The sequence below is a fragment of the Ornithorhynchus anatinus genome, chromosome 3 (genome assembly GCF_004115215.2).
Source record: "Ornithorhynchus anatinus isolate Pmale09 chromosome 3, mOrnAna1.pri.v4, whole genome shotgun sequence".
Classification (NCBI taxonomy): domain Eukaryota; kingdom Metazoa; phylum Chordata; class Mammalia; order Monotremata; family Ornithorhynchidae; genus Ornithorhynchus; species Ornithorhynchus anatinus.
In genome coordinates, this window is record NC_041730.1 from 120568966 (window position 1) to 120795384 (window position 226419).

Here is a 226419-nt window from a genome sequence, read left to right on the forward strand (position 1 = left end):
CTTGGCACATAGTAAGATCTTAACAAATACCATCATTATTATTATTTGTTAAGTGCCAGGCAACTGTACTAGAGTGTATGAGAAGCAGCGTGGTTTAGTGGAAAGAGCCCAGGCTTGGGAGTCAGAGGATGTGGGTTCTAATCCCAGCTCCACCACATGCCTGCCATGTGACCTCAGGCCAGTCACTTCACTTCTCTGGGCCTCAGTTTCATCATCTGTAAAATGGGGAGAAAGACTGTGACCCCCCCCATTCATTCAATCGTTATTTATCGAGCACTTACTGTGTGCAGAGCACTGTACTAAGCGCTTGGAATGTACAATTCGGCGACAGAGACAATCCCTGTCCAACAACAGGCTCGTGTGGGACAACCTGATTACCTTCTTTATACTTCAGCTGTTAGAGCAGTGCTTGGCACATAGTAAGCACTTTACAAATCCCATAATTATTACTAAGTGCAGGGATGGATGCAGGGTTGGACCCAGTTCCTGTCCTGCATAGGACTCACAGTTTTCTTCCCCATTTTACAGATGAGGTAACTGAGGCACCGAGAAGTGGAGTGACTTGCCAAAGGTCACAGCAGATGAGTGACGGAGTCGGGATTAGAACCCAAGACCTTCTGACTCCCAGGCCTGGGGTTTATCCACTATTAAGCACAGTTTTGAGCGCTGCGTGCACAGTGGTGAGCGAAGCGCTTGGCAGAGTTGATATTCCCTGCCCACCATGAGTTTACAGTTTAGAGGGGGAGATGACATTCATATAATTATGGATATCTATATAAGTGCTGTGGGGCTGAGGGAGGGGTGAATAAAGGGAGCATGTCAGGGCGCTGACAGTGGAGATGTGCCTTCAGGAAGGCATTACAGGTGGGGAGAGTAACTGTTGGCTATCAGTCAGTCGTGTTTATTAATAACAATTATGATATTTGTTAAGCGCTCTGTGCAAAGCATTGGTGCTGGGATAGATACAATAATGATAATTATAGTATTTGTTAAGCGCTTAGTATGTGTCAAGCACTGTTCTAAGCGCTGGAGTAGTTACAAGGTAATCAGGTCATCCCATATCGGGCTCAGTCTTAATCCTCATTTTACAGATGAAATAACTGAGGCATAGAGAAAAGTAACTTGCCCGAGGTCCAAGTGGAAGAGCCGGGATTAGAACCCACATCCTCTGACTCCCAAGCCCACGCTCTTGCCATTAGGCTGTGCTGCTTCCCGAAAATTTATTGAGTGTTTACTGTGTGCAGAGCACTGTACTAAGCTCTTGGGAGGGTACAACAAATACAGTCCCTGCCTACAATGAGCTTAGAGTCTAGAGGGGGAAACAGAATTAATATAAAGACTGATACACAAGTGCTGAGGAAGGGGTGAATAAAAGGAGCGAATCAGGGTGATGCAGAAGGGAGTGGGAAAAGAGGAAATAAGGGCGTAGGGGAGGTTTTGAAGGTGGGGAGAGTGATGGCCTGTCAGATATAACAAGGGAGGGTGTTCCAGGCCAGAGGTAGGATGTGGGTCAGCCGCGAGAGAGATGAGATCGAGTTACCGTGAGGAGGTTGGCATTAGTAGTTTCAAGTGTGAAGGCTGGGTTGTAGTAAGAGAGAAGCAAGGTGAGAGAGGAGGGAGCAATGTGATGGAGTGATTTAAAGCCGTTGGGGAGGAGTTTGTTAGATGTGCAGGTGAATGTGCAACTGCTGGAGGTTCTTGAGGAGTAGGGAAACGTGGACTGAACTTTTCTATAGAAAAATGCCCCGGGCAGCAGGCTGAAAAATAGACTGGAGTGAGGAGGCTGGAGGTTGATAATCAAGGTGAGATAGGGTAAGTGCTTAGATAAATGTGGTAACAGTTGGAATGGAAAGGAAAGGGAGATTTTAGTTGTGCAGGTTGAACCTACGAGTTTTAGTGATAGGTTGAATATGTGGACTGAGTGAGAAAGACGTGTCATTGATAACCCCAAGGCTTGGGAAATGGGAAAGATGGTGGTGCTGTCCTTCAGGGACACGAAAAATCAGGACAGGGTTTGGGTGGGAAGATAAGGAGTTTTGGACAAGTTAAGTTGGAGGTGGTGGGACATCAAGTAGAGATATCTTGAAGGCAGGAGGAAATTCGAGACTGTAGAGAGGGAGAGAGATTAGGGTTGCAGATGAAGATTTGGGAATTATCCACATAGAGGTGGTAGTTGAAGCCATGGGAGCGAATGAGTTCTCCAAGGGAGTGGGGGTAGCTGGAGAATACAAAGGACCCAAAACTGAACCTTGAAGGACCCCCACAGTTGGGGGGTGGGAGGCAGAGGAATCCCGTGAAGGAGACTGAGAATGAACAGGCAGAGAGATAAGAGGAGATCCAGGAGAGGGCAGAGTCAGTGAAGCCAGGGTTGGATAATGTTTCCTGAAAGGGATGGTCGACGGTGTCCAAGGCCGGTGAGAGTTCAAGGAGAATTAGGATGGAACAGAGGCCTCTGGATTTGGCAAGATCAATTTGTGACCTTTGAGAGGGCTGTTTCTGTGGAGTGAAAGCCAGATTGGAGGGTGTCAAGGAGAGAATCGGAGAGGAACGTGAGACGGTGGATGTGAGACAACTCGCTGAAGGAATTCGGAGAGGACTAACAATGTTGGTATTTGTTAAGCGCTATGTGCAGAGCACTGTTCTAAGCGCTGGGGTAGATACAGGGTCATCAGGTTGTACCACGTGAGGCTCACAATCTAAATGCCCATTTTACAGATGAGGTAACTGAGGCACAGAGAAGTTAAGTGACTTGCCCACAGTCACACAGCTGACAAGTGGCAGAGGCAAGGCCGGGCTCTTTCCACTGAGCCACGCTGATTCTCTAATGGCCGGAATGGCAAGAGGGAGATGGGGCGATAACTGGAGGGAGCTTTGGGGTTAAGGGAGGGTTTTTTTTTTAGGGGAGACAGGGTCAGGTTTGAACGCAGTGGGTAAGAAGCCACTGCAGAGTGAACTGCTGAAGATGGCAGTCGAAAGGAAGAGGGGAGGGGGCGGGTGCTTTGATAAGGTGCGAAGGGAGGGGATGTGGAGGAGGTGGATTTTGAGAGATGACAGACCTCAAAATTTTGCCAGGCAGAGAAGGCGGAGTTAAAGCAAGCAAGGATAAACTTGAAGTGGATGGGGTCGGCCTGATATCTAGATTTCCACCAACAGCGTGCACGCTGCAGCTTGTGCAGAGGAAGAGGCTTCCTGCGGGCCCCGCCCCCAGAAGAAAGAGCGATAGGGAATTAAAAAGGCCATAAAATACTCTTAATTTATTCATTTTATTTCTTTCTTTACAAATTAAAAGATGCATTGAAAAAATAAACCAGTGAAGAGAAATGATAGGTCCACTCACTCTGGTCTTCCCACCCTGGCTGGCTCCAGGTTGGACAGTGGCACTCTGGGGGCCTGGGGGAGGGGCGGGGAGAAGGGGAACGAGGGGGTAGGAGGAGAGAGGGAGGCCGGGAGGGGCTGGGCCCCAGGCCAGCATACACTGCTCCCTTCCCCGCCACTGCTGCCCAAGGTGGGGATCTGGATCCCATAACCGGCCCCCCGCCCCGCCCCACCACCAGCCTAAGCCCCGGGCCCCCTCTTCCCCTCTCTCCCCCAGAGTGCGATTAAAAGGAAAACTGTTAACTGTCATAACGGTCAGTGCCGGGCCTCCAGCTAGCCCCTGGCCGGAGCCTTTAAAATGCTGGAATAGATTCCCTCCCCCAGCAAGAAAGGATATACTTTTTCCCCTGCCAGGTCCATTTTTTCTCTTGGGAGGGGTGGGGAGAAGAAGAGGGTAGAGGGAGGGTTGCGGGGCAGCTGTCTTGAGGTATTGCAAGTTGATGAGCAGACTCACTAAGAAAACTATCCAGTGCTAGGAACTTGCCGTCATGTCACCGGGGGCGGAGAGTTGAGGGGTGCCGCTCTAGGCTCCTCCCCTCCACGACGGACACATGCCCCCTTTAACTTTGTCTTCGATGTGGTCCTTCACCACTTCCCACCCCAAATGCCGACCTTTAATTTTAGTGTGCCCGCTGAGGCCCACGCTCACGGGGGGGGCGGGGGAGAGGTGCTATCCATCCTCCATGCAACCCGGGATACACTACGTTCCTGTGCTCACTGCATCCTTGTCCCTAATATAGGAAGAAATTTATCGATGATCTCGAGCCGATCCAGCTCCTGCCTGAGGGCGCTGCCTGCCCCTCCCCCCGCCATTCCCGGCCCCCCCCACTCCCACCATCACCACCACTCTCGTACTCTCACCTGAGTCCCTCTCGCCTGCGGGCCAGCCCTTGCAGACACACACAGCACTACCGGGCTCTGAGAGCTGCGGTGACCCCCACCACTGAGTCACACGGGGTCAGATGAGAGAAACTACATTCGTTAGGATGGGGTTAGTGAGCGGGTGAGGGGGGGGGGCCGGCTCCGGCCAGCAGCAGCAGAACCCTACGCAGACTGGTCAGACCTAGGCCCGGACAGAGGGCCACTTCCCCTTCACTCTGCCCAGTGGAGTCTGCTTAAGTGATGTGATACGAGTTAGGGAATTATCCAGGTTTCTCTGCTGTCTCGAGAGAGGGAGAGAGAGGGAGGGAGAGAGGGAAGAAAGGAGGGAAGAAAAGAGGATATGGGGAGGAAGCCATGGCCAGTGGTGCTGGGTAGTCTGCTTCGGAGTTCAGCACCAAGCAAACTCCTCTAGCTCAGCAGCTGCCGGATCTCCTTGTGCATGTGACAGAGAAAGTCCACGTACGAGGCGCCCCCGCTCAGGCTCTTGTCTTCCACCAGCAAGTGCTTGAACAGCATCTCCAGCTTGTCCTCCTGCTTAACCACGATGAGCTGAGGAGACAGCGGAGAAAGGGCTGGAACCACGAGGGAAGGACCAAACCCAGGGAGCCATTCAAACCCGCCGCCAATCCGCCGGGCCCCTCCTCTGCCCTCGCCGAGCCCTCGGGCAGGTGCCTCAGCGGGCTATGAGTTCCACGCTGAGTGTACGCCCCCCTGCCCCCGCCGCCCCCGCCTCTAGGAACTCCATACCTTCATGTGGCGGGACCTCTGGGCTCGGAAGCCGTCGACGAGGGCGCGCACCCTCTTGGAGAAGGGGTTCTCCAGGACTGGGAGCGAGCTCTGCGACAGAAGACCGGCCACGGGTTAATTCCCTTTTCTACCGTCCTGGATACACTCTACGGATACGCTACCGCAACGACTGCGGATGGAAGTGGGGCGTTCTGGGAGAGATGCGTCTGGGGCGTCGCCGTGGGTCGGACACGACTCCACAGCACGAGACGACGACGACGTTGTCCTGTGTCCTCCTTCCCGCCCCTCCCACCGGCCCTTCGAAAAAATGCAACATTAAGTCTCGGTCACCCAGAGGGTGAGGCGGTATACTGCAAGCGGTAGACTACGTGAAATGACGCCATCAGGCCGGAGGTCAAAAACAGCTTGGGCACTGGGCAGAGGAATGCAAGCTTCAACGGGGGACAGCCTCCACTCCCCAGAACACCAGTCACACTCAAATGGTGAAATGTGGAGGCCAGCTTTGGAGTCCCACAGGTCACTCCCTTCCCTTTTCTCTCCCTGCTCCCCTCATACACAGTGGGAGGCTCGATTGTGTGATTCATCGTCCTTCTCACTCTCATCCTCTCTCCCTCTCTCCCCCCTGCTCCTGGGCTGGGTAGATAAATGAGCCCTCAGATCTTCCATGCCTCATCTTGGGTTCCTCTAGCTCCAACCTCACCTCCGTGCCAGGGCCGGGGGCTTCCCCTTCCACTCCCCAACCCTAAATCCGCCCTCCTGGCCCTCCTCACCAGGCCGCTGCTGATCTGGCCAAAGGAGGGGACGCTGAAGAGGCTCTGGACCACATTCTGCTGCACGTTGGCCCCCACCCAGATGAAAAGGTTGAGCCCATTCTCCAGAAGATACACATCTCCCTTGCACAAACGTTCTTCGGATGCTCGGATGGCAGGGGGCTCGGCTTCGTTCTCCAAGGATATCTTCATCTGAGGGGAAGGAAGAGAGCTCAGGGGGGCAGTCGGGTTGCCGGGCCACCGAGTGACATGTCTTCCTTCCCCTCAGGCCAGTGAACCAAGAATGCCAAAACCTAGTCCCCGGCCAATCTCCTCCGGCCTGGACAGTGAATCCCCGCCCTCCGATCTGCTCCGCCCCAGGTCTGAGCCCGCCGCGGCTCCCCAGAGGAGCGACCTGACTTCTCTCTCGTCTCACCAGTGGTAGGAGCCGAGGGTAGAAGAAGACGTTGGTCTCGGCCACGTCCATCGAAGTGACCAGTTGCCGGACGTAGGCCCGGTCATCGGTGGTGAGCTCAGCCCCAGGCTGCAGGACGTCACTCTTCAGGACACAGTTCAGGTACACGGGGAGCAGTTTCATGCACTCGGGGAGGATGAGCTGAAGATAAACAGGGAGGAGAGAAAGGGGCAAGGACAGGGATCAGCTTCCGAGAGAGAATCTGGAGGGAGAAAGGTGTCTGGGGGTGGAGATTAAGTGGATGAGTCCCAGGAAAGGGAGAACTCTGTGGGAAGCTGAAGTAGGGCCAAGGCTGGGATATCTACCAGCGCTTAGAACGGTACTTGGCACAGAGTAAGCGCTTAACAAATACCATCATTATTATTACTATAACTCCCCTTACTCCATTCCATGCCCCCAGAGCCCACGAGATGGGAAACATCTTGCCGGGATAAGGGTGAAAGGAGAAGCTCCCTGGAGGGGTAGTCCTGAGCCCCTCTCTGGACTCTGACCACCCCCCCACCCGCCAACCCCATGCCTCTTACCTGTCCAGCAGAGGAAGGGCTGGCACAGTTTTTGCGATAGCAGGCCAAGATCTGGGCACACTGACTGATGAGGGAGTCCCGCACAGTTTTCACAGGGCTAGAAAGCACCCCCCGGTACGCTGGGGGGAAGACATTCATAGCACAGGTTCACTGCTTACACCGGATCTAAGGAGAAGGGGTGCTCTCCTCCCGAGGGAGGACTGGCCCCCAAACCCTATGGCTCGGGTTTTATTCACTCTGGTTCTATCGTTCTCATCCTCTTAACACTACTGTTTTACCAATTTATGTCCTCTTGCCTCCCCTACTTAGTCTATGAGTTCCACAAGGACACAGAATCTTGTCTCGCACTTCCATATGTGACTCAAGTGTCTAGCATAGTGCTCTGCCCACAGTAAGGCCTCAATATGGTTAGTCGTTATTATCGAATTTGTTAAGCGCTCAACAGGCATCATGCGCTATTCTACGCACCGGGGCAGATACTAGTTAATCATTTAGGTCGTAGTCCCTGTCCCACTGGGGCTCCTAAGTCTAATTAGAAGGGACAACAGGCACTGAATCCCCATATTACAGATGAGGAAACTGAGGCCCGGAGAAGTGAAGCGACTTGCCCAAGGTCACAGCAGGCCACCGGCAGAGTCAGGCTTAGAACCCAGGTCCCTCTGACTTCCAGACCTGTGCTCTTCCACTAAGCCACGCTGGTAGCTGACGGGGAGGCAAAAGCAACTGGGCTCAGCCCAGTCTCCCTGTGAGCATGTGGCTCCTGGATCTCCCAGCAGAGACCCGGGTCAGCCAGCCCCGCCCGGGGTTCCGCCAGCTTCCTCGTCCCCACTCACCGAGCTTGGCCAGATAATTGATGAGTGTGTCAGTCTCGCAGTTGCGATAGAGGTCAGCCAACTGGGTGCAACAGTTGAGAGACAGGTTGTGGATGCGAAGGCGTCGCTGGCCCCCACAACTGGTGTACAGAAGAGCACACTAGAGGGAGAGAGGGCCAGAACAACCATCATGGACGGGGGGCACTCCACCTGTCCCACATCACCGCTTCAGTCCCATCTTTTCTTTTTAACCCGGGGCTCCCAGGGTTCCACAGCCCTCGCATCCACCCGGATGGCCGGACGGCTCGGAGGAGAGGCCTCATCTTCCCACCTGGATGAGTGCCCCGCTGTCCTCGCTCAGCTTGTCGTCGTGCTTGAACTCCACAGTGATCGTCTTATCGCCATCCAGCCCGGCCAGCTCGACGTCCGTCGTGTTGCTCATGTAGAACGCCCCGAAGAAATCCGTCGCCCGGATCCCTGGGACCACAGACTCGCTGATAAGGTGGCAGCCAAGGGGGTGCCCTCCCCGTCCTTCCACTCCCCTTCCCCCGGAACCCTACTGACCAGTGCTAGTCCGGACCCTCATGACGGCATCAAAGCCAACGTCCTTCTGCACATCCCTACGAAGGTCACTCAGGAACCTCTCCTGGTCGTTCTCCACCTAAAGACCGAAGAGAGGGTCACGGCACCCCCATCCCCCACTTGGACGAAATGTCACCGGCCTCCCCCAGCGTCATACTCTCCCACCCTTCCCCAGGTAGCCCCGCCCTTCCTCTGGGCTGTGGGCGACTGCTTGGAACCACCCCTCACTCCCCTACCCAACACGTCTCTACTTTCTTCGCTCGGGCTCCTACTCGGCTACAACCCCTGCTCCCATCGACCCTTCTCCCTCTGGCCAACAGGCAGCACAGCCGAGCGGGCAAGCCCCCGTACCTGGAAGCAAGCGTATTTGTAGACGGAGCCACCAGTGTGGTAGGGGACAACGCCCAGAGTAGCCACATCCACATACTGGTTGGGAAAGAGGAAGAGATCCACACAGCATCCCTGGGCCACACACTCCTTGGCCAATCCCTGGTACATGTTGGTCTGAGGTTGAAAGAGAGTCTGGGAGCGGGGAAAGCGGAGGGGAATGGATAGCGGAGATTAGAGGTGGGAAGCTCACCGAGCGCCCCTTTTCCGACTCCATAAAAACCACATCAGGCCCTCGTGACTTCCCGCTCCCAGCCAGGTCCTCGGCCTCCAGCTGGCCCAACCCGCTCTGTTCCCCAGAGGGCACCTTTTCTTTGTCAGTGTTGATCAGTTTCCTGTCATCTCTGTTCTTGAGCTTCCCCGGGGCCTCGGCGATGGGCAGAGACGTGTGGAAAAGGAACAGCTTCCCGGCACACTCGGCAGCCTAAGGAAGCAAGGGGACAGCACACTCCAAGTCGGGGAATGAACTCCTCCAGCCCCTTCAGCTCCCCATGCTCTCTATCTCCCCGGTCGTAAGCTTGACGGCTCAGAAACCAGCACCAAGGCCCTTCGAGTTCTGTTACCCACTTTACTGTCGGGCTACCTAGGTGGAGGAAAGTTTCCAAGACGTTCAAATCCCCGAGGATCTGGCCCAAGGTACTCAGTCTCCTCTCAGATCTGGGCTCTCCCCTGAGCTCCCCCGGAGTTGGAACCCACCTTCAAGGCTTCCATTCCGGCCTGGATTACTGGGGCAAACACTGTCTCCGTTTCCCTTGTGTCCGCAAACATCTCTGGTATCTGGTCCAACAAACTGAAAATGCACGAGGAAAGGGATCACAGTCACATCCAACTGGTACCACCTGTTGCCAAGAATGACGGTCTGCATCCGTGCCAAGGTAGAATTCTTACAAGAGGCATCTCACTGGCCGCTGACTGACACCCCCCGGCCCAAGTCAATCCACCCTCAGGCTCCTCAGCCAGGCCCACAGGTTTAATCAGATACAGTTTAGCGCTCACTGTGACAATCCCATGCCCTCCCACTGCCTGCTCTCTCAGTTCCTTCACCGCCAAAGAGCTACTCCACTCACATGCCAGGCCTGGCCACTCGTTTCTCTCTGTCCAACATTCCCCCCGCCCCCCCAGCAATCATCCCGGCCTCCATTCAATCCGACACGGGGGCCAGCACAGGCCAATGCCCCAGCTACTATCCCTACCCGGTTCCAAAGCCCCATCCTTCTGGGTCCTGTCTTGGACCCGTTCCACAATCCCGTTCCGCGTTTGTTTACGCCAGAGCCACGTGGCTTTTGCCCCGGCACTTTACCCCTTAATCCAGTTTCAGATTCTCTGGGCAGCGGCTCCAGCCCCCCCATACCTGTTGATGACAGCCCTAGACTCGTTGATGTTGACGAGGAAGCCGTCCAGCAGCGGCACGAACATGTCGGCCACGTCGGACACCACCATCATCTGTGGCTGGGCCAACGAACTCTTCACATTGTAGAAGTGCAGGACCTTGTTGTAGGTGACAAACCCCACACGGACGGCCGACTCCTCCACCCCGCCTTCCCTGAAATACCCACCGACCCGTCACCCTTTGGGCGGAGACTCCGCACGCTCCCACCCCCTCCGATACCCTGTAATCTCTGCGCTCCCCATAGCGAAGGGTACGTCGAACTCTGCCACCCTAAAATCAGGAGCCCTGCACAACCCATTATTCCAAAGGAAGGAGCCCGGGGAAGAGAAGGATGAAGCTATGTGTGGGGCGGGGAGGGGCGGTGCAGGGGTGGGCTGCTAGGAGGAGGGTCTGGGAGCTGGCTTGCTGCTCACCTGGGTAAGAAATCAAGTAGCAGTTTGAGCTCTTCACAGATAAGCCTGACCAAGCCACTTTTGATGGCATTATAGGAGACATCGATCATAAAGATGAATGCAGGGGGACTGGGAAACTTGTTGTTCTGGAAAGAGAAAAGAGAAACGCAGGGAGACGAGAAGGGTTTTGATAGGTCTAGATTGAGAGCTCTTGAGCAGTTGGGTCTTTGTCTGTGTTAATTCACTCTGTGCAGTTTCCAAAGCAATGCCATGTTGAGGGCTTTTGGAAGAGAACGATTAAGGTGAATGACAGACAGGCAGACACATACCCTCCCCGCACTGCCCAAGCACAGTAAGAAAGAAAGAAACTGGATGGCGTAAAGGAAGGGGGTTGGGGGCTGGGCTCGCTGCAGTGTTCGCTCTCCCCCTCCCTCCGCTCCGACCCCTAAGTCGTGACCCATGACTTCACCTTGCAGTAATCGACTGTTGCCAGGAACTCATAGGAGCCCAGGGAGAGCTCGGGTCGGTCATAGTAGTCCACGCGCTTGCCGGTGTGATCCAGATGCTGAAAGTACTGGGGAGGCACTGGGATGGAGAGAGGGACCAGCAGGTCACTCGCTGGCCTTGCGAGACTGGTCAAGGAACAGCCTGTGACCTGTCACGTGCTGTTCTGTGTTCTTACGTCTCAGGAAGAAGCTTGGCCTAGTGAAAAGACCCTGGGCCTGGAAGTCAGAGGACCTGGGTCCTCACCCCGTCTCTGCCACTTACCTGCTGTGTGACCCTGGGCAAGCCGCTTAACGTCTCTGTGCCTCAGTTCCCTCATCTGCACAATGGGGATTTTATACCTGTTCTCCCTCCTACTCAGAATCTGAATCCCGAGCGGGATGTGATTATCTCGTACTACTTCGGGGCTTGGTACGGTGCTTGGCAGAGAGCAGGCGCTTACCAAATTCCACAAGTATTATTATTATTACCCTCACTCAAAAAAGACCTCCCGCTTACCTCTCTCCCACCGCTACGCCTCGCCGTCCCATCCCACCACACTGTGAGCCTCGCCGAGCCAACTGCAGCAATAGCTGTGGGAACGATGGAGGAGAACCCCTCCCCTCCTCCTCCCTTCCCACCGTCGCACTGACCCTCGCTGACGCAGCTGCAGAAGCAGCACTGGAAGCGGCGCCCTCCCTCGATGAACTGCATGAACGGGCACATGTAGGCCTTACAGCGATTACAGCGCACAGGACCCGACTCTCCATGGTCCACCAGATAAGGAGGAGCCTGGGGAGAGAAGACGGGCACCTCTGGCGAACAAGAACCCCTCCGGGACCCACGGCGAAAGCCGAACCCTGGGGATCGCCAGACGGAACCAGTTGGAGCCGCCTTGGGAGCAGGGCTGGGATTCACTGAATTCCAGGATAGGTTTCACCCCGTGACCCTCCGTCCCCGGCCACCCATCACTCCTGCGGCTGACGTGTGGGAACAGGTGAGGGGCCCAGCCTACAGCGCTGAAGCCGCTAGAGGCCTCCAGGCTGCTAATTTCCGTCTGTCTGACAAGCTTGCATTTTTAGTAAAGAGAACATAGAACCTAGATGCCGGCCCAAGAGTCAATCGACTATGTGAGACGGAGTGTGGAACGCCTTCCCAGAATTCACTTCCCAAGACGCCCCCAGGGGAAAGGTAAGGCAGAGAGAGAGAGGGCCTGGGACTTGACTTCCACCCTGTTTCTCATTCCCCGTGGCCACTTGAGGCAAGAGTCCTTCTATGATTTCAGTGCCCAGATGAAGCAGCACAGGAAGGAGAGAGTGGCTGTGAACGGCTGCGGGGGGGTTGAACAGGGAGTGGCCTGTGCAGAGACCCCAAAATGGAGCAAGACGAAGAGCTGCTTTCCTGCCTCTCAATCCAGCAAGTGGGTTCAGTTCCAGACGGCTGAGTCCTGCGATAAGACTGACCCTAAGACCGGGTCCAATATGGTCTTCCTGGGGCCATCCAGGCTTGGTACCTTCCAACTGACCTGGTCCCCTGGAGGGGCTACTATGGGACTGAGCAGGCCCTTCTGGGGCCCTGCGCCAGCTCCGAGGGAAAGTTGAGGGGACGGAATGAATGGTTAAGTGGACAGGTCACTTAACTTCTCCGTGCCTCGGTTCCCTCATCTGTAAAATGGGGATTACGACTGCGAGCCCCATGTGGGACAACCTGATTACCTTGGATCTACCCCAGTGCTTAGAACAGTGCTTGGCACATAGTAAGCATTTAACACATTATTATTAATATAATAATTATATTAATAATAAAGGCTGTTCATCTCATTCTATTTCCTTCCATTTGGGGCTCCCTGCAGAAATTGGGACAGCTTCTCAGACTGAATTGGCTCAGGGCCAATTGGCGCTCAATAGATCCAATGGATTGAACGTCCTTGCTCGTCCCCATGAGGATTGTGAACCACAGAGGCCGGTCGTGATCAGGGCCACAACCAAACCCACTAATGGCCAATCCTAAAGGCCCCACGCCATCCGGCCACAAGCCTCGCTGTCGGCGACCAGGCTTCCTGCACTTACCTCTTCTGCAGGCAGTGTGGCTAGGGGTTTGATGACAGCGGCCAGAGGCACCTGCGACTGCTTGGCCATGTCGGACGTGCAGGGGATGTTGTAAGACGTGCACCGGATGTAGCGAGGACTTGCATTTCCTGAGTTGGCGAGGGAGGAAGACGAGGAAGAATAGGGAAGGGGAGAAAGACACTACAGTCAAGTCGGAGGCTGCGACTCTAGTTACCCATCTACATGTGGTTTCGGAAAAGAGGAAACTCAGGGCTGAAGCAGTGCTCAGGGGAATAACCATCAGCTTCAGAGGCACACTTCGGCTCAACGGGTCGGGTGCCAGGCTGGCTGGGAATGGCCCTTCAACCAACTGGCCTTCCTCGTGTCTCCCCCTCCTCCACCATTTCTTCCTCAGAAATCTGGGGAACACGGATCTGACTTCCAGGGTGGGATCACAGCACTGCTCCCGATGCGGATGGGGCTCCAGCCAAAGCCTCGGCCCCTGAGCGCCCAGTGGCAGAACTCCATTCACCTTGATCTTTGACCAGGAAGTTGGTGGTGACGAGGGGTGGGACTTGGCCTCGTGCTCCGGTGACAAACGGCTCCGAACCCCTGTTGTTTCTGTCATCTTCGATGACCTGAATCTGGAGAAAAGAAGGAGAGTGAGTCGTGAGAAGGGGCTGGAGATAGGGAGTAGGTGTGAGCAGATGTAAAGGAGGAGAAAAAAGGAGTGGGGGGAGGGAAAGTGGTGTGGCAAAGTAGCAAGCATCTACCCAAGGAGGCTGAGGACAGGAAGGGTAGAATGGCAGCACAACCAGAAGGGACAGATGAGAGTCACACCACCCCTTCACACAACCGAGCTCAGGATGCCGGGGCGATCTGGAGTCCCACACGGGTCACCATTTTGCGTTTCCCAGTGTGGGCTGCCTTGACCCGCCCTCCCGTCCCCCCATCTGTAGGAGCTCCTTGTGCCTAAGCCCCGGAGGTGCCAGACAATCCTCCTAACCAGTGCAAGGGCCGAGACATCTGGCTCAGGAGATGGTACTTAGGTGGTGGAGGGGGATAGCTTGGCCGGCTGGGCCGTGAACCTCCAGCCCACCCCATGGCCCTCCCAGCTGGTGTGGATTCTAAAGCATTCCCAGCCCCGGCTCCAAGAGCCTGCAGCACAGACCACTTACCCTCCAATCAGCCAGCATGCCCGGTGTGCTTTCCTCCCCACTCCCACAGCTCCTGCTCCCTCCCCCATGTATCAATTACCCTCCCGCCCCCCAATCTCTTTCCTCTGAGGCTCCTCTCCCTTTCCCAGGTGCATTCTCAAACAGAATCAAGTAACAGGTGGCTGTCAATGAGACCCGAGCCGAGTCTACCTGTGAGCAACTCTACACAATCAAAGAAGGGTGTGGGAGGTGATAAGGAGAGGGTAGGGAGTGGACTAAAATGACACTGGGGTGGGGGACAGAGAAAGAGCAGACACTGGCCTCTGCTGTGAGCACGGGGAGAAGCTGCACCCTTATCATCCCCTCTCTGCTTAAGTCGACCACAATTCAGGCCTCCCCGACCTCTCACACCTTCAACTCCCGCCCCCCCGCCTCCAAGACCACATGGGGCCCAGGAGGGTGAGGATGCAGAAATTCCTCTTCAGGCAGAAATTGGAGGCCATAGAGAAAAGCGGCGGGTGACCTCCTCAGCAGCCCCGCAGTGGAACGGGGCGGCGGTCATTCCCAACTCATCTCCCCCATCTTTTTTGAGGATCAGTGACTGGTGGAACGAGAGATGGCTTTCTGACTTGAGGACCAAAACTGCACTCGAGGTCAAGGACCCATTTCACCCAGTAAGTTTTGAAGCCAGGATGAGCGGGGACGACATGGCAGTGAACTTCCAGTTGTCCCCTGGGAAGAGAAAGTTTGGCTTCTTTGCAAAAAAAGAAGAGAAAATCAGTCTCTTGGAATATCGGAGGTTTGGAATGGCAGCTGCACTTCCTTGCCTTACGTCGGTCCCCGCTGCACCACCCTCAGTCAAGGTCTGGGGAGAGTACCTGAGACCAACTCAATCAGAACAGGACACTGTACAGATTTAACACGGGCCTGGAGGCCCAGGGATCCAAACCATCGGTCCATCGAGTGCTTACTGCGTGCAGGGCACTAATCCGAGTGCTTGGGGGAGTTTGGTAGAATGGACATGATCCCTGTCCTCGAGAAGCATGGGCTGTGAGCTTATGAGAATTTGATTCAAATGACCCTAAAGCCTGCGTCCTGGACTCAGAGATTCTGTAGCTCCTGGCCAGGCCCAACACTGTTCATTCATTCATTCAATAGTATTTATTGAGCGCTTACTATGTACAGAGCACTGTACTAAGCGCTTGGAGTGTACAATTCACTGTTGGAGCCTCGAGGAGGGTTGGAAAGGCTGAATGCGTTTGTCTGGCAAAGCTGCACCTTCTGAATGCAGACACCTTGGGTGCCTGTCCAACTCAACTGCTGCGAATTGTGAACGCCGAAGAAAACTTCATTTTTTGGGGTCAGGCTTCCTCCACGGTTGGCTCGGCTCAGGGAGGGGAAAGCAGGGGAAGGGGAGGCCAGAAGAGGCCTCTCCTAAGGATGCTGGGCCAGGGAGGCTCTACTAGGCCTCACGTCACAGGGCGGGATGTGCTTTAGTTATCAGCTCCCTGGGACGTGGGCATCACTCTTGCTACTGCAGCTGGTGGTCGGGGAGAAGCAGGGAGACAAGGGATGATGAAGTGGAACTTAAGACACAGGCATGCAAGGGAGAACCAACACAGGATGACAGACATGCGCTTCGCGTACACACACACACAGACTCATCCCCTTCGCCCTCCCCACCCCCGCACTTACTGGGCTAGGAATTGCATCAGGATCTATTCTGTGCCTGGTTTTCTGCTGAGGTGGCAGCTCATTGAGTTGCTTTTTAAAATTTTTAAATAAAAGGCAGTATTGTGCCACAGGGAGAGAAACAAAAGAGACACAGAGAAACAGAGAGAGAGAGAGAAAAGTAAAACAAGCCGCAGATGTTACTCCTCTCTTGTCCGAACTGCACAGACTGAGTTAGAACACACACACATCTAGAGCAAAATTCACGCATCAAGTTCAAGCCTCGTGGATGCCCACGGCTCCAGAGTCCTGAATACGCCCTGGATGGTACCCTCCCCTGCTCCACGGTTTCCCGGGTTCTGTCTGAAGATATGGAAGGGTCGAAGACGAAGTACAGAAAGTTGCCTACTAATAACGGCGGTATTTGTTAAGCAACCTACTATGTGCCGAACACTGTAGCAAGCGCTGGGGCAGACACAGGATAATCAGGTCGGACAGAGTCCTTGCCCAACCTGGGGCACACAATCCAAGTAGGCAGCACCCTATTTTACTAGCAAGGCACCCTCAGGAGGGTCAACTCTCTATACCCTCATCATCCCACAGCTGGCATCTGAGACAATGAACAAGAGACCACCTGTATTCTAGCCAGCCTCAAATCTCCTAAGTAGCTGAAAGAAGCACACAAAAGTGGGCATTCAATATTCACCAACAGGAAGACTCTATGCCCACGGAAGGATGATAAAGCAGGAGAGGGCTTAGGGGGAGCGGAGAAGGGAAATGGCTCCAATCTACAGCAGCTCCAGGCTATCCTTGGTCTGGGGGACCTCAGGATTTGGGTCACTCTGGAGTGGGCTTGAGGTCACCCAGGGATTCCGTACCCCGAACGCCCAGGCACATCCCAAAAAGTGAGTGACCTCGGTGAGAAGTCAAGGAACTCTAGTGGAAAACGCAAGGGGTTTAGGAGTCAGAGAACCCGTGTTCTTTCCCCAGCGCTGTCTCTTGCCTGCTGTGTGATTCTCGACAAGTAACTCTAGGTCTCACCTGCCTCCCCTGAAACCTGGAGACAACAATCTATCTGTCTCAACCTCACAGGGGTGATGTGAAGACCACATAAGTAAAAATTGTTTAAAAAAACAAAAAAGGGATATATAAATTTAAGGAATTCTTCTTCTTAAAAATAATTCCAGAGGGGGAGAGGAAAATTCATCTCATGATATTCTCTGCTCAAAGAGAAAGGAAAAGAGAAAGGAAGGGAAAGGGCACAGCGATCACCCTCGTTTCATTCATTCGTGGTAGCAACAATATCGACCCATGAGCATGACCACAAAAATGAAAGTCTGGGCCCACTGGTGACCAAGCTGCTTCCCTCACATCTCCCCTCCCCAACCTCCAACACACCGCATGGGCCCAGGGACCTGAGTTCTCTTGCCACAAAAGCAACACCAATGCCCCACTGCTGAGGGAAGGGCTCTGTCCAGCCAGATGAGAGGCAGGGAAGATGGCAACAGCAACTAATTCAGCCTCTGAAGTGCCAGCCAAGTGCTTTTCTGCCCGTCAGACTCTTAGCACCAGCCCATCTCAGCCCAGTGGAGGCAGAGGTTCATTTTCCTAAGGCGATTCGGCGGCACACCCGGGAACTTGCTGCATAGCAGTTCCCTCCATTACAGAGCTGACTCTGTCTCCAAAGTCAGGATTTTTACTCCCTCCCTCTGCAAGGTGTCAACAGAGGCTCTTTGTGGTTAGGGGTGTCCAAGGATGGATTCACAGGGATTCCACATGGCCTCATTCTTACAGGAGCTCAGAACGCCTCCCGGATCCCTCAGCCGTGTCAGAGGGAGATTCTCCACCCGGTCCCGAACCAGTGAGAGAACCCAGGAGAGCCCAACCACATCACAGCCCAGAGTCCAGAGACTGTTATCATCCACTCTCACCGCCGAGCTCGCCGGCACCAGGGCGTTAAGAAAATGACCCGAGGACCAGTCAACGGGATAACGGAGACAACAGAGAGATCGACAGGATGGGCATTCCCCTCCCCACACCCGTCCTCAACTCTTACGTATCCCTTCAGAAGGGATTGAGACGTAAATTCACATATATGGATACACAACACTTACAGGGCTGGGGATGGAATCAGGGTCCAGGCGTTTTGGGGGAGGAGGCTGGGGTGGCCCTGGCTGACTTCCATAATTGGTGCTTCCAGGATAAGCTCCCGCATAATTGGGCTGTGGACCTCGGGTCTGTCCAAAGGAGCCTGAAAGACAAAGATACAAGGATAATAATGTCATCCCACAGCTCTCTCGCCAAAGGCCCTCAGGGCTCAGTGACAAACTGACTGCTCAGACCACTGCTCACCAGAGCAATACTGGACTCCCCTACTGATGGGTCACTGAGGACCGGCGGACTTCCCGTCACCAACCAAGGAGCACATTTGGCCAGCCGGCTGGAGAGCAAACTCACTTCCAGTGATAACTCAGCAGTGAGACACGAACAGGAATGGATGGGGCCACTCAGGGGTATTGAAAAAGGGTCCAAGCTGAACTGGAATTAGCTTGGGCCTCTCTTTCGGGGAACATTTATAAGCATACGACGTGTTTTTGCACGTACAGGATTGTCCCTTAGGCAGCTGGGACTACAAATCCCAGCGACTGACGGTGGCTACAGTCAAGCCCAGCAGTAGCGGCACCTCTCCCATCCCTCAGAAATGAAGCACTAGCTACCCCCAATTCAGCCCGGGCTTCCTTCTGGCTCAGATGCCCCTATCTGGGGCTCTAATCAGGCTGATCACAGGACGGGTCCCAGGTGGGGCAGACATTTTCGGCCAATGCGGGACTCTGACCGGCCCCTCCGCACTTAAGAGTCCCCAAAGGATGGGGGCCCAGGTTAGCCAAGTGAATTCTTGGAAGGCGCACTTACTATGAACCTGGCCTTTTCCAACCACTCTGCATAAAGCTGCACTCCCCCAGCAGCCCCCGCCCCCAGCCCAGGCTCTCAGGACTAGACGATTTATGTCAGGACCTGGCTTGTTATAGGCTCTGCCCCGAGCAGTAAGATTATAGGAAAGGGCCTACCGTTCTGCTGTAGTGGATACCCTGGTTGGGAAGCATGCAGAGGCGGAAGAGAAGGAGGAGGTCCTTGAAGGCCAGTCGTTGGAGGACCAGGAGGTGGAGCTTGGGGGGGAGGGGAGGACACGTGGTTGGGGTGGCTCGCTGACGGGCCCCCATAGGTCTGTCCGGGCAAGGGCGGCCCCTGCATTGCTGATGGTCTTGAGGCTCCCGGGGTCGGTTGGTTGAAGCCGGAGGCCTGTGGAGCAGCAAGTCGCTGGGCAGGCTGTGGCCCGAGATGCCCCTGAGCCAGGCCAGCGGGAGGCAATCCGTGGGTCAGGCTAGGAAGAGAAGCCTGGCTCGGGGGGTAGGAGGTGTACAAACCGGGGCCCGACGCTGGGAAACTTCCTGAGGTTGCAGGCAGAGTCGTTGAGGGTCCTAAAGAGCAAAAAAGACACTCGATGGCCTCGCAAAGATGAAACACGGCCTCCTCGGCCGGCCTCCGCTTCCTCCCCTTCCGCTCAGGGGGAGCAGAGGGGTGGCCCTGACCATTCCCCTACCCACGGGCTCACTGGATCACATGAACGAGACCTCCCGGCCTTCCCCGAGAGACTGGGACAGCCAAGGGACAGCTTCACAAGACTAACCGGTGACACTCACCATAGGCCAGTCCTGGTTGAGGAAGGGCAGGGGCTGTCACATTGCTGATCTGCATTCCTGCCATCTGACTGGTCAGCTGGGTGCTGGTTGGGGGAGGCCCGTAGGGCTGGAATGCCATGGGGGTGTTCCCCGGACCTGGCATGAATGACTGGGACGTGGGAGGCCTGGAGTGGGAGAAAATAATAATGTTGGTATTTGTTAAGCGCTTACTATGTGCCGAGCACTGTTCTAAGCGCTGGGGTGGACACAAGGGAATTAGGTTGTCCCATGTGGGGCTCACAGTCTTAATCCCCATTTTACAGATGAGGTAACTGAGACACCGAGAAGTTAAGTGACTTGCCCAAAGTCACACAGCTGACAAATGGCCGAGCCGGGATTTGAACTCATGACCTCTGACTCCAAAGCCCATGCTCTTTCCACTGAGCCACGCTGGAGCACAGACATCACCAAGGAACCCACGAGAGGTCAGGAAACGGATCGAAACATATTCCGTGTCCTCTCTTCTATACCATATCTGCATATATTTGCCACGGTGTGGCACCTCTCAGTAATACCCTCCTCAGGTATATCTTGCCTCCTTCATTAGAGGGCAACTGATGTAGATATTTTTTTTTTATTCTGCATCGGAACAAGTCCAGTACCTTATTCAGACAAGAAGAGGAAGAACAGGACACGGACTACATGACCTAAAGGAAGAAGGCTGGCTTCTCAGCCATGATTGGAGAGGGAGGTGAGGAAATAGCGGGGAAGGGAAGAGCTAGTTATGTCTCAGAGACAGACAGTAATTATTATGGGATTTGTCAAACACTGCCCAAGTGCTGCGGGAGGTACAAGTTAATCAGGTTGGACGCAGTCCCTCTTCCACATGGGGCTCACAGTCTAAGTAGGAGGGTGAACAGGGGGCTCCCCACTCCCAACTCCGCAGCACTTCTGTACATATCTTTAAATTATATATTATAAATTATTCACATTAATGTCTGTCTCCCCATATAAAATTTAAGCTCATTACAGGCAGGGAACGAGTCTGCTAATTTTGTTATACTGTACTCTCCCAAGCATTTAATGCAGAGCTTTGCATGTAGTAAGTACTCAATAAATACGACAATGAATGAATGAATGCACAAAGTAAGTGTTCAATAAATACCACTGACTGATTGAACTAACAGGTTCTGAATCCTCATTTTACAGATGAGGAAGCTGAGGCACACACAAGTAAAGTGACTTGCCCAATGTCACCCAGAAGACAAACGGGAGAGCCAGGATTAGAACACAGGTCTTCTGGGACAGGGAAAGCAGGCCATTACCTACCCATCACAATATCCTATCAGCCCAGTTCAATAAACACTTTGAGTAAGCATTTTCCAAAGAATGACAATAAGCAGGGAGTCCCAAACTTCCAGACATTTAGTCCTTTTCCTACTTCCAAGAAGGAAACCAAACAGATAAACTATCCTTTTCCTGAAAATCTCCGAGGGAGATTCAAACCCATTCCAATTCCCTCAGTTTTGGCCCTCCTCCTGTGAATCAATAGTACAACAAGCACTTAGTCTGTGCAAAGTAAGCATATGATAGAGTCCAAACAGTTACTAAACATGATCCCTGCTCTCAAGGATCTAATAACAATAATAATGATAATCGTGGTATTTGTTAAGTGCTTTCTATGTGCCAGGCACCATACTAAGTGCTGGGGGTGGATACTAGCAAATCAGACTGGACATAGTTCCGGTCCCACAAGGGGCTCACAGTCTTAATCCCCATTTTTACAGATGAGAGAACTGAGGCAGAGAAGTGAAGTGACTTGCCCAAGGCCACACAGGAGACAAGTGGCCAAGCCGGGATTAGAATCTATGGCCTTCTGACTCCCAGGCTCGTGTTCTATCCGCTACGCCATGCTGCCAATCAAGTGGTGAGAGACAGACACTAAAATAAATTACACGGGAAGCAAGACTACAAGGATAGGCACTAAGTGCTGGAAGTAGTGGGGGAGGGGGAAAGTGGGAGTAGCAGGAGAGGATCCAAATACTTTTTTTTTTTTAAAGGCATTTGTTAAGCACTTAGTATATGCCAGGCACTGTGTACAAAGCACTGGGGTAGATAGAAGCTAATCAGGTTAGACACAGTTCCTGTTCCGCATGGGGTTAACAGCCTTAATTCCCACTTTACAGATGAGGCAACTGAGGCCCAGAGAAATGAAGTGACTTGCCCAAGGTCACACAGCGGACAAGTTGCAAAGTCAGGATTAGAATCCAGGTCCTTCTACTCCCAGGCCTGTGCTCTACCAACTAGACTACACTGGCAGTAGGGGGAAATTGGGTTGGAGAAAGAGAAATTAATCAGGGAAGACCTGCTGGAGACAATGCTCTGCACACAGTAAGCACTCAATAAATAACGACTGAATGAATTTCTTTCTGAAGGGCCTGGAAGGTGAGGTGAGGATGGCCTGACGGATTGCAAGGGGAGGGCATCCTAGAATTCCCTCTCTAGACTGTAAGCTCCTTGTGGGCAGGGATTATGCTTCCCAATTCGATTGTATTTACTCTCCCGAGAACTTAGTACAGTGCTCTGCACTCAGTAGGTGCCGGATAAGCATAATTAATTGATTGGAGACAGAAGGGAGAGTGTGAGCAAGGGGTTGGCAGCGAGAGAGGTGAAACGGAGGCACAGTTGAAAGGGTTGGCTTGAGAGGTGGAAAGTGGGAGCCCTACATGTGCCAGTGATTATCTTGTACCATTTAAAATAGCGTCTGGCACATCCTAAATGCTTAACAAATACACCATAGTTATTATAAGTAGCGGGGAGAAGGACGATTTGAACACCTTAAAATATAAATAGTTGTGGAGGAAGCATTTCTAAGAGCCCATGTGGTGCACCGCACTGTACAAGATGCTTGGGAAGTAAAAAATAACAAGTGATGCATTCCCCGCATATGAGGAGTTTATATTTTAACCGGAGGGAGGCAGAGGGTGAGGAGTTTCTGCTTGATAGGTCCCCTATGCACTTTGGTCTGTATCCTTTAAGGTCTCTGATTCGTTCTCCACCCATCCCAGCCCCAAATACCCTTACACTCTGCCGTTTCTCCTTGTCATAATTTAACGTCTCCCTCTCCCACTAGACTGTTAAATTCTTCGAGGGTGGGAAATGTGACTACCAACTCTCCTGTACTGTCCTCTCCCAAGCGCTTAATACAGTGCTAAGCATACAGTAAGCATTCAGTAAGTATCACTGTTCGATTAATTTGAATGAGCAACCACTGGTGGTCTTTTACGTGCACCACGGTCTGGGCAGCTGAGTAAAGTATGGACTGGAGGGGAGAGAGGCTGGAGGCAGGAAGGTCAGCAAGAAGACTGCTGTGATAAAGTTGGGAGATTTCATCTGCTCAATGGGAATAGAGGATGGCCTCTCATTTATACTTATGCAATGATTTTGCTAAGACATGACAATTGGTCTCTCCTAGCCATTCCTTCTCCAGGCTCCATTTCTAGATTCCAGTGACCAAAACTCGAATGACTTCTCTTGCTCTTCTACGAGCCTAGAGATCTTCTCCTCGTTCAGGTGTGGGAACCCAAAGGGGCACAGTCCCCTAAAGGGCTGAGACTTGCTGAGTAAGTGAAAGGATGATCTCGTAACCACTACGTGCGCAACTCCTATTTATATATCCCAGGATCAGGCTTCCATTGCTGACTCCTATTTATCCCAAGAAAAACAAGGCTGCCCTAAACTCAACAGCCCTTGCCTAAGCTCCCCAGATGCAGGGAAATGGCTTTCCAACAGAGAATATGATGGAGAAGCAGCGTGGCTCAGTGGAAAGAGCATGGGCTTTGGAGTCAGGGCTCATGAGTTCGAATCCCAGCTCTGCCACTTGTCGGCTGTGTGACTGTGGGCGAGTCACTTAACTTCTCTGTGCCTCAGTTCCCTCATCTGTAAAATGGGGATTAAGACTGTGAGCCCCACGTGGGACAACCTGATTCCCCTATGTCTACCCCAGCGCTTAGAACAGTGCTCGGCACATAGTAAGCGCTTAACAAATACTAACATTATTATTATTATTAAAGCAAAGAAGAAGTGAAAGAGGATCTTGGCTCAGGGGCACACCAAGCTATAACCCATCGGTTCGGGCACCGGCAATACTCGAGAGACCATGTCGAAGCCCCAGAGAAGAGATGAGAGCCCACTGAAAGGAAGGCCCAAGTACTTCCCCCAATGCTTAGTTCTGTGCTTGCACAGAGTAAGCGCCTAACAAATACAAGAAGAAGAAGAGACACCTTCACCTCCCCCCACATACTGTATCTACTGCTGGGGAGTTGGGAGTCCCTTTTAGACGAAGCTGCAGAAGTGGAAGTTTATCAAGCTTAGAAGAATCTTGGCATAAAGGTTTCCTTGAATTCCATTTTGCCAAAAGGAGAAAATTGAGACAGTCACATTCAGTGATGCAGCTTGATGACAAAAATGCAACCAATATACCCTGCCCTGAGTTTCTCTGTCCAATCTACAGTCCAAAGGGACATGCGGGGAGCAGTGTGGCCTAGTGGAAAGAGTGTGGACATGGAAGTCAATCCCGGCTCTGTCACTTATCTTCTGCGTGACCTTAGGCAAGTCACTCAATTTCTCTGCACCTCAGTTACTTTATCAAATGGGGATTAAATCCTCCTCCCTCAAACTGTGAGCCCATGTGGGACAGGGACTGTGCCCAATTTGATCCTGTAGGTACCCCAGTTCTTAATAGTGTGCCTGAAACATAGTAAGCACATAACAAGCAACACAAGAAACAAACAAAAAAAACCCATCCTGATACGGGTAGGGGAGGAGTGGAGAAGGCAGCAGGGAAGGTGTGTGTCTACCTTCCCTCAGGCTAGCTCCCCTTGATGTCATACATCACACTCAAGGAACTCTTCCCTCCGACATTCACTTGGAGCCTCAGATATAGGGCCAGTCATCTGACAGTAACTCTGGAGGGCACTGAAGAAGAAAGTGTCAACGGAGGCCCACAACATTTCTTTCAGTGAGTATGACTGCTTCGATAGCCCAAGAAAGGTTCTGGAAAGGGGATTCAAGACAGCTACAAAGAGCTTGAGGTAGACTGGGGCGGGGGTGGGGAAGAACCCCCTCAAACTGACCGACATACCTCTGCATCTGGACTGTGGGGGAGGCAGGTCCATTCTGCACGTCTCCCTGTCCAAACTGGCCGTAGACAGGCTGGCCTCCTGGCGCTTGGGTTCCAGAAGTTGGAGGGCCTCCGGTAGAGAGCGGTGCTCTCGGCACCCCTGCGAGTATTCAAATGAAAATGAGTTACGAGAAGTCGGGTGCCCACAATCGAAGCCTAGCACAAACAGACCATCACCGAGGATCCCGCTTAGTACAGGGCCTGGCACTTAACAAGTACCATTATTATTATTATTATTACTATCCCTCAAGCTGTACCCAATCCACCAAGGACTGGGAGGTGACAGTATAGACAACTGGTTGTGTCACGGGAAGGAAGCTATGCCGGTGAAAAAAAATCTATCAGTGTCAAGCTTCTTCCCTTCTCTCCCTGCCTTCCACCTCCCCGTGGCCCTAGCTCCAACCAGGACAGAGCAAAAGTCCCTCTTCACTGTGAGCTTGTGTGGGCAGGGAATGTGTCTGTCTGTTATACTGTACTCTCCCAAGCGCTTAGTACAGTGCTTTGCACACAGTAAGTGCTCAATAAATACGACTGAATGAACGAACAAATGAAAGTTAACAGTGGCACCTCTATCTCCCTACTGTGGAATCTCTGTGTTGGGTATCCTCTCACTATAAGTAGCATTTGTGCCACCCACCAAACCAAGATTTATTTTTTTTAATGGTATCTGTTAAGCGTTTCTCATGTGCCAGGCACTGTACTAAGCGTGGAGGTACATACAAACCAATAAGGTTTAGACATGGTCTCGTCGCACACAGGGCTCACCGTCTTACTCCCATTTTACAGATGGGGTAACTGAGGCATAGAGAAGTTAAATGACTTGCCCAAGGTCACCCAGCAAACCAATCAATCATATTTATTTAGCGCTAACTGTGTGGAGAACACTGCACTAAGCTCCTGGGTGAGTACAACACAAAAATAAAACAGACACATTCCCTGCCCACAACGAGCTTCCATTCTAGAGGGGGAGACAGACAACTGATATGAATAAATAGATGACAGATATGTACGTAAGAGCTGTGGGGCTGGAGGAGGTGATGAATAATAATAATGTTGGTATTTGTTAAGCGCTTACTATGTGCAGAGCACTGTTCTAAGCGCTGGGGTAAATACAGGGTAATCAGGTTGTCCCACCTGGGGCTCACAGTCTTCATCCCCATTTTACAGAGAAGTGAGGTGACTTGCCCACAGTCACACAGCTGACAAGTGGCAGAGATGTTGGTATTTGTTAAGCGCTTACTCTGTGCAGAGCACTGTTCTAAGCACTGGAGTAGACACAGGGGAATCAGGTTGACCCATGTGGGGCTCACAGTCTTAATCCCCATTTTACAGATGAGGTAACTGAGGCACAGAGAAGTTAAGTGACTTGCCCACAGTCACACAGCTGACAAGTGGCAGAGCCGGGATTCAAACCCATGACCCATGAATACAGGGAGCAAGTTAGGGAGGCACAGAAGGGAGTGGAAGAAAAGGAAAAGACCTCTTGGAGGAGATGTGCCTGGCTCAGTGACAAGAGCACGGATTTAGGAGTCAGGGTCATGGGTTTGAATCCCGGCTCCGCCACCTGTCAGCTGTGTGACTTTGGGCAAGTCACTTCACTTCTCAGTGCCTCAGTTACCTCATCTGTAAAATGGGGATTAAGACTGTAAGCCCCATGTGGGACAATTACCCTGTATCTACCCCAGCGCTTAGATCAGTGCTCGACACATAGTGAGCGCTTAACAAATACCAGCATTATTATTATTATTATTATGTGCCTCCAATAAGGCTTCTAGGGAATAGGGGGGGACGGGTAATTGTCTGTTGGATATGAAGAGGGACGGCATTCCGGGCCAGAGGCAGGATGTGGGCAAGAGACAGGTGGCGAGCTAGACGGGATGGAAGTGCAGTGAGAAAGTTGGAGTGAAGTGTGCGGGCTGGGTTGTAGTAGAAGAGCTGCAGGGTGACGTAGGAGGCGGCAAGGTGATTGAGTGCTTTAAAGTTGATGGTAAGGTGTTTCTGTTTGATGTGGAGATGGATGGGCAACCACCGGAGGTTCTTGAGGAGTGGGGAAGCATGGATTGAACGTTTCTGTAGAAAAATGATCTGAGCAGCAGAGTCAAGTATGGACTGGAGTGTGGAGAGATAGGAGGCAGGAAGGTCAGCAAGGAGGGTGACGCAGTAATCAAGGAGAGACAGGATAAGTGTTCGGATTAATGTGGTGTCAGTTCTGATGGAGAGGAAAGAGCGGATTTTAGCGATGTTGTGAAGGTCGGACCGATGGGACTTAATGACCGATTAAATATGTGGGTTGAATGAGACCAGTCCTTCTGATTCCCAGACCCGTGCTCTGTTCACTAGGCCTGCTGCTGCTTCAAGTTCTGATGTTGTGTGGCACGAGCAGGAGACGGAGAGAACTTAAGAGAAGAGAAAGGAAGGTGAAAGGAAGTCCTGTGCCCTTTTCACTCTGAAATGGAATAACTGCCGTGTTGTCCCCGGCAACTCCACACTGGGTGGCATAATGCCAACAGCGCGATCGCGCTGAGAAACTGCTTCCAAATCAGGAAGTAAGCACAGTCACTTGGTGCGATGATGTATTCCAGAGTGCACCTGGGGCCAGAAGCTGGAAATGTAGCCCGACCCACTCAAGAGCCATGGCGCTTGGGGCAGGGAAGCTCCTCGTCATTAATAAAGCACAGTGTGTGGCAGCAGGATGGGTGAGTTCCAGCTTTGTGAATAAAATACATTTAAAGAAACCTGGGGGTGGGGATTCATGGGTGAGGGGTTTAGAATCTCTGACATCCTCAGACATCTTTGGTTTCACTGCCTCTAGACTGTAAGCTCTCTGGGGGCAGGAAATGAGTCTACCAACTCTGTTGTACTGTACTCTCCCAAGCACTTAATACAGTGCTCTGCACACAGTAAGCACTCAACAAATACCACCGACTGACTGATTTTCACCACTGATCCTCATTCTGCCCTCTGCTCTGAGGTAACTCAATAATCCCTCAACCTATGGCTGGGGCATTTTGGACCTAGGAGATGAGGGGAGGGAGGAGAGCAGCAAAGGTCACCCCTCAAAATCCTTCCCCAAAGCAGCCAGTCCCCCACGTAACTGCAGCTCTACGCGCGGGTCCTTGACCGGGATCTCTCAACTTCCGTGGCTTCATTAGCCAAACGCCCTGCCCGGGCACAGTCTCATTCTGGGAGAGCCAGCTGTCCTGATAAAGTGTTTAGGGGAAAGGAGAAGGCAAGAGCACAGAGCTGTGTGTGCATTTCTTGGGCAGATGCACTTCCCTTTTCCCTCCAAAGAGGATCTTTTCTTAGCTGACTTAGACTATTATATCTACATATGAGCTCAGTCATTCAAACCTTGCCTGTTTCGTTCACCCAGGTCGAGGCCCAAGAATATCATAGAAAACTCAGTTCCCTGGGCTCAGCACTGCTGGAGAAAACTCTATTTTATTCTACTCCTCATGATAATGACATCATCAGTCGACAACACCAATTTCAGCAACCACCCGATACGGAAGCTTTAGTCACAGATGGTTCCCCCAGCTCAATTACGCCATCAGGCAAAAGCACAGAGGCCCCCTGAAACTCACATTTCCAGGTGGTTGAGGTCACCTCATCTATCCTCCTGCCTTCAGATAACTTGTACTTACGCCACTGCTTAGAATAGTGTTGGGCACATAGTAAGCACTTAAAAAATACCACTATTATTATTGTTATTCAGGGAGAAATCCTCTGCTCCAGTGAAGGACAGTCCCCAGTATCCTTTGGGAACATGCTCCAGCGTTTAATTCCTTTCCTATCTTCCTCATTTCACCCATCTTGTTTCACTTTTAAATCATTTCCTTTATTTCGGTCCTGAGGGGAGATGGTGGATTGACTAAGATTTCCCAACAGAAATGCTGAACCTCAGCTCACTCTACTGGCCAAGTCGGAGAGGAGTTTGTTCTATATCTGACCGATGAGGAGCTGCCCCTGGGTAAACGTTGGACTCTGGCCTGATTAGGTAGGACACAGTCTAAATTGAACTCCACCGTGGTCAAAGTTCGATCTTAGATTTGAGAGTAGGGCTTTCCCAAACTTGTGAAGCCTCTTCTGATAAGCCATATTGGAGATTTTTTTTTTAGTATAAAAATTATATTTCTAATGTCCCTTCAAGCCCCTTCTCTTTTCCTTCTCCCCAGTACCTTCCTCAGAGGAGATCTCCTCCCTCCTCGCAAGGGCCACCCCCTCCACCTGTGCTTCGGACACCATTCCCACTCACCTCATACAAAGTGATATATCACCCCTTCCCTCCTCCCCTCCTTAACTTCCATCTTTAACCACTCATTCTCCAACAGCTTCTTCCCTCTGCCTTCAAACATGCCATGTCTCCCCCATCCTTGACCCCATTTCCCCTTTCAGTTATCGCCCTATCTCCCTCCTACCCCTCCTTTCCAAACTCCTAGAATGAGTCATGTACACTCGCTGTCTTGAATTCCTCAACTCCAACTCTCTTCTGGACCTCCTCCGATCTGGCCACCCCCCCACCCCTGCTCCACCGAAACTGCCCTCTCAAAGGTCACCCATGACCTCCTTCTTGCCAACTCCAATGGCTCCTACTCTATCCTAATCCTCCTCGATCTCTCAGCTGCTTTTGACACTGTCGACCATCCCCTTCTCCTCCACACCTTATCTCACCTTGGATTCATGGACTCCGTTCTCTCCCGGTTCTCCTCTTATCTCTCTGGTCATTCATTCTTGGTCTCCTTCGCAGGCTCCTCCTTTCCCTCTCATCCACTAACTGTAGGGGTTCCTCAACGGTCAGTTCTTGGCCCCCTTCTGTTCGCCATCTATACTCACTCTCTGGGTGAACTCATTCGCTCCTTCGGCTTCAACTATCATCTCTACGCAGATGACACCTAAATCTACATCTCCTCCCCTGTTCTCTCCCCCTCCCTCCAGGCTTGTATCGCCTCCTGCCTTCAGGACATCTCCACCTGGATGTCTGCCTGCCACCTAAAACTCAACCAGTCCAAGACGGAGCTCCTTAATCTTCCCTCCCAAACCCTGTCCTCTCCCTGACTTCCCCTTCACTGTGAACGGCACTAATAATAATAATAATTATTATTATTATGTTATTTGTTAAGCGCTTACTATGTGCAGAGCACTGTTCTAAATGCTGGGGGAGATACAGGGTACTCAGGTTTTCCCACGTGAGGTTCACAGTCTAAATCCCCATTTTACAGATGAGGTAACTGAGGCACAGAGAAGTTAAGTGACTTGCCCACAGTCACACAGCTGACAAGTGGCAGAGCTGGGATTCGAACCCATGACCTCTGACTCCCAAGTCCATGCTCTTTCCACTGAGCCAAGCTGTGCAGAGCACTATTCTAAGCGCTCGGGTAGATACATGGTAATCAGACTGTCCCACATGAGGCTCACATTTTTTAATCTTTTTTTTTTTTTTTTTTTTTACAGATGAGGTAACTCCATCTTTCTCGTCTCACAGGCCCACAACCCTGGTGTCATCCTTGACTTTGCTCTTTCACCCGACACATCCAATCCGTCATCAAAACCTGCGGGTCTCACCTTCACAATATCGCCAAGATCTGCCCCCCTTGCTGGTATAACCTCTCATCATAACCCAACTGGATTATTGCATCAGCCTCCTCTTTGATCTCCCATCCTCCTGTCTCTCCTCACTCCAGTCTATTCTTCACTCCGCGGCCCGGATCATCTTCCTACAGAAACGCTTGCTCTCGGCCTGTCACTCCCCTCCTCAAAAACCTTCAGTGGCTGCCTATCGACCTTCGCACCAAACAAAAACTCCTCAAAAGCTCTCCATCCCCTTGCCCCCTCCTACCTCACCTCCCTTATCTCCTTCTACAGCCCACCCCGTACACTCCACTCCTCTTCTGCTCACCTCCTCACCATCCCCCGTTCACTCCTGTCCTGCCATCGACCCCTGGCCCACGTCCTCCCGCTGTCCTGCAATGCCCTCCCTCCTCACATCCGCCAAACTAACTCTCTTCCCCTCTTCAAAGCCCTACTGAGAAACCTCCTCCAAGAGGCCTTCCCAGACTGAAGCCTCCCTTTCCCTCTGCTCCTCCTCCCCTCCCCATTCCCCCACTCCCTCCCTCTGCTCTTCCCCCTTCCCCTCCCCACAGCACTTGTGCTTATTTGTATATATTATTTATTATTCTATTTATGTTAATGATGTGTATATATCTATGATTCTATTTATCTTGATGATATTGACGCCAGACTACTTGTTTTGTTTTCTTTCTGCCTGCCCCGTTTAGACTGTGAGACCGTTGCTGGGCAGGGACTGTCTCTGTTGCCGAATTGTACATTCCAAGGGTTTAGTGTAGTGCTCTGCACATAGTAAGCGCTCAATAAATAAATAATTACGATTGAATACCTCCTTACAACCCCAGAGAACTTGGCAAACACCCAACATCAAGTTTGTTGATACACTTTTCAATAAGTTAATGTAATGGGACCGCTTCCTCCAAGAAGCCTCCCTCGGTTACACTGCAAGTGGATTCCCAGCTAATCCACTGAGGAAAAAAAAAAGGATGTGAAAATCTCCGACTGCAAAAATCAAGCCAAGAATAAAAAAAAGAGTCTGTCTGACCTCTTTGGAATGGGAGCTATCCAAGGGCAAGGAGATAACTCACTATCCACATGAGATGCGGTAAAACTCCCATATGAGTTCCTGGAACTGTCCACAGCCCAGGCTTCAATCCTCAATTCTCAGTCACCTGCTCCTTCACTGTGAAGAATCGTGACGGATTAAGCACCAACCTGTTTAAAGGTGGGGGCAGACAGTTTGTCCTTGGACGCTTCTGAGCTGGTTCTAAGAGCAAAGCGCAGGCCAAAGGAAGTGGGGTAGGCTAGAGGAAAGCTGCTGGGGCTCTTGAGGAGAGATGTTTTTTAGAACACTTTAGTAGGGAGATAAAACCGCCAGATCAAATCACTAGTCCAGGTGGCCTACTATCGTTTCCAACAGGAGCACCAAAGTAGTAGAAGCCATAGTGTTTAAGTGTGCTGCACTGAACCGCACTAAGTGTTCGGGAAGTATGGAATAAAGAAGTGATCCAGGCCCTGCCCACAAGGAGCTGACACTCTTACGGAAGAGAGAAACAAAAAATGAACTTGAACACCGGTGTGGAGGTCTCATTACCGCCCTTGATATTAATCACTTCAGTCAGAGAAGCAGCATGGCTCAGTGGAAAGAGCCCGGGCTTGGGAGTCAGAGGTCATGGGTTCTAATCCCGAATCCGCCACTTGTCAGCTGCGTGACTTTGGGCAAGTCCCTTAACTTCTCTGTGCCTCAGTTACCTCATCTATAAAATGGGGATTAAGACGGTTAGCCCCATGTGGGACAACCTCATTATCTTGTATTCCCCCCATTGCTTAGAACAGTGCTTTGTACACAGTAAGCACTTAACAAATGCCATCGTTATTATTATTAGAAAACCTATCATCTTGGACACAATGACTATAGGCATCATTCAGCTCAGCGAGAGGAGTATTTAGCCCCTACTTCCTCCTCATACTTGGGAAAATCAGATCTAAGTCAAGACTTCCAAATCTGTCCCATACTCCTCCCCAGAGAGGCCGACCGTGAGTCCAGCACCTCCCAGTAAGAGACAGAGGAGCTCCAGACAGCCGCTGCGGTGACGCTGTAGAGCCCCCACAAGGCAGAAATAACCGCCTTCTCCTCTCTATCCAAACTGCTACAACGTTAATGCAATCACTCATCCTATCCCTTCTGCCTGGATTACTGCATCATCCTCCTTGCTGACCACCCAACCTCCTGTCTTTTACCCACTCTAGTCCACACTTCACTCTGCTGCACGGATCATTTTTCTACAAAAAACATTCTGGACACTCGATCCTTGAAAAACTCTGGTGGTTGCCCATCCATCTTCGTATCAAACAAAACTCCTCTCCATTCGCTTTAAAACAGTCCATCACCTTGCCCCCGCCTACCTCACCTTGCTTCTCACCTCCTACAACCCAGCCTGCACGCTTCTCTCCTCTGTGCTAACCTTCTCACTGTGCCTCCATCTCCCGTCTTGCAGCCGACCCCTAGTCCACGTCCTGCCTCTGGCCTGGAACGTCCTCCTTCCTCTAATCCGACAGACAACCACTCTACCCCGCTTCGAAGCCTTTTGCCTTATTGAAGGCACATCTTCTCCTTCCTGGACTAAGCTCCAGTTTTCCTCATCTCCCACTATAGTCTGCATCGCCCTGACTCGCTTCCTTTGCTCTTCCCCCCTCCCAGCCCCAAAGCACTTATCTGTAATTTTATTTATTTGTACTGTCTCTCTGACTAGACTGTGAGCTCACTGTGGGCAGGGAATGTCACTATTTATTGTTGTATTGTACTTTCCCAAACAGTACACTGCTCTGAGCACAGCAAGCGCTCAATAAATATGACTGAATGAATGAAATTTCCAGGAAGTAAACTGTCCCCAAGTCAAGCAGAGAGCCCGCGATCCCTTCAGATGTCAAAAAGCTAACCAGGCAAGCAATCTGGATTACAAGCAACCCAGAAATGTCAAAGGTCCCTTATGGCCAAGAGAGGAAAGAGTATCTAAATTCTGTGCGCCCTCCCCGACCTTAGGCCTACATGAACCTCCCAAAGCCGGAGGCCTCCTGTGTCCATCGGACCTGTCCTGCAGGCCCTCAGCTATAAATACTTGAGAAGTAGCAAGGCCTAATGGATAGAGCACAGGCCTCGGAGTCAGAGAGACCTAGGTTCTAATCCCAGTCCCACCACTTGTCTGCTGTGTGACCTCGGACCAGTCACTTCACTTCTCTGTGCCTCAGTTACCTCACCTGTAAAATGGAGATTAAGACTGTGAGTCCTATGTGAGACAGAGATTGTGTCCAACCCAATTAGCTTGTATTTACCCCAGGGCCTAGAACAGCGCCTGGCACGTAGTACGCTCTTAACAGACACCAAAATCGAGACAAACATCTGACAGGTTTACGTTCCATAAGTCCATCGAGCCGCTGACCCAACTGGCCTGCCCGGTTCCTGACTCGACTGTCCCCAGCTCCTCTTCGATCACGACTGGAAGTGCTCCTAACTGCTTCCACAGCTTGCAGACATCGCAACCTGGGCCGTACATACCTGAAGGAGCGGCAGGCTGGTGATAGCCTGGCATGGGGCCATTGTAGGCTGCATAAGGTGTGGATGGGACCACGGGTCCCGGCTGCCCGCCGTAGTTGGGCTGCTGGTATCCTGGGTATCCAGGCTGAGGCTGCCCATAAGGTGGCCCAGGGTGAGCTTGCTGATTGACGCTCATCATAAGCACATCCCCAGCCTGGGCTTACTCACCTGCGGGGGAAAATTAACAAGTAAGGAACTAGTCAGGCAGAGGAGACAGAAGCCAGACAAACTGGTCAATTAAGTGAACAATACCAGCCAGTACAGTGAATCCTCCTCAAGCACAGAAAGCATGGCCTTTCAATTATTCATTCATTCATTCATGACATGGTGGATACAGCACGGACCTTGGAGTCAGAAGGTCATGGATTCTGACCCCAGCTCTGTCACTTGCCTGCTGGGTGGCCTTGGGCAAGTCATTTCACTTCTCTGAGCCTTAGCTACGTCATCTGTAAAATGGGGATTAGGACCGTGAGCACCTTGCAGGACAGACTGTGTCCAACCTGATTTGCTTGTACTCATCCCGGTGCTTAGTACGGTAAGCGCTTAACAAATACCACAATTATTATTATTACTATTATTTGCATTTATTGAGTGCTTAGTGTGTGCAAAGCACTGAAATAAGCACTTTGGAGAGTAAAATATAACAGACACATTCCCTGCCCATAGTGAGCTTACAGTTTAGAGGGGGAGACAGACACTAAGATAAATAAATTACGGATATGTACATAAGGGTTGCGGGGCTGGGAAGGGGGATGAATAAAGGGAGCAAGTCAGGGCAATGCAGAAGGGAGTGGGAGAAGAGGAAAGGATGGCTTAGAGCAATGAGTGCCCTCCCTGAGTGTACCCTGCCCCAAGGTGAGGCCCTGAGATGGTTTCTTGCCCAATCAGGAACATGTTGCAAACTGAATGAGGCACTTTCAGTTCTGAGCCCAATGCCCCATTATTGCATGGAGTTGCAGATCTGAATGGGTCTTGGTTCACACAAGGCCTGCTGGAGGGCTCTCTCTGACAGAGTCAGAATAGCCTTTAGCAAGGAAGTTTGCCATTACTGTCTACCTGCTGAAAGTTGTATGGAACCGATTCTTCTCACCCCACTTCAAAGCAGAAGTTAATTTTATCAGTGCTGCTTCAATGTCCCATCCCATACGCTGCCTCACTCAAACTCTCCTGCCACAAACTATACCAAACGAGCGGCACAAAAAAGCAAGTCAGGCAGAATGAATGCACAGAAGAGAGGGAGTCTATTATCAACATCATCACCATCAACATCAACATCATTAGCATTTATTGAGTGCTTACTGTGTGCAGAGCACTGTACTAAGCTGTACCACTATAGTACAGTCACTCATCCTATCCCGACTGGATTGCTAAATCAGCATCCTTTCTGATCTCCCAACCTCCTGTCTCTTCCCACTTCAGTCTATACTTCACTCTCCTGGCCGGATTATCTTTCTACAGAAACGTCCAGGGCATGTCACTCCCCTCCTCAAAAATCTCCAGTGGTTGCCTATCAACCTCCGTATCAAGCATAAACTCCTCACTGTTGGCTTCAAAGCTGTCCATCACCTTGTCCCCTCCTTCTTCACCTCCCTTCTCTCCTACAGCCCAGACTGCACACTGCTTCTCTGGTGTCACTAACCTTCTCAATGTGCCTCGTTCTCACCTGTCCTGCTTCAAACCCTGACCCACGACCTACCAATGACCTGGAATACCCTCCCCTCCTCACATCCACCAAACTATCACACTTCCCCCTTTGAATCTCTACTGAAGGCTCACCTCCTCCAAGAGGCCTTCCCAGACTAAGCCCCCCTTTTCTTCTGCTCCCCCTCCCCTCCTCATCACCCCGACTCCCCCCACCCCCACAGCACTTGTGTATATATGTACATATTTATAATTATATTTATATTAATGATGTGTATATATCTATAATTTTATTTATATTGATGCTATTGATGCCTGTTTACTTGTTTTGATTCGTCTCCCCCGTTCTAGACTGGCAGCTCGCTGTGGGCAGCAACCGTCTCTGTTGCTGAATCGTATTTTCCAAGCGCTTAGTACAGTACTCTGCACACAGTAAGCGCACCACTAATGCAATTGAATGTACTAAGCATTTTGGACAGTACAATACAACAGACATACCCTGCCCACAACGAGCTGAAAGTCTAGAAGGGGAGACAAACACTGATACAAATAATTTATAATATACAATTGACAGATATGGAAATAAGAACTGCGGGGTTGAAAATGGGGTGAATATCAAATGCCCAAAGGTCACAGATCCCAACTAGTCCCCAAGATAGATCGGGCTAAGGAGGAATCACAGAGTCCTCTAAAGGAGGGGCTCGTAAGAGTGCCTAACTGCAGTTACCCTCCTTGGCCCAAACTCTTCTGGTCTGCAACCCATCGCACCTAGCATCGCTGTGGCAGCCGGGTGGTAAAATCTCATGTCATATACACCAGAAGAGGCCTTCTGAAAGTCAGATCCTTCCACACCTGCAGGGGTGGGGGGGCAGAAACCTACCTAGTGCTTTGAATTTTTATGCCGAAAACTGCAAAAACATTTAATTTTCAGTGATCTTCTGGACTTGGGCTGGGGTTTTCCAATGCAGCCAGAGGCCACTGAAGCACTGTTTCTGTTGGATGATTCTTTTTCTTGTCACTGTTGTGATTCTTCATAATTTACTTGTTGAAGAAAATGGATTTTTTAAAGGCAGAAATCACAGATATTTCTACAGATCTGTCTCTTCCCTTGGACTGGGGGACTCTTGAGAGCAGGGACCGTGTCTCATATTCCCTGGAGTTGTTACAGCGCCTTCCCAACGATTACATTAGTTCGGCATTCTTGCACATGGTGGGCAATCCATATATATTTACCACGATGCTAAGGGATTTAGAAGGGCCAAGCTGCTCCTGAGAGGACACAGTCTCTCTGGGACCCTGACTCTTCAATCCAGTCAGTCACCTGTAGCCCAGATTTCTTGTACACTTGGTTCCCAGTCAGGAGAGGGCCCACAGGCCCACTCCAGTTGCCCAAGTGGCCACCAGAGCTGCTCACCTACTATTGCCCTGCCCTACTGAAACACCAAGGCCAGTCCACTTCAATACTCAGCAAAATACAGTAGTTCAACTCCCCAGCTCCTTAGGACACAGTTCAGAGGAGGAAAAAGGCAAGCAACCTGGCTAGAAGGGTTAAACAAGCCCCTGGTTGTCTAACTAGTTCATCCCTGAGCCTGGGCCCCATAAGCAAGCCTCGACACCTGGGAGGACCTGGGGGAATGCTACACCTCAATGCTCTTGCTCAACCAACCCTTCCCATTCTGACTTTGTGCAAACTGACAGGAGCCAAATTTCAATCACAGATTAGTCTGCCCATCCCTTTCACCTTCCCAACCCTCTCCAAGCCTGGCAAATTGTCTGCACCATACAGGGAGCTGGCAGGGGCCTCCCCAAGTCATCTCGTTCTCCCCCCGCCTCCAGAAAGGCCTGTCCCTATTCTCTCTAGGTATAAAAGGAAGCATCGGCACAAAGTACAAGGGTTAACTTCACTAGCACAGGTGAGGAAAAATCGCATTTAAAACTTTCCTCAGAAGTACCTGAACTATGAACACATTCCTAATGGATGTCCTGACACCACAAACTTGCCATGTCCAAAACAGAACTCCTCATCTTTCCACCCAAACCCTGCCCTTCCTTTGATTTGACTACACTGTAGACAGCACCACCATCTTGCCTGTCTCACAGGCCCGTAACCTTGGGATTATCCTCAACTCTCAGAGAAACGGCATGGCACGGTGGAGAGCGCACAGGCCTAAGAGTCAGAAGATCATGAGTTCTAATCCCAGCTCTGTCACTTGTCTGCTGTGTGACGTTGGGCAAGTCACTTGACTTCACCGAGCCTCAGTGACCTCATCTGTAAAATGGGGATTGAGATTGTGAACCTGGGACAGGGACTATATCCAATTTGATTTGTTTGTATCCACCCCAGCACTAAGTACAGTGCCTGGTACATAGTAAGGACTTAAGAAATACCATCATTATTATTAACTCATCGGTCTTATTCAATCCACACACCCAATGTCACCAAACCCCGTCAATTCTATCTTCATAACATCTCCAGAATCCACCCTTTCCTCTCCATCCAGTTTACTACCATGCTGATCCAGGCACTCATCATTTCCAACCTTGATTACTTCATCAGCCTTCTTGCTGACCTCCCTGCATCTTGTCTCTCCCCTCTCCAGTCCACACTTCACTCTGCTACAGGATCACTGGTCCAAAAAAACATTCGATCCAGATCTACTCACGCCTCAACAACCTCCGGCGGTTGCCCAATCACCTCTGCAACAAACAGGAACTCCTTAGCATCAGCTCTAAGATGCTCAATCAGCTCTCTCCCTCCTAGCTACCCTTGCTGATTTGCCACTACAACCCAACCTGCACACTCCTCTCCTCTAACACTGATCTCCTCGCCACAACCTGGACCTTGTCTATCCCACCCCAACCCCTTACTCATGTCCTTTCTCAGCCTCCCTCCCCCTGCCTTCAAATCCCTCCTAAAATCACAACCCCTCCAGGAGGCCTCCCCAGACTATGCTCTTTATTTCCCCTCTCCATCCTCCCCTCTGCACCACCTATGAAGTTGACTGAGTACCCCTTGAGCGTTTTGATACTCACCCCGACCCCACAGCATTTATGTGCACAGACTTACACTCTATGTCTCCTATTTGTAAGCTATTTTAATGTCTGCCCCCGTCCCCCACTGTAAGTTCCTTGTGGGCAGGAATCATGCCTACCGATTCTGTTGCATTGAACTTTCCCAGGCACTTAGTAAAGTGATCTGCATACAGTAAATGCTCAATAAATACCAATGATCATTCATTAACTCATTTGTATTTATTAAGCCCTTACTGTGTGCAGAGCATTGTACTAAGCACTTGGGAAAGTGTTTACAACAATAAACAGAGAGATTCCCTGCCCACAGTGGGCTTACAGTCTGGGGTGGGGGGCGGGGAGACAGATGTCGATACAATCCAAACACTTCCAAGGGAACTGCCTCCTGAAGAACAAAGTCATCAGAATTATTTTAGGACCATAACTCAGACAGAGCCAGGCCTAGACTTCACTCAGAGAGCTTCAGCTTTCTCCAACTTCATTCAGTCGTATTTATTCGGTGCTTAATGTGTGCAGACCACTGTACTAAGCTCTTGGGAAAGTATGATACAGCAATAGAGAGAGACAAGCCCTGACCACAGATTCAGCAAATGCAGCTTCTTCGGCTTTCCAGACCTTGCCTTGGTCCCTGCCACAATACAACCTCAACTGGTTCAGTTGGGAGGTAACTCTTTTTCCACTAGACCAAATTATCTGACAGCTTCTTTCTCCTGGGTAAGTTTAAAAGCTTAGAAACAGACTAGATAATGCTTTACCTAAAACTGTAGGAACAGGCCAGCTCTCACTCCTCCACTTCCAAACCAACAGGTATGAGTATATGTACTGCTTAGAGCCCCCGTCTCACTCCTCCACTTCCTAACCAGCAGGTATATGTACTGCTTACAACAGTGCTTTGCACATAACAAGCGCTTAACAAATGTCATCATTATTACCATTATTATTACTGGGAAAGGAAGCAAAAGAGGAGAGACTTGAGGGCAATGGAAGTTGAGGGGCCAGATGACTGTCATTCACCATTAGCTCACATCTTTCTCCCACCCGAATCTTGTAACCAAAATCGGTCCCTGGCAACACTGATTCTGCCCCGCACTTTGGTACCAGTGGGTGGACATTTCTCCTTGTCCCTCAGGCCAGTCTGAAGATAAATGGGGACAGATGGTGACGGCCCCGGGCCTGGACCCCTTCGCGGATTCACCGGGTTCGGTCATTTCAGGCCAAGTGGGTAGGGTTTGGAGTCCATGCCCCCCAACCCGACTCTGCACCTGTGATGAGGGTCCAGTGTCCGGGAAGGATTAGCTCCCCCATTTTGGGAACCGCCCCCCACCCAGGGCACCCTTGCAGGTAGATTCATTCATACAATAGTATTTACTGAGCGCTTACTCTGTGCAGAGCCCTGTACGAAGCGCTTGGAATGTACCCGGGCTTGGGAGTCAGAGGTCATGGCTTCTAATCCCGGCTCCGCTGCTCGCCAGCTGTGTGACTTTGGAAAAGTCACTTCACTTCTCTGTGCCTCAGTTCCCTCATCTGTAAAACGGGGATGAAAACTGTGAGCCCCACCTGGGACAACCTGATCACCTTGTATCCCTCCAGCACTTAGAACAGTGCTTTGCACATAGCGCACGCTTAACAAATACCACCATTTATTTTTACTTTTTTTACAATTCAGCAACAGATAGAGACCATCCCTGCCCAGCAACGGGCTCACAGTCTAATCGGGGGTAATCTCAGTGCTCTGCACCTACTGGGTGCTCAATAAATAATAATAATAATGTTGGCATTTGTTAAGTGCTTATTATGTGCCGAGCACAGTTGTAAGCGCTGGGGTAAATACAGGGTCATCAGGTCCCATGCAGGGCTCACAGTCTTAATCCCCATTTTACAGACGAGATCACTGAGGCCCACAGAATAATAATAATAGTTATGGTATTTGTTAAGCGCTTAACTGTGTGCCAGACACTGTAGTGAGCGCTGGGGTGGACTCAAGCAGATGGGGTTGGACACAGTCCCTGTCCCACTTGGGGCTCACAGTCTCAATCCCCATTTTACAGATGAGGTAACTGGCCCACAGAACAATAATAATAATGGTATTTGTTAAGCGCTTAACTGTGTGCCAGGCACTGTAGTGAGCGCTGGGGTGGACTCAAGCAGATGGGGTTGGCCACAGTCCCTGTCCCACATGGGGCTCACAGTCTCAATCCCCATTTTACAGATGAGATAACTGGCCCACAGAACAATGATAACAATGATAATAATGGTATTTGTTAAGCGCTTAACTATGTGCCAGACACTGTACTGAGCGCTGGGGTGGATTCAAGCAGATTGGGTTGGACACAGTCCCTCTCCCACATGGGGCTCACAGTCTTAATCCCCATTTTACAGATGAGGTCACTGAGGCCCACAGAATAATCATCATCATGGCATTTGTTAAGCGCTTAACTGTGTGCCAGACACTGTAGTGAGCGCTGGGGTGGACTCAAGCAGATGGGGTTGGCCACAGTCCCTGTCCCACATGGGGCTCACAGTCTCAATCCCCATTTTACAGATGAGGTAACTGGCCCACAGAACAATAATAATAATAATAATGGTACTTGTTAAGCGCTTAACTATGTGCCAGACACTGTAGCGAGCGCTGGGGTGGACTCAAGCAGTTGGGGTTGGACACAGTCCCTGTCCCACATGGAGCCCACACTCTCAATCCTCCTTTTCCAGCGGAGGTGACGGAGGCCCAGAGAAGCGAAGTGACTGGCGCACAGTCCCCCAGCTGACGAGGGGCCGGGTGGGGATTCGAACCCATGACCTGTGGCTCCCCAGCCCGGGCTCTGCCCGCTGAGGGAAAGAAGGGGGGGGGTGGGCCCGGGCTCGGGGCGAGCAGGACCGGCTCTGAGGGGGCCAAGCCCGGGGGATTATGGGGCAGGAGCCCGGGGGCTGCCCCCTTGGCCGCGGGGGCAGCGGTGTCTCAGTCACTGGCGGCGGGCCCCGCCGAACGGGGTCCCTGCCGCGGCCCCTTCCCCTTCCTCCTCAGCCCGGTCCTCCTCCTCCTCCTCTTTCTCCCTCCCTCTCCCCCGTTTCCCGCGGCCCCCTCCCTCACCCGGCTCCGGCTGCGCTGCCCGGCGTCGCGGCTCCAGGGCCCCACTTCCGGTTGGGGGCGCGGGGCGGGGCCGGAAGTGCCGCGCGCTAAGGCCGCCCGCTTCTGCCACGTCCGCACAGGGTCGGGGCGCGCGGAGAGGCCCGGATGTCGCGCAGGCGCCCTTCCTCCTCCTCCTGCTCCTCCTCCGCCTCCTCCCCTCACGGCGCCCCGGGACGCCATGTTGGGATGTCGCCTCCCTCCGCCCCCGGCTCTCGGCAGGGAAAGCGAGCGAAATTGTTGGCTCTCTGCGAATCTGAACGGGGCTCGGTGGAAAGAGCCCGGGGAGGGGACTCAGAGGTCATGGGTTCAAGTCCCGCTGGTCAGCTGGGTGACTGTGGGCCAGTCACTTCACTGGGCCTCAGTGACCCCATCTGTTAAATGGGGATGAAGACTATGAGCCCCATGTGGGACCACCTGATGGCTTCGTATGCTCCCCAGCGCTTAGAACAGTGCTTGCCACATAGTAGGCGCTTAAGAAGCAGCTGTGGCCCAGAGGAAAGAGGCCGGGCTTGGGAGTCCGAGGTCATGGGTTCAAATCCCGGCTCGGCCACTTGGCAGCTGGGTGACTGTGGGCAAGTCACTTGACTTCTCTGTGCCTCAGTTAACCCATCTGTAAAATGGGGATTAAGACTGTGAGCCCCATGTGGGACAACCTGATTCCCCTGTGTCTACCCCAGCGCTTAGAACAGTGCTCTGCACAGAGTAAGCGCTTAACAAATACCAACATCATTATTATTATTATTACAACCTGATCACCTTGTATCTACCCCAGTGCTTAGTGCTTGGCACATAGTGCTTTTTTTTTTTCTGTGAGCCCCACGTGGGACAACCTGATCACCTTGTATTCCCCCCAGCACTTAGAACAGTGCTTTGCTCGTAGTAAGTGCTTAAGTACCACGATTAATTAATAATAACTGTGGTATTTGTTAAGCGCTTATGATGGGCCAAGCACTGTCCTAAGCGCTGGGGTGGATACAAGCAAATCGGGTTGGACACAGCCCCTTTTTCAAGAAGGGCTCATGGTCTGAATCACGGTCTCCCCCGTTAGACCGCGAGCCCGTTGTTGGGCAGGGATTGTCCCTATCTGTTGCCTAATTGTACTTTCCAAGCACTTAATCCAGTGCTCCGCACACAGTAACTGCTCAATAAATACGTTTGAATGAATCAGAAGCTAGAGACCAACCCCTCGACCCCAACCGTAAGCCAGCCTGCCAGGGGCGGACCCGCAGATCAGGATTCAGGCCAGGCCTTGGTAATAATAATAATAATTGCGATATTTGTTAAGCACTTACGATGGGCCAGGCATTGTCCTAAGTGCTGGGGTGGTTACAAGCAAATCGGGTTGGACACAGCCCCCGTCCCGTCTGGGGCTCACGGTCTCAATCACAGTCTCCCCCGTTTAGACTGTGAGCCCATTGTTGAGCAGGGATTGTCTCTATCTGTTGCCGAATTGTACATTCCAAGCGCTTAGTACAGTGCTCTGCACGTAGTAAGCGCTCAATAAATACTATTGAGTGAATGAATGGTCAGCGCTCAATAAATACGATCGAATGAATGAATGAATCCCCATTTTACAGATGAGGTAAACACTTAAGATGGGCCAAGCACTGTACTCAGTGTGGGGGTGGATACAAGCAAATCAGGTTGGACACAGCCCTGTCCCCATGGGGGGCTCACAGTCTCAATCCCCATTTTACAGATGAGGTAAACCGAGGCACAGAGAAAAAAAAATAAATTGTGGTATTTGTTAAGCGCTTACTACATGCAAAGCACTGTTCTAAGCGCTGAGGGATACAAGGTGATCAGATTGTCCCACGTGGGGCTCACAGTTTTAATCCCCATTTGGCAGATGAGGTAACTGAGGCACAGAGAAGTGAAGTGACTTGCCTAAGGTCACACAGCTGACTAGCAGCGGAGCGGGGATTAGAACCTGTGACCTCTGACTCTCAAACCCGTGCTCTTTCCGCTGAGCCACGCTGCTTCTCTCAGAGAAGTGAAGTGACTTGCCCGAGACCACACAGCAGACCAGTGCAACAGGTGGTAGGATTACGTTCCCTGCCCATGTTGGCTTTACAGTCTAGGTGGAAGGGAACTGGCTTCCTCCATAGGAGGCTGGTTTTTTAGGAGGTTGAAATGGAGAGGGAAGGCAGGAAGTCATCTGTACAACTCTTTGATCTTCCCCGTTGTCTTCCAGTCTTGCTTTGGCTAGAAATCTGGTACCTGACCCACTCCAGAACTGGTCACAGTCAGCCGTCAAGGATACCGGGCACCGATATTCACTGCTGTTGTTAGACTGGGCACACAGCATAGGTAATGGTGCCATATATGACATTTTATAGAAGGCTGCCTGAATCTAGAGCATTTCTCCAAGAGGACTTGCACTTCCTCAGGCCTTTTTGATTCCTCTTTCCGGTCCCTGTTAACACAGGCACCACTTCCAAGTCACAGAACTTGGAAGCAAAACTGGGTGCTTAAAATAAAGGCACTGGATGTAAAGGTGCCCGGTGCTAATTCAGCTGAAAACCAAAATGTCTAGTATGAAAACTGATGAATGACCACCTTAGCGTAGCATGATGCCAAACCAGAAATGAACTGGGCAAAACCATAAGTGGCCTGGAACTCACTTAGAGAAGTACTTCAATGTGCATTCCATTGCCCAATTTATCAGTCAAGCAATCGATGGTATTTATTGAGTGTTTATTGTGTGTAGAACACTGTATTAAACCACTTGGGAGACTACAGTACAACAAAGGTGACAAAGTCCCTGTCCACAAGAAGCTTACTCTCTAGAGGAGGAGATAGACATTAAAAAATAAATTACAGATGGATGTTGGGAGTATGCTGAGTATCAAAGTACCTAAGGGGTATAGACCCAAATGCATAGGTGATGCAGGGAGAGGGCAAATAGGGGATGTGAGGGCTTGCCGAGCTGTATTATTATTATCGTGGCTTAAGTGGAAAGAGCCCGGGCTTGGGAGTCAGAGGTCATGGGTTCTAATCCTACCTCTGCCACTTGTCAGCTGTGTGACTTTGGGCAAGTCTCTTAACTTCTCTGTGCCTCAGTTACCTCATCTGTAAAATGGGGATCAAGACTGTGAACCCCACATGAGACAACCTGATTACCTTGTATCTACCCCAGTGCTTAGAATAGCGCTTGGCACATAGTAAGTGCTTAACAAATGCTATCATTATTATTATGGTTATTATTATGTGCCGTCGAGTGGTTTAGAATTCACAGAGACTCCACCGATATACTTTCTCCAGAACGTCCTGTCCTCCACCATAATCTGCAACCTTTCTAATGGTTCTTCCGTTATCATTTTAATGGTCTCTATCCATCTAGCTGTCCATCTGCCTCTTCCACATTTTCCCTGGACTTTTCCTAGCATTAATGTCTTCTCCAGAGAAATAGTCCTCCTGATTATGGGTCCAAAATATGTTAATCTAAGTTGAGTCATTTGTCCTTCTCAAGACCACTTTGGTTTAATTTGCTCCAAAATCCATTTGTTTTTTGGGCAGTCCAAGGTATTCGCAAAAGCCTTCTCCGACACCACATTTCAAAAGAATTGATGTTCTTTCTATCCTGTTTTTTCACTGTCCAGCTTTCTGATCCATACACTGTCACTGGAAACACCATGGAGTTGACAATCTGTTACATCAGCATGTTTCATGACCTTTCTCCAGGCTCCTCATAGCTAGTCTTCCAAACATTACTCTTCAGCGTATTGATTATCGATCCCAGAAGAGAAAAATTGTCAACTATTTCAATCTTCTCTCCATCCACTACAACTGTGTTAAAACTTCCAGTTGTCATGATCTTTGTTTTCTTTACATTCAAATATAGGCCTATCTTTTTGCTCTGTTCCTTAACTTTTAATAATACACCCTTCAAGACTTCTTCACTTTCGGCTAGTAGGGTTGTATCATCAGCGTAATGAAGTTGTTATGTTCCTTCCTCCAATCTTTACTCCCCATTCGTCTTCATCCAGTCCGGCTTCTCATTAGGTATTCGGTATGAAAGATGAACAGTTAAGGTGGTAAGATACGTTCTTGTCTTACACCCTTAATGATGGAAAACCACTCGGTTTCTCCATAGTCTGTCCTTCTTGTAGCCTCCTGTTGGTCATACAGCTTCCATATTATTGCAATTAAATGGTCCGGTATGCCCATTTTCCTTAATGTGCTCCAGAGTTTCTCATGATCCAAGCAGTCAAAGGCCTTACTATAATCAATAAAGCACATGCTGACTTCCTTTTGATGCCGAGCCATAGTGCCATACATCACCCAGTGAACAGTTGCCTTGGTAGCTACTGTGATCTTTGCCACCCATGTTAGCCAGTTATTTTGTACCCCAGGTATTTCCTTCTGTGCCTGCCCACCTCATGGAATGCTCTAGGTGGTTCTTCAGTCAATATATAGAAAAAAGAGCGAAAATGTTAGCTCTCTGTGAATCTAAACATGGCTCAGTGGAAAGAGCGTGGGCTGGGGACTCAGAGGACATGGGTTCAAGTCCTGCTTGTCAGCTGTGTGACTGTGAGCCATTTACTTCACTTCTCTGGGTCTCAGTGACCTCATCTGTTAAATGGGGATGAAGACTATGAGCCCCATGTGGGACAACCTGATGGCCTTGTATCCTCCCCAGTGCTTAGAACAGTGCTTGGCACATAGTAAGCGCTTAACAAATGCCATTATTTTTATTATTATATCTTCAAACCACTATTACGACCACTACCAAAATTGTAAGCTTCTAGGGTAGGGAGAGTGGGGTGTTACTGACTCTGGTGGAAAAGAATTGAGATATGGATTTAGGAGGGAAGATGAGAGTTTGGTTTTAGGCATATTAAGTACAAATTACCGCAGAGGCATCATGGGGAGATGTTCTAGAACCAAGGGGAATTACCAGAGTGAAAGTCAGGTGAGAAGTCATGGCTGGTGAGGTAGATTCAGTAGTTATCGAGATGGTACTGAGGCCATGCCAGGGCATACGTTCTCTTTCATTCATTCATTCAATAGTATATATTGAGCGCTTACTATGTGCAGAGCACTGTACTAAGTGCTTGGGATGAACAGGTCGGCAACAGATAGAGACGGTCCCTGCCGTTTGATGGGCTTACAGTCTAATCGGAGGAGATGAACAGACAAGAACGATGGCAATAAATAGAGTCGAGGGGAAGAACATCTCGTAAAAACAATGGCAACTAAATAGAATCAAGGCGACGTACAATTCATTAACAAAATAAATAGGGTAATGGAAATATATACAGTTGAGCGGACGAGTACAGTGCTGTGGGGATGGGAAGGGAGAGGTGGAGGAGCAGAGGGAAAGGGGGAAAAGAGGGTTTAGCTGTGGAGAGGTGAAGGGGGGGTGGTAGAGGGAGTAGAGGGAGAAGAGGAGCTCAGTCTGGGAAGGCCTCTTGGAGAAGGTGAGTTTTAAGAGAATCAGTTTGGCGGAGGTGAGGAGGGAGGGCGTTCCAGGACCGCGGGAGGACGTGGCCCGGGGGTCGAAGGCGGGATAGGCGAGACCGAGGGACAGTGAGGAGGTGGGCGGCAGAGGAGCGCAGCGTGCGGGGTGGGCGGTAGAAAGAGAGAAGGGAGGAGAGGTAGGAAGGGGCAAGGTGATGGAGAGCCTCGAAGCCTAGAGTGAGGAGTTTTTGTTTGGAGCGGAGGTCGATAGGCAACCACTGGAGTTGTTTAAGAAGGGGAGTGACAGGCCCAGATCATTTCTGCAGGAAGATGAGCCGGGCAGCGGAGTGAAGAATAGACCGGAGCGGGGCGAGAGAGGAGGAAGGGAAGTCAGAGAGAAGGCTGACACAGTAGTCTAGCCGGGATATAACAAGAGCCCATAGCAGTAAGGTAGCCGTTTGGGTGGAGAGGAAAGGGCGGATCTTGGCGATATTGTAAAGGTGAAACCAGCAGGTCTCGGTAACGGATGGGATGCGTGGGGTGAACGAGAGAGACGAGTCAAGGTTGACACCAAGATTGCGGGCCTGAGAGACGGGAAGGATGGTCGTGCCATCCACGGTGATAGGGAAGTCTGGGAGAGGACCCCATTTCCAACCACCACTTCAGATTTTCTCTCCCCGACTAAAGGGAATGTGCTGATTGAGCTTTGCAGGCTTGAAGAACACTTGAGAAAAAAGGATGAGATAGTTAATCAACCAATTATATTTACTGAGTGCTTACTGTGTGCAGACCACCGCGCTAAACACTTGGAAGAGTACCATGCATTTGGGAGAGTACTGCTTCAGTCAGAAGCAGTTCTTCGTGGCTGCAAAAATCATTTTACTGGCAGCACGGGAGGCTCAGATCCAAATAATAATAACGTTGGTATTTGTTAAGGGCTTACTATGTGCCAAGCACTGTTCTAAGTGCTGGGGTAGATACAAGGTAATCAGATTGTCCCACATAGGGCTCACCATCTTCATCCTCATTTACAGATGAGGTAACTGAGGTGCAGAGAAGTGAAGTGACTTGCCCAAGGTCACACAGCGACAAGTGGCAGAGCCGGGATTAGAACCCATGACCTCTGACTCCCAAGCCCAGGCTCTATCCACTGAGCCACGCTGCTTCTCAAATGCTTCAGGGGTCATATAGCACAGTTCATGCAACTCCTTCTCCCCTATTTCCAAGCCCTTTGCCCTTTCCCCACCAGAAAGGAAGCAGTTGTGCATGCAAGAATATTTATTAGTACTCTGACCATCAGATTTCCGATACCTAATCCACCTTCTCTTCTTCTACTTTGTTCTTTTTCTTCCTCAGCCCACCTGGTACGCATTGTTCCAACCTATTCACCATTTCTCATTTTCGTTTCTCACATTGCTGATCTCTTGTTCGTGCCTTCTCTTCTGTCTGGAACTCCCTCTCCATTCACGGCCGGCAGGCCGCTGCCCTCCCCAATCAATCAATTGTATTTATTGAGCATTTACTGTGTGTAGAGCACCGTACTAAGGGCGTAGGAGAGTATAATACAACAGAGTTGGTTGACATGTTCCCCAAATTAGTTCATTCATTCAATTTTATTTATTGAGTACTTACTGTATGCAGAGCACTACTAAACGCTTAATAATAATAATAATGATGGTTTTTATTAAGCACTTACTATGTGCCAAGCACTGTTCTAAGCGCTGGGGTAGATACGAGGTGATGAGGTTGTCCCACGTGGAGCTCACAATCTTAATCCTCATTTTCCAGATGAGGGAACTGAGGCACAGAGAAGTTAAGTGATTTGGCCAAGGTCACACAGCAGACAAGTGGAGGAGCTGGAATTAGTACCCACAACCTCTGACTCCCAGGCCTGTGCTCTTTAGCGTAGCTCAGTGGAAAGAGCCCGGGCTTGGGAGTCAGAGGGTGTGGGTTCTAATCCCGGGTCTGTTGCTTGCCAGCTGTGTGACTTTGGGCAAGTCCCTTAACTTCTCTGTACCTCAGTTCCCTCATCTGTAAAATGGGGATTAAGACTGTGAGCCCCACGTGGGACAACCTGATCACCTTGTATTCCCCAGTACTTAGGACAGTGCTTTGCACATAGTAAGTGCTTAACAAATACCACCATTTAATTTTTTTTTAAATTTTACTAAACCACGCTGCTACCCAACTTCATATCCCTTCTGAAATCACATCTCTTTCAGGAGATCTTCCTTGATTAATCTCTCAACTACCACTGCCAGTGGTCACTTCAGCACTTCCACATCACCTAAATGCTTGTATGCTCACACTCTCCCGCTTCCCCTGTCATAGCACTTATGGACATATCTTCATACTTTATTTTATTCTCCCTTTTAGTGCCTGTCTCCTCTGCTAGACTGAGGGCAGGGATCATGTTTATCATCATTATCATCATCATTGTCATTACTTTTACTATTGTATTCATTAAGCGCTTACTATGTGTCAAGCACTGATCTGAACTCTGGGGGAGATACAAGTTAATCAGGTCAGACACCGTCTCTGTCCCACATGGAGCTCCCAGTCTAAATAAAAAATAAATAAATAAATGGTGGTATTTGTTAAGTGCTTACTATGTACAAAGCACTGTTCTAAGCACTGGGGGATACAAGGTGATCAGGTTGTTCCACCTCGGGCTCACAGTTTTCATCCCCATTTTACAGATGAGGTAACTGAGGCCCAGAGAAGTGAAGTGACTTGCCCAAAGTCACACAGCTGGCAAGCGGCGGAGCCGGGATTAGAACCCACGACCTCTGACTCCCAACCCTGGGCTCTTTCCGCTGAGCCACGCTGCTTCTGGAGACTGGTATTAGTAATAATAGTATTCATTAAGTGCTTGCCGTGTGCCAAGCACTGTACAAAGGACTGGAAAAGAATACCCGCATAGGAATCAGACATGGTCAAATAGGTTTTGAATCCCCATTTTACAGATGAGGAAACTGAGGCATAGAGAAATTAAGTGATTTACCAAAGGTCACACAGCAGGCAAGTGGTGGCGCTGGGATCAGAACCCATGAACTTCTGACTCCCAGGCCCATGTGCTTTCTACTAGACCAAGTAGCTCCTCTCTTGTATCGTATTACCCCAAGCACTTAGTACAATGCTCTTCACAAGGTAGGTGCTCAAGAAATGTCATCGATTGATTGGCGTCTGTGCCGCAGGTCATGCCCCATGCAATGTAGATGCTTTTCCCATTCTACCAGGTAATGACCACGTTCTGCCACACCCTTCCAGTTGCACTCTGAGGTGGCTCCATCTGCCCATCTCCCTTAGGAGCGGAGTAAAGACGTAGGTGTTGAGAGGCAGTTGCTCTGGCTGCGGGCTTGGGATCCTGTATTCCGTTTCCCTAGACTGGAGGACTACACGGGCGGCAGGGGAGTTGCTATTTCCCCTCACCCCGCCCTGCTTGGGCGGAAGGAGCAGCAGTTGAGGGGCCAGAGGTGCCGGTCGCGGGCCTGAGGACCAAGCGTTAGGCGCCCGAAGCGAGGGACTCCGAAAGGCCAAAGTGGGGACGACACAGGAGAGCGGGGAATTCGGGCTAAAATTATCCTCAGGCCACGGAGCGGCACAGCTGGTAGGGGACTGGGAGAGGGGGGCAGCCAGCTGCTATTTTGAGCTCGGCTCTGATCTGGGCCGGAGGAGATTGACGGGACACGTGTGGCAGGCAGCGTTGGCCGAAGGCAGAGCCTGGGGCCGATTCCACCCGCAAGGGGGTGGGGTGGGGGGAGGAGGAGGGGACCGGGGTCAGCGGGACAGGACGAGACAGGGGCTCCAGCCCCACAGGTTCTTTTTCCAGTGCGGTGTCTGAGCGGCGGGGGGGACAGGTTGAGCTGAGCCATGGGCAATGAGGAGGAGGTGCTGGTCAGCCTGTCCGGGGGGGCCCCCTGGGGCTTCCGGCTACAGGGGGGTGCGGAACAGAAGAGACCCCTGCAGGTGTCCAAGGTAAGGGGGAGGCGGGGGGCCCAGCACTCCAAACCGTAGCCTGGGCCAGGACGGCGGGGGTAGAATGGGGCGAGTGGAGGAGTGGGCGTTCGGACTTGGGTGAGGAAGGGAGAAGGAAGGACAGTGAGAGACTGGGAAGGGAGGGGCCTAAGGAACTCCAGTGGGGAGGAAGAGTCCACTCGTACCTCAAGTTTGAAGGAAGGGGTCGTTGTCCGAGCTTTGGACGGGGACATATGGAGGCCTGGTCAGTGGGGGGGTGGGGAGACCTGCCTCAGCTCCCTGTTCTCCAGAGGGCTGTCTCCAGTGTGGAGGTTATGGTGGGGGTGGGGAGAAGATGGGGGATCGGTTCCAGCGGCCCAGGTTTCGAGTCGGCAAACTCTGAGTCCTCTTCCCTCCTCTCCCTGCCAAGCGCTCGAAGACTCCAAAAGGGGTAGAATGTGCTCTTCTCTGATGGCCCCAAGAGAAGGGGCCGGCCTGGGAATGGATTTGAGGAGAGAAAAGAGTCAGGTCTGGGTTCCTCAGATGGAATTCCGTACCTCTCTGGGCCCTCATGTACTCATCCGGCCCACCCCCCTCCCTCCTACTTGCTCCCTGAGCCCCATGTCCCAGTAGGGTTATGACCGGCGAGAAGGAGTCAGCCTGAGCGGTAACACCCGATCCAGTGGCACTGTAATCGATTCCTCTGCACAGGTTCTCAGGCCTGAAGCCTTGGGACCGAGGCTCATCCATCATTCCCGATGGGAGTATCCAGCCCTAGTGGGGACGGGGCTGTCACTTAGGTGTCTGGCCTGGTTGTGCAGATAGGATGGCTCCACAGACTGAAGAGCTGTTGGCCAGCAGGGAGCCAATTTGTCATTTTGAATGCGAGGGAGTCAGGGGTAATAGGAGGAGGAAGAGGAGGAGTAATAGTATTTAATAAGCACTTACTGCATGCAGAGCACGAGGAAGAGTCGCAAAGGTGGGAATTAGACCCGGACCCCGTCCCTCTAGGGGCTCACAATTTATGACTAGAAGTGGGGGAGTGGACCGGAGCCAGACACATCAATCAATCAATCAATCATATCTATTGAGTGTTTACTGTGTGCAGACCACCATATTAAGTGCTTGGGAGAATACAACATAACAGATTTGGAAGATGTACCCTGACCACAACAAGTTTACAATCTAGAGGGGAAAACTGATATTAAAATAAATTACGGTTATATACATAAATGCTGTGGGGCTGAGGGTGGGATGAATAAAGGGTAGAAATCCAAATGCGGGAGTAATAATAATAATAATGTTGGTACTTGTTAAGCGCTTACTATGTGCAGAGCACTGTTCTAAGCGCTGGGGTAGACACAGGGGAATCAGTTTGTCCCACGTGGGGCTCACAGTCTTAATCCCCATTTTTTACAGATGAGGTAACTGAGGCACAGAGAAGTTAAGTGACTTGCCCACAGTCACACAGTTGACAAGTGGCAGAGCCGGGATTCAAACCCATGACCTCTGACTCCAAAGCCCGTGCTCTTTCCACTGAGTCAAGCTACAATAAAATATTAATACAGCGTAAAACACAAAGACAAATGTACAATAACAATGTACTCAGTACTCTGCACCTACTAAGCGCTCAATAAATTTCATTGATGACAAGCAAAATAAAAACAAAAGTTAATAAATTTTGGGGAGGAGTATTGGAGAGTGGGACTTCAAGGAGGTGAGGTGTAAGGAGTTTTGGCTTTGAGAGAAGAGGTAGAAGCCTCTAACTCAGGCTCAAATAGCCCCCAACTGGCTCCACGGCTTAATGGAGGAAAGAAAAGCTCTCCACTCCATTCTGGAGCCTGATGAGGTAATTAATTAATTAATTCATTCATTCATTCATTCAGTAGTATTTATTGAGCGCTTACTATGTGCAGAGCACTGTACTAAGCGCTTGGAATGGACAAATCAGTAACAGATAGAGACAGTCTCTGCCCTTTGACAGGCTTACAGTCTAATCAGGGGAGACAGACAGACAAGAACAGTGTCAATAAATAGAGTCAAGGGGAAGAACATTTCATTAAAACAATAGCAAATAAATAGAATCAAGGTGACGTACATCTCATTAACAAAATAAATAGGGTAATGAAGATATATACAGTTGAGTGGACAAGTACAGTGCTGAGGGGAGGGGACGGGAGAGGGGAAGGAACAGAGGGAAAAGGGGGAGAAGAGGGTTTAGCTGCGGAGAGGTGAAGGGGGGGGTAGAGGGAGCAGAGGGAAAAGGGGAGCTCAGTCTGGGAAGGCCTCTTGGAGGAGGTGAGGTCCCATGGACTGGGTCCAACCTCATTACCTTGTATCTACCATGTAGTTGCCATTGTTTTTACGAGATGTTCTTCCCCTTGACTCTATTTATTGCCATTGTTCTTGTCTGTCCGTCTCCCCCGATTTTAGACTGTAAGCCTGTCAAAGGGCAGGGACTGTCTCTATCTGTTACTGATTTGTCCATTCCAAGCGCTTAGTACAGTGCTCTGCACATAGTAAGTGCTCAATAAATAAAACTGAATGAATGAATACCCCAGCGCTTAGAACAGCGCCTGGACATAGTAATTGCTTAACAAATACCATTTAAAAAAAAAGGTCACAATCAGTACTGGAGCTCAGGGAAAGAAAGACAGATGGAGAGAAGAGGATAAAAAAGAGAGAAAGGGCAGAGGGGGAGTAGTTTGTGGTATTTAGTTAAGCGCTTACTATGTGCCAAGCGCTGTACTAAATTCCAGAGTAGATACAAGATAATCAGATTGGACTCAGTCCTGTCCCACAAGGAGCTCACAGTCTAAGGGAGGAGGGGGAGGAGGAGGAGGAAAGGAAGCGGGTCCTCATTCTCTCCACCATCTTCTACCACCACCATCAACCATCAAGCAGCAGTGACAGAGCCAACCGAGCCAGGGTTATCGCCCCCGGGGCATCAGAGGCGAGGATGGTGGCCGCAAAGCCTCAGGAGCAGGGTGGTAGTTTTGTAAACACCCCTGGAGTATTTACCTAATCCCCTCAGTGGCTCCCGAGGCAGGATACCCTCTTTGTCCCTGGACAACCGATGGGAGACAAGATAGGCCCCCAGCTCCCAACTGGGCTCAAGGTCCAGATGCAAGACAAGCCTATGATCCCACTCCAGTGCCCAGCGGGGACGAGCAGAAATAATAATAATAATGTTGGTATTTGTTAAGGGCTTACTATGTGCAGAACACTGTTCTAACCCTGAGGTAGATACAGCGTAATCAGGTTGTCACACGTGAGGCTCACAGTTAACCCCCATTTTACAGATGGGGTAACTGAGACACAGAGAAGTTAAGTGACTTGCCCACAGTCACATAGCTGACAAGTAGCAGATCTGGGATTCGAACCCATGACCTCTGACTCCTAAGCCCAGGCTTTTTCCACTGAGCCCCGCTGAACCCTGCCGGGTGCTGAGACTGGACTAAGGGGCGCTGCCCGCTCTTTCACCCTGTGTACACTAGGCCTCTCATCTCCCCTTACACCTCTCAGTCAGTCAGTCAATCCTATTTATCCAGCACTTACTGTGTGCAGAGCTGTACTAAGCCTTGGAAGAGTAGAATATAACAATGAATGAGCACATTCTCTCCCCACAGTGAGCTTACGGTCAAGACAGGGGGACAGACATTTGTATAAATAAATAAATTCCAGATATGGACATAAGTGCTGTGGGCCTGGGAGGGTGGAATGAATGAAAGTAGCATTTCAGGGTGACGCAGAAGGGTGTGGGAGAAGACGAAAGGAGGGTTTAGTCAGGGAAGCCTCTTGGAGGAGATGAGCCTTCAATAAGGTTTTGATGGGAGAAGAGTAATTGTCACCATCTGTCCCTTCCCCCCAATTGTGATTGACCCTTGCAACTTGGATTTGCATTCTATTCACCCTCCCACAGCCCCATGGCAATTATGTAGACACATCGATTATTTATTGATTTATTTGTATTACTGTCTGTCACCTCCTCCTGACTGTAAGCTCTTTGTGAGCAGGGAACATGTGTACCAGCTCTGTTACACTGTACTCTCCCAAGCGCTTAGTACGGTGCCCTGCACACAGTAAGTGCTCAATACGAGGGATTGATTTGATTGATTGACTGACTGTGACTGCTCTGACTGAACTGTGCCCTCCGACCCCTCAGATCCGGAGGCGGAGCCAAGCCGGCAGATCTGGGCTACGAGAACAGGACCAGTTGCTCTCCATCAATGGGACGACCTGTGCTGACCTCTCCCATGCCAGTGCTATGAGTCTCATCGATGCCTCTGGCACCAGCTTGCTCCTCATGGTTAAAAGGTAGAGATGCTCTCTGGCCCACACCCCTCCCCGGCCATGCCCCCACTACAGGCCCTTTCCCTTTCCTTAAAACCCAGCCTCTCTCTCCCCATCCATTTTCGGTTTCATGCAGCTAGCCTATTAACATCTGCCTCCCCCTCTAGACAGTAAGCTCCTTGTGGGCAGGAAACGTGTCTTCTAATTCTGTTGTATTCTTCCAAGCGCTTAGTACAGTACTCTGTACATTGTAAGTGATCAGTAAATACCATTGATTGATTGACTGATAGCAACTTGAGCCTATGCGTGATGTTGTGCTAGATCCCTGGCCAAGGCAAACCAGAGAAGCAGCATGGCATAGTAGGTAGAACACGGCCTGGGAGTCGGAAGGTCATGGGTTCTCGTCCCGGCTCCACCACTTGTCTGCTGTGTGGCCTTGGGCAAGTCACTTCGCTTCTCTGTGCCTCCATTTCCTCATCCGTAAAATGGGGAGTGAGACTATGAGCCCATGCGGGACAGGGACTGTGTCCAACTGGATTTGCTTATATCCACTGCAGTGCTTAGTACAGTGCCTGGCACGTAGTAAGCACTTAACAAATCCGATCATTATTATTACCCACAAAATCTGGTCTCCCAATTTAGGGTTGGATTCGGTTAGGGAGAGATTGACACCTAGTAGTGGAATGCGGCTAGGTAAGTGCAGTGATTTCATGCGTGTCCAGTGAGTGGTCTTCATGACTACTGGAACAACAAACCCCGATATGTGCAGCAGCACCACCCAACAATCACTCGGGCAGTGGCATTTATTGAGGTCTTACTCCATGCAGAGCACACTACTAAGCACTTGGGAGAACACACCACTGGCGTGGCCTAGGCCTCCTGGTCTTGGCTGGATTTGGGTTAGGAAGCAGCATGGCGTAGCAGATAGAGCACAGGCCTGGGAGTCAGAAGGTTGTGGGTCCGCCACTTCTCTGCTCTGTGACCTTGGGGAAGTTCATTCATTCATTCATTCATTCAATAGTATTTATTGAGCGCCTACTATGTGCAGAGCACTGTACTAAGCGCTTGGAATGTACAAATCGGTAACAGAGACAGTCCCTGCCCTTTGACGGGCTTACGGTCTAATTGGGAGAGACGGACAGACAAGAACAATAGCAATAAATAGAATCAAGGGGATGAACATCTCATTAAAACAATTGCAAATAAATAGAATCAAGGCGATGTACATTTCATTAACAAAATAAATAGGGTAATGAAAATATATACAGTTGAGCAGATGAATGCAGTGCTTAGGGGATGGGAAGGGAGAGGGGAAGGAGCAGAGGGAAATGGGGAGAAAAGAGGGTTTAGTTGAGGAGAAATGAAGGGTCGGGGGATGGTAGAGGGAGTAGAGGGAGAAAGGGAGCTCAGTCTGGGAAGGCCTCTTGGAGGAGGTGAGCTGTAAATAGGGTTTTGAAGAGGGAAAGAGAATTAGTTTGGTGGAGGTGAGGAGGGTGGGCGTTCCAGGACCGCGGGAGGGCGTGGCCCGGGGGTCGATGGCGGCATAGGCGAGACCGAGGGACGGTGAGGAGGTGGGCGGCGGAGGAGCGGAGCGTGTGGGGTGGGCGGTAGAAAGAGAGAAGGGAGGGGAGGTAGGAAGGGGCAAGGTGATGGAGAGCCTCGAAGCCTAGAGTGAGAAGATTTTGTTTTGCACGGAGGTTGATAGGCAACCACTGGAGGTTTTTAAGAAGGGGAGTGACAGGCCCAGAGCGTTTCTGCAGGAAGATGAGCCGGGCAGCGGAGTGAAGAATAGACTGGAGCGAGGAGAGAGAGGAGGAAGGAAAATCAGAGAGCAGGCTGACACAGTAATCTAGCCGGGATATAACGAGAGCCCGTAGCAGTAAGGTAGCCTTTTGGGTGGAGAGGAAAGAGCGGATCTTGGCTATATTATAAAGGTGAGACCAGCAGGTTTTGGTGACAGATCGGATGTGTGGGGTGAACGAGAGAGCCGAGTCAAAGATGACACTGAGGCTGCGGCCCTGAGAGACGGGAAGGGTGGTCGTACCGTCCACGGTGATAGGGAAGTCAGGGAGAGGACAGGGCTTGGGAGGGAAGATGAGGAGCTCAGTCTTGCTCATGTTGAGTTTTAGGTGGCGAGCAGACATCCAGGTAGAGACGTCTTGGAGGCGGGAGGAGATACGAGCCTGAAGGGAGGTGGAGAGGACAGGGGCAGAGATGTAGATCTGTGTGTCCTCTGCATAGAGATGATAGTTGAAGCCGTGAGAGCGGAGGAGTGCACCAAGGGAGTGAGTGTAGATGGAAAACAGAAGAGGGCCAAGAACTGAGCCTTGGGGAACCCCAACAGTTAGAGGATGGGAGGGGGAGGAGGAGCCTGTGAAGGAGACCGAGAATGACCGGCCAGAGAGATAAGAGGAGAAGTCACCTCACTACTCTGGGCCTCAGTTACCTTACCTGTAAAATGGGGATTAAGAATTTGGGACCCATCTGGGACTGTGCCAACCTGATTAACCTGTAAGTACCACGGTGCAAATAGTAAGCGTTTAACAAAAACCATTATTATTATTATTATAAATCTGGGTCCTGAGTCAGGTGCAGAGTGTTGCGAAGTGTGTGGGTGTGGATGCCCATATATATGTAATGGTTGGAAGGATTGATGTCTTGCCTAACTGGGTGATGGATGTCTGTGATGTGCACACACGCGCATGTATGTGTGAGAATGGGAATATGTCTGTTGTTGCATCGTAGTGTCCCAAGCACTTGGAACAGTGCTTCGCGCTCATTAAGTGCTCCATAAATGCGACTGAATGAACGCACGTGTTCTGTCTCCACCCCAGAGGCTTCCTCTCCAGGCCCTCCGCCTTTCTCGGTTTGTCTCCCTAAACCCTCCCCCCTTCCCCATTTCCCCATCCCTTGCAGGTTTGGGGGCGTGGATCCTGTGCGCTCACCGTCCCCAGGGGAGCTGCGTGTGCTATCTCCCCAGTCTCCCCTGAGCCCCGAGCCCCCCGGGGCCCCAGCCGACCGGCAACCGCAGCCGAGCAGCCTGCAGTCCCCGCCGAGCAGCGAGGCCTACTACGGGGAGACGGACAGCGACGCCGACGGGCCTCGGACGCAAGAGAAGACCCGCCGGTCTCGTCGCCGTGGTGACCCCCGGCCCGCCCCGCTGGACGAGATCTCCTCGTGGGACAGCCCTGCGGAGCCCACCCCAACCACCCCTACCTCCCCCACACCAGGGGAAGGCCGGGGGAGCTCCCCGGGCTGGGACAGGGCAGGATCCGTGCAGCCCCTTCCGTCCGAGGCCTCGCTGCTGCCCCAGGGCTCCCCTCGTCCTGGAGCCCTTCTCATCCCCATGGTGGGGCCGGTGCCCTACCCTCTGGACGAAGAACTGACCACCAGCTACGCTCAGAAGGCCAAAGAAGCTAGTGAGTTCCTGCCCAGTCTCAAACCCTGCCGGATCCCAGTTAGGCCCAACCAGAGCGACAAAGACAGAATGGCAAGGGTGGCGACTGTGACCTCGCTGGTCATGCCACAGCCTCAGGAGCCCCAAAGAGAAACCGAGGGGGGCGAGCCCACTTAGGGAGGGGTGGGCTGCGGGCCCCTGTGATCATTAGCACCCTCCACCTTCAGTGCTGAGGTTGCCTTGGTTGGGCGGCGGTAATCAAGGAAAATATTGCATGAGGAGAGAGGCGGTGAGCACGGGCCTGGGAGTCAGAAGGACTTGGGTTCTGATCCCGGCTCTGCCACTTGTCAGCTGTGTGACCTGGGGCAAGTCACTTCACTTCTCTGGACCTCAGTTACCTCATCTGCAAAATGGGGATTAAGACTGTGAGCTCCATCTATCTACCCCAGCCCTTAGTACAGTCCCTGGTACATAGTAAGCAGCTTAACAAACACCATAAAAAAAAAGAAGAGGCGGAGAGAAAGGAAACTGTTTTCAAGGAGGGAGTGGATCCAAGACACCTTTGACCAACAGTCTTCTTCCCAGGGCTGAGCACGCCACAATGAAAAACAGTGCAGGAGGCAGGGCTAGTGACAGAAATCTCAAAACTCAGGCTTTGCCACGGGGACCAAAGCCTGCCCATTTTTTGTTATGGTATTTGTTAAGCACTTAGTTTGTGCTAGGCACCATACTGAGTGCTGGGGAAGATACAAGCTAATCAGGTAGGATCCAGTTCCCATCCCATACGGGGCCCACAGTCTTTTAATTCCCATTTTGCAGATGAGGTAACTGAAGCCCAGAAAAGTTAAGTAACCTGCCCAAGGCCACACAGCTGACATATGGCAGAGTCAGGATTAGAAGCCAGGTCCTCTGACCCCCAGTGCTCTTTCCACTAGGCACTGCTGCTTCTCTGGCCCATCTCATCCAAAGGGCTGCCTGACCCAATCTTTGAACCCACTCTCCCTTGGACTCAGACCCCGATGCCAAGGCCTGCCCCAACCCAGACCCTGAACCCCAGACCCTGCTATAATTTAGACCTCATTCTTCCTTCTCCGATCCTCCAATAATGGGTCTGGCATACCCCAGCTCCCATTCCTTCCCAGGCACTTGATCCCAAATCCTTCTCCAGTCAAGAGTTGGATCCCAGATCCCAGTCCACTCCAGACTCCGCAATCTCACACCACCAAATTTGGCTCCCAGTACTATTCCAAATCCAAGAGTGGACCTCCAATTCTAGACCTAATTGAGAATCTGTTTCCTAGTTCCTACAATCCTGGGTGTTCCCATGAGATCCCTCTGAGCTCTGGGCTTCAAGTTTTGTCTTTCAGCCCCTTTCTGTGGGGAGGGGTCCTGAGGAGGGAGTGGGGCGGGGACCATTCTCAGGACCTTCCTCCTACCATGGCTGGGTTATTTTTTCCCACTTGAATCACTGTGGTAGGAAGGCCCAGCTGCTTCTGCCCAGCCATGATGGGGGATGGGGGGCGGGGGGTGGGGGGTGTCAGGGTGTATTTGCAGGAGCACAGTCAGGGCACGGTAAGTGACTGAGAGAGACGTCAGGGCGTATTTGCAGGCGAACAGAGTCAAGACTGGTAGGGGGCGTGGGGGGACATGTCAACTATTTGCAGGTACAGTGTTGTGCGGCCTATCAGGTCTGTGTTGGGAAGGGATCGTGGGAGGGCAGGAGGGAGGCTTATGCTCCAGGGAAGCTGTGATGTTGGGTTTTGACTGCCTTCAGGAGGGGTCTGGGCTGTGCTTTTTATTGGGGTCTCTAGGTGAGAGAAGAAGACTTAGGGAGAGAAGAAGTGAGGGATGTGGGGGAGGGTACTCAGTGCTCCTTATCTGCAGAAGGAATGTAGAACAGGGCTGAGGGGGGCTCTGCTTATCTGAGGCAGGATTCTATTTATGGTTCCTGCTGTGGAGCCAAAACGGAGAGTAGCCCTTCCCACCCAGCTCTTTCCCAAGGGCTTCCCTGCCACTCTGGCTGCGTCAGTGGGGACCCTGGGCAGGAAGGCTGTGGCGGGGAAGAGAAGGCCTAGCTCTCTAACTCCTCCTTGTCTGGTCTCCAGGGCCTTAGCCTCCCCTTCCATTGTCTTCCTGGCTCCTCTGCCCTCCATCTCTACCCGATTCCCAAGTTTCCCCAACCCCAGCCAGCCCCAAGTTCAGGCTTACCTTGTTTCAAGTCCTCCATAATGATTCCAAGATTCGGTGACCATTGAGCCACATGGCCCCTCCGGAAAGGAGGTTGTGAGGTGCTCTGATGGAGGAAAAGACTAGAGTCCCCAGAGAGGCACCAAAAATCCAAGAGAGAGAGAAACTCCGACCCGGTAGAGAGGATAGAAGGGCTACTTATTGGCATGTTTTGGTTTGTCAATGGGGCTTCTGGCAGCATTATCATTCCACCATAAACTAGAGGTCATTCAACAGCAGAAGTTAGGATTCTAGCAGCACTCTCCACATCCCCAAATCCTGGGACAGCTGTGAAATATTCTGGGCTCATTCCAGGGGAAATGATGCCCTGGACAGGGGGATGGGATTCTGCTTCCTTCCCATCCTTTCCCCTCCCCTCCGGTCCCAAGAATCCAGAAGAGACCCTTGGACACCCCCAGACCCCTTTACCAAGAGGTCTGAGGAACTGAATGGGGGGACTGAGCCTCTTTGGCCTCTCTCTGAACCATTAGAACCCTCAAGGAGAGATCAAGAACCAGAATTTAGCCCAGAATATACTTCCTCTCTTCAGGGCAACTGTGGACCTGACCCGGGCCACTGGGTGAATTCCAGGCTACCCTGAAGCTGCCCCGATCCTGGCTTAGCAGCCCTCGGACCGGCCAGCCCATAAAGATAAATCTGTGTTTAAAAAAAAGCAAACAAAAAAACCGGGGAACTCTGGTCAGTCTTAGCACTTGGTCTTAGCACTTTCGACTTGGCTTTTTGGTGAAAAATCTCAGAGACATCACTGAGCGTTAGTCCGTTTCCCCGACTTTGCCACACCCTCCACCTCATGTGGAGTTATGGTGTTCGGCCTGGAGGTATTTTTGGTTCTGCAGACCTCATGTTGCAGGCTCGAAAGACTCATTGTCTTCTCTAGCAAGAGGGGTGGGGAGGTGGGGACAGGTGCCTGCGTCCATCAAGTCCGGCGGTGGGCTGGGCGGGAGGGGGAGACCGAGCCAGAAATAGCGTGGTGAGCTCACAGCTGCTGGCAGTGGGGGCCGGAGACAAAGGGCGACTTTAAAAGGCGCGGGGGTGGTCGGGGGGCTGGTCCTGCTCCAGGAGCCTCTGCCCTTCGTTCCACTCGGCATGGAAAGCTGTGAGCCTCATGGCCACGGTGGCTGGGACAAAGTTCCAGGCCCAGCCCCCAGCTCTGAGCGCCCTGACCAGCCCTATGCAGGTACCGCCCCTCTCCATAGCTCCGGAGTCTCCGGAGGGCAGGGAGAACCTCGCGGGGAGTCTTCAGGACCGGACCGTCTGAGGCTTCCTCTTCTCTTGGGGCTCAGGTGACAAGCCAATTATGTGGCTGTGTCCTGGGAGTCGTGTGTGGTTACGTGTGTCTCTGTGTGTATATGTGTGTGGTGCACCTTCGTTTGCCAGCATGTTTATGAGCAACGGGCGGAAAACACGCACCTGAGTGACAGAGCCCGGGTGAAGATGCAGTGTGAGTTTGAGAAAACGTGGAAGTGTGTACATATGAATGAGAACGGGAGTGAATCAATGTAGGAGAACTCGTGTAAGCTCGTGTGGGGAAGCGTGTGAGCGCCTGTGAACGTAAATTTACTGTGTGCTGTGTATAGTGTGGGGTTGGTAATGAAAGCAGATGAAGGCTGGGGGCCGGGGGAGAGGCTGGCGGGGGGTTCCTGGGGTCACCCGGCACACAGTGGAGCGGGCACCTCTCAGATGACTCTTGGACTCCGCCTCCTCTTCTCCCCCCACGTGGTACCTGGGGGCACAGTCACTGCCAGGAGCTCTCCTGGCATAGGGGTCCTGAGCGCTAGCCCGTGGCAGCTCTCTGACCAGACCAGGCCATGACGGCAGCTCTGGCCTCAGAAGGAGCCCGGTCTCCTCAGCTCGGTTCACATCCTTGAGATGTCCTTGGTGTCCCGCTCCCTACTTGGGGAGTCTAAGAGTCATAGCTGTGAGTAGCACTGAGGAGGGGGTATTGGGGCAAGAGGTTGTTGACCTGATGTGTGTGTGTGTGTGTGTGCACACGTGTGCAAGCAGTTGGTCCAGGATTATTGCTGCCCTGTCAGCATAGGACTCTCCACAGCGAGCACTCTGGGATGGGAAGTAGTACTTGGGTGAGGAGGTGAGGGGGTGGAGGTAAGCGGGAAGGAGGTTTTCTGAGGGCAAATACTGCCCTGGGGGCATTTTATAGATATTTCTGACTCAGGTGATGGTTGAAGGCTCAGTGGACAGCCAGGTCTCCACAGCCTTGCGTAACCTAACTTGCTGTCGGGAGAGGTGCCGGGTTTCCAGCCACACTTTCGGGGCTGGGTGGAAGGAGAGGGAGCCTCGGTTTTATCTGCCTCTCTGCTTTTGGGAGAACTCTGGAATGGGGGGGACCCAGGGACAGGAGTAGTGACCTGGAGGGGGGGGATGTGGAGGTGGGGGTGGGAGTGGGCAGCGAAGGGGTAGCATGCGGCCAGCTAGGTCTGTCCTTCTTTACAGTTGTCCTTGGTTTCACCTTTCACTGTCTCCCTCTCCCCACTTGACGCCCCTCATCTCTGCTTATCCTGCCTCTGGTGGTCCCCGCGTGGATGGAGCAGGTTGAATGTGAACTGTGGGGCCAAAAGCCCCGGGGTCCGGCAGAGCCCTAGAGCGGAAGAGGGACAAGAACTGTTGGAAGGAGGCCTTGAGAGACTCGGGGGCGGTCTGGTGTGGATGAGGGTTAGGGTCGCGGCCCGCGGGTTGGGGTGGTCTCGGGACCGCTGACGCCTCTTCCCCGATCTCCACGCCCTCAGAGCTGCAGCGTGCAGAGAGCGTTCAGGAGAAGAACGTGAAGGAGGCCAAGACCAAGTGCCGAACCATCGCTTCGCTGCTGACCGACGCACCCAACCCCCACTCCAAGGGGGTGCTTATGTTTAAAAAGCGGCGACAGCGGGCCAAGAAGTACACCCTGGTCAGCTTCGGGGCCGGGGCCGGGGTCGGAGCCGGGGCCGGACCGGGAGCTGCAGAAGAGGAGGAGGAGGACGGCATCCCGCCCACCAGTGAGTCCGAGCTAGACGAGGAAGCCTTCTCGGACGCCCGCAGCATGACCAACCAGTCAGACTGGGACAGCGCTTATCTGGACATGGCGCCTCCCCGCCCGGAGTCAGCAGGGGGGCAGAGCGGGGGCAGGGTCCTGAGCGAGGCCTCGGGCCGGGGGGCACAACTGTTTGAGCAGCAGAGGCAGCGGGTCAGCTGGGGCTCCCGGGAGCAGCTCTCCACCCACGCCCAGCCCGAGAACGTCCCTCCGGGCCCTCCGGCTCTGTTGAACGGGCAGAGCCCTCCACCTCCACGTGCTCAGAGCACCCCCCCTGGAGCGACTCTGCTGCCCCCGGGCCCTTCGCCCGCCCTGGGTCCGGTCCCCGGGCCCAGCCCCCTGCCTCCGGGAGGCGTGGCCTCCGCTTCGACCTCTGGCCTCTTCAACCGATCCGCCAGGCCTTTCTCCCTCGGAGACCCGGGCCAGCGTCCGGTCACCTCCTCCGTCATCTTCCGGCCCCTAGGCCCCAAGAAAATCGTCGAGAGCCCCAGCCCGGCCCCACCCCCGTTCTTGACTCCTTCCCCCCCGAGACCCAGCTCTGCTCCAACCCCTTTCTCGCCCACCTCAACTGGAGGCCCTAATCCGGCCCCAACCTCACTCGCAACCCCTTCTCCCGGAGGGACCGGCCCCTCTGCACCGTTCACCTCTGTGGGGGCCGCACGTCCTACTCCCGGCCCTGTACTGGCCACCACCTCGCTCTACATCCCTGCCCCCGGGCGGCCCCTCACCCCGCTGGGGGCCGGGCAGGCTCCCGAGCCCAGGTCATCACCCAGCACAGCCTCCACGGCCATGACCTCCACAGCCTCCATCTTCCTGTCTGCACCCTCCCGGCCTGGAGGCCCCCCCCAACTTCCCGCGGTCACGCCGACCCCCCAACGGGCCCCTGACTCTATCCCGACCCCCACCCTCCAGCGCTCAGGGGTCCCCGAGGCCCCGAGCCCCCGGGAGCAGCGTATTGCCATCCCAGCGGCTCGCACCGGGATCCTGCAGGAAGCCCGGAGGCGGGGGGCCAGAAAGCAGATGTTCCGCTCCGGCGGCGAGGAGAAGAAGAACTCGCCGAACCCGGAGTTGCTGTCGCTGGTGCAGAACCTGGATGAGAAGCCCCGGGCGGATCCGGCCGGGGCCGGGAGCAGGGCCGGGAACGGACCCGGGGCCGGGAGCAGGGCTGGGAGCGGGGCTGGGGGTGCCGAGTCCGGCCCCGAGGAAGACTTCCTGAGTCTGGGTGCCGAGGCGTGCAACTTCATGCAGTCCCCGGGGGGATGTGGGCTCAAGACCCCACCTCCCGTGGCCCCCAAGCCCTCTCCCCAACGCCCCCCAGACCGCCTGGTAAACGGTGCCGTGGCCCCGGCCACCGCTTCTGAAGGGCCCCGACTCCAGGGGAGGGGCGGGGACCTGTTTGCCAGGCGTCAGAGCCGGATGGACAGGTACGTGGTGGAGGCCGCACCCGGTCCCGGGGCCCGGCCCCGGAGTCCCTCCCCAACCCCCTCTCTGCCCTCTTCCTGGAAATATTCACCCAACATCCGAGCCCCGCCCCCGATCGCCTACAACCCCCTCCACTCGCCCTTCTTCCCCCTGGCCGCCCGCCCCCGGCCCAGCAAGGCTGAGACCAAGGGGCCCAAAGCAGCTACCGCCAAGCCGGGGATCAAGGCCATCGATTTCATGCGGCACCAGCCCTACCAGCTTAAGGCTGCCATGTTCTGCTTCGACGAGGCTCCTCTATCCAGTCCTCCCCCTGGTCCCGGGGAGGCCCCCGCCTCCCAGGGGCCACCCAAGACAACCCGGGCCTGTGAGATCCGCCGCTTCTCCACCCCGGCCCCCCAGCCCACCGCCGAGCCTCTGGTCCCTACTGTCCTGGCACCCCGGGCTGCCACCACACTGGATGAGCCCGTGTGGAGGGCCGAGATGCTCCCGGAAAATCTCAGGAGCCCCTCGGCTCTCGGCCCATCTTCTCCCCCCGAGTTCCCTCGGCCCCCCGACCTGGGCCGTGGAACCTCCCCAAGCCCCTCGACCTCTGGATTCCAGGTGGCCCGGCCCCGGTTCTCGGCTGCCAGAACAGGGTTGCATGCCAACGTGTGGAGACCTGGGGCTGGGCATCAGTGAGCCGGGCACAGCCCCTCAGGGCTCCTGGAACCAGCTTTGCCACCCGAGCACCCCCCAGACTCAAGAAACTGAATTGCTACTTTGTTCCCTCCCTCCCTCTCTCTTCCCACCCTCTCTGCCTTTCCTCCTCTCTCTAGCGGTCTCCCTCTCAGTTTTAATTACAGTGAGCTGTTTGAGCCTAACTGTAAACCCAGAAGGAGCTCCTGAGATAGTTCGCTTTGGGAAAGCGGAGTTGGGAAGAGAGGTTCACAGGCAGACCGCAGACCAACTACTGCGTTGTCCTTGAAAGGGTCTCTGCCCCTTTTTTGAGTCACTTCCTACTCGCTCTGTGTCCACCGAGACACGTCTGCCTGCCACACGGTCTCAGGCTCATTTTCTGATGCGATGACACTCTCAGATTGTCTGGTGACTTCTCCATCTAATCTTCTCTTTGTTCCAGTGACCTCCCTCCAACCGGCTCCCTCGTTCACCATATTCTGGTCTTGTCCATAGCTCGGGGTAGCCGGATGAGAGCTGAGAGAGAGAGGGAAAAGGAGAGGGCTTCAGAGGGAATCCATTTTAGAGGGAAAGGAAGTTTGTAGATGTTGGAGTGAGGCTCAGAGGGCTAGAAGTTACTTGAGGCACTGAATGCGTACTCTGCAGGGGTTGAGCGTTCTGTGCTCCCCAGGACAAGGGAATAGGGAGGGAGAGCTCCTCGGGAGAGCAAAAAGAGGGGAGAGTGGGTATCTCTGATCTGGAAAGGTTTCATAAGGGGATGATACTTGGGAGAGTAGGAAGTGGGAAAAGGGAAAGTAAATTCTTATACAGCAGTGACCCAGTTCCCAGTCACTGCGGGACTGAGCCAGTGTATTTATTGAAGCTAATAGTTTTGAGAATGATTATAAGGTATCACCCAAACCTCTCCTTAGGGGAAACCCTGAGCCCAGGAGGCAAGAGAAGCCAGAGGGAAGAACATAAGCCGAGCTCGGGTTGGGAAGGAGAGGATGAAGAGGGGGATATATGGGTGTCGGCAAAGCCTAGATTGGCTTTGGCAGTGAGAGGGGAATTGGCAGAAACTGTGGAGAGTGAGAAGGGTATTAATGGAGCCTGGTGTGTGGGGAAGGGGGACGTGTATTGGTTGAGCCTCACTGGCTTTAGGGAAGAGAGGGATTGTCAGCAGGATCTATGGGAGGGGAGCCAAATGATGACAGAATGGAGGATGGCCGCGGATGCCTAGGGGTGTCGGCCCAGCTTGGCGGGCGATGGAGAAGGCAGCTTTCAGAGTCTGTACATTCTGTGGATGTATCTAAACTTGCCCCATCTATCCTTCTCAAGTGTAGAAAGTCTGCTGGCGTCCATTTCCAGGCAGCCACAGGCAGCACGGGCAGAGAGCACCAAAAGCAGTGTTCCCCCATGTCTCCTTATCTCTAGACAGCACTGGGAGCGAGGAGACCCAGGCTTTTCTGGCATAGTTCCCAACAGTTAGGCAGATGGAGCAGCAGAAATGGAGTTCTCCGGTCAAGCTCACTAGGTCTGTGCATAACAAATCCTAGCCCCTTTGTGCAGGGCGGGGCGCCAGAAGGGAGCAGGGACAGAAAATCAAACCAAACCCTTCTCCCCTAGCAAGTCTCGCTCAGATTTCCCTCCAGTCCACAGCCCCCTGGCTTCTGCCTCAGCAGAATAACTGTCACAGGAGCCTCCCAGCCCCATCTACAGAACTGAGTTTGCGGCTTGACGTATGGAAATCATGTTCGTTTCTTTGGTTTAAAGACACCTCGTTGTGGTAAATGCACAAGAATAAACTTGTGTCCTGCACCTTCCTCACTGACTTTTCTTCTGCTTTAATTTTCCGCCTCCACAACCCTCAAGAAGAAAACTGGTTCAGGATCCTGTCGGCCCCCAGGATTCCTGGTCTTTCGGAATCAGCACCGTTGCCAGGGCCAGAATGGGAAGAGAGAAATTCCAAATCCCAGACCCATGCTGCCCCTTCCATCTGAGGACCTCCTTCTCTGCTCTCAAACTTGGACCTGACTCTCTTGGGCAGAAGTCGAAGGATTCAATACCAAGAAAGGGAGAGGAAGGGAGGCCAGAGTTTTAAGTGAAATCAAATACTCTTTCCACCTCCTAATAAAGACCTCAAAATGCTAAGGAGAATTTTTGAGAAGCCCCGGGCCTAGAGACGCTAACAGTGAATCTCTGAACAATTCAGTTCCTACCTCCCCACCCTTCAAATACCTCTAATAGTTGCCCATCCACATCCACATCAAACAGAAACTCCTTACCGTCTACTTTAAGGCACTCATTCAGCTTTCGCTCTCACTGATCTCTTAATACAACCCAACCTGCCCACTTTAAACCCCTAACTCCAACCTTGCTCTCATCTATCTCGACGACGACTTCTAGACCACATCCTCTTTCTGGCCTGGAGCTTCCTCCTTCTTCATAGCCTAGGAACCCCTGCTCTCCCTACCTTCAAAGTCCTCGTGAAAGCACTTCTCCTCCAAAAGGCCTTCCCTGACTAAGCCCTCATTTTCTCTACCCGCCCTCCATTCTGCATCAACTATGCATTTGGCTATGTAATCCTTAAGTGCTTTGATACACAGTACTTATGTACATAGAGAAGCAGCGTGGCTTAGTGGAAAGAGCCTAGGCTTGGGAGTCAGATGTCATGGGTTCTAATCCCGGCTCCGCCACTTGTCTGCTGTGTGACCTCGGGCAAGTCACTTAACTTCTCTGTGCCTCAGTTACCTCATCTGCAAAAATGGAGATTAAAAATGTGAGCCCCACATGGGACAATCTGATTATCCTGTATCTACCCCGGGGCTTAGAACAGTGCTCTGCACATAGTAAGCACTTAACAAATACCATAATTATCATTATTATATCAATCAATCATATTTATTGAACCCTTACTGTGTGCAGAGCACTATACCGAGCACTTAGAAAAATACAATATAACAGAGCTGATGGGCCCATTTCCTGCCCACAAGAATTTCACAGTCTAGAGGGGAGACAGACATTAAAATAAATGATGGATATGTACATAAATGCAGAAGGGCTGAGTGTGGGGTGAATAAAGAGTACAATCCAAGGGAAAGGGTGACACAGAGGGAGAAGGAATAGAGGGAATGAGGGCTTAGACGGGGAAGGAATCTTGGAGGAGATGTGATTTTAATAAGGCTTTGAAGGAGAATTGAGTGATAGTCTGTTGGATACGAAGGGGAAGGGAGTTCCAGGTCAGAGGCAGGATCTGGGCAAGGGGTTGGCGATGAGGTACAGAGAGTAGTTCGGTTTTAGAGGAGCCAAGTGACAGTGTTGTGTTGTGGTAGAAAATCTAACAAGGTAAGAGAAGGAGGGAATAAGGAGATTAAGTACTTCAGAGCCAATGGAAAGGAGTTTCTGTTTGATGCTCAGGTGGATGAGCAACAACAGGTTCTCGAGGAATGGTTTCCCGTGGAATATAGCTACTATTTCCCCTATCTCTAATTTATTTTCGTGTCTGCCTCACCTTGTAAAATGTAAGCTTCTTGAGGGCGGGGATCATGTCTATAGACTTTACTTCATTATACTTTTCCCAAGTGCTTAGGACAGTGCTCTGCACACAGTTAAACCCTCAATAAACACCAGCGATGAGGATGATTAATTAAGCCACCACAAGGTGGCAAGTTTGGACAGTGGATTAGGATTTCATTTCTTGGCATTTAGAAGGAAAGACAACAGAGCAACGAAGCAAGTAGGAAGAGGAAATGAGGAAAAGGTGTCTGTCTTCGATCGTTGACCTCAATATGGGTCAAAATCCCCGCTGCCAGTTCGTGTTCGAAGGGAAGGAGGAGGATGACACTAAAACGACTAAAATAACTGTAGGCAGAGAGAGATGAGGAAGACAGAAAGAGATCGGACTCGGGGGGCTAAGTTACGTCCATCCTAGGTCCCAGGTCGGTTCTGATCTGAGGAGCCCCCAGGAGACTGCACTGAATTGAGGACTGAACGATTCTGCACTGCTGGGCTCCTAGGGACACTCTGGATCCTGACCATCTCAAAATCTCACTGGTGGCTCTATTCATCCCCGCAACTGCCAACTTTTCAATTTAAGCTGTGGTGGAAAGGGGGCAGGGGCTTTTGGAGGCATGAGGACTGAGAGAGGCCAAGTATCAAAGAGTTAATAGGCCAGAAAACCAACCTTACCCAAGCCCTACCTCCCACAACACGACTTCTCCAGTTAATTCCCAGCATCCTGAATTAAAGAACTAATACCTCTCCCAGCTCTTAGAACTGAGCTTGACACATAGTAAATACCCCTATGTATTTATTTCTTCCCATCCTCAGTGCTTATGCATATATATTTATTCAACTGAACATTCAATTATTTGCATCTGACAGACCACAGCTCTCCCCATCTTCAAAGCCCTTCTGAATTTACATCTCCTCCAGGGTGTCTTCCCTGATTAGTTTCTGATCCCCCTACCTTATATCCCCCAACTCTAACATCAGCACTTTCACACTACCTGAATAGAGCCCTCTAGAACACTTATTTATCTATTATACATACTCTATTAGTTTCTCCTATCTGTATTTTACTTTACTGCCTGTCTCCCACTAAACTGTAAGCTCCAGGTCTACTAACTCTATCGTATTGCATTCTCCCATATGCTTAGCACAGTGTTCTACAAACAGGAAATACCCAACAGATGCTTTTGATGGATTTTGATTTCTCTGTAAATTCTTTTATGCCTGTCTCTCCCAATAAACTGTAAGCTCCTGTAGGGCAGGGAATGGGTCTCTTGTCTTTTCTGTACTTCCCAAGTGCTTAGCGCAGTACATTTATCCAAGAGGCCCTCAACAAACTCTATTACTATTACTCTGCAGACAAGGGACTAGGTAAGGGTCACCTCAAAGACACACTCCAGGTTTGGGGGTTCAAATGACATCCTACAGGACACTGCATGGGTGATAATGACATTGGAAGGAATGGGAAGGGGTGGCAAATCATTCCCCGTCTCAGTGGAGGGTTAAGAATATAAAGGGAAAACAATTTAAATAGGGTAGAGGTCGGATCTGGCTCTACAACCCCGCTTCCAAAGTCCTGCTACAAGTAGAACATGGCCTAGTGGAAAGAGCATGGGCCTGACAGAGGACCTGGGTTCTAATCCCGACTCTGCCAAATGCTTGCTGTGTGACCTCAGGCAAGTCAACTCATGACTCTGTGCCTCAGTTTTTGCAACTGTAAAATGGGGATTCAGTATCTGTTCTCCTCCTACTTTAACTAGGAGCGGGGCAAGGGGTATTGAGTCTGTGTCTGACCCAAGTAACTAATACCTCTCCCAGCTCTTAGAACTGTGCTTGACACATAGTAAGCGCTAAACAAATAATATAAAAAATAGTGGAAACAGGTTCCTGCCTCAGCAATTACGTACTGTAGCAGAGGGAAGGAGGGCAAACAGCCAGCCCTCTTTTCTCCGAGTCAAACCCCGATCTCCACTTTGTTATATTGTACTCTCCCAAGCACTTAGTACAGTGCTCTGCACACAGTAAGCACTTACTAAATACCATTTAGTATTTGGAGAAGCAGCGTGGCGCAGTGGAAAGAGCACGGGCTTTGGAGTCAGGGCTCATGAGTTCGAATCCCAGCTCTGCCACTTGTCAGCTGTGTGACTGTGGGCAAGTCACTTAACTTCTCTGTGCCTCAGTTCCCTCATCTGTAAAATGGGGGTTAAGACTGTGAGCCCCGCGTGGGACAACCTGATTCCCCTGTGTTTACCCCAGCGCTTAGAACAGTGCTCTGCACATAGTAAGCGCTTAACAAATACCAACATTATTATTATTATTTTCTGCGCCTCAGTTCCCTCATCTGTAAAATGGGGATTAAGACTGTGAGCCCCACGTGGGACAACCTGATTCCCCTGTGTCTACCTCAGCACTTAGAACAGTGCTCGGCACATAGTAAGCGCTTAACAAGTACCAACATTATTATTATTATCATTTATCGATTGATCCACTTAGTAGCTCCACCATCACCTTGGGACTCTATTTCCATATGTCATCTGTGACATCCATATCCATAAATGACACTTAAACATATCATCCCACTCCTCAAAAAACTTCAGTGGTTGCCTATCCATCTCTGCATCAATCAAAAACTTCTCACCATTAGCTTTAAACACTCTATTACCTCACCCCCTCCTACCTCACCTCCCTCCTCTCCTACTATAACCCAGCCCACACACTTCACCCTGCTAACCTTCTCTGTGCCTCCATCTCACTGCCAACCCCTCGCCTCTGTCTTGGAACTCCCTCCCTCCTCAAATCCGAAAGACGATTCCTCTACTCCTGTTCAAAGCCTTATTGAAGGCACATCTCCTGCCAGAGGCCTTCCCTGACTAAGCTCTCCCATACTCTTCTCCCACTTCCTTCTGTATTGCCCTATCTTGCTTCCTCTTTTCTTCCCCACTCCCAGTCTCACAGCCTTTCTGTGAATATCTTTAATTTTTTTTTTTTTATTAATGTCTGTCTCCACCCCCTCCCCAGGCTGTAAACTCAGTGTGAGCAGGGAATGCATCTGTTAGGGAAAGTGTCTATTGTCCTATCGTACTCTCCCAAGCACTTAGTAGAATCCCGGCTCTGCCACTTGTCAGCTGTGTGACTGTGGGCAAGTCACTTCACTTCTCTGTGCCTCAGTTACCTCATCTGGAAAATGGGGATTAACTGTGAGCCTCACGTGGGACAAACTGATTACCCTGTATCTACCCTAGCGCTTAGAACAGTGCTCAGCACATAGTAAGCGCTTAACAAATACCAACATTATTAGTAGTACAGTGCTCTGTACAGTAAGAGAAGCAGCGTGACTTAGTGGCAAGAGCCCGGGCTTGGGAATCAGAGGTCATGGGTTCTAATCCCCATTCTGCCACTTATCAGCTGGGTGACTTTGGGCAAGTCATTTCAATTCTCTGTTTCTCAGTTCCCTCATCTGTAAAGTGGGGATTAAAGCTGTAAGCCTCACGTGGGACAACCTGATTACCTTGTATCTACCCCAGTGCTTAGAACAGTGCTTGGCACATAGTAAGTGCTTAACAAATACGATTACTATTATTATTAATAGGCGCTCATTAAATTTGATTGAATGAATGGATCTCCTTCAGGACTTTCCTAGGACTGTTCTTTGTTGATTTCTGTGTACTTCTGGTATTTGTTAAATGCTTACTATGTGTCAAGCACTGTTCTAAGCACTAGGATAGATACTTGTTAATAGATACGAGGGTAGATACTAGTTAATCGGGTTGGGCATCCAGTCCTTGTCCCACATGGGGATCATGGTTTTTGTAATTGTTCCAAAAGATAGTTCCCTCTCTGAGTTTCAGTGCTTCCCTCATGGGGCTTCCCCTCAGGATATTTACTTCCCTTTCCACAGAGACTAGTGGGGTAAGATGCCCCAGCCCTTCCTCGGACAAAGTTCTGATCACCGCAGTCTACTTACCTCGACTTACCCTCCAGACTATAAGCTTTTTGTGGGCTGGGAATATGTCTTATTTTTCTATCGTGCTCTTCCAAGCGCTTAGTATAGTGCTCTGCACACAGTAAGAGGTCAGTAAATACAATTGACTGAGTGACCGACTGACTTACCAGAGAACAGGGCCACCGACTTATCAGAGAATGGGGCCTCGTTAGCCCTCTCCCGAGGTGGGAGCTTGAAGGTGTCACCTTCTGGGAGTCGTTTGGAAGGAGGGGTCTCTTCTCCCTCCCCTCTGCCCAGAGTAGGGTTGGTGCTATCTGAGACCCAGAACTACATCCCACAGTCTACTATTAATAACCCCGGATGCCTGTGGGAGCAGCTCCGGGGGTCAGATTCACGGCACTCGCATCAGCACTCTGTGCTGGGCAGAACCCTGGGCTCCAGGGGCCCCGGGCTAGCCTACAGAGGGACCCGGGCAGCTCAGCTCCGCTTCCCGCCTCTGGCCCGAAGACGTGGAGAGCAGCGGGTCTGTGCTGCAGCTGTGTCATCGTGGTAAGTTGGACTCTCCATAGAGACTTTTTGTGGGGGAGCTCGGTAGGGTGGAAGAAAATGGTGCTCCATCTAAGTCCTTCGCTCAGGGGTGCAGCACCGACAAGAGACCAATTTTGAGAAGTTAGCAAAAGCTGCGGTTGAACGGGTGGATAGAGATTGTGCTGAGTGGCCATTTTTAAGAGGGTGAGGTACTGTCAGCTGGTGGCTCCGTGCCCAAAGTGAGGGGAGGGAGGAGATGTCTCAGGAATAGGGAGAAGAGGAGAACTGGAAGCTTCCCAGCTCATCCCTTCCCTCCTCCCTGCCTGTCTGAGAGCTCCAGTTACTGTGGATTCCTTCGTCCGTCCAGGAACCCCCAGATCTCCCAAGAACCTGTCTCTTTTACCCAACTCTGTCCATGCAGAAATTTGGGGTTCCCTGTTCCCTCTGGGATTAGTGAGGTCTGCTGGGGACAGGTGCAGCCCAACCAGCTCAGTACTTATTCTAGAGACCATTCAAAGTGGGTTGGCCACCTTTTTTTTATGGTATTTTTTAAGGGCTTACTATGTGCCAGGCACTGTACTAAGCGCTGGGTTAGATACAAGCTAATCAGGTTGGACACAATCTCTCTGTCCCACATGGGGCTCACAGCCTTAATCCCCATTTAACAGATGAGGTAACTAAGGCACAGAGACGTGAAGTGACTTACCCAAGGTCTCACAGTAGACAAGTGGAGGAGGTAGAATCAGAACCCAGGTCTTCCTAACTTTCAGTTCTGCGCACTATCCTCTACGCCATGCCACTTCTCTGCTGGGGGAATCACATCTATGCCAGTATCTCCCACAGAAAGACGAATCACAAAGAAGTGATTCGGCCCAAATATTTTGCCAAGAGGAGGGAAGGAGCCACTGTTTCTCTCCCAGAATGAGTCCCCCAGTAATAATAATAATAATAATAATAATGTTGGTATTTGTTAAGCACTTACTATGTGCAGAGCACTGTTCTAAGCACTGGGGTAGATAAGTAAGTCTCAGGAAAGGTGCTAAACTCCTCCCACTTTCCCTCCCAACTAGGGTGACACAAGAGTGAAAAGCGCTGGCCTTGGCCTTTGTGTACAGGGTCCTAGGTGACCCGTCCTCTCCCCAGGTGACCCTTGCCAGCTATGAGTGTTAAGTTATTAATAGTGTGGTAGAGGTCGTGTTTTCCTGGGATCCTTAACCTGGACATTCCCGGGGCCCAAACTCACAGGATTTAGTAGCCGCCTAGTACCCTATCCACCCTGCTGAGTCCAGGGGAGCGGTCTGATGGAGTGAAGGTAAGTTCCTTGAGGATTGGGATTGGGTCAACTAACCCTGTTGTACTCTCCTGGGTGCTTGGTACAGTGATCTGCACAGAGTAAGCACTCAGTTAATACTAAAGATTGATTGCTTGATTTATTCCCTGATTTCTGGGCAGAAATTGACCAGAAAAACCCTCCTCAGGATCATTTCCCTCCCTTCCCTTCTTCCCTGACCACTTGGGGCAGCCCAAGACTAGGTGTGATGACCTCGTACACAATCTATCAGATTTTCTTAGGACACTGAGTCACGCCCTGTTTGATTGTGCTTTTAAACCAGTGACTGGCAACCTTCTTGTGCACGAGACTAAATGAAACTTCTGGACAATTAGTGTGTAGCTACCCTGTAACCCTAAGCATCCTGGAAAGTGTCCATTCGGTTCCTCTGCCTCGATCTTTCCTTCTCCTCCCTTATATATCGGGGAAAAGATTGTTTTGGAGGTAAGACGGGTTCCTAAGTGAGCTGAGCTGAACTGTCCCTGGGGAGAGACGAAGGGAGGAGGTGGTGAGCTGGAAGGGAAGATGAGATGTAGCTTGCATATACCTAATCTTCACATGGTTTTCCTTTGTTCCCTCCTTTTCTGTCTTCCTCTCTTCCTCCCCTCAAACTGAGATTCCCTGCCCATGATGCCTCTCTCAGGAACCCCAGCTCCTAACAAGAGGAAAAAGTCCACAAAAATCATCATGGAGCTAAACCGAGATGGTAAGATGCTTGGAATTCCAGAATTATCCTGTTTTAGCTTCCTGGTTTAGGGAAATATATATATAGAGAGAGAGATTGTATGTGTGTGCGTGTGGGTATGTGTGTGTGTGTGTGTGTGTGTGTGTGTGTGTATGTATCCCGTCTCAGAACAGTGCCAGGGCTAAGTGAGTTTTGGTTAAGCCAACACTGAAAACCCCCCTCTCTCCTGCCTTTCTAGCCCTTCCAGGGACAAAGGACCCCCTTCACCCTAGGCCCAAAAGATGAGCTTCTTGACCTATCCCTGATGGGGAAAGAGGGTATTTATTTATTCAGTTGTATTTATTGAGCACTTACTGTGTGAAGAGCACTGTACTGAGTGCTTGGGAAAGTACAAGACAACAATAATGGCTGTCTCAGAAAACACATCACCTTTTGGAACTGAAGAGAAGCAGAGTCCAGCTAATCTCGCTTGCCACAGGAAGCAGCAGGTTGGATGGCCAGGTCCCAGTTGACCAGGGAGGGAAAGGGAAAAGCGAAGGGCATGGACTCCCTTTCAGCTATTTAAGAGTCCAATCCTGGATCTGAGGGTGGCAGGGAACTGCCGGTTAGGAGCAGTTTGGGAAGCAAGGCGAAAGGGCAATTTCCTCTTCAAGGAAAATCCCCTTCTGATACTTGCAGCCTACTGACTACAGTTCTGCTTGGCAAACAAATCTAGTCCCTCTGCCCTCCTTGAGTGCAACTCCTCTTTTAGCCTGAATCCAGAACCACAGGTAGGAAATCACTGAGGGGACAGAGAAGTATCCCTGCATCTCAGAGGCTGAGTGTGAGGAAGGATTCTGATTCATGTGTGCAGGGAAAATGTCTACAACTCGGTTATATTGTACTCTCCCAAGCACTTAGTATAGGGCTTTGCACGCAGTAAGCACTCAATAAATACTATCGATTGATTGGTTGATTGTTGATTCTTCCCTGGTACTGTAGATTAGATCAGTCTCATAATGTTCGCTTCTTCCCCTGTCCAGCAATGAGGGTATGAGCAGCCCTGGGGCAGTCCAGTGCTGGGTACAACCACAGTGGCTCACAGTCCAAAGAAACAGTGTTGCCTAATGGAAAGAGCATGGCCCTTGAAACCCTTGAAGTCGGTTTCTAATCCTGGCTCTGCCACTTGTCTGGTGCTGTGTGACCCTGGGCATGTCACTTCACTTCACTGTACCTCAGTTCCCTCATCTGTAAAATGAGAATTGAGACTGTGAGCCCCATGTGGGACATGGACTATATCCAACCTGATTAATTTTTATATACCCCACTGCTCAGTACGGTGCCTGGCACATAGTAAGGACTTAACAAATATCATTTAAAAAATAGTCTCCATTCTTAATGTAGTTGCTGCCCTGTCCCTACCTAATTTCTTTTAGGTCTGCCTGAATGGCTTAACTTCTCTTTCTCCCTCTCTCTTCCCCTTTCCGTTTCCCTCTCTCTCCTTACCCTGGACCTGTTTACAGGTGGGCAGGAGGGGTCCCGGCTGAACCTGGGGAAGAAGATCAGCATCCCAAGAGACGTGATGCTGGAGGAACTCTCCCTCCTCACTAACCGTGGCTCCAAGATGTTCAAGCTCCGCAAGAAGCGGGTGGAGAAGTTTATCTACGAGAACAACCCCGATGTCTTTACTGACAGCTCCCTGGTGGGTCCCAGCTTTACCCCAAACCCAAACTCAAACCTCCAAACCGTTACCCTCTTCTCTCTAGGAGGGGAGAACTCCTTGCCCTGTGGGGGCTTGAGTCTAGACCAGGATGTAGCCCTTCCCAGTGAGTTAGGATGGACTGAACCATGTCAGCTAGGAACCAAGCATCCTGACAGGATCCTTGGGATCACAGTATTGGGTCTAATTCCTGTGTAGTAAGAGGGCCATTAAGGTCCTGGAGTAGAGTGTCCCTTTCCCCTGTGGGATACAGTGAGGGCAGGGTGATGGACTGATATTGGCAAATTCATTTGGCTCTTCACCCTGTGACTGAGAAGCTGAGCAATACCCTTGTTCCTGTTGACCAGACAAAGGTGGGGGGGGAAGGAGGGGCGAAAGCTCTACATCTGATACTAGGTGACCATAGGATTTCCCCAGAACTCCTTCAGTTGTCCTGAGACCCTACTTGTACTTTGGACCAGCTGAACTGGGAGGGCAAAGTAGACAAAGTGAGGGATAGACAGACAGGAGCTTGGGACTCAAACAGATCTAGGTCAGAGGATGAGTAGAGCTGGGCCGTGTTTGTAAAATGTTTAAAAAAATCTTTACATGTAGGGTGATCGCATGGAAATGGCCTGTCTGGTCAACTTCTGCCGGAGCCAATTCAGCAAAGATAGAATTTGGCAGGGAAGCCTAGCACAGGCTATAGTCTTGTAGTCTGACCTAGCATGGCCCAGTCAATTCAACTTTGTTCGGCTCCCTGCTCAGCTCACCTGAGCACAGCCCAGGAATCATGGTGTTCACCTTTGGATCTGGTGGCACTGAGAGGGGCTCTCAGCCTCACTTCCAGGAGGCATAACCACTTATGTGAAATATTTATTTGCCAGGGCAGCTGTACCGTAGGGCTGCTTGGACCTGTGGTTCCTTGCAACCTCCATGGAACAGATGTGAAAGGGCGAGACCCTGTCCAGTTATGGAAGAACTGCTTTCTTTCTCAGCCATTGATTTCCAGTCCTCATTCAAGTCTGAAATGGTTGTCAAGCGGAGGACTGTGAAGGAACCCAATGTTGACTTTCAGCTGGTCTGATCCTGCTCACAGGAATGTGCTCTGGGAAAATCCAGTCCAGCATTCGCCATTTTGAACCTTTAGAGTTCTGCCCTGATTCTGCAAGTACATTTACCTGAAAACTTGCCTCTTACTCACTTCTCAATGATGGAGGAAGAATCTGTTAATTTGGGCTCCTGTAATCTGCCTGTAGAAAACAGGCTTGAGACATTGGGAAAAAGTCTTAAAAAACAGAACAGTCCTTAAAAAGGATGTGTCTTATCCCCCCTGTTCCTGGTTCACCCAGCTTTCCAGCTGCCATAGCTTCTCAGGGCTTTTGCCAGAAGATGATCCCCTGCGAGAGCAGAACAGATGAGAAGAAGGTGGACTCAGAGATTTGGTGGCAAGGATGAATGGGGAGGAGACTCAGGGAGTGGAGATTTGACCTTGCTTTGGGGTTTAAGGGCCTTACTCACTACCCCCTGAGCACTTCACTATCTCTAAAAGGTCCTTAGCTATGGGGACTGCCTTTCCTTTCCTTGTTCCCAAGCTTTCCCACTGAGCTGCAGGGGAGTTCATTGCCAAGTTCCTTCTCTAAGGAAAGATGAGAACCCAGTGAGGGGTGGGAGAGGCTCACACCCCTCTCTGAGAACCTGTCCAGAGGCACTGCTGGTGTTCCTGCGGTGGAAATAGCAGTCCAGGTGGTGGTTTCAATCATTATCCCCTTTTGGATGCAGCTGAGAGTGGCCTTCAACTTCACTGCTGTGACCTTACTGGGCTCCCGGATCATCTTTCACTCATTCTGGAGCAGGAGGAAGAGAGAAAAGGAGCTAGCTGAGGTCTGAGGGCTGTGTCCCCCCGCCCCGACTCACCTTCTCTATCTTTGTTCTCTGTCGCCTCATAAAACATTAGTCAGACTTTCCTCTCATCCTCTTCAGTAATGGGTTGAGGACCCTTTGTATACTTGATCGTACATGTGACACTTTGGGAATCAGGGTTCAGTCAGATACTTTAAAGAGTTAGGGCAAGTAAGTGGTTCTGATCTCCCTGCAGGGATAGGGGATAGACTCTGAGGGGACGGGAACATGGCCTCAGAGTATGATCAGCTTGGTCCAAAAAGTGTCATTTATTATGGATCATGTGGTTTGTTCCCAGAGTTCCACTCCAACCCAGGATCCCCAGGGACTGTGGGATACAATGAGGACAGGGCCGTGGGCTGATTTCCCACATTAATCTAACTCTTCACCCCGTGACTGAAGAGCCGAATTGGAGATGATCCCCTTGTTCCATTTGACCAGACAAAGGCAGGGTGTGTGGAGGTACCGAGTACTAGGTGACCCTAGGATTTCCCGAGAGCTCCTTCAGCTGTTCTGAGACCCTACTTGTACTTTAGGCCAGGTGAACTGAGAAGGCAGGCTGGGAACAGACAGGTAGGCAGAGTGACAGACAGACGAACAGGAGCCTGAGCCATTTCTACCAGACGTGTAGGTGTAGAGAATCAGCGTGGCCTAGTGGACAGAGCACAAGCCTGGGAGCCAGAAGGATCTGGATTTTAATTGCAATTCCACCGTTTGTATGTTGTGTGACCTTGGGCAAGTCGCTTCACTTCTCTGTGCTTCAGTTCCTACATCTATAAAATAGTTATTAAGACTCTGAACCCCTCATGGCACATGGACGGTATCCAACCTGATTAGCTTGTCCAACCCCAGTGCTTAGTGTGTGCCTGGCACATAGTAAGTGCTTAATAAATATCATTTTAAAAAAAAGACAAGATGGGGTGGAGCAGATGATTGGGTAAAGTACTCCATAATCAATCAATCAATCAACTAATTAATTAATGGTATTTATTGAGGGTTTATAGACAGGTAACATATCTGCTAAATCTGTTGTACTCTCCCAACTGCTGAGTACAGTGCTCTACATAGAGTAAGGGCTCAATAAATACCATTGATTAATTGACTGATTGATTGGGCACCGACCTAAGCACATGAAGAGTCAGAAACTGAAACTCACCTCACCAGTGATTAAGCCTCAGTCAAAACTTGGACCAGGAATAAAAGTTAGGGACCCCGGTTTCCCCATTCCAACCCCAACCCCGATTTTGAAGACTTATCCTCCTCTTAACACCATTTGAGGGTTGCTCGGTTGTGCTTAGATCAAGTGTATCAGTGTGAGGGATTAAAATAAGGTTCTGGGCACTGGCTGTACCATGAGTTCTCGGCCCCAGCTTCCGAGGGAGATGAGGAGGCCTCTGTGCTCTATGGATCCAGGTGCCTGAGACTAACTTGGAACTGCCAGTTCCAAGTTCCAGGAATGCCTATAAATGCCTATAAATGTAGGCATTATAAAATGCCAGCTTAGGATCTGATTACGAGGGAGGAGGCAAGGAGATCAGGGAAGGCACTGAGACTTTTCTGAAGGCTTGGGCTCAAGGTTATTTTTAAGACAAGTGTATGTGCCATGTGTTATCCTTTTTGCTGACTCCGCCCATTTCTCTGCCGACTCAGGGCCAGTCCCATTACCACTGCTGGGCGCTCCCAGGCGCTCCCAGGAGGACCTCTTCCAGCTGAGAGATCACCGTTCTCCACCCCAGGGCTTCCCCTGCTGGCTTCCAACTCCTCCAAGGGCCGGCCCTGAGACCCGGCCCGGTTGCCGGCTCCAGTCTGGGCTTCCTGGTCTGGGGAGAGGGAGTTGCTCTTCTGGCTCTCTGAAGTGGGAGGCCTCAATCAATCTTTTTTATGTCTTGTCTAATTTTAGTTAAGGAAACAGGTGTCTTGAAGGCCTGTTTACACTTGGCAAGACTGTCTTTCTTGAAGGGTAGGGGCAGGAATGCTGCAACCTTTAACCTTTTGTAGGACAGGACTATCCCACAAGGCCCTTTTCAATAACTTGTACAACTTCTGCTTGGCCAATCAATCAGTGGTATTTATTGAGCACTTACCATGTGCGGACCACTGTACTAAACGTCTGAGAGACGAGATCCCTGCCCACAAGGAGCTTACAATCTAGAGAGTCATCCCTCATCTCTGTGCCGTTGGGTAACAATCCAACAGTGATACTTACTGAGTATTTACTGTGTACAGAACACTGAACTAAGAGCTCGGGAAAGTACAGTACGATAGAGTTGGTTGACGCAATCCCTGGCCTCAAGGAGCTTACACTCTGGAGGGGGAGACAAACATTAAAATAAACTACAGATAGGGGAAATGATAGAGGTTAAGGTTATGTATGTAAGTGCTGTGGGAATAAGGGCAGGGTGAATATCAAATTTTTAGATGGTGGGATGAATATCAAGTGCCCGGGGGGTACAGCCCCTTGCTCGACAGAGGTGTCTGCTTCCTTGCATAGTGATCAAGTTAGAGAAACATGCAGAGCAGGAAAAACAGACATGGTGTTTTATGTCTCCCTCTAGCCTGGGGACCACTTGACCCAAGGTGAACAGGCGTCTCGGGTTTTGAAGGATAGCCCTGGAATTTATGGTTACGTCCCACTGCCTTCTTGAAGTTTTTCAGGACATGTCTACATCCAGAAAAACTAAAGCTTAACAAGGACACTGTCAACCGGTTAAAAAAAAAATAAAGGTCTACAGAGACTCAAGTGCATTTCAGCGAATAGTAACGGTATTTTAGGAAGGAGACGTGTGCTCACATTGGCATGAATCAATCTCCCTCATTGCTTGATCTGAAAGAAGAAGGGAGGAAGGAAAGAGTGAACTCTCCACTGCCCGGGGTCACCACCGGCTGGAGGAAGGGCAAAGTGGTCCTCCCTAAATCAATCAATAGTGAATTGACTGATTTAGTGAGGGCCTACTGAGTGCAGAGCACTGTACTAAATGTTCAGAAGGAAACAGTAGAATTAGAGGACACTATACCTGTCCCTAGACTAGCTTTCAATCCAGTAGGGGTTGACAAACACAAAACAATGTACAGGAAAAATGGATACATAGAACAGCAGGTGTTTTAATAGTAGGGTAGGTAAATCAATATGCACAGAAGTGTTCTGAGTGGGTGTGAGTGGGTAAGGAGTATACATGGTTGGCACCCAAGTGCTCAGGTGGTCGTTGGGGGAATATGACCTGGGGAAATAAATATTGTTCTGAGAGAAAGAGGCAACTGCACAGGTTCAACTTGCCCCCCATCTTGGATCAGCCCAATGTAGGCATCATTGCTCGGATGGTGAGAGCAGGGGCAGAAGTCAGCAATAGTAACTGAAGTTGAGTACCATTTTCCCCTTTCCCCTCTCTCCTCCTAGTGGAAAGAGCATGGGCCTTGGATTCAGGGGATCTGGGTTCTAATGGGGACACCGCCCCTTTTTTTAAAATGGTATTTGTTAAGTTCTTACCATGTGCCAGGCAATGCACTAAGCACTGGAGTAATTAGGTTGGGCCAGTCTATGTCCCAAATAGGTCTCACAGCTTTACTCCCCATTTTACAGATGGGATAACCGAGGCACAGAGAAGCTAAGTGATTTGCCCAAGGTCACCCAGCAAACAAGTGGCAGAGCCCGGATTAGAACCCAGGTCCTCTGACTTCAAGGCCCATGCTTTTTCCACTCAACCACGCTGCTTCTCACCTGCTATGTGACCTTGAACACGTCATTTAACTTCTCTGTGGTTCAGTTTTCTGATTAGAATGGGGATTAAATCCTACTCCCTCCCGCTTAGACTGTGAGCCCACGTTGGGCAGGGACTCTGTTTGACCTGATTATTTTTTATCTACCCCATCTCTTAGTACAGTGCTTGCCACTTAGTAAGCACTTATCAAGTATCATCATCGTCATCATTATTATTGTTATTATATTCCCCTTCTTTACTACACTTTCTTCCTCTCCATCCCCCTCAGGCTCAACTACCTTAGGTCTCCCTGCAATTTAAAAGCCCTCCCCATCCTGCCTAAAATGGCTAAAATTTGATGTGGGAAATGGAGTTCTGACTTCATTGTTTTGCAGAACAGGCTCTGGAATAGTGGGATGACTATTCAGAGAGAGAGTGAGAAAGAGAGAACACAAGGAAGCCCACTCTTAGTCTCTTCTCAAAGGTCTGTTCTCAGGGGATTTGTTGAGCCCAAAGCATATTTTAACATGTTCCCTTCTTATGTTTGCCCCAGGATCACTTCCAGAAATTCATCCCCACCATGGGAGGTCAGCTGGGAGGAGATGGCCGCCAGGGTTTCTCGTACGACAGTGGACGGATGGTCGGCGGGGTCTCGGCGGGGCAGTATGGATCTGACCAGCAGCAACAGAATCTCCATGGGCATTCTGCTACGCAGGGAGGCCACAGAGGGTCCGGTGGCAAGTCCGGTGACGGGCAAGGGGATGGGACAGGAAGCAGCAGCGTGCCGGGAACAGGCAAGTAACTCTGTCCTCCTGTGGGCTTTGGGTATCACCGTCTGGAACTGAGGATGGTGGAGAGGCAATCACCTGTGGGGGAAATGATCAGTCCTCTCTAGCTCCTGCTTCAAGGGGATCAGGACATTCCTAGGGGAAGGGAGTTAAAAGCCTCGGAGCTTATCTTTAGAGAAGCAGTGTGGCTTAGTGGAAAGACCACGGGCTTGGGAGTCAGAGGACTCCCATTTGTCTACTGAGTTACCTTGGACAAGCCATTTAACTTCTCTGTGCCTTAGTTACGTCATCTGTAAAATGGGGATTAAGACTGTGAGCCCCACAAGGGACAACCTGATTACCTCATTTCTATCCCAGTGCTTAGAACAGTGCTTGGAACATAGTAAGTGCTTAACAAATATTATTACTGTTATCTTTCAAAAATTCCCATGACCCAGGGCTTTTTTAAAAGGGTATTTTGTAAGTGCTTACTAGGTGCTAAGCATGGTCCCTGCCCCACATGAGGCTTACAGATTTAGGGAGGGAAGGAACAGGTATTTTATCTCCAGTTTACAGATGAAGAAACTGAAATACAGATAAGTGAAGTGAATTTCTCAGACCACAGGGCAGGCAAGTGGTGGGTGAGGGATCAGAACTCGGAACCTCTGATTTCTAGTCCCATACTCTTTACTCTAGGCCATGTATATTCCCCAGATTTGAGAGACAGCACATAGACCACTTACTGAACTATGGGAATCTTGAAAGATCAATTTCAGAAGTCTGAGTTTTGAGACGCAAATGCTGTTTATAAGAGGGATGATGTATCACTTTCCTGACCCTGGTCACCCATTGCCCACAGTCTCCCTCTGGCCTAGAATTCCCTCCTCCTTCCTAGCCACTGGACCACCACTCTCCCCACCTTCCAAGCCTTATTAAAATCATATCTCCTCCAAGAGATCTGTACTCTTTAAGCATTTGATATTCATCCCACTCCCGGCCCCATAGCATTTATGTGCATATCTTATTCTCTCCCCATTTTCTCTATCTGTAAATTATTTTAATATCTGTCTCACCCTGAAGGTTGTAAGATGCCCCCCCTTTTATGATATTTGTTAAGCACTTACTACGTACCAGGCAATGTACTAAACACTGGGGTAGATAATCAGGCCAGACACAGTCCATGTCCCACATGGGGGCTTACAGTCTTAATCCCCATTTTACAGATAACTGAGGCACAAAGAAGTTATGCTACTTGCCCGAGGTCACAGAGCAGACAAGTGGTGGAGCCGGGATTAGAACCCAGGTCCTTCTTACTCCCAGGCCCGTGCTCTATCTACTAAGGGATCTTGTCTACCAACTCGATTATATTGTACCCTCGAGCACCTAGTACAGTCCTCTCTCTGACTTTCCCGTCACTGTGGATGGCACTACCATCCTTCCCGTCTCACAGGCCTGCAACCTTGGGGTCATCCTTGACTCCGCTCTCTCATTCACCCCACACATCCAATCCGTCACCAAAGCCTGCTCGACTCACCTTCACAACATCGCCAAGATCTGCCCTTTCCTCTCCATCCAATCACTCATCCAGTTAGTCCAATCACTCATATTAAACCGACTGGATTACTGCGTCAGCATCCTTTCTGACCTCCCAACCTCCTCTCTTCAGTCTATACTTCACTCTGCTGCCTGAATTATTTTTCTATGGAAAGGTTCTGGGCACGTCACCCCCCTCCTCAAAAATCTCCAGTTGTTGCCTAGCAACCTCCGCATCAAGCAAAAACTCCTCACTACTGGCTTCAAAGCTCTCCATCACCTTGCCTCCTCCTACCTCACCTCCCTTCTCTCCTTCTCCAGCCCAGCCCACACACTTCACTCCTCTGGTGCTAGCCTTCTCACTATGCCTCGTTCTCACCTGTTCCACCGTTGGACCCTGGCCCACGTCCTACCTCTGGCCTGTAATGCCCTCCCTCATCAAATCTGCCAAACGATCACCCCCTTCAAAGCCCTAATGAAGTCTCACCTCCTCCAAGAGGCCTTCCCAGGCTAAGCCTCCCTTTTCCTCAGCTCCTCTTCCCCTCCTCGTCACCCCAACTCATTCCCTTTGCTCTAACCCTTCTTTGTCCCACAGCACTTATGTATATATGTACATATCTATAATTCTATTTATTTATATTAACGCCTGTTTACTTGTTTTGATGTGTATCTATCTATAATTCCATTTATTTATATTGATGCTATTGATGCCTGTTTACTTGTTTTGATGACTGTCTCCTCCTTTCTAGACTGTAAGCCTGTTGTGGGCAGGGATTGTCTCTATTGCTGAACTTTACTTTCCAAGTGCTTAGTATAGTGCTCTGCACACAGTAAGCACTCAATAAATATGATTGAATGAATGAATGAATATCACTGATTGACTGATTGAGATCACACTTGCTAGATTTCAGAGTTTTTCTTATTGCTCAAACTCCTCCTTGTAAATTAGACAATCAAATGTGGGACGAGTCAAATTTGAGTGGTGGGTGTGGAATGAATAGACTACAAGGGCCACTAGTACTAGGGGTGAGGATGACACCCAGCCTGAAATAACAACAGTCAGCCCAAAGACTGTACTTTAGCTTCAGAAGAGCCATCATTATACAGTTGTTCCTCTCTCTCTTTCTCTCCTCCTCTCTTCCTCCTCCCCTAAAACTGAACAAGGAATCACAATCCCAGGTGTGATCTCAAACACACAAATCCACAATTTTTGGCATACAGGCACAAGACTGCCGTATGGTCCCAGACACATAAAAGCAGTCAATCAATTAACCAATCAATCATATTTATTGAGCACTTACTGTGTGCAGAGCTCTGCACTAAGCACTTCGGAGAGTACAGTGCAACAGAATTGGTAGATATGATTGCTGTCCTCAAGGAGTTTACTCAGGTGCGTCTGCACCTTCCTAATCCACAGTTTCTTCCTCCTCCTTTTGGGTTAGGTTGAGAAGAGTGGTGTTCACTAGCTCCTGCCCTCCTGCCTTTCGGCACGCCTGAAGGTGTACTTTTTTTTTTTTACGATATTTTCTAATTGCTTACTATGTGCCAGGCAGTGTACTAAGCCCTGGAGTAGATACAAGATAATCAGGTTGGACACAGTCTCTGTCCCAGCTGGGGCTCACAGTCTTAATCCCCATTTTACAGATGAAGACACTGAGACCTACAGAAATGAAGTGACTTGCCCAAGGTTACACATCTGACAAGCAGCGGAGCCGGGATCAGAACCCAGGTCCTTCTCACTCCCAGGCCCTTGCTCTAGCCATTAGGCCATACTACTTGTCTTTCTCCCTCTTGTCTCCAGGAGATCATGCAGGAGGAGAAGGAAAACATGTCACCATCTTTAAGACCTACATTTCCCCTTGGGAGCGAGCCATGGGGGTCGATGCCCAGCAGAAAGTGGAACTTGGTGTGGACTTGCTGGCCTATGGGGCCAAGGCAGATCTTCCCCACTACAAGTCCTTCAACAGGTAAGAATCTGTGGGAACGACAGCAAGGACCGAAGCAGGCCTTGTAAAGGTGAAGTGGGCTGCGTCGAGTCAGCAAAAGGCAAGGTGTTCTCAGCTAGAGTAGAAGCTGGAGGTTAATACTTTTGATTGTAGATTTTGGTAAAATTGAGGCAAGGAGGAGAAAACCTAGGAAGCCCTGATCTAAGTATAGACATATAGATATATCTATTTATATACTTCTATAATATATAGATATCTATATGTCTATATTTCTATATATTATAGAAGTTCAAACATTAGCTCTGATGACATATATATGTATGTAATATATAGACGTATAGACATATAGATATAAATAGATATGTCTATATGTCTATACGTCTATAGTTCATGTTCATATACATCAGAGTTCGTGTTTGAACTAAATTGTTAAGACCTGGATGTTTGAAGCTTCAGGGCCAGTGACCCCTCTTTTCCAGAAAGGCCTTATGCTTCACAAGATACTGTATCTTGTGGAGTATTTGTTAAGTGCTTACTTTGTGCCAAGCACTGTACTAACTGCTGGGGTAGATACAAAAGACAATCAGGTCTCACATGGGGCTCACGGTCTAAGTAGGAAGGAGAACAGGTATGGAATCCCCATTTTGCAGATGAGGGAACTGAGGCACAGAGGAGTGACGTGACTCACCCAAGGACACATGGCAGGTAAGTGGCAGTGCTGGGATTAGAAGTGGCGTGGCTCAGTGGAAAGAGCCTGGGCTTGGGAGGCAGTGGTCATGGGTTTGAATCCCAGCTCTGCCACTTGTCAGCTGGGTGACTGTGGGCAAGTCACTTCATTTCTCTGGGCCTCAGTTCCTTCATCTGTCAAATGGGGATGAAGACTGTGAGCCTCATGTGGGACAACCTGATGACCCTGTATCTACCCCAGGGCTTAGAACAGTGCTCTGCACATAGTAAGCGCTTAACTAATACCAACATTATTATTAGAACCCAGGTCCCCTGACTCCCAGGCCACACTGTCTTGTGACCTCCTCACAGTCTGCCCTTCGTAGGGCAGTGTGGTTTGGTGGAAAGAGCCTGGGCTTGGGAGTCAGACGTTGTGGGTTCCAATCCTGGCTCTGCCGCTTGCCAGCTATGTGACTTTGGGCAAGTCACGTAATTTCTCTGTACCTCAGTTAACTCATCTGTAAAATGGGGATTAAAACGGTGAGCCCCACGTGGGACAACCTGATCACCTTATATCCCCCAGCACTTAGAACAGTGCTTTGCACATAGTAAGTGCTTAACAAATTAAAAAAAAAAATAAATAATAAATAATAGGGCTCATGTCCTTGCTGACAGAGTTCTGTCATTTTGAACCAGAAGTGAGGATGCTTGTTGAGGCTGACGGAGGCTCCTTTGGCCTCAGTTCCCTACTGACTTTTACTTTCATTTTCTTTACTGTGTATCTGCCCCGGTCCCTTATGCTGTTTTATTGTTTCCCTGCTCCCGATGTGTCTCTCTTCAGTCCTCCCCGACCACCCTCACCGATTCGTAGATCGTGAGTCCCTTGAGGGACAGAGTGCATGTCTAATATCCACCCATATACTCTTTCCCAGCACTCGGTGCGGCGTTCTGCACATGGTAACATTTAACAAATGTTATTGCTACTGCTACTAATGGAGGCAGGCGGTCATGGGTTCGACTCCCGCCTTCACCCCTGGTCTGCTGCGTGACCTTGGGCAAGTTACTTCACTTCTCGGTGCCTCCCTTACCTCATCTGAAAAGTGGGGATTGAGATTGTGAGCCCAACCCAATCGGCTTGTATCCACTCCAGCGCTTAGTACAGTGCCTGGCACCTACCGCAGCATGGCTTAGTGGAAAGAGCCTAGGCTTTGGAGTCAGAGGTCACAGGTTCTAATTCCGGCTCTGCCACTTGTCTGATGTGTGACCTTGGGCAAATCACTTAACTTCTCTGTGCTTTAGTTCCCTCATCTGTAAAATGGGGATTAAGACTGTGAGCCCCCTGTGGGACAACCTGATTACCCTGTATCAATCCCAGCAGTGCTTGGTACAGAGCAAGCGCTTAACAAGTACCACTATTAAGGAGGCAGTGTGGCTCAGTGGAAAGAGCACGGGCTTGGGAGTCGGGGGTCATGGGTTTGAATCCAGGCTCTGCCACTTGTCAGCTGTGTGACTATGGGCAAGTCACTTAACTTCTCTAGGCCTCAGTTACCTCATCTGTAAAATGGGGATTAAAACTGTGAGCCTCACGTGGGACAACCTGATTACCCTGTATCTACCCCAGCGCTTAGAACAGTGCTCTGCACATAGTAAGCCCTTAACAAATACCAACATTATTATCATTATTATTATTATTAATACATACCACAATTATTATTACTATTACTCCTATTACTCCCACCACCATCACTGTTCCTACTATGACTACCGTTGGACCAGAACGTAAATATCCCATAATTTCTGACACTGAGGACACCCATGACCCTCCTTCCACTCCCACCCGCCCCGCTACTGGGGAGGCTCTGCTGTGGGAGCCAGAAGAAATAAAGGAAAATCGCCGTTCCACCTTTGCTGTTCACTCTTGAAGTCTGTGGGCATAAAGATCTCAGATGCCATCCTCAGCCCCACTCCAGTTTCCGTGATGGGAAAGCAACAGTTGACTCCACTGCCTGAGGCTCTTTCACCTCTAAATCTCCTTTTACTCCTCTTCCGCCAAATGCTCTTTCCACGTGAATAACTTTGACTTCTCCTCCGTTTTGCTTTCGCAGGACCGCGATGCCATATGGAGGGTACGAGAAGGCATCCAGAAGAATGACCTTCCAGATGCCCAAGTTTGATATTGGGCCCTTGCTGCCCGAGTCCCTCTTTCTCTTGAATCAAAGCATCTCCAACAGACCCTCCTTCAACCGGACCCCGGTTCCCTGGCTGGGCTCAGGAGAGCCTAACGAGTACCACATCGAGGTCAACATCCCTCTGGATGGTGAAACCGAGGAGCTGTGATGTGCTTCCCGCCTTCCACTCCTCACGCTCTCCCTTAACCTCTGCCTCTGCCTGCCCTGCTCATCTGGGAAGAGTTGAAGTGCTGAACCACCGTTCCCCCAAATTCCTCCTCTTGTTTTACTTTATATCAGCTGCAAGGCCAGTAGTCCCTAGTTGGATCTGGATTGACTTGTGTGTTCTCACCAAGAGTAGGAGGGAGGCTGTGCAGAAAAGGAGAGGGGCAGAAACAAGGAGTGTGTTATTTGGCAGGAGGGGAAAGGGACAGAAAAGAGGGAGAGACCCTGCGGGTCGTTCTATGTACGGTGCTTTTAGTAAAGACACGGGGCTGACTGCCTGCTTGTTCCCCTAGCCTGCCTGCTCCACATGGCATCGCCTCTGTTTTTTTGGTAATGTTCAATAAACTTCCTGAAGGAAACAAAATTGCATTCTTCTTTCCTCTTTCAAAGCAAAAAGGTCCCTTTTGGGGATTCTCAGAAACTGATCAGAGCCAAATAACAGATGATAATATGAGCTACATGTCTCGGACTTTTCACCACACATCCTGAAAGAAAACCCGCCCTCACACCACCCCCAACAGACATTTGCATCAATGCTGCTAGCGTACCTACCACTTGACTTGAGGTAGGAAATTCTGGGTGTTGGATGACTCTGTTGTTGGGGTCAATTCAGTTGGGCGGTAAGTCAGCTCTAAGAGCCTGTTGGATCTGGAAGATGACCCCGCACAGTGACCACTTTGACATTCCTTTACAGATAAAAGGCTGAGCAGGTGTCAAGGACAGGAAAGTTGCTGAGAATTAAGAAAATTTAATTAAGATTCCTGAAAGAGAGGTTGCCTTATTTCTAAAAGGAAGTCGACACTATAGGCCCTGGTTCTGATTTTCCTAACTCTTATTCACTCATTCATTCAATCGTATTTATTAAGCGCTTACCAAGTGCAGAGCAACTCGGTACAATACAACAATAAACAGTGACATTTCCTGCCGACTACGAGCTCACAGTTTAGAGGAGGAGAGATAGACATCAATACAAATAAATAAAATTACAGATATATACAGAAGTGTTCTGGGGCCGAGGTGGGGAGAGAATAGCAAAGGGAGCAAGTCAGGGCAACACAGAAGGGAGTGGGAGATGAGGAAAAGTGGGGCTTAGTCTGGGCAGCCCTCTTGGAGGAAATGTGCCTTCAATAAGGCTTTGAAAGGGCGGAAGAGTAATTGTATGGTAGATTTTGTGGGGGGCAGGGGGTACATTCCAGGCCAGAGGCAGGACGTGGGCCTGGGGTCGGCGGTGAGACAGGAGAGATCGAGGCACAGTGAGAAGGTTAGCACTAAGGGAGCGAAGTGTGCTGGCTCGGTAATAGAAGGACCGAAGTGAGGTGAGGTAGGAGGAGGCAAGGTGACGGACTGCTTCAGAGCCAATGGTGAGGAGTTTTTGTTGGATATGGAGCTGGATGGGCAACCGCTGGAGATTTTTGAGGACGTAGTTAACCCATCCTAAACATATTTATAGAAAGATGATCCGGGTAGCAGAGTGAAGTATGGACTGGAGAGGGGAGAGGCAGGAGGTTGGGAGGTCGGCAAGGAATCTGATGTAGTAATCTAGGCGGGATAGGATGTGTGATTGTATTAACGTGGTAGTAGTTTGAATGGAGAGGGAAAGGTGGATTTTAGCAGTGTCGTGAAGGTGGGACCGACAGGATTTGGTGACGGATTGAATATGTGGGTTGAATGAGAGATGCTGGGCAAACCCCTTCCTTCCACACACTGCCCATTATTCCACTGGTAAAATGGAATAAACAGTGCCTCTTCTTTGCCTAATAGGGACATTGTGGGACCTAGCGAGCTTGTATAAATATTTTTATTATTAACTGCAGGATGAAAAAGAGAGCATCACGATTCACAGACAGTGCCAGGCTGGAGCTGGTGGGCAGATCCTGGAGACGATTAATTAAAAATGACTTTGACACACGGGAAAGGTCACCGGAAACCAACCAAGGTTAAAAAGGGCGAGACTAGTCCTGTTATTTTCATAGGAAATAACATGACTGAAGTACAGCTGGGCTGAGGTATGGCAACTGTGAATGTCTACTGGGAGAAGCTACCATTTTATTTCAAACACTGTGCAGGTGCACTCTGATCTCTTTGCTCTGAAGGAAAATTTACATGTGGCAGCAGAAGCATTCCTGAGTTGAGTTGGAAGAGAGCTTGGTCTCATTTCTACAGGGCACTGCCATGCATATGAATTGCCTTTTTACAGCTGTTCCCTTAGTAAATTGGGCAGATGAAGAAATTAAAGCATAAGGAAGTTAAGAGACCTCGAGAAGCAGCATGGCCTAGTTGAAAGAGCGTGGGCCTGGGAGGCCCTGGGTTCTAATCCTTGCTCTGCCACTCAAATGCCATGTGACCTTGGGCAAGTCACTTAATTTCTCAGTGCTTCAGTTCCCTCATTTGCAAAATGGAAATTCAGTAAGTGTTCTCCCTCCCAGTTAGGCTGTGAACCAAGTGCCCGGGCTTGGGAGTCAGAGGTCATGGGTTCAAATCCCAGCTCTGCCACTTGTCAGCTGTGTGACTGTGGGCAAGTCACTTAACTTCTCTGTGCCTCAGTTACCTCACCTGTAAAATGGGGATTAACTGTGAGCCTCACGTGGGACAACCTGATTACCCTGTATCTACCCCAGCACTCAGAACAGTGCTCTGCACATAGTAAGCGCTTAACATATACCAATATTATTATTATCTAATATCTATTCTAGCACTTGGGAAAGTGCTTAACAAATACCATAATTATAATTATAACCACCTAGTAAGTGCTTAACAAATGCTACAATTATTAGAGAAGCAGCGTGGCTCAGTGGAAAGAGCACGGGCTTGGGAGTCAGAGGTCATGAGTTCAAATCCTGGCTCTTCCACTTGGCACCTGTGTGACTGTGGGCAAGTCACTTAACTTCTCTGTGCCTCAGTTACCTCATCTGTAAAATGGGGATTAGGACTGTGAGCCTCATGTGGGACCTGATTACCCTGTCTTCCCCAGCGCTTAGAACAGTGCTCTGCACATAGTAAGCGCTTAACAAATACCAACATTATTATTATTATTATTATCTCCTCCCCAAGATCACACAGCAGGCCAGTGACACAACTGCGACTAGAAAGCCAGTCTTATGACCCCCAGACCTGTTTGTCACTGTAGATCACATTGCTTCCACCTTTATCAAGAGTGGACTACAGGTTGAATGTGAGTCAAAAATGTAGTAACTTTCCTCAAAAAGAATAGCCTTGGAGTCCTATGTAGGAAGTGCAGTGTAAACCCTCCCAGGACATTCAGTCTCGGTCAGGCTATTAGAAGTGGATTCAATCAATCAAAATGGATTTTACTGAGGAGTTACTGTGTGCAGAGCACTGTATTATGGCCATTGGGAGAGTACAGTACAGGAGAGTTGGTAGACACAATCTCTGACCTCAAGGAACTTCCGGTCTGCCTAGACAGATATGTAAAATAATTACAGGTAAGGAAAATGGCAAGGTATAAGGATATTTACATAAGTGCTAAATTACTGGGGGTGGGGATGGAGTATCAGAGTCCTTATGGCTCAGTGGAAAGACCCCGGGCGTGGGAGTCAAAGGTCATGGGTTTGAATCCCGGCTCTGCCACTTGTCAGCTGTGTGACTGTGGGCAAGTCACTTAACTTCTCTGTGCCTCAGTTACCTCATTTGTAAAATGGGGATTAACTGTGAGCCTCACGTGGGACAACCTGATTACCCTGTATCTACCCCAGCACTTAGAACAGTGCTCTCACATAGTAAGCGCTTAACAAATGCCAACATTAATTAATTAATTAAGGGACACAGTGCATACTGTGTTGAAGGGAGGGTGAATTGCATGGGGAAAGGAGGGGTTTGTCAAGGACTCTAGGAGAGGATAGGATTTTAATAGGGCTTTGAAGATGGGGAGAGTGGTGGTCTGAAGATATGAAGGGAAAGGGTGTTCCAGACCACAGGGAGGATGTGGGCAATTAAGTTGGCAGCAAGATAGATGAGATCAAGGTATAAGGGAGTAAGTTGAATTTATGTGCTATTATGTACTCTACTATTTATCCATTGCTCCGGTTGAATTTCTCTTTCCTAATCCAATAATTCTGGGTCTTCCCATTTCCCCTGTGAGACTGTAAACTCTTTAGGGGTAAGGCTCGTGCCTTGCCTCTATTACACTCTCCTAAAAATTTGCACAGTGCCCTGTAGAGACTGCTCACTACATAACCGGCTTACTTTTTCTTCCAGGTGATCTTTCATTTTCCATTTTTGGTCCTAATCTGGCACTCTTCCCGGACACCTTGGAGAACCCCAACTACTAGGTAGACATTGGGGAGAAAGCCTGAGCTTCCATCCAGACGTTTCAGTTTCTTTAAGATTACAATATTGCTCTTGATAAAACTCCTCCCAGAAGTTGAGCTAGTTCATTCTTCATCACCGGTATTTATTAGGTGTTTACAGGATGCAAAGCATTGTTCTAAGTGCTTGGACTATTCAACAGAGTTGGTAGCCACATTCCAGCCCACAGCTAGTTTACCGTCTAGAAGGGGTGGTTTAGGGGAAAGAGCCTGGGCTTGGGAGTCAGAGGACTTGCGTTCTAATCCCGGCTCCTCCACTTGCCAGCTGTGTGACTTTGGGCAAGTCACTTAACTTCTCTGTGCTTCAGTTACCTCATCTGTAAAATGGCGATAAAGACTGAGCCCCACATGGGACAACCTGATAACCTTGCATCTATCTCAGCGCTTAGAACAGTGCTTGGCACATAGTAAGGGCTTAACAAATACCATCATTGATTATTATAGTCTGTGAGCCCCTTGTTAGGCAGGGATTGTCTCTACTTGCTATTGAATTGTACTTTCCAAGCGCTTAGTAGAGTGCTCTGCACACAGTAAGCGCTCAATAAATACGATTGAATGAATGAATGATACACTGGAGACCAACCCCTCAACCCTAAATTAATAGTCTATTTATTGTGTTAATGAGGTGTAGAACCCCTTGATTCTATTATCTTGATGATGTTGTCTTGTTTTTGTTTTGTTTTGATTTGCTTTGCTGTCCGTCTCCCCCATTTAGACTGTGAGCCTGTCAATGGGCAGGGATTGTCTCTATCTGTTGCCGAATTGTCCATTCCAAGCGATTAGTACAGTGCTCTGCACATAGTAAGTGCTCAGTAAATACTATTGAATGACTGAACCCCAACCTTAACCCAGCCTGCCGGGGGTGACCCCACAGCCCGGATCTGCCACTTGCCAGCTGTGTGATTGTGGGCAAGTCAGTTAACTTCTCTGTGCCTCAGTGACCTCATCTGTAAAATGGGGATTAAGACTGTGAACCTCACATGGGACAACCCGATCACCCTGCATCTCCCCCAGCACTTAGAACAGTGCTCTGCACATAGTAAACACTTAACAAATACCAACATTATTATTATTTTTATCAGGATTCAGGCCAGGCCTTGGTAATAATAATTAATAATAACTGTGGTGTTTGTTAAGCGCTTATAATGGGCCAAGCACTGTCCTAAGCGCTGAGGTAGATAGAAGCAAATGGGGTTGGACATAGGCCCTGTCCCATGGGTCCCAGTAAGGGCTCAATAAATGCCACTGAATGAATAAATGATTAGTATAATTGGTGGGCACTATCTTCAAAGTGACAAGAGAAGCAGTGTGGCTCAGTGGAAGGAGACATGGGCTGGGGAGTCAGAGATCATGGGTTCAAATCCTGGCTCCGCTGCTTGTCAGCTGTGTGACTTTGGGCAAGTCACTTCACTTCGCTGTGCCTCAGTTCCCTCATCTGTAAAATGGGCATGAAGACTGTGAGCCCCACGTGGGACAACTTAACTCTCTTCCCCTCTTCAAGGCCTTCCTGAGAGCTCACCTCCTCCAAGAGGCCTTCCCAGAATCAGCTTCCCCTTTTCCCTCTGCTCCCTCTCTGCTTCCTCCCCCTTCCCTCCCTTCACCTCCCCTCAGCTAAGCCCCTTTTCCCTCTGCTCCTTATCCCCTCCCCTCAGCACTGTGCTCATTTGTATATATTATTTATTCCCCTATTTATTTTGTTAATGAGGTGTCCATCCCCTTGATTCTATTTATCGTGATGATGTTGTCTTGTTTTTGTCAATCTGTCTCCCGCGATTAGACTGTGAGCCCGTCACTGGTCAGGGATGGCCTCTATCTGTTGCTGAATTGTCCATTTGAAGCTCTTAGTGCAGTGCTCTGCACATAGTAAGCGCTCAATAAATATTATTAAGCTCAGTGGAAAGAGCACAGGCTTGGGAGTCAGAGGTCATGGGTTCGAATCCCGGCTTGGCCACTTGTCAGCTGTGTGACTGTGAGCAAGTCACTTCACTTCTCTGTGCCTCAGTTACCTCATCTGTAAAATGGGGATTAAGACTGTGAGCCCCACGTGGGACAGCCTGATTCCCCTGTGTCTACCCCAGCGCTTAGAACAGTGTTCTGCACATAGTAAGTGCTTAACAAATACCAACTATTGTTGAATGGTTGAATGAATGCTTATGCTTGGCACATAGCAAGCACTTAACAAATACCAACATTATTATTATTATTCATGGGTTCGAATCCTGCCTCTGCCACTTGTCAGCTGTGTGACTGTGGGCAAGTCACTTCTCTGTGCCTCAGTTCCCTCCTCTGTAAAATGGGCATTTGGATTGTGAGCCTCACGTGGGACCACCTGATGACCCTGCATCTACCCCAGCGCTTAGAACAGTGCTCTGCACATCGTAGGCGCTTAACAAATTGTTGAATGTTATTGTTATTAATGTTATTAATGTTATTGTTGAATGGTTGAATGAATGCTTATGCTTGGCACAGGGCAAGCACTTAACAAATGCCAACATTATTATGAAGAGCGTCTGGTTTCCCTACATGCTGCAGGGAAACGGAGGCTGGGCTCGCCCCCCTTTGGGGCCGCCACATCCCCTGTGGTTGGCTCAGCTCCCTCGCTGGCCCCACTTGCCCTCTGGGCTTGGCCCACCAGGCCGCCATTTGGCCTCCACTCGCTCGGCCCAACTCTCGCGAGATTTCCCCCCCGCCCCCCCCCGGCGCGAGAAGATACGGCAAACCTCGCGATAAGTGGTTGCCTTGGCTCCCCGTAGCCATAGCAGCCGTGGCGGGGGAGGATGCGACGGTGGCGGGACCGGTGAGTTGGGGAGAGCCCTGCCTCCTCCCGGGGGTCGGGGGTCGGCACGGGCACCTCGTTGAACGGTGGAGCTCGAGGAAATTGCAGGGGCGGGATGGGGCTCGAAGGGGCTGAGAACAGAGAGGGCAGAGGGGACCGGGCCCTAACAGGTCCTTGGGCCCGTTGCCCAAACCCAAAGGAGGGGACAGGAGGGGAAAGGGCAGTGCCCAAATAATAATAATGATGTTGGTATTTGTTAAGCGCTTACTACGAGCAGAGCACTCTTCTAAGCGCTGGGGTAGATACAGGGTCATCAGGTGGTCCCACTTGAGGCTCACAGTCTTCATCCCCATTTTACAGATGAGGTAACTGAGGCCCAGAGAAGTGACTTGCCCACAGTCACACAGCTGACAAGTGGCAGAGCCGGGATTCGAACCCATGACCCCTGACTCCCAAGCCCGGGCTCTTTCCACTGAGCCACGGTGCTTCCACACCGACTACAGATGGAGACGGTTACCTAAGGAGGAAAGGCTTCCCTTTTTTCTTTGAACGGTATCCGTGCAACCCCCATTCTGTCCCAGGCATCGCACATAACGCTGGGGTAATAATAATGTTGGTATTTGTTAAGCGCTTACTATATGCACAGCACTCTTCTAAGCGCTGGGGTTGATGCAGGGTCATCAGGTTGTCCCACGTGAGGCTCACAGTCATCATCGCCATTTTACAGATTGAGGGAACTGAGGCACAGAGAAGTGAAGTGACTTGCCCACAGTCACACATCTGACAAGTGGCAGAATCGGAATTCGAACCCATGGCCTCTGACTCCCAAGCCCGAGCTCTTTCCACTGAGCCCCGGCCCCTCATGGGGCTCCAATCTTAATCCCGGCCCTGCCACTCGTCTGCTGTGTCACTGTGGGCAAGTCACTTCACTTCTCTGGGCCTCAGTGACCTCATCTGTAAAATGGGGATGAAGATTGGGAGCCTCAGTTGGGACAACCTGATTACCCAGAAATCCACCCCAGCACTTAGAACAGTGCTTAGCACATAGTAAGCGCTTAACAAATACCTACATTATTATTATTAACCCCCGTTTGAGAGATGAGGTAACTGAAGGATAGAGAAGCGAGGGGACTTTCCCAAGGTCAACCCAGCAGGCGAGCGGAGGGACAGGGATGGTCTCTGTTGCCGAATTCATTCAGTAGTACTTATTGAGTGCTTACTATGTGCAGAGCACTCTACTAAGCGCTTGGAATGGACAATTAAGCAACTGATAGAGACCATCCCTGCCCAGTGATGGGCTCACAGTCAAATCAGGGGAGACGGATAAAAACAAGACAACATAATCATGATAAATAGAATCAAGGGGATGTACACCTCATTAACAACATAAATAGGATTGTACACTCCAAGCGCGTAGTACAGTGCTCTGCACAGAGTAAGCACTCAATAAATACGGTTGAATGAATGAATGAAGTGGGATTAGAACCCAGGTCCTTCTCTGACTCCCAGGCTCGAACTCTGTCCACTAGGCCACGCCGCTTCTGTTTACCAGGGCAACTCTCGGGGTATTAATGGGTTTTTAATGGGGAGGTATTGGGGTGAGGGGAAGGACGTGGTCGTAAATTACTTGTTTGGGTTTTCCAGTGGGAAAATGCTGCGTATTAAAAGAGGTGAGGGGATGGGGGTGGTACGGCGTCTTTGGTTTGGCGCTGCCTCGGGGAGGGGATGGAGTGGTGGGAATGGGATTAAAGGCCTTTTTAACCAAAAAATAAATGCATAAATCAAATTCTAAAAAAAAAAAAGATTGTCCAGTGTTTTGAGTAACAGTGGTTGGGAGATAGTGCCCGGAATTTTAGAATACCGAGATGAATCAGTGGAATTTATTTAGTGGAACACCACAGGAGTGGAAATGAAAGATACGGGGTTTAAAAAGAAAAACAAGGATTGAAGAGATGGTCCCAATGCGTTTGTAATTGGGTGCGAAAAATGGGAGGTATATGGTCTTTTCTAGGTAATTCTCCTGGGGACACTCTGTATCAGTTTAAAATTCATTCATTCAATAGTATTTATTGACCGCTAACTATGTGCAGAGCACTGTACTAAGCACTTGGAATGTACAATTCGGCAATGATCACATGGTGCATTTCTAAAGCGTGGGCTCTGTACAGTACTTACCTAAGAAAACCTTAAATGTTGTTTGTGACCGCAAAGAGAAGAAAAGTGGTTTCGTTATTAGATAGGCATTTGAATCGTTTCATAAATTCTAGATTTAACTAATTGAAAAAAAAAACCCTTTTAAAATCACTGGCGCTTTTTACTGGGTTGAATTTAGTTTGTCAAAATAGTGAGTAAGGAGGTTGTAAGGAAATGTGGGCCGAGAACACTTTTAATTTAAGAGACAAAACAAGTTGTGAATGTACTTTTCTGATTGTTCTGCCCACTGATTTGTAAGACTCCCCTCCCTTTTGATTATGTAAGACTGTTATTCCATTTCGATGAGCACTCTACGTGTCTGTTAGAGTAATGGAAATTGAAACCATTCCCCAACCCCGAGTGGGAATTTTACTCTTCTGGGAAGCATTAAATAAAGATCGTTGTTCCTTTTTTCAGGTTCCCAAATCAGATTTGGTTTTTGAGGGCTTGGAAAAAGATCCCCTCCCCCTGTCTATCTCCCTTGTTTTCTTCCCCTCTGTCATTTTTTAAATGATATTTGTTCAGCACTTACTATGTACTAAGCACTGTACTAAGCACTGGTAGATAAAACATAATAAGGTTGGATGCAGTCCCTGTCCCAATGGGGCTCAAAGTATTAAATCCCCATTTTAGAGATGAGATAAGGGAAGTTAACTCAGGGAATTTAAGTGACTTGCCCAAGGTCACAAGCAGACAAGTGGTGAAACTGGGTTTGGAGTAAAAAGCAGTGTGGTCTGGTGGATAGAGCACAGACCTGGAAGTCAGGAGAACCTAGTCCTAGTCCTGGCTCCACCACGTGTCTGCCGGATGACCTTGAGCGAGTCACTTAAATTCTCCATGACTCAGTTACCTCATCTGTATAAAGGGGATTAAATCTGTGAGCCCCACGTGGGACATGGACTGTGTCCGACCCGATTAATTTGTGCGTGGAACGTAGTAAGCACTTAACAAATACCAGAAAACAAACAAAAAACCCCTTAGATAGTTTGACTCCCAGGTCAATGCTCTTTCCACAAGGTCATGCTGCTTCTCGATCGTTCTAATTAATAATAGCAATAATTGTGGTATTTGTTAAATGCTTACTATGTGCCTGGCATGTACTGGCACACTGGGGTGGATACAAGCAAATTGGGCTGGGCACAGTCCCTCTCCCACATGGAATTAAAAGTTCCATACCAAGCATGTTTTGCCCAAGGGGTGGATTTTTGGTTGAAATTGCACTTGGATCTTCCTTCAGGTTACTTGGGACAGTATAGGTCGCTTTCTGCGAGCGCCAGAAGAAAGGGGGAGACAACATTCTGGATCAGTTACTGACAGTTTCCAGGGAGTAGAATAAGCAATTGAAAATGTTACTTTACTACTGCAGTGTACCTCATTCTGATCTCTGGCCACAGACTTCTTGTTCTTGCTCACTCCCTCCCCTCTGCCCAAAACGTCCTCTCCCTTCACATCTGTGAGATGTGTGAGAGGCAGCATGGCTTAGTGGAAAGAGCCCGGGCCTGGGAGTCAGAAGGATTTGGGTTCTAACCCTGGCTCCGCCACATGTCTGCTGTGTGACCTTGGGCAACTCCCTTAATTTCTCTGGGCCTCAGTTATCTCATCTGTAAAATGAGGATTAAGCCTGAGAGCCCCATGTGGGACAGGGACTCTGTCCAACCTGACTAGCTTGTACCTACCCCAGTGCTTAGAACAGTGCGTAAAACAGTGCTTAGCACATAGAAAGTGCTTAACAAGTAATTACTATTATCAAGTGCCATCAGGTCGTTTCCGATTCGTAGTGACTCTATGGTTTTATTTTCTCCAGAACGTCCTGTCTTCTACCATAATCCACAATTATTATTATCTGGTAGATCCCTCCTCTCCCCACCCCATCTTCAAAGCCCTTCTGAAATAACATCTCCTTCAGGAGGCCTTCCCTGATTAATCTTCCATCTTCCCACCTTATTTCCCCTCAACTGCTACGTTAGTACTTTCTCATCACATCAAGTTTTTCAAGAACTTGGGTACTCAACCCCAGTCACCTACTCCAGCATTTATGTACATATCTTTAACATCTGCTTCTTCACCCTACCTGTAATTTATTTTAGTGTTTATGTCCCCAGCTAGGTTGTAAGATCCTTAAAGGTTAGGAATTGTGATTAGTACATTGCTCTGCAAATAATAAAGTACTGTGTGACTTTGGCCAAGTCCCTTAACTTCTCTGTGCCTCAGTTACCTCATCTGTAAAATGGGGATCAAGACTGTGAGCCCCATGTGGGACAATCTGATTACCTTATATCCCCCCCAGTGCTTAGAAGAGTGCTTGGCACATAGTAAGCACTTAACAAATGCCAAATGCCATCAACAGCATTTATTGAGCAGTTATTAGTGCTCAATTCCCATTACCTACCTCACTGGGTTAATGGAAAGCAGCATGGCTTAGTGGATAGAACACAGGCCTGGAAGTCAGAGGGACTTGGGTTCTAACGCTGGCACCGCCACATGTCTGCTTGTGACCTTGGGCAATTCCCTTAATTACTCTGGATCTCAGTTACCTCATCTGTAAAATGGGGATTAAGACTGAGAGCCCCATGTGGGACAGGGACTATGTCCAACCTGACTAGCTTGTATCTACCCCAGTGTTTAGAACAGTGCTTCGCACATAGTAAGCACTTAATACCCCTCCCAGTCACACAGCACTTTTGTACATATCTATAATTTTATTTATTTGATGTCTGTCTCCACCCGACCCCTTCTCCCACCCAGACGGTAAACTGGTTGTGGGCCGGGAATGTCACTGTTTATCAGTGTATTATACTTTCCCAAGCACTTAGTACAGTGCTCTGCACACAGTGAGCACTCCATAAATACGGTCAAATGAATGAATGAAAGCACTATAATTATTATTATTGAGAGGGCAAAAATGAGATAAGTAATGTGAGAGTGCTTTGGGAATAAAATCACTGAATTAAAAAACCTAGGTATTAGTGTGCACTGTGTTAGGCCTCTGGAAATATATAGAAGTAAGAGACCATCACTATGCTTTTTTCCCCTTCTCCCAGGCTCTAACCCTGCACTTCAATCTTATTACTGAGCACTTACTGTTGGCAGAGCAGTGTACTAAGCACTTGGAAGGGTACAATATAACAGACACATTCCCTGCCCAATAATAATAACTATGATATTTATTAAGCGCTTACTCTTTGCTGGGCACTAAGCACTGGGGTAGATAATCAGAGAAGCACGTGGCTCAGTGGAAAGAGCACGGGCTTTGGAGTCAGAGTTCATGGGTTTGAATCCCGGCTCGGCCACTTGTCAGCTGTGTGACTTTGGGCAAGTCACTTAACTTCTCTGTGCCTCAATTACCTCATCTGTAAAATGGGGATTAAGACTGTGAGCCCCATGTGGGACAACCTGATTCCCCTGTGTCTACCCCAGCGCTTAGAACAGTGCTTGGCACATAGTAAGCGCTTAACAAATACCAACACTATTATTATTATTATAATCAGGTTGGACACAGTCCCTGCCTCAAATGGGGCTCAGACTTGATCCCCATTTTGCAGATGAGGTAAATGAGGCACAGAGAAGTTAAATGACTTATCCAAGGTCACACAGCAGACAGGTGGCAGAGCCGGGACTAGAATCCAGGTCCTTCTGACCCCCGGGCCTGTGGTGTATTCTTTAGGCCACGCTGCATCTTTACAACGAGCTCCCCCCAACATTCCCCACCTTCTTTCTACCCACTCTCCTGGATTCTTCCCCCGGCTCTGCCGCTTGTCAGCTGTGTGACCCTTAGCAAGTCTGTGCCTCAGTTACTTCATCTCTAGAGTGGGGTTTAAGACTGTGAGCCCCATTGGACTGTGTCCAACTTGTATCTACTCTCAGTGCTTAGTCCAGCGTCTGGCCCAGAGTGAACTCTTAACAAATACCATTATAAAAAGAAAGAGAGAAACTGCTCCTGTTCTTGCTGCCCTTAATTGCCCTCCTGATCTTTCTGAGGCGTTTTGAATTCTGAGGAACTGGTGGCTGTGGGAGCAGTTTCTCTTCATATAATAATAAGAATAATTATGGTATTTAAGTGCTTACTATATGCCAGGCATTAAGCACTGGGGTAATAATAATGTTGATATTTGTTAAGCGCTTACTATGTGCAGAGCACTGTTCTAAGTGCTGGGGGATACAAGGTGATCAGGTTGACCCACGTGGGGCTCACAGTTTTAATCCCCATTTTACAGATGAGGTAACTGAGGCACAGAGAAGTTAAGTGACTTGCCCACAGTCACACAGCTGACAAGTGGCGGAGTCGGGATTTGAACCCACGACCTCTGACTCCCAAGCCCGGGCTCTTTCCACTGAGCCGCGCTGCTTCTCTGCCTCACTGGGGATTGAACCAGAAACTTGATTATCTTGTACTCCAGTGCTTAATACAATGCTTGGCATATATTGAGTACTTAACAAGCATTATTATTATTATTAATATGGAAATGCAAGAAAGGAAGCTGGACTTGGAAGACCGTGAAAGTACCATCAACTCTGATCATAGTCTCATAAATGATAATTGGCTTTTATCATATAAGACCATAAGAATCAGGGAAACAGTTGGGCCTCGGCCACAGTCTTGAGAGTCAGAGAACCTAGGTTTTAACGCCAGCTCTGGTACTATTTTTTATGGTATTTGTTAAACACTTCCTATGTATCAAGTACTGTTCTAAGCACTGTGGCAGATAGAAGCTAATCAGGTTGGACACAGTCCATGTCCCAGATTTAAAGATGTAATAAGGCCCAAAGAAGTTAAGCGACCTGCCCAAAGTCACACAGTAGATGTGCGGTGGAGCTGGCATCAGAATCCAAGTCCCCTGACTTCCAGGCCCATGCTCTTTCTGCTAGGCTATTCTGCTTTGCGTTAGGCCATGCTGCTCCTCATGGGTCTGCTGTGTGACCTTGGGCAAGTCACTAAAATTCTCAGTGCCTTAGTTTCCTCATTTGCAGAATGGGTATTGAATCCTATCCCTCTTATTGAGACTGTGAGGCCCATTCAGGACAGGGTCTGTGTCCAATCTGTTTATCTTTTATCTATCCTAGTATAGTGTGAACCTGTCATTGGGCAGGAATTGTCTCTATCTGTTGCCAAATTGTACATTCCAAGCACTTAGTACAGTGCTCTACACATAGTAAGCACTCAGTAAATACTATTGAATGAATGAATGGCACATATTAAGCATTTAACAAATATAATAATGATAACAATGATAAGATGTTTGATAATTCATGAAATCAGGGCAGTGAGTTGCTTTATCTCTGTCCATTATGCATAGTTGTTATTTATGGTATTTATGATCTTTGAAGAAATAAAGCTCTGGAACTGTGGTTTGGGCAGGGAAAACCAAAAGTGTTTTCCCAGGGCAAATTTTAACCTTAATCCAGGGGGTATAGTTTCCCTTTAATAATGCAAAGAACAATTGGCATTCTTCAGTCTTTTTATTCTCCATTTTTTGCGGGGAGTCTGGAGGAGTATAACTGTGTGAGCTGTTTTTGTTCCAATATTTACTCTACATGTTTGGAACTAATTCGAATGTTAGCTTGAATGCTAAATGCAAGATATGTATTGTTCTGTACAGAAGTGAATGACCAGGCATGTTTAATGACCTGGCATATTTAATGACCTGGCATATTCTTGCTGCTTGTGCTTTTACAGGGAGCTTTGCTTTTAATCAATCATTTATATTTATTAAGGGTTTATGGTTTGCATAGCCCTCCATTCCTAAACCCTTGGGAGAGTATAATTGAGTAGGTAAACATAGTTCCTGCCTTCGAAGAGTTTACCTTCTAGTAGGGGTAGACCGACATTAAAATAAATCACAGGTCGTTCACAGGGTGGATAGAATGCAAGAATATGTGCAAAAAAGTGATGTTGGGGTGGTGAGTACCAAAATGTTTTAGAGGTACAGACTTAACTGTATAGATAATGCAGAAAGGAGGGAAAATAAGGTTAGATGCTTTTGTAAATAGTCAGAATTGCTGTATTGTACTCTCCCAAGATCTTAATACAGTGCTCTGCACACAGTAAGTGCTCAATAAATACCATTAATTGATTTTTGTGGAGCTTTTCATGAGCTTATTTAGCACTGAAAGGGAGATGTTTTTTCCTTTGTATGAAAGTCTGAATTCTGATCTGTACCTTAATTTTTTTTCTTGTGTTTTTTACCAGGAGGGCTTAGATGAAAGTAAATGAAGCTAGTAGCATGGCCTAGTGGCAAGAGCATGGGCTTGGGAGTCAGAGGATGTGGGTTCTAATCCAGGCTCTGCTACTTGTCTGCTGTGTGACCTTGGGCAATTCACTTCACTTCTCTGTGCCTCAGTTACCTCATCTGTAAAATGAGGATTAAGACTGTGAGCCCCACGTGGGACAACCTGATTACCTTGTATCAACCCCGTGTTTAGAACAGAGCATGGCACACAGTAAGCACTTAACAAATACCATAATAATAATAATAATAACAATATTCTGAGGAGTAGTGTATGGAGTATGTCTAACTTGCTAGGCTTAGTGCCCATTGCCTCATCCAAGAGGATGTTTAATCAGTTTGGTAATGTGATGACACTGCTGTGTAAAATAACTTTAGCTAGTTTTGGAAGTCCAGAGAGATTTGTAAAGGTAAGTGCTAATGACAGTTCATTTTTGTTTTTTACATACAATTTCATTTTCCCTATAGTCATATTTCTAAATCACTTTGAAGGGATGTTGTCATCAAATACCTGTCAGACAGTATCAGCATACTCTTTTTAGAAAACTAGTGCAGACTCACATTGAGTCAGCCAAATTTATTTCATTCATCTAGTCATATTTGTGTTCAGTCTGTGAATGTTTTGTAATCTTGCCTGCTATGCAAATTTTCGCTGGAGCAGAACCTGGGTGTGAAGATGATTCTCATTCAAGTAGGTATTCTCAGCTCGCCTACTGCTTGACTCATTACTTTTGAGTCACTTGCTGAGTACGGTATTTGAAGAAATTTCCATTTGATCACCTGTGTCAGAGAAAGAACTTGGTCATGTTCTCTGCAAAAAGAGAAGGAACCCCCAGCTCTAGCCTGTAAGCTCATGTGGGCAGGGAACGTATCTACCAACTTGGTTGTATTGTACTCTCCCAAGTGCTTAGGACAGAACTCTGCACAAAGTAAATGCTCAATAATGATCAATTAGACTGTAAGCCCGTCAAACGGCAGGGACTGTCTCTATCTGTTGCCGACTTGTTCATCCCAAGCGCTTAGTACAGTGCTCTGCACATAGTAAGCGCTCAATAAATACTATTGAATGAATTGAGTGACTCCGAAAGAGAATGTAAGCACAGGCTATTTTTGCCTCCATTCCTTATCAGCTAGAATGAGGATACCAGCTACCTTTTTTACTTTTCAAATTGGTGTGTTTATGTAAGATCTGGTATTTGGCACAATGGAAACTTTTTGAGGGCAGGGATCAAGCCTGTACACTGCCCCTCAGGATGCGGATTCATATATGATAATTTCCTGTCAGGGATTGAGTGGATCTTGCGTTTATGGTTTTGGGTTATATGGGCAGGGATTTTATCTTTTCATTAATTCATTCAATAGTATTTATTGAGTGCTTACTATGTGCAGAGCACTGTACTAAGTGCTTGGAATGTACAGTTCGGCAACAGATAGAGACAATCCCTGCCCAATGATGGGCTCACAGTCTAATCGGGGGAGACACTACCAACTCTATTGTATTGTACTGTGTTCTGCACACAGTAAATGCTCAATACATACCATTGGTTGATATCTAACATTGAAATGTAAGTACGTACATATGTATAAGGATAGATATTGGATTCTACACTCTTATAATAATAATAATTTGTGGTATTTGCCAAGCACTCCTCTAAGTGCTGGGGATAGATCCAGTGCAGTCAGTTCAGACACAGTCTCCGTCCTTCTTGGGGCTCAAATTCTAAATAGGAGGGAGAACAGGTATTTAATCCACATTTTGCAGATGAGGAGATTGAGGCACAGAGAAGTCGAGTGACTTGCCCAAGGTTACACACCAGGCAAGTAGCAGAGTAGAATTAAAACCCAGCTCTCCTGACTCTCAGTCCTGTGCTTTTTCCACTAAGCCATGCTGCTTCTCTCTTCTAGGTGTTCTTGAAGTTTTTGGGGAAGTTGAGGTGGACACAACCTCTCGTGATTTGCTTCTAAGATCCAAAGGCAGATTTTCAGGGCTTTTGCCCACAGGTGGTGGTCCCTCAGGGGATCTTTTTTTTTCTCTGTATCTTTTTCATATGAGAAAGTGGTTCCTGAAAGAACTTCCTTGAGAATTAACTTTATATCTAGATGCAAACTGCTGAAAGCTGCAGTCCCATCTGAACATGAATTCACTGCCCCCCAAAGATGGTAGACGGTAGAAGTTTGCTCCTTGGGCATTAATATAACAAGGACTTACATTTATGTACAAGGCATCCTGTCTTCCATTTATGCTGTAAGTCCTCTAGACTGTAAGCTCATTGTGGGCAGGGAATGGGTCTACCATCTCTGTTATATTGTACCCTCCCAAGCGCTTAACACAGTGCCCTGCACACAGTAAGCATTTAATAAATAGGAATGATTGGCTGACTGCTGTAGAAAGATGACTTCTCATTGGGTTGTTACGGTCATTTCCTTGAAGTCTTACTAAACATCTTCAGGACACTCTTTCTACAGTCAACAAAGATAGCTGTTGAACAGAGCTGGTAGAAGATGTAATACTCCTCACAGTTTTAGTTGACCAAGAGATACCATATGTCTCATGCGTTAGAACATACGTGGGCCAGAAAGAGGGGAAGTAGATGCTTTCACTGTGAGGAACTCGTGTTTTTATCCTTGGCATTATCCTTGACTCATCTCTTTAATTCAAACTACATTTTCAATCTGTCGCCAAATCCTGTTGGTTCTACTTTCAGAACATTGCTAAAATCTGTCTTTTCCTCTCCATCCAGACTGCTACTAAGTTGATCCAAGCACTTATCCTATCCTGCCTTGACTATTGCATCAGCTGACCTCCCTGCCTCTGGTCTCTCCTCACTCCAACCCATACTTAACTCTGCTGCCTGCATCATTTTTCTAGAAAAAGTTCAGCCTATGTTTCCGTAGAACCTCCAGTGGTTGCCCATCTACCGCCTCATCAAACCGAAACTCCTTAAAGCACTCAATCACCTTACCTCCGCCTATCTTGCCTCGTCGTTTTCCTATTACAACCCAGCCTGCTCACTTTTCTAATGCCAACCTATTCACTGTGCCTCATTCTCGTCTATCTTGCCGCCGACCCCTCGCCCATTCCTGGCCTGGAACTCCCTTTCCCCTCTATCTGACAGATGATCACTCTCCCCACCTTCAAAGCCTTATTAAAATTCCATATCCTCCAAGAAGCCTTCCTCAACTAATCCCTCACTTCCCCTACTCCATCTCCCTTCTGTGTCACCCCTGCATTTGGATCTGTACTCTTTAAGCACTTTAAATTCACTCCACTCTCAACCTGCAAGTAATCTCAGCCCTGCCACTTGTCTGCTGTGTGACCTTGGGTAAGTCACTTAACTTTTCTGGGCTTCAGTTGCTTCATCTGTAAAATGGGGAGTGAGACTGTGAGCCCCGCATGAGACGGGGACTGTGTCCGACCAGATTTGCTTTTATCCACCCCTGCGCTTAGTGCAGTGCCTGGCACATAGTAAGCACTTAACAAATACTACAGTCATTATTATTACTTATGTATTTATAGTTTATTTTATTGTCTGCCTTCCCCTCTAGCCTGTAAGTTCCTTGTGACTAATGATTTTTTTTGGTACTTTCCCGAGCAGTGAGTGCTCAATAAATACCACTGATTGATGATTTTCTTACTTAATAGTTTGTAAAGGAAACTAGGATATTACTTTTATTCCTGGTGCAACACGAAGCAGGAAGGGCAGAACCCAATTATCTCGTATCTATCCCAGTCCCTGGTATACACTAATAATAATAATAATAATAATGTTGGTATTTGTTAAACATTTACTATGTGCCAAGCACTGTTCTAAGCGCTGGGATAGATACAGAGTAATCGGGTTGTCCCTCGTGAGGCTCACAGTCTTAATCCCCATTTTACAGATGAGGGAACTGAGGCACAGAGAAGTTAAGTAACTTGCCCAAAGTCACACAACTGACATGTGAGGGAGCCAGGCTTAGAATCCATGACCTCTGACTCCCAAGCCCGGGCTCTTACCCCTAAGCCATGCTGCTTCTCAACCTGGCTTCACTACCTGGCATTGGGAGTCAGAAGGATCCTGGTTCTAATACTGGCTCCCACACTTGTCTGCTGTGCGACCTCGGGCAAGTCACTTAACTTCTCTGTGCCTCAGTTACCGCATCTGTAAAATGGGGATTGAGGCCTCATGTGGTACAGGAACTGTGTCCAATTTGATTAGCTTGTATCTATACTAGTGCTCAGAACAGGACTTGACACATAAGTAAGCATTTAACAAATATCTTCATCATAGTATTTACTGAGTACTTACTCTTTTTAGAGCACTATACTAAGCGCTTGGGAAGAGCACAGTTATTTTAGTAGATTTGGTCCCTAACCTCAGACTACTGTCCTATAATGAAGAAATAAAATTAGACAAATAGACCCACACGTGTGAACAGAGACTTCTCCTTGGGCTGGAAATATCCATAGTTTATTTAAACATCTGCCTTCCCCTGTAAACTCGTTATGGGCAGGGGATGTGCCTGCTAATACTGTTGCATTTTGCTCGCCCATGTGCTTTGTACAGTGCTTTGCACATAATAAGCACTCAATAAATCCCTCCTGAATGATCAAGGCCCACTTCCTTGATAGAGAGATAGGACCAAACCAAATCTGTCCAGGAGACTTCCTTAACATCTGTCAGGCGATACTGACCCATGGAATACTTCATACGCAGGTTGGAACTCCAGACAGTGAACATATCAGTAGCCGCAGGGTTCTTTCTCACTACAATCAGTAGAGGAACCAGAGTTTGAGAACACCAGCCGCAAGCATCAGGTTGCTTGATCAGAAGCAGAACCAAGTCCTAAGCCGCTCTGCACATTTCCAGTGGAACCTGGATGAAACTCGAAGCAGTGTGGCCCAGTAGAAAGAGCACAAGCCTGGGAGTCGGAGGACCTGGGTTCTGATTCTGGCTCCTCCATTTGTCCGCTGTGTCGTGATTCCGGCTCCTCCATTTGTCCGCTATGTCGCTTCACTTCTCTGTGCCTCAGTTGCCTCATCTGCAAAATGGGGATTTAAGACTGTGAACCCCACTTGGGACAGGGACTGTGACAACCAGTCCATCAGTCAGTGGTATTTAATGAGTGCTTACTGTGTGCAGAGCATAGTCAGTGGTATTTTATGAGTGCTTACTGTGTGCAGAGCATTCTACCGAGTGCTTAGGAAACTATAATACAGAGATGGTAGACATATTCCTTGCTCACAGTATATATTTTCAGCTTTGCTTGTCGTAAGTGGTACACACCCTCAGCATATGGCTGTTTATAAGTCCGTTTTAGACCAAACTATTTTATCCCCTCATTTACAATTTTTGGCATAAATGAAATCCAAACACTCTCAATCTGTCAAACAAAATTTGTGAAACTGAATAAACAAGTGCTGGGTTTATTTTTCCTGTTGACTGAAACAAATGGAACAGTGTAGTTCATGATTACCTAACACTTCCGATGTTTAATGGTAGCAAAAGCCTGTTACTGTATCACTTCCTCTGGAAAGTAAGCAATATTACCTTATTCCATAGGACACGTCCTTTTAAAATACCATTTAAATACAGAAGCTGCAAAAGCAATACCATATGGCCCAGGAAATTTGTTCAAGCAATATGTAAGATCCTTAGATTGTTTTAGAATTTGTAGGGGGTTTATTTAATCTCAGGTTGATCTCTGTTCCTGTATGGGAACAACACTTCTAATTTGAAGGTCATCCTACCAGATTCTCCTTTCAGGATCATACCTGGAGAGTTTCCAATACTTCAGAGTTTTTCAGGGTATTTAAGTCCCTATTGTGATTTCTTTAAAGAGGTAAGCAACCCCAACTAACAGCTCTCTTGGTGTAGGCAGGAGAGTGAACTTTTTGACTCCTTTCACCTACTGTGCTTCCACTGCCATAGAGGAGCTAGAACAGCCCATGACATTATGACATTTTGAGTATCTGATAACCACTTTTTATGTCATAAATCTCCTAGTTAAGTCATCCAGATGTTATGGGCCGAACATAAGTCTAGAGAAAACCAGATGAAATGTATATACACCAGGAAAGCTGTTCACCTAACCAAAAAACAGCGAGCTAAATTTTTTTTAGCAGAAATCTGCTACCTCGACAGCACGCTGACCAAGAAAACGATAGACCAGGAGGTAAAAAATTGAATCTCTCCAAGGACAGGTTGTCCTTAGGATGACTGTCCAACAGGGAGCAGTCTGCCTTCAGGCTGCAGACCGAACTAAGTATCTTCAGTACTACAGTGCTGGCTAACTTTCTTTTTCGTTTTTGAGTCCTGGGCTCTCCCTGTCTGATTCCATAAGCAGATCTGCTACCATCACTTATTCAACATTAAATGGCCAGAGAGGATAACAAAACAGTGAAGCAGCGTGGCTTAGTGGAAAGAGCCCGGGCTTTGGAGTCAGAGGTCATGGGTTCAAATCCCGGCTCTGCCACTTGTCAGCTGTGTGACTGTGGGCAAGTCAACTTAACTTCTCGGTGCCTCAGTTACCTCATCTGTAAAATGGGGATTAACTGTGAGCCTCACGTAGGACAACCTGATTCCCCTGTATCTACCCCAGCGCTTAGAACAGTGCTCTGCACATAGTAAGCACTTAACAAATACCAACACATAGAAAACAGTGAAGCTAGTCAGTCTCCTAGCATTGAAGCTATCTGCTCACTGCAACTTATTGCTGGGTGGGACATGTGAGACAGTGAATGGCAGCAAGATACCCAGACCGCTGCTGAAATTGGATAACTGAAAGTAATCAATCGGTGGTATTTTTTTATGGTACTTTTTTAAGGGCTTACTGTCGTGAACCCCCATCTCGTGCCAACAAGGACTTCCCCGAACCGGGGGAGGCTCGGTGACACGTAGTAGACGTCAAGCCATACTTCTGATCAGCAGGTTACTGTGGAAAGTTTTTTACTTAGTTTTACCAGCGTGCGAGGGAGTGCCACATACACACACTCACTCAAACCACTCCACGGAGGGTCCAATACCAGTCTGTTGTCAAAGGAGCCCATTCTGCCAATGCTTCTTTTTCTGCTTCCACCTTCTGCTCCTTCTGAGTGCTGCTCTCCTGCTGCTCTCCTGCTGCTAATGCTCTTCCAATGCTTGCTTCTCTCTGCATCTCTCATGCCTCTGCTGCTTCTTGCTTCCCGTCTGCCTCCTCGCGATTCAAAACCAGCGCCTTTTATCTGCCTTAGGCGTCACAGCTGTGGCTGTACGTGACAGCCATTGATTGGTCCAGGCCCATTACTGGGTAGTAATAATAATAATGGTGGTATTTGCTAAGCGCTTACTATGTGCCAAGCACTGTAATAAGCGCTGGGGTGGACACAAGGTAATCGGGTTGTCCCATGTGGGGCTCACAGTCTTAATCCCCATTTTCCAGATGAGGTAACTGAGGCACAGAAAAATTAAGTGACTTGCCCAAAGTCACACAGACAAATGGCAGAGCTGGGATTTGAACCCATGTCCTCTGATTCCCAAGCCTAGGCTCTTTCCGCTAAGCCAAGCTCCACCCCCCACAGGCCAGCAATCACCTGTCCTCAAGTAAAGCCCAGCAGTGCCTTCGCCAGCCTCTTCCTTGTTGTTGTTTGTGGGATCACAAACAGTCACTAACAAGGCAGCTTGTTGTGGGCTCACCGCACTTACCGGGTGTCATGCCCTGTTCTAAGCGCTCAGGAGAATACAAGTTATTCGGGTTGGACACAGTCCCTGTTCCACATGGGACTCATAGTCTAGGTAGGAGGCAGAACAGATATTGAATCCCCATTTTTAGTTGAGGAAACTGAGGTGCAGAGAAATTAAGTGAGTTGCCCAAGGTCACACAACAGGCAACTGGTGAAGCCAGGATTAGAACCCAGGTCCTGTAATTCCCAGGCCCGTCTTCATCCATCCACCAAGCCTCATTGCTTCCCTATTTATTGAGTGTGTTCTGTAGACAGAGCACTGTACTAAGTTCTCCAGAGAGAACAATACAATGGTAGACACGTTCCCTGCACACAGTGAGGGAGTTTACAGGCTAGAGCTTCCAATCTAAGGAGGACAGAGGAAATATTTTAAGGATACAGTGTAACAGAACCTCAGGCAGTGCTGCTTCCCTGCTGAAAACTGGGAGTTTTAAAACATATCCTAATATTAAATAAGGAGTCTTATAGACTTGATTATTAATTAGACTTTGCAGGAGGCTGCAGAAGCTTGCTCCGCTGACTGTGGTAGTGTTTTGGGTTTTTTTACTTTAGGGAAAAATGTGTCTAATTTAGGTTGAACACAAGACTTTTCCTTCCCTTCATAAAGCACGATGTAGTAGAAGAATAGCTTCCAAACACATATATAATAAATGTATTTATATTAGTGCCTGTCTCCCCCTCTAGATTCTAAGCTCATTTTGGGCAGAGAATGTGTCTACCAACTCGTATTGTACTTGCCCAAGCGCTTAGTACAGCGTTCTGCACAAAATAAGCACTCATTAAATACCAGTGAACACCTTTGATTTCCTTTCTCTATCAGTGTCTTAGTTCATCTGCTTTCAGGAAGATTGATGTGAGACTTTTTTTTTCTTTTAGAGTATTTGTTAGGCACTCATCTTGTGCCAGGCACTGTCCTAAGCGCAGGCTTTCTCATCCACCAATCTTAGCTGGTGGTAGAACTAAGATTTTAGCCTTCGGGACAGCCATGACAACCTCCTCTTCCACCACCAGGGAGCTGAGGTTTCTACACTTCGTCAGAAAGCAGGCCAGAATTGGGGTGAGGTGGAAGGGTGGAGATTTTAGCTGGATTTAGGCAGCTCATTGGGATTTTCTGCTGCTTTTGTATAGAGGCAAAAAGCCAGCTTCAGTTTGTGTGTGGGGAGGGGAAGGAGAAGCAAGGCAGGGAGAGAATGGAATTACCTGTTGGACTTCATACCCAAGCTACCTTCTCTTGACACTGAAATAATAATAATAATGATGTTAATAATGTTGGTATTTGTTAAGCGCTTACTATGTGCCAAGCACTGTTCTAAGCGCTGGGTAGATACAGGGTAATCAGGTTGTCCCACGTGAGGCTCACAGTTAATCCCCATTTTACAGATGAGGTAACTGAGGCACAGAGAACTGAAGTGACTTGCCCACACTCACCCAGCTGACAAGTGGCAGAGCCGGGATTCGAACTCATGACCTCTGACTCCCAAGCCCGTGCTCTTTCCACTGAGCCACGCTGCTTCTCTAAAATCCATACCCTCAACTGTCTCCTCTCCAATGAACTCAACTCCCTCGCCCCTCTGACTCTCTGTAGATCTCATAGCAGTAAAAAATAGCACGGATCATATCCATAGTCCGGTTCCTCCACTCTTGACGTGTGTGACGATTGAATGAATGAATGAATGTGTACGAGCTACAGAGCACTGCTGGCGGAAATCCAGACACCAACCTGATATTGTCCATTTAACCTTATCCTCCTCTGCTTTAACTCTTTTCTGCCCAGCAACGTTAATTTGCCATCTTACAGACTCCCATGGCTTCAACTACCATCTCTATGGGGATGATTCCCAAATCTATTAATGATTGAGTTTTAGTAGACACCCATATTTTGAAAGAGTATCTGTTAAGTTCTCACTTCTGTACAGGTGAAAGTGCTCTTAACACACACCAATCACCACGACATTTACTGCATACTGCAACTCAAAGTCCTATATATTTCAACATGTAAGCTATTCAAAATTTGGGAAAACGTAGTTCCCTTAGAATAAGAATTGAGTATCATGGTATTTTAGGTGCTTCATCTAAAAGAGAAAGACACATGGCCCCTGCTCTTCCTGAGTTTGAGTAAGTAATAATAATAATAATGTTGGTATTTGTTAAGCGCTTACTATGTGCCAAGCACTTTTCTAAGCGCTGGGGTAGACACAGGGGAATCAGGTTGTCCCACGTGGGGCTCACAGTCTTAATCCCCATTTTACAGATGAGGTAACTGAGGCACAGAGAAGTTAAGTGACTTGCCCACAGTCACACAGCTGACAGGTAGCAGAGCCGGAATTCAAACCCATGACCTCTGACTCCAAAGCCCGGGCTCTTTCCACTGAGCCACAAGTTTGGGTGTGTGTGTGTATGTGTGTTTTCATCGTATTTTAAAATTATTGTAGATGATGCAATCCTATCTGTGCGTGGGTATGACTAAAAAGTTATTTATGTGATCACTCCATTTCACATTCTAGGCATGTAAATATTGTCTTTTTGAATTTATTACTTGCCATGTTTGCATATGTACCTCTTGGTCTCATGTTCTTTCTGAAGTTCATTAAATACTGTGAGCAACTGTTGTCTGTAGAGCACTGTATTAAACATAGGAAAAGAGTACAAGCCTGAGTACTGAGACATGGTCCGTCCATGGGACTAACTTTATTTTGCTGATTAAAAGGGCAAACTAACATAAGACACGAAGACAACAATAACCACTACGGTAAGCTATAGACAAGGAAAGAGTTTTCAGGTTTTTTATTACTCTGGCAAGCCAGCCCAAAATTTTCCAAACATTCAAAATGTTAGGAAGGATTGCCATGGCTCCAAATTCCTCCTCCTGCCCCACTGAGGCAAGACAGGATTGGACTCCCAGGATCAACCAATGGTATTTATTGAGCACTTACTGATGTGCAGAGCACTCTCTTTAGCAGTTGGGAGAGTATAATTTAACAGACTTCGTAGATGTGTTCCCTGCCCACAGTGAGTTTACAGTCCAGGGCGGTAGACAGACATTAATATAAATGAATAATTTGTGGATATGTAAAGAAGTGCTTGGGAGCTGATGGTGTGGTGAATATCAAATGCTTAAAGGGTACAGATACAGGTAGCAACCCGACTCGCTTTTATCCACCCCAGTGCTTAAGTACAGTGCCTGGTACAAAGTAAGTAACAAATACCATAATTGCTATTATTATTATGAAGGAGGAAGGGGTTCTGGGCCAGAGGCAGGATGAGGGTGAGGGGTTGACAGTGAGATAGACAAGATCGGGGTACAATGAATACCCTTACCTATTGGCTTTAAAGCCCTCACTGATCCATATACACAGCCCAGCCCCCCACACTCCACTCCTCTAGCGCCACTGAGACTCAATCTTGTCTATCTCACCACCGATTCATTCACTCATTCGTTCAGTCATATTTATTGAGCTCTTACTGTGTCCCTTTCCCGTGTCCTCCCCCTTCTGGCATGGAACTCCCTCTCCCTCCGTATATGCCAGACCACTACTCTCCCCTCCGTCAAAGCCTTATTAGGCTCACTAGTCTTGTCTTATGCTCGTCGAGTCATCTCTGACCCAAAGTGACGCCACAGACAAATCTCTCCCAGTATGTCCCACCTCCGTCTGCAATCATTCCGGTAGTGGATCCATACAGTTTTCTTGGTAAATATATGGACGTGGCTTACCATTGCTTCCTTTGGTGCAGTAAACTTGAGCCTCAGCCCTCGACTCTCTCCCATGCTGCTGCTGCCCAGCACGAGGGAATTTTGACTTGTAGCTGATTGCCTTCTATTCACTAGCCACTGCCTGAGCTAGGGATGGAATGGATAAGCCTCTGCTTGTCTCTCCCTCCCGCAGTCGAGACTGGTAGAGTGCTGGAAACTCTCCAGGTGCGACCCTGGGAAGGGTATTAGGGCCACATTTCCTCCAAAAGACCTTCCCCGATTAAGCCCTCTTTTCCCCAGCTTCCTCTCCCTCATGCATCATCTATGCACTTGGGTCTAATAATAATAATAATAATAATTATGGGATCTGTTAAGTGCTTAATTATATGCCAGGCACTGTACTAAGGGCTGGGGTGGATACAAGCAGACCGGGTTGGACACAGTCCCGGTCCCGCATAGGGCTCAGAGTCTTACTCCCCATTTTACAGATGAGGTAACTGAAGCCCAGAGAAGTGAAATGACTTGCCTAAGGTCACACAGCAGACAAGTGGCGGAGTCAGGATTAGAACCCATGACCTTCTGACTTCCAGGCCCTTGCTCTATCCACTGCGCCATGCTGCTTCATATCTTACAGATGAACACTCTCCCCACCTTCAAAGTCTTATTAAAATTCTGTCTCCTCCAAGAGGCCTTCCCTAACTCCGTGGCTCAGTGGAAAAGAGCCTGGGCTTCGGAGTCAGAGGTCATGAGTTCGACTCCCGGCTCTGCCACTTGTCAGCTGTGTGACTGTGGGCAAGTCACTTAACCTCTCTGTGCCTCAGTTACCTCATCTGTGAAATGGGGATTAACTGTGAGCCCCACGTGGGACAACCTGATTCCCCAGTGTCTACCCCAGCGCTTAGAACAGTGCTCTGCACATAGTAAGCGCTTAACAAATACCAACATTATTATTATTATTAACTAAGCCCTCATTTCCTCTTATCCCACTTCCTTCTGCTTTGCCCTTGCACTTTTTTCTTTTCAAGTGGTATTTGTTAAGGACTTATTATGTGCCAGGAACTGTTCTAAACTCTGGGGTAGATACAAGATAATCAGGTTGGGCAGAGTCCTTGTCCCACATGAGGTTCACAATCCAAATTTCCATTTTACTTGTTTTGTTTTATTTTGTTGTCTGTCTCCCCTGTCTAGACTGAGCCCGTTGTTGGGCAGGGATTGTCTCTATCTGTTGCCAAATTGTACATTCCAAGCTCCTAGTACAGTGCTCTGCACATAGTGCTCAATAAATACGATTGAATTAATGAATTTTGCAGATGAGGTAACTGAGGCCCAGAGAAATGAAATGATTTTCCCAAGGTCACACAGCAGACAGGTGGCAGAGCCGGGATTAGAACCCAGGTCCTTCTGACTCCTAGGCCATGCTCCATCCACTAGGCCAAGCTGCTTCTCTTATTTGCACCGCTTACTCACCCCACCCTAGACCTCACAGCATTTAATAATAATTGTGGTATTTGTTAAGCGCTTACTATGTGCCAGACACTGTACTGACCATCTAGTAGCTGTCCTCTAATAATAATAATGTTGGTATTTATTAAGTGCTTACTATGTGCAGAGCACTGTTCTAAGTGCTGGGGTAGATATAGGGTAATCAGGTTGTCCCATGTGAGGCTCACAGTCTTAATCCCTATTTTACAGATGAGGTAACTGAGACCCAGAGAAGTGAAGTGATTTGCCCACAGTCACACAGCTGACAAGTGACAGAGCTGGCATTCGAACCCGTGACCTCTGACTCCCAAGCCCGGGCTCTTTCCACTGAGCCACGCTGCTTTTCTACTGCCCCCCCCAGGTCCCACCTCCAACTTCTTTAACCATTTTGATCCCTTTCTCACTTTCCTTCTCTCTTTGTCCAAACCCATTTTAATCCTTGGGGACTTAAGTATCCACATAAATGTTCCTGATGACCCTTCTGCTGCCCACCTTCTATTGCTCCTCAACTCCACTGACTTCCTGCTCTACCCCACCTCACCTAATCACCAACTTGGACACATACTCGAGCTCATCATCTGTAACCATTGCACAATCTCTACCCTCACCAACTCTGAAATCCCTCTATCTGACCACAACCTCCTCTCTTGCCTCCTGTCCCACACTCTTCCTCCCCATAAATCTGTACTCTGCCCCCACAGAGACTTCTGATTTCTGGACCCCATCCCATTTTCTCAACTCATCATGCCCCACTTAGCCTCCTTACCCAAATTACCCTCCTTGATGACCAAGTAGACATTTTCAACACCACCCTCTCTACTGAACTCAACTAGCTCGCTCCCCATCCCTTCGTCGATCTCATACCACTAACCCACAGCCCTGGATCAGCTGCACAGTCCACCTCCTTTGCTCTTGTGCTCAAGCCGCAGAGTGCTGCTGGCAGAAATCTAAATATCAGGCTAACTTTGTCCACTTCAGGTTTATCGTTGCGTGCGTTAACTCTGCCCTTTCCTCTGCCCGGTGAAACTATTTCTCCACCCTTGTTTACACCCATGCTATTGCCCTCTCCAGTTGTTCCAGATGTTAAACTCCCTTCTCAGGCTCTCTGTCCCCCCGCCTCCCTCATCTCTTGCTCCCAATGACCTAGCCACCTATTTCATTAAGAAAATTGGCACCATCAGGTGTGATTTCCCTAAAATCACCCCTGCCCCTCCTCATTCCTTCCCCCTTCGGGTCCCCTCTTTAACTCTCCCATCCTTCCCAGCAGTATCTCTAGAAGAGATCTCCTGCCTCCTCTCAAAAGCCACCTCCTGTACCTGCACATCTGACCCCATTCCTTCGCACCTATTAAAACGCCCCCTCCTTTCTTCCTTCCCTAACAGCCATCTTCAATTTTTCGCTCTCCAATGGCTTCTTCCCCTCTGCTTTCAAACTTGCCCATGTCTCTCCATCCTAAAAAAACCCCCTCCCTTGACTCCACGGCTCCCTCCAGTTATCGCTCCATTTCCCTCCTACTGTTCCTCTCCAAACTCATTCATTCATTCATTCAATAGTATTTATTGAGCGCTTACTATGTGCAGAGCAGTGTACTAAGTGCTTGGAATGTACAAATCGGCAACAGATAGAGACAGTCCCTGCCCATTGACAGGCTTACAGTCTAATCGACGAGCTTACAGTCTAATCCTTGAGCGAGTTGTCTACACCTTCTGTCTCAAATTCTTCTCCAAATGTCTCCTTGACCCTCTCCAACCTGGCTTCTGTATCCTTCATGCCACAGAAACTGCCCTCTCAAAGGTCACCACTGTTCTCCTTCTTGCCACATCCAGCGGCCTCCACTCCATCCTAATCTTCCTCAACCACTCGGCTGCCTTCATTGCCGAGGACCAACCCCTTCTCTTGGAAACGTTATCCAACCTTGGCTTCACTGACTCTCTCTTCTCCTGGTTTTCCTCTTATCTCTCGGGCTGTTCATTCTCAGTCTCCTTCGCGGGTTCATCTTCTGCCTCCCTCCCCCTAACTGTGGGGGTCCCTCAAGGTACAGTTCTGGTTCCTCTTCTGTTCTCCATCTACACTCACTCCCTTGGAGAACTCCTTCACTCCCATGGCTGTAACTACCATCTCTACTCAGATCATACCCAAATCTGCATCACCTCCCCGATCTTTCTCCCTATCTCCAGTCTCTCATCTGCTCCTGCCTCCAAGACATCTTTACTTTGATGTCCTCCTGTCTGCTCCAACTTAATGTATCATAAACAGAACTCCTTATCTTCCCATCCAAACCCTGTCCTCCCCCTACTTTCTCATCCCTGTAGACGGCACCACCATCCTTCCTGTGTCAAAAGCCATAGCCTTGGTGTTTTCCTTGACTCCTGTCATTCAGTCAATCCACATATTCAATCCATCACTAAATCCTGTCTGTCCCACCATCACAACATCACTAAAATCTGCCCTTTCCTCTCCATATTAATACAATCACTCATCCTATCTCCCCCTGGATTACCGCAACAGCCTCCTTGCTGACCTCCCTGCCTCCTGTCTCTCTTCAGTCCACTCCACTTTACTCTGCTGCCTGGATCATATTTCTACTAAAACGTTCAGGACTCCTCAAAAGACTCCAGTGGTTGCCTATCCTGCTCTGCATCAAAAAAAACTCACCAGTGGCTTTAAAGCAATCCGCCACCTTGCCCCCTCCTACCTCACTTCGTTTCTCTCCTTCTATAACTCAGCCCATAAATTTGGCTTCTCTAGTGTTAACCTTCTCACTGTGCCTCCATCTTGTCTGTCTCTCTGCTGACTCCTAGCCCACGTCCTTCCTCTGGCCTGGAACACCCTCCCTCCTCAAATCCATCGGACAATAACTCTCCCCAACCTCAAGAGCCCTATTGAAGGCACATCTCCTCCAAGAGGCCTTCCCAGACTAAGCTCCACCTTTCCTCGTCTCCCACTCCCTTCTGCATCACCCTGACCTGCTCCCTTTGCTTTTCTCCCTTCCCAGACCCATCACTTATGTACATATCTGTAATTTTATTTATTTGTATTGATGTCTGTCTTCTCCCCCTCTAAACTGTAAGCTCATTTTGGGCAGGGAATGTGACTGTTTATCGTTGTTCTTGTTGTTCATTCATTTATTCAATCGTATTTACTGAGTGCTTACTGTGTGCAGGGCACTGTACTATACTTTCCAAATGCTTAGTACAGTGCCCTGCACACAGTAAGCACTCAGTAAATACGATTGAATAAATGAATGAACAACAAGAAAGTGGTGCAGCTGGAATTAGAACCCATGTCTTCTGGCTTCCATGTCTGGGCTTTATCCATTCGGCCATGCTATTTCCTACTAGCCCACACTGCTTTCCTTGTGGGCGGGAAACATGTCTACCAACTTGGTTATATTGTACTCTCCCTGGTGTACGGTACAGTGCCCTGCACACAGTAAGTGCTCATTGAATACAATGGATAGATTGATGACAGAGGTGGATGGGCAACCACTGGAGGTTCTTGAGGAATGGGGAGAAAGGAATGAATGGTTTTATAGAAAAATGATCAGGGCAACTGAGTGAAGTGGGGAGAGACAGGAGGCTGGGAGGTCAGTAAGGAGGTGGGATAGGATAAGTGCTTGGATTAATGTGGTAGCAATTTGGAGTATTAATTAAATCAAACAATAAAAAATATCAATATTACATATTTAACAAATATCATGATTATTAATAATCATTTATTAATTTCAACTATTCTTTTTCACCACCCACCCAGATAATAATAATGATATTTTTAAAACTATGTCAAACACTTCTAAATTCTGGGGGTGTTACAAGTTAATCAGATTGGACCCAGTCCCTGTCCCACCCGGAGCTCACAAGAAGACACATCAAGAGGTCCACAGCAATGCAGTTTACGGGCTCACCCATACACTGGTTTGGGCACTTATGTACATATCTGTCATTTAATCTTATATTTATATTAATGTCTGTTTCCCCCTTTGGGCTGTAAGCTTGTTGTGGGCAGGGAATGTTTCTGTTTATTGTTATTTTGTACTCTCTCAAGCATTTAGAACAGTGATTTGCACACAGTAACCACTCAATAAATACAACTGAATTTAGGGACTAGTGATCTCCAGCCACTGCTGTTCCCCTGGACCCCTATTATACCCTTTCCTTGCCCCTCCCTGCTTCTTCCCCGAAGGTGGGCAGCCTCGTCTCTGACATCACTCTGGGTGGTCTGGGCGATCCTGAAGGGGGCCCACAGATTTCTGGAAGTCTCTGGGTTGGGAATCTGCACAGTTCTTGGAAAAAGGTCCTGGCTGGGTCAATTAATATGGCCTTCTTGGGCTGATCTATCTAGGAAATGCTTCCCTGCCCCTTCAGTATTGCCAAACTTTCCTGGTGGTGATGGGATTATCCATTCTTTGTTGTAACCCCTATTATCCCTTCTCCCAGTGCTGATAACTGGGTGGAACCCATCCACCCTTCCTCCTCTCCTTTTGTCTTCTATTTACTGTCGTGTGGCTCCTGGTACGTGCCTTTTGTGTTGTTGTTAATGATAATAAAACTAATAATAATATTGATAGTAGCTGTTAAGCGCTTACTATCTGCCAAGCACTATGCCAAGCACTGGGGATAGATACAAGATAGGAGTAGAATTTAACCCCCCCCCCTTTTTTTGTGAAGGTATTCGTTAAGCACTTACTATGTGTCAAGCACTGTTCTAAACGTTAGGGGACATACAAGATAATCAGGTTGTCCCATGTGGGGCTCACGGTCTTAATCCCCATTATACAGGTGAGGTAACTGAGGCACAGAGAAGTTAAGTGACTTGCCCAAAGTCACGCAGCTGACAAGCGGCGGAGCCGGGATTAGAACCCACAACCTCTGACTCCCAAGCCCATGCTCTTGCCGCTGAGGCACACTGAGGCACAGAGAAGTGAAGTGACTTGGCTAAGGTCACAGTCATCCATTCATTCAGGCATATTTATTGAGTGCTTACTGTGTGCAGAGCCCTGTACGAAGTGCTTGGGAGAGTACGATATAACAATTACCACATTGCCTACCCACAGCGAGTTTACAGTCTAGAGGACAGCAGACAAGTGGCAGGGCTGGGATTAGAACCCGGGTCTTTCCACTAGGCTACGCTGCTTCTGTGTGTGTTACTGCCGGCAATTGCTTTCTTCCACTGTTACTCGTACATATAGTTTGAGTACCCCAACATCAGCTATAGGACACCTCAACCTCCATGCCCAGCCTCTGTAACAGCTAGTCCTAGGACGGCTGTACTTCACCACAGAATAACATCTCGAAGGCTAAAATTGCACTGCTCTTAGTGAGGCTTCATAATAGCTGGTCTCCTAACCTGGGGGTTTGTGTTCTTGACTGACCTTGCTGTGAGGAAAACCTGCCTTTTTGACTCATGCCACGAGTAAACGCCCTGTTTCTTCCGACAGGGCATTACCTTTCTCTGTCCAGATGGATATGCCTCGGTGAAGTATGTTCCCTGATTTCCCAGCTCTGTTCTCTTCAATATTTATAGAGGAAGCACACTTTATGGAAGAACGGTGCTCTGAGGCAAAGAGAAGGGGTGTGGCTTAGTGGAAAGAGCAGGGGTTTGGGAGTCAGAGGTCGTGGGTTCTAATCCTGGCTGTACCACTTATCAGCTGTGTGACTTTGGGCAAGTCACTTAACTTCTCTGTGCCTCAGTTCCCTCATCTGTAAAATGGGATTTAAGACTGTGAGCCCCACGTGGGACAACGTGATTACCTTGTATCTATCCCAGTGCTTAGAACAATGCTTGGCACATAGTAAGCGCTGAACAAACACCACTATTATTATTATTATTTTTCCTATTTCCAGAATGCAGAAGCTTCTATGAATCATTATTTTTTATTTTTCATTAGTTTGGAACTGAAAGGTGAAGTGCTGACTTGGTCTCTTGCATGGGGTACCCCGTTTTTTATCGAGGGAGGATCACTGGGAGGACAGTTGATGTCCAAGTGAGGAAACCAGCAGAAGGTTCTCTTTTGAAATCTATCTAGATTTCGAGTGGGTCACATGAGAAGCCTTTAAAGTAACTGGACTTTAACCAGCTTTGATGAAATTTATGATTGGTGAGCTATTATTGCATCAGGACTTCAACTGTACAGTTCTGATTGAAGCCGTCTGATATCACGTGAATAATTTGAAATTTTAAAAGTGCTTTCCGTTCAGGATTACGGTATTCCACGACAAGCAGATTAAAGATAGGGGCTTGTGGGGAAACTGAGACTTACTCTAAAGCTCTATGCAATTACTTTCATAGAGCCCAGGATGAGAATAGTTTGATTGGTGGCAGAACCTGTGTGTCCCAGGAAGGGGGGAGCCAGGGTCCCAAAACCCCCGGTAGGGAGAGAGTGCAATCAGTAATCAAATCAGTCAGAGGTGTTTACTGAGCACTGACTTGGTGCGGAGTACTTTGTACTAAGCACTTAGAGTACAGTAAGTACTGGGAGAGTTAGAGAAGCAGTGTGGCTCAGTGGAAAGAGCCCGGGCTTGGGAGTCAGAGGTCAGGGGTTCTAATCCAGGCTCTGTCGCTTGTCAGCTGTGTGACTGTGGGCAAGTCACTTAACTTCTCTGTGCCTCAATTACCTCATCTGTAAAATGGGGATTAAAAACTCTGAGCCCCACGTGGGACAACCCTATCACCTCGTATCCCCTCCAGTGCTTAGAACAGTGCTTTGCACATGGTAAGAGCTTAACAAATACCGCCATTATTATTATAGTATAACAGCGTTGGTAGACACACTCCCTGCCCCAAGAAGCAGTGTTGCCCAGGGGAAAGAGCATGGGCCTGGGAGTCAAGAGGACCTGGGTTCTAATTCTGGCTCCGCCACTTGCCTGCTGCTTTACCTCGAGCAAGTCACTTCATTTCTCTCTGCCTCTGTTGCCTTGTCTGTAAAATGGGGATTAAGACTGAGCCCCATCTGGGACATGGACTGTGTCCAACCTGATTATCGCGTACCTACCCCAGTGCTTAATACAGTACCTGACACATAGTAAGCACTTAAATACCATAAAAAAATCACAAGGAGTTTACAGTTTCAAGGGGGAGACAGACATTAATATAGATAAATTACGGATGTGTACATAGTGCTGCGGGTGGGGTAGATAAAGGGCACAATTCCAAGTGCCAGGGTGACACAGAAGGGAGTGGGATTCTGGAGTTGTAGATGGGAGCCAGGTCCCAGTTCCTGACTCCCAGGGAGAGGAAATCCAATTGGAGCAAGCCTGAGATATAGAAATAGGGGACGAAGAGTAGGACCAGTGGTAAGCTTTGGGGCCCAGGAGGTAGCTGGAGGTGGTGGTGATGGTTAGCTCTGCCAGAGATGGTACCGATTTATTGAGATCACAGAACTCACCACGGGGCTGAAAGGTTTGCGTAAATCAGAGCTTCTTTCAAGTAGAGCCTGGTTCTTTCGCAAAGGGCTATTCCGGTCTAGTTTAAGGAAGAGCTACGAAGCAGATACCATCCTCAAAGTACCTTAATTAAAAGTAAGCATAGGACCCTCTCCCTTTACCCTCTCCCGATCCACCTTCAAGACGGCACAGCTTCTGCCTTCTGTCAAATCCCCCGGAGAAAGGAGGAAAATGGGCGATGGTCACGAAGTTAATAATAATAATAATAATAATAATGTTGGTATTTGTTAAGCGCTTACTATGTGCCGAGCACTGTTCTAAGCGCAGGGGTAGACATAGGGGAATCAGGTTGTCCCACGTGGGGCTCACAGTCTTAATCCCCATTTTACAGATGAGGGAACTGAGGCACAGAGAAGTTAAGTGACTTGCCCACAGTCACACAGGCGACAAGTGGCAGAGCTGGGATTCGAACTCATGAGCCCTGACTCCAAAGCCCGTGCTCTTTCCACTGCGCCACGCTGCTCAAGTTGCCGTCGGACCAAGTGAGCCGTAAATTTAGAGAGTGGTCCTTTTCTTCTTTAAACCTGGAGAAGGAAGACAAAGATGAAGGGTTTCCGGGGCATCACTTCCCACTCGACACTGATGTGACCCATGTTATCCGTTACAGAAGATGGCTCGGCAACTGCAGGGGCCACTTTAACATTCTGTCTCTAAGTAGAAAAGGGGAAATTTAGGAGTGGAGTGATCTCCAGGGAGCGTGCCGCCGAAAGGCTGGTGATGGCAACGGTGGATTAGCACTAGCGGTGTGTATCACTTTAAGGCTATAATGTTGGAGGAGGGGCAGCTTCCTGAGAGTCAGGTGCATGTTTGAAGGGATGAGCTCATCTCTCTAACTCGACCTGCCCTAGACGACCTGCCCTAGACGACCTGCCCTAGACGCAGAGCTAGTCACTGTTTTCCTACTTGCAGGTCTTCCAGCCGGGAGGAGGAAGAGGAGGAAGCGGACGGAGCTCCAGGCACCTTGTGAGTAGCAGAAAATAGAACCATTGTTAGAATCTTTGGGAATTTACAGCTGCGGCTTACAGGTTGAAGGTGACACATATGCATATCCATCTTTCCAGCGTGGAGTACCAGCTCTGCCGATGAGGGGGAGAGCCCGCCGTCTGGGGTTCGAGTTCCGTGTTGGAGATTCCCCTGGCAATCCCTTTTTATAGTCTGTTTACCTGAGGATTGTTGTGGCCTCATTTCCTCCATCAAACAGCTGGTCTCAGGGCTTTTCATATTTTCAAAGAGCCAGAGAGAAACTGGGAACGTTTGAAGCTCGTTGCTTCTGGATTCTCAGAATTGGCTGAGCGATCTTGGTTTTTCTTAATTAACCCCAGGTTCCTCAATTAGTGTAAGTGAAGATTTTGAGAAGTAATTTGTTCAATCGAATTTATTGAGCGCTATCTGTGTGCAGAGCACCATATGAAGCGCTTGGGAGAGTGTAATACAATACTCAACATACACATTCCCTGACAATGGTGGTAAGTAACTGGTGGAGAAATACTCTTGTTTTCATCCAGGGACTTTTGAGGTGTGCCTTTTCTCTGGCATGTCATTATCACTCTGGGATTATTGTCTGTGGTTAACTGATTGGGAGGGGACAATGTGGAGATCATACATGTATGTGCCTTTTAAAGAAAACAAAAACAGTGTGTGCTAATTTATAGGATGCTCAAGGCTATCGGTTGGAAGATTGTAGAGAAGCTTTAAATCTGTGTATCTATTAGTTATGAAGTCACATTTATAACTTCTTTTTACCCCCTCATTTCCCTTTCTCTCGTCTCTAAGTTAATTCCCTTCCAGGATTTCCTTTTTGATTGAATTCCCTGGAGTATCTCTTTGTAAGTCAGTCTTTTAGTTCAAGCTAGGGAGCTGTTAGCAGTATCTGTTAAAACTAAATACAATAGAAATATCTCTCCTCTGTGTAAGTCGGAATCATTTGTTTTGAAAAATTAGGGGTAGGCTTTAAATGGTCTGAAGAAGAGTTTCACATTTTTACTGAGTCTTATGAGAAAGGCTTACTATTCACATATAGATTTTGCAGTCTCCTGACTACTACTGTGAATGTGAAATACAAAGGCTTGGTGAAGGGGATGTCACAGTGGGTGACATCTTCAGCTGAATTTTAAGGGAGAGCCAAAAAAGGCCAATTGTCTTGGAAGAGAGCATGCCTCAAAGTTGGAATCATGTCTCCTCCAAGAGGCCTTCCCTGACTAAGTGCTCATTTCCTCTTCCCCCAGTCTTTTTTTTTTTAATGGTGTTTAAGTACTTTTGCTAGGCACTGTACTAAGCTCTGGCGTAGATAACTGTCCTGTCCTGCATAGGACTCACAGTCTAATCACCATTTTACAGTTGAGGGAACTGAGGCCTCAAGAAGTGAAGCGACTGGCTCAAGATCACACAGCAGATGAGTGGCGGAGCCGGGATTAGAACGCATTTCCTCCTGACTCTCAGGCCTGTGTTTTATCCACCAGGCCACATTGCTTCTCTTCTGTGTCATCTGTGCATTTGAATATCCTTTATGCACTTAATATCCACCCCACCCTCAGCCCCATGGATATATCTGTAATTTATTAATGTCTTTCTTCCTCTGTGGACTGTAAGCTTGTTGTGGCTAGGGAATGTGTCTCCCAACTCTTTTATATTGTACTCTCCCAAGTGTACTAAGCACAGTGCTCTGTACACAGTAAGCGCTCAATAAATACCATCGGTGATGTAGACTGTAAACTCCTTGAGTTTTCAGGGCAGATAACGTGTCTCCCGACTGTATTGTACTCTCAAGTGCTTAGTAGTCCTCTGCACACAAGTGCTCAATAGATACCCTTGATTGATTGAGGCCAATTTTTGCTTCTACAGACATCTAACTTCCCACAAGAGTGGTGACATGCTCTAGAATGAAGAGGAAGTGGTCAAGTAATGAAAACATGGCCGCTGCACAAACTGGGCCTTCTAGCCCCCCAGAGTCTGCCCTGGGGTCTGCTGCACCCCAAAGTCCTCTGGACTGTGAGCCCGTTGTGGGCAGGTATTGCCTCTATTGCTGAATTGTACTTTCCAAGCGGTTAGTACAGTGCTCTGCACACAGTAAGCGCTCAATAAATACAGTTGACTGAATGAACGAATGAATGTGCCAAGCACTGCTCTAAGCAGTTGGGTGGATCCAAGTTAATCTGGTTGGACACAGTCCTTGTCCCACATGGGGCTCACAGTCTGTAGAAGGGAGTGTAGGATTGAATCCTCATTTTCCAGATGAGGTAATAATAATGTTGGTATTTGTTAAGCACTTACTATGTGTAGAGCACTGTTCTAAGCGCTGGAGTAGATACAGGGTAATCAGGTTGTCCCATGTGAGGCTCAGAGTCTTAATCCCCATTTTACAGATGAGGGAACGGAGGCACAGAGAAGTTAAGTGACTTGCCCATAGTCACACAGCTGACAAGTGGCAGAGTTGGGATTCGAACCCACGACCGCTGACTGCCAAGCCCATGCTCTTTCCACGCTGCTTCCCAGGTAACTGAGGCACAGAGAAGTTTAGCGACGTGCCCACTGCAGACGTGATCAGAGCCGGAGGTTCTCTGACTCCCAGGACCGTGTTCTAACCACTAGACCACCCTCTTTCTCTATTGAGATTCTATTGGGTTGGAAGTTCTAGCCGTGTCGGTTTCAGGCTGGATGCTTGTGGCCGTTGCGCCACTCAAGCGTGGATCGCTGTGTGGAGCCGGAAGGCATTGGTGCCTTTCTACCCCTAAATCTCCACCTCACCCGCCTGACATTAGTCTTCACAGCTCCACCCTGGCAGAAGCTGAAGAGGAGCAGCAGGAGATATTTATGACCATAAACTCTGGAGCAAATCTGTGGGTCGGCGCATATGTCTGTACTTGTGTACGTGCCTCAGGGGAAAGCTGTGTGTGTGAGCATGTTTTTGTGAATTTTACAGACACAGGGGAGACGAGTAAATTGTGCAAAAAGATGATTCAGATGTGATCATTAAGTAACAAAGACGGGAGAGTGAGAATTACGTAGCGAGTACAGAAAGTGATTGGTAAGCATTAAGTAAAGAAGAGTAATTTACAGACGACCTCCTAAAAAAAAAACACCCTGTGACCTTCACAGGTCTCAAATAATGTCAAAAGGTATTCCCTAAGCGATTTACTTAATCACTGTGCACACCCTGACCTATAGACAGCACCACTGTACTTCCCATCTCACAAGCCCGTAACCTCGGCATTACCTCAACTCATCTTTAATTCAGCCCATATACTGAATTGTCACCAGATACTGTCGGCTGTACCTTCTCAACATCTCTAAAATTTGCCCTTTCCACTCCATCCAAACGGCTACAAGCATCAGCCTCCTCGCTGGCCTCCCTTACTCCTGTCTTTTCCCTCTCCAGTTGACACTTCACCTTGCTGCCTGAATTATTTTCCTGAAAAAACACTCAGTCCATGTCTCCCCACTCCTTAGAAATCTCCAGTGGCTGTCCCTCCACCTCGACAAAAAACGGAAACTCCTTACCACCAGCTTTAAGGCACTCAATCAACTCTCTCCCTCCTACCTTACCTCGTTGATCTACTATGACCCAGTCTAAACACTTTGTTCCTCTAATGCCAACCCACACTCGGGACCTTGATCTCATCTATCCTGCCAATGACACTTTGCCCGTGTCCTCCTTGGACACGGAACTCCCTCCCCCTTCGAATCCAACAGTCCCTCATTCTCTCTACATTCAAAACCCTAATAAAACCACATCTCCAAGAGGCTTTCCCTGATTAAATCCTCATTTTCCCTCTCCTCTCTCCTCTTTGGACTTAGCTGAGTACCCCTTAAGCACTTTGATACTCATCCCTTATCCCTACAGCTCTTATGTGCATATCCTTCTACTCTTCTGTTTCCCTATCTATATTTTAATATGTGCCCCTCTTTAGTCAGCAAGCTCCTTATGGTCAGGGATCATGTCTACTAACTCAATTGTACTTTTCCTAGCTCTTATTACCGTGCTCTGCACTCACAAAGCGCTCAGAAAATACCACTGATTGATCAATAATGAATGGTGTTCATTAAGCATATTCTCTGTGCCAAGCACTGGGATAGATACTAGGTAAAAAGATCAGCGAGTCCTGTCCCAAACAGGGCTTAGGGGGAGGGAGAACAGGTATTTAACCTCCATTTAACAGATGAGGAAACTGAGGCCCAGAAGAGTTGTGACTTGCCCAACCTCACAAAGCACACAAGTGGCAGAGAACTCAGGCCTTTTGAATCCCAGTCTTTTTCTCTTTGCCCAAGGCCATGCTGTTTCTCCAGCTTCTCTTATGTGATAATTATGAGTGGGAATAATTTTTATGCCTAGAGTAAATATTTGGGAATGGAAAACTTGTAAATCTGACATTGTTCTTTTTGAGTCAAACAGATTTTTTGTAGAAAAGATTTCTTGTTTTCTGGTTCCCTGCATCTATTTTTAGTTCTTTCAATCAGTGTGAGCTGTAATTTTTCTTACTCCTAAGTAGCTATTATGGCTGACCCATATGCCTCTACCTTACAGAGGTATGGAAGGGAAAAGACTTTTTATTTTAAAATTTTGCAAGTGTATAATGCCAAAGAATTTCCACTAAGCTTCTTGACGGCAGCAATTGGGTCTACCTACTCTACTGTCCACTCCCAAGTGCTTAGTATAGTGCTTTGCATCTACTAGGCACTCAAATATATTGATTGTCCCAAATTTTCCTTTGTAAAAGTGGTTTGAGTACTTAGGAGGAAATTCTCTGTATATGATTATCATTATTTCCAGGACTCAAGTGTTGTCCGAATTGACCACCCAAAGACATTTACTCCTTCAGATTATTTTTGGCCCTGCCAGGCAGAATATGAATTTTGTTTGCCACCTCTTCACTAATATTTTTGGCTTCTGCTGATGTTTTTGCTAATTAGGGCTAATATTAAAGGGACAGTTCATTGTTTACCTTGAGTAGAAAAATGTGTTTCCCTCTTCCCTTCTTCCCTGCACTCTTCTAGGTCTTTGTGTCTTCATCTTTTTGGAGCAAGTCCATTTCTCAACTTTGCAGAACTAAATCAGGAAAGCAGAATTCTGAGAGGAGTGAAAGGATGGTGGCAAGGGAGAGGGAAGAGTTATGGGGGAGTGTTATATCAAAGGGATAAAGTTGGACAGCTGTGTGTGCATAGGGGAGGCGGCTCTGACAGGTGGAACCTCCCTCCCAAAGTTATTGCTGCTTTCATCTTTGGACTTGGAGAAGTTACCGTAAAAGTTTAGAAATGCCTGTTTTTGTTAGTTCAGGGTTAGTTGCTTGATCTTTGATTTTTGGATGTGTTTCTACACTTGGGATTAGATTCACTAGAATGTATTTCTGTTAAGTATGGATGGATAAATGGTGTGAGAGAAATCATATGGTCAGTGTTAAACTCATTTATAATGTTGGTATTTGTTAAGCGCTTACTATGTGCAGAGCACTGTTCTAAGCGCTGGGGTAGACACAGGGGAATCGGATTGTCCCACGTGGGGCTCAAAGTCTTCATCCCCATTTGACAGGTGAGGGAACTGAGGCCCAGAGAAGTGAAAGTGACTCACCCACAGTCACACAGCTGACAAGTGGCAGAGTGGGATTCGAACTCATGAGCCCTGACTCCAAAGCCCATGCTCTTTTCACTGTGCCGCGCTGCTTTATTTTCACGTTCTGTTATATTTCTTGTGGGTCAGGGTGATTTGCCTCATTAGTTTGGTTAGAATCATTCGATGGTATTTACTTTTTGAGTAAATGTGTGCAGAGCTCGGTATTAAGTATTTAGAAGCAGCATGGCAGAGTGGATTGAGCATGGGCCTGGGAGTCAGAAGAATGTGACTTCTAATCTCATCTCAAACACTTTTCTGCTGTGTGACCTTGGGCAAGTCACTTCACTTCTCTGTGCCTCATTTACCTCATCTGTAAAATGGGGATTGCCCCACATGGGACAGGGACTGTGTCCAACCCGATTTGCTTGTATCTACCCTAGCGCTTAATACAGTGCCTGACACATAGTAATCACTTAACAAGTACCATTATTATTATTATTGTAACTTAACATCTATGCCTCAGTTTCCTCATCTGTAAAATGGGGGTTAAGACTGTGAGTTCCGTGTAGGATATGAACTGTGTCCAACCTGATTACTTTGTATCTACCCCAGTGCTTAGAAGAGTCATGGCACTAAGTAAGCAGTTAACAAATACCATTTAAAAAAATAAAGCACTTGGGAAAGTACAGTACAATAGAGTAGGTAGACATGTTCCCAACCCAGAAGGAACCTACAATCTAGAGGGGTAGACAGATATTAAAAGCAATTACGGATACATACATAATTGGGGAAGGTGACATAAAAGGGGTCAGATCTAAGTGTATAGGTGACACAGAAGGGAGAAGGGAGTTTGGGAATAGAGGGTTTAGCCTGGGAAGACCTTGGAGGAGTGTGACTTTAATAAGCCTTTGCAGGTGGTCTGGCATGAGTGTGGTGATCTGGCATATATGGAAGGGGAGGGAGTTTCCGATCAGAGAGAGGATCTGGGTGAGGGGTCGGTGGTGGGATAGACGTGATCGAGGTACAGTGAGTAAAGTTGCCTGTGGAGGAGCAAAGCGTGCGGGCTGGGGTGTAGTGGGAAATCAGTGAGGGAAGAAAGGAAGGGGTGGGCTGATTAAGTGCTTTAAAGCCAGTGGCAAGCAGTTTCCGTTTGATATGGGAGATGGATAGGCAACCACTGAAGGTGCTTGAGAAGTGGGGAGACATGAACTGAAAATCTCTTTTTACAAAAATGATCTGGACAGTTGGGTCACGTATGGACTGGAGTGGGAAGAGGCAGGAGGCAGGGAGGTCAGTGAAGAGACTGATGCAGGATAGGATAAGTGATTGGATCAGAGAGCTCTTAGAGGCTCTGCCTCTTGTCAGCTGTGTGACTGTGGGCAAGTCACTTCACTTCTCTGTGCCTCAGTTTCTTCATCTGTAAAATGGGGATGAAGACTGTGAGCCTCACATGAGACAACCTCATTCCCCTGTATCTACCCCAGCGCTTAGAACAGTGCTCCGCCCGTAGTAAGCGCTTAACAAATACCAACATTATTATTCTCCTCTAATTTCTGTTGTATGTTCGCAATGGGCTGTCATGCTGGTGATATTGACAACAATCTTGTTGCTCCTTACTTTCATTTTTCAATTGAGGATGGCAAATAAGGAGAATCATTGTCAAAGGAGGAAGCAATTTATCATCTGCTTGCTTCCTTTCCTTACGTGAGCAAACTTAATGATGACTTTATGAATTTTTTGGGTGTCTATTCAGCATTATTTTGGCAAAATGAGGGATCTTTTCCTCCCCAAAATCTCCATTGTCTTAGTTTTCTCAGCACTTTTGCACTCTCAACTTCCTGTTGCAGTTTTGTACGTGTCAATTTATATGATCTGCTATTTGAGCATTGAGAACATTCATTCATTCAATAGTATTTATTGAGCGCTTACTAGGTGCAGAGCACTGTACTAAGCGCTTGGAATGAACAAATCGGCAACAGATAGAGACAGTCCCTGCCGTTTGACGGGCTTACAGTCTAATTGGGGGAGAACACAGGGACTAGGTTGGCTGTGGCTTCCTTGACTAAGCCCTATTCTTTTCCCACTGGCTTCTGCATCACCCTGACTTGCTCTCTTAATTTTTCTTCCCCCCTCCCTAGCCCCACAGCACTTGTTTCTGTATCTGTAATGTATTTATAGTAATGTCTGTCTCCCCCTCTAGATTATAAGCTCACTGTGGGCAGGGAATAGGTCTTTTCTTTGTTACTTTGTACTCTCCCAAGTGCTTTGTACAGTTCTCTGCACAGTCTGTACAGTTCTTAACGTTCAGTAAATATGGTTGACTATTGTTGACTGTTGATCTCTGAAAACTCCAGCTGCTTGGAGAGGAACTTGAAGTTCTCCCTGTAGCCATAATGCGAAGCAGCATGGCTCAGTGGAAAGAGCCCGGGCTTGGGAGTCAGATGTCATGAGTTCGAATGCCGGCTCTGCCACTTGTCAGCTGTGTGACTCTGGGCAAGTCACTTCACTTCTCTGAGCCTCAGTTCCCTCATCTGTAAAATGGGGATTAAGACTGTGAGCCTCATATGGGACAGCCTGATGACCCTGTGTCTACCCCAGCGCTTAGAACAGTGCTCTGCACATAGCAAGCGCTTAACAAATACCAACATTATTATTATTATTGTACTCATTGTTGTCCTTGCTTTTTTTTTAATGTAATTTTTAGCACTTCACCTCTCCACATGTGTCCGTTGCCAACCCTTTCCCCTAGTCCTTATTCTTAGATTATGAGCTATTTGGATGGCAGTGATCCCGTATGATTTTCATCTCATCTGGAAATTCCGTTGCTATGACTATGGCTGATACTGCTTCCACTGTTAATGGCTACCCTCAGTGCTAAGCCAGCACTGGGAGCTGTGGGTACCAGACTAAATCCTGGATGTTCATCTCATAAACATCTTTACTCTGGGCTGCTGAAAGGGAGAATAGCCTCTCTTTTGCTTTAGTCTGGGCTTTTTTCCTTATCTGGTTTTTGTTTCAAGCTCTGGTTGCATTTCCAGCCTGTGCATGGCTCCGAATTTGGATTGATGCAAGTTTTTATTAGTACATCAGTGGGCCGTCTGGGCCAGACCACTGAAATTTGGTCAGAAAAGTACGGTAATAATGTCTTTTATTTGTAGAGCACTTATGGTACTAAAGCACTTTCACATTGTTTATCTCATTCTATCCTCACAATATCACTGGGAGGTAAGGAGAGGTAGGTATTTTTATCTCTCTGTTGCTGCCAGTTTAGGGAATGAATATTCTTTGTTTATCAAAGATGTTGTTTTCTTAGGTAGGTGGTTCTCCTGAGCCTCTTTGTTTTGGCAGTGACTCTTGTGATTGTAAAGGAGGTAGCAATATTAAGTGATTTCTGACCTTTTCCCTCAGTGTTATCTTCAAAATGCTCCCTTTTTCTTGAATCAATGTGTACATTAGCTATTCTCCATAAAGGCTAAGCAGCTTATTTTCTCACGTGGGGTGCTTTGCAGTCACCAAATTACATAATCTCCAGGGTCTACTGTAAGATCAATCAGTCTGTCATATTTATTGAGTACTTACTGTGTGCAAAGTGCTGTATGTAGGGCTTGGGAAAGTACAATATGACAGAGTTAGTAGACACATACTCTGCCCCCAACCTGCTGACAGTCTAGAGGGGAAGACAGACATTAAGAGAAATATGTATAGCTATATACATAAGTGCTGTGGGGCTGAGGGAGGAATTTAACTGAAAAATAGAATGGTATGGTGCTCGTGTTTCAGCACCTTGATTACAGTCTCTCTCATTCCTTCTTTCCTTATATATTTAAGCCCTGAATGTCCAAAAAGCACAACCCCACGTGAGCATGACTACCGAGTGAATTTAGATGTGATCTTGGGTTTTGTTGCTCATGAACTCAGAGTTATCACCCTCATACAAAGAAAATGGGTGGGTGTATTAGATTTCATTGTTTTTTAGGGGACTTTAAAATTGTGCAAGTTAGGCATAGTCCTTATTTGCTTGACTTTAAGATTTATTTTCATATATTTTTGGGAGATACTTTTTTTAAAAAATGGTATTTTTCTTCCCTTCCAAACCCTGTCCTCTCCCTAACTTTCCCGTCACTGTGGACTGCACTACCATCCTTCCTGTCTCACAAGCCCGCGAACTTGATGTCATCCTTGACTCCACTCTCTCATTCAGCCCACATATCCAATCTATCACCAAAGCCTGCCGTACTCACCTTCACAACATCACCAAGATCCTCCCTTTCTTCTCCATCCAAACAGCTACCTCGTTAGTACAATCACTCATCCTATCCCAACTGGATTACTGTCAGCATCCTTTCTGACCTACCAACCTCCTGTCTCTCCCCACTTCAGTCTTTACTTCACTCTGCTGTCCGGATTATCTTTCTACAGAAACGTTCTGGGCATGTCACCCCCCTCCTCAAAAATCTCCAGTGGTTGTCTATCAACCTATGTATCAAGCAAAAACTCCTCACTCTTGGCTTCAAAGCTCTCCATCACCTTGCCCCCTCCTACCTCACCTCCCTTCTCTCCTTCTACATCCCAGGCCACACACTTCTCTCCTCTGATGCTAACCTTTTCACTGTGCCTCATTCTCGCCTGTCCCGCCATTGACCCCGGCCACTTCCTACCTCTGTCCTGGAACACCCTCCCTCCGCAAATCCACCAAACAATCACACTTGCCCCCTTCAAAGCCCTACTGAAGGCTCACGTCTTCCAAGAGACCTTCCCAGCTAAGCCCCCCTTTTCCTCAGCTCCCCTTACCCTTTGCATCGCCTTGACTCACTCCTTTTGCTCTACCTTCCTCCCTGCCCCACAGCACTTTTGTATATATGTACTTATCTATAATTCCATTTATTTATATTAATGCCTGTTTGCTTGTTTTTATGAGTATATATCTTTAACTCTATTTTGATGCTATTGATGCCCATTTACTTGTTTTGATGTCTGTCTCCCCCCTTCTAGACTGTAAGCCCGTTGTGGGCAGGGATTGCCTCTCTTTATTGCTGAATTGTACTTTCCAAGTGCTTAGTACAGTGCTGTGTACATAGTAAGCGCTCAGTAAATACGACTGACTGAATGAATGAATATTTAAGTGCTTACTTTGTGCCAGGCACTGTATTAAGCTCTGGGGTAGATACAAGGTTATCAGGTTGGACACAGTCTATGTCCCTCACAAGACTCACAGGCTTAATCTCATTTTACAGATGAGGTAACTGAGGCACAGGGAAGTTGAGTGACTAGTTCTGGTTAGGTCCTTATTCTGAGTTTTGTGCTTTCACTCTTTTTATTTTTCTGAACCAATTCTTTTGCATTTTACTTTCCCATGTCCTTAATACAATGCTATGCACGTAATAAATGTCCAGTAAATGCCACTGATTGAAGAAGAATCTTGAAATTCAGCATCCAGTAACCTAGGTTTGTTTACATTGTTTTAGCTCTATGTGACAGTACAGCCGCCTGTTAGGGTGATTTGGTTCTAGAATTTATGTCCGATGTTTGCTTCTAGAGGAGGGATGAGTAAAATCCATCCTGCCAAGTGATTCACTCTGGACTGCAGGTTGGATCTAGGCCAACAATTGGCTCCAAGCTTCTGAGCCTGTCACGGATGCTTTCAGCATCCCTCACCCCCAGCCATTCACCCCAAAATTGGTGGACAGAGTAGGAACATGGTGTCGCTATGGCCGACTTGAAGTTGGTTAGTGCCACCGTGGACAAAAGGTGCAGCCATTTCACCTCTCAAACCATCTGCCTCCTATGGTGTGGCTCAGTGGAAAGAGCACGGACTTGGGAGTCAGAGGTCATGGGTTCGAGTCCCTGCTCTGCCACTTGTCAGCTGTGTGACTGTGGACAAGTCACTTAATATCTCTGTGCCTCAGTTACCTCATCTGTAAAATGGGGATTGAGACTGTGAGCCTCATGTGGGACAACCTGATTGCCCTGTATCTATCCCGGCGCTTAGAACAGTGCTCTGCACATAGTAAACACTTAACAATTACCAACATTATTATTATTATGATCACTCCTGTGATAACTGGAAAGATTTAGGTGCAGGGTGCTTTTAATTGGAAAATTCCATCAGTGGTAAGCTTGTACAAATAATAGTACAGTCCTTTCCCAGAGCAGAGTGGCCAGCTGATACTCCTCCTCCTCAGTCTCACAGGCTCCCCGTCCCCTAATGGGATAGTTAGCGAAGCTCTGGTTTGGGTCCTTGACTTTTATCATATTACCCTCATTCCTTTGGGAAGTTTACCCACTGACAAGGCTCTACATTTGTGAATGACTCCAAAGCCTACCTCTCCAGGCTCATTCTAAGAATCAGAATTGTCCACCGCCAATGGAGAAAAGAGTGTGTGTGTGTGTGTGTGTGTGTGTGTGTGTAATAACGTCACATTCAGTTTTGCACACCCACAATGAGCACACAAAAGGGACCTACCAACACACATTAAAAAAGAATATAATATAGATCATTTCAGTGGTGGTATTAATTGTATTACCCCTTTATTTCAGATTCAGGAAGAAAATGGACAGTAAAATTAATGTCCTGTACTGAGGGAACTGAAAGAATCTGCCGCTACAGTGGTATGGGTTGTTATTATTACTACTGTTGTTATTATTATCATTGGAAAGAGCCTGGGCTTGGGAGTCAGAGGTCATGAGTTCGAACCCCGGCTCTGCCACTTGTCAGCTGTGTGACTGTGGGCAAGTCACTTCACTTCTCTGTGCCTCCGTTCCCTCATCTGTAAAATGGGGATTATGTCTGTGAGCCTCATGTGGGACAGCCTGATGACCCTGTATCTACCCCAGCACTTAGAACAGTGCTCTGCATGTAGTAAGTGCTTAACAAATGCCAACATTATTATTTATATGATCACACCACTATTATTATTATTATTATTAACAGCAATAATGGTATTTGTTAAGTACTTACTATTGCCAAGCACTGTGCTAAGATCTGGGGTAAAGGCAAGATAATCAGGTCGAACACATCCCCTGTCCCACGTGGGGCTCACAGTGAAAGGGGAGGGAGTGTTGTTTTCTTTTCACTTTGAAGCTTACCCCAGCTCTCTTGGCAAATGTAGTCATTATTAAGGCACTTAAGCCTCTTATGCACATGTGTTCAAGTGTGTTTGGAGCCCTGTTTTATCTCTCAATTTCGACATTGCTTTCTTTGGTTCAGCCCTGTGAATTATGTGGTGAAAATGGCAATAGTTTGGCGCTGGCTTGCTGAGATGGAAAATAGAGGTCTGATCATGGAAGTTGGAGCAGATCCCAAAATGCTGTCTTTTGGTCATTGTTTAGAAAGCAGAAGTCTTGTTTTGCTTGAACATAGGGTCATTCACCACTGCTTCTCTTTTCCTTTCTGTTGCTCTTTGTGGCAGTTATCCCTTCCTTGTCATTGTACAAGCTCCGGGAATATCCAGACTCCGTTCCAGTCATGTGTTTGATTTATGCACTGGTACCACTCAGTACTACTCGGCTAGTGTCCTAGCGGAAGCTCCCGACAAAGCTGTTGACATTCTCCTCCCCTCCAAACTGAATCCCACCACTAAACTTTGTACTTGTTGCAGTTGAGATTTTGTTTTTTGAGTGTGACTAGTTACATTTAACAGTTGCAAATGTTGCTGTTGCTGGTCACCTCTGGCTTTGGAAAAGTTCATTTGTTTAAGATGCTAAAGATGGAGGGGAAGTCACCCCAGTTGTCTGTTGTGCGACCTTGGGCAAGTCACTTCTCTGGGCCTCAGTTCCCTCATCTGTAAAATGGGTACTGAGACTGTGAGCCCCACGTGGGACAAGGATTGTGTCCAACCTGATTTGCTTCTATCCACCCTGGTACTTAATACAGAACCGGGACATAGTAAGCACTTAATAAATACCACAGTCATTACTCTCTCTCTCATAAGCCTTTGTTAGGGGAAAGTGCATTCCTGCTGGCAGTGATTCCCACATTATTGTCATGTGACCCATCCATTCATTCATTCAGTCATATTTATTGAGCGCTTACTGTGTGCAGAGCACTCTGGTAGCGCTTTGGAAAGTATAGTACAACACTAAACAGTGACATTCCCTTGCCCACAAAATCCTCGCCACCCAGGCTAGTTGTTGGCAATAGGGAGTAATAATAATAATAATAATAATAATTGTGGTATTTGTTTTAGAGCTTACTATGTGCCAAGCACTGTACTAAGGTTCCACCATTTGTCTGCTGTGTGACCTTGGGCAAGCCATTTAAGTTCTGTGCCTCAGTGACCTCATCTGCAAAATGGGGATTAAGACCATGAGCCACACGTGGGCCAACCTGATTACGTTGTATCTACTCCAGCGCTTAGAACAGTGCTGGCATATAGTAAGCGCTTAACAACTACAAATACCATAATTATTATACAAGCAAATCGGATTGAACACAGTGTATTGAGGAGAACTCCCTCTCTCTAGTGGTACTAAGTGGTGCTTTCTCTGCTTGTTGGGGACCAGAAATCTCATGCTCTGGAGGGTCTGGTCAGTATCTGGGGAAAGGAAGTAGAGGGGCCCAATGGGAAGGGGCTCCCTCTTCTTACTAGTGACGGTCAGTATTTGGCAGCTCTTTGTGCCCAGTTAGGCTGGACTATAAAATAGTGGGACCAGGCCAGAGCAAGCTCATAGGACCTCCATTTCAGACCTACTCGGGCAAGAATAGATAGTGAGTTTTGGCAAGTACGGTGTCTTTGGCACCACCATACCCAAATCCTGCTTCATCTGACCTGCCCAATGGAAAAGAGGCTGCCTATCCTCCGTGCTCCCTGGAAGTGGAGATTATGGGACTGTGGATGACCTCTTGGAGCACTGAGGAATCTGGCGACGGTGCCTTCTGCCGTTATTGTACTGTCGTGCCTACTATTTTTATTGCTGCCCTGCTTTTCTTATGTTGCTTTGTTGTTTTTATTGCTTTGTTACAATGTTTCTTTGTGTATTCAGTGCCTGCCTCTCTTAGCCTATTCTTGTGGGCACTCTATGGGGCAGGAACCATTTCTGAACTTATCACCTCATCACTTTACCTACGCACAGTGCTTTTCCTTCCCTGGTCCATTACACACACTATGCACGTGACTGACTGAATGAATAAATAAATGAAGTTACTGTTTCAGGTCTCCCCAACACCACAGGGACTGTAATGTATGTGCCTCCCCCAACCCGGCAGTGAAGCTTGGGCCACCAGAGCCACAGGGCGAAGAAACCTTGTGTTCTAGAAGCCGCAAAAGGTGTCTGAGTGGTAGGGCAAGGGATCCTCTTTCTCTTCCCCTCTCAGAATCTTTGTCCTGTATTGTCACCTGAGCCCGAGAGCTTGCAAAATAAGCACTGCTGTTCCTTCAGACTGCTAGGAATTGTAATCCCATGGAGTACTCTCAGATTTAGCACACGTATGATGCCTCTAGGCCATCTGCCTGCCCAAGTTTGAAAATTATCAATCTATGGTCTCACTTATTGAAGTCTTATTTCCCAGGAGAACCTGTGACTAAGATGAATTTTATCTCCTCCCTTTCTGAACCTGTAAGAAGTTTGCTGATTATTGGCATTACAGAAGAGAAGGAAAGTTGGCTTTTCCCTCTGTGGTCAGTATAGTATTAGCTTTTCCCCCGGAGTCCTTCCTGAAGCATGAAGTGGCTAAGACGGTTACACCTATTAAAAAAATTATTATTATAGTAATTTTTGATATTCATCCCACCCATAACCTCATAGCACTTACATATGCATCATAATTTATTTTAATGTCTGCCTTCCCCTCTAGATTGTATGTTGTTGTGAGAAGGGAACTTTTCTACCACTCTGTTGTATTTCACTCTTCCAAGCTCTTAGTACACTTCTCTGCACACAGTAAACTCTCAGTAAATATCATTGATTGATAGACTGAAAAATTACAGTTAGAGGAAGGGCTACATACCAAGAACTTGGGAATGCACAACAGAAGCACTCATTAAATACGAATGAATGAAATACGATTGAATGAATATGCTCCCTGACCACAGGAGTGCATACACTCTACTGTGGGAGAAACAGGCATTAAGACATTTACCAGTAGAATGATCAGAAGTAATAAGTGCACATTTGAATAAATGCATGTACGTAAATGCTGAGGATGGGAATAAATAGGTACAAAAATACTAATTTTTTTTAAAAAATATTAGTATTAAGTGTTTACTATGTGCCAAGCACTGTTCTAAGTGCTGGGGCAGATACAAGATAGTTGGGTTGGACGCAGTCCCTGTCTCACACAGGACTCACAGTGTTAATCCCCATTGTTCAGATGAGGGAACTGAGGCCCAGAGAAGTTAAGTAACTTGCCCAAGGTCACCCAGCAGACAAGTGGCAGAGTCGGGAGTAGAACCCAGTTCTTTCAGGCTCCCAGGCCTGTGCTTTATCCACTAGGCCTCACTGCTTCTCTGGAACTAGAGCTGGCTGGTTAATGGATACCCTTAGGATATTGGGAATTAATTGGGGAAGGCTTGTTGAAGGAAGTGAGATTTCAGGAGGGTTTAGAACATGGAAAGAGCTGTGGTCTGTCGGAATTTACTGTGGGAAGCCAGAGAGGACCGGTATGGGAATGGAGAGCTTTATTTCAAACTCATGTAAGTAACAAGTCCTGATGATAAAGGAGGAGAACCAATTTTGCTTTTCATTCCCTTTCCCCTCTCTTTTCAGATACAAAACTAACTTGAGCCACATAGTTCCTGTGATGGGAAAACAAAGTAGTTTTTATGCCTCTGATCACCAATCTACATGAAATTCTTCCTGTTGTCTGTGAGAGTTGGAACTACCAAAGTCCCATGCTCAGGAAACCATACAGAGTTAAGAAACTCTGTTTGATGGGGAGTTGTTTATGATAACCAGTCCATAAATCAACAAAAGACCATTGTGGTTATGAACTGTTATCTTGTATTTTCAAACTTAAATCAAAAGCAAATATTGTGTGAGCTTTAATCAGGAATGTTGTATCACTTAGAGGGAGACCACTGAAGGAATCTCAAGCCCCATAAACTTTAAGAAAAAAGTAAGAAAAATGCAGACCTTTATCACAAATGCTGCTCAGGATTTTGACCTTTTCATCATTATGTTTGGCAGGCTATTTGGCCTCCTTCCTCATTTCCCATTCCTTTAATCCGAAAAATTATCCCCTCTAGGCCCAGGCTCTCTCTCTGTATATAAAGGCAAGTTTATATAAACTTACATATAAACTGTGTATCTAAAGGCAAGAAGCAATATGGAGTAGTGGATAGAGCACGTGTCTGGGAGTCAGAAGGACCTGGGTTTTGGCAATGCCATTTGTCAGCTGTATGACCTTGGGCAAGTCACTTAACTTCTGTGCCTCAGTTACCTCATCTGTAAAATGGGGACTGAGATTGTAAGCCCCATGTGGGACATGGATTGGGTCCAACCTGATTATCTTGTATTTATCCAGCGTTTAGTACAGTGCCTGGCACATAGCACTTAACAAAAAAAATTACTATCATTAAAATGAGGATTAAGACTGTGAGCCTCACATGGAACAGGGACTGTGTCCAACTTTATTAGCTTGTATCTACACCAGTGCTTAGAACAGTGCCTGGAGTGTGGTAAATGCTTAAATGCCAAAAAAAAGAAAAAGAAAAGTTTTATAATTTAGGTTACTTCCAGTCCAAAAAAATTATGCAAATCATTGAGGCACCGTGGCCTAGTGGATAAAGCGTGGGCCAGACCTGAGTTCTAATCCTGGTTCTGACACTTCCCAGCTCTGAGACCTTGGGCAAGAAGCCACTTAACTTCTCTTTGCCTTGGCTTCCTCAACTGCAAAATGGAAATTCATTACCTGTTCCCCCTCCTACTTAGATTGTGAGCCCCATGTGAGTCAGGGATTCTATTTAGCCTGATTAATTTATACCTACCCCAGCACTTAGGAGAGTGCTAAGCACATACTAAGCACTTAAACACAATTGAAAAAACAAGAGTTTAAGCAAAGACTGAATTTTATAAGCTCATTCTAAGACCCAAGTCCCCAGAAAGCCACTGTCTTCACTATTTCAAACCATCTCACAAATATTTTGTGGGTTCAAAATTGAGGGGTCATACTTGGCTGCTGCTGTACTGTCTTATTCACCTCCAGTAAGGAGGCCATATTGCTTTAAGGCCAAGATTGGTGTCTGTTTTATTTTCAAACAACTATAGAATTCATAATATTGGGCTAGTTTGTAATTTCATTCGATAAATGATAAATAATACACAATATCTTGGAATTTTTACTCTAGCTTCCTTTGCAGCAATGCCTGACCACTGGCTTTAACATTGTTGTATCCATGTGATTGCAGATTACCCAACAAATTTCAATAATGCCCAGTTTCATGTTAGCAAGGAAATGGGGTGCACAGCCCATCAACTGTGTTACTTAAGAAGGAGAAAAATAAACAGAAATTGGCATCCCACTTGTTTATGTCTGGCCCAGGAAAAATGTATTAAAAATGACATCACAGCATTGTATAAAGCCTTGGCCAAGTAAGTAACGTGGCTTAGTGGATAGAGCATGGGTCTGGGGTCAGAAGAACCTGGGTTCTACAGCTGGCTCCGCCACATGTCTGCAGTGTGACCTTGGGCTAGTCACTTCACTTCTCTGTGCCCAAGTTACCTCCTCTATAAAATGGGGATAAGAATGTGAGCCCCATGTGAGACAGGGACTGTGTCCATCCTGAGTAACTTGTGTACCCCAGTTCTGAGAACAGTGCTTGGCACATAGTAACAAGTGTCATAATTATGTATTATTTAAGTTAAAATGATCAGTAAAACTAGAAAAGGTTGGTGCTCGGGACTCCTTGATCTGATTGGTAGCTGTCCATCTTCTTCAAATGCCGTCGAGTCGATTCCGACCCATAACGACTCCAAGGACACACCTCCTTCAGAGCGTCCCATCTTCTGTCATAAAGTCATTCTGGTATGTGTATCCATAGAGTTATCTTGGCAGAGATATGGAAATGGTTTCCCATTGCCTTCTTCCACGCAGTAAAACCTTGAGTCTCTGCGGTTGTCTTTGATCAACGTTTTGAACGCTTATCATCCGCCTTTGACTCTTTCTCATGCTGCTGCCACCCAGCACAGGTGAATCGACTTTGTCCATAGGACATAGGACTCATTTTATGCAGGTAAATTATATCATACAGATGACTCTATTTGCCCTTTGGGGTATTATCTTTTTGAGCGCAGAGGGAGAGAGTGGGTAGGCAGATGGACACAGGTAAAGGACCCATTATATTTTTTTGCTAGGATACGGGGGCGAAGCAGAGCACGCACATCTCTCACCACCACTGCATTGAGAATTTGGGTAGTATGTCTTAGAATATCTTTCGTTAGGATGCAGCAAACTCTCATAAGGTTGAGCCAGCCGCGCGCCACCCCAGCACATAAGGATTTATATCCATCCTCAGGACTTGTGGACAGAAACAGTTTTTACATTCTATTATTCCAACTGCTCGATTTAAAACAGTTTTCCGTCTGTTAACCTCGTAGACTACAAGTCCCTTATGGGCAGAGAATGTCTCCTGGTGGTGTTGTACGTCTCTTGAGTACGGTGCATCGAACCCAGTGGGAGATGAATGAATAAATCAATCTTTGGTATCTGTTGAGCACTTTCTGTGCGCAAAGAGTAACAGTGGGTTTATTATGGCTGTTTCTGAGGCTGACTGGGGGTGGTACAGATCGGGAACTAGGAGTACAAATTACCGAGGAGGCTCCTTTTCGTCTCCCTTTGCTCCTTTTGTTAGCCGATACGATCGTTGTTTTTCATGACCAGCAGCTTTTAATTAATGCCTGTTGGGGACTCCGCACTAGCCCACAATAAGATTGCTCCTGAGGGATTGCTAATACCCTTTGGTTTAGTATCATCTGCTAACTTTGTGAATACAGACTCCTTTATATAAATTACAGTGATATCACCTGAAAGGCAACTGCTGACTTTTCTATGAGTATACATTCCTTGCTCTCTCGTACTGAAGGGAACAAAAAGAAGCAGGAGACAGAGTTGATTAAGAATCCTTAGATAGAATCATAATTTCTTTTCTCAGAAGTCTTTAGGAGATGGAAAATGTGAAGAGTCACTTGGGACTAATCTTTTTTTGGCTCTGAAACCAGAATTTCAGGCTATCGAGATTATAGCACTCTTTTCTTGACACTTCTCTGGGTTATTTGTTTCTGATTGTCTTGGCTTTGTTTCCTTTGGTTTTCCTCTTGCAGTTTCTGACACACCTAGGTTTGGTAGAAAGGACGCTTGTCCTATCCTGGCCTTTTCAACTAGGTAAAGTCTTGGAATCTTTTCCTGCCACTGAGCTCCTTTTCATCCTGATTGCTGTTTAGTCCAGAGATTGTTTCACAGGGCGGCATGACTTTAGAAAAATCCCCAAGTGGATACTGGAAACAGCACCCATCTGCCTGAAAACAAAGGAGAGGGTTGTTGCTAGAAATTCCTGTGCTTTTAGTTCTTCAGGAATGCTGCTTGGCTGGTCCGGTGTTGTTCAGCGGACTTGAAAAGGGGCGTGTATTTGGGTGTGTTCTTAGAGTTGGGGGCTTGTGGGCTCTGCGAGTAACCTCGGCTAATTGTAATTTTGGTTTCGTCTCTCTTGTTATTCTGGGGTATCTAGTGTGTAATTTAAGATAACATGTGTCTTAACCAAGGCTGCAGAACATTAATGTCATTGTCAGAGGGTAATGAAACTTCACCAGGGCCTAGCAGAAAAAGCACAGGACTTGCGAAAGCAGGCCAATCACTTAACCTCCCTGGGCCTCAGTTTCCTCATCTGTAAAATGGGGGTAAGATTCCTGCTCTCTTCTCCTCTTAGAGAGTGGGACAGGGAGTATTGGAAGTGATTATCTTGTATCTACTCCATTGCTTAGCACAGTGCTTTGCCGCATAGGGAGTACTGATTGTTGTACTGTTTGTTGTACTGTTGTTGTTGTTGTTGTTTACCAGATGTTCTTCCCTTTGACTCTATTTATTGCCATTGTTCTTGTCTGTCCGTCTCCCCCGATTAGACTGTAAGCCTGTCAAACGGCAGGGACTGTCTCTATCTGTTGCCGACTTGTTCATTCCAAGCGCTTAGTACAGTGCTCTGCACATAGTAAGCGCTCAATAAATACTATTGAATGAATGAATGAATGAATACTTTAAAAATACTATTAGCCTGGCATCGTGGTTAGAGCAAAGGCTGGGAGTCAGGAGACCTGGGTTCTGAGCCTAGGCTTTGCCACTTTCCTGCTGTGTGAGCTCGGGTAAGTCACTTAACTTCTGTACCTTGATTTCCTCTTCTGTAAAATGGGGATTTAATACTTGGTCTCCCTCCCGATTAGAGCGTGAGCTCCTCTTAGGACAGGGGCGGTGTCCCATCTTATTATCCTGTATCCACCCCAAGGTTTTCCTCAGTGCTTGGCACTTGGTAAGCGCTGAACAAATACCTTATTATTATAGAATTAGGTTATGGTGCTGTAGGAGTGGCTCTTGTGATCAGAAGGCTATTTGAAGAAATCTAAGGGCTCTCTCAAAGACTGAGAGATGAAAGGGACTTGGCAGAGCTATTGTTTATGGGGAAGGCCGCAAGACCTGTAGAGGGTGGAGAGGGAGAAGAACTAGAGAGAGAGAGTTAACCTAGAAAAACTTGGAAGGGAGAGACAGATGGGTCACTGAGAGACCTGGGTCAGGGGGCCAGGGCCTCTCCAGCCCCCTTGATACATCGCCCCAAAGCACTCTCTTTCTTTCTTTCTTAGGCCGACTTCCTCCCCAATCCTCCTGCCATTTCTTTGATTAGAGTGAGAAACTCTTGACATATGCAGGAGGTCCTGCCACTAACCAACATCCTTGCTGGGTTGTTTTGGTAGACCGTAGGAGCATAAAGCAGCATGTAACCATATAAGCTAGATCTGACCAGAAGGAACGGATAGTTGTCTCTTGTTGGGAAGATGTTTTTTTACCCTATGTGCAAGGCGGCCCATTTGAAGGAGGGTTCCCTTGCACTAGCAATGAAAATGTTGCGATCGCTTGCAAGGATTGAGTGCTTACTGTATGCAGAACATTTTGAAGCGCCTGCCGAACCTGGAACTCAGGGGGTGAAAAGGAAGTGCAGTATTCATAGGCCCACGCTAGTTGCTGAGCCAATTCCCCCGTCCTCCCCGGGTTTTAGCCTCAGAGTTTGGGCCCAGGAGAATATTCCCTGTGAAGTGGTCTGCGCATGGTATAGCACACGTGCGATGAATACAACTGAAGAAGGGCCCCTAGACTCTGGGAATCGCTGTGCTTTGTGCCCTTGACTATATTCATCCTTTCCCTTTGAAGAAGGGTCCCTTTCAAAACCCGAAGTATTGGGTGTATTGAAGGAGGTACAGATTTCGCAGTTTTCTAAAGGGCGTCTTTAGGGGTGGAGTCCGACTTTTCTTCTGCTACTTTGTTTTTTCCTTTCTCCACTTACTCTGAATTTGGCTTAATTTAGAATTCTCATTCTCTACCATGTCACTGGAATGAACTTCTTGAAGATTCTCCTTTAAATCATTTTCAGGGAATTGCTTTTTCCTAGCTGGTTCTTCTGGATTCGAGAAAGGAAAATGCCTTCGTTTACAGTTATAGGAAATGTAGACTTAATGCTTGAGAACTTGACTCCCACGGTTTGCTGTTTAAATCTGAGCCAGGTTCCTTAAGTGTTTTTAAGATTGGATAAGAGAAGCAGCGTGGCTTAGTGGAAAGAGCCCGGGCTTGGGAGTCAGAGGGTGTGGGTTTTAATCCCGGCTCCGCCGCTTGTCAGCTGTGTGACTTTGGGCAAGTCACTTAATTTCTCTGTGCCTCAGTTCCCTCATCTGTAAAGTGGGGATTAAAACTCTGAGCCCCATGTGGGACAACCTAATTACGTTGTCTCTCCCCTGGTGCTCAGAACAGTGCTTGGCACACAGTAAGCACTTAATAAATACCATCATTATTATTATAATACTGTTACCTGGTTGGGAGGAATGGAATTCTTAAAAGATGACTTGCTGTTTTGGATATAGTTTGAAATGCTTCCTGCCTCAATTCCTGTGAAGGAATTTGGGCACCTTTAGGTATGGGATTTTGAGTTATTTTTGTAGTGGCACCTTTAGATATGGTATCTTGTGTTATTTTTTGTAGATTTCAGATGCTCTTTTTTCAAGAATGAGGCCTAACATCTATGGGTTCAGGGATGAGGTATGGCAAATAGTCATCAAATTCTTTGGATAAGAAGGCGAGAGGGTATTTTGCTGAGACCCAAATCTGCTCTCAAACTCCACAACTGAGGAAATGCAAGCACATCCATGAGATGTTTCTCAGAGATGTAACATTTCTGTTAAGAACAAAATCCAGGCAGTAAACATGTTTGTATAATTATTCATAATTAATATAATCTTTTGAAAAATGATCACCAGATACTAAGTTAAAGATTGTGGATGATTGTTTCCAAGGAGATATTTTGAAGTTTGATCCTGGAAAGTTGTATTTTTTTTCAATTTACTTAGATTAATTTAATTCTCAAATTGAGTAAAGAGTCCTCAGAATACATGCTTGAGGTTCCCCCCCCCCGCCCCCCTTGGTATGATCCTTTCAGGTTTTTTTGGTTTGTTTGTTTCCCCAGGTTTCAGGTTTATAGTGGGAGGTGAGGCAATCACCACTGGTTTTGGCAGAACACTACAAAGCTAGCAGAGTCATTAAGTGACGCAAGCTTTTGATTATTTTTTTTCCCCTTCTCTCTGAAGTGCTCTGGCAAGGCTGGCCGTCCCAGTCCCCGAAGAAAAGAGAGGCAACAACTTCTGAAGATCCGTATGGGACGTTAGAAGAATTTATTGGCAAGGTTAAAAAAGAAAAAAACCCCGAAACACTCTACTTCCGGAGCTGTTGTGGAATCTTCTTTTGTCAATCTGTCAGAACTTGAGTTGCCACTCAGACTGCACATAATGGAACAGACCACCAACCAGCAGGAAAGGTTTTGTTTGATTCCTGTTCTTTCGCTGGTCTCTTCAACTTGTGGATTTTTTTCATCCTTCCATGGGGAGCATTTTAAAAGGCACTGAGGGAGAGGGAGGGAAGGACCCTTTTTTTGATCCTGGATGCTGCTGGATTTGAGGATTATAAAATCTTCACAAATCTTCTATGGGAGCTGCTGCCTGAACTGGGAAAGGAGGTAATATCAGAATATCACATTCAGAAGAATATGGCTCTCCTTTTCGTGCATTCCTTCTGTGTGGATATGAGATTCTTGCCAGCAATAGGAGCTGTAGAGTGAACATTTTGTCAGCTGAATATAGACGAATACATTTCGCTCCCTGGACACAGATCGGGCAGGTCTAAACTCTTCAACTCACATTCAAGAAAATTGGACTACTCTCAGCTGGAATAAAACATTTGAGCACTAAAAGACATTAAACAAACGGATATAAAGCTGATCTTGAAAAAATGTCTTGGAAGAGGAATTATTTTTCAGTGGGGCGAGGGAGTGTTCAAGGAATGTTCACCCCTCGCAGTATGACCTCCATAGCCCCCAGTAAAGGCCTGAGCAATGAGCCAGGACAGAACAGCTGTTTTCTGAACAGCGCCCTGCAGGTAAGGAGCCCTCTGATAGTGGATAAACCCAAATTTCATATTGCTGTTGTCACATTTCAGGCGATTCATTTCAATTTAAAGCTATTGAAGTTCTGATCGTCCCTTTGGTTGGCTTAATAAAAACAACATGGTCTTAAATCTATTTAATTGAAGTTTTACTGTATTACGATGTGTTCAGCCTCTGGTTCCACATTCTATTTTGTAAAACCAAGGTCAGCTATTTCTTGAATTGCCTTTCTCCGAAACAGGTGGAGAACAGGTTAGAGGAACTCGATCTGGTCATCCCGTGTGTAAGAGAACCTCTCTATTTACGGGAGCCTTTTAGCGTTTCTGCTACTAATCTCCCTCTGCACATGCTCAGTGTTCAAGCAGTCAACTTGGTGTTTTGCACAGTCCCTCCGAACATTCTCATCTGTATTGGCTCATTGACAGAATCGGGTTAGACATTCCTAAGAGTAGCAAGTCACTTAACTTCTCGGTGCTTCAGTTACCTCATCTGTAAAATGGGGATTAAGACTGTGAGCCTCACATGGGACAACCTGATTGCCCTGTATCTACCCCAGAGATACTCTACAGTACTCGGCACATAGTAAGCGCTTAACAAATACCAACATTATTAATATTATTAGGTAGTGAAGGTAACTTTTTTAGAGGTGATTATCCACAGCGGATTATCATTTTATGGTGCTCCTTGTCAGAAGGACCCAGAACTACAAAGTTTGAGCACTCTTAGGTTTGAGCAGCTGTAGAATTTCCTGGTTACACCCTCCTGGGGCTGTCCCAACGATTTCCCTTCCCCTTCTTAATTCCTTTCAGTTCTTCAGAATGAAAGGAAGTGAAGCCTGTTTTGCCTCCTCAGGAAGAGGGATATACCTAGTCTAAATGTTAACTTTACTGTACTCTTAAAAAAAAATTAAATGAGAAAGTAAAGTGTGGCCGTTGTTTTTTTTTTTTTTTGGTAGTGTTCAGAGAACTGAAGGATAGGAAATTAGTCAATCGATGAATGGTATTTATTGAGCACTTACTGTGCGCAGAGCACTGTACTACACACGTGGCTGAGTACAGCAGAGTTGTTAGGCATGCTTCCTTTCCACAGTGAGCATAAAGTCTAGAGGATGAGTTTACAGTCTAGAGGAAATGACATACAGAATAAGAGGAATGTTTCAAGAGCAAATCTACCAAATGTGTTATACTGTGATCTCCCATGCACTTAGTGCTGTCTTCTGCACACAGTAAGCACTCAATAAATACAGTTGATTGATTTCAAAGAATACATGTAAGAATAGCCCTAGGCTTGTAAAGATGATCTTTCTAAACGTGTACCTTTTTTGCTAACATCCCCAGTGCTTTTAAATGCATTTATAACTAGCCCCCCCACCAAAAAAAAGGAAAAAAGAAAAAAAAAACTGAGCTTCATGGCAAGGTGATGGAGATGCAGGCAGAGACAGATAGGCAGGTACAGGGAGTGAGACACTGCTCTTACTGTTCCCCTTTCCTTGCTGTGGAGTTGCTAATAATAATAATGGTATTTGTTAAGCGCTTACTATGTGCCAAGCACTGTTCTAAGCGCTGGGGTAGATACAAGGTAATCAGGTTGTCCCACGTGGGGCTAACAGGCTTCATCCCCATTTTACAGATGAGGGAACTGAAGCACAGAGAAGTTAAGTGGCTTGCCCAAGGTCACAGAGCAGACAAGTGGCAGAGCCTTTGTTGGCTTCATGGTTTTCTGATAGTTACTTTCTTTCTCAGAAGCTTTTGGTTTTCTTTTAATAACCATAAAATGTAAGTTTTCTTGTAAGGCCTCTACTCAGAGTAAAGCAACAGTTTGGCCACTTTCTGACAGTTATTTTTGTTACAGTCACCATGGTTGAAATTAGGACTAGTGGGGGCCTTGATGATGATAATAATAGTTGTGATATTTGTTAAGCACTTACTATGTGCCTAGTACTTAGTAAACACTGGGCTAGATACAAGATAATCAGGTCCGATGTGGGCCTCACAGTCTAATTGGGAGGGAGAACAGGTTTTGAATTTCCATTTTGCAGATGAGGGAACAGAGGCACAGAGAAATTAAGTGACTTACCAAGGGTCTTCCAGCTGATAAGTGACGGAGCTAGGATCGGAACTCAGGTTCTCTGACTCCCAGGCCCGTGCTCTTTCCTAGGCCGTGCTGCTTCCCTTATGAGGGTCTCTTCTCCTCCAGAACCTGAAGCTTGCCATGGGAATGAGGGCGTGCTTTACAGTTGGGTCATCAGTGCCCACTGAAGACATTCCTGTTCCCTGAGGACCTGGACATCTTTTCAGTAGGCACATGCATAAGAAACCTGTCCATGGGGCAGTTCTTATTACATGGTGCACCTAATTTAATGAAACTGACCGGCCCCCACTCTGCTGCTCTCTCCACCATCTTGTTAGCCACCCCACCTTTCTGTTTACTTTTTCTAGTTCAGTTTTCTTTCTAAATGAATTTTGAAACTTTGCTAGGTGACAGGACCTCCCACACCCAAGCACTGCAAAAACTGCCCAGTTCCCACCCAAGTCCTTGGTATTTGCCCCTGCTTAGGTCACTTCTACTTCTAAGTGGTTGGCTGCCAGTCTTAAGGAACAGGTAGGATGGCTAACTTCTTGAGTTCACAACTCTGAGCAGGATGGAGAGCCCTACACCTGAGGTGGTGAAAATTGGCTGGTCTTGGAGAGACAAGACCTAGCTAGGTTCTCAGTAATTCCACATTCTCCTTCCCTTTCCAGGGAAAAGAGATCAGCAAAGAGAAGGTAAGGAGGGAAAAGGAAAAGTCTTCTTACCTCCTCATCCTGTTCTTTGCTGCCCTCTTCCCCTGTTCCTTCTCTCATCTTCTCTTGCTGGGATCACGGTCCTGTTTGCAGTTGATTGGCGGTTCTCCCCCTTAGAGAAAGATAAAATAAACCTGGATTTTCTTTTTATGCCTTATCTTTTTCGTCTCCTGTCAGACAGCTTTCTGACAAGATGGATCCTTTATTTCTTGCCTGTTTTGACTCTCAAGTTGGGGGAAAAAAAACACCTCAGGTCAACTCTGTAGGGTTGAGTAGGTCAACTCTATTAATTTTGGGTATTTTCTATTAAAAAGGGCATCTTCTACTCCATTTTCTGAAGTGAGTTGATAAAAATGGGTGAATTTGTTTCTGTGCAGCCTGACCAAATTGTTTCCTGTTGGATTTTTAGGTTTTGTGGCACTTGGATATTTTTCGGCGCAGTTTTAGACAACTCACAACCCACAAGTGTATGGGAGATTCCTGCATATTTTGTGCTCTCAAGGTGAGTGCTTCGAGTTCTTCCTCCATCCTCTGATTCCCCAAGAAAACTTACCAAATGACAGATATCAAAATGGTGTGGTGACTAGTTTTAGTTAATCTGCATTCTGTTAGAAAATCTAACCAATCATATTGAATAGCGTAACATGCAAATTAGTAAAAGAACAATAAAATTGCTTAGCCTTTAACTCATCTAGAAAACTTTCCTTGTGTCAGGCTGGTAGTTAAAGCTTTTCGAACTTCGTTTGTATGACTTTTTGCCTAGAATCTTTCATACAAAATTTAACTACTGTTAATTTTTTTGTCCAAGTTGCTGTTCATTCAGTCATGTTTATTGAGCGCTTATTGTATGCAAAGCACTGTTCCAAATGCGTGGGAGAGTGCAATATAACAATAAATAGACATAGTCGCTGCCCAGAACAAGTTCACCGTCTGGGAGGGAGATAGATATTAACATACACACATAAATAAATAAATTACAGATACATAGGTAAGTGCTGAGGCTGGGAGCAGGGGGGATGAATGAAGGGAGTAAGTCAGGGCGACGCAGAGCACAGTGGGAAAAGAGAGGGAGGCTTAGGGAAGGCTTCTTGGAGGAGATGTGCTTTCAATAAGGGTTTGAAGGGAGGAGAGCAATTGTCTACTGTAAAAGGTGATTTCAGACAATTGTTAACTGTTCAGATCCTGAGGTATAGTGTGTTGTATTTTGTAAAACCACCAAGATAATATTTCTCTTGCCCAAATCGACATTTCAGAATAAAGTGAAAGCCTATTTAATAATTGAAAGAAAACTGATTTTTAGGGCTGCCTTAGATTTTCAAAAGTGTTTCTAGAGACAGACAATTTTGAGTGACTAGGAAACTTAAAGGGAGACAAGATGATGAAAGATATTCAGCTTGGGTTTGCTCTCATTTGGCTTTTAAAAATTTCTGGGAAATTATCTTATAAAATTTAAGGGATGGTTTGGGACCTTCTCAGAGCCTCTGGGGCTCAGGGCCCACTGGAGCACTTGCCCACTTGCCCTTGCATGTGCATCTCTGAACACCAGCCAGAGAACAGTGATCACATACACTGGTCTAAGTCACCACTACCTCCTAGGTGGGGCTTCCCCCAACTTGGGGAGTCTATCAGCCTCCTTGCTGATCTCCCTCCTCCTGTCTCTCCCCACTCCAGTCCATACTTCCCTCTGCTGTCCGGATCATTTTTTTACAGAAAACACTCAGGACACGTTTCCCTACTCCTCAAGAACCTCTAATGGTTGCTCATCCACCTCCACTTCAAACTTTAAAACCATCGGCACTCAATCAGCTTGCCCCCTCTTATCTCACCTCGCCCGTCTCCTTCTGTAACCCAGCCCACACATTTGGTTCCTCTAATGCCAACCCAGTCGCTGTACCTCGATCTTATCTAACTCACCGCTGACCTCTCTCCCACATCCTGCCTCTGGCCTGGAATGCCCTCCCACTTCATATCTGACAGACAATTACTCTCCCCACCTTCAAAGCCATACTGAAGGCATATCTCCAAGAGGCCTTCCCTGACTAAGCCCTCATTTCATTTTCTCCCACTCCCTTCTACGTCACCCTGATTTGCTACCTTTATTCACCACCCCCGCTCAGTCCACAGCACTTAGGTACATATCCATAATTTATTTACTTATATTAATGTCAGTCTCCTCCCTCTTGACTTTAAGCTCACTGCGGGCAGGGAACATGATCTAATATTATATTGTACTCTATCAAGCACTCTATCAAGCACTGTGAGCCCCACGTGGGACAACCTGATTCCCCTGTGTCTACCCCAGCGCTTAGAACAGTGCTCGGCACATAGTAAGCGCTTAACAAATACCAACATTATTATTACATTATTATCACTCAGGACAGTGCTCTGCACACAATAATCACTCAACAAATGCAGTCGGTTGATTGATTGGGCTTTGGGGCTGTTGGGAAGGATCGGGACTAGGTGGTATTCATCTATTCATTCAGTAGTATTCATTGAGTGCTTACTATGTGCAGAGCACTGTACTAAGCGCTTAGAATGTACAAATCGGCCTAGCGTGAACTGAAACTAAACTTAAACTTTGAAGAGATGCCTCCATGCAGGATGGGGGGGTGGAGAAGAAATAGCAAGGGTGCTTGAACTAGGATACACGATTGCTTCCACAATTCTCCTACTTTATCCAGGGAACATGTCTGTGATATTGTACTCTCCCAAGGGCTTAGTATCGTGCTCTGTACACAGTAAGTGCTCACTAAATACGATTGACTGACAGACTGGTGACCGGGTAAGTGTCGCCATAAGTAAGAGTACAACTTGCTGCAAGGTTACAGGAAGGCAAAGTCAAAGCATCTTAGTTTAGTGGCAAGAGCACGGGGTTGGGAATCAGATGATGTGAGTTCTAATCCCGGCTCCACCACTTGCCTTCTGTTACCTTGGGCAAACCACTTAACTTCTCTGTGCCTCAGTTACTTCATCTGGAAAATGGAGATTAAGATTGTGAGCCCCACGTGGAACGACCTCATTACCTTGTATTTACCCCAATACTTCAGAACAGTGCTTGGCACATAGTAGGCGCTTAACACACACCATTATTATTATTAGTAGTAGTATAATGTTAGTTGGAGGATGGGAGCGGGATGGTAAGAGATTTAAGCATGGCACATCTACTCATTAAGCCAGTTCCCTGGTTTGAAAGGCCCCACACCAGACTAATAGCCCTGGGCCCCTTAATCCCTTACTGATCACTCTACTTTTTGGCAGTTGACACAACAAAAATTTCTCCCTCTCCTGAACAGCACGTCTTGAAATGGAAGGATTGAGCTAATACAAGCGAGTCTTTTTTTTTCCCCAGGAGGCAGATTGGTTTTGTTGATTTTTTTCTGCACTGACAAGGAGCACTCTTTCTCCCTAACTTGTGTATTTATAGCTCCTTGCAAATTTTAATAAATGATTAATTTTGGCAAAATTGGAATCAAGATGATGAACTACATCATTAAATTCTGTCAAGAGCAATTTGTTATTAAGGTCCTGTATAATTAAGCCACACTCATTTCTGGGATGACTTCCGAATATCTCCCATGACCATCCTTACTCTGAAAGTAAGTCAGCAAAATCAGCAAGCAAGCAGTGCTCTGAAAATCAAGTAATATCTCATCATTATCTTGGAGAACAGATGCCCTAGGATTGATCTAACAAGAGTGACCCTGCAATCAAGTTGCGAATTGCATCACAATAAGATGCCCACTGGAATATTGTAGTCTTTTACTCAGTTATAAGTAAAGGAGCAGCATGGCGTAATGGGTAGAACATGGGCCTGGAAGCCTGGGTTCTGGGTTCTAATCACAGGCTCCACCACTTGCTTTGCTGTGTGTCCTTGGGCAAGTCACTTCACTTCTCTGTGCCTCAGTTACCGCTTATGTCAAATGGGGATTGATTGTTAGCCCCACGTGTGCCCTGGACTGTGTCCGACCTGATTAGCTTATATCTCTCCCTGCACTTAGTACAGTGCCTGACAAATAGTAAGCGCTTAACAAATACCATAAAAAATGAATATGTTAGTATTATCTGTATATTTGTTTATAGGCTATAAAGTCTGGAAGTCCAAGTGGACTATATTCAGATCATAGATCCTCTGCTAGGAAGAATTGATAAACCATCCCATTTTATCAATATTTATTGAGCACCTAATGGGAAAGCACAGAAGTGGTAAAAGTTTTCTAGGATCATACATTTTAATGGAATAGGAAGGCCTGTTATTGGAGGATATGGGATTCTTGGAGGGCTTTGAATCTGAAGAAAGCTAGGCCAGAGAAAACAGTGTGAGCAATGGAATGGAGGCGGGAAAGCCAAGAGAAAGGTACAGGTAGGTTTGCTAGGAAGGAACAAAGGGAGGAAGTTGGGAAGTAGATTAGACAGTTGATTAGACTGTAAACTGGTCATTGGACAGAGATTGTCTCTATCTGTTGCTGAATTGTACATTTCAAGCGCTTAGTACAGTGTTCTACACATAGTAAGTGCTCAATAAATACTGTTGAATGAATGAATGAATGCATGAGAAGTAGTGAAAAGGGGAAGAATGTAGGGTGGGGAAATTGATGGAGAGCCCTGAAGCCAATTTTGAGGAGTTTTTGCTTGATATGGAAGGAAAAGAGAAGCTCACAGGCATTTTTGATGAACAAAGAGATGTGCGCTAAATGTTGTTTCTAGATGATCCCTTTAGATGACAGGCTCTTTAGGGGCAAAGAACGTGTCTACCAATTCTTTCAGTCAATCAGTGATATTTATTGAGCCCTTACTATGTGCAGAGCACTGTACTAAACACTTGGGAAAGTACAACAGAATTAGAAGACATGGTCCTTGCCTACAAGTATACAGTCTAGAGGGACTTTGTATCGCACACTCTCCCAAGTGTTTAGTTCAGTGCTCTGCACACAATAAGTGCTCAATAAATACACTTGATTGATTTTAGGAGCAGGTTGTATAGATTGGATGGGGGAGAGGCACAGGCAGGAAGACCAGCAAAAGGAGCCTGACTGAACAATCTAGCTGCAAAACTAGAAGCCAAAACTTGAAACCGGATGGAAGCTGTTTAGGTTGCCATTGGAGATTTTTGAGGGATGAAGATCTGAACAAAACAACATATTAGGGAGATGATACAGGCTGGAGAGTAGAGTACAAACTGAAGAAGGGAGAGGATGGAGAAAGGGAGACCAGTGAGTAGGCTGGCATATTCCTATCATACTTTTTCAAAGCCAATCTTGCCCCAGTCATTTCCTTTCCATTTAATTCTGAAGAGATTGTTATCCACACACTTTGACATACTTTCACGTTTGCAAATGATCTGCTAGAAGGTGACCCTAGGTTCACTGACCCAACTCTCATGGCCAGTTTCTAACCAATCAATCAATCAATCAAATTTATTGAGTGCTTGCAGTGAATAGAGCACTCTTCTAAGCACTTGGGAGACAAGTTGGTAGACACATCCCTTATAAAAGCTCTCATCCCTCTAATCTCGCTGCCTCGAATTCTTCAACTCCAACTCTCTCCTGGAGCCCCTCCAATCTGTCTTCCAACCCCTCCACTCCACCGAAACCGACCTCTTAAAGGACACCAATGACCTCCTTCTTGCCAAATTCAATGGCTCCTATTCTATCCTAATCCTCCTCGACCTCTCAGCTGCCTTTAACACTGTCGACCATCCCCTTCTCCTCAACGCGTTATCCAACCTTGGCTTCACGGACTCTGTCTTCTCCTGGTTCTCCTCTTGCCTCTCTGGCCATTCATTCTCAGTCTCCTTCTCGGACTTCTCCTGCCCCTCCAACCCCTTTACTGTAGGGGTTCCTCAAGGGTCATTTCTTGGCCCTCTTATGTTCTCCATCTATACCACCCTCTTGGTGAACTCATTCACTCCCACGGCTTCAACTATCATTTCTATGCAGATGACACCCAAATCTACGTCTCCTTCCCCGTTCTCTCTCCTTTCCTCCAGGCTCGCATCTCCTCCTGTCCTGCCTTCAGGACATCTCCACTTAGTTGTCTGCCTGCCATCTAAAACTCAACATGTCGAAAACGGAGTACCTTATTTTCCCTCCCAAACCCTGTTCTCTCCCTGACTTTCTCTGTCACTGTGATCAGCAGTACCATCCTTCCTGTCTCACAAGCCCACAACCTTGGTGTCATCCTTGACTCAGCTCTCTCATTCACCACACATATCCAATCCGGCACCAACACCTGCTATTCTCACCTTCATAACATCGCCAAGATCCTCCCTTTCTTCTCCATCCAAACAGCTACCATGTTAGTACAGTCACTTATCCTATCCCGACTGGATTACTGTGTCAGCATCCTTTCTGACCCCCCAACCTCCTGTCTCTCCCCACTTCACTCTGCTGTCTGGATTATCTTTCTACAGGAATGCTCTGGGCATGTTACCCCCCTCCTCAAAAATCTCCAGTGGTTGCCCTGGTTACCTTAGAATCAGGCAAAAACTCCTCACTATATAAAGCTCTCCATCCCCTTGCCCCCTTCTACCTCACCTCCCTTCTCTCCTTCTACAGCCCAGCCCAGTCCAGTCTGCTCCTCTGCTGCTAACTTCCTTACTGTGCCTCGTTCTTGCCTGTCCCGCCATTGACCCCTGGCCCATGGCCTACCTCTGGCCTGGAATGCCCTCCCTCCTCACATCTGCCAAACTAGCACACTTCCCCCCTTCAAAACCCTACTGAGAGCTCACCTCCTCCAGGAGGCCTTCCCAGACTGAGCCCCCCTTTTCCTCTGCTCCTCCTTCCCTCCCCATCAACCCTATTCCCTCCCTCTCCTCTACCCCCTCCCAGCCCCACAGCACTTGTGTATATATGTATGTATTCATTATTCTATTTATTTTATTAGTGATGTGTATATATCTATAATTCTATTTATTTTAATTGATGCCTGTCCACTAGCTTTGTTTTGTTTTGTTTTGTTGTCTGTCCCCCGCTTCTGGACTGTGAGTCTGCTGGGTAGGGATTGTCTCTATCTGTTGCCAAATTATACTTTCCAAGCGCTTAGTAAAGTGCTCTGCACACAGTAAGCACTCAATAAATACGATTGAATAAATGAATGAATGAATGCCTACAAAAAGCTTATAGTCTAGAGGAGGAACTTACATTCAAACGGTGATAAAGTACATAGGTTTTCCAGATGTAATGACATATATGTTGAGATACTCCAAGGAAGGAAGATTGTTTTTATAATTTAAGGGAAATGCCTTATGACTTGTTTAAAGGGATTGCCGTCCTGCCTGCTTTCATAGAAGCAGCATGGCCTAGTGGAAAGAGCACAGGCTTGGGAGTCAGAGGACCTGGGTTCTAATTCCCGGCTCTGTCACTTGCCTGCTATGTGTGACTTGAAGCAAGTCACTTCTCTGCCTCAGTTACCTCATCTGCAAAATGGTGATTCAATACCCATTATCCCTTGTATTTAGGCTGCAAGGCCCATGTGGGACCAGATTATCTTGTATCTACCCCAGTGCCTAGTATAGTGCTTGGCGCATAGTAAGCACTTAATAAAGCTACTATTCTTATCACTATCATTATCATGGCAGTTAGTGCTATCCTGGGCTTTGTTGATGTGTTCTTCTTAAATTGCTTTAACAGATCTGGCCAAATCTAGGCTAGCCACCATCCAAAACTCTAATCTAGGTAGACAGTTGGGATTTTTTTGTTGTTAATTATTTCTTTACCTTTAAAAATGATGCTACCAAAAGGATGAAATATTATTTTCAAACTGGCTAGCTGCTAATACATGTTGGATAATGCTAAACAATTATGTTGCGGTTTGTATGCTCTCCAGATTTTGACAGTAGTATTGTTTACAAAGTGTAATTTATGGAGCTTAAAGAAAAGGAATAGAATTTGGAATAAAAATTGACACGTCAAATCTGTAGGGATGAAAGTGTTGCAGTTAGCTCTGAGAGGCAGACATTAACATAATTAAGTAATAAATTTACGAATCGAGCTCCATGCTCATTTTGGCTTTCGTCGAATAGTTGTTCTTAGAGGTCTATGAGTGTTTCAGCATGCGTTGCACGCAATATTTACTGCATCTGAATGGATAAGTAGGAGAAGCCCATGCTGCAGTTTGCCCCCATCTAAAATCCCAAATTACCTTCCTTGTGAGGTTGCAGATTTTTAATCCTTGCTGTCACATACTCATAGCATAGAACTCACATTCATTATTCATCATGAATCTGATGTTTTTCTCCCCTAGTGCTTGACTTTACTTTGGTCTTGGCTTATTTATTTATCTCGGTTCAAAGGAGGAAATCCGTTCTCTGTACTTAGTATGCCACAAAGATTTTGTTCTCCTTCCAGGGATTGTACTGGAGGGTTAGCAGTGCCAGGATGTAGGACAGAATGTTTTTTGTTACATGGAAGAAGAATGCAGGATTGATGGATTCAATTCATCAAGACCTCTCAATTAATGATATTTCTTTGGTGTATGTGAGTTTAAGGGCACAAAAGCAGGAAGAATTCACATTTTTTAAAGGTAAAATGTATAAGCATTTGACTGTGGAGTACTTAGATGAGCTTGTTGGGGCAGGATGATCTGTGGTTCTGATTGCTGTTCATCAAGGTGGTGAAAAATTCTATCTGAGAGGAGGGATTCTCAGATTTCAGACCTTCTCTTGCCAGCCTTACCACAGCATAATTTACTGTTTGTGAATGTGAGTGGAGAAGGAAAACAGAGTTTAATTTGAGCACTCCTCTGTTGTGGCATATTCATTCATTAGTATTTATTGAGCACTTACTATGTGCAGAACACTGTACTAAGTGCTTGGAATGTACAATTCGGCAACAGATAGAGACAATCCCTGCCCAGTGACGGGCTCACAGTCTAACTGGGGGAGACAGACGACAGAGCAAAACAGAACAAAAACAAGACAACATTATCACGATAAATGGAATCGGGGGATGTACACTTCATTAACAAAATAAATAGGGTAATTAATATATACAAATGAGCACAGTACTGAGGGGAGGGGAAGGGGGGGAGAGGGAGGAGCAGAGGGTGGAGAGGGCCAAGATTTATTGTGATAAAAAAATAAAAAGGATAATTATAATAATGATAATAACTGTGGTATTTGTTAAGTACTTACTATGTGTCAAGCATAGTTCTAAGCACTGGGGGAGATACAAGGTTATTAGGCTGTTCCAAGTGGGGCTCACAGTCTTAATCCCCATTTTACAGATGAGGTAACTCATGCCCAGAGAAGTTGAGTGACTTACCCAAAGTCACACAGCTGCTAAGTGGCGGAGCCGGGAGTAGAACCCACAACCTCTGACTCCGAAGCCCGTGCTCTTGCCACTAAGCCACGCTGTTCTCAGTGCTCGGTAGAATACATGACATCCAAGTTGGCATACGTATTCCCTGCCCACAAAGAGTTTATAGTCCAAAGGAATAACACATTCCTTGCCCACAAGGAGCTTGCAATTTAATGTGGGGTAGAGAGACAAATATAGTATTTACGGATAGAATGATCAAAATAAATAGTGCTGAAGATAGGCATAGATAAATACATAAGTCCTGGAGATGGCTGATGAATTGATATGACTTTGGACCAGGGATGGGAGGCTGGAGAATCAAGAGCACTTTTTTTTGGATTTTGGGGGAGAGGGGTTGGGGTGAGCGTTTTTTTTCTAAATGGAATTTGTTAAGCACTCATGAACGTATCCTTAATTTATTTATATTAATCTCTGTCTCCCTCTTTAGACTGTGAGCTCATTGTGGGCAGGGAATATGTCTACCAATTCTGTTGTATTATACTTTCCCAAGTGCTTAGTACAGTGTTCTGCCCACAGTAAGCACTCAATAAATACCACTGAATGATTGATTACTATGTGCTAAGCACTGGGGTAGAAACAAGCTAATCAGGTTGGACACGGTCCCTGTCCCACATGTGGCTCACAGGTTTAATCCCCATTTTACAGATGAGGCAATTTTTTTTTAATGGAATTTGTTAAGTGCTTACTATGTGCCAGGCACTGTACTAACCGCTGAAGTCACTGTACTTGTACTAAGCGCTTGACTGGCCATGTACTATCCACGATTGACTGCATAATAATAATAATAATGTTGGTATTTGTTAAGCGCTTACTATGTGCAGAGCACTGTTCTAAGCCCTGGGGTAGATACAGGGTAATCAGGTTGTCCCACATGAGGACACACAGTCTTAATCCCCATTTTACAGATGAGGTAACTGAGGCCCAGAGAAGTTAAGTGACTTGCCCACAGTCACACAGCTGACAAGTGGCAGAGCCGGGCTGCATCAGTGCTCGAGGTGATGCTACAAGGATTCCACGCAACCAACTCCCACACAGAAATGGCAACATTTGAAACTGATAAAAATATCTGAAGCATGGGGAGGAATCTTTAAGAATAAAATGATGCATCCAGTACCTAAAGTTTTCTGTTGCAGAAAGTTCATTATTCTTTACAAACCATCTCTCATTCTTCCTCAGCAAGCTGTGAGATACAGGGGAATCTGAAATTGTCATTCCCATTTTACAGAAGGAGCTTGAGGCCCAGGGAGGGTGACTTACCAAAGGTCACCCAGCAAGTCAGGCCTGGGAACGAAACTTAGAGAGCCTATCAGCTTCGGAGTCTAGTCTCCAAATCTGGCTGCTTCTCCACACAGAAAAAGGACTGAGACCCAGAGAAATGAAGTGACTTGTCCAAGTTCACAGAGCAGACAAGTGGTGGAGCTGGGATAAGAAACCAGGTCCTTCTGACTCCCAGGCCCATGCTCTATCCACTAGACCACAGTAGAAGGTTAACTAGAGAGGAAAGAAGAAAGTGAGCTGAGGAGTAGCAGATAATGGCAAGCAGATGCACAAAATGGGAGAGAGTTGATGGAAAGCTTTGAAACCAATTGGAAAGAGAGTTTGCTTGAAGTGGAGGGAGATAGAAAGCCAATGAAGGGCTCTAAGTAGTGGAAAATGGGTGTTGAATGGTGCTTCAAGAAGAAGATTGGTGTACATGATATAGTTTGGAGGGTCAGGGGGACCAGTGGGGTGACAGATACAGTATTCTAGCTGTGATATGTCCAAATCATACATCCTCCAGACTTTGGGCAGGGAAAGTTTCTACCAATTCTGTTACGTTGTACTCTCCCAATCCTTAGTACAGGGCTCTGCAAAGAGTAGGTGCTCGATTAATTGATTGATTGATACATCACACTAACAACTGGCAATTGAACAAAAAAATCATTGGGAGTGACCAGATATTTTAAGAGACACCCTTTTGCAAATTCTAGGACCGCTGCTTTATATCAGTAACTCTTCTGAAAATACCTATTCTTCTCTAGAAGATGCATCTTTTTATTCTGTCTCTCTGATTTTCCCTTCTTCTTTCCTTGTTTTTGTATTAGTGATCTCTATCTTTCTCCTCCAGCTCTGTATTCCTGTTGCTCTCTTATTTCCTGTGTGTGTGTGTGTGTGTGTGTGTGTGTGTATGCCTTTGTGAATGTTTGTTGATATGACCATTTGTGTGTTCCTCTATCAGTGGGTATGCCCTCTGTTTATATGTTTAAACTTGAGGTCATTGCTGATGAGCTATCTATCTCCTCATCTTCCCCTAAGGAACCAGGTGTCTGTTGAGCTCAGAACTGCAGGCAGTGGGGAGAAAGGGTGGGAGCACGGAGGAAGGAACCTTTGCCTTTGCCAAAAAAAACTATTGATTGACCAGAGCAGGGTTTGTTCTCTGTCCCAGTTGTGGCAGGGGACTTTTCTTTCTGCTAGCTTAGGAGTCTGCAACTTTTTTGTGTGGAAGAGTCATACGCAATGAAACCTTTGGGCAGGGAATGTATCTACCGACTCTGTTATACTGTACTCTCCCAAGCGCTCAGTACGGGGCCCTGCACACAGTAAATGCTCAGTAAATGCTATTGATTGATTGAGGTTAGTGGTCAATAAAGGGGAGGAGTGGGAGAGGGTGGAAAGAGAGAAGGAAGGTAGGAGAGATAGGAGAAGAGAGGGAAAGATAGAGAGCACAAGCGTATTTGGGACTTGGAGAAGAGTAAGTGTCAGAGTGGGAGCACATGGTGCCTGTTGTTGTTACATAGTAATAATAATAATAATTATGATATTTGTTAAGGACTTACTATGTGCCCAACACTGTTCTAAGCACTGGAGTAGATACAATTTAGTAAGGCTGGACACAGAACTTCTCCCACATAGGATTTATACTCTTAATCCCCATTTGGCAGATGAGGAAACTGAGGCACAGAGGAGTTAAGTGACTTGTCTCAGGACACACAGCAGGTAATTGACAGAGCCAGGATTAGAACTCAGGTCCTCTAAGTCCCAGCCCCATGCTCTTTTCCACAAGGCCATGCTGCCTATGTATTTGTCTATATTTGCTTGGGTTTTTCCAGTAAATCAGAGCTTTAAAGACAGGGCCCACTTCTCTCTGTTTCCTAAACAGCTAAAACAGTGCTTGACCCAAGAATAGACATTTCTTACATACTTCTGACTTAACCACTTCCAAGTCTCACCTACTCCTCCCCGGTTACTCACTGCCAATGAAGTCTCAGCTGGACTGAGAAGGAGGGTGGCTTAGTGAAAAGAGCACATTGCCTGGGGGCGTTGGAGGACTTGAGTTCTAATCCCACCTCTGCCACTTGTCTGCTGTGTGATCTTGGGCAAGTCAGTTAGCTTCTCTGTGCCTTGGTTACCTCATCTGTAAAATGGGGATTACAGTCTACTCCCTCCTACTTAGACTGTGAGCCCCATGTGGGACAGGAATTGTGACTGACCTGATTATCTTACATCAGTGCCTGGCACACGGTAAACGCCTAACAGATTAAAAACAAAACAGTCCTTACAGATAGTATCTTCTTTTTTTGCAAATTTTCCACTGCCCCATCCCAGTCAGTGCACCCGGAGGCAACTGCCTCTCTTCTTACTGTCTGAAACTGGCCGTGGTATGGAGGTAGATCAGGGAAGGGGAACTTTTGGTTCTTGAGCCACTTGTGACTTTTCATAATATCAGATGTGGCTCATCCCTGTGAAGGCAGCCACACTAATTCTTCATCACAACTTTCTGGCCACTCCCCTCCAAGCTAGAAAGGGACTGTGGGGGAGTCAAGATGGAAGCTCTAGTCCTTGACCCCTGCTAACTTGATGAAGCCACTGCCTAGGGAATGGTGGGAGACCCCATTGTCTTCCCCTAAATGGCAGGGCAAGCAGGAACTGCTCCTCCCCTCTCTCTCCCATCTCCCAGCTCCCATCTGTGCTTGCTGCAGTGACACCAAAGCCAGCCAGCCAGCCTGGACAGAAGTGTGGCCTAGTGGATAGAGCATGGGCCTGGGAGTCAGAAGGACCTGGGTTCTAATCCCAACTCCGCCACTTTGCTGGGTGACCTTGGGCCAATCATTTCACTTCTCTTTACCTCATTAACTCATCCGTCAAATGGGAATTAAGACTATGAGCCCTATGTGGGACAGGGACTGTGTTCAAACTGATTATCTTGTATCTACTCCAGCACTTTCCTGCTCAGGATGGCACCTGGAGAGTTTCCAGTACTCTACCAGTCTCTGCTACAGGAGGGAGAGTCAAGCAGAGGCCTATCCGTTCCATTCCTAGCTTGGGCAGTGTCTAGTTAGTGGAAGACAATCTGCTACAAGTCAAAACTCAGCTGTTTTGGGCAGCAGAGGCATGGGATATATATTGCATATGTCTCTAATTCTGTTTATTTTGGTGCTGTTGATGCCTGTTTACTTGTTTGTTGTCTATAGCCCCCTTCTAGATTGTGAGCTCATTGTTGGGTAGGGATTGTGTCTATCTGTGCTGAATTGTACTTTCCAAGCACTTAGTTCAGTGCTCTGCCCACAGTAAATGCTCAATAAATAAGACTGAATGAATGAATGAATGGGAGAGAGTCAAGGGCGGAGTCTTGAGTTTACTGCGTGGAAGAAAGCAGTGGTAAACAACTTCTGTATTTTTACCAAGAAAATTCTATGGATACTCTACCAGAATCATTGCAGTTGAAGGTGGGGCGTTCTGGGAGAGATGTGTCCATGGTGTCGCTATGGGTCGGGAATGACTTGGCAGCATAAAATATGACTCCAGCACTAGTTCAGTGCCTGATATAGTAACAAATACCGTAACATAACATAACATAACAAATACCATAAAAAAGGGGGGGGGAGGACACTGTACCCTCCCGGAGGTGCTGTGCTTTGAACTAAAGCTGTCAGCAGCAGCGGTTAGCTCCATGCTGGTCAGATAGAGTGCAGAGGAAGAACCTGATTATCTTGTATCTATCCCAGTGCTTGGCACATAGTATCAATACCGCAATCATTATTAGTTCTGCCTTAACAAGTGTTTTCACTGTTAGTTTGGGTAGATTATTGTGAGTCCTGCCTCTGATCTGGAACTCTGTCCTTACCTTACAGACTTTCACTCTCCCCACCTTCAAAACCCTATTAAAATTACATCTCCAAGAGGCCTTCCCCTACTAAACCCTCCCCCTCTACTACCTCTCCCTTCTGCATCACTCTTGCTCTTGGATTTTTACCCATTATTCACCCCACCTTCAGCCCCATAACACTCATGTACATATCCGTAATTTATTTTAATATCTGTCTCCCCCTGTAGACTGTAAGCTCCTTCTGGGCTGGGAATGTTTCCCAAGCACTTAGTACAGTGCTCTGCAAACACTAAGCACTCAATAATTACAGCTGATAGACTGATAGGGAAATTCTGGCATTTAGTAAAGCAAGAAGAATTGGTTTGTGTGCATCTGCCCGACATTGGACACTTTAACTATTACAGCACCATTTATCCTTTTCACTGGGTTTTGCAAGAACTCAACTCTGTATTTTATGAGAACTAGGTGTATCCATTAGTGAAAGTAAATGTCACTTTGAAAAGATGTTATATTTATTTATTTAATATGGAAATTTGTGAATTGATTTGCCCAAATATGATGCCTCATGTGGGTTAATCCCTGGACGTCTTTTTTCCGGTCAGTCTGACTTTGCTGAAATACTCATACCATCAGATATCTAAGTACAGTCACTTCTGCCATAATGTGGGATTAGCAGTCAGCCCACATCTGTTGCCGCAGACATATGCCTAACGGTATCTTCCAACACTATGTCATAGTCTATCCAGAAAGGGGCCTGTTGTCAGATTTCCTAATTCTGCCATCGTGTTCTATCCAAAACACATAGTGAAAGTATATCCTAGAGTAGAATTAACACTCCCTTTGCTTACCATCCTCAAATGTAGAGACATGAATATGAACCTGGATATAGACAAAGATAAGGTTATATGGGAGAAAAAGAGGCAGAATTCTACCTTGCTTTGCCCAGTGCTTTTCAGAGATTCCCTCTTTCAAAGCTCTATAGAAAATGTTGCCGGCTCTTTTTTTAATGGTATTTCATTCAATCGTATTTACTGGATGCTTACTATGTGCAGAGCACTGTACCAAGCACTTGGGAGAGTACAATATAACAATCAACAGACACATTCCAAGACGGTGGCGAGATAGACGAAATCGAAGAACAGTGAAAAGGTTAGCATTGGAGGAGCGAAGTGTGCAGGCTGGGTTGTAGTAGGAGAGTAGTGAGGTAAGGTAGGAGGGGGCAAAGTGATAGAGTGCTTTAAAGCCAATGGTGAGGGGTCTTTGATGTGGAAGTGGTTGGTAAGCCACTGGAGTTTCTTGAGGAGTGGGGAAACAGGGCCTGAACATTTTTATAGAAAAATGATCCGGGCAGCAGAGTGAAGTATGGACTGGAGTGGGGAGAGACAGGAGGCTGGGAGATCAGCAAGGAGGCTGAGAAAGAGTAATCAGGGCAGGGTAGGTTAATTGGATTAATGTGGTTGCAATTTGGTATTGTAAAGCACTTACTCTGTGCCAGGCACTCTATTAAGTGCTGGGGTAGATACAAGCTAATCGGGTTGGACTACAATCCCTATTCCACATGGAACTCACAGTCTTAATCCTCACTTTACAGATGTGGTAACTGAGGCCCAGAAAGTTCAATGACTTGCCCAAGGCCACACAGCAGACACGTGGCGGAGGCAGGTTTTGAACCCAAGTTCTAATTTGTAGCCCGATTCCTGGAACTTCCTGAAAGGAACTATCAGGTACAGACAGGTCTCCAGGGGTCAATCTGATCCTAGACACTGTGTGCACATCATCCCCCTTGCTTATCATTTAATTTATAATGCAGAAAGTATGGTCCAATTTTAGGCTTCTTATTCATATAGAATAAAGCTTTATTCTAAAATTCCACAGAATTTAGAACCAATTTAAAAAGTAGCAATAACTGTGAAAGAGATAGAAATGTGGTCCATAGGAAAAAGGGGTCTAGGTAGAAATGATTTAGAATGTTAATAATAATAACTATGATAATGGTATTTGTTAATAATACTAATTGTGGTATTTGAGAAGCAGCATGGCATAGTGGAAAGAGCACGGGCATGGGAGTCAGTGGACGTGGTGTCTAATCCCGGCTCCGCCACTCGTCTGCTGTGTGACCTTGGGCAAACCACTTAGCTTCTCTGTGCTTCAGTTACCTCATCTGTAAAATGGGGATTAAGATTGTGAGCCCCATGTGGGACAACCTGATTACCTTGTATCTACCTCAGCGCTTAGAACAGTGCTTGGCACATAGTAAGCGCTTAACAAATACCAATATTATTATTACTATTTGGTAAGTGCTTATAGCATGCAGGACACTCTACTCAGTGCTGAGTTAGATAGAAGATGATGGAGTCCCACCTGGGTTTCACAGTCTAAGTAGAAGGGAGAACAGCATTTTGCAGATGTGGGAACTGAGGCATAGAGAAGTGAAGTATCTTACCCAAGGTCTCCCAGCAGCCAAGTGGTGGAGCTGGGATTAGAACCCATGCCCTCCTACTCCAGGGCCTGTGCTCTTTTGTTGTCACAAGGAGGTGTTGCCTGGCAGAAAGATCATGACCCTAGGAGTCAGAGGACCTGGGTTCTAATTCCAGTTAGTTGCCTGCTGGGTGACCCTGAGCAAGTCATTTAACTTCTCTGTGCCTCAGTTTCCTCATCTGTAAAATAGGAATTCAATATCTGTCCTCCTTCCTATTTATTCATTCATTCAATAGTATTTATTGAGTGCTTACTATGTGCAGAGCACTGTACTAAACGCTTGGAACGTACAATTCGGCCACAGATAGGAGCCCCATGTGGGACAGGAACTGTGTTCAACATCTAATTAACTAGTACCTACCCCAGCACTTAGAATAGTCCTTGACACATATTCACTGCTCCAATACCATCATTAAGGAATGACATGATTATATCGGTTGATCAATCAATACTATTTATTGAGCACTTATTGTGCACAAAGCACTATACAAATCGATTAGAAGAGTGCAGTCTAACTGATAGACCTGTTCCTTGGCCACAACAAGCTTCCAGTCTAGAGGGGATGAGAGATATTGAAGTAAACTATGAATATGTACATAGGTGCTGTGGGGTTGAGAGAGGGGTGAATAAGCAATAAATACGATTGATTGAATGAATGAATGAATCAATCAGTGGATAAATTGGAGCAGACCAAGTGCTTAGTTAACACAGAAGGAGGAGCAGATAAGGGAAATGAGGGCATAATCAAGGAAAGCCTCTCAGATGAGATGTGATTCTAGGAGGGTTTTGAAGAGCTGGAGGCCTGAGGGAGGATATGGATGAGCAAGCAGTTGGTCAAAGTTGGCGGCGAGATATATGAGGTCAAAGTACAGTGAGCAGGGAAACCAACTTTGTTGTACTCTTCCAAGTGCTTAGTACAGTGGTCATTCTTATTTATTGAGTGTTTACTGTGTGAAGAGTATTGTACTCAGCTCTTTGGAGAGTACAGTGTAACAGAGCTGGTAGACACATTCCCTGTCCACAACGAGTTTAACACAGGGAGGAGACATTAATATAAATAAATTATGGATATGTACATAAGTGCTGTGAGGCGGAGGGAGACGTGAATGAAGCTTGCAAATCCAAGTATAAGGGTGATGCAGAAGGGAGAGGGAGAAGAGGAAGTGAGGTCTTAGTCGGGGAAGGCCTCTTGGAGAAGATGGGCTTTCAGTGAGGCTTTGAAGGTGGGGAGAGTGATCGTCTGTGAGATATGAAGAGAGGATGATGCATCAGGACATGGGTGAGAGGTCAGGGGCGAGATAGATGAGATCGAGGTACAGTGAGTAGGTCGGTATAAGAGGAGCAAAGTATGTGGGCTGGGTTGTAGTGGGAGATCAGCGAGGTTAGGTAGGAGGGCAAAGTGATTGAGTGTTGTATAGCCGATGGTCAGGTTTTTTTTATATCTGAATGATCTCACAGCCTTGAATGAAGGTGTTTGAGTCACACCCAAAATGAGTCCCTTTTAGTCTCATGCATCCCTGCCTCCCACTCCCCCATTTTTGATTATAGGTTCAGAGTATCAAAATACTAAAATAAATTCTGAATCTTTATGACTCTTTACAGAATATATATGTGTGTATGTATCTATATATCTTGGAAGCAGCATGGCTTAGTGGATATAGCACTGGAGTCAGAAGGTCATGGATCCTAATCCAGGTTCAGCCACTTGTCTGCTGTGTGAACTTGGGCAAGTCACTTCATTCGTATTTATTGAGCGTTTACTGTGTGCAGAGCACTGTACTAAGCGCATGGAAAGTACAATTCAGCAACAGATAGAGGCAACCCCTACCCAACAACAGGCTCACAGTCTAGAAGGGGGAGACAGACAATAAAACAAAACAAGTAGACAGGCACACTTCTAGAAAGGTACACTTCTCCAGGCCTCACTTACCTCATCTGTAAAATGGGGATTGAGACTGCGAGCCCCACGTGGGACAAGGACTGTGTCCAACCCGATTTGCTTGTATTTACCCTAGTGCTTAGTACAGTGCCTGGTACATAGTAAGCACTTAACAAATACCATAATTATTATCTTATAGATTTTATATTTTGTGTTAACTGAAATTTGCTGCACATGGGCCCAATGGCTTTTTACACAATAGAAGAGTGAAGTTTAAAGGGAAACACCTGCTTTTAGTCACTTAAACGCCTGTTGGTTTTCTTTTTGCTCTGAATCCTGCTGCTCTGGAATGGTTCAGATAACCTCAGGGGATTTTCTTGACTGTAACTTCCATTTACGGACTCTTACTCTCTACCAGCCCTGACTTCAGCCTGGTTGTCCCTGAATCTTTCTCGGACTGCAGACATTGCAGGATTTTGTAAATTAGGGTTCCAGATTTTCCACCCACTGAGACTATTTCTCAGCTAGAACACCCCCAGATTTTAAGGTGTTCGTTATCATAAACCAGAGATATGAGAAATGTCCCTCAAACTCATACTTGAAATAAAGTTCTTGCCCACTGCTATTGCTGAAACAACAGCTTCATTTCCCTCTCCTCTCAGGGTATAGGTTATATAATGGCCAGCACCCAACCCTTTCCCAAGGGTCTGGGGGAACCAGAATACAGTAAGACCAAAGAAGAGTTTCTTCTTTAAAATGGACACATGCTGGGGTAGAAAAAGGGGAAGGGCCAGAAAGACAATGCTAAGGGGAAAGGGAGTTGTTTCTTTAAAATGGGAGTGATCCAGGGTCTGGGGGGAGGGGCGGGGTGGGAGTTGTCTATTGAATTGCCAACTCAATTCAGTTGCCTAGTGAATGCAGCACTTGGGAGAATGCAGTAGCAGACAGTCAGCCCCAAGTACCCATCTTACTGTTCCTTCTTTCCTCCCTTTTTTTTTCTTTCTTTCCCCCCTGACTCTCCCCGTCGCTATATTTAATTCTCTGGTTTCATAGCCTCACCCCCGTTTGCTATTTGGGGATTGCAAAATTTATGCAAAAAAGAGGGGCAATTATAGACATAAATATGGAAGTTGTAAATAGAGATGTGAATACTCAGGACATAGTACACACAGATATTTGTTTTTATAGATGGTTGTAATATTTTCTAAGACTAAAGATATATTGGAAAATTAGGTAAAAGGAGAGGCAAGTGATTTGAATTTAAAAGACACCAATAATAGAAGAAAATCAAATAAAATCTTTCATTTCTTGAAACTCAATCCCTGCCAAAGTTAAGCAATTTTAGAATTCCAGAGAGGTTAGGTATTCACCTTTTTTCACTCTCCTGAGACTTCTTTTTTACAAGGTCTCCTGTCACCGCCTCCTTGCCAAATCTAATGTACTCTATTAATCAGTCAGTGGTGTTTACTGACCGCTTGCTCTGTGCAGAGCATTGTACTGAGCGCTTAGGAAGGAAGGTACAGTACAACAGAGGTGGTAGACAGTTTCCCTGTCCACAACAAGCTTACAGTCTATTCTGCTCTGTCTTAATCCTCTACTTCTTGGCTGTCTTTGACACTGTGGATCACTTCCCTTTCCTGGAAGCACTCCCTAAACTTGATTTTACCAACACAATTCTCTTGTGGTTCTCTTGTTACCTCCCTGGTTGCTCTTTTTCCATCGATCATTGGCATACATTGAGTCACTACTGGTTGCAGAGCCCTCTACTAAGCACTTGGAAAAGTACAGTAAATGGAGTTGGTATATGTGATCCCTGACCACAAGGAATTCACAGAGTATGGGGGAGACAAGACATTAAAATAAGTTTCAGATAAGAGTGCTAGAAGAGTATCAGAATATTTGCACATTTACGTCAGTACTGTGGCACTGGGGTTTTTCTGTCCCTTTCACCAGTTTTTCCTTGGCCTCACCCACTAATGGTTGGTGTCCCACAAGGCCCTATTCTGGAACCCTTTATTCTTCTCTCTGTACATTTACTCTTCCCAGAAGCTCATTTGCCTGCATACCTTCCACTTCCACCATTTTGTAGATGATTTCCTCTCCAGCCCCTCTCACCTAATCTACAATCCCACATTTCCTCTCGCCCACCCGCACCTCAAACTCAAAATGTCTAATTCTGACTCAAACAAATTCAAACTTAACATGTCTAATGTCTAATTCATGTCTAATTCTGATCTATCTCACTTCTGACCCCTTGCCTTCCTCAAATCTGACAATTACTCTCCCCACCCTTCAAAGCCTTATTGAAGGCCCATCTCCCTCAAGAGGGTCTTCCGTGACAACACTCCCCTTTCCTCTTTTCCTACTTTCTTCTGCCTCACCGTGACTTGCTCCCTTTATTCATCTCCCTTCCCATCCCTGCAACATTTATGTATACATCTGTAATGTATTTATATTAATATCTGTCTCCCCCTCTAGACTGTAAACTCGTTGCAGGCAAGGAACGTGCCTACCAACTCTCTTGTATTATACGCTCCCAAGCACTCAGTACAGGGCTCTGCACACAGTAAGCGCTCAATAAATTCAATTGATCATAGACATTTCCCTGTCTTTCAACTGTCCCATTCAATCAAATGTTCAGTTCTTCCAGTTTTGCCCATATCCACCATATCCACATTTATCCACGATAGTATTTATTGAGCACCTAAAGTGTGTAGGGATTTGTTCTAGGTAGTGGCTGAATAAGGAACACTCCCTACCTTTAAGGAGTTTACAGCCTGAAGGATGAAGAAAAGGAGATATGAATGGGCAGAAATTCAATATTTAAAAAGAGGGTAGTTAAATCTGCTGATTATATCAATGACAAACTAGTTGATGAGGTGGCTAGGGGAATGGCAGGATTGACAAAAGAAGATTGATCTGATTATACTGTCTGGAGTATGTGAAAAGGTAGTAACCTTGTTCAGACTCTTTTCATGTCTCCGTTAGGCTGTAGTTTCAGCCTCCTCACTGCACTTTCCATCTTCATCTTACCTCATGACACACTGATGCCCAGATCATCTTCAAGAATGAGCTTGACATACATCTTGACCTTCTTCTGCAACTTCCAATAGCTGCCCATCTGCATCCACATCAGGCAAAAACTCTTCAAAGATGGCCTCAAAGCCTGCTGTCAGCTTTCTCCATTTTACATATAAGCTCTTTTGACCATTTTCAACATAACTTTCTTCTTTCTTTTCTAGCTAATCTTCCAGAGGCTGAATTTTCCATTCCTCCCAAGCTCTCCTATCTATACCAACGATTCCAACCCATCACTAAAAGGGTTTGTCCAGCAAAGAACACCTTTATCAAATCTGCCAAACGACAGGTCTCCCCATCTTTAAAGCCCATCTAAAACCTCACCTCTTTTAGGAAGTCTTCCCTGATTATTTGGCCACACCCTAGTCGAGTATACCCAACAGCCATCTTTAGCATTTAAATATTTAATTCCAATCCTTAGCATTTACGTACATATGCGTAGTCATTTGTCTACTCAATTATGTATTCATTTATTTCACCTGACCTTTGTGTTACTTCCTGTTAGGCCTTTGTTCTTTCTCACGTTCCCACTATTTGTAAGTAATTTTTGTATGTTTGTCTCCCCCAGTAGATTATAATCTCCTTTTTAAAAAATATGGTATTTGTCAAGAGCTTACCCATGTGCCAGGGACTGTACTAAGATCTGGGGTAGATACAAGTTAGATTGGACACAGTCCATGTCACACATGGGCTCGCAGTCTTAATCCCCATTTTACAGATGAGGTAATTGAGGCACGGAGAAGTGAAGTGACTTGCCCATGGTTACTCAGCTCCTTGAGGGCTGGGGAACTTGTGTTTTGACTCTCTTGTACTCTCCCAAGGGACTACTACAAATGCAGTGTAATCAGTGATATTCACTAGTTATCACTGGTTTTAAGGAGTGGTCCTGGTGGTTTTTCACATTAACACAGCTTCCTTGGGATTAGCTTCAGTCCATGAAAAACTTTCTAAATTGCTTTTAAGAACAGAAACATAAAACAGTGTTTGCAATAAACTTCAGAAGCCATTTATAAAAATGAATGTGTTCTAAAGTAGGGCATTTACACAGTCTCTAAAGTCTGTGGAGATTAAATATACAATTCCGATTGTCCTGGGAAAAAGTAACGGGGAAGGGAGATGAAGTGGCTCAGTCACTTCATCTGTAAAATGCGGAATCAAGACTGTGAGCACCACATGGAACGTGGCAACGTCTTCTAGAGATAACACTGCTTCATCATCAGTGGAATTAATGAGCGCTTTTAAAAGAGACTTAACACTTCTGTTCCAGTCCCCAAACCTGAGATTATTCAGAAAATATAATCATCCTGGGCTTTGAAGAGCGTGGAGGCTTTTTCAGTTTTCTTTTATGTAAATAGGGGTGTAACAGTGCAGGAGCTTTTTGTTGTCTGCTACTCTGAGTCCTTCTGGGAATTTGTAGGGAGAAGTGCTTTCTCCTGTGGAGCTCTGCAATTGGAGGAATCCCAGTTGTTGATCTCTGTTGGAACTGCCACCTGTTCATACTTCTGAACAAAATGTTCTTGGCTTTTTACGGTATGCAAAGTATCACCCCTCTGAGAAAGGTGGGCGGGAGAAAAAGGACAAAATGAGGCTGGTTCGAGCTCTTGCATTCTGTTTGAGTGACATACAGGCGTCAGTGTGCTGGTTCAACAGAGGGGCTTTGTGCCTCAGCGACCCTGACCGCTGAAACTTCATAGATCGTGAGACGTAAGCAGCTTTAGCCCTAGTCCACCCGCCCCCTTCCCAACAAAAGCCGAGCGAAACCAGAGGGAGTAATTCAGTAAGAAAGCAAAGATGTTGCCGAAAGAGGTATTTAGAGCCTTCTCGTTCGGGATAAAAATTGTCAGCAGTTATAGACCAGGTTGTGAAGATGATTTCAGAGCCTCATTCATCCCTGCAGCTGCTGTTTCTGCTGAGGCTGGGGCTGAGAATGACAGAGGAGCCTCAGTCCCAAGACTTCAGGACTGGGACCAATCGGTCAATCAACCAGTCGTATCACTGAGCACTTAATATGTGCAAAACACTGTACTAAGCACTTGGGAGAGTACAATATAACAAAGTACACATCCCCTGCCCACAACAAGCTCACAGACTAGAGTGGGAGACAGACATTCATGTAAATAACATAAATTACTGATATGTACGTAAGTGCTGTGGGGCTGAGGAAGGGGTGAATAAACATCCGATCCGTTACCAAGACCTGCTGGTCTCACCTTTACAGTATCGCCAAGATCCGCCCTTTCCTCTCCACCCAAACGGTTACCTTACTGCTACAGGCTCTCGTTATATCCCGGCTAGACTACTGGGTCAGCCTTCTCTCTGATCTCCCTTCCTCCTCTCTCGCCCTGCTCCAGTCTATTCTTCACTCTGCTGCCTGGCTCATCTTCCTGCAAAAATGTTCTGGGCCTGACACTCCCCTTCTTAAACACCTCCAATGGTTACCTATCAACCTCCGCTCAAAACAAAAACTCCTCACTCTAGGCTTCAAGGCTCTCCATCATCTTGCCCCTTCCTACCTCTCCTCCCTTCTTTCTTTCTACCGCCCACCCCGCATGCTCCGCTTCTCTGCCGCCCACCTCCTCACCGCCCCTTGCTCGCCTATCCCGCCGTCGACCCCTGGCCCACATCCTCCCGTGGTCCTGGAATGCCCTCCCTCCTCACCTCCATCAATCTAATTCTCTTCCCCTCTTCAAATCCCTACTTAAAACTCACCTCCTCCAAGAGGCCTTCCCAGACTGAGCTCCCCCCTTCTTCCCTCTGCTCCCTCTACTCCCCCCTTCACCTCTCCGCAGCTAAACCCTCTTCTCCCCCCTTTCCCTCTCCTCCTCCCCCTCTCCTATCCCACCCCCTCAGCACTGTACTCGTCCACTCAACTGTATATATCTTTATCACCCTATTTATTTTGTTTAATGAGATGTACATCACCCTGATTCTATTTATTTGCAATTGTTTTTATGAGATGTTCTTCCCCTTGATTCTATTTATTGCCATTGTTCTTGTCTGCCCGTCTCCCCCGATTAGACCATAAGCCCGTCAAAGGGCAGGGACTGTCTCTATCTGTTACCGATTTGTACATTCCAAGCGCTTAGTACAGTGCTCTGCACATAGTAAGCGCTCAATAAATACTATTGAATGAATGAATGAATGAATGAATAAAGGGTGCAAATGGAAGTGCGAGAATAGTGCAGAAGGGAGTGGGAAAAGAGGAAATGAGGGCTTAGTCAGGGGAGGCCTCTTGGAGGAGAGGTGCCTTCAATAAGGCTTTGAAGGTGGAGAGGTGGAGAAGGACCTGGGTTCTAATGACGGCTCCACCCCCGTCTGCTGTGCAACCTTGGGCCTCAGTTCCCTCATCTATCAAATGGGGATTAAGAGTGTGAGCCCCATGTGGGACAGGGACTGTGTCCAACCTGATTCATTTGTATCTACCCCAATACTTAGAACAGTGCTTGGCACACAGTAATTATGACACTTGTTGAGGGCTTACTATTACTGTTATTACTAGGTCCTTCTGACTCCCAGGTCCATGCTTGCTCCACTAGGTCACGCTGCTTGTTGATGGCTGGGTTGTTTAACTTGCTTCCAGATAATTTTGAATACCACTGTCATGTTTCCCCCAGGCTAGATCTAGGCCTAGTGGTGCACTGGAGAATGTTGACTGGCACTCCAGAAGGATCTATATCTGCTTGCCCCACCACCTCTATACCTTGTGGTTTTACCCTGATCATGCTGCACCCTGGGAGAGCTTAATAATAATGTTGGTATTTGTTAAGCGCTTACTATGTGCCGAGCACTGTTCTAAGCGCTGGGGTAGACATAGGGGAATCAGGTTGTCCCACATGGGGGCTCACAGTCTTAATCCCCATTTTACAGTTGAGGTAACTGAGGCCCAGAGAAGTTAAGTGACTTGCCCACAGTCACACAGCTGACAAGTGGCCGAGCCGGGATTTGAACTCATGACCTCTGACTCCAAAGCCCGTGCTCTTTCCACTGAGCCATGCTGCTTCTCTACTGAAACAAGTTTTATCCAAATTGATTTGATTAGACAAAATGAGGTAATCACATTCATTTCAACTCCTAGAGAGTCCTCGACAGTTTCTCCCTTATCTAAGGAGGGTTGAGGCTACACTTGAAGATTAAATTGATTTTTTTTGTGGTCTAGGGTGGGAGTCAACTGTAATGGACTGAGCCCTTCGTAAAGCTGCTTGCCCATTCAGGAGCTGGCAGAATGTGGAGTGGCCCACCTGGGTCTTCTGACATCAGTTCTGCTCCATTTGGGAACACATGAGGCTCTCTTGTCCCCCTTTCTTTTCCCCGTCAGTAACTCCCTTTAACCCCTCTCAGGGTTGCACCTGAAGAGTTTCCAGTACTCTTTCAGTCTCGACTACAGGAGGGAGAGTCAAGCAGAGGCATGCCCATTCCATTCCTAGCTTGGCCAGTGGCTAGCGAGTGGAAGGCATTCAGTTACAAGTCAAAGCTCACCCATGCCGAGCAGCAGAGGCATGGGAAAGAGTCGAGGGCAGAGACTCAAGTTTACTGTGCGGAAGGAGGCAGAGTAAACCACTTCTGTATTTTTACCAAAAAAGCTCTTTGGATCCATTCCCAGAACGATTGCCGATGGAGGTGGGGAGTTCTGGGAGAGATGCGTCCATGGCGTTGCTATGGGTCGGAGACGACTCAACGGCATAAGACAAGACTTCCCTTTAGGTAGCATCGAAGCCTTGTTCCCTGGCCCTGCCCACCCTCCCATTGGGCCTGAAGCAGCCGAAGCCCAACCTGAGCCATGCATTTTGGCACTTCCTTAGGAATGCCTCCTTGGAATGGTCAGCCTGAAGGGGTTTTAGCTGGGGCTTTGAAGAGTCTGAAGACAGGAGATCAGCAGCGGCAGTATTTATTGAGCACCTAAAATGTGTAGGGGATTGTTCTAGGAAGTGGCAGAATAAGGTACACTCCCTGCCTTGAAGGAGTTTACAGCCTGAAGGATGAAGAAAAGGAGATATAAATGGACAGAAATTCAGTATTTTAAAAGAGGGTAGTTAAATCTGGTGATTATATCAATGACGAACTAGTTGATGAGGTGGCTAGGGGAATGGCAGGACTGACAAAAGTAGAGAGATTGATCTGATTATACTGTCTGGAGGAGGAGGTGGGTTTTGAAGAAGGGGAGGGGAGAGACAGGATCATGAGAGGTGGAAGTGAGTGGACATTGCAGATCTGGAGAGGAAGGGCATAAGCAGTGGGTTGGAGATAAGGAAGACTGAGTTGGGGAAGGTTGGAAGTTGGATTATGAAGAATAAGGAATGAAGTGAAAGAGAATTTATCTATCTATATATGTGTGTGCTGCCCTTCACTGAGGAGGGGAGTGATGTGCCCCAGTTTCCATTTTAGAAAACTGACACACGTTTTAAAATGATATGGGCAGAACTGTGGGCCTCTCAGTTATGTAATGCCTGCTCTGCACAAACCCAAACCAGACCGTATCCTGAAGTCTAAACCCATCCATTCTTGGTTTCCTGCTTAGTCTGAGAGCCAAGAAAGAGCAGGTTTCCCTTATTCTAAGGACACTAGGTTTGTTCAGGCAGTGGGCCTGGCCTCTGCTAAGCCAGTGCACACCTCTTACCCAGGCTCTGTGTACACTGTGGAGAAGACCCAAACATGGTGTGTTCTGGCTCTGCCTGGCTCAGTTTTCACATTTTGGAGCCCCCTAAATGGGGCTATTCAAAGCTGGGGTAGCTTTGAGGCTTGAGTTGGCTCTGCAGAGGCCTCACTCTGCTTGTTCCAAAGAACTCATCTTGATTTTGACAGGATTTGACTTGCGGGGAGAGTACAAGCTCTGAATTGATGGTTGAAGACTTTGCAATTTCAATTCAATATGAATATAAAATTAAGTTAATTTTAACCTTCCATATTGCAAGATTTCCCTTCCCTGTCTCACCCCTTCTTCTCACCCACTTCTCTTTTTCTCAAGTTTGAGAACCATGGGAATCTCTGGAGGGACAAAAATCAGAAACTCCCTTCCAGTAGAGTTTCCCTGAGCTTGGGACAAGTGACACTGTGGGGTGGAGAAAAGCCTAAATCCACAGGTTCTTCCCTAACCTCTTGGCAAGCTCAGGCCCGGAAATCCCTTCGGTACATTAATCAGTCACTTAAATTCTCCGGGTCTCAGTTCCCCAATCTGTAAATTGGGGTTTAAGACTGTGAGTCCTAAATGGGACACCGACTGCATCCAACCCAATTATCTTGTATCTACCTCAGCGCTTAGAACAGTGCCTGGCACACAGTAAGTGCTTAACAGGTACCAGAATTATTATTATTAACCACTGGTATTTATTGAGTGGTTACTGGGTGCCGAGCACTGTACTAGGCGCTTGGGAGAGTACAATACAACAGAATTAGCCGATACATCCCCTGCCCAGAAGGAGCTTACAGTCTTGAGGCTTTTTAGTAGAACTATAAGTGTATTTTTAGTATGAAGCTGATTTCCTCCACAAGATCAAAGCACACTGCAAATACACCATCTATGGTTATTGCTTAAAGGAATAAAAACTTTATTCTCTTCCCTTTTCTTCTCCTCCCAAAAGGGTATCTTCAACCAATTTCAGTGTAGCAGTGAGAAAGTGCTTCCCTCTGACACACTCCGCAGTGCCCTGGCAAAGACCTTTCAGGATGAGCAGCGGTTCCAGTTGGGAATCATGGATGATGCAGCAGAGTGCTTTGTGAGTATCCCAGCACAGTCCCTCTTTGGTGTGTGGGAGGGGGCGTGGGGTCCATGTCACTGATTTGAAAAGTGCATAGTCTCTCCACTGTCTCTTCACAAGAATGCACTTCAGTTGTTGTAGGGGAAAGAGTCTGTCTGGAAGATAACGTTTATGAGTCATCATGTCAAAGGTGCCAGAGTCTGTGACCCAACCTACAACAGAGATGGGGAAGTGATTGTGAAATACTGTCCGTAGAGAATGCCCATTTGGACTCATTCCTGGAAAGAACAGCTCACCAGCCCCCACAGGACAGGTGTGGCATTCTCCTTGTAGCCAACTCCCTTATACAGACTACGTGCTGACACCTACGAGTGACTCTCAGTGGTTACAGTCTGAGAGACTTTGGAGGCGGTCATTGACTTTGGACAGAAGTGATTGTAAACCAGTGCCATAATTCTCCATTATTAGAGGGACAGATGGAGACGTACAGGCTGTTTTAAAGTGTCATCTTTAATGGGCTTCATTCTTTAGCTAATTGTTCATCTATATTAGTAAGTAGGGGAACCTGCTGATCTGGGCATGCACAGTGACTCTCCAATATCCAGCAAATTGGGGATCAGTGGGTGCCATACTGGCTTTTATGTCGTGCCATCTAAGAGATTGATTCATTTGTGTATGAACTGCTTAGCTAATTATGCTTTTATAGGTTAGCCATAGCAAGAGTGCTGAGCATATGCAGTTATTGCAATTTGCCATTTGGTATGAGACCTGCCTAGGTCAGCAGAGACAGACAGCATAAGAAAAGATGACCTCAATGATGCCAGCCTCTCCGAACTCAAGCGTGGCTCACAAAGAACCATTCTGATGAACCTTTTCTTGACACAGGGACAGGATCTTATCATCTGTAGCTTCATCTTCAAAAGCTAAGAATGGCAATTTGTATATGACAGCAAAGGAAGGGGATGTTTAGGAGTAGGGGTAACTAGAGACTGAGATAAGGTCTTCCCCTGCCTCTCCTCCCTATCACAGAAATTGCAAATTCTGTGAGCAAATTCATTTCAGCAGCGGCATCAGACCTTCCTTGTCAGTTCCACTTCCTCTGCTGCTGCAACCCTATCATTTCAGACGTGGAAAGAATGAAGGGGGTGGCCTTCTTTGCTGTCCCCTAAGTGTTGCTGTTGCAGAAAGAACAGGAATGATGGGTACGGATGGAGGAAAGTGGCAAAAAGAGAAAAGAAGAGGATGAGGGAGGAGGAGAAAACAGTAAGGAAGGCAGGTGGTGGGAAGAAAGTTGGGTGACAGGAGCGAGATGGGGGTTAGAACAAGGGAGAGACAGAAACCAGAGAGTGCTGAGAAGTGATTTTGTTCAGAGAGGTAGGGGAGAGAGATGGATAAAGAGGGTGATGGAAAGGGAAAAGTGACAGTTGGGGGATTTCAGTAGGAAGGCAGGGGAAATGTAAAAATCCCAAAGACCTCTTGGAGACCTCTGGTAGTTGATCTGTACATTTTTTTCTACTTCACAAGTTGTGTAACTAGTGCTGCATTTACTTCCCTGACAGGAGAACCTCCTGATGCGGATTCACTTCCATATCGCAGATGAGACTAAAGAAGACATCTGCACTGCACATCACTGTATTTCTCACCAGAAGTTTGCTATGACCTTGTTTGAGCAGGTGAGATGCTGCCGCCTCCTCCTCGAAAGCCCGTCCCTCAAGACTTTTATAACTGTTTCTGATTCGGAGAGTTGACAAAGGGGCATTTTTTCAGGCTTCCAGTAATGCTCATCTCTGCTTTGTTGTGCTTTCCTTTTCCTATTCAGTGCGTGTGCACTAGTTGTGGAGCTACATCTGATCCCCTGCCTTTTATCCAGATGGTACATTACATCTCCACCACTTCCCTTTGGTGAGTTTCAGAAGTTTTATTGGGGTAGGGTGTTGGCCCTCATTGATGCAGTTGGTTTTAGATCTTTTCTAAGTAACATGGGCCCCGCTGTTAGGAGACATGGCTACATTATAGGTGGGCCTTAAATATTAAGAAAGGATGGCTTTCATATGTTATCACAGGGATACTCCTCCCTGACACTGCAGCCTCAGGATCTGAGGATTCCAGTCCCCGACTTTTCAGCTGAGCCCTGGAGCTGAGAGGGGAAGAAAGTGAACTCTGAGGACTCTGCTGCTGGGGAAGAGAACTCCTTCTCTCTCCTTCCCTATGTCTCAGTTCTCCTCTCTATCCTGAGGTCCCTGATTGCATTCCCCAGTACTTTGTTACAGAGGAGTTGTAGAATGGGAACTCTCCGAAAGAGGCAGAGTTTTGGGTTGAATATGAACCATCCTGACTCTTGGGAAAAATCAGCTTTGGAAGAAGTTAAGATTGATGCTAAGGCCGATTGAGTTTCCTAAGAAATATGGGTAGCCTGAGGCACTCGTGTAAGAGTGCCTGGCCTTTTGGTTCCAAGTAGTAGACAGAACACCCTCAGATATTATGCCCCACAATTTCCTTTTATCTGTATCTCCTTCTAGCTGAGACATAGGGAAGGAGAGAGAAGAAGTTCTCTTCCCCAGCAGTGGAGTCCTCCAAGATTACCTTTTTCCCTTCTCAACTCGAGGGCTCAGCTAAAAAGTGGCAACTGGAATCCCCAGATCCTGAGGTTACAGTGTCAGGGAGGAGCTAGGTATCCTCCCTGTAATAATAATAATAATAATGATAATGGTATTTGTTAAACACTATGTGCCAAGCACTGTTCAAAGCACTGGGGGAGATACAAGGTAATCAGGTTGTCCCACGTGAGGCTCGCAGTCTTAATCCCCATTTGACAGATGAGGGAACTGAGGCACAGAGAAGTTAAGTGACTTGCCCAAAGTCAGCTGCCAGGTGGCAGATCCGGGATTTGAACCCATAACCTCTGACTCCCGAGCCCCGGGCTCTTTCCACTGAGCCATGCTTCTTTGTAGACTGTAAGCTCACTGTGGGCCACGAACACACCTACCATAAGAAGCAGCGTGGCTCAGTGGAAATAGCACAGGCTTGGGAGTCAGAGGTTATGGGTTCAAATCCTACATCTTCCACCTGGCAGCTGTGTGACTTTGGGCAAGTCACTTAACTTCTCTGTGCCTCAGTTACCTCATCTGTTAAATGGGGACTAAGACTGTGAGCCCCACATAGTACAACCTGATTCCCTTGTATCTACTCCAGCGCTTAGAACAGTCCTTGGCACGTAGTAAGTGCTTAACAAATACCATCATCATCCATTATTATTATTATTATTACCATAATTTATTCATTTATATTAATGTCTTTCTCCCCTCTATACTGTAAGCTGTTGTGGCCAGGAAATGTGTCTACCAACTCTGTAATATTTTACTCCCAAGCATTTGTACAATGCTCTGCACACAGTAAGCGCTCAATAAACAAGATTGATTAATCGATAGGTTATTCAGTCAAATTTCTCTAGCGAGAGTTCACTTATTTATGTCTGGAGCTCAAAGACTTTGTGCAGAGAGCCCAGAAAATAAGTGAATAAAAAGATTGGATAAAACTTGTTGGATGAATGACGACATATTTTTCCCTCCGTAGCTCATTATGGACAGGGATTGTGTCTGCGTATTCTGTTTAATTATATGCTCCCAAGCGTTTAATAAAGTGGTCTGCACATAATAAGGGCTTGAGGAATACCACTGATTGATTCCAACCTCCTCCATTTTCTACTCTGAAGCAATCAGGCGATTTGCATGCTGGAAAGACGAGAGAAGCCTTCCCCGGGCATGTTTGGAGAACTGCTTCAGAATGCCAGTACCATGGGAGACTTGCGGAACTGTCCGGTTAGTAAACTGATGGAGAGGGCGCGGCTTTAAGGAACTCTGAGAGAGGCAGAAGATTAGGTGGAGGTAAGAGGGACAGAGTTCTAAGGAAATAGTAGGAATGAGTCAGGGTCAGTAGGCTTGATAATGCTGGGTGTATGTGGCCCTGAAGAATTTGCACGAGGATGGGGAAGTGAGAGTGGGAGAGTCAAGAGTTGGGCGCTCATTCAGCCAGTAAATATCTAGACTGTAAGTTTGTTGTGGGCAGGGAATGTGTGTGTTTATTGTTATATTGTACTCTCCCAAACACTTAGTACAGTGAGAAGCAGCGTGGCTCAGTGGAAAGAGCCCGGGCTTGGGAGTCAGAGGTCATAGGTTCGAATCCTGGCTTTGCCACTTGTCAGCTGTGTGACTGTGGGCAAATCACTTAACTTCTCGGTGTCTCAGTTCCCTCGTCTGTAAAATGGGGATTAAGACTGTGAGCCTCACGTGGGACAACCTGATTATTCTGTATCTACCCCAGCGCTTAGGACAGTGCTCGGCACATAGTAAGTGCTTAATAAATACCAATATTATTATTATTATTACAGTGTTCTGCACACAGTAAGCGCTGAATAAATACAATAAACCGACTAAATTTGCAAGGCTTTTTTTCTGGCCAGACTTGCCAGCCCTTGTTTCCGGACTTTAGAGTTAATTAACATGTTGGTGAATGAACGTGGAAACAGGATAGTTAAAAGTAGAAAAGAACAGTTCGTCTGCTGCCTGACAAGATGGTCCCTATTTTCCTTCTTGATTCTTTATTCGCCCTCTCAATCTTCCCCCTTTCTATTCCACCCTCATGGTCTTTTCCTTTAGTAACAGAATCGTCTCCTTCAGCGTCACAATTCCCATTAGGCAGAAGAGATCCACTGATGCAGTTGGGACAGTGGTCCTCCCTTTCACTTTAAATCCCTTTTCCACTTAGAACCCGATACTCTGAAGGGGAAAAGAGAAAGATGAAGCGAACAGGGTGGAATGATTACACGTGTTTTTCAGAGTAACTGTGGAGAAAAGATCCGGATCCGCCGGGTCCTGATGAACGCTCCACAAATCATCACCATTGGATTGGTGTGGGACTCGGACCACTCAGATCTGGCGGAAGATGTCATTCACAGTCTGGGCACCTGCCTCAAACTTGGAGATGTGAGTCTAATAAATCAGTTATTTGTATTAATGTCTGTCTTCCCCCACCTCGAAGACTGTAAACTCACTGTGGGCAAGGAATGTGTCTACCAACTCTGTTGTATTGGACTCTCCCAAGCACTTTGGACAGGGCTCAGCACATAGTAAACTTTCGAGAAAGACCATTGAATGATTATCCATTAAATTAACATAGATCATATGAGAGCCATGCACTGTACTGGATGTTGCAAATTTAGGGTTGAGGTGAGAGTTCAGAAAACAGAAGGGACACAGTCCCTCTTCATAGGGTTAGAGTTTCAACAGTAATTTATTGATCGCTGAGTGTTGCAGACTAATATACTATATGCTTGTGGATTATTCAAAGTAAATAAAAGACCAGATCCCTGACCTTTGAGAGTCACCTTGGAGAAAGTAGGTGAATACTATAATTAAGAGTGAGAGAAGTGGGGGCAGTAATCCATAAATGAACAAATACATAAATAAATGTGATATTAATGATGATGGTATTTGGTGAACACTTACTGTGTGCTACAAGCTGAGGTAGGTACAAGGTAAGCGGGTCCCACTTGGGGCTCACAATCTCAGCACCCATTTTGCAGATGAGGGAGGAAACTGAGGCACAGAGAAGTTAAGTGACTCGCCCAAAGTCATGCAGCAGAGCTATGCCATTTTTCTTGGTTCTAACATTGTGGTGGCTGTTTTAAATGTTGGAATGTAAAGCTGGTTTTGAATTTTGGCACATTGCCTGTTCTTCTTAGAATTTTCCTTAGTTGTATGAGATCTGAAATTTTTTATGGCATTTGTTAAGTGCTTACTATGTGCCGGGCCCTATCCTAAGCTCTGGGGTAGATATGAGCTAATCAGGTTGGACACAATCTTTGTCCTACATGGGGCTCACAGTCTTGATCCCCATTTTACAGATGAGGAAACTGAGGCCAAGAGAAGTGAAGTGACTTGCCCAAGGTCATACAGCAGACAAGTGGCAGAGCTGGGATTAGAACCTGTGTCCTTCTGACTTCCAGGCCAACGGTCTAGGCCACTCTACTTCTGGGGATGTAAGATTCGATCACTGTTCTCCCTCCCTCTTAGACCGTGAACCCCATGTGGGACCGTGACTATCTCCTCATTGCTTAGCACAGTGTTTGGCGCAAAGTAAGTGCTTAATAAATACCTTCACAACCATATATTAAGAAAGGGGCAGTAGCAGGTGATGAAGGTAGAATAGGACTGTCTGTTTGGAGGACTTGAGAGTCTGTGGAGGAAAAACGTCAGAACTTCCTCTTCAAGTATGTTTATCTGTCTTTCTACTTATCTATGCCCGTAATTTTTGATTCTTTGATGCTCTCTTTGTCTGTGATTCATTACTTTTGCCTTTGGGTCCTCTCCCAACTAGGTTTTGAGTCCCTTGTAGGACAGGGACTGTGTCTGAACTGTTTATCTTGAATTTTCTTCAGCACTTAGCACATTGTATGGGGCACAGTAAGCATTCAGTAAATACTGTAACTCTAACCAGGAATCTGAAGGTGATAAGAAATAATTTGACCAAAGTGATAGGCATGGGTAGTGACTTTTGTGGAGAATTCTAAGCCAACTGTAGAGAGGTGTGGCTTTGGGCAGGGAGGCTTCAGATAACCCTAACTCAGTTACCACAAGACTGTTTGGTGAGAAAGAATACTCTGGAAAATGGGTGTGTCTTTGGGACAGCTGGCATGTAACTTGGAGGGACGGGGCAGAAGGAATATATTGATTTGAAAGGAGGCAGACAATGACATCAGTTTATCCCTGCACTAGACATCTACTGCCCAAGACAGAAGGAAAAACTGCTGAGAGAGGGGCATGCAGTAGTTATGTCCCTCCCATCTTCTTTACTGCCCCATATGCAGTTTCCACTTACACACAATCACAGGTAAAAATTGCTAGCTCAGTATATTTTCAAGCCAGTAGGAAAATTTTGTTTTAGCTAAAGGAGAGGATTCAGAGAATTAACAGTTTAATTTGGGACTGTTCATGAAATAAAATGAGATACTCTGATAGAATGCTATGTGGCTCAGTGAAAAGAACACGGGCTTGGGAGTCAGAGGTCATGGGTTCGAATTCCAGCTCTGCCACTTGTCAGCTGTGTGACTGTGGGCAAGTCACTTAACTTCTCTGGGCCCTCAGTTACCTCATCTGTAAAATGATCTTGATTCTATTTATTGCTATTGTTTTTGTCTGTCTATCTCCCCTTATTAGACTGTAAGCCCGTAAAAGGGCAGGGACTGTCTCTGTTACTGATTTGTACATTCCAAGTGCTTAGTACAGTGCTCTGCACATAGTAAGCGCTCAATAAATACTATTGAATGAATGAATTAATAAAATGGGGATGAAGACTGTGAGCCTCACGTGGGACAACTGATTACCCTGTATCTACCCCAGCGCTTAGAACAGTGCTCTGCACATAGTAAGCGCTTTACCAAAATTATTATTATTATCTAAGTGTATTATTTTTCCTCCTCCTTTTTCCACAGTTGTTTTTTAGGGTGACAGATGACCGGGCTAAACAGGCTGAACTCTATTTAGTGGGAATGATCTGTTACTACGGCAAACATTACTCCACTTTCTTCTTCCAAACAAAGATCCGCAAATGGATGTATTTTGATGATGCCCATGTCAAAGAGGTAAGAAACTGTAAGAGTAAGAAGTATTCAAAATGCCACCCAGAACTAAGATAATTCACCTATCAGCAGATGGGCCTCCTGCTTAGATTGTGCAGTGCTTGGCACATAGTAAGCACCTAACAGATAACATAATCATCATTATTCTTATTGTGCTTAGTACAGTGCTCTGTAGATAAAAAGTGCTCAATAAATACAATTGAATGAATAAATGACCAGATCCGTGCGAGGAATGCCTTTGTTGGTGCCATATTTTAATGTCTCATAACAAACGCATCGCCAGGTCAGACAGAGTCTTTCAAATGAATTATTCCAGCTGGTCCAGGCCAAGAGATCAGCAGAGGAGAAGGAATTTCAGATGCTAGAACTTTCCATAGGAATACCCAGAATTTTGCAGCAAAATCCTCATTGTGGGTAAGGTGAACAACAGTTGCCTCATCCAGCCCCTTTGTCACAAATTGAGCAGCCTCCAAGGTTTCTGTATATTCAGTGGCACCTGGGAAATCGGAATCCAAGCGTATCAACTACTGACCTCAGGGAAGGCTAGTATGGTTTGGGTGGCCTCAGTAAATGAACCGTTTTTTTCCCCAACATTAGCCGAAACTGATGGATCTTTCCACCTAAATAACATGAGATCAATCAATCAGTCAGTGGTATTCATTGAACACTTACTATGTGCCGAGTACTGTACTAAGCTCTTGGGAGAGTCCATTACAACAAGAACTAGCGAAATGTTCCCTGCCCCTAACGAGTTTACAGACTAGAGGGGGAGGTAGGCATTAGTGTATATAATTTATAATATATAATTTAAAGCTGTATACATAAATGCTGTGGGGTTGAGGGTGGAGTGAATATCAAATACCCAGAGGTCACAGATCAAGGTGCCTAGACGAAACAGAAGAGAGAGCAAACCGGGGAAAAGAGAGCTTAATTGGGGAAGGGATGAAATGAGATCCTTATGGGTCATTTGAGATAGTAGGCTCATTTGGATCTTGAGGCTCATTATCCTTCACCCATCCTTCACCAAATTTTCAGAATATTTATTAGTTGCCCTACATGAGATTGTCTCGGAAGCATGAAATAGAAATCTGATTTTTTCCGTTTTCTATTCTACTCTAACTGAAGACGCAGTGCCAATGAGAGGCTAGGTGAAAGCAGGTAAAAGTTGTTGAAAGTAAAAATATAACTACAGTATGGATTTTGGGGGGGTTTCGGGTTTAGATTGGACCAAAGTGGAAGGATGTGGTCACCAAGTGCATCAAGGGACATTATCAGCCTTTGCTGCTGCTCTATGCAGACCCCAGGGGAACCCCTGTTTCCACTCAGGACCTTCCTCAACAAGTGGATCTTCAACAGTTGAGCAAGACATGTTATGACAGCGAGGATTCAGGTAAGCTGGTCGACTCTTTTCCTTTCCCCTTCAGTGTGGGAAGGCTGGCCGACTCTTTTCCTTTCCCTTTCAGTGTGGAGAGGCCAGTAGAACTGGGTAGATAAGATAAGGGCCAGAAAGATCTTTTGAAAATGAGGAATGGAAACCACTAGAGGTGCCGTCATTAAGTGAGACTGGATCCAAAGCGTGTTGTGCCGGTGTCCTTGGGGAATGTTCTTATCTGCAGGGGAGTTCACATGGCCCTTGTCAATCTCCAAAAGCATTGAGAAGTCTGTCCTTGCTTAGGTACTCTTCGGAAGAAATACAAAGCCAAGTGGAGTTTATCTAAGGAAGCAAACCGATAAAAAAAAAACCAAAACCCTTTAATAGTAGGTAAAAGAATCTTCAGTAAAGAGTTGATTTGAACTGGGAAATTAGATTTGGCAGGATGCAGCAGTCAGATTATAAGTAATGTCAACAGATAAGGGTAAAACCCTTTAAACTAATAGTAGGTAAAAGAGAATCTTCAGTAAAGAGTTGATTTGAACTGGGTTAATTAGATTTGGCAGGATGCAGCCCTCAGATTATAAATAATGTCAATAGATAAAGGATGTTTCTCATCTGTAGTAGAGAACATGTTAATTTGTGTTAGGTAATAAAGAATAGGGAAGCTTTACATACAGATATGAATGTAAATGCTGAGGGATGGAGGGAGGGGTGAATAAAGTGAATACAATCACTTATCCTATCCTTTCTTGATTATTGTATCAGCCTCCTTGCTGACCTCCCAGCCTCTTGTCTCTCTCCACTCCAGTCCATAATTCACTCTGCTGCCCAGATCATTTTTCTACAAAAACGTTCAAAACATGTTTCCCCACTCCTCAAGAAATTCCAGTGGCTGCCCATCCACCTCCACATCAAACAAAAACACCTCACCATTCGCTTTAAAGCACTCAATCACCTTGCCCCCTCCTACCTCACCTCACTACTCTCTTAGTACTCCAACCCAGCCTACACATTTCGCTCCTCTAATGCCAACCTTCTCATTGTTCCTCAGTCTGCCACCGACCCCTCATCCCCATCCTGCCTCTGGTCTGGGACTCGATCCCTCCTCATATCTGACAGACAATTACTCTTTCCCCCTTCAAAGCCTTATTGGAGGCACATCTCCAAGTGTCCTTCCCTTACTAAACCCCCCTTTCCTCTTCTCCCACTCCCTTCTGCATCACCCTGTCTTGCTCCTTTTATTCAGCCCCTGCGTGTCCCCCCTCCCCCCACCCAGCCCCACAGCACTTATGTACATATCTGTAATTTATTTTTATTAATATCTGTCTCCTTAAGGTAGTTAAGGTATGTATGGAGGCTAAATGGGAGATGATGACTTGAGAAAATTGGATGAGGTCAAAAGATCAGAGGCCCCTAACTCGGAGTAGCTTAGCTGTACAGGTAAGAGGAGTGTGAGAGAAAAAGCAATTGAGGTTGTGGTCAGATAGAGCGATTTCAGAATTGATATAGGTAGAAATTGTATAGTGACTAGAGAGGATGAGATTGATTGTGTGTCCAAGTGGGTGAGTGGGCAAGTTGGAGTGGAGCAGGAGGTCAGTGGAGTTGAGGAGTAAAAGAAAGTGGGTAGCAGAAGGGTCATCAACATCTATGTGGTTACTGAAGTGTCCAAAGATCAGTGAAAGGATGGAGAAAGAGAAAGAAGGAATGTGAAAAAAAGGATCCAGATAGGTTCAAAATGATGCAAGTGGGGCCTGTGAGCCTTAGATGACCTCTCCTTCCTTTCTTCCCCTCCTGTTTTCTGATTTGCCTGATCACCGTCTTCCAGGGAGGGAACCCTCCATCTCAAGTGACACCCGTACGGACTCCTCAACTGAAAGTTATCCTTACAGACATGCTCATCATGAGTCTGTGGTCAGCCACTTCTCCTCTGACTCCCAGGGGACAGTCATCTATAATGTGGAGAATGATTCTGCATCCCAGAGTAGCCGGGACACAGGTAAGAAGCCTTTCTAAGAGATGTATGCCAAATATGCTTCCTCCAAATTCTCAGGAGAGGAACACAACTGTATAACTTTCTTACTACCTTGGCTACACTGACACAATCCTCTCTTGGTTCTCCTCCTATCTGTCTGGCTGTTCATTCCTATTTGTAAATTATTTCATGTCTCTCTCATACTGTAAGATCTTTGTGGGCAGGGAGAGTATCTTCTACTTTGAATGCAGTCTCCCCAAGAATTAGTACAGGGCCCTGCACAAAGTAAGCACCCAATAAATACTATTGATTGGTTAATTGCAATACTATTGAATATCACAGGTAGAGAATTTAGGCTTATTTGGGGGATGCCTAAGGTTTCGAAGATGGGGAGAGTAATGGTCTGTTGGATATGAAAAGAGTGGGAGTTCCAGGCCAGAGGGGGGATTTGGGCAAGGGTTTGGCAGCAAGATAGACTCAAGATGCAGTGAGTAGGGTGGGGGTAGGTAGAGAATTTAGGCTGTGGTTGGCATGCACTATTCAGTTCTCCTATAACACTTGGTTATATTCTCGCAAAAACCCATGTTAAGAAAAATGCGTACTGTTGTATGCTCAGGTGCTGCACTAAAGCCATTTCTTCTGACACTGCAGCGCACTGTATCCAAACAAGTTTGCTTTGTAAGATGAACACTTCCTAATGCTCTAGCAATTTTCTAGCATAGATGTGTAGTGAAATCACCTGATATGGGAGAACCGAGTGTCCTGTTTCATTATTTCAGAGTCATAGTCTAAGCTATGGCATAGGAAAGAGAGGAAGAGAGCAAAAGGCAGAAACGATAGAGTATTCAAACTTAGTGGAAAGAGCACGGGTTTAAGAGTCAGAGAAAGTAGGTTCTAATCCCGCCTCCACCACGTGCAACCTAGGGCAAGGCACGTAACTGCTCTGTGCCTCAGTTACCTCATGTTTAAAATGGGGATTGACTGACCCCCATGTGGGACAACCTGATTATCTTTTATCTACCCCAGCATTGGAACAGTGCTTGGCACATAGTAAGTGCTTAACAAATGCCATCATTATTATTACTATTCACTGCCCAATTTTAAGGAGAGGTGCTTGAAGAAACAAGACTCTACCTACTGGGAAGCTTCACAAAACACAGGTCTCCATCAGATGTGGGTTCCCAGAGATTGTCATTCTAGAGCTCTTCTGTGGGTCTTTTGGCAAGTTGTTTGTTGTTTCAGCTAGATCACCAAGAACCATCGGTGTACCAGGGCTGCTAGTAAGCTGCTGAGAATTGGAGCACATGGAAGACCTTTGATCTCCAAATGTAGACTGACTCACCTGAGGGCCCCAGGTGTCTGACCTAGTTATTTTCCTCTTCTTTCAGGCCACTTGACTGACAGCGAGTGTAATCAGAGGCATATTTCCAAAAAAAGCTCCTTGATGGACCGCAAGAGGAGTACAAGCCGGACCAGGAGGAAAGGCGATGAGCCTCAGTCGTCTGGGTATCACAGTGAAGGCAAGGGCTTTCCATTTTCCTTCTTTTTATTGCTTGCCTATTGATTGATTATAACTCATTGATTAATTGCCATTTTCTCTACCTACTGACTCTGGACCTTCTCAAACTTGGCTTATCGCTTGTCTTGCACGGTAGAGGATTTGAAGGATTGACAGAGGGAAAATTTCAGTATTGCAGGGGTAACCTTAGGTTGTATGTGTCTGCGTGTGTGTTCTCTCTGGAATCACTAGGAGAAACCCTGAAGGAAAAACAAGCCCCTAGGAATGCCCCCAAACCACCCAGCAGCACCAGCAGGCTGAAGGAATTGAAAGAGACTGTCAGCAATATGATCCACCATAGACCAGCCTTGCCCTCCCCAAACCAGCAGGGCCCTCCACATGGAGGGAGAAGAGGGGATCAGATGGAGAAACTCCCTCCAAGAAACCTGACCGTGCCCACTCAGGATTGGGAATTGGAGAGTAACAGAAGCGAGGCCAGATCCAGCTCATCGAGCAAACACCGCCCAACTTGGAGACCGAAAAGGGAATCTTTGAACATCGATAGCATCTTCAGTAAGGACAAGAGGAAGCACTGCGGCTATACGCAGCTCAGTCCCTTCTCTGAAGACTCGGGTGAGAGGGGATTTATATATTTATACTTTTTATTCTTCATTTATTTTGTTGTGTTAATATCTGGGGCCCCCCCTAGACTCTAAGCTCGTTGTGGGCAGGGTATGTGTCTGTTTATTGGTATATTGTACATGCACAAGTGCTTAGTATAGTGCTCTGCACACAGTAAGCGCTCAATAAATACAATTAAAAACAAGAAAAAAGGCGGAGTGGGGATCATTGGTGCACGGTTACCAAATCAGATGGGCAACGTGATGATTATGGCGTTTCCCCTACTCCCTCTCCCTTCTGTGTCACCCTTGCACTGGGGTTTGTACCCCGTAAGCACCTGACGATATTCAATCCACCCTCAGCCCTACAGCACTTAAGTACATATCTCTGATTTATTTTAATGTTAGTCTCCCCATCTAGACTGTAAACTCTCTCTGGGCAGGGAATATATCTACCAATTCTGTTGCATTGTGGTCTCCCAAGCATTTAGTACAGGGCAGTGTACGCAGTAAGTGCTCAGTTAAGTACCATTAATCGATCGATTGATTTGTTAAATGCTTACTGCGTGTCAAGAAGCATTCCAAGTGCCGGGATTGATACAAGCCAGTCAGGTCAGACACAGTCCCTGTCCCACATGAGGCTCACAGTCTAAGTAGAAGTCGTAGTAATGATAGTAATCGTATTTATTAAACGCTTAAGGGGGACAGGGACTGTGTCTGACCTGATCGACTTGTATCTACCCCAAAGCTTAAGGCAGTTCTTGAACGAGGGCAGGAACGATCCCAGTGCCCAGGCGCTACAGCAGGGAAAGGGAGTAGGGGAAATGAGAGCTTATTTGGGGGATGCCTAAGGTTTCGAAGATGGGGAGAGTAGTGGTCTGTTGGATATGAAAAGAGTGGGAGTTCCAGGCCAGAGGGGGGATTTGGGCAAGGGTTTGGCAGCAAGATAGACTCAAGATGCAATGAGTAGGGTGGGGGTAGAGAAATGAAGCACGCGGGCTCGGTTGGAATAGGAAATCAGCCAAGTAAAATAGGCATACTTATGTATTTGAGCTGTGCTGAAGGCTCTTCTTTTCTGAAATGAGATAGAACAAAGTCAACTCCAATATCCTTATTCCTTATTTCCATAGCCATTGAGCTTACCCAGAATAAACTGAATGAACCAGATACCCGGGAAACCAGAAATAACCAACCAAATATGCAGTACAAGCACTGGAGTCTGGGTCGGACAGCTCCAAACCCGTTGGACCAGCATCCTCGCCTGATTCAAAGGATGGAATCAGGTTATGAGAGCAGTGAGAGGAACAGCAGCAGCCCAGTCAGCCTGGATGTAACTTTGTCCGAAAGCTCCAGCACTTACAGGTACAGTTCCATCTTCCAAGTACTGACTATCAGGTGGTGTCTCTGAGGTGGCTTTCATGTGGGTCTGTGACCCAGAACCGGGACCTCTTTAATAATAATAAAAACTAATAACAACAGTAATGATGTTTGTGAAGCACTTACTATGTGCCAAGCACTGTTCTAAGCACTGGGATAGATTCAGCATATGCAGATCAAAATCAGTCCCGGTCCCACCTGGGACTTACAGTGGAAAAGGGGAAGGGAAAGCAAATATTGAACCCATACTGTACAGATGAGGAAACTGAGGCACAGAAAGTAAAGTGACTTGCCCAAGGTTACACATCAGGCCAGTGGTTGAGCCGGGAACCATAAATCCTCCCCTCCCCCGAGTCTGAGAGCCCTGGGGATTAATTCTTAATTAATTAATTATGGTATTTGTTAAGCATTTACTCTGTGCCACACACTGTACTAAGTGCTGGGGTGGATACAAGCAAATCAGGTTGCACATAGCCCCCATCCCACGTGGTGTTCACAGTCTCAATCCTCATTTTCCAGATGAGGAAACTGAGGCCCAGAGAAGTGAAGTGACTTGTCCAAGGTCACACAGTAGACAAGTGGCGGAGTCATGATTAGAACCCATGACCTTCTGATTCCCAGGCCTGTGCTGTATCCACGCGCCATGCTGCTTCACTTGGGATGCTGGAGCTAGTTCCCCCATTAATCTCAGACCTCTGGCCGGAAAAATCCAAAGCAGAAGCAGCATGGCCTAGTAGAAAGAGCACAGGCCTGGGAGTCAGAGGACTTGGATTCTAATCCTGGTGCTGCCAGTTGCTTGCTGTGTAACCGCTGCCTGTTTCTTCAACTGTAAAATGGGAATTCAATACCAGTTCTCTCCCCTACTTAGACTGTGAGCCCCATGTGGGATAGAGACCCTGTCCAGCTTGATTAATCTGTACCTAGTCCGGCGCAGTGCTTGACATGCACCGAGTGCTTAACAAATACAATAACAATAATCATCATATTAAAAAGACATGTTAAAAGACATGTCCAACTTCCTGAGAGTTTCTTGTTTAGCAGTACCCTCTGCTGGCTGGCCAAGGAAAACAATAAATATAAGAAAGCTATCACTTTTACGGGGTAAGTGGAATTTGCAGTCGAGAAGCAATGTGGCCTCGTGGAAAGAGCACGAGCTGTATCTACCCCAGTGCTTAGGACAGTGCCTGGCTTAGAATAAGTGCTGAACAAATACCATTTCAAAGGGGCAGTAGAGGAAGCAGCCTGGCCCAGATGATAGAACACGGGCCTGGGAGTCAGAAGGGCTGGGTTTTGATTCCAGCTCTGCCCCTGGTTTGCTGTATGACCTTGGGCAAAGTCACTGCGCTTCTCTGGGCCACAGTTCCCTCCTCTGTAAAATGGGGATTAGGACTGTTAGCCCCATTCGAGACAAGGACTGTTTCTAAACCCGATTCACATAATAATAATGTTGGTATTTGTTAAGCACTTACTATGTGCAGAGCACTGTTCTAAGTGTTTACTATGTACAGAGCACTGTTCTAAGTGCTGGGGGAGATACAGGTTCATCAGGTTGTCCCACATGAGGCTCACAGTCTTAATCCCCATTTTACAGATGAGGGAACTGAGGCACAAAGAAGTGACTTGCCCACACTCACACAGCTGACAAGCGGCAGAGCCGGGATTCAAACCCATAACCTCTGACTCCCAAGCCTGGGCTCTTTCCACTGAGCCACCCTGATTCACTTATATCCACTCCAGTGCTTAGTACAGTGCCTGGGCCCAAAGTAAGCACTCAACAAATACCATAGTTATTGTTATTATTCAGCAGAAAAAATTCAACCCCAGCCATCATCTTGCTGGAATGTAAATTTCAACTCAGAAAGATTCCCAAGAAATTTCATTTCAATCGGTGTTGATGATGGTGAAGATGACAGTGATATAGTCTCTCATCCGCCTTGATCCCAAGAAAAATTGAGTACCTGCACAGAGGTCTTTATTATAGTGGTAGTGGCTTGCTCAGCCCCACTGTTACTCTTATCCCTCCCAGACATGATCCTGCTGGGACATGAAGTAATAATAATTAATAATAATAATTATGGTATTTGTTAAGCACTTACTATGTGCCAAGCACTGTTCTTAGCACTGGGGTAGATACAGGTAATCAGTATGTCCCACATGGGTCTAACGGTCTCAATCCCATTTTGCAGATGAGGTAACTGGGTCCCAGAGAAGTTAAGTGACTTTCCCTATGTCACACAGCTGATAAGTGGTGGAGCCGGGATTAGAACCCACGACTTCTGACTCCCAAGCCCGGGCTCTTGCCACTAGGCCATTCTGCTTAAGTAAGGGGACAGGGCACAGAACATCGTAAATGCACGTGCAGTCTTGGTCCAGGTTTGCCAGCTACTGCTAGAACCAGGACTAGAATCCAGAGCTCCTGATTTCCAAACAAATTACCACTAGTGTTGTTGTTATTAGCTTGAGGGTGGGCTCACTGAGGCCTTGACTTGATTAAAAGGGCACAGGCAATTGTGTGTGTGTTTTTTTTCCTTCTCTTCCCTGACTCCCATCTTCCCTTACCTCCAGCTGTCCTTTTTACCATTGTCATTTCATTACTTCTGATTTCCAGCGATATGAATGATGATTCCAGTAGTCCTCTAGATTGTAAGCTCGTTGTGGGCAGGGAATGTGTCTGTTTGTTGTTGTACTCTCCCAAGTGCTTAGTACAATGGTCTGCACACAGTAAGTGCTCAATAAATAGTATTGAATCAATTAATGAATAATAATCTGTTCCGTGGCTGTGTGTACTTCAGTGAACTGCAAATGCAACAGTAAAGAACAGCAGTAGTTTTTTGGCTGCTGAGGGCATGTGGGTATATTCTTTACAGTCATGGACTGTCCCCTTGCCTCACCTTGCCAAAACATGGGAAAAAGCTAATGAGACCACGTAGAATTACTTAGAAAACATCTGTGGTCTACTGTATCTCAGTGAATGAGGCAAACATCACAATAAGAAATACCATTATCGAGTCAGAACAATGTTCCTTCCAGTCCAGTATTCTGTCTCCCATAACAGCAATAGGAATCAATCAATCAATGGTATTTATTGAGCATTTACTAGGAACAGAGCACTGTACTAAGCACTTGGGAGAGTACAATACAACAGAGTTATCAGGTACGTTCCTTGCCCATAACGAGCATACAGTCTAGAGAAAGTTGGAAAAGGAGCTTACTCTCCTTGCCATCCATCCTAATGGTGTGGATATATTACCTAGCAACCCTAATTTTTCCATCTAATAACTCATTCAATCAGGCATTCGTATTAGAGTGCTTACTGTGTACAGAGCATTGTACTAAGGGTTTGGGAGAGTACAATATAAACAGTATAACAGAGTTGGTAGACACATTCCCTGCCCACAATGAGCTTACAGTCTAGAAGGGGAGAAAGACATTAATATAAATTAATAATGGTTATGTACATATGTTCAGAAGTGCTGTACATAACTCATCATGAACCTCTTGTTTCTGCTCTTCCCAAAGGACCTAAGGTCTTTTCAGAGATTCATTTTATGCAATGGGATTATTGAAATGCAAGAAATAGGGAGGACACAACCCTTGACCTCTCCTATTCTCTTCACCTCAATACCCTCATAGTGTCTATGTTGCATGAAATAAGACCTAAATAATTACTGCTCCTACTATCTCCGTACCTCCACCACTACCTATCCTTATTCGCAAATGGTTGTACAAAAGAGGTAATTAAGTGTCTGGGTTAGAAGGTATGAATTCAAGTGTGTGGGAGGGTGAGGGTGGGTTCACTGAAGTGTTATGAATCATTTACTTTCAGTACAAATTAGGAGCGGTTGCCGTGCCGACTCCTTATGTCATCAGAGTGGTACTATATTTGAGGAATCCTCGGTGAGGTAAATTCTTTCAATAGAGCTCTACCTCCCTCTAGACCGTAAGCCCGCCTCTAGACTGTAAGCTCATTATGGGCAGGTAATATGTCTGCTATATTCTATCGGACCTTCACAAATGCTCAGTACGGTAGTCTGCACACAGTAAGTGCTCCATAAATATGATTGATTGACTAACTCCTGATCACCAGACCTGTGTCTCTTTCAGAGATCCTAATGTGAAGAGAGCTGCTGGGATGGTTCCAGCCTGGCGAAACATCCCCAAGTCACAGAGCAGCAGTGTCCTGGAGGTGGAGTCTGCCCCATCTTCACGGGGCTGGACAAAGAGCCAGCAAAGAACCAGTAAGAAAGAGAGCTTAAAACGCAGTGTTTTTTCAATGTAGAAATCAGTACGGAAAGGCAGAGGCTGAGAGGGAACAGGAATAAAGTTTAAAAAGTCACGAAATAAATTATTACTATGAAAATGAAATTTCTGTTCACCAGAGCCAACAAAATGTTGACTAAAGGACATCCATTCAAGATTGAAGTTGGCCTATTTAAAGCAAATAATGATAAATTGAAAATGGTATGGAGTTTCCTAAGAGGTTGGGCAGTGAAACAATGTCAGGCTTTGAATAAATTCATGAACAAGTGATTCCTGGTGGGAAAATTGGTCCGTCAGATGGCGTCCATAACTAGGATAGTTTTCAACCCCCAAGCTTTCTTCTTAGCTACTGTCAGAAACGGTACAGTTCTGGACTGGATCATCAATTAGACTAACCGAGAATGGTGTTTCCTATGTTCTTAAGCATAATGTTTTAGAGTAGATTATTGCAGGGTGTTTGCAAGGGAGAGGATCATAGTGCAAACCAAACTGGGGCTCCAGGATGTCTTTATTACAATCCTAGCCTGGTCTTGCAATGCAGATGTGCAGAAACATTTTAAGAGAATAAACTTGTCTTTCACAGTTGAAGACCTGGTAAAACAACCCACCCTTTCTCAACAGTGCCATCATTGACCTAAGTGTTAGTGATGCAGGGATCTAAGTTACAAATGTTTGGGTCTCAGTGCCGAGCTAAACTTTTTGAAAGTGAGAAGGAAGCACAGGCAATTCGATTCAAAAAACAAGCGAACAACCACCAAACAATCCCAGTTGAAATAAGAAGGTGGTTCTCACTGTCATGAGAAGGGTCACTTCAAACCTGCTTTTCTGAAGGAGAAACTCCTAGGACAGATTCATTCAATCGTATTTATTGAGCACTTACTGTGGGCAGAGCCCTGGACTAGATGCTTGGAAAGCATAATTCAGCAGTAGAGATAATCCCTGCCCACACCAGGTTTACAAATGTGTGCCCTAGTAAAATTAATCAGTTTATTGAGCACCTTCTCTGCAGCTCTCTATACTGTGTGTTTGGGAGAGCACACTAGAATTAACAGATATGACCCCCTTCCCTCAACGAGTTTAGAGTCTTTTCACATCTTCTTCATGAAAACAGTTACCCCCATGGTGCTTCCTGAATAACAGAATGAAATCAGCAGGCCAGGAAGTATAACACTGGGTTTACTGGAAAGTTTACATTAGAAATGGGATCGATTGATTTTCATACATTTGTGACATAGGTGGGAAGGTGTCTTTCCCCTTGAAGAGTGAGTTGGATGAGCTCCAGGAGGAAGTAGCGAGGAGGGCCCAGGAGCAGGAATTACGCAGGAAACGAGAGAAAGAGTTGGAGGCAGCCAAGGGCTTCAATCCACATCCCAGTCGCTTCATGGATCTGGATGAGCTGCAGAATCAGGGTAACTATGGTGCATTTTTGACTGGTGGCGGGGGGGATTTGGAGATGAGGAAAGCGACCGGAAATAAACCAGGCTCTGCTTTTTCCCTGTGTCGTCTTTCTAACTTTCTTTGTCACCCCAGTTCTCATCAAACAGGTACTTGAGTTTCCTGATTTGGGAGGCACAAAGGGTAAGAATATTGACACTAATGACCCAAAATGTAGAGAGAAGCCCCCAGTGGTAGCCAGGATCACTTTTCATGGCAAGAATGTCATATAGTTAATTCTAAAACAGGAACTGAGCCACAGAAAAGAGAAGCACAATGCAGGATGGTGAGGTTTAGTTCCTAATTTTATGATAATTAAAAGCTTTGGGTGTTTTGAGATGAACAGGTTTTCTTTGTCTCCATGTTGTTCCTACATTTCAGCAATGTAGAAACTGGTTCTAAAGTACCCATGGGCTTTCTATCAGGATTGTTATTATTATTAATAATAATTAATATTGTTTTACTTGTTAAGCACCTATTATGTGCCAAGGACTGAGATAGATACAACTTAATCAGGTTGGACACAGTCCCTGTCCCATGTGGGGCTCTCACTCTTAATCCCCATTCTACAGATGAGGTCACTGAGGTCCAGAGAGGGTTAGTGACTTGCCCAAGGTCACACAGTAGACAAGTGGCAGAGCTGGATTTAGAACCCAGGTCTTTCTGACTCAGGCAGGTGCTCTATCCACTAAGCCACACGGCTTCTTGATTCCCCTTGAGCAGATCTGAACCAGTCAACACATTTGGAATTGGAATCTTTAACAAGAAGTCTGTGCTTACCTTTTGTCTTCAATCAGTCAATCAGTGGTATTGGTTGAGTTCTCACTGTGTGCAGAGCATTCTTCTAAGCACTGAGGACAGTACAATATAACAGAGTTGGCAGATATGTTCCCTATCTACAATGAGCTAAACAGTCTAGAAGCAAGTCTTGGCTTGGCTTCCTGTTTTGGTTCTTGTTTTGTATACTGTTGGGGAATGTTCTACCAGCATTGTGCTGACCAGGTGAAATACTATAATGGTATAATATAATATTAATAATGATAACTGTGGCATTTCTCAAGCACCAAGCACTGTACTAAATGCTGGAGTAGATACAAGCATTAGGTTGGACACAGTCCCTTTTCCCCATGAGGCTCCCAGTCACAATAGGAGGGAGAAAAGGGATTTAGCCCCCATTTAACAGATGAGGGAAAGGAGGCGCAGAGAAGCTGAGTGACTTGCCCAAGGTCACACAGCTGGCAAATGGCCATGCTGCTCCAAGTTCAGAGAGGGAAAGTGGAACGTAGAGAATGAGTGCTCTGGCCTTGAGCTGGAATGGATTCAATTCAGTCAGTTGCTTTGGTGATCTTTCCTTAATTTTCAGATCACCTTGTGGATGTAGGTGATAGGTAATAATAATAATGTTGGTATTTATTAAGCGCTTACTATGTGCAGAGCACTGTTCTAATCGCTGGGGTTAGATACAGGGTAATCAGGTTGTCCCACATGAGGCTCACAGTTAATCCCCATTTTACAGATGAGGTAACTGAGGTAGAGATAGGTAGATGAGGTAGAGGTAGAGGTAGATGAGGTAGCTGAGGTAGATAGGTCGAGAAGCGGCTTGGCCTAGTAGATGAAGCACCGGCCTGGGAGTGAGAAGGAGCTGGGTTCTTCTCTGCTACGTGACCCCGGGCAAGTCACTTAACTTCTCTGTGCCTCAGTTACCTCAGCTATAAAATAGGAATTAAGACTCTGTCCAACCCGATTTGCTTGTACCCACCCCAACGTTTAGGACTGTGCCTGGCACATAGTAAGTGCTTAACAAATACCATGGTTATTAGTTATTAATTAAATGCACAATACCGGAAATAAGAGAACCCATTTGAATAGCTATTTTCAGTGCCTCATTCACCCCATTTCATGTGGCATTACCAGAGCACAATTCTCAGCTACAGGTGCCACTTTATCTTGTTTTCTAGAAACACTTTAGAGAAACACATTGCATACATTTGTAATCCAGTTTGAAGAACATCCAGGACTAGGGCTCAGGAGACCTGAGTGATATACCTTTGTCTTACTAGGGGAGTTGATGGTGCCTCAGTCTCTTTCTGTAAAGGATGTTATTCATTATTGCCATGGCATAACCAAACCCTCGTGTGAAACTTTCTGCCTCAAAAATGTAGTTTTATTTTAATGGCGCTCTACAGGCTACTCCATTCACCAATAAATACCTGGAAACAGGCAGGTCCAGAGAGTAGCATTTTCCTCTGTTTCTCCACCTCCTTAGTTCATGTCATTTAATCTCTCACATTTCTAAAAATATCAATCAGCTTGTCCCATTCTTCCCTTCTAACCCCTAGCCATGGAACTATTTGACACCCTTATTTCAGGCTGCCTCTTAAAAAGAGATCCTGGTCCGTTTTTCTTCACTAAATTTGGCGTCGGACAAATGTGATGGTGGGTGGGGACATGGTAGTTCCAGTGGTACTCAAAAGGCATTCTTGACAGTGATATTCAAGAATATCTTGAATATCTTGATGATCTGGGCATGTCACTCCCCTTCTTAAACACCTCCAGTTGTTGCCTATCGACCTCCGCTCCAAACAAAAACTCCTCACTCTAGGCTTCAAGGTTCTACATCACCTTGCCCCTTCCTACCTCTCCTCCCTTCTCTCTTTCTACCGCCCACCCCGCACGCTCCGCTCCTCTGCCGCCCACCTCCTCACCGTCCCTCGGTCTCGCCTATCCCGCCGTCGACCCCAGGCCCACGTCCTCCCGCGGTCCCGGAACTCCCTCCCTCCTCACCTCCGCCAAACTGATTCTCTTCCCCTCTTCAAAACCCTACTTACAACTCACCTCCTCCAAGAGGCCTTCCCAGACTGAGCTCCCCTTCTCCCTCTACTCCCTCTACCGCCCCCCTTCACCTCTCCGCAGCTTAACCCTCTTTTCCCCCCATCTCCCTCTGCTCCTCCCCCCCACCTTCCCATCCCCTCAGCACTGCACTCGTCTGCTCAACTGTATATATTTTCATTACCCTATTTATTTTGTTAATGAAATGTACATCGCCTCGATTCTATTTAGTTGCCATTGTTTTTACGAGATGTTCTTCCCCTCGACTCTATTTATTGCCATTGTTCTTGTCTGTCTGTCTCCCCCAATTAGACCCTAAGCCCGTCAAACGGCAGGGACTGTCTCTATCTGTCCGACTTGTTCATTCCAAGCGCTTAGTACAGTGCTCTGCACATAGTAAGTGCTCAATAAGTACTATTGAATGAATGAATGAATAGTCAGCCAAAGTTTGCCCAGATTTGATGCATAGGCTGTTTGATCACAATCCTGTCATTTTAAAATTTTATTCCCAGCCTGCTCTTTCCAGTTATATATTACCTTGATTTATTCACCCCATTAAAAGGGCAGGCAAACCACAGTCTCTGGTATACACTGAATTAATTCAAACCACCCTTATTGAAACATAGAAAACCCTCAGATCCCGCAGGGAGAGCCCTTGGGAATAATCCAAAGAATGGAAGTGGTGGGAGTTTTTGTTCCCAGAGGCCTGGTTTTTCTCTCTTAGGCTGCTGTTAACCGCCAAGGTTCTGCTTTTAGTTGGGGAGCAAGATTTCAGGGCTTGGGTGAAATGCTTGGGGTTCTACTAGGTTGTTTCTCTTGGGGCTCTGTTTTTCCGTATCATGATAAGAGCTGCAGATTGCACCTGGTGAGTATTTAAGAGACTGGACAGCAGCCGTTCAACTCTAAAGCCTCAGAGCAGAGTCAGTCCTTACAAGTAGTGGGGCCTAGTGGAAAGGGTATGGACCTGGGAGTCAGCTGTGTGGCTTTGGGCAAGTCACTTCACTTTCCTCTGCCTCAGTTACTTTAACTGTAGAATGGGGATTAAAACTGTGAACCGCATGTGGGACATAGACTGAGCCCAACCTGATTAGCTTGCACGGCACTTAGTACAGGGCCTAGCACATAGTAAGTGCTTCTTTATGGTATTGGCTAAGCGCTTACTATGTGTCAGGCACCGTAGATATAAACTAATCAGGTTGGACACAGTCCACGTCCCAGATGGAGCTCACAGTCTTAATCCCCATTTTACAGATGAGGTAACTGAGGCACAGGCAAGTGGCGGTGTCAAAATTCTGACTTCCAGGCCTGTGCTGTATCTGATAATAATAATAATTTTGGTATGTTAATCACTTTGTGCCAAGCACTGTTCATTCATTTGATAGTATTTATTGAGCGCTTACTATGTGCAGAGCACTGTACTAAGCACTTGGAATGTACAAGTCGGCAAGTGATAGAGACAGTCCCTGCCCTTTGACGGGCTTACAGTCTAAGCGCTGGGGGAGATACAAGGTAATCCCACAAGATACAAGGTTGTCCCACTTAGGGCTCACAGTCTTAATCCGCATTTTACAGATGAGGGAACTGAGGCTCAGGGAAGTTAAGTGGTTTGCCCAAGGTCACACAGCAGACAAGTGGCAGAGTCAGGACCACGACCTCTGACTCCCAAGCCTTTGCTCTTTCCACTAAGCCATACTTCTTCACTTAACTTCTCTGTGCCTCAGTTATCTCATCTGTAAAATGCAGATTAAAACTGTGAGCCCCATGTGGGGCAACTTGATCACCCTGTATCTATCCCAGCGCTTAGAACAGTGCTCTGCAAATAGTAAGCGCTTAACAAATACCAACATTATTATTACTATTATTCAAACTGATACTTGGATCCCACTTGTCCCCACAATAAGTACTTTTGTGATGTCAACCAGCTCCAGCTGCAGTGTGACTTTGACATTTGCAGGTAAATGGTGTAATTTAGAAAATGAAGCTGGGATCCCTTTCTGTGACTCCTTCCCTACCTGCTCTTCTACAGAGATGAAAACCCATAAACAAATGAAGCTGTCTTTACACAAAACCCATAAACAAGTGAAGCTGTCTTTAAGCGGTCTTTTCCTCTTTAAACAACCCTGCCTGGAGTCTGGACAGCTGACAGCAATGTAAATCTTGCTTGTGTCATCAGTGATGGGGTTTAGTGCGGGAAGACTTGCTTGTTAAGCCTGCTCCAGTGGATGCTTAACAACCAGTTAAGTGCATTTCGGAAAAGGTACAGCCTTCTCTCCCATTTTCTGCAGCTCAGTAGCGGGCATCCTCTTGTCGTAGAAAACCAAGCGGAAAAGTAGGGCAAGTTAAGTGCTAAAAGTAAGTGAAAGTGATAAGTGCTGGCCATTGCAGGGAGGAGCGATGGCTTTGAGAGGTCCATGCAGGAGGCAGATTCGGTCTTCGAAGAATCGCTGCACCTGGAGCAGAGGGGAGATTGTGCTGCTGCTTTGGCTCTCTGTAATGAAGCTATCTGTAAGTAACTCTAACTGCTTCGGCTATTGGGCTTTAGATCGTTTACTAATTTCACAGGAGATACTTTTAGGTCAACACTTTAATGAGTTAAGAGTCGTAATCACGACTTAGAGAGAAGCCACCTTCCCCTTGCCCAGCTCCCCCTGGCTTTTCTCCTTCTAGCACCCGGGCTACCAACGTGACTCTCTGACCTCCAAGATCCAGAGAACAACTTTTCCCCAGGCAGTTATCGTAAATGCTACAATTAGACCAGAGCACGTGAACAGCCAGCTCTGGCTTCCCGACCTAATTTCCCAATTCGAATTTTCTGCAGTGAGAACGTTAGGACATAGAAGAAAAGGAATCTCTGTACTGGGGCCCCGAAACACTTCTGCGAAAAAGGGGAAACTGCTAGGGCCACAAATGTCTGTCTCTTTGCCTCTCTGGCTGGACCTGATCCCCACTCATCCAGACTTCCGGATGAATATGGTCACGCGAGGGTTTAGAATACAGAACAAAGCTAATCCCATACTGCAGAGAAAGACCAGGTCCTCCGCTGAGGCGGTTGTGTTTGGGTTTAGATTGGCCCTTCTACTAAGGGGAAGGAAAATTGGGGAATGTACTGTAGAGACCTAAATCTAATGACCCAGCAAAGCTGGAGTGCACAGAGGGTCGAGCTAAAGGGAAGAAGGCTTCAAACTCAAGTGTATCTTCTGAATTAATATGGGTTTTTTTTATTTTAAGTAACATGTTTGGCCACCGGGCTCCCATGAATGTGCCTTTGTAGCTGGAGCCCAGCTCTCTGCATGGTGTGTGTCCTTTGTTCCTGCTCCATTTTTTGTTTCATTTATTGCATTTCACTGCACATTTTTGGTTCAATTTTATTCTTTTTTTTTCCGTGTGTGTGTGTGTGTGTGTTGTTTCTGCTATGTTTTCTTTTGCATTTTAGCTAAACTAAGACTTGCCATGCATGGTGCCAGCTCTAGTACTCACAGCAGAGTCCTAGTCGATAAGAAGCTGCAAATCAGTATCCGAAAAGCCCGGAGCCTCCAGGAGCGCATGCAGCAACAGCAGTCATCGCGGCCACCGCCATCGGCCGGCTTCCTGCCTCAGGGGGGCCCCCTGACTCAATCGACAAGGTAGTCCCCGTGAGTTGCCATGAGTCCGCTGGCTAGCAGTGGAGGTAGTGACTGTGTGGTTGTTCAGTGGAAGACATTTCCCTCCTGCCTTCAAGGAGGAGAGAACAATGAGAAAAAAAAAACCCTATTAATAGCTCTTCTAGTTAAAGGCCGAGTGAAAGATCGTGTTAAAGATAGTAAACGGTGTGGTTCCAACTTGAGAATAGAAAAAGAGTGCACCCACTAGGAGAGTCAGTAAAATCGGGTCTAATTTAGAGGTCGGTGATGTAAAGATTGCTGGAAATGAAATCGCCAATCTAAAAGAACGGCAAATTGGTGAAATTAGCCATCAGTCTGTGGTATTTATTGAGTGCTCTGTGTTAAGTGCTTGGAAGAGGCAGTACAACGGAGTTGGCAGACAGATTCCTTGTCCTTAAGGAGCTTACACTCTAGAGGGGGAGAAAGATTAAAATACATTACTGATATTTACATAAGTGCTAGGAGGGAGAGGGTGGGGTGAATATCAGTGTATATAAGAATGCTCTGAATTCTAGCAGGCTCTTTTTGAGTCTGCTTGGTTTATTTGATAGGTCTAGAATTCCAAACTTGTTTCGGCATCATCAGTGAGAACAGTGATCCTGAATGAACCAACCTGTTTGCATTGGTTAATTTTGAGGGACCTGATGAACTGACAGTAAATACATTGCTACACAGTTGTATTAATCATCCTTTTTAAGTGGGCAGGGATTGTCTCCATTTGTTGTCAAATTGTAGTTTCCAAATGCTTAGTACAGTGCTCTGCGCACAGTGAGCGCTCAATAAATACGATGGAATGAACAAATATTTGTCTTTTACCATAGCCAAATGAACTTTATTTAGGAGTCTGATGTTCAAAGACTCCTAAAAAAGCTACAGACTTCTTTAACAAGTTTCTACTGTAACAGCAAATGCTTACTAGGCAAGCATGTTATAGTGCAGGGATTTTCATTCTTTTTATAAAACTGGACCATGACTACAGGGGTCACCCTGCAGTAGCCTTCTCCCTCTGAACCCTCTAACCCCATTCCCCCTCCTCTCTCCCCCCCACCACACACACACACACACACACACACACAATATTTGTAAGTGCATACTATTTGGCAAGCACATTACTAAGGACAGGGTAAGTACAAGATAATAAAATCGGACACAGTCCCTGTCCCACATGAGACTCACAGTCTAAGTGAACTCTGTGCCCCCATCCCCTCCACGTAATATTTATGGTATTTGTTGAGCTTTTACTATGTGGCAGGCACTATACTAAGACATATGGGGGGGGCAGGGTAGCCTAGTGGATAGAGCATGGGCCTGGTCATGGGTTCTAATCCTGGCTCCACCACTTGTCTCCTGAGTGACCTGGGGCAAATCACTTCACTTTTCTGGACCTCGGTTACCTCATCTATAAAATGGATATTAAGATTGTGAGCCCCATGTGAAACAGCGTGTCTTAGTGGAAAGAGCACAGGCTTAGGAGTCAGAGGATGCGAGTTCTAATGCCGGCTCCGCCACTTGTCTGCTGTGTGACCTTGGGCAAGGCACTTAACTTCTCTGTGCCTCAGTTACCTCATCTGTAAAATGGGGATTAAGACACATGACCTGATTACCTTGTATCTTCCCCAGCGCTTAGAACAGTGCTGGGCAAACAGTAAGCACTTAACAAATACCATAAATATTATTATGATTATTAACGGGAACTGTGTCCAACCTGACTACCTTGTATCTACCTACCCCAGTGCTTAGTTCAGTGCTTGGCACATAAAAAGCCCTTAACAAATACCATGATAATTATTGTTATTACATGGCTCCAAACACATTTCCACCCACATATACTCAGTCACTTCATCTCTCTGTTTCTCAGCCTCTTCAAATATAAAATGAGAAAATGTAATTCCTGTCTCTTCCTACTTCAGAGATGTGAAACTATCTGAGACAATTAAAAATAAATACATTCAGGGCATTATACTCACCATCAATACTATGTTATTGTTGTCATCAATATAATTACTGATCATAAGAAATCCCATTCATTTTTAACACCTCAGCTAATGAAAGAGAAGTCCACCTGTAGACCTCACTAGTTGCTCCAAGGAGAATGTGACTGGTGGGGAAGAGAGAGTATGTGTGGTGCTGTACTATCAATTAGAACTGTCATCAATTCTTTCATGCAGGTACTTAGTTCCAGACTCTTCATTATTAGACCAGAGCTTGTCAGTCATTTATGATGGGAGTCTTCCCCCGGCCCCCTGCATTGCACGTCTAATTACTATTAGACTATTAGTACTGCTACTAATAATAATAATGATAATATTATGCACCGCGCTTAGCAGTGGGGTAGATGCAGTCAGATGAGATGGAGCCCCTCTTCCACATGGGGTTTCCAGTCTCAGGGGGAAGGAGAAAGGTATTTATTTCCATTTTATTTTATTTCCAACGTCATACAGCAGGCAACTGGTAGAGCTGGGTCTAGTAGCTGAGTCTTCAGACTCCCATGCTCTGTTCCACTAGCCTGCACTGCCTCACTCTGAAGAGGGTCCCACAAAAGGTTTCATTCAAAAGGTGAAGTAGGGAATGCAGTATTTATAATGTTAAGACCTTGATTTTTCAGAGAGAGACTCAGAGATTCCCTCTGGATGTTTTTCCATCAGTCAGTCATATTTATTGAGTGATTACTGTGTGCAGGACACTGGACTAAGGGGTTGGGAGAATACAACTCAATATTGTAACTGACATATTCCCTGCCCACAGTGAGCTTACGGTCTAGAGGGGGAGACAGACTTTAATATAAATTGCATGTATGTACATAAGTGTTGTGGGGCTGGGAGTAGGAGTAGTCTGAATAAAGAGGGCAAGTCGGGGCGACGCAGAAGGGAATGGGAAGAGAGAAGATGAAGGCTTAGTCAGGGGAGGCCTCCAGGAGGACATATGCCTTATTGGCTTTGAAGGTAGAGAGAGTAGTTGTCTGTTGGATATGAAAAGGGAGGATGATCCAGGCCAGAGGCAGGACGTGGGCGAGTGGTCAGTGGCAAGATAGACAAGATCAACGTATTATTGTTTTTATGTTTTATTCTAATTTGAAGTGAACAGGTAACTTTTAGCTGCTGAGGTTAGAGGTCTAAAGGCCAACATCCTGTGGTTAGTTTCCATTCTTAGCACTTGAAATGGACAGTGTTAAGCAAAACATCTACTTATAGTTTGCTTTGCATGAAAATGAGTAAGCTATCCAGAAGCCATGAACAAATTTGCTTTCTAGATTAATATTTCTTATTTCTCGCTTAGTTGTAGAGTGGTGACTCTCATATCCATAAGAAAACACAGAGATATTGTAGATATTTTATCTTTTATTTAGCCCTGTACTCTTTTCTTTAGACCCTTTTTCCAGAATAGTAATCATATCGTCTACTCGATAGTCTTGTTTTTAAAAACAAAATTACCAAGCAGAATATAAGGTAACGCAGTCACTTAGCAAATGATTCTATGTGATAGTTAAACTGCTTATAACATATTCTTAAACTCTTGAGTATTAGAGTGAATGAAGTTTTGAGCATTCATAAAAGGGAGTTGATTAGTATTAGGTCAAAGGTACAAAACAGTAAATAATGAAATAAGCCGTTAAAAAATCTTGGTAGCTAATAGGAGAGAGAGATCCATCACGGGATCATAAATAAGATCTCCAAACCCATATTTAATTGGAAAATCTCGCTTTAAGTATAACAGGAATATGAAAGTTATGCCTTCTGTTTTATTTCTCACTAAAACATCATTCCAGTGAAAATACATAAAGTATGTATTCATTCGTAGCAATTGTGAAGTTTTTCCACATAGTTTTACCATCTTTTCTAGCACACCTTTGACAGTGATAATGATGGTATTTTTGAAGCGCTTCCAATCTGGAAGTAGGCCCCGAATTCCAGCATTATAAAACTCCATGTAACCAAATTGCAATCAATCCCCAGCTTCCTTCACAGCAATGCATTCCTGAAAATATTGTCATCATAGTCCATTCTTTAACTGTCCAAGGAGATGGCTATCCAAGGGAGCAAAATCTAGACCCTACCCAAAGTTCCACATCAACCCTGCAACACATCCTATGTGTGCTGACTGACTGGTCTGAAGCTGGGCATTATGAAATAGGTCAAATATCTCCATATTCACGGCTTTTCAGTTTCCTTGATGCCTTGATGTACGTTTCAAGCTAATAGTAGCACCTATTGGCAGAAATTTCACCAACAGGACCCAACTTAGCAGGCCACAATTTTATTGGCAGAGGGCTGCATCTTGAACTGGCGATATTTAATAATGGTGAATTCAGATTTCTCACTTTCAGCTGTGTGGCATATGAAGAGTTACAGATGGATTTTTGATTTTATTTGGGCTCAACCATCAGCGTTCTTTGGAGCCTACGGACACAAATCTTGGGAGTGTGTGAGTCCTAGATGGATAGCTATCACTGGTTTTCTAGCACTCAGTGCCTCACAGCTCATGAATTGTGAGGTTGTGGTACTGTTTAATGACCGCAACAATCCCACCTTTGTTTTTCATGATCGTTGCTGTTACAAGCAGACTATAATCCAGACTTCTCGTCTAAATCAATTTACTCCGTCTTGAAACTCATTGACCAACATCTAAAGGTGCCCATATCAAAAACAGTGTGTCTGCATATTCGCTGGAGAAACTTTTCCACAGAAGTCACTTGACTAGTTGTTCTTTGCTTCATAACAAATACATCTAGCAAGGGCCTGATTTTTAACATGTCATAAGAAGTTGCCCCTTAACAATAACAGTGTTACACTACTAAGAAAGGTTGGGCCACACACACAATGCGGTGTTACATTGCTTTTCTATGACACTTGGGTTATGAGGTTTAAAACAGAGGCATTACTTTTGTACCAATCTTCATAGTGGATTTACACCAAATTACAACAACCGACTTCCTTCTCTACTGTTCATCGCCATGAGCCACTGTGGTCAGTCACTTAAAGTGTGAACCTCTTCCTGAATATTAGTCTAGGTTTTGTTTGATGCGAGTCATTTCTAGGCCTCGCTTTCCCTTCATGTCTTGTGCACGTGAGCTCAGCGATCTTTTTTTTTTTTAATTTGCAAGTTGATAGTAAAACTCGTCTGTAGCACTACTGTGGAGGGTCCTAGGAGGAGAGAATATGTGTATGTGCTTCTGCAAGTGCTGTCTTCATCTGATAAAATTGTGACAAGGGAAAACAATTTGAGCGGGGAAAAGTACATAAGTTTGTCCTGTGTCTTTGCTTCTCCTTGAGACTCCTTAAACTGTTTGCTCTTTCTGTGCTTCTTTATTCGTGGGTTTTATATTATCTAGAGTAAACTTTGGAAGTATCGTGGCGATATTAATAATGAGAGAGGGATTTGCCATTCTCTTTGTGATCAGATTTCCCTGTCAGTCAGAGACTGCCGATGACTGTTTCTTCTTCCCGTGTGTTTCAGTGAACAGCCTGTCCCGCTCCAAGTACTGCTGAGCCAGGAGGTGACTCTGGAGCCCAGCGTCGAAGCAGAATCTGGGGCCAGTTCTTTCTACCACCCACCACCTTCCTGCCACGATTCATGCTCTTTTTTGTACTCAGATTCAGCCTCCCCTTCTGCCTCCCAACACAGTCTCACCACCCAAACCGTTCCTGGCATTCGAAATTCCTCCGTTGATTTCAGTGGCCCTGCTCCCACGGTCCTCCACAGGCAGGGCTTCCCTGAGGGATCCGAGAGGTCTGAGAGGAATGCTCACGGCTTACAGCTAACCGGGACCCCAAGCCAAGGTGGTGAGGGCGGTAGCCGTCAGCCGCAAGTCCAGAATGTGAGGGCCGCTTCCCGGCAGACGAAGCCTGGGCCTGCGGCTCCACGGCCGCCAAATCTGCCCCAGTCACAGTCAGCCCAACCCGCCTCCCCTGACACGGGAGACTCCCACAGTCCTGGCTTCATACCGACCAACACTCCAGTGTGGTCCGGTGTCCCCGCTCCAGGGACCTATCACCCCGTCACCTCTGCTCCTTCCTCCCCGTTGCCTCCCTGCCCTCCCGATCCTGTGCAGAAAACAAACAGGTGCCTCCGAGCCCCCAGCCACGAGACCTTGCTGCCTGAACGAGAGGCCCAGGGCGGGGAGGAACCCGGCAGGCCGGCGGCCCCGGTCTCAAAAGGACTCGTCCGCTCCTTGACGGAGCAGTTCCAAAGACTGCAGAGGGAGGGGACTTCTGAGAGGAGCTGCACAGACTCAGGCTTACGGGAGAAGAAGCTGCCAACAAGAATGACCAAGGAGACCTCCCCTTCCAGCTACAAGCCACCTCTGAGTTCAGGGAATGGAATTGGGTCCTTGGAAAAGCTACCTTCCCCCTTGAACAGTCGAGACGGACTGGTTTCCATGCAGGGTCTGACCGGCCATCACAACCTCCCCAAGAACACCGACAACCCCAGCGATGAGATTCCCAGAAGTGGAGGGCACGTTATTCCAGATCGATTCCAGTACCAAGGAAGACACATCAGAGGCGATGGAAAGCAGATGGAACCTGGCAGCAGTGTCAACTTGGCCGCTTCCCTGCCTGTGGGAGACAAGACCGCAAGGCTTTATGCATCTCATCCAGACTGCAGGAACGTAGAGTGGCTCCCCATGTTAGCCAGGAATCCGTCCCCTTGTGATCCTCACGCAATCCCGGCCTTCCCAGAGCGGAGCCATATCCACCTCCACCCACAATGGAATCAGGATACTGAGCAGGAGGCATCTGAGCTTGAGTCTCTTTATCAGGCCAGTCTGCAGAAATCTCAGGCCAGCCAGCCTGGATGGGGAAAGCTGGACGTGACCCAGCATCTGCTTAACCAGCCAGGTGACAATAATAATAATAATGCTATTTGTTAAATGCTTAGTAAGTGCCTCGTCTATGCACTAGGGTAGATACAAGGTAATCAGGTTGCCCCGCGTGGGGCTTACAGTCTCAATCCCCATTTTACAGATGAGGCAACTGAGGCCCAGGAGAAGTGAAGTGACTTGCACAAGGTCACACAGCAGACAAGTGGCAGAGCCGGGATTAGAGCCCACGTCCTCTGTTTCCCAAACCTGTGCTCTTGCCACTAGGGCATGCTGCTTCCTTAATGCCTGTCACTGGGCAGGAATTGTCTCTATCTGTTGCCGAATTGTACATTCCAAGTGCTTAGTACAGTGCTGTGCTCATACTAAGCGCTCAATAAATACTATTGGATGAATTAATGAATAAATAATAAATAATAGTGTGATTTGGTAAGCGCTTACTATGCGTTGAGCACAGTACTAAGTGCTGGAGTAGATACAAAATCATCAGGTCCCTTACGGGGCTCACAGTCTAAGGAGGTAGGAGAACAGTTATTGAACCCCCATTTTGCAGATAAGGAAGCTGAGGTCACACAGCAGTCAATTGATGGAACCAGGCCCATGTTCTTCCCACTAGGTCACCCTGCTTCAGCCTTTGGTAGGGGAACTAGAGCATTTCAGGGTGGTAAGGTACAGCTTCTGAAACTTGGGTTTACTCAAGAAAATGAGAATGGAAAAGGTCCAATATGAAGGAACAAGCTTAGCACTGCTCTGCTGTTCCTTGTAATTGTGGTACATAGTAGGAAATGGTGCAATTTCCAACGTGGAGACATCCTCTAGACAAGTCCCGGTTTCCCCCTTCTCCTTGGGTGGGATAGTAGAATCCTGAGACAAGTGTACCTAAGGAAAGACTCAGCGCTTCCCGTTTCCTATAGAGGCAGGGGGAGTCTGCTGCAAGCTGAGGGCTTGGGTTTCTGTGGTGCAGTTGATTCCTATCTTATACAAAGTTCATTTCTGATCTCTAAAGTGTGGTACCTAGAGAACGGAATCCCCGTGGGCTCTTAAGCTTTCTGTGGAGAGGGATAGTGTCTACAACTCTGTTATACTTTCCCAAGCACTTAGTACATTGCTTTGCATCCGGTAAGTGCTCAATAAACACCACTAATTGATTGGAATCTCAAACACTTCAAGAGGGTATACTTTTGCGTAAATTTCAAACTCTGTAATACACTCTATTTTTAAAAAAAAAACAGTTTTTATTTCATGTTGTGGATGGAATGCTGTTAGGGAATTGGGGAACTTTCTTGCAAAACATACGGATAGAGAACCCAACTGTGATGTTGGAAAGAAAAGTTTTGTGCATGTGCCTGGCACAGGTCAAGGCATGTACTATAGAATGAGTTTTCCTTAATACAAGTTGTGACGGGGTGTAACCCCAGACAATAGGAGAATTGAGTATATCCTTTCTAAGTCGGAGACATGGGTACAGTAGCCAGTAGTGGACTGCCCTTGTGTGGCCGGTGCCTTCAGAAACTGTCAGGTTTCAAACCAGTAGGTGTTTTCTTGTTGGGGATGGAGATGGGATTTTTATCTTCCAAAAGAGTTTTACGTTTCCCAAGTCAATGAAACTGCAGAGTTTGATTTTCCACTTAGGTCTTTCCTTTTAAAAATTTGTTTGGTCCACCCTTAAAGACTTGCAGTGTGAGGAGGGAATTACAAAAACAGTTATAGCTGCTATTCAGGAGTTCCATCAGAGGCCACTTGATTGCACGGATGGTTAGAAAGATTAGAAATGGATAGTTTTGAACTGGAACTTATTTTAATCAATCAGTCAATGGTTTTGAGTGCTTACTATATGCAGAACTCTGTACTAATTGCTTGAGAGAGTACAATATGACAGAGATCTGGGGTTGAGCCTCAAAATCGACTTCACTTAGGTCAAATTGGAGCAGGCTCCTTGCTTGCAGTTTTCTTCTTCCTCAACTCTATTTTTCAGGAGTTGGAACCTGAATCTCCTTCCTTTGAATCTCCCACAAACCATACTCCCCAGGCCTTGGTCTCCTGCCCATGGGTGAGTGGGCTGATTGCCATTTTGTGGGAGGACTCCTGTAATATTTGTCAGAGTTCCAACTTAGTAACTTCAGAATCCAGTTGACCCACATTTGGAGGTTTGGTTGACCTCTTGTGAGAGAGGTTTGCTCCTTTTGCTATCTATTTTCCTCCAGAAAGCAGATTTCTGTGATGGTTACATATTTGTATTTGGGGTCCAAAGATTCTTAAAGATGTTAAGCATGTTTCCAGAAATCAAATAAAATGAAAAATGAGTTGACCCAGCACAAGGTTTAGAGTAAATAAATTCTCCTCTTATATGACATTGTGTTCTTTTGAGACTCTCATGTCCTGGGAACTTGGTTGTCCTCAGTTTTCTGGCTGGGCCAACTGGTTCCTACGATAATAAACAATTCCTAATAGGCACTGGGAAGCGTCTTGCTTTGGTTCTAAAGCAGGAGGAGACTTTTCTCCTGGCATCATTAATCAAAGTGAAGAAAATTCACAAATCACCTTATTCACTTAAATGTGTACTTTCCCCTGAGAGGAAATGTGGGATTTAGTCTGTCTGTTTTGGGTTTTTTCCCCCAGGTTTCATGCACCCAGCTGGGCGGAAGCTGCACTCAGCCCCTGGCCTCAATCTCTCAAAAACACCAACGTCGGAGCTAGAGCACATTCTCTGTGGAACATCTGTGTCTTCTTATTCCAAGGTAGCAGCTGGAGAAAAGAGGGGAGGTTAGGCACTCAGGAGAAGTGATTATTCTAGCCAAAAGGGACAGGCAGGAGAACTATTTAGTGAATCTCTCTGGATGTAGAGAAAGTTGGAATCTGAGAGAGGGCTCTCATTATCTTTCTATAGAAACGCTCTGGGCATGTCACTCCCCTCCTCAAAATCCTCCAGTGGTTGCCTATCAACCTTCACATGAAACAAAAGCTCCTCACTCTTGGCTTCAAAGCTCTCCATCACCTGGCCCCCTCCTACCTCACCTCCCTTCTCTCCTTCTACAGCCCACCCCGTACACTCCGCTCTTCTGCCGCTCACCTTCTCACCATCCCCCGTTCACTCCTGTCCTGCCATCGACCCCTGGCCCACGTCCTACCATTGACCTGGAATGCCCTCCCTCCTCACCTCCGCCAAACTAACTCTCTTCTCCTCTTCAAAGCCCTACTGAGAGCTCACCTCCTCCAGGAGGCCTTCCCAGACTGAGCCCTCCCTTTCCCTCTGCTTCTCTTCCCCTCCTCATTCCCTCTACTCCCTCCCTCTGCTCTACCCTCTTCCCCTCCCCAAAGCACTTGTGCATATTTGTACATATTATTTATTACCCTATTTATTTTGTTAATGATGTGTATATATCTATGATTCTATTTATCTTGATGGTATTGACGCCTGACTACTTGTTTCGTTTTGTTGCCTGTCTCCCTGTTTAGACTGTGAGCCTGTTGTTGGGCAGGGATTGTCTCTTTCTGTTGCTGAATTGTCCATTCCAAGCACTTAGTACAGTGCTCTGCACATAGTAACTGCTCAATAAATATGAATGAATGAATGAATGAATGAAGTGCCAAGGAAACCAAAAGAGTCCGAAGGATCTGACTTCTAATTCCAGTTCTGCCCCTGTCTGCTGTGGGACCTTGGGCAAGTCACTTAACTTCTCTGAGCCTCAGTTCCCTCATCTGTAAACTGGGGATGAAGGCTGTAAGCCCCATGTGGACTGTGTCCAACCTGTTAAGCATGGGTTGACCCCAGGGCCTAGTACAGTGCCTGGCACATTGTGAGCGCTTAACAAATACCATTTAAAAAACCAAAAAGTAATAAACAAAAAACCCACTGTTTGGATACCTTTAAGTTAGGATTTCAGTGGGGAGAAACCCTGTAGGTGCAGATCCCTCCCCTGTTCTTTTTTTTTTAATCCAAAAAAAGAAAGATATTTGTTAGATGCTTACTATGTGTCAAGCATTGTTCTAAGAACTGGGGTAGATACAGGTTAATCAGGCCGGATGCAGTCCTTGTCCCACCTGGGGCTCACAGTCTAGTAGGAGAAAGAACAGGTATTGAATCTCCACTTTGCAGTTGAGGAAACCGGGGCACAGAGAAGTTAAAGTACTTGCTCAAGGTCACACAGCAGGTAAGTAATGGAGCCAAGATTAGAACTCAGGTCCTCTGGCTCCCGGCCCTGTGCTTTGTCCACTTGGCCACTCCGCTTCCCTTTTCCTCGTATCCTCTACCCTTCCATCCCCAGGCCCAGGGAGCAGGGTTGGAAGGATGAAACTGTTCTTGTGGAGCAGCCCGTCAGTCTATTGCCATCTGTCTCTTGTTTATCCGAAGGCTGAACAGAGCAGAGACCCCAGCAGGGAGCGTGAAGAAGAGGAGCTGTACACTGCGGAGAACTTCCGCCGGATTGCCCGCAGTCTCAGTGGAACTGTCAACTCAAGTAGAGAAGAGGCCCTCGTTTCATCTCAGAGCTTTGTAAGTAGGATGAGCTGCTGAAGTCTGAGGGGCAGGTTGAGTAGAACCCCTCCCTTACTCTCCCCTACTCTTACTGAGGAATAGTCAACATATATGTGGGTGTGCACATTTTCTCCTCCCCCCCCCCCCATTTTCTTCTCAAGCCGAATTAAGTTTTCCTCTTGGAGTGTATTTCTCCTTGGCTTGTTGCAAGATTTCCCCAAGGAGAGGTCCAGAGCGGAAGAAGCTCCCTGAGGGCAAGGTATATGTCATTTCTTCATTTTGACCTCCCCGAGTGCCTAGTACAGTGCTCTGTGCAAGTGGGTACTCAGTATATACTATTAGTCAGTCGGTCAGTCAGTCGGTCAGTCAGTCATATTTACTGAGCGCTGACTGTGTGCAGAGCATTGTACTAAGCCCTTGGGAGAGTGCAATATAACAGACACATTCCTCATCCATAACAAGCTTACAGGCTAAGGTGGCAGGGCAGGGACAGATATTCATATAAGTAATTAAGTTACAGATATGTAAAAGTGGTGTGGAGCGGGAGGAGCAATGAATAAAAAAGGGAGCAAGTCAGGACGACCCAGAAGGGAGCAGAGGAAAAGGAAAAGAGGGCTTAGGGAAGGCCTCTTGGAAGACATGTCCCTTCAATAAGGCTTCGAAGGCGGGGAGGGTAATTGTCAGATAGTACAACAGTACTATTAGTACTATATTAACGCTATTAGTAATCCTCTTACTTCTGCTACCTGTGTGGTACTGTAAACATCTTTGGTCAGAAAACCTCAATTCAAGAAACTTGAGCAAAGGAACCCTGAGACACCAGGATAGTTGGGGTGATAAATATTCCTCCAGACAAACAGAGAAGGAAATCCTCTTTGGGAATTTGGCCAACAGAGGACCGACTCTGATGGTGTTGAGGAGGGAGGGTCTATTACTGAAAAGGCGATGTCGTCTAACCTCAAATATCCCACAGAAAGGCTCCAACTGATGACGGGTATTTGTATTAGAGAAAAATGGTGGAAGAATTTGATTGAAAATTCTCTCTTCCCACCGGCTTTTCCCATCTGAATAATTGAGAACCCCACTTTGTGAGAGAAGTGGAGTGCTGAGATGTAGTGGAAGACGTGGGGGAACTGGGGGTGAGCGGGGGGCAGATCTGCATTCGTGCTGGAAAAAGGCAAAAAAGCGTAGTGCAGATCAAGTCTGGCATTGTGGGAGAGCCACAGCCCAGGAAGTCAGTGGTCCCGGGTTCTAGCCCTGGCTCTGCCATTCATCTACTGTAAGGCCTTGGGCAAGTGTCTTAACTGCCCCGTGCCTCTATTTCCCCATCTGTATAATGGGGAGAATAATACCTGAACCCTACCTCACAGGGTGTTCCGGCAATTTCAGCGCTTCGTACAATGCCTGGCACATAGTAAGCGCTTAACCAATACTGTAGTTTTTTTAGTTGGTTTTTTTTTTTGTCACTTGTATAGCTGGGGATGGGGTTTTAAAGCTTTGAAGTATCTTGTGTTAAGACTAGCTGTTTGTATTGAGGAAAGGTCTTTGAATACATTTGGTTCTATTCCTATTCCACTTACAAGTATGCTTGGGATTCCAAATACCCTGGCACATTGGGGAAAACGTATTTCTGAAACTTTCCATATCTCTTTTTCTGGGGCAGTAACATATACTCCTTCCAGTTCCTCCTTCCCTGAGTCCTGTAGTCCTCGCTGTATTTGCCTAACTGTAACCAGCTGTATGTTAATTGTCAATTTTGTGGATTTCTTTTGTCTTGTTAAATTATAAGGAAGCGTCAAATGTGAGGAAAAAGCCTGTGGAAACAAGGCACCGTTCTTCCAGCTCCTCTTCCCTCTCTGTCTCCCGTGATCCTCCTGTGTTTTCCTTTGACCCCCAGCACTACCCCACCCAGCTGCAGCACCTGTCCCATGATGTTGTGACAGCCACCATGGTTGGGGAGATCCAAAAACACACAGGTAAATCAGGATGCTCCAAGCTCATGGGGGCTGGAGAGGCTCTTGCTGCCAGATAGTTTTCTAATCTTGAAACATTGTCCACAGCGATGTGTGAACAAGTCCAAGTAAACTTAGAAATAATAATTATGGTATTTGTTAAACATTTACTATGTGCAAAGCACTGTTCTAAGCGCTGGATCCAGGGAAGCATCATCACCTAGCGGATGGAGCCCGCGTCTGGGAGGCAGAGTACCTGGGTTCCGATCCCGGCTCCGCCACTTGTCTGCTGTGGGATTTGGGGAAAGTCACTTCACTTTTATCTGCCTTGGTTATCTCATCTGTAAAGTGGGGATTAAGGTTGAGTCCAGTGTATCTGATTAGCTTGTATCTACTCCAACGCTTAGTACAGTGCCTTTCACATAGTAAGCCCTTAATAATAATATTAATAATAATGGTATTTGTTAAGCACTTACTATGTGCCAAGCCCTGTTTTAAGCACCAGGGTAGATACAAGATATTCAGGTTGTCCCACGTGGGGCTCACAGTCTTAACCCCCATTTCACAGATGAGGTAACTGAGGCACCGAGAAGTTAAGTGACTTGCCCAAAGTCACACAGCTGACAAGTAGTGGAGGCGGGATTAGAACCCACGACCTCTGACTCCCAAGCCCGTGCTCTCTCAACAAAAAGAGGGTTGATTTTTCTGTGTCTGTGAACATCAGACACCCAATTTATTTGGACATTGCTGGGGGGTTTAGCCTGTCTATCTGGTGGCAGGAAGCTTAGCTGACTATAGAAAGGGAGTATCTCAGAATCCTTCATCTTGAGCTGCGTGGCTCAGTGGGAAGAGCACGGACTTTGGAGTCAGAGGTCATGGGTTCGAATCCCGGCTCGGCCACTTGTCAGCTGTGTGACTTTGGGCAAGTCACTTAACTTCTCGGTGCCTCAGTTACCCCATCTGTCAAATGGGGATTAACTGTGAGCCCCAAGTGGGACAACCTGATTCCCCTGTGTCTACCCCAGCGCTTAGAACAGTGCTTGGCACATAGTAAGTGCTTAACAAATACCAACATTTATTTATTTATTTATTTATTGCTCTCGCAGCAGTGACTGTGAAGGCATGGGGGTAGGGAGGAAGAGAAGAACCGAACAGAATACTCCAGGAGAGGAAGCAAATTTATTGACAGCCTGCCGGTTGGGAACACTGAATTCATTTTTCATTTATTGTAACAGAGCTTGTGAGGTCAGTTGGGCTCCTTAAAATCAATCATAAGCATGGTGTTTATGAGGCCAGAAGGATGTTCTCATCAGTCAGTGACACAGCCAGTTGAGTTTCTAAATAATTTCGTGTCCCTGTCTGCTGTTCTAGCAGAATCACGGTGTACTTGCCTGTAAATATGACTCAGAAATGCTCTTTACATGGGTCTACTTCAGGGTGTAGGGGTTAGTTTCTGGGTAGTTTAGGTGGAATTATGTATTGAAGCGAAAGGCAAAATCATGTCCCTCCTCTTTCCTTGCCTCGCTCCACTCCCTCCAATCCCACAGGTCTGGAGCGCAGACGAATGGGAGCCAGGGCCCTGTAAGGGCCGAGCCACAATAACAGGGCCCAATTTGAGCCTCCTCTAGCCAAGGGTGTGGCAGATCCCACCACGCACAACAACTGGCTGTTCCAAGGATTTGCAAACATTCTTTTATATATTTATTTTGGTATTTGTTAAGTGCTTTCTACATGCCAGGCACCGTGCTAAGCACTGGGGGAGATACAAGCTAATTAGGTCAGGCACAGTCCGAGGTAACTGAGGCCCAGAGAAGTGAAGTGACTCAAGTAGACAAGAAGCGGAGCTGGGATTAGAACCCAGGTCCTTCTGACTCCCTAGCCCGTGCTCTATCCATTAGGCCAAGCTGCTTCTCCTATGCACGCACTTGGGTTCCAGGTTCTAGGAACCGCTATCGTGTGCATGCGCAGTTGTGCCCTTACTCAGTTGACTCTGGGAGCCAGCAGGCTCTTTGGACCGGGGTGGGTCGGCACTCCCAGGGGCTCTGCTCAGTCCACGTCGGGACCCAGGATTCCAGTGCTACCGAGGGCATCTGCTCTCTGCGGGGTTATGATGTCAGTTGAAAATGGGAAGCGAGACGTGTTCAACTGTGGCTTACTTCCCTCCCTAGGAGGTCGGAACAATGTCCGGAAACCTGTGGTTGTGTCTGACGGGGACGAAATGGCCCGGAGCGAAGAGCATGCCTCCGTGGCCCTGAACTACAGGAGCCTGCCACATTCCCGGAGAGTCGCCTCCTCCCGACAGCTACAGCCCTTTGACGGCCTGTATGCGGGAGGTGGGATCTTGAGTAACCCAAACCACTGGCTGCAGCAGGTGAACCCCACTGCCCAAGAAACAGCAACACTGCCAGAGAGACGCCAGGGGCACCAACGTTACCATGTCCAGCCCTGGGAGAGTCCCGACCAGCTGCCCCTTCAGCACCACAAGTATGAGAACTATTCGGCCAAACCCAAAGCCCCCGCACCGCCCAGCTTAAGCTCCTGTCGCACTCAAATGCGCCAGGAGCCGCCTTGGGATTCTGGGGCCTCTCAGAGCTATTTTGGGCACCCCCCAGCCCGGACCCCAGGCCCGCGGAGAGTAGATATGCCGCCAGATGATGACTGGAGGCAGAACAGTTACATCCTGCAACCTGGCCGGAGGAGGACGCTGCCTGGGCCTGTGGCGGAGGGGCCTTTGACTGCCGCTTCCGATTCCCAACGCAGGATGCTAGTCCGGACGACAGCCCTGCAGAACAGTGGATGGTGATGTGGTCGGAAGCCACGGCCAGGTCTCTCCCCGCCCCCCACTCCGACTGACCAGGTGCAGGAGCATCCCAGAAGGGTCACGTTCCCGAACGGCGCCGCCAGGATCCCTTTTAATATCTGGGCCGTTTTTGTCTAAACGTAAACGGCTGGGTCTGAAACGTGTGCCCTCTGCCTGTGTCCTGGTATAAATAAGGCGGGCAGCAGGTGCTCTTGCTGGTTCCCGGGAGGGAGCGAGCCTGGCCGTCGGGACGATATTCAAAATCTGTTTCATCTCCCCCAACTGAAGCTCGTAAAAGACAGCGATGTCCAGGCCGAATTCTCCACTCATGACCATGATGAGTTTGAGGACTACCCCGGAATGTCACACTGGCAATTCTTCAGCTTCCCAAAGTCCCCTGCCCTACAATGGAGTCCGTAGGGAGCCCCCCCACCCCCATCTGGAGGGCTGGAATTGGTAAAAAGACGCGTTCTACGAACTGTGAAAAATTGCTTCTCTATGAGGTACCCAAGGGCCCAGGGCCCCCCCACACCTTTTAACCACACTGACACTTCACAACCAGGCAAGCTAACATTACTCACAGCAGCAGATATTATTATTGCTCCATGCTCAACTCGCCGTTGGAAACACACAGAGTAAGTTGAACTATTTTAGGCCAAATGTGTTTTGTAAGTATTTTTCAAATAAATCTATGAAATCCACAAAATGAGTCTATTTAGTCATCTCTAGCACTGCAGGGTGCTTCCATCTTAGGTTTGTCTTAACCGTGGTCCCCCTCTCTAAGCCTTACTTCTTTCTGCCGGGGCCGGCCGGATTAGCACCTCCCAGCCAAGCTGGTGTTGCCTTGTGCAGGCATTAGCCAAGGTAAAGTAAACTGGAGATAAGGGAGCTATAGACACAAGCCCAACAAGCCTGCAACCTTGGCATTATCTTCAACTCGGCTGTCTTTTC

At 47.1% G+C, this 226419-nt stretch overlaps 4 protein-coding genes and 3 non-coding genes across 15 annotated transcripts; 5 read left to right on the plus strand and 2 right to left on the minus strand.

Moving 5' to 3' along the window:
- Window positions 1-3227: 3227 nt before the first annotated feature.
- On the minus strand, window positions 3228-41518 carry SEC24C (SEC24 homolog C, COPII coat complex component). 4 transcript variants are annotated; one of them, XM_029060312.2, is made up of 24 exons: window positions 41456-41518; window positions 33658-33864; window positions 24498-24636; window positions 19376-19539; window positions 18743-19153; window positions 17789-17925; window positions 15699-15767; window positions 13379-13490; window positions 12868-12995; window positions 11452-11590; window positions 10785-10900; window positions 10337-10461; window positions 9885-10076; window positions 9230-9323; window positions 8841-8957; window positions 8498-8668; window positions 8129-8225; window positions 7896-8041; window positions 7586-7724; window positions 6753-6871; window positions 6190-6369; window positions 5775-5966; window positions 5005-5094; window positions 3228-4806 (listed from the first exon to the last, which is right to left on the minus strand). In XM_029060312.2, the coding sequence occupies exons 2-24, from the start codon at window positions 33833-33835 to the stop codon at window positions 4666-4668; spliced, it is 3396 nt and encodes a 1131-aa protein (XP_028916145.1). In that variant the 5' UTR covers window positions 33836-33864; window positions 41456-41518; the 3' UTR covers window positions 3228-4665. The 4 variants fall into 4 exon arrangements, with proteins under 4 accessions (XP_028916145.1, XP_028916147.1, XP_028916146.1 ...); XM_029060314.2 differs by lacking the exon at window positions 41456-41518 and adding an exon at window positions 39748-39769; XM_029060313.2 differs by lacking the exon at window positions 41456-41518 and adding an exon at window positions 36218-36315.
- A 9168-nt stretch (window positions 41519-50686) lies between these two features.
- On the plus strand, window positions 50687-67715 carry SYNPO2L (synaptopodin 2 like). The gene is made up of 4 exons (XM_029058931.2): window positions 50687-50875; window positions 55020-55171; window positions 58064-58566; window positions 63536-67715. Exons 1-4 carry the CDS (start codon window positions 50771-50773, stop codon window positions 65914-65916), a joined length of 3141 nt encoding a protein of 1046 aa, XP_028914764.1. The 5' UTR covers window positions 50687-50770; the 3' UTR covers window positions 65917-67715.
- Window positions 67716-75286: 7571 nt separating this feature from the next.
- Window positions 75287-90804, plus strand: MYOZ1 (myozenin 1). The gene is made up of 6 exons (XM_029060997.2): window positions 75287-75909; window positions 77391-77569; window positions 83717-83961; window positions 84566-84567; window positions 87265-87430; window positions 90181-90804. The coding sequence occupies exons 1-6, from the start codon at window positions 75831-75833 to the stop codon at window positions 90410-90412; spliced, it is 903 nt and encodes a 300-aa protein (XP_028916830.1). The 5' UTR covers window positions 75287-75830; the 3' UTR covers window positions 90413-90804.
- A 6750-nt stretch (window positions 90805-97554) lies between these two features.
- Window positions 97555-226174, plus strand: USP54 (ubiquitin specific peptidase 54). Of its 6 annotated transcripts, none has more exons than XM_039911569.1 (24): window positions 97559-97590; window positions 127213-127266; window positions 150617-151460; window positions 154660-154752; window positions 182667-182801; window positions 184343-184456; window positions 184603-184685; window positions 186496-186601; window positions 187619-187765; window positions 190273-190422; window positions 191641-191809; window positions 193620-193790; window positions 195155-195286; window positions 195517-195897; window positions 197015-197246; window positions 201366-201499; window positions 202757-202930; window positions 208170-208289; window positions 209218-209407; window positions 214880-216261; window positions 218862-218980; window positions 220594-220734; window positions 222506-222692; window positions 223775-223931. In XM_039911569.1, the coding sequence occupies exons 3-24, from the start codon at window positions 151314-151316 to the stop codon at window positions 223798-223800; spliced, it is 4533 nt and encodes a 1510-aa protein (XP_039767503.1). In that variant the 5' UTR covers window positions 97559-97590; window positions 127213-127266; window positions 150617-151313; the 3' UTR covers window positions 223801-223931. The 6 variants fall into 6 exon arrangements, with proteins under 6 accessions (XP_028916053.1, XP_028916052.1, XP_039767503.1 ...); XM_029060215.2 differs by lacking the exon at window positions 223775-223931 and adding an exon at window positions 224837-226174 and having other exon boundaries at window positions 97562-97590; XM_039911568.1 differs by lacking the exons at window positions 97559-97590; window positions 127213-127266; window positions 223775-223931 and adding exons at window positions 139402-139456; window positions 224837-226174.
- LOC114810457 lies at window positions 117485-117622 on the minus strand. The gene has a single exon (XR_003758156.1). It is a non-coding gene; the product is annotated as a small nucleolar RNA SNORA7 (small nucleolar RNA).
- LOC114810713 lies at window positions 167773-167911 on the plus strand. The gene has a single exon (XR_003758408.1). It is a non-coding gene; the product is annotated as a small nucleolar RNA SNORA7 (small nucleolar RNA).
- LOC114810670 lies at window positions 180420-180557 on the plus strand. The gene has a single exon (XR_003758365.1). It is a non-coding gene; the product is annotated as a small nucleolar RNA SNORA7 (small nucleolar RNA).
- Window positions 226175-226419: the final 245 nt, after the last annotated feature.

Bases quoted from the DNA above. Each gene is read 5' to 3' on its own strand.
- SEC24C (XM_029060312.2), bottom strand. From the start codon at position 33,835: ATGATGAGCGTCAATCAGCAAGCTCACCCTGGGCCACCTTATGGGCAG. The intron at 8,042-8,128 runs GTCAGTAGGGTT...CTGTGGTCCCAG, and splicing joins GAGGGTCCGGACTAGCACTG to GGATCCGGGCGACGGATTTC. The intron at 5,967-6,189 runs GTGAGACGAGAG...CCTTCCCCTCAG, and splicing joins ACCCTCGGCTCCTACCACTG to ATGAAGATATCCTTGGAGAA.
- SYNPO2L (XM_029058931.2), top strand. From the start codon at position 50,771: ATGGGCAATGAGGAGGAGGTGCTGGTCAGCCTGTCCGGGGGGGCCCCC. The intron at 50,876-55,019 runs GTAAGGGGGAGG...CCGACCCCTCAG, and splicing joins GACCCCTGCAGGTGTCCAAG to ATCCGGAGGCGGAGCCAAGC. The intron at 58,567-63,535 runs GTGAGTTCCTGC...CCACGCCCTCAG, and splicing joins TCAGAAGGCCAAAGAAGCTA to AGCTGCAGCGTGCAGAGAGC.
- MYOZ1 (XM_029060997.2), top strand. From the start codon at position 75,831: ATGATGCCTCTCTCAGGAACCCCAGCTCCTAACAAGAGGAAAAAGTCC. The intron at 75,910-77,390 runs GTAAGATGCTTG...ACCTGTTTACAG, and splicing joins CATGGAGCTAAACCGAGATG to GTGGGCAGGAGGGGTCCCGG. The intron at 87,431-90,180 runs GTAAGAATCTGT...TTGCTTTCGCAG, and splicing joins CACTACAAGTCCTTCAACAG to GACCGCGATGCCATATGGAG.
- USP54 (XM_029060215.2), top strand. From the start codon at position 151,314: ATGTCTTGGAAGAGGAATTATTTTTCAGTGGGGCGAGGGAGTGTTCAA. The intron at 184,686-186,495 runs GTGAGTTTCAGA...TCTACTCTGAAG, and splicing joins ATCTCCACCACTTCCCTTTG to CAATCAGGCGATTTGCATGC. The intron at 209,408-214,879 runs GTAGTCCCCGTG...CGTGTGTTTCAG, and splicing joins CCCCTGACTCAATCGACAAG to TGAACAGCCTGTCCCGCTCC.